The sequence below is a fragment of the Rhopalosiphum padi genome, chromosome 4 (assembly GCF_020882245.1).
Source record: "Rhopalosiphum padi isolate XX-2018 chromosome 4, ASM2088224v1, whole genome shotgun sequence".
Lineage (NCBI taxonomy): Eukaryota > Metazoa > Arthropoda > Insecta > Hemiptera > Aphididae > Rhopalosiphum > Rhopalosiphum padi.
In genome coordinates this window covers 35662613-35950970 of record NC_083600.1, presented here as the reverse complement: position 1 = coordinate 35950970, position 288358 = coordinate 35662613, and the positions used below count along the sequence as shown (strand labels likewise).

The following is a 288358-nucleotide window of genomic DNA, read 5'->3' as shown; positions in this document are numbered from 1 at the left end:
CGATTTAATAATTAAATAATATATAATAATAAAATATGGGATCTTACCATATTGATCACATAAACAATAGCGTACAATAATAATTATCGTCTATACTAATATATAATGTCATGATTATGTGTATAACTTATGTATGGTGTATTATAAAAATCGTGGGAACATAGTAGTATAGACATTCCAAATTATATCACTCACCTTCTTTCAAGTACGGTCTTAAATGATTGATTTCCGCTGCGAGACATTCATTGAGCTTTGGGTCGTTCCGTATGCATTGTTTTATGTAGGGTGCTGTAAAACATTATAAACACGTTAAAATATGTTTATCATCGTTATAAACTCTAATATTTTATATTATCAATGGTTGTATGTATGAGTATACCCATTATTGCCCATACCTCTGACCATAATGCCTATATATTATAATACGACTGAAATCATCTTGCGCGAAGTACAATGTGTAGTTGTTACATCGACAAAATGCACATTTTGAAACAAAAGGCAAGAGTAATGATGATAATAGTGTTTTTTATACTCTAATTTTCAAACATTTGATAGTCTTTTATGTTTTGATTATGTACAGTGTGCATAACAATGTAACGCAAAATTATACACGGAAAACTCGTATTCGCATTTCATTTATATATTATTTTCACTTTTTATGAGATCGTTAATTTATTCGCAATTTTATATAGGTCGTACTGGTCGTAGTTTGTAAGAACTTTTTAATAACTGCTTTATTTATTATATCTCAAACTATGAAGCAATAAAAACGTACCTAAATTGGCTACATTTATAATAAGAAAATAATTCATTCACCAAGTTACCTATAATTTGGATAAAATTATCGGCAGAACGGACAATGACACCAAACAGGAATAATATAATTTTATAACCAAACGTGCTTTATATAAATCATAAGAAACTCGTATTAATTTAATTCTACAGAATTTAAAAATGATTAAATATAATAATTAGATACCTAACCTTTAAAACATACCTCATAACACACACAAAAAAAAGTATGAAAGATTTCGACTTTTTTAATATTTTAATTGGAAAATATTATACTATTACGACTTACCTATAACATTAAACTATTTTTTTACATATTATCTATTTCTAATCAAGGTAATTAAAAAAAAATCTAAAATTTTTTTGTAACATATAATTTATGATACATACTACTATAATATATTGTTTTTATAGTTCATTATATTTTATTAATTACTTTTAATATTTATATTTAGAGTTGTACCAATAAGTAATAAAACTATAATATATTATTGATCGTGCTATTTTTATCTCAATCATATAGTCATATATTTTTCTTAAAACGTATTTTAAAGATTTAAAGACAAATTTTATAGTTTTATTCTTAAAATTAAGGATAAGTAGTATGGCTGGAATGCGATAAAAAACATAATATATAAATATTAAACATGAGATAACTTATAAGACATACATTTAATAATAAAAACTATCTTAAATTTGGTAGATTGAATAATAAAATTATAATAAAATACTTTTTAAAAAGCATTATTCTCTGTTATTATATTATATTATATACCTATTGTATTGTACATTTGTATTATTGTATTGTATTATATTGCATGGAATTTTAAGTGTGCATTAATAATATGCTTTGTATCAACACTATCAAGTATCATCGGAATACACAATAAGATATTTATTTTTTAATCGTTCAAGGATTAATTCTATAAGCCATTAATGATCATATTTTCCAAAATAAAAACGATTCAATTGTATTTTGAAGGTAAAAAACCGTTTTTACTTTTTAATGTAGACCAACAATTATTATTTCCGAAATAATTTGTAACATATACATGTTCGATTGATAACTCTCTTGCTTGAGAAATTTAATTTCGTTTATTAAAACGCGATCGTCATTATAATATTAAATTATAACATTATATCGTAATATAGAACACAACAACAACAACATTCACAACGTCGATAACGCTGGGAGTTTTGGCCGGATAATTACATTCTGAATAAGAAAATAATTTCGTAAAAGTGCATACGACACGTTATATTATAATAATTATTGTAATATACTTATACACGTATAAATACCGTCGACCTTCACATCGCGTGTATGCATACGTACAGTATTCGATGTCCCGTACTATACTGCCGATACAATTTATTATTATTTAATATTATCGATATGCACGCAGCGTCGCAGTATTGCATAAACCGTAAACGAATATAATATATTAATAAAATACATTATACCTACATTATAAACAAACAACATCTGTACACCTGTGCACGAAGAGTTTCTTCACCAAACGTCTTTTTTTCTGGTTTCACAAGTTCTACGATATTATTGCCCCCATCGCTACTCAGACAGGAATTATACAGGATATTATATTACCTACATTATACCTGCCATCATAACCCGATAACCGTAGTAAACCGACCGAGTAAAAAATATATTAAATCGTATATTGTACAGAGTGCTTCGCCGAGCGTGTTCAGTCCACATTGTATCGTTTATGCATTTATTAAATTTTTTTGGAATTATTTAATACCATAGTTTTAATCAAATTTCATAAGTTTTTTTTAGATTGTAATACATTAATATTAACAAGTAATTACTGTAATTTTAAATTATGTCCATATTATTTACTAAACATATTATTTATCATCATAATTACTTAATTGGAAGTTTTAAACCCAAAAAGTTTTCGTTTAAATTTCAATTCGGTTATATCAACAATGAAAAAATATAGTTTCTAAATGTTTACATAGTCTAACAAGTAAAAAAGGGTGGTTCTCGTACGAAAAAAAAAGGAGTTTATTGTATCGTCTGGAAATCTTAGTGTTTGAAAATATGGTCTTTGAGTATAGTTAAAAGTTTCAAAAATCAGAATTTAAATAAATGCATAATGGACAAAAATCATGTTCAATACAATGTTATCATATTCGTAGCCAGCTGCATCTTCGGTGGAATCGAAAATCATTATTATCGAACTGGCATGGTATAGTTCTGTTGCAGTGTACCCACCTATAATAGTACATTAAAGTGTGATGGTATTCATAATATAATCCATTTGAAAACGTTCTTATCGTGAGGGGCTATTAGCCAACTTCGGGTCGAACACCGGGTCGGTGTCTGCGTGCATAGGTGCGTCTCGTGAATGATGCAACGCCGGCGGTGACTGTGACTATATACCAACGGCGATACCGGTCCTCCGCAGCAATTCAATCAGGTCGATTCAAACATGCGACCGGTTTTTCATTCGATCTATTATTATTATTACTATTTTTTCACTGTTATTGTAATTAACATTTTTTGTTGTCGTATAAAATATGTTTAACAACATAAGTTTAGATGATACTGTGATAGACAATTTTGATTTTTCGAGTCAAACATTTGGAAAATTAAATTAAAAATCTAAAAATAATGTGAAAAATTATCACGAAATTGTGCATTAACATTTAAGTGATCGATAGAAGTTTTTAGATAGATTTATCTGAAAGCGAAATTCACCTATTTTTCAAAAATTCTTACAACATACAATTGCAATTATATAAATTAAAAAAATATAGTCAATATTATATATTATATATATTCATGTATATGTGTTAAATTTTTTAGTTCATGAAATACGGTAAATGTAAAAAGTTGCGATTAATCCATAAACTGTGCAACTACTATAGTTATACTGTTATTATACGGTATTATATAACTATATTCGTACCAACGACCTGATTAATTACACTGAACTTCAACGTCTATGTATTACTGCGAGTTTACATAAAACTGTTTACAAAATGTATTACAAAATGTTTTATAATTTCCATATGATATGTATTATGGAATATTGAATATTATACTATTGGTGAAACACCTTTATAATGTGTATAATATATATATATAATGTTGATGCAACGCATTTTATCGGTCATTGATGGAGTCGTCATAAGATAATTATATTATCGATTGCGATTTTCTTGAACGGCAGTTATTACCCGCTGTTCGCAACAGTTGTAATTCGTAATACTATGAAAGTATGAAGCTATGTGAAAATTGGAAGGATAAATTCAACTAAGATAAACACAATATATACGATGCTTATACTTCATAAACTAAAAAAACCAGATATTTAATATTTTGTCAAGTATTTAGGCACATAGATAGGAATTAAGATATACAACTAACATGCCATATGTAATACGAAAATGTATTTGTGTATACGTATTTGCAGATTGCAAATATCCGAAAAATAATATCCCTGTTGTAATAATTAATAATAATTGTACCTACATGTCACCCATATACAAATTTTTTCGCCAACACGTGATGATAATAATGAATTTTGGTTAAAACTAGTTTTTTCTTTATCTTTTAATTTTAATCATTGTAATTATTAACACGGTTCGTGTAAAAACTGAAATGTTGTGTTTAATCTTAAAAACGACTGATATAGTTATTACTTGCCTATAAACAAATTGTACATACCTAATTATTCGTAATAGCTTTGAAATCGTAAAAAAATACGAAAGGGTGTATTATTAAACCAAGATAAATATAGTAAATACTAGACATTCAAAAAAAAAACTATTTAATAACATAATGATAATATTTTATTATCGTGTCAATCTACTTTTATAGCAAATAACCCATACAATACTAATATATATTGCACAGACATTCTATGATAATGAATAGGTACAGACTACAGACGGTTCAGTAAATAGAAAGATACCTCTAATCTGACATAGAATATAGTGTTGCAGTTTTATTTAATACGCATAACAGAATTCAGATTATCAGAAATATGGTATTTTAATTTGTAATAATATTTTGCATGTCATACATTGCGCTCTTACAAACACCTAGATAAAAATAATGAATTCAGAATTATTATTTTTTTATTATTATTATTATTTTTTTATTTTATTTGTATAATAGCTCAATAATGAGCATAATATAGTTCATATTTTATTATTTTATACATTTTTTTATTAAAGTTAAATATACATACAACATACTAGGTACTAATTAAAAATTAACTTAAAGTATTATTTAATACGATTATACAGTAAAACATTACGAAGTCCAAAAATTTTTCTACTCCATAAATTAAGAAGTTTCAGATTTGCGAGGGTGTAATCAATACTACATTTTATAAATTATAAAATATATATTTAATCAAATCTGTATGTTAAAAACTTTTTACCTATATCTGATATTGTTAAGACAAATTAAAAAATACTTTTGATTTTTCCAAAGTTTAAACGCATTAGCCATATTATACTGTTAAAACATATTATGACTATACAAAACCGAGAGATGTTTTCATTTTCTATAATTTTTTAATTACGTTTGAGATTTGTACCACATTTTACACTCGTGGGTGGTGTATTGACGATTACACGAATTACGGCTATATAACGAGCATACTTAATAATATGACCCACTTGTCGTCGTTTTTCCACTCTCACTGAACCGTCGTGTCACAGTTGACGAAAACAGGTTTTTGTGCAGAAAAGTAAAAACAGCATCACATCGGTAGATCGTAATAGAACCCTTATGCGCTAATCGAAATACAATATAAAACATATTTACTAATATATTAGACTTACGTATGACTTTTGATTTTTCCGCCTGGACGTACACCATGGCGACGGCCACGATGAAAATGGTCTGCAAGTAGTCGATCATTATTGAACAGTAATCGATACAGATAAAGGTGGTACACTATTGAGGGTTTCAGTTACAGTTTTGCGACGAGATTTTTTTGTTATATGGAAAAATGAAAAATAAATCGTTTTGAAAAAAAAAACTCGGAATCATGAAATACGAGATGCGCAAACAGTATGCAAAAATAAAATCGAAAAACTTGTGATGACAGCGAGAATAATATTATTATGTATTCTACGATTATCGAATACCTAACAACGACAATCGATGTGAACGACAATAGGTAATAATAATAATAATAATTTTATATGTATGCGCGTGTTCGACTAATGTAGTGTGTGGCTGGCTGGCGGTAGGTCGTCGTGACGTTCGCAGACTCAGCCGGGACAGTGGCCAAGAAACGGTTTTATTCGGTTGTCGTGCTCCCAGAGGTTCCCTACCATCGGCGCCGCAAAACCCTACTCGTCTGCCGGCAGGCGCCTGTATAACCACCGTTCTAGTAGACTATACGACTTATTTATTATTATTATTTTTCGATTTTTTTTTTCTGGTTGTGAAATATCAAAACATACACCTGACGCGAACGCATATACCTATATACGTATAATAATATTATACATCATTATAAATAGGACTGTTGCTTTCTCGCCGCGCGATATTTATCTCGCCTGCTGCACCGCAATGTCTTATATTATTATATATTATATATATATATTTTTTTTTTCATACCGTCTACCTATGTGGAAACGAATAACGTCCACGCGGCTATAAAGTTCAAAATTTTGTACTGATGACTACCTATAGCTAGTAGCTATACACCTATATATAATATTAATTATCATTTTACGTTCGGCTGGTACATAATATTGTGTACACAACAGTCAACAGCCCCCGGGCAGCAAGGCCACCGTACATAATGTTATAATTAATAACGCAGTTCATAAGACTTTAATGTACCGATTAGACGATGATACGCGTATTATTAATCATTACACGTACTCCAATTTCGAGTGAATCCAACGAGAAAATGTCACGTGTTTGTCGTGCACGAGTTCCACCACAGTTCGATAAATTGTACGACCGTATCGGTAGGTATACATACCCGTTTACGGCGGTGCTCGAAGTGGTGAAGCCATACATTGTGTTTTAATTTTATCATAAATTATAATTGAAAAGGTAATCAAATCAAAATTTGAATCAAAATATGTATATTTATAGTGTTGGGTTTTATTACACATAAAAATAATGAAAATGATTTTCATGTATAATTATTAAATATCGAACTTAGATACTTCACACAACGATAAAATAAATATAATATGTAATACGTTTCACCATAATGTAAATAATATGCATACGCTCAAATTAGCAAACAAAAAAGTCCAATTAAAAAATATGGTATGCACAAGTATTATTTAATTAGTGTTATGTATTATTATAAGTTATAACTAAGGAAGTATTGTGATAACAGTTATCATATATCGTCGTTGATTCTATACGAAAAAATAATAATGTCACTCTGCCACCGTATATAAAATATCGTAATAGATGTATTAAATTTGAATTAAATGAAAATAAATCAACCTATATTTCTAAAGACCTGTTGACTTGCTTGACATTTAAAACAAAATAAATATAAACAAATACTTCCAGATGAAAGTGTCGCTAATGGGTGGCTGCTATCCACGAACGATTCATCTGTTACGTACGAGTAATATTGTACACTTTTTGTTTTTTATTGTTTTATTACTCTGTATGTATGTATAGCATTTATTCATTATGCCATCAGGTATAGATTGTAAATTTAATTTAAAAATAAAAATATTTCTTAAGATATTCTAATATATATATATATATATATATTATAGTAATAAAGTAGGTATCGAATTTTAGCCAAAAGCAAATCACATACATTGTGTAATAATTATTATAATATTATTTCATATTATATTATATCATTAGGTAGTTGTTAGTAACATATACAGACGTGCCATACTAGTGCATAAGACGATAAAAATAAGTTCACGGGTTATATAAATAGACAATGGCTTAAGATTAATACAAATACATTAAAAATATAATTTTTGTATATAGTAAAATATAATAATATACATACAACTTTTAACTCCCAAAGAACCATTTCTTTTGAATTACAACAAAATAACTAAATATATTCTTCATCGTTTAAATAAAAAATTTTGAAAACATTTTAACTTGAAATATCTATAAAAATATTGTAATTTTAGGTAAGAATAACTTAGGAAAAACCTTGTATTAAAATAATAATATACTTTAAAACTTTGGCTATTAAGGTTGAATATTTTATACATTTTTATTTTTTACAACAAAATAATTGGCAAATCTTCGTGTTTTCGCCGAATTTTCTCAAAATATGAAATTCTAACGGTTAGTTATAAGAAAAGCAATAGTTGTAATCTATTTTAAATATTTTTACACGAATTAAGATATCTCAATTCGTGATTTTTTATTATCTAAAAAAATTCACATAAGAGACAGTGTTACATTTTAAAGTTTTTTTATTTATTTTCGATCGGTTAAATATTTTAAAAGTTAAAATGTGTTTATTTACAATAAATGATGCGTTAAACCATAAATTATGGTATTTTACAAATAATATGGATCAAATATTCACGTGACGAAGTTGGTACCCCTCCAAAACTAATTTATTTGAAAGTTTGTTATCCTGTTGGCTGTTGATGTAATTCATAAAAATTCAAAAATCAGTACTAAAGGAAATGAGCTCCGACCAAATTATGTAGTGCTCCAAAGTATTCTATAAATCAAAATCAAAATAATGTTGACAAAATTTATACTAAAGAAAAAGTTTATTGCAAAAAATATGTATGATATTGGAGTAAAGTATATCTGTAAAGAAAAATAATATTCTACCAACAAAAACAAAGTCCAGCAAAATTAAGCAGCACTCTAACTAATGTTACATTGAGCTGTATATATAAACATTATAAACCGAAACTTGCAAGTTACAAATCGTAGAATATAATTTTATTTTAATATTGTGTAAGTATATCACATTACCCAACATTAATCACTAATTAAATATTTTCCAACAGGTCCATGAAGTTACAACCATCGCGATGACACATTGATCACTAATTAATACCAATAAACAGTAATATTTTAAGGTACCTGTATCAAATATTTCAATCGGCGGTGAATTGGGTAATTATTTACTCATTTATTATTAAAAAATATCGTATATCTTTTAGATTTAATCGTTTTGTTTTTATAAAGTCAATAGCATGACTAAATATAATAATGTTATTTAGCCATAGTCAACAGTATAATGTTTAAATGTACCGTATGTATTTAGTATATATTATAATATATAGTGTTAGTGATAAGTCACACGTTAGATTAAAAGTTCATCGGTAGGTCATACATCGTCTACGTTAACTGCACGTACTTATAGATTTTATACATACAAGGTAAATATTACAACGATAGTGCAATTATTAATTAATAATTATTCATTACTAATTAAAATATATAATTTTACGTCATCGCCATCATGTAAGTATGATATTGTGAATTGTAACCCTGATAATATTAAATCAACGGTCGATTTCGTAGTATTACACTATACGTTTGTATAGATATACATAAGTGTGTATCAGACATTATATTATAATAATATGCGAAGAATAAAGATGTGACTGTATAGTATATGACTACAACTTACAAGAAAAATGCAAACAGTGCACGTATATACCTTTACGTTTTAATACATTTAATTTATATACATTTTTATTTATATCGTATATGAAACGGTCTCGTGCAAAAAATAGGTCTGCGATAATTTGTCTTGTTGCATAAGTCCTCCGCCCCGCCGCCCGAAGGCGCAGATCGACGCCGATTCTGGTCTATAATATATGTATATATATATTATATACGATCGCTTTAAAACAACCTCTCATTCACATGGCGCTTCCAACGACGGCGACGATGCGGTCGAATGTATATAATACTCGTAATACTGTAATAGTATCATTATTGTACCTAAATAAATATCGTCTGTACAAAACGACCGACAGCAAAAAACTTGTACGCCGAGTGTCCGAATAACAAGGCGAACGCTCATCGTCCAATAAAAATACCAGATAGGTACGTGATGAATATAATACAGTAATACGTAGTTGTAATGTATAATACAGATGGTGAGCAGATTTTCCGATTTTTTCATATCAGTAGCGACGACAACCAACAGTTAGACAGAAAAATGTACCAACTCACGCTATGATGATGCGTGAACAACACGTATATTATAAACTATAGCTAATCCTAATCCTTCTCAGGTAAAAAATTAAATGCACTTGGATATACCTCTCCTTAAACTTCGCTAAATTTAAACTGCACAGAAATGTTTTAATACAATTTTTGGTTGTTTTGACCAAAAGTATAAAAATAAGTCTAAAATTAAATCCAATCATAAAAAACTATTATATATTGTCTATATATACAAGATACAATAAACTACGACATTACTGGTCTTATTAAATCTATTGACGTTAATTTTTTGAAAATCGGTCGAAAACTGTTGATTTGAAAAATATCATAATATACAAACAAAAACACATGTTCGCTTTTCGTAAGTTAACAAACACCCAGTAAGCCTATCCTTTATGTTTATAATGTGTAATATTTAAAAATTTAATTTTGAAGTATACGCATTTTCGGGTATAATATTGCCTATCTATAATTACCAAATATCAGAACCACGATCACTAAATACACATGCACACACACACATTACATTTTATCGATATATATATATATGTATATGTCTATGTTGACATCGGACAGTAATATTATGTAAGAGTGTAAACTATAAAGCCGAGTTTACAGCTACGTCGCCAATCGTGTCGTGCAGCTAAAACTTTAGTTCGGCCCAACCCCGGAAATTTGACGATAAATCATTGTGAGTGAATGCTACTATGTTTACAACGGCCGACCAAAACACGATAAAAGTCCATGCCAATATAACATGATATCTTAGATATCTACATAGAAATATAGCGTGCAGTATACGATCCCAGAGAGGAGAAAGATTTTCCAAATTTTCCTCCGTTCGTCATCTTATACTATTATTTGGTTATAATTGTTTTCGTTTTAATAGTAATATATCGTGTCGGTGTACCAGTAAGTATTGAAGCGTATAGGTATACACTGCAAACTTTTATTAAACACAGCTGTTTCTATAAATGGCTATATATATATGTGCTACGGGTCATATCATAAAAAAAAATTACCCAACGCGTATGTGGTATAGGTGATGTCTCAATTCTCAAACATATTTATTTCGATTGTGTCATACACGCATACCGTTGCCGTATATTGTACGTATTATATTTATATTCTTACCATTGCCGAAATATCGAGTATCCACGTATAGAAGTCAGCTTAATGCAGCTATTAATTTCAACGATCCATTAGATATAATATTATGTATGGTTACCTAGTTGCCTGACGGCGAGCGAATGTAAATATTATACTTTATATTTCTGTATAGCAGCTTAATCTAACGGAGTTCCGTGGAATCCAGCGGGTAATATTGCGAACCGCAATGCGTGCTTGCGTCGGTATTTCAATACGCAAGTCTCATCTATATTATTGTGCCGAGACAGGTCTCGAATAATTAAAACACCGAATTTTCGTAATGCAACTTTTATCGTAATAATAAATATTATTATTATTGCCTATGTGATAACGTTAAACATTTCTACACTGTCACTAAGTAGTAGGTCCCTACTACAGCTTGCAGTACCCACTATCCCGCACAACAAAATCATCAATCTAGGGTCATTAAACCTATTTCGGTTCATAATGATTAAACAGGTTTCCAAAAGCTATAATTTGTTATTTCAAACTTAGATAATATTTTAATTCAAGTATAGTAATTACATATTATTATTATGAAATTCCAATACTACCTAATAGCTAACATACATTATATAGAAACCTTTTAGTTAAGAATGTCACTTATACTTATTTTTGATAAAAAAAAAATCATGGACGACGTATTAAAAAGAGTAATGTCGTCAAGACTCGTCATTTCACAATTCAAGGTAATCGTCTATAAATTCAAAATAATTAAGAAATGTACTTTTTTAGTGGATATTCAAATAACATATACATATGAAAACTGACAACGATATAAATAATAAATATTAAAGTATATAATCGCATCTTATTTCCGGCCCTATTGTAGTAAAAATTAATATTTTTGAAAACAATTTTTCACAAATATAATGTACGTCATGTCTTTGAATGTTTAAACTTAGTTTTGAAATTTAAATAATAATTCTTCCCCGTAAAATGGCATAAAATAAAAAATAGACGGAATCAGCCAGCAACAGGTTCTCCCGTAGTCCCGTCCATAGAACGATTTTAAAAATTAACTTTTTCGAACTTTTTTGTTAGTAATTAAAAAGGATTCTATTCTTGTGAACATGAAAATATACTTTTTAGATTCATAAGACACACCTTCCCACAAAATCTAAACCTCATGAATTTATATTAGCTCTATTTTAGTCAAAATATAGATTTTTGAAAAATGTATTTACGGATAAAATATAACTTAAAGGTAATATTATTATCTAGGGCATATAATAGGCTTTTATTGATATTTTTTTAAGTGTCTTATGAGCTTTTTAAAGTTTTAATATTTAACTTAATTATAACTCACTTTAAAATTAAAATACCAATAAAAACTTATAAAAAGCCTTAGATAATATTATTACCTTTAAATTTAAAAACAGGTAAATTAACTTTAATATTAAAGCTAACAGCATCAAATTGATACCGCTGAACGTAAATTTGCTATGTTTTATTTTTGTTAGATGAAGATAACACATGTGGGTATGACGTCCTCTTAATATGACATCATATTTAGGTAGTATAAACTATAAATTACTATAATTAGTAATTAATAATTATAATAAAGGTTACTGGGTGCCAGTTTCTAATTAAACGATAATGCAATAATTGACTAGGAAAATTAATCAACAAACGAATATGACCAATAGTGCAAAATATATACATGTTTTAAGACTAATGATTGGGTAGTAGGTTTTTATTGATTTTAGTGTTTATGTACTATTAGAACTTTAATATTTAAGTGATTTCAATCCCCGAACACTGTAATACCTCGTTATATTATGGAATAACCGTGAAAATTTTGTACTTTGACGCGCGATATATAATATGCATTTATATACCTATAGCATCCTAAGTACAATACGCATGTAAACAGCTATATATATATGTGGGCGTATGTCATGTGTACCGGTGACAAGGCCTTAGCAGAGGCTAAAAGATCACTATGCCAATCAAGTGACATTATTTTTTTCTTATGTGCGTGTGTTCCAATTTCGGAAAACGGACGGTAGCGAATGCCGCGCATCCGGTCGTCGCTGCATCATGATGATTGTTGCACCGCCGCGTAGGGTCCCCGGGGTTAATGAAAAACTTACATTCTGTACACAAATTGATACGTAGTATTCATGTTATTATTGTGCTTCTATAAAGACGTCGGAATACCCACGTTATATATTGTACACACACACACTCACTCACGGTGTGTGAAGGAAATTATTTCTGTAACCGGACAACAAAAATTTGTGAATTAATTTTAATAGTCCACTAATTGACCGGTACCGAACGGATATAAGAGCTCTGGTGAATCCGCCTACGAAAAAACACGCGTAATTACGGAATATTATATCTATGCATATAGGAAACGGTCGTCTTCGTCGCCGTTTCTACACGCCGTGATGTATCTACATAAAATAATAATATATAACATAATATACATATAGTTGACATGTACGATGATACAATATTATACGTAATAAATTACTATTACACGTCTCGGTGTACCATATCGTATTGTAATTATGTTTTAATAAACTAAATTAAGTCATAAAACTATATGAATATTATAATTATTTTTACCAATAACTTTATAATGATAATAAACTGCGGACATGTGAAAAATATATTTTTTATAATTGTATTCAAAGTGGAGCGGCAAATGTAATGGTTATATTATACAATGATGTGTGTTTTTTTTTTTGTAAATAGGTATTTGTTATCACTTATCACGTTTTAGTGGCGTTGTAACGTTGCTTCAGTCTTCAACATTGTGAATGGTTTCTAGTAAGAAATTAAATCTATATTTGATACTTTATATTGATGATGAATCGCATTAAATAATTTGAGTCCTAAACAATTAAAATAAAGATAAATGACTGTACTTATTGCAAAAACCAATAGACTAAACTTAAGTTTAGTCATTAAAGCAAAACAGTGAAAGCAACGTTATAATTGATATTTTGTATGACATAAGAACTTATAATACCAAAAACTACATGGCCTTGTTACAACAGTGGTTTATTTTTCGTTTTTGTTTGTAAAAATAATTTACAGGACCCCATAACAAACAAAACATTTATTTATTTTCGCTCTCCACAACCCCAGCAAGCATGATTATTAACCCCTAAAACCTTTCTGCTACGTGTTATCTATGAATCCACAACACAACGATCGTTTTTTTGCACTATATAAAATATTAGTCCACCTTATTTTCAAATGCCCTCGGGTTAATTTGTAGCGAAATCAAAAAAAGAAAAAACCCGTTTTTTCTTTACACGTACTGCTATACTCTATCTATGTGATGGTTCAGTGGCTATGGCATATAACCTGTGCAACCTCGTATTCCTTTTACACTGGGATCTACTATATTCCAAAATTACGAAACAATATGTGTATATGGTTTTGTAACGCACATTTCTGATTGATGTAGCGTACTAGCGTTTATTTAAACTATTTAAAGACGTAGCACGTATTTGCACATTTGCACGTGCCTATATGCTTATAATAAATGAAATAAAACACAATTTAAAATAATTAAACATTAAGTAATTTATAATATGTTTGACTTTTAAAAATAAAATATACGTTTAATTTTTAAGATAGAACATTAACATTCTACCTGGGAACAACTCCAAACTAGTAACTAATTTTAATTGGGAATGATAAACAGGAATGCTACGAAAATCAACGACTTGCAATACTTGCACACATAAGTCTCAGTATATGATAGTGATGGTCCTATAATTTGGGAAGGTAGACTTTATTACATCAAATTATATTGGTTTACTTACCCGTATTTGTATAGTGGCGATGATGAAGTAGATTAAACTGATAAAAGATTTCTGCGATTATGTATAAATAAGGTCGGACTTATACAAAAGCTTTAGATAAATTTTGATTACATATCTTTTTACTAATTTATCTAATGTAAATATATTTATTTAACCATAGGTGTAACTGTAGCAGGGTATGGAGTCACTTGTCCACTCTGAAATTTTCGTGGAGGGTTCAAGGTTTTTCTTCCTCTCTCAGATATACCAACAATAGAAGTCTTTCTATAAAAAAAAATAATGAATACATTATAATACATTTATGTGATAAAAATATTAAAATATAAATTATATTTATATTACATTTCTCCTGTTGTAGAATATTTCGAAGGATTATCAACGTTATCTGGTTTACAAAAATATCCAATAATATTATTTCATGAATTATGATTCATCATATTATTTTTTTTTCAAACTAGTTATAGCTATTATAATTTTTAAATTAACTCTTATGTATACTTATTATTTATTGATATCGGATACATGCGATTTGTTTCTAAGCCATAAAATATGAATTCTAATACTTGTGTACAACCTACAAATTAGGTTATACTCGTATAGTTATGATTTTGATAAATAAATTATTTCGCTTCCTCTCCACTAATTTTTTACTTAGATATGCCACTATATTTCACTCTCTTATAGGTATAATATAGTCAATATGCTTATCTCTCTAGCATACGTACACATGTAATTTTACTACAATAATAATGATCAATACATGTTATACATCATATACAGTATCGCAGCTAGTACTACAGTTCGTACAAGTCAACGGCGAAGTATCTGTATGATAGCCCTGAGGTCAATCCATTATGCATCGGATACTGCAGTAAATACGCCTTTCTGTTATCGGCTATAGTGGGTACCTATGCCACAATAATAAACGACCTCCTTAAATAGCTATTTATGTGATATACAGTCATACAGATGATACGCTTATTATGTAGGGACGCTCCGTGCACGGTCTGTTCTCACGGCAGCTCTGATAAGATAATAATATAATATTATTATTACTATTATTATTATTGTTGTTGTTAATCACTCGTCCGACGACGACGTACACTCAAACGCCTAACATAACTCTCCCGGTCGTCATCGCGTATGTTTTACACACATACGGATACATCAACCGTGGTATACGTATAACAAACAAACACACACACGCGCGCAAGCGAGCAAATTGAACTTTTTACGATGACCGCGATGCCGCCGTGCGTGCACGCTACGAATAAATGATTTTTTTCTAAATGGACCGACCGAACCCCGCACAGTTTAAATTATCATAATCTCTTAACAATCCTTAATTGAACGGGACCCGGGACGTTGAGAGCACCGCGCACAAAACACATTGGCATACAGTCCCTTGGTCTCGTCGCGTCGTGAACTCGAGTTCGATATTATAATATACCTATTGTTGTAGTACACACATAGCAATCCCCAGAACATCTAAAGTCGCGTCTTTATTTCCTATAATACAACGTACGGTTTAGCCCGAATAGCTAATAATAATTTCGTTTACGTTTGATGTGATATTGTTTCGTCTGAAAACTTTTACCGTTTACTCCGGTCAAAAATGTACCGTCTGTTTTTGGTACTGTTTTGGTGTTGCGGTTTGTTGGGCTACGCGTCCTCGGATGAAACAACCACTTCGGTGTACGAACACTGCGGAAATCTGCAGGTTCAGGAAAATATTCAAATCAAATTGGTACGTGTTTATCACAGACGGAGAACTATACGTTTAAAGTCTAAATCGTATAATATTTTACTCTAATATCTGACTAAAATTTCTTATTCGTCGTTTATGTACAAAAATCTATTTAATTTTAATAATCCCACAGAAAAGTATATTTATTAACTACTAATTAGGTATGATTTTATAGGTACAATAAAGTTTAAATATTTTAGTTTTATTTCGATATATTATGTTATCAAAATTATTATCTATATCCAGCCTTCCGGGTCAAAAAGCTTAAGTTTATAATATGACGGACCTCGTGGGTATTAATTATTATACAGAAATTAAAAAATACGGAAATGTATTTTGGAAATGTACTCATGTAAAGCTGGTTTTTTTTTTAAAGCATAATAAGATTATAAATTGTATAAATTATAATTTTCTATAAACAATGACATTTTTAAAATATTTATAACATAAATCTATTGATAGGTTCATGAAAACCTATATCAGATTATGGTACATTGGTATATTGACTTATGAGTTATATTAAGTGTTTTTAGAAAAAATAAATAAATCTTTCAAAGTAATAAATTTAAAAATATAATACTAATATAACAATATAAATATTAAATATACTATAACATAAACTATTGTTAGTTAAAAAATCAGCATTTTCTCCCCGCCTCTTTAGCACTGAAACGTTTTTTTTTTTATGTACAATAATTTATTAATGAATTTATACTTAACACAACATTTCAGAGACTCGCAATAGTCTCAATAATACTTATACATATGGATATGGACAACGACAAATTGACAAAATACCTACATTCAAAGTCAATTACACAGCGAAAACTAGATAATAGTCCATACAAATGCAATCATTCCTTAAGATATAGCTACCTATATACATTAAACTTGTTTTTAAGATTTTCTGATTTCGGTGATTTATAATATAAATTATACAACATTGACTTATGTTAAATCAAACAAAGCATTTCCAAATTAATATTGAATAGCACTGCCGTGTCTATTCTCACTTCTTTTTAAAACTTAATGCCAAGATAATACCACAATTGAGTACCTATTGATTGTTTTCAGGAAACACAAAGAAATAAGAATAGATTAACCATGTTTATTTCATTTATGTAAAGTAATGAATGGTGATTGGTGAGCAGCTAATCTAAACGATGACAGAATAAAATGTAGTAGGTAATAAGAATGCAGTTGCATCTCATGTTAGATAATTATAATTTTGGTTCCGTTCACGTTTATTAACTTAAAGTGGCTACAATTAGTAAAAGTATATACACATATCTGCTATCACGTTTTAAAAATAAATTATACTATATTGTTACACTTACATTTACGATAATCAAAAAACATTTTTAACAGTTTTATTTTTAATTATATTGTAAATAAATAGTTATATATTCTATAGTTGTATGCCCCAGCTCATTAGAAGTTTCATAAATTGTATAGGAATGCATTGAATAAATCGTTATAAAACTAATTTACACAATTACATGCGTATAGATTTATTATGCATCTATTAAATTTTTTATTAGATTGCATCACGAACACCTTAACGTTGAGTTTGAGAGATTTTAGTTTTATAAATTCATCAACTACAACCTATAAATGGATAATTTTAGTCAATTTTATTTTGTTTAAATAATAAATTTAAAAAATCTAAACCCTGGTATTAAATGTACAATACCATAATGATTCATATATTTTTATTCAGTAAGTTTGAAGGTAGTTTCAGGTTTATAATAAATTAATACAATTTATGTTCCTATTTGTTTTTTGTAATAATTGATTCCTTTTATCTATGTTTACATAGTACATAGATATAATAGTTGCACTACTTACATTTAAATAATACCTTAAGAAAATCTTATCGGTTATTTAATTTTTAATATATAAGCTTAAACCTAATGATATATAGGATAAGCTATTTTATATTTAAATATTATAAATATCAAATTAATTAATATTTTAAACTTTCAGAATAATATTTTAAATAATTATTAGAAATAGTAGTAATTAAATCGAACAACATTGCATTTTTGTTATAGGATTGGAGTCTATAACTTATCGGTCTTGCCGATAATTTAAATATGCCCTATTAATTTTTATAGATTAATTAATAACTAGATAGGTAACTTTTTAATAAAAACAAATCTATTAGATATGGTTATGATTTTAGACCCAACAGAAATCGTTAATAAATAGATAATTATACATCGCAATAAATTATTTATAGAAGTTAATTATATAGTTTAAAGTGTTTTATATTTATTATTTAATACTGTACTTATATATGAGTATAATATGACTGAAAAACATTATTCCTAGTTTACAATATTTGAAACTATCTATTAAAATTAAAATATAGTCGTTTATTTTTTTTTAAATTTCAATAAATTATATTTGCGTAGGTATTGCACATCAGCCCTTGATATAAATAGATGAGATACGATGAAATTGTAAACAAATGAAATTATATGCCGTTTAAACTTCACCTTGTTATAACATACTGATGTTATTTTTTTTTCAGTCAAATTGATGATGTCATTTTACAGACATTAATATGTACTACAATGTTACTAATGTATAAAAGTATTCAGTATTAATGTTTTATTAATTACGCATGTATAAAAAAAAGATGATTTCAGTTTAAAAACAAAAACAATTTAAAAAGTCGAACCATAAAAATACCCACATACATTTGAAATAGAGATATTCATTTTTCGTTATTTTTTTCAGATAACTGGTACATGGTACGTAATTGAAGTTCTACAACACAAAACAAATGAAAAAATGTATCATGGAGAGAAATTTGAAGTACCCACGTGTCCTTCTGTTTTCTTAACGCTTGCGGGTTCTGATACAGATCTGAAATTGTACTGGAATGAAGATATGGGTGACGTTGAATATCTGTTCAAAATTAAAGACAGATCATCTCCCGGATTCTGGTTGTCATCCGGATCTCAAAACGGTAATTATCAAAACTAAACAACTTATTTATAGCACGTGCTATTATTCACTTTATTTGGCGATCTGTATACTACGCATTGCTAGTATTTTAGGGTGGCCCTAAGGTTATTTAAATTTTATTTATATGATTAAACAAGTCTAACTGTTAAATAAAATATGTGAGCAAACTATCGCGGTCTGATACGAGCATTTTATGGACAGTATGATATTGAAGACAAAATACTGTGGACAAACCTTTATTAGGAAACATTACTTAAATAGGACTATAGCTGTGTATATGCGACTTATTAGTAATAAATTATTAATAATAACACTGATAAAGTGATGTACAAGTACAATGTACATATACCGTGCACTAAACAATGTTAAAATATGCATAAAGCGACTTATGAGTTATGACTATATGTGTAAATGGCTTTTAGGTACCCTCAATGTGTGTTAATCGATACAACGAGAAATTGAACATGATTAACATACATATTCGATTTTAATTTTTCAGCTGTGTATTGTTTAATTTAATATGTGTGAGTAATACTTACTGAGTATTTATTATTTTATTGTTATGCTGTGTACTGGTGTCTATTCACATATAATATGATATAGGTGCCTATACGTTCTATTTACAGTAAGTTTAAATAATAATTAGTTTATAGTATAATGTATACTGAGTACTGTAATGTCAGTGCCTACTTAAGCTAACGATTTCGACATTTTATTAATTTTATACGAATATTTAGTTAAAATACTTGTTTAGAACGAGTACGTTATTAAGTACATTTTTAAACTGATCCGTTTTCGTAATCGTAACTGACAGCTCAATCACACGTTCCATCCTAAACACAAAACACTAGGTACTATAATCTATAATGTTATATTATTATATATAGCCAAATATGTAGCTAGGTATACATGTAACTATGTAATGGTTATTCTAGGCAGTGTAAAATTGTGTTAGTTGCGTTATTTCATAGTATTTAGATTTTAGACCATAGAAATCTTTTTTTATGTAACATATTTCAGATTATAATTGTTTAATAACAACAGTTAATAAGCTTTGCAAATTATTTATGTAACAGTATAATTTTAATTTGTACTCCTTACCAAATGGCAAATACTATACTTAACTACTTAAGTCTTAGATGAAGGTTTCAAAAAGCAATTGAAACGAAAAACTTAATAACCTATATCTACGTTAAATGCTTAAATTTTAACCCAAAATTATAAATAATTAATAATAATAATAAATGGTTGAACAATAACTGTTGACAACTATAGATAGGTTAGGTTTGAATTCAAAAGTCGTGAAGTATACTAACTATATCAATTACCTATGCAAGTCTTTACGAACAGCTGTTCTTGATACGTATTTTGTTCAATTGTAAATAAGAAATAATTTAAAAAATAATTTTTCTATCTACCTATGTATTAGCCAATACGCAATGTCATTATAATGGATCTTCTTGATTAGGGTTTTAGTTTCTTACAACGCAGTCAGGATTGATTCGATAAAATTGCTATGTTGTTGGAAATTTAAAGGTTGAGAGAGACGGGGATAGATGGAGAGTATAAGAATATATGAATAAAATGAGTATCAAATCATATAAGTGCAACGAATTTGTGCGTCGAAATAACAACTATAAATAAAAACGTAACGAAAAACCTTTTGGCGGAAACTAAAAATGATAGCACGTCTATGTGCGGTAAACGTTCGCCGCAATATAATATTATTATATAAACATCTACGTTTTTCCGGACGCCGTCCGTTTTGCAGGCACCCTAGTGCAGGTGACCAGCTACGATCAGTTCGCGGGCATGGTGTACGTGCGGAAGGCGATCAGCAATCACATGGTGTTGACGTTCTGCTCGCCGAACACGCAGTTGTACAGCGTGGTGCTGGCCAGGGACAAGACGCTTGATCCCAAGGACCTGAAGAGCATCGTGAACCACATGCACCTGCAAAAGTTGCCCATCACGCAGACGAAACGTACGTGTCGCAGCTCTGCGTCCGCGGCCCGAGCCACCGCTTGGATGACCACCGCGTTCTGCTTGGCGTACCTGATGTGGTACCAGCGTGTCCACAAATAGGTCGGTCGCCACCACAATATGCGTCGCGCACCTATTCACGTCGAGGCAAGCGGACGCGTATAAAAACCCACACACACACAAACACACACACACACACACGAGGGCGCAGGGTCGGCGTTGGTCGAGGTATGTGACGAGGGGGTATAGTTGACGACTTAAACTCGGTGACGCACCGCGGATGGTGATTATAAATCATGATATAATACTTAATATAACACCTGCGCCGTCTCCGAACGATGTCCGAAGCCGATATGACTTGGATGTTTTTATTCTGATTAAGACTTACAATACAATCCATATTATTATAATCTACTATAAATAATAGGTACCAAAGATTTATCCAATGATCTACTACATTATATTATTATATTACGGTATACGAGTATATTGATTTTTGGGTATCAGCTCTTTCTGTGTTAGGTATATGCAACAGTAGTGAAATTAACATCACAACACGTGTCATATAATTTTTCGTTATCTGAACTGATTTGAATACAAGACAAAGCTACGGAAAAATTAATATAGTATATCTATGAGCTGTAAATTAATTAATTATTATATCTGTGCTTAAAATTGAATTATTAGTGATGAACGTAAATTATAGACATGACACATATTATTATATAAACAAAAATTGTTTGTTTCTTATTAATAATAATTTTAAAAAAAACACGTACCTAGAACAACTCGAAATTATTAACACTAGGTACCTACCTAAAAATACGTATGTCTAAATGACATATTGTATTCGTAAAAAATTGCATTCCCTTAAATAGGTACATTTTATAAAATCGTCGAAAATAATACGTAATTGCTCCTTACTTACTTCTTTAGCATGATATACACGTAGTAAAAGACTCTTAATAATAAACTGTATTTGGTATCAGCGGCTACGGCGTTATTAAAATTCATGTTTTTTTTTTTTTTTGAAGACCCTAAACCCCCTTTCACTTTGATGATCCTGTGCATACACACATATACAAACGACAATACTTAAAACGATAGGAATGAAAGGAAAATAAAATACAAAAAACACACATACCTTCCATACCCAACATTGCGTTGTCATCCATATACATAAAGACAACATAATAATATACCTATGATATGTGTACCATGCTCAATTCAAGTTGTGCAATAAACCGTTAAAATATATCAATTCCGTTCAATTTGTACTTTTGCTTAATTTTTCGGATCTCTTTAGTGCATAGTGATTTTGTTTTATTGCGTACCTATTTACATGCTACTTCGCTTATCTATAAATTATAATATTGTTTTAGTAAACACATTTAATAAAGTTTGGTTGGACGACTACTATATATAGCAGTGTACCTATACTATAAGATAATTGCATAATGTTGGGTTACCTTTTTTTTTTGTGTAATTTATTTTCTTAAAAACTAATATATTGTTACAATAATTACTTAGATATAATTACTATTTTATAAAATTATTTGTAAATTGAAAAAAAAAATGTTTTTATAACATTTGATGAAATCGGATGTTTATTACAAATAATATTAATATACTTATATTATATAAATATACCTATATTTTTTGCAGTATCTAATGCAGCTATACAAGGGCTGTAAAATATGTTAGCTTTGCGCAAATTTGTATACTTTATTCGTTTAAATAATAAAGCACAATAATAATTGTATAAATTTATATGTATATTAACTCATCTAAACACTTATTATAACTATTTAGAGAAATAAAAATAAACTCAATTTTTACAATTACCAATAAATAAATAATATCATAAAAAAATATACTAAATTATATAATAATAGGTTTAGCCGCAGTCTTGTTGCATCACTTACATCATTAAGGATTTACACATAACTTATAATAATGACAATAAATCACTTATAATGTACAAAAATATTAAGTAATTCAATTAGTCTTTGTAATGTCTAACGAGAGGCGGTATCACGATGATTATTAGGTAAACAATGAGCGTCCAGATGGGCAAAAACACGTAGTATATTGGAAACTGGGGATTTTGGTTTTCCAGCTTATAGCAAAGGGTGAGTTGGGCGATGATCTTCATCAGGCATATGATAAATATTATGCACCTGCGACTGCCGCAAAACACAGGCATTTCGGTCATCGCTTGACAAGAATTGCTGTGCACACAAGAGCATATTATGAACAGTGCCGTGAGCGCGTCGTCCAACCAAATCGGCATGAATATCAGATACCAACTCTGTTTTTGTTTGGTCTGTAGTTGTATGGTGAGCAACACCAAGAAAATCACCATTGAAGCCCATGTGGTCAGTGCACGTTGAGTCAAAGCCATTCTAAAAAAAAAAAAAAAAAATATATATATTTATAACTATTATATATTGTATAATATACAAAATACAAATATTATACATTATAACTTTTTATAAAAAGTGTATGTACCACTCGGAAATCGACGGTCTTAATCTATTTATCGACAAAAACGATTGTTTTTTAGGAAAACATTATTTTCGCAGTTTTTATTGGCTACAAAATGTCTAGATATAGAAATGTAATTAACCAATTACTAAGTAGATGCTTACTGCTTAGGGCATTAAATACAACGCTATTATACCCTATTACGTGAGTAATTAACATTTTTATTTTCTGTTAAAAAACTTTCTAAGGTACGTAACTGAACAAATACGGAGATTGAAAGAATATTTCTAATTGATTCTTTAATCATCGTGAATTTAAAAATTATTAAAAACTAATAAAAACAATTTTCATCAAAACTTAAACATAGGATAAGAAAAAATAATAACAAATTATTAATATTTGTGTTAAACTATACTAATACAATATATTATACTTGTACATTTTTAATCGTCTTGAATTAAAATGATATTGAAATTTGAAATTTTACGATTTATAACCTATAAACAACATGTTTATTACTTATAATTTATAATTATAACTTGTAACAAATACAATGCATTATTTGGTAAATGACAACTCATAAATTTAAAACAATTTTAAATGGACAAAAATTAAATTTTGTTACGTTATATATTATTTTAAAATTATAACATTTATTAATTTAAGTACTTCCAACAAATTTATCACTATTAAATGTGTACTTCTATAGTTTTATTGTGATTACTATTTCCCTGCATCAACTGCATCAATTATAATATATTATATAATAAAATATATTTAATATAATAAATTAAAAATATGAGTGAACCCGTACATTTTCTGTACAAAATGAATTAAAAAACAAAATCTCAAAAATTGAATAAATATTTCTTTAATAAAAAACGTATAAAAATACATCAAAATAAATAATAACATATATTATTATTTCAAAACGTTTAACTATATATACACGTGATTCGTGTAATTATTTTACAGGACATTTGTAATGCTGTCCGTCCTTGCAACAGAACTCTTTGCCGGCGGATAAAAGGGTGTTAATCCACGAGTCGTTGCAGTTTTTCACGAACAGATGCGCCTGAAAAATTCGAAAAATTATTTTATACAAAGACCCTAATTATACAACTAGATGGAATTAATTTAAATTTCTCGTGAAAATAACTCACCCGCTCCTTGTACACGTCACGATCGACCGAACCGCAGATGATTGCCTGACTGTTTGGCAAGTGTTTGGCGATCTATGGACGAGGATAAACAATCAAAATCGCTGTTATAATATACGTTATCAGAAATCAATAGTATACTTACAATTTCCAAACACTTGTTGATGCAAGTCTTCACACCCAAAGCGTTACACGGGGCTGATTCATCCTGTTCGTGCAATAAAGCCGCATATCCGGTTGGCTGTTTGTTACCGACCTTGGTGATTTGGCTACTCAAAAACACACCACAAATGCACGGCGTCTTTGCGGTCGACGAGGGCTGCGATTGCGCGCCGCTCGACGACCCGAGAAACGGTACTGGTTTTACCGCCGGCGCGTGGTTCATCATTTCGTTTAGCTTTTGGCCCGGCATCGCCGATCTTTGTACACCCCCGGCGTCGGATTGATCGGCGAAACTATAAAACGATTACGATACATAGGTAAGATTGGTTTTAAATATTATTATATACTAACAAAATTTAGGCAGAATACCTCGTTATAACGAAACCTTTTGGTATCGAAAAAGAAATGAATGATCTATACGAAACTATCGATAATATTATAATATTGTCGTCTCGCAGAAACATTACGATATGTTTACACGGCACACGGGACGATTTGAAAGAGGTAATCGGACGCGAAAAATAATTAGGCACATATTTGTATACTGTAAAACGACTTACCACAGTGAGGTTGACCCGAGCAAAATTGCGAACGACACCATCGCCGTAGTCGTCGTCATCGTCATATAGTCTTATAGCAGCTGTAGGCGAAGGTGCTGTACAATATAATACGTAGGTACAACGAGTGTGGATCGGAATTATTCTACTCGATAAACTCGGACCGCACGCTGTAAGGGAATGCACTTGTTTTCGTTCTTACGGCAGTATTTATAAACGGCGTGCAAATGACGAGAAAACTTCCTCGTGAACTGTGTTTTGTAAACACTAAATTGATGTTTAAAATATAAGCGGAAACACAACGATGGAGAACTGTTTAATTTTTGTAACGAGAAACAATACATACGGTTCAGGAAACTCGTTCGTTGCTTTCATATTGTAAACATTAAATTACGAGTATAATGACCAAAAAAAAAAAAAATCCTGTGATAACAAAACAATTTTAAGGCCAACTTCACGTGATACTATATTATTGTTATACTTTTACACATTGTATACCCAACAATAATGTGCTATTTCACTTTTACTTTGAATTCTCTAGGTTCATGGTATCTAAACGATCTAAACGATTCCAACATAATACGAGCATATCGCATCATACATTAAATCGCTACAACTCAAGACGATTTAAAAGGGTTGTCGACCTGTCGATTAGGAATTATTTGACGTGTACTTATTACCGCGTTTATATGCAGCAGCTAATGCGCATTAACTCAATGTATCTATAACATTTATACTTATCAATAAACTGTACAATGTACACGGTATATTTAATATAGAACAAAATAAACTATAAAATATAAATGTTCACTCTTAATTTTAAAAGTTTAACAGTTAAAAAGCGATTAAACTAATCGATCCGGAAATGAAAAATAGGTAAACACAGGTTTTTGTATTTAACTTACAATTTTACATTTTATTATTACACGTCTGATTTTTAGTAACATGTTTATTGATAACGTCAGCTGTGCCTTCCATGACTACTTTGTCTCCGACACTGCACCAAAATCCACACCTCACAAGCTTTCTTATGGTTTGTATTTCAACTTCGATTTTGACTAAGTCGCCGGCATAACACTTGTTTGGGAACCTTAAACTCTTGGACACGACAACCGTGCCATTACCGGGTAACTTAGTGCCAATTACCCCAGACACTAGACCCGCCAAATAAATGCCGTGCACTAACGGACGATCGCCAGAATGTATGGGATTAGTGTCACCACTCAGGCGAGCAAAATCGTCGATATCCGTTTTATCGACTCGTTTCGATATCACTACACGATCGCCTACCGTAAGCGCTTTGGTAGACTGCAATCGTCTACTTAATCGTGCAAGCATGACGAACGTAGTTATATATATATATAAAGATAACTACCTATGAAATATATTTATTATATTTGACTTATATATAAGTACTTATTTATTCGGATGAGCACTATGTGTTGAACGTGACCGCCGTTTGAATGTCGTGTTCGGTACAGAAGTCTGTCAAAAATATTTTAGCCACATTCCTCAGCTTGGGGTTTTCGCTTTGAGCGTGCAACAGCATATAACCGACAGTGGACGGGTTTACGATGTCTGTAAAAAAAAAAAAGAATGTATTAAACGAGTTTTGAAGATTTTCTTTCGAAGTCTCTTACAAATATTATATATTTATATACTATATAATATATTTTATAGTATACAATGCACAAAATTATAATTTTCAATCGTTGTTTGTCATTTATAAGTATGTACTAAAGCGTCAGTGGAATAAAAAAAAAAACATTTTAATGGTATTATAGATAGTTTATAAATTGGTTATTTTCATTTTCTGAAGTTTTAAATTTTTGAATTAAATTTGTTTTGAAATACATGATTATACACCAGATCAATCATGTTATAAACCAAGAAAATTATTTTATTTCACTTTTTCACTCATTGAAAATATTGATTTGTTTACCAATATAAGGAGATACAAATTAAAACACAGATATAGATATAATAATATCTAATAATATTATAGATATATTTTGCCTATTTTTTTTTTTTTTTTTTAATTGATTTTATTTGTTTCTATAAATGACTTATAATTTTATACAAATTAAATTGATACTTATTGACTTAGGTACCACTGTAAATCCTAAAATTGAATGAATTTATATTTAATATTTATAATTACTTACTAATTACTACATTGTACCTACTATTCGAATAATTTATTTATTATAACAGATATGTAAAAATGTAATCATTAAAAATACCATGATTTAATAGAAACTTTATCAACGCTTTTTTTAATAGGTATAGTACTATAGTATAATAATTTATTAAAAATTGGAATCGACATTAGAAAAATGCATACGATAATATGTTAATGACAAAAAGTTTAATTTAAATAATTCATGAAAAAAAAACCATCTTTATTGAAGTTATAGTTATTATATATCTCCTATGACGGTATTTTTTTCTTATTTCATAATTCATAGAAATAAATAACGTTACGACAAATAATTATGAAATGAAATGTTGTGTGCCTATTTAAATGTACCTAATTGCTAAGAAGTAATTTTTGACAGATGACGTACAACAATATGTGCCTAATGTAAAATAAAATGTAATTTTTAAGACACGCTTCATACACGATTAGCTTTTTATTTAGTGTTAATGGTAAGTATGTGTAAAGTTAAAAATAATAGGTACCCGTAAATTTATCTTAAAAATTATCATACATTTTTTTGTAATGTTTGTAAATTATGTAATGTATATGTCACTGTTTTAAACAAACATTTAAAATAATAAATAAAGTTTAAATTGACATTATGTCACGTTTTTAAGAACAAGCCACACCCTCGTTTGATGGCTCTGTTTTATAAATATACGTAACAATGTAACATTGTAAATTTAAGTTCAGCTTCATAAGTTTTAATAAGACGGAAAAAAAATAGAGGTGTAGCATCTTGGCATCATCTATGATTAAAATGCTTTATCATTTATTCTTGAAAGAATAAAATATTATTAATACCATGCCAATTGTTTGTTCGAATCAGTTAAACAAAATCAATTACGATTAACAATGTATACATAGTACAATAGTATATATAGGAGAAAGATATAATATTAAATATTTCAAAAAATTTGGTTAAACCTAATAAACAATCAACCTTAATACAAATATAAAATGCATATTATGTATTGCCTTTGCAATACCTACATGTGTTACGGAATGTGCGGCTTCGAAAAATTCTACAAGTACAACCACAAAAAAATCAAGTCTCTATGCTTTATTAAATGGAATTTAATTAAATCGTAAACAATTTTGATTTTTTTTTTTTTGATCCACCAAGTTATTTAAAAAGTTCTTGTGTTTGAATTTTGCATTATTTATATTTTATATAAACCATCTAGATATTAATCTTATCAATTTTATATGGATTAAAATAATATTATTTTTATTTTTATCATGTCTTTTTTTTGTGTTTTAATTACTAGTAAGATGTTTGTTTTTTCTAACCTCAGTAATATTTTCCCTTACGTGGGGTTATCACTTGCTGTAAATTTCATACAAAAAAGTTATCATCATTTAAATGCATAAGTAACATAAAACTATAAAACATTTATTATTTTAATTTATAAGAAACTTTAACATTCAATTAATTATCCTTCATGACTATAGGATATAATTAATGAAAACATAGTTATCTCTCCTAAAATTATATACATATATATCTTAAAAACCTTGTATGCATATCTATATAATATTACCTAAAATCATAATTTTAATCTTATCAATTATCATAAATAATACATAAATGTATTTATGAAATTAGAGTAGTTTATCATATTGAAGAGAACATATATATTTTTTAGAAAAATATATGTATTTTAGGTTTAAAAACTTCTAATATTTTATAAAAATATGAATATTAAATATTTTAATGCAAGTTTAGGACTTCATGACCTTATATTTTGTAAACACAAGACTTACGTATCTAATCATATGGTGATAATTAGCTACCAAAAGTACAATTTAGATGGTTTTGATAACTTTCTACATTTATATCAACTTAATATATTTAAATATGTATCTTTGATCAACTTCCAATTCAAAATTGTATTACATTGTTCATTTAATCATATCATTAGAATTTAAATCGTAGACTAATATATTAATGTATGGACATTTTATTAGAAGCTTTATTCAACTAAAAACACAAAAAAAAAAAATAGATAAAATATGGATTTACTGAGCCAATAAGTAAAAATACTATAATTTACTATCCATCAAATATTTAATAACAAACATTTAATAAAGATAATTTTAAAATTTCTGAATAGTAATTTATCATAAGTAATTATTTTAAGTATTAAGTAAATTACTTAAAAATGTTAAAACTCATTTATATTAAACAATTTAGATTAATTATCATAGTAGTTTTAAGAAATTCAATTGTATAATGTATAATAATGTATATAAAATATTCTACGTTGTATATCTAAATTTACTCAACATGACTAAACCGTACTATGTTTTCCACCAATTTGGAATAAATGTCTTAGCTGTGAATCCACCCACAATTAATTGTTCTGCTTTTAAACATTCATCAATTTTTAAAAGTGCAATACCAATTTTTCCACACAATCCTCTCAATTTTCCAGGTGGTCTTTTAGCACCTAAATCAGATTCATTGTAAATATCAGCATTCAAATCCAATCCGGTGGGCATATCATCAAAAACTAAAGGCATTATTCTTTTCCTTGTAACTCCAGTATGATAAGTCCTTGCCGTCAGTTCTTGTCCAACATAGCAGCCTTTATTAAAGCTTATACCATTTAAATAATCACAGTTCATTTCTAATGGAAAAGATAGCCCTTTAAGTAATTCTTTGCCTTCTGCAACACCATTTGTATATCTCCATTGTTGATAAGTAAATTTGTTATCACGTTCGTCCAAAAAGATTTCATTTCTAATGCCTGAAGTCTTATCAGAGATAATTCTTTGACCTAAAATGGGCAGACGTGGGTCATTAAAAACACTGACAGAATTCAGTTTCATGTCTAAAGGTGTAGAACTGAATAATGCCCAAACACTAGTATTTTCTAATATTTTAATATTGAGTTTTCTTCTTAGTAGGTACATTTTTAAGTATTTGATTAAGTCACTTGCAACATCTTTTTCACATTCCAGTAGTATATTATCATCCACTTTATAAATCAAACAATCATATAACACACGGCCTTTTGAATTCAATATCATAGTAAACAAAGATTTTTCAGTTTTTAGTTTGAAAATATCATTAGTCATCAAACCCTGGCAATAATCATACATGCCATCGCCATCGATTTGTATTAGACTTTTATTAGTTAAAAGTTCTAACTTAGGTTTGAATGAAGCTGTAGAAAATAAACGCGCTATCTTCATTGGCACTCTCATAATTCAAAAACCTTAGAAAAACATATGGTACCAACTAATTAATAATAATTTAATTGTTCTAATATTAACTCTCATATAGTATGCGGTCTAAGCCTATAATATACATACATTAAAATTACAATTTAAAAGTATTAATGTATTATTATTATTTAACTTTAAATAAATTAAACTATAAAATTACAAAAGTAATTAACTAATAATAATAAATATTATAACACATAACTTAATATTAATAAAGATTATTTTATAAAATAAGTTAGTCTATGTGCTATATTAAATTTAAAATAAATAAATACCGCATACTACATAAACCTTAAAATATATGACTAATTTTAAATACTATTTTCCAAGTTCAAGTTTATTGAAGAATTAGAATTTGTATGAAGAAAATACAATTAGCAAACGTTTTTTCACATAGTTTATATACAATGCACAAACTAAATAATCCAAAGAATGACTTTTTTAACTGTCTTTTAACTTCTTAGTTTCTTACATAATAAGATGTATTATTTAAGTATGAAATAACATTATAAATTGTTTGTAAAAGATTTATATACAGATCTACATTTCCATATAAATCTTTTTATGAATAACAAAATAAATATTTTCTGTTAAACATTTCTACAATTATTATAAAATTCATATTAGTTTAAATCACGGTATATTATTATATTATTATAATATACCGTGGTTTAAATATTATATTAAATAGATTGCTATATTTTTAATAAATTATTTACTAAAAAATAAAATATTATAATTATTAATCCAGTGTAATTTTACATGGGAATTGGTGACATAATTTAAATATATAGTAGTATGATTAATCTTATTTTTAAATTGATAGTTTACGTCATTATCTATACTAAATAAATAAATACATTTTTATAATAGTTTAAAAATTAAATAATAGTCAAAATGTTTAAATACATATGAAAAATGCAAAAAAAAAATGGTATTAAAATTAGTCAGCATAGTACTTACACCTGTGATAAATGTATTACAATTGTATTATTGAATATACATACTTATACTCATACCAAAAACTATAATTAAATTACATACTTAAAATAACAAAAATAACCTAAATGATTAATAAGAATTAACACTGTACCTATGTGTATTGACTTTGTTTTACACTCGTTTAATGTGGAAAATCTACAAACTTGATTCCAATTACAGTTACTTATAGTTAATATTACTGCAAATTTACAAATAATTGAATTTAAAGTGAATATTAAGGTCCATACACCTCAGCTGTGATTAAATGCAGCCAAAATAAACCACAATCACAGCAATGCAATGGACCTTAAAGTACAAAGAGATAGTTTTCATATTATTATTTGTGAGACAATACATATGGGTATAGTGTCTCCTTAAGTCTATAACATACATTTTAACTAAATAGTTTTGTTAATTTAACTTAATAACATTTTAAATTTAAAATACATTTTATAAATTATTCAATAATGTATTAAAAAATTACTATTACACAAAAATAAAAATAACAAGTGAAATAAAGTACAGTAAAAGAAATTATAATAAATATAAAAATAAGTAAAATAAGTAATTAAATTAAGTCAATCTATTTTTGTCAAAATATTGTCATAAATCAGTTTAAAATGCACAATTATTTTCAAATTTAAATATTTATGGATAAAATATATTGGTACTTGTTTGTTATCGCTCCGCCAGTATGCCGCATAAAATTTATCGCCCCGCCAATTAAATAAAATAAACAAAATAATAAATAAATATAAAATATGTATAAATGCATTAGTAAATAAATAATATAATTATAATTATAGTGGAGGCCAGAACTCGGATATATCTTTTAAAATGGTTTCAAATGCGTCTTGTTTTCCGAGACGTGTTCTCCACATAAATTCTGCTAAATATGATTCCAAAAAATTTCTGTTTGTTCCACGACGCTTTTTATTTCCCCATTTAGCAGAACCCCACAACCTCTCAATATTTTGGGTGTGTGCCCCTATGTCCAGATCAACAAAATTATATGTATGGTTTAGTGGCGGGGCGATAAATTTTATGCGGCATACTGGCGGGGCGATAACAAACAAGTACCAATATATATTGATATAAGCAATAATTCACTTTCTTACCTAATATATAATAGTTACTAAATGGTTTCATGTTATTTCATTAATTATACAACTATAGTGTAACAAGTGTAAAGTTTTTAATACACAATAGAATAATTAATATTTTATAAAAATTTCACTCATTTCAGAATATTATGAGTAATTTTTAACTTAAAAAATAAAACATAGTATAACCCAGTTTATTCTATTATTTTATTAAATTACCTACTTATAAATGTGAGAATTATTCAGTCGCATTAAAGTTTTAACTTAAACAAATAAAATATTTAAAAAAATAAACAATGACTAGTCTTTTTAAACATTAATGTAGTATTCAGGTAATAAGAATAATTGCAAAATAAATTATACCAATATAGCAGACCGCATACAACATGAATGTTATTAAGACAGAATATCAATAAAATGATAATAAATTATTTTTAATTACCTGTTTTTATTTCTGGTGCATACAAGTACATAAGAGTTGTAATACAGGAAAGTATTATATTGTCATCATTTATACTTAAATTTTTTTCTATTTTTTGGATACCACCATTTCCAATAATATAATCTTTATTGGCAGGATCTGAAAATATATAAAGTTGAATAATTTAAACAAATGTAAAAAAAATGTATATAATAACTTTTATAATTATTTAGCTTAGTATTTTTAAAATTGTAAATTAAGCATTAACTAAACATTTATTTTTCCCTGTATATCTATATACTTTATAATTTTATGTTTAAAAAGCAAATCATATTTGTATAAAAATAATATAATTATAGTAAGGTAATATGAAAAGTAAGACATTATGGTTTAACTAAAATAACAAAAAGGAAACTATATAATATGAACGAAAAAAAAAATGTAGAACTAAGAGTACTGTTTATTGAGCCAGATAAAATAAAAGTTCATAATATTAGTTATGGATAACTAAACAATTTTACTCTAAGAAAATTTATATTGTTTTAATATTAGCTGTCACCATTGATGTAATATGGACAATTTTAAAATATCTTGTTTATAATATTTCTAGTTTGTATATTATTATCTGAATTGACACATAATTTTTTTTAACTAAACAAAATGTCTAGAACAATGTTTTTCATTCAATGTGTTGTAACATATATCCAAATGTGTGCAAAATATATTAAAATTAAATAACACAAAATGTACAAACATTTTTGACACAATTCACAAAAATTGATAGATATTTGATATGATTTGTATAATGATTAAAAATAAGTTCTTTGTTATCAACATTTATAATTCTATTTTATGATTTTTTTAAATTTACATTACAAATTAAACATTACTTAAATATTACCTATTATCCTTATTTTTTATTGTATAACGCAAAGAAAATATAATATTTGAATCGTATGTCACCAATGATTGATAACACTTACTCACCATAATACAAAGGTTGATGATAAACACTGGTCTATAATATAGTTACACAAAAAGAATCACTTAATTATGTCATAAACACATGTTTATAAATAGAAACAATTCTTGTCTTAATGGGTTATTTAAATCCTAAAAAATAGGAATATTATTATGATAGTACTAAGATCTTAGTGAAATTACTATGCCCAATAAAAATCCTACTGTAACAAGACACATGTCTTCTTACACCTATAAAGTCCAAGAAAATCAGCGACAATTGGCCAAACTTAACTATATGCAATGAAACAATAAAAATGCAGAAGAGCTAAATTAAAACAAAAATAATTATTACCATTGACTAGATTGCAGAGTCCAGCTGCAGCAAATTCTATCAGTTTGTTGTTGTCAGAAGCCAACTGTTCTAAGAACAGATCGATTACCTTCTGACTACGAATGTGCTGATAATTGACAGGGTCGTATGCAAAGTTGGCAAGGTTGGCCAACACTTGAAGCTTGGACTCTAAATAAGTAAACAAATACATCAGTAGATACGCTGCATGTACGGTACGTTAGGACATCAGTCATTTATACCAGCACTATTGGTTTTCCGGAACTCCTGAACGAGCTGCTTCAGGAACTCTGGCCGGTTTATTCCATCGGGCGGCGTGCGCTTGAGCAAGTCCTGTGGTTTGTGAAACATATATAGACCACAGCAACGGGAAACGGAACAAGGGAAAGTTTAACGTGGACGATGTGAATGATTAAAGCATATTTTATTAAAATTTGTCCTACATTAAAACGACTTTACTGAACGAACTCAATGATTATCCACAGTCGTCAGTAGTGGAGTAATGGACATACGATAAGAAAACCCGTGCTATCACCGTGCTGCGCCTTATCAAGGTTAACCAAGGTTTGGTAATAACCATGGTCCTGTGACGAAAGCGGCCCAGTGATAACCGAAGTCCCGTGATAACCGCAGTTCGTAATTGCGCGACCGTCGCGCGCGCTGACGAACGAACTGCCGGCAGATAGCAGTAGAATCGCCCGCAACCACTTCCGTCGGTTTGAAACACCGACCCGCCACTAACTGTTGAAAGTTCATTTTCGCTACGCCGACAGACGTGCGCACTCGCCGCACGAATACCCATCTCGCCGGAGTCGCACACAGAATTGCTTCTTCATTAATTGTTCTCCCCTTTTTTTTTTCTTTCACTCTATCTCTTTTCATTTCACTCGTTCTTCATTTCGGCTGTCGTTGCATCGTCACTTAATTAATTTTGTATTGCCGTTGCAACCATAATATCTATAATTATATCACACTCCACTCTTAAATAAAACCTATAATTTATTATTCATTAAAATCTGTGGATCGCGCGACAACGTGAAAAAAATCGTCGAAGGCGATTATTTATCTCGCACATCATCACTTTCGGCTGGCCAAACAATTCACGGACGAGCACCGGAAATGGAATGCAAATCAGAGTTCGGAGCTTCCCTTCGCCATTGGTAAGTTGAACAGTATTTTTGTTTTTCCGACAATGTACGCGTACCCCTTCTGGATACTTGTCACGAATCGCTGTGTACGCGCAATATACGCGGTATACGCGGATTGTAATATTATTTTTGTAACATGTTTATACATTAAGTTAGTTATACTATTGTCTATTAGGTACTGTTTATGCTTTGCAGTTTTGCGTTTGTAGCTAGTCGTCGACTACAACTGTTGTCAACATTTTTATCTCTGTTTATCTGAAATGTTATTATATAATATTTTATGGGCAGTGTTATTATGTATTTTTTTACACACATCATTCGAATAGTTACGTACCACGAAAATATGCGAACAGTGAATCCTGTATAATTACTATTATTATTATATTATTATTATATCCGATAAGTATAAAATAATTGCAGAGGGCATTGTTTGGTATAAAAATACATTTTTAAACCAGTACGCCGTTTTGGACGTTTTGATAACGACGTCCGCTCTCGTCGTTGGGGTGGTTGGTGGAGAGCCGAACGGGGTTTCGGCGGTTATTTTTAGCGGCAGCGTGCCGTTTCCACCGGGTGATTAACCCCCGTCTCGATAAGACGAACGCCGTCACACACGCGCTTGTCGTGACGTGCGCGCGTGTGTGTGACCGACCTGTGTACGGCCACCGGGACACTCGCGGCGGCGTCGTTGTCCACCGCCTGAGAGTAGTGGTCCCGATCGGGTTGGTTGTGCCGGCGCGTGTTGCCCTTGACACAAACTCGATCCGCGGCGGCGGCGGAAGATGGGTAGGTAAGCAGGTACTATTGGTGGAACAGGTACATGGTACGATCGTCACATACTCGCATCGCGTCCATCCCGTCCGGTACGTTGACCGGACCGGACGCCCGTCGTACGTGTAAACGCACCCGCAGCCGCCGCCGCACGTGTCGACCGAACTTATCGACGGCGGCGGCGGCGGCGTTAACGGTGGCACACAACTACACACAAGACCCGACCAGGCGCCGTCGACGCTCTACCCCGTCGGTAAAAATGTATTTATAAATACTACTGACGATTGCCAAAAGGCCAAGGGAACGAAACGCATATTATGTATATTACAACAATATTTTATGTTTTCGAAATTTACTCTCTACTTCTCTCCGCGCGTCTTTCTTTCTCGATTCGCGCGCGTCCTTCGTCGCTTAATACGCATATACATATTCGTTTTGACCGTTTTGTACAGAAGACGACCAACACACACCTCGTCGGCACATTAGCGGCGGTCGTTAGCGGCGCGCATTTCTCCTACTTTTCGCCGCGCTCATGCCGTTTTTGTAATCGCCGCGCTAACGACCACGTCGGTTCACGTACTTGTGCGTGGACGTGTGCGTATTCGGATTAATTAATAACTATTATCACCGCGTTTATTGTTTTGTGTCGTCGGTGCAACCCTGAGACCGCCCCCCCCTCCTCCCCGCCTGCAGGACTCAAGTACTTTGGAATGTGTCGTAGTCGTCGTCGTCGCGGTTAACGACGCCGCAGCCCTTCAACGCCGTGTGTACATAATAATAATTAATAGGTACATCACTTAACGAATTCTTTTGTATATTAAGTCGACGACACTTAAAAAAATATTAACATTCACTAACTATAGGTACCTACTAGAAAACGATGTTATAAAATATGAGTTAGTATACCCTTAGCATTTCCACGTCGCGTGTATTGTTATTTATTAATGTTCGATAGTTAAATATTTATCAAACGGACTATGAAACGAACATTATTATTATGATTTACTTCCTATACAAGCGGTTCGGGAAAAAACAATGGCAGACGCGTTCGCTGGCGAGAGGGGAGTCGCGGAGGGAGAGCACACAACGAGAGACCAAACGTTATAATAATATTATACACTGAAGTGTATAGTGTGTGGCTGCACATTTTTTTTTTTTTTTTTTGCAAATTTGGACAGTCCTTAAATCCACTCTCTCTGGTTTGATTCTCGTTTTATTACGTTTTCGGAACGATATCGTGAGCCAATGGAAAATTATATTTGAACGACCCGGTGTGTCGGCAACGATAAGCGGGTCGCGTGACTCACGGGGAGATAAAGAAAAAAATAATAAAATTCGTGCCGTGTCTCTGAATCTAGTTTCAAATATTATATCGGCAGGCACAAGTGTGGTGGTGAACACAGGGGCCGCTAAAATTGTTTGTCTCGTAAAACGGGTATAGGAACGTGTGTGTGAACATTGCGGGGAACACTGTTTGTGTGCGCCTAGTAGAAGGAAAACCGTATATTAATATGATATTGCGCTCCGGCGTGAAGGTCCCGCGAGCGGGTGGGGCGGTTAGGCTCTGTCGGGCGAATACGCCGCGTGTCCTATTTTTTTTTTTTTTTTTTAATCGCAGAAAAACTAATAATAAGATGATAACGCCGGAACCCCGATGACGACACTCCATCAGCCACCATGTACACGCACACACACATTTAATATTATGTATCGTTAAATACTCGTAGGGCGTTGTTGTAAAACCACATGTATAATATTATATCTGCCGCAGTGTTCGCCCTGTATAATAATAATATAATTATGCGTCGATTCGATGACGACGGCGTCGGCGGCGGTGGTTGTGGCTGTGGCGGCGGCGGCGGTGGTGGTGGTGATGATATCGCCGCCGCGTTAAACGCGTGTGAAGCACGTCGGATAGCCAGCAACGGCAGGCTTATTAAATATACACTGCGCGCTCGCTCGTTCGTTCCCCGATAGGGCAAACTGGTCAAAGTGCACAACTATTATTATTGTTGAATATTACGCGCTCTCGCGCGCGCGTGTGTGTGTGTGAGTATGTGCGCGCGAGTGGCGCGTGCAGCACAGCCGCGCTATAATAATATGTATATAATAATAATATATATAATATATTATATTCCTCTCGCGCGACTATAATATTATTATCATGCGCACAGCGCTATGGGGGAGAGGCCGCGGCGGCGGCGTTCAGTTCGCCGCGTTGCCATATTATCGGCTCGGCCCACGACAGTAAATAGTGATATAGAGCCTGTTCACTATAATAATAATAATAATGTTATAACATTATTAAGGACGAGGACGAAAAAAATACAAAAAATGACGTCCCGGGGCCGCTGTTAGTGTTACCCTTCGACGCCGATAACAAACGTCGTCGTCGTCGTCGTCGTCGTTGCTGTAAAATAATGTTGTAGTACGGTTTCCGTTTCCAATCGCCGAGCCATCGCTTTTCTCGAGAAGCTGCGACAATCGTCGTGGTCGCGAGCAGTAAATACGTTTTACGATCGTCGTAATAACCCCGAACGCTGCCGCCGCCGGGGACACGCTAATGCAATAGCTCGGTGAAACGTAGTCGCGATAAATGCGATTTAATTGCACTTACGTCGTATTTTTTTTTCTGTTCTATTCTCAACCAATCATAATATTATTGTATATCGTACAGGCTTGTAGTTTTTAATAATAACTTTTCGAAATTCGACATTTACGTAGTTCGTTTTTTAACGTTGCTACGTTGCGTGCGGTTCAACGTATTAATGTTTAAACGGTGCAGAGTGAAATACATAGCTCCTTATCTCCCGAGTATCTAAATCTGTTACATTTATTCAAAAACTTTCCGTGTTATGATAAATAACGAAACCGATTTATTTAATTTACAATGCTACTTCCTTATCATCATTTAGTTACATATTTCCTTTAAAATTAACTACATGTACTGTGCAACAATTTGGTGTTTAAAAAATGTTTCTAGTTATTTTGGTATACTTAAGTATACCTAATAATTTCATTAACAGTAAAATGTTAAAATCCTGCTCGTAATCTGATGAGTCATTGCATATAGTTCAATATTGTTTTTATTATGTTTATTTACAATTTTGATAATAATCTCTTTATCTGTAGAGTTTATGACTTACTATAGTTTATTATCGTTGATAATTTGGTACTGTATTCATTTTTATATAAATATACATTAAAATTATCTTTCATGAGATGCTTCATTAGTTCAACACATAATATCTTTTACATTGCTTAAACGTTTAAACTATTATATCTTCGAATGACCACTGATAAAAATGTTATATTTTACAACATGTCCTAACTTCTAATATAAATAAGAATCGGTACATATAAGAATTATCGTTTTCAGTTTTTAAATTACAATAATATTTATACTTTGACAATTACTGAAACTAGAGAAAAAGCAATGTCTATACAAGATTAGGTACAATTTTAGAGATATGACTACATTATGTATTTTTAAAATATTTTATCTCTATTATATTCTGTGTTTTTTGTAACAATAATATAATGAATTCCTATTGATTGTCTTAAAAAAAGAATCTCTAAATTAATTTATATCAAATTATGTGTTGGATTTATAATTTCTAGATTTTAAATAATATTACGTCATACAATCATAACTTAATGAAATTAATTTGTGGACATATTAATACTTAAAAAATTAAAATGCCCATTCTTATGTAGATAGTAAAATCATTTAAATTATTATATATCCATATTTTTTCAAGCAGAAAATTGCATTATGTTAACTATCCAGCTTATTTAACTAAATAAAAATTACATCAAAATAGAATTTAAAAAAATGTAATTACATTTAGTACATATACAAGGTGATCCATTTAAGTGTATCTACAATTATTATTTCCAAGTTTTAACTTATAATTGGATGTTTGAAAAATAACATTTTCGAAAACAATTAAATTTACAATTTTTCATTGTTGTCAGTGTTTACCTTTCTAGGTTGAAAATTTACATTTTTCATATCATAATCCTATATAGTGAAACATTTTTCGCAATATTTTTATGTGTACTGATTGAATATTGAACGAGTTATTAATTAGCTATAAGTATTTAAAGTTTAATTAATTAGAGTAAACTACTTGTTGAATCGCTGTAAAAATAATATTTACAGACATTTTTCCCCTTTAAATAGGCATTAAAATAGAGGACTATTTACTTTTTCTATTTAAATTTTTTATCTTTCTTTTATTACTGTTACTAAAATTATAATAATACAAATACCTACAATATAATTGCGAAAAATGAAAAGCTAATTTACAGCTAAGTTACAAAATGATTTTTTTTTTTTAATTCATTAAAATAATAAATATTTGATATGGAGTTATAGTTAAGACACTATATGTGCAGAGTATTTTACTTAACTACTTTGTATGACGTACATAATAAACTTCAATTTTAAATGTATAATATTACATCAAATGCCCAACCTGAATTTTCAGATGCCGAGATATTACAAAATTAAATAAAAGACCAATCGTCCTATAGTTTAATAATATTCCCGGAAACAAAATGTTCTGTATGACTGTATAGTATAATATTTACCGGTGACGAAATATCCATTTATAATAGTTACTTACATAAATGATAAATTATTATAACTATATTTATTACTTGTTTAAAATTAAATTTCTATACGTCTCGGTAGGAACTCAAAAAATAATCTACTTCAGTGTATGTAATAAAAATATATGTTGTTATTCAAAAAAGTTAAAATTCTCGAATTGTTGGCACTTAAATAGATTATTAGTATAGTATCGTATATAATATAGTTTTTGAATTATACTTATATATTATTGATAAATGTATTATAATTAACGACATCACCAAACCTATTAAAATAAGAGTTGTAAGTTGTAACGCACTCAATGTTGCAGGTTTTTGTTATTAAGGTACTAATAATTAGTAAATATCAATAACCATTAACCACCTCCAGTATATTTTTTGTTTGTAATCAGTGATAAGTTTGTAATAAGTGATTCCTAATTAATTTATATAATTTTTTTCTAATTTTTTTTTTTTATCAATAAATCCATCATACATATTCCTTACATATAGATTCGTGTATATCCATTTGTTTCCCGATTAACATAGTCTATAACCGTTACGATTTTTTTTCTATCCACTACTACTGTTAATTATTATTCGAATTTTGGCTTTTGTCCAAACGAATTAAATCACTAACTCTCTAATTTGAATACATGTAATTGCGTCTACAAAAAAAACCCCGGCGAGAATGATGGGAACCGTGTGTAACGTGGGAACAGGTTTCCAGGCACCTGTTTGTGTAAGCCGGACAAGGGTGGTTGTTCATGGGGTTAAAGACCCCTTCGTTTGAATAATATACACATATATTTATAAATATTATTATAATGGGGGGGCGCTGGCCCTTAACCGTCATATTGTTCCATGTCGTCGGAATCATCCCGCGTTTCATTGTTTATAGGGTCATTTTACACCTGTTGTTTTCACGTTTATTTGTGCCCTAAAAATCTTCCTGGTTTTAAAAAAATACTCTGTTCGTGCACAAAGGCTGACCCTGGGCAGGAAACGACGATTGGGGTGAATATTTTGTATATGTAAATCACTATAGTCCTAAACATTTTAATTTAACGCTCGACAACGCACAGTCACTACGAATTCATTTTTACGAAACTACCGAACCAATATTATAATTGTGATGTATATACATGGTTAGCTTTTATCGTTATATTATGTCGTTTATTTTTCCTTTACGCAAATCATATAGTGTTATTTGTATAATATATATTATATTATATTTATAGGTTAACTCTGCCTTTAAAACAGTACGCTTGTATAATATGTATTTCTTCAAAATCTCATAAATTAGTCATAAACGTTTCTTACTATTGCATATATTATGTAATATTATATTATTCTTTATAAATTATTTTTTTGTTCGCACTATCCTTACCAAAACGACAGAAAATTTGCATTTCAATCGGTTGTTTTGATAATTAACAGAAATATTCGTTTTTGAAACGTCGTAGGCGTAAATACCTGTACTAGAATAATTTTCGTGTGTTTCTCCACGATTTTTTTGTGGTGTTTTCTTTTTTTATTATTATTATTATTATTTTTATTTTTCTACCTCATCGCAACACAACACAACACACCACACACTGGCGCACACCGGCATTATAGGTTTTGAGGGGAAAGTAGGTTTTACGGTGACGACCATATGCAGGTTGTTTTGTGTGTATGTATGTGTGTGTGTATGTGAAGTTCACGGTGAAGTGATGCTCGCTCAACAGGTACACACGCACACACACGCAGTCACCAGTTGCCGGTAATATATATACATCACACATACACCAGCGCGCGCGTATATATACAGCACACATACACTAGCGCGCACGTATATATACAGCACACATACACACAAACCCATACATTCACTCACTCACACACATAAATATACGCACGCACGCAGAGGCACTTGTAATTACTGGCCGCACCGAACCAACAACGGCGAAGGGTGAATGCCCTGATACGAACCAACCCCGTTTCCAATGCATGGGTCATTCACCCTATAAATAATATAAAGTTATTCTTTCTTTCTTTCTTTCTTTTTTTTTTCTAAACGCCTCGTGTGTGTTGGATGGGACTATGGGAGATACCATACGGGGATAGCCCACATGCCAAACCACACAATGCCACTTGCTGCTTGTCGCGTTCATAATATTATAATATATTGTTACTGAATTATTTTTTTGTCATGGGCGATCGTATATTATAAACAAAACATTATCGTCTTTTACATGTTTTATTTTCTAAAAATCCATAGGTCGTCTAGAGAAACTTTCAAGAGTATTGTGATGAATATTATAAGTACTTTTCTGTAATCTATATGTATTATCAAATCGATTTTTGATTTATTGTAAATACTATATAATTATGGATCAGATTTTTTTATGAACAATACGCTCATTTTACTAGATAATTACTAACAATATTGTAACGTGCATTTTTAAGTTATGTTAGGATAATATTTAGAATACATCAAGGATGTCTGCGAACTTGATTATTATCATTTCACTTTCAAATGCAAAAAAAATAACACTTAATAAATACTAAATAATCACATTTATAGCATATTACACCTACAAATTTTACTCCGAGTTGTTTCTAACAAACATAGTATGTCTATGTATACGATGCATTTATACACACATCTAAAATAGAAAAAACACGAACCACTAATGCACGCGCAATTTTTTTCTCTCCACCTGTTACGTGTGTTATTCATTAGTCACGTACGTGCTATTTTACATAATAGGCAATTTTTTTCTACTTGTATTTAAGATGGTAGTACTTCTTTAAAAGTTTTAATACCGGGCGTATAGTTGAAATAAACAAAATATACAATTCTGTCGTACATAGTTAAAAACTTAATGGGAAGTTTTTGTCATTTATGTATATATAATGTTTCAAGCGTTATTCACATTTCAAAATGCGTACAATGAGATTTAATTGATGTGAATTGCCTAGTGAAAGCTTACTCGAAGGAGTTTTTTCAGTTTTAATATTGTGAGGGCAAACTTAGGAAGCCCGTGTCCGTGTATATAATAATCACGACTATGCTCATATACGGGTAGGAGAATATTGTTTCATTTTTAGTGCCAAACGCCCACTCCCCCCTATAGTGTACAAGAGGCCACTACATTTTGTTAAGGGGCACCACACCCTTCTATGCGCTATAATTGCATTCGTTGTTAAAATAATATGCTGGTGTGCGCATGCATTTAACCGTCTTCATCTACGTGTGCCCTACGGGTTGGCATCCCGCCACATTTTGTTTTTAAGTTGGGAAAACGTTATCGTTTCCCTTTGCTTGCAATAATGCGTCCATGTTAGTAGTTAAGTAGGTGTTACAATAATAATAATAAACTCGACAGAAGAAAGAACATAATATAATGAAAATAATATAAATATTCCGTGGTTTTATACAGATTTACAGTTATCTCTAAACATTTATCACACAACTGAAATTACTCAACCGTCATATCACAGTGTTTGTGCTCATAATCCGGGTCTTCGACCCCGAAAGTCACAAACCACGCCAGTGGTAGCACTGAAACACAGCTAGTGTGCCCCCTTCACGCCGTGAGAACGAGCGAGAGAAAAAACAGCAGTGGAAAACTAGCAGTACTCATTATACAGTATGGTACAAAACATCGACCGTTTGTCATTATAAATACTTTTTTTAAAGGGTAGATATTTGTAATTTTTATATGCATAACATACGTGAAAACATTTATATTATTAGGATGATTTTATTAAATAAATCAACAGAAATACAACCATCATTACCTCTCACGTTTCGGCTGCGCTGCCCGGGTCAACGTCCTCATTCCACTAAACACATAACACACATATCCGTATGACGGAGGCGTACAGTTTCTAAAATATTTTAAAACGAAAATTCTAAACTCTTCATTCGTTTTGGGAATTGCCGTATCGCTTTAAAGAAAACTTCGTCCAGTACATTATTTTATTGCATTATAAATGCTATTTGTATTAATTACACTGTTTATTATATGCATATAATTTCCATTTGCCTAGACGCTTAGTCATGTTTCGTATGTATTTAATACAAGTTTTTATTGCATACAAATCTCAGGTTTACATTATGTAATATATAGTATAATTTTAATTAAGTGAAATACTACAATTATTTATCCAACCGATTTGTAATTGTATTGGTTATATATTGGGTATATATAGTTACATATTATATACAGTAGTATTAACTCTTAAGTCCCCAAAGAAATGCTTAATTGAGTTAATAATACTTTAAAAAAAGAAATATGAGGGTGGTTTTATTAATACCCGGAGACCAGAGTTTATTCATCCCTATAAACTTGATAGGGGCTGTTTAAAAACTAAAAATACTCTTTATTATGACTACCAGTTACCACTATTACTGTACATAATATTAAATTAGAATTGTACGTTTTGAACCACCATTGTATACAATTCTATACAACGTGTCGGCAGTTTTTTTTTAACGACGATGGTTTTTTACGTGCGTGTTTTAATATATATAGTTATGTACTGATATAACTTCTAATTTTTATGATTAAATACTTATTATATCTGGTGAATAAATAGTCTATGTGTGGAATGTTTAATTTTTGAAATACTACGTACGTATTTATTTCCCTTAAGTGTTAGGTTTACCAGTATCTACTCGTTTTTCCTTTGACACATTTTTTATCATAATAATTTTTTCACCCTTTTAAACGTACTTACAACATAGTATTGAATACTTTTATGTTTTCATTTTAATATTTGATTTCTTACATTGAATTAATTTAATCGGGATTTAAAAATAAAAAAAAATGTATATTTTAATCGTATTCTTTATTATGTATATTTATTGTACTCTTGAACTTGAGTATTAAATATCAGTAACCAGAGATTTAAGTGATAATATTAAATTACAGGGCAATATATTTTTTCTACCATAAGTGTTGAATCATAAAGTCATTAACATTACTTTTGGATATACACGCCCTACGATGGAAAACGGATAGTTGGATTTTGTACCCCTATTATATAATGTTATTATAAAAGTCGTTATTGAATTAAACATAATGTAATCGTTTGATGAGAACGGCGGATTAGAGTTGACGAACGCTCGAACTGATAATAAAGAACACGATATAGGTAACAGTATAACGAAAAATTATTAACCGATACACGATACAAATCAATGACGCAGTCGTGTCGGCGTGCGTGTGGAAAAATACAGATAACTAATAGTTTTCAGTAGGTAGGTGTAGAAGAGGACTGCGTTCGTTCTTGTCGAAAGGTTTTTGTGGCACGATGAAAACACCCTGTATATAAAGCTGAATAGGGCGGTGTGGTGACCTTGATTCGTACGCTGGCCGATCTGTTACGCATTGTTGCCAGCGCGTCCCCCACCCCGTGCGTACGGGCGCGCGCGTGTGAGTTTCGTGTGTGTGCGACGCGCAAGTGTACGTTTGTGCGTGTATATGTATGTGTGTGTGTGAATGCGCGCCGCGCCCGCGCCGCCGCCGCCCACCCGCGCGCTCGGCCAGGGGTGGTGGTAGTGGTGGTGCCGTGCTGTTGGCTGTGCATCGGGTACTGACGGCGGTGCGGCGCGGGTGAAGGGGTCGGAGTTAAGGACGCGTTGCGCGTACATCGAGCGCGGTCCGCTACGGGAAGGCCGAACTCGGTTCCACGTGTCGCCACCAGCGCTCTCTCACTCGTTGTCGTTCCGTCTCCTTTGCTCCCGCCCGCCCACCCACTCGTCCGCACGCCGATACCACCGTTGCAGCCCGTGTAATAACCCGCCCCACCCCGCGCCACCACACCCGTCCGCCGTCCGCCTCGTTGTCGTAAGTAGTCGGCGTCCGACCACAGCGTGACCTCAAAACTATTTAGGATATTTTCGGTGAGAGAAGAAGAAGAGCGGAGAGATAATAAAAAGGGTTTGAACGTATTTTCGTATTTGCATAATTGTGTGCCGGTCTGTTGTACATGCCGTGAGTACAAAATCTTTCGAGAAGTGGTTTTCTCATATATTTTTTTTTGTGTTTTGGTTTTCTCCACGTGACGTAATTTTTCAAGTATTAATCGCGGCCGTACCTGCACGCGGTGCACTTTGGAATGACGATAAAAACCAAAACGTTTTCTTTACCAAACGGAAGATTCAAGATAAACGTTTCAGTATATTACGATGTAAAAGCGCGCTAAATATTATGTGCGCGCACACAAATGTCTGTATCGCGTGAAGGACGGAGAGCTTGAAAGTTGAGGATTGGTGGTGGTAGAGGGGGTGTGGGGGGTACGTGCGTGCGTGTGGGAGCGAGGCGTGCGCGCGCGCGTGTGTGAGTGTGTGAACGCTGTCGTCCGCGCGTTACGATGCACCCACTTGTTGGCCTCGCGGCTCGCACACTGTTGCCACGGCGGCGCGGCGCGTCGGTGGGTTTACCGTGTGCGGCTCATCTCGGCGTGTGTTGCAAGGCGGATTTTTTTCCACCCTGTTGCAATACGCGAGACCCCACCCACCACGTTGTATGACGACGGCCATGTAGTAAAGAAAACAACCTCGTTGCCGCTTCTGCGCGCAATCCGCCAAGTGTACGCGAAGTTTTCATTTTGTGTTTTTCCCCATACATGCGAGCCACGCGCCGCCTTCACCGGGACAGGCGCATGTTATAACAATAATAATAATAATAATATTGTGATCCGCTGCGTACCGGTGCGCGACCTTGGACGTCGTGTTTCGCTTTGCCTTCATGATCACCCCGACGACGGTTTTCATCACGTTTCTTCTGAGTATATTATTTTATACGCCTCGCCCAGTTGACGTTATTGTGAAAATGGCACATTGCTTCATTTATACTTGTGTGTGTGTTGTGCGTTTTTTTCCACCCGGTAGTCTTTATTTTAACGCATTTTAACTCTGAAAAAAATAAACAAACAATACAAACATACGATCCTATTTTCGATAGACATACGAAACACGCCTCGAATAATTCCGGCTAACCGTATAGTATTGCGACAAAACATTTCGCGCTAAATTCGCATACTACCGTTTCACTGCGTACGCAGGTTATGCGGAATGTTGTATGTATAATACCGATAAGCCTCAAAAAAATGTACCTTTTATACATAGTCTCCGACTGATTATAAATTGTTCAGTTGAGAATTTTAATATGAAAATATATTCCGTATAAGGAACGTTAAAGCCATTGCTTAAAAAGTATAATTAAAATTGTTTAAATGTCATCGTTGTATTGTACCACCGTATATATAATAGCTAAATCTACAGCGGTTTTCATAAAAAAAAAATTATAGGAAATGTAATAGTTGTTTTAGAGGTTGAAAGTTGAATCCAATTATAGACCACAGTGACAAGGAATGATTTGTCATTAAGTATTTCACTATTTGTATAACACTAATAGTAAGTAAATGCAAACAAATTCTATCATCTATTATTCAATACTGCAGCATATAGCTTTAATTTTTTATTATTAATCTAATTAAATTGCCCATTATTTATGTTAATGTTTAATTTTAAACATTAAATACTATAATTAGTAATTTGATATAGCATTACTTCTATTATTATTTTTCTGATCTCAAATCCATTGAATTACTTGGTTTATTTATATTATAATAATACGCCAATATATAGGTAAACAACTTTTTTTATGATTTTACTTTTTAATCATATATCATTTATATTGGCACACGTTATATTATTATTAATTTGTATATTCCTTTGCTAGTTCATATTTAATTAATTCGTAACTTATTGTAACTATACAATACTAAAAAAAAATAACGTGATTGATATTTATAGATAGTTAAAGTATCTTAAAAAAATGTACCTACTAGTTTTAAATTTATTGTAATTCTATTGAATTTAGAAGTATTTTTATCATCATAATAATATTTTATTATTTTAATATTATTTAGGTTAAATTAAATCATATTATTTTTAATTATTTCCTTGTTGTATTTTAATGTTAATTGTGTTCATCGTTTTAATGCTATTAAAAGAAAACAATTCTTTAATGTATCACTTAATGCGTTTATCTCAATAATGATTTATTCCACTTAAACACCTCAATTATGAACTAATTTTAGCATAAAAATAATTATTAATAAATAGCTTATTTATTTTAGACCTTTTCCTGGAATGTATTAAACATACCCTTTTGATGATGACATTAAATCTTTATTTGTAAATTTTCACTAAAATTAATAAATTTTAAATTACAATTTAAAATATCAAAAAGACGTTTAACTTACAGCTTGGATACCATATTGTAAAAAAAAAGTTTAAGCTAATAACTGTAGATTTTTGAGGATTTAATATGGTATAAAGAAAACTTGATGAATTATTTAATTTGTGATATAATAACTATATTTAGTTCAAACATTATTATGCACATATAAGTGTTTTCATGTAAAAAAACGTATTTTTTAGACAAACGTGAATATACTATAATTGTTTGTATACTTTACATTAGGTATACCTATACTAATATGGACAACAGTATTGCTACATTACTTCATTACTATAACTATATAGTAATATGTAGTATATTTACTTAAAACAGATTATATTACGTAATAATTTTTTTTATTGAACATTTAAACTTCTTTTTTATATTTTGGACTACTTTTTATTCTTAATTTTAACTAATGGGATAAGATAATATATAATGGTATAATATAATTTAATAATGGTCCAAATTGTAATTATTTTTTTAAATTCATAAATTATTTTAAGTTTTAAAATTTAGTAATATTTATGTTACTAAAATGTGTTTATACAACCATTATTTTATATATTTCGTAATATCAATTTTTTGTTGTACCTAACTCAATAATTTATCACATCGAAACTTTTCTCTCACTGTTTAAATTCAACAGGATTGTCCATAAATTTAGATTTTATATAATATTTGAAATAATGTGTTTCTACATTGAACTTAGTATTATATTTTAAACACGAAGAAAATTTATTGATTTTATCATTTTATTTTTATAAAATTTACATTTTTACTTCGAAGATTTTTAATATTAATGTTATTTTAACTATAATTAAAATAATAAAATAAATATAGCTTGTAGGCCACTATGTTATATAATATACTGTTTTACTGTATTAACTTGATATAAAACGTATAATGGATACATTAGAAATAAAGCAATTTAAAACTCCATTTCTTGTTTAATTAATAATTTTACACAGACATTTAATTATATTTTAATAAATTTTTATAGCTTTTCAATTTATATTTTATATTATTATAAGACTTAATTTCATATTTCAATAACATTGAATTACATTTTTTTTTACCTTTATGTGTATTTAAAATTCTAAAATCATTCTTATGACCACTATATACACTATGTACAGTGTATAAGACATATAACCAGTGGAAAACTCCGTTTACAATCAAATTTAATATAATAATAATGCAATACATTGACTTATATAGCAAAGTTGATCAACAAGTAATTAACTATAGCTACACCTCTTTTTCTTTAATTTGCATCCTGTCGTTATTTACTATGATTCTAAGACTACTTAGTCTCTGGAAGCTTTATTATTGGATATTATTTTTGTTTTTGGCGCTGAAGAAATATTTTGTGCATCAGCTATATAAATATAATATTTTATATTGTGCTTCTATTTATTGAAAATACAAGCAATTTTATTTTAAAGAAGTAAATTTTAAAATATAACTAGACATTTTCAAGAAAAACGGTGATAATATGAATATAAGCTAGCCACTCGTTTTTGATAATATCTTGACCATTTTTGGTAATTCAAAAATCCTGTCAGAATAATTGTTATAATACAATTATTTATTATTCTATTCAAATTTAATAGGACACCCCAGTACTTTGCTTAATATTTATGTAGTGCTTTTTTTCTTATGTATTTTATTATAATATCTACTTGGCTTACTACTTGTTGTATTGTTGCTTTTGGTTATCACATTTCAATTAATTTTGATTTTTTCACTAAATTATTTTAAATTTTTACGTTTGTTCATAATTATTTTCATCCCGGAGTGTGATGATTGATACCTTTAATAGGAGCTATATATGTATATTAACTATTTAGGTCACACACGCGTGTTCTTTGCCCAAGCCTATAAGGGTCATTACCGGTACTCGTAATCGTTTGGCACATTCAATTGCAACTGGTTAAATAGTGAAACTTTCAACAGTTCTTCATTTTTATATTTCAAACTGTAAAAACGTATACAAAATATAAAAATCGTTTGTAAATTACTTAGAACAAATTATTTGTTAAAGAACACATATATTTTCTATTATACGTACGAAAAACAAAACAATAGGAATACGCTGACATCTAATATATTAACGAAGTTTTTTAGTTATTAAACATTAACATTATACTCTATTAGTATAATAACTTATTATATTTAAATTTTTTAAATTATCATTGATATTACATTTATTGTACTCAATATTAAAATAGGTATGTATAAAAATTATATTTATTTATATATATTAAATAAATAATGTAACTGCGTTTATAAAACGCTATATGCTGTATGTAGCTATTAAAACTAATTTTTATGTTATTATACCCACCTTAAGGTTAATCGTGTTCCAGTGATTTAAAATCACTAGGGTTTAAATGTTTTTTCTATTCCTTTTATATTATAATCTATCTTTATTGATTTAGTGTTTCAATGGGTGAATTTTAATACTATTTCACTAGTATATGAAAACTGATTAAAATAATATTATTTTAGTCGATTAATGATAAAAAATTATTGATATAATGTTTGGATATAATTACTGCAATCTTGAAATTATTTGACATTATGATGTAATAAACATGTTTAATTTGATGGGCAAATTTATAAATAAACGTATGTTATGTATGGTAATTAAGCATACCTATATTATGTATAGGTACATGTATATTAAATTTACTTGGATGATTTAAATTAAATAATATTCAGATATAATGTGTAAATATATTAAAGAAGTACTTGCGCAATAGACGGTATGCCTGGCGAACATCCATTGGTGGATCAGGTAAAACGGGGCTCGGCCATTTTGTCGGTTAGGGTATAGCAAGGGTGTTAAAAGGGTACCGCGAAAATGTCGTATGAAAACAATCCTACCCAAAAAAAAGGGATCGACCAACCACAATTCGTGGCGTATTCTATTGATTTTGCCGAGGGCAGTTTTACGTTACAATACATTAACTGCAGTGTTAGTATTCGAATATATGCATCTATTTGATTTCTTTTCCTTCTAATTGAGCTTCAATTAATTGAATTGATTTATTAAAAATGTATTATCTATGTCTTGCCGTATTATCCAGTTTATCAGTAAATACAATCTCTTATTAGTTTACATTTAAAATTGTATTAATTTATTTTTAAGCTTTGTTTCATATGTCATTTGACTTATGACAATCGACAAATTAACCACTTAATAAATTATTCAAACAGTTAAAAAACAACTTGAATTGTTCTAGCGCACTTGAAAGATACGAATAAAATCATCCTCAACATTTATAAATGTTATATTTGTACGACCTTGTATCCTTTAAAAAATCTTTGATTATAATTTTTTTTCTTAAGTGTAAGAAAACGTCTAAACATTCTACTTATTAAAAACTTATATCACGTCATTTAGTTTATTTTAAAATAACTAAAAATATAATGTATGTATTTATTATAGCTATAGGTATTGAATTGATTTATATTAATACTTAAATTAGATTATATAAACATTAAAATATAATTTATAATTAATTTGAAATCATTAATATGTTTTAACTTTTAGGGTAAGGTATCCTTCAACTAATTATTTTTTTTATCACATTTTACATTATAATGTTGCAATTATTATTATGCAGTATAAAATTCATGTACGTGTTTTTCTAATTTATATATTATGCAAATTCAAATTTAATTCAAATTAGTTTAATATTTGTGTGTTAAACTGGTACTAGTGTTTAATCTTTATTGGAAGGAGCTTTAAATTTCAAAAATTCTGAAATAATTTTTATTATCAAACTTCAAATTATTTTAACAAATCTACTTTTTCAGTTTTTAATAACATTTTCTTAATTAAAAATGTATTATATAAAAACTATTATATTAAATATGAAATTAAATTTTATTAAATATGTACATATGTTTTTATACCACCTACTGTGTGATGTATGTGAAATATAACTGCTTATGTTTACCATCATGTTTACTATACTCGAGGGGAAGAAATATGTTAGTTTTCGATGTACATAATATGTAATACATGTGTGCTTAAATTTAAAAAAAAAAGATTAACATTTTAAGTCCGCTATTTAGTATTTATTTATCCTTAAATACTTTTAACGGCTTAAATGTGATTATAATTAGTATTTTACAAAATATAAAAGTAATATTATGTACATGATACAGATAATGATTAATTAAACGGTTTATAATGATATAATGTTTCCTAATAGGTATTGATATAAAATAATTTATAAAGTCTAGCTATATTTTTCGATCTTGTAACTATACGTAATTGTAGCGATAGGTGGATACTCGAAAGAACAAAATTCATAGGTTTAATACGGTGTTCGGAATATATTATAGAAATATTGTAGAAAATATTTTTGGGTTTCAGCAAAAACGTATTTCCGTGATCATGCGCCGATTGTCTGTTGTGACATCTGTATTAACTGTACTTCACTTATTATTATAAAAATATAATCATAATTTCGTTAATGCTTTGATTACTATTATTATCATTATAATTAAATATAATATAGGTATATCATGTTACAACATAAAATGTCGTATGTTGTTGCATATATTATAAGAATAATACTAGCTGTTAGTATTGTATCTTGAAATCGGTAGAATGGAATTTTCTGAGATTTTACGACCGACATATACTGAGACCAGCAGAACGGAAAAACGGTTGATTGAGGGGAGTGGTGACATTTTGAAGACGACCAACTTAACGGCACCGCGCGTTTCGTTCAGAAAACCTTCGTGGAACATAATATAACATTAGGTGTATCATAATAACATCATGTTAGTACCTATATATACCTCTAGGAATGTCCTAGATTTTCAAAATGTGTACCGAAAAAGGGGGCACGTTGTCGCTGATGATATAATACAGCCAACGACGCGCTGTTTATATTGTGCCTCTGGCAGTATAATAATCGTAATATATTATTACGTATGGTATATGATGATGACGATTTTCCCTACGTGTGCAATATGCGGTGATGATGATGACGATGATGCGCTGATGGTTCGACCTCCTCCTCACTTTTTTTTCTCTCTCTCTCTCTCCATACGTACACGCGTATATTATATGTATGAAATCGTTCCGTTAATGTGCCTACTCTCAGGCGGCAGTGCAGTCGCGGGCGGGCGGCGGGCTGTCCGTCCGTCGGCGGTCATGCGCGTGCGTGCGTACCAGCGAGCTATATAGCGAGTTGTGCGCGCGAGGGTAACACGTGTGCCCATTTCGCCATCGGAGTCATTTGACGTTGTTAACTCGTTCGCGGGCCCCGCGGAGAGCTCGGGCGCTTACAAAGCAGACGTTCCCCTCGTCGATGCTCCGGGCGGTGCTGCACGGGGTGGGGGACGCCGCCGCCGCACCCTTCCCCCCCGAGCCGCGCCCCCCTCCGCGGTGCCAAGCCCATAGCCAGCGCGCTCACACACACACACACACACGCGCGCGCGCGCGCGGCGCGTAAATATTATACGTGTATACATATTATGTGGAGTAGCGGTGGTCGTGGTGGTGCCGGCGCGCGGGGGCTAAACGCTCTCAACGTGGCGGCGCGCGCGCCACTCCACTCTGCTCGTCGAACGCCGCGCGCAGTTGTACTCGTCGTACCCGCCGAGAACCCGTCGCCGCCGCCGACGACGACAGCAACAGCCAGCAGTCATGGCCGCCACCTGACCGCAACCCCACTGCGCGCGCGTACGGTACAGTGGAAGAAAAACGCGAGAAAATCGGTTCGGCATTTTTTTTTTTCTACCATTTTAAATTTTCCGTTCATCTCTGTGTCTCTCCCTCTCCCACCACTCATCACTCGCGCACACATTCGTGGGACGCGATTTTTCCGAAAACGAATCGCCGCTCCGTCCACCGCTGCCGACGACATCACCACGACATTGTCGCTCAGTATATCGTCTGCTTATTACGCGTGTGCAACTGTTCGCCGTCCGTCGCGTGAAATCGGTTCGCCCGGTCGCGCTCGCATCACTTCGGATCCATCCTCTGGGCACACGCACGCTTGCCCGCTGCACCGGATATATGGATTAACAGCGCGTGTATAATAATAAACGTAAGTCGCTCTCGCACGGGGTCGTTGACTCTTCGTCTCCGTCTAACCCCTTTTTGCCGCCCGTGCAAGCTCCTCCACCGGGCGGCGCTCTCGTGACATCATTTAGGTTAATAAGTCTGTGTGTGCCTATACATTACTGTTGTTATCTTTGAGTGTGTACGTTTTTAATTTCTACTCTCATAATCTTCTCTAAACTATAATAATATGTAGTAAGTATATATAATATTACGTATATTGTGCACGTGGGGCTACAGAGTTTGTGCTGAATGTTATATTGCCACTTATATATTATTATATTATTACGATATTGTAAAATATTATATTGTTACGATAGGCGCGCGCCCAATTCTCCGCTCCGGCTTTGAAAATGCGATTATTATTTATTTCATCCCACCGTGTGGTAGAGGGGTAACGCGCCGCCACGGTGGTGGGTGAGGCTAGTTGTCGGGAGGGGCGGCGCGCTAAGGGAAAATGGCAACACTGTGCGGAATGCATTTCGCCACAAATTATACACGGACACTCGTATATTCCCTCCCTTGATTTATTTTGTATTTTTTCACGTTTACACGGGATTTTTCAAATTGTTTATTATTGTTTATCTTCTGCGTTTTTTTTTTGTCATTATTATTATTATCGTTTTACGTATTTTTTTTTTTTTTCGTATTATTGTTTCGTCATTATCCGAAAGACGTGACAGTATTACGAAAACAATATAACACAAGCGCGCACACACACGCACACACGCGCGATAACATCGCACAGGTACCTACCTACCTGTAACCTGCCAATATAAAACCGAACGGTCGAAGGGCCTATCGGAGGACACCGCCGCGACCGCGCGTTTAACGGTACACCCGGGTTCCCGCGAGCACGGCCAATCGTATGTACGACGCGCCCGCCGCCGCCGTAAACTCTTTTATAAACGTGTGCGAGGCGAACATTCATATATATATAAGTATCGTCGTGTATTGTATACCTACCTGTAATATATATTTATTATTATTATTATATGTATGAATATATACATGTATTCAGCTGCGGTCGGAGAGGCGTTATGGTTCGTTCTGTTTCGGGCCCCGTACGATTTTATTTCGTCACCGCCACCGCCCAAAGTAAAACCTCGCATGCCTGTATTATATGATACCATAATAATATTACCTATAATAATATACACAGTTCGACGGCCCGGTCAGATGGAAAATATCATCCCGTAGACCGCCGACCACCGAATGCGTAACAAGTATAATAAATAATAATATACAAATACTCGCGGAACTTACACATATTGGGAAACGTATAAAATTCTTATTGTGTTTTCTTGTCGACTGTGTTCCGTAAATATTGACAGATCTACACGAAACCGAACCGTACTATGTATTATGACGTGATGTATAATGAAATGATAATAATACATAATAATACTAACGTATTATTTCCTACACGCGTTGTGGTGTCTGTTAGCCCGACAGAAATCCGGTAATGTAAGTTAGCATAAAAAATTCATCACCTGAAAAACAATGCAAATATTTTTCTCTGCTAAATGATAATATTATAAACGATATCATATTATTATAATGTATTTAAACACTACCTACATCATAAGAAAATATAAACAACGTTATAATTTATAATAAATCGTTGAAAACTTGCAATACCTATACTAATAATACAGATATTACCTATATTTGTATAAATGCATTAATTTATTCTAGCGTAACCAAAACTACTCATTATATGTACGAATCATTCATTTATTATTATCTCAGAATTTGATTATCATGCTACTATGATGTTTTAAAAAAATGCAATTTGTTTTGAAGGTGAATTTTCAAGTAAATTAATAACAAATCCTAAACGTGCCCTTTCCTATTGTACGTTAATTGATGAATTATGTCCTCACAAATGTATTTAATAATTTTATTTGATATAGCTAGTATAGGTGCTATAAACATAGAACAAGGTTAAATTAAAAAGAAAAAACCGTACGTACGGATTGTAAAATTTTTCATATGATAATATTCCAAGTCGAACGTTTTTAGGGAAAACAATTTTTACTATTTACAAGTAAAGGTACAACTATAACACCACCGTACGTTTTGTATAACTGACGACATAATAATATTTATTACACAGAGACATTGTTTTAATAAACCAAAACGTGTTTGAATCGAAATATTGTTATTTGTTATATTTTATATACAATTTGTTTGGTATATTACTCTGACGAACTCGTGGTTTTTCTTTTATATTTCATATTGTTCTTGGAATCTACACTATGCCAAATAACACAATTATTGTATTTCACTGTTAAAACGAGAGAATTCAAGAATATTCTTAAATTATATAATAATAATAATATATCAAATAACTAATAATAGATCCACCTATAATAACATGTATAAATATTTATTTTATGTATACATTTTCCGAAGGATGCAAATTAATTATTCTTTAGCAATAATAATCGTAACGTAGGACAATCATTTATGGTTAGTTTTTTACTGGTATCATTATAATAAATAAATAAATCATTACATCAAATGTTTATATATTTAAATGTGTAATGCGTATTATTATTATTATGGTTATTTTGAAAATTACGTAATTAAATGTCGGTAATTCTGTACAATCTTAATGTTTTTTTTTTCAAATACAATTAAGAATTAACCGAGAATTTTTTTATGGTAAACAATTAAAACATTTAATTTATTTTTTCGAGGGTTTGATAGATAAATATTATTTTTTAACTATACGGGGACACTGTAATTTAATGAGTATTGTCAGCAATACTAACCGATGATTTATTAATTTTTTTATCTAATGAACTTTGAATGAACATCAGTTTAGTTTACTCGAAATATTATTATCAGCGTCTGTTATACAAAATGATTTATGAAAACATATTAAATTTCCAGATTACGAAATACAAAAACTGCCACTAGTTTAGTGATCATTGATTAATGTGTGTTTAAAATACTTCAGTCGAATGGATTTCGACCATCCATCCCTGAATATATAGCTATAATTATGATAATATTTTTATCTGCGGTTCTCTGCTTTTAGATTAATACCAAACCCGTCCCGACAAAATAAAAATATGTTCAACAAATTTGTTTAACACTTAAATAAACTAGAATATTATCTCAAATCGTATCATTTCCCTGTACTCTCGTGTTGGCAAATTATCAAATTATTCTACGCATAAAACTTGCATAATTTAAATGTTTTATTTTATTTAAATATAGGCCATCGATTATCGATACTAATAATTGTCTTATTGAACTTTACGTTTTTACTAAACTGCATTTAACAGTTTTGTTTGTTTGTTCAATTTTATATTTTATTGCTGAATATTCTATTCTTTTGTTGGATACGCTTTTATTAATTACCTATGTTCTATTTGTATGTGTAATTTTATAAATAACAATCAACCTACAAATTCAATGAAAATGTTCCCTTGTCTGTTACTTTTTATTTGATACCAACATAAGAATAATTATTCATTAGGTAAATTAAAATGATATACTTAATTAAGTTATTTTATATACTAGTACTATAGATACATAATATTATATATCTATATATATTCATAATATAATATAAATATATCGTATTATTGTTGTATATTTAAACAATAATTAGTAAAACAAAATTTTAATTTTTTAAACACCTTTGGTGGTGATATATTATATTTATAATAATAATAAAAATAAGATTTAACTTAATTATTCAAGTAAATAATTTGATTCATTATCAGCTGACTAATTAATAGTAAAATAAAAAAATATTTTTTATAGTTCTGTACAAATAAACACTAAGCCGAATATTTATAACTAAAAATGAAAATATTTTCATTAGTAAATAATAATTAATTAAGTCTGCAAAACTGTTAAATAATATTGTGTAAAATATTCCGGTAATTTATACATTTTTCGGTAAAAATGCCAAATATAATTCTGTATCTACTTTGAAAACTATAAGTACTATATGTATTGAATCAAACATTTGTGACTTATATTTAAATTGATATAGACTATATGTCTTTTTGACTTTATACCTATTTATGGATAACATTTTTAGTTTAAAAATAGGTACAAACAATCAAGAATTGATTACTTTTATATTTTTAATGTTTATCGTTAACTATTTTTATTTTATTTTTTCAATCCAAAACTTCTGAACTTATATTGCGTTTATTGTTTAATCAAATTTAACTATATTATGTATTTATGTGTCGATAAACTTTTCTTTTTTTTATTTATTTATCAAACTACATTAATTCATGAAATCGATCAACTAAAATTTGTTGGTTTCACCTACCTAATGAACAAATATTTTATGTTATTCGAATCATACACTTACAATTTATTTATAAATAATTCAATTAATTTAAAAGACGACTGCGTTGTCTCTGTCTTGTACATGTGTAACATAATAAATCTACGTACCTGCTTCTTACTATGGTTTATTTTTAATTAACATTATAGTAAATTTACATATTATCGGAGTTATAAAGAAAAATATGAACTGTGCTCAATCAAAGAGTCTTGTTTTACATAGTTATGATGAGATAAGTTCTTTAGTTACAATTTCAAATCCATATTATTCTTTTTAAAATAAACATTAAAAAAAAAACTTTAGGTACTCAAACACAGTATTATATTCTCCACTAAAAATATGGCGATATACACACGCGGGTACCACGTATTTTAATTAAATAATAATTTGTAAAAGTGTATATTATAATTTAATTTAACGAACTCTAAACACGTAATTCAAATTGATTTCTAATTAACAAACTTATATATTTTGTATGTCGATTTTATTTAATATAATTATTATATTTATTCATACGAATTCTTATTCAGTCGACGAGTTCTTTTTATAATGAGAGTTTGATGACCTGATATATATAATAACATTATAGGTAGGTATCGCAGTAGCAAGTATTATTATTTAATATGCATAATAATAGTGTACTATTAGTGTACAGTTGTTATAATAGCTGCAGACTAAACATTATAATATTAAATATTCTCCATATATCTATTTGACATTTGTTATAGTTAAATGTCTTTTCATTTGGTGTAAACAATCTATTAAATTTTATTAAAATACCTACTGCTAGTTTTTGAAACAATATAAATTTACCAATGTATTTTTAAAGAAAGTCATGCAAAATCTAGTAGTAATAGTATGTCATACGGTTTTAAATAAATACACCAATTATTTAGTTTTGATACTTTTAGTTTTAACATGAAATTCATAAAATTAAAGTTGTTTCTTCACTAAAATTGATTATACCATGCTGTAGTAAAAAAAGGATAATTATATGCATCTATACTGTTACTGTAATGTTCATATGCGTTACGGGTACATGGTTTTTTACTGTTTATAGCGATAAGCAATTCTATAGGGGTTAAAAATGTCAAAATTATCGCATTACATTATTTATAATCGTCCCCCTATCTGTCAGTATTAAAGTCAGATAAATACCAAAAGGAGAACATTGGAAACCTATTACTTCCGTTTAAAATAAATTATTAAATTTATTTAAATCGTCCTAACTATAATGAGTAACATATTACATTATAGTTTCAATCTTTATTTGGATCAACCAACATTTTGTTATGAGTTATCTTAGGTTATTAAATTAAATCTGCTTTTTATTTATCTGCTTATTATTTTCAAAAATACAAAACGAATGGACTTGTTTTAAACTGAACTGAAATTAACTGACTATATTTTATTCGTAGTTATAAATGAATAGTATATAATATTACCATACCGATAATAAAAAATATATTCTCAACGCATAAGCACGCAATATTATAACTACGACGTTTATAATAGCTAAATTTAGTTACCTTCAGACTAAATAATAATAATAATTTGTCAATTTTATCTGTTACAGGTGAATTTTTCGAGTGTATTTTTCTATCAAGTGTTGTGATCAAAATTTGATACACGTAGCAAGATAGTTTTAAAAATTATTTACATGAATCATAGTGAACATGTCACAAAACAATGGACAATCCCAGAGGTTTTGCCTCCGATGGAACAACCATCAATCCAACTTACTTGCTGTTTTCGATCAACTATTGACGAGCGAGGCATTTGTAGATGTGACATTAGCTGTCGAAGGTCAAATGCTTCGTGCTCACAAAATGGTTCTTTCAGCTTGCAGTCCTTACTTTCAGGTATTGATTCAAAATATATTTACTCTTTTTTTTTACGAAATATTAATTAAATGTTTTATTTTGTATAGACTCTTTTTGTTGGACACCCTGATAGACATCCGATTGTAATACTTAAAGATGTTCCACTAGTTGACATGAGGTCTTTATTAGACTTTATGTACAGGGGCGAGGTAAATAGTTATTGAGGATTATTTCATATAATTTAACAACAGAATTAAACACACAAATTGTTTAATTTATTTAGGTTAGTGTTGATCAAGATAGATTGGCAGCTTTTCTTAAAGTAGCAGAATCATTGCGAATCAAAGGTTTAACTGAGGTCAATGAAGATCGTGGAGACTTACCCTCGTTAGCTTCTTCTCTTCTTCAGTCTCACTCATCATCTCCGTCTTCTTCACCAGTACACAACAACCAAATGGCTCATGTGCCTCAACTTCAGCGCATACATAACCATAGTCCTTTACCTATGAAAAGGCCACTGCCATCTCATCCGCTACATGATCAACAGCGTCAACATTTGTCATACCCAATGAACCCGCTATTAGGATCTGCTCTGACTGCACCAAAAAGGAAACGTGGACGCCCCAGGAAATTATCTACAGGAAGTAACTCACCTTCACGGCCAAATGACAATAATAATGATGATAGTAGAGCATCCACGCCAGTTGGTACAAGCGCAGGTAAGCATATTTAGAATAATAATATATTGTGACATTGCAATATAATTTTTAAATAGAACTAATAGTATAAGTATAATATGAATAATGCAGGAAGTGGCCGTGATCCTCCAGATTTATTAGAATTGAACATGTCTGAAGAATCAGAATCTGCTGCAGCTGCACCTAGACATTTGGATTCTCCAAGCCATTTATCTGATCATGAAGACATGGAAGAAGAGTATACTGAAAATGGAATGGAAATAAAACAAGAGCCTATTGATCCAGTTCCAGGAACATCCCAAGGTAAATTATTTTAACTTCTTAAAAAATTATGAATATAATTAAAATATTTTTTATAACTTAAAAAGATTAAATTATTATTATTATGAAATTTAATATATATATATTATAGCCTAAGAGATAGATTAGTCCTACAAATTTCCCTATATATATATATCACTTGATTAATGCCTTGAATTTATCTTAATCTAATTATTATTAGCATTAAACTATTAAGTTGCAAGTTAATATATTTATGTATTTTATATTAGTTCTTTAAATTCTTGTATTTTATGTAAAATACATAATTTATATTTTCTATTTTAGATTTAAGTACAGTGAAAAAAGAATACGACACTCATTCTACTAGTATGCAGTTAGACCAAAGCGCATGTGGTAAGTTTTATTATAAACCTTTCCACCTATGTCATCATTCAAGAGATAATTACCATTTTAGTTTGTTGACTAAAGTTCATTATTATGTAACAATATACATGCTGATCATGTCTTTTTGTCATTGTACAGTTTTAACAATTATTTTTTTAATGTGATTATTTTAGCGCTTATAAATTAACAATCAGATGGGACACCTTCCTCTTTTATTTTTAATTTATAATTTTGTCCATAACTTTTCATTAAATTTTCCTTCATAAATTGTATAATATAATTTTAATGGATTTGGTGGATAAAATGTAAAGTAATTTAAGAGAAAGGTTTCGCATCTGGTTTTTTCTGGTCTGTGCGTTAAAACAAATTTTTGATACCTACTGTCAAAGTAATAAATCTATAAAAAGAATTTTTAAAGGACATAATTTTGATTGACAATCAGGTAAGTAGTATTTCCTTTAATATATTTTTCAGTAGTTTTAAATTAAAATGGAGGAAAGTGGACCCATCATTTTGTTAATATTTTTTTAGGATGGGCTTATAAAAATGTTTTACTTTTATTCAAATATTAATTTTGAAAATAATTTAAAAATTAAAAATTAATTTAAATATAGTAATTTTACTCTTCAAAATATATTTTTTCTAATTTATCGATAATTGTAAATTGAAGATTTAAATATTTTTACTATTTTAGTTGAATTATAAAAAATAATTATATACATTTAATCTATAAATTAATTATTGAAAATAACTAAAAAATTAAAGCATAGTGAATTTATATTAAAAAACATTTTTATAGTCTAATACTCTATTACAATTAACTATATAGATTTTTGTGTAAAATTAAATTTAACGTAAAAGATCAAATATTTTTCAGAAGTAGAATCTGAACAAACACGTACTTCATTTAAAGATACAAATGGAACAAGTGACTTTGACAATACTACAAACCATGCTAATCGCCCAATTATGGACAAGTATTCAGTTCGTCAATTCTGTACTCAAGAATCAAGCAATCTTTTTAGGTGTAATTTGTGCCGCAAAACATACACTCACATTAGTAATTTCTGTCGACATTTCCTATCATCTCATCACGGAATTAGACAAGAAGTGCCCTGTCCTGTATGTACTAGAATGTTTACAAGAAGGGATAATATGTTAACACATATGAAACAAGTACACAGAGTTTCTGCTCCAAAAGTTTATGCTACAAACAACAATAGTAGTTCTAGATTTGAATATAATAGTTTGTGATATTTTATTGTTGTTCGTGTATGCTGGCATACTAAGATTTTAATTTTTCTACACGTTGACTCAATTAACCAGTATTGAAGGTAATAATGCAGATAATGTGTTTCCATGAATACATTTAATCATATATTGTACCAAAGTTAAGAAACTTCAGTGAAATAATTAGAGTATAACAATTCCCGAATGGGATATAGTTTTTAATTATGTACTTAAATGGCAGTTCAGTTATATAGTTCTTATTTGTAGGGTAAAGGTTTATTTGTGTTAATTTTTTTTTTTTGCGTTTTTGTCTTCCTAAGTTTTAATTTGTTTTTGTTTTCCTCTGCCTTTATGCTCCTTCCATAGTTAACCCGTCCAATTGTTTTTATTATTAAAATAATCATTTAAATTTGGGTTGTTATACTATTTAGAGTTTACAATTGTTATAATAAATACTTGTCAATAATAAAATTAGAGCCTATTTTGCCATTTACAAGTCAAATATCATTAAAGCAGGATAAGTATAATTATGTAAACTAAACTCATTGTGTAAGTTACATTTTTGACACTGCAATTAATAAAAAAGATATTTAGTTTAATATTAAAAAATAATTTTGATATATTGTCAATTACAAAGACTAAACAGGTCTTTATTTAATTTAAAAATGTTGTTTTTGCATAAAACTAAATTAGTCAAAACTAAATTTTAAACTAGTGTATGATTTGATTGTTTTTGTTAATACCTAATTTTTAAGTTGGGCTGTGTGTTTTCTTAGTCAATTTGTTATTCAATCTGCCTTGCCATTATGTGTAGTTTTGATTTTAAGATTATAACGTTGTTAAAAAAATTTGTTTACGTTTATAAATACAATCATATTTATATTATATTATATTACGCTATATTATGTTATTATTATTATAATTATTATTTATAGACTGCTAGACAGGGTGTATTAGCATACAATTAGTTTAGTAAACAATGGTGCTTTGTTTTAACTTTTGGGGACATAACAAGTATTTTTGAAAAAATTTGAACGCCCATTACTAATTAAATTGGCTGTGAAAGCTACAAATATTAGTTAAATTTATTTTATTTCCTTTTGGTTTGTTATTTTGAATTTAATAATTGACTGAATTGAATAAGTATCCAAATAAGCTTGTTTTAACATGATCATTAATTTGTTATTAATCCGTTTGTTTTGTTATTTTTTTTCCTATTTAATATTTATTCTTCGGGCAGCGTTAAAAATTTATATGTTATCTTTGTTTTGTTTTAATGCGCCATCATATACCTAGTATATACAGTGATATTTAATATGTGAAATTTATGATAAAATAAAAAAGTATGAAAAATATATGTTTTATTATTTTTAAATACCTAATCTGCTCATTTTTAATGTTATATCACTATTTTCATGTAAAAAGCTACTAATATTAGCTTTTACGGATTGTATAAAAACACTATAATTTTACTTTTATAAGTAGTATTTTTAAAAATGTACACTGTTATCTTTATGTACAATATTTTTTTATATTTGCGGCCATAGGAGTTATATCTACAAAATTGCAAAATCAAATCAACAAATAACTTTATTGTAAGTGACAGGTGAACATAATTAAATAACAGCATGAGATATGAATTAGTATCTAGATTTTGCGTAGATAATTTTTACATTTAAACAGTATACAATATTATCATGTATTTGTAGCTTTATGCGTGCATTTTAATAGTTACTTACATATTATTATAACAGTAAAATTAAATTGCCTACATTTTTAAAAATATTTCATAGATTATAATTATTTTTGATACTATTTTTATTATTTTATCTATGTTATTAAAATCTACAGTTATAAACTTAAAAAACAAATATTTATTAATTTATGAACAATAGTTTTTAAGTTAAGACGAAACACTATTTTATTATGTATATTCCTACTATGTATAAATTATTTCATTTATATAATATGTCAGCAGCGTGCTTATTTTGTCTCTGGCCCACGAGCAACTGATAATATGCATCACTTGAAATCATTTTTTTTTAAGTTTTTCACTAATCTTGGCATTAAATTATCCAGCTCAAAAATTATAGAGATCACTATTTTTCAAGATATGCCATATAAACTTATCTAAATATTGTCTTTAAATAATTGAATCTTATAAATTAACAAAAAAAAAAAAATGTTTTTATCTTTATTAAGTTGAATTATAAAATCAATAATAATAATAGAATATAAAATTAATATGATGTCAAACCCTCAAAAATATTATATATTATCCTCTGTATAATTAATTCTATTAAATATTTAATTTTTGTGTAGGGTTTTTTTTATGAATAATTTTTCAGTACAAAATATAGACTTCTAGCTTTTAAACATAATAATAATAGATTAATTTATTAGTTTTTGGATACTTTTATTATTATTTATAATTTATTACTATTTCTATAGTTTGTTTTTTTAGTGCACTTTGACGTTGTGTTTTAATTTGTAATTAGTCAAACACTTGCAATGGTTATTATTTATTAATTATTAGTGACTAGTATAGAAACAAAAGCGTTAAAACATGAATATAAGATTTAATGTACATAACGTTTAAAAATATATGACCAATAATTAAAAATATACCTAAAATTAGTAAATAATTACCCACCTACATTATTAAAATTGATTCTGGACTCTGAAGTCTTTGATTTTCGAATTAATATAATTTAAGTATAATGTATATACTTTATACTACATAATATATTAATATAGCTTACAACTTTTGTATGAAGAGTTAATACGTAAATCCAAACCAATGTTGTACACAGTCGATTAAATAATTTTCCTACTGTGCATACCTACTGCATAGTATATTTAATATTCTTATCTATTAAATTTTACTTCATAATAAAAATAGTATAGGTACACTAACCTGCCACGTGGTACGACTTATAAACGAAGTAAAACTTTGTTTCTCAAATTGTTCAGGTGAAATGTTGTTTATTGATACTTAACAACCCATGATACCTGGTTACCTATAAATTAATTTGTATCAATAATCCGATTAAATAACGACTTAACTCTTTCATTACCTATACGATTCGAGTTCCAACTAATACGTCACACCTAATGATTAATTATACAGTACACCGATATTTGCATAAACGTTTACGGTCGATTCTTTAACATACATTAAATTTAGGTTAATAACCTATAATAATTAAATAATAATAATAAGTGAATTTGTTTCTTTTGACATTTAGGATTTTAACCGTTTATCATTATTATAGTAAACGCAATAATCATATATTCATATGTAATAAAATATAATATATAATAATAATTGTCGAACAATGCCCGTTATATTAAGTCTGAATTATTTTTTATTCATTTACGGTGATAATTTGCAGTAAGTTACCTATTTTACTTTTCAATATGCATAGTAATATAGGTAGTGAATGCTTACCGCGAACCAACAGCGATTATATTATAGATTCCGTTCTAAGTAGATAATTGTCGATTATACTTTTCGTAGTTTATTCTAATCATGTTTTAGCCGTGTAGGTACCTTATAAATATTATTTAATTCACGTACGATTAGTCACAATTTAGGGACGTTATTTTAGTGTCCGACTATAATTCTGATATTCTGTGAAAAAATCTAGTGTTAAAAAAATATTAAATAGGATAAAAAATGTTTTAGATTAAAAACAAATTAAAATATCTTGTTTAAAATGATAATATACCTACCAATATTCAAATTATTTTTAGTTACATTTTTCAATTTAAAATCTCATTTAAAAAATATTTAATTTATTGTCAAGTGCCAATTAAAATAATAATAATAATGGATATTATTATTATACAAGTATTATAAATAATAAAAGTTTTAATAAAATAAAATCAACTATTATAGGAACGAATAATATCTTTGGTTATCGGTATAACGTATATCGTGTATTAGAGTATTAGACAATATATTACGTTTGTTTAATCTAACAATATTACCAACGATTTTAGACTGAGAGTTAGGGGTTGTTGATTCTACCACAAAAAAAAAACATGAAAAACTATTTTGTAGTGAATTGTGGCCTGGAGTAACCTAACTTTGATGGCAAAAAAGATTTGTTTAATTGTAGTATCAAATAGTTTATTTTATAATTATTAATTATTCAAAACATAGTATCCGACAGTCATATAATATCAACAACATACATATTTTTAATATTATTTGTTGTTAATTAAAAACAATTTATTTGGATTTTTTGTCCCATTTGATGTCTATTTTAACCTAGATTCTACTATAGTTTTTAGTTATAACGTTTGTCTTCCTATTTTCTTCTATAGATACCGAGCTACATGATTTCAAATGAAGTTTTTCCTGAATTACAAAAACCCGTATCGTCATAACCAGAGTACTAATAACGTTTAACGGTTATGCGTTTATAACTTGATAAACCCGAACGTCTGCTTATATTTTTTCGGTGTTTCTACGCCATATTTGTTGTATTAGACATCAGAAATTCGAATTAATAATGTGGGTATAAAATATAAATCCTGGTTTCAATCATTTCTAAAAATAAACGAATACTTAATGAAAAAATAACCTCCCCTCTGGTCATATGATATTTAAATCCATCTAAACATTCTAAACCCATCTCAATTAGGAGGTACTGTACTACTGTTGCTGAACCGGTTCCCTTCCTCAAATTATTCAAGCAAACTTAATATTATATTTTCTTACCGTTTACTTATTATGCCATTTTGTATAGAATGCAAATTACACTTTCAATAAAAAAAAAAAAAGTCTTGGCTAGACATATTATACACAGTGTTATCGATAACAATATATTTTTATGTACCTACTATGTACTTATATGTATATTATTGTATACCTCTATTATTTTTATTATTATTTTTTTTTGCATTGCTTCCGAACCGCGTGACACAATCACGCGGTCACACGCCGTGTATTTTATATTCTTAAATATTACGTATTGCTTGCTGCAGTTTTTATTTATTTATTCATTTTATTTGTTGTCATGATCGTACCTTACCATACCTATCCATTATGAACCTGGTATATTATGTATTGTTTATTCGTCCTCATCGATCACACAGTTGGCGCGTGTCAAAAACGCACCAGTAATATTATTTGAATGCGAACACATTGTTATTATATTATGTTTTGCATATATAGACACCATTGAGAGTATTACGTTAAAACAAAACCCATCTTTCTTTTGAATTAGTTTTTTAAACGTGTTTTTTTCTTATGCTCCGCAGACATGCACAATGCCAACATGTTAAAGTTGTTGTCTTCGCGGACTGACCAAGACCACCACCATCACCTCCACCAGGCGGTGGACAGCGGCGACCGAGACAACAACAACGACGCCCGCCTGACGCTGGCAGCCAGCTGGTCGGTGATGGCGGCCGATCAAAAGTCCAAGTTCTCGCTGGCCGTGTCCCAGCACACGTCCGGCTACAAGCAGCAGCTGCAGGCGGCCCTCGACGAGGAGAAGCGGCAGATGCAAGAGTCGCAGCAACTCCACCACCACCAGCAGCAGCAACAGCAGCAGCACCACCAGCAACAGCAGCAACAACAGCAACAGGCAGCCGCCGCCGCCGCAGCAGCCGCGTCGCTGAGGACGCCCGTCAAGCGGCGCATCCGGCGGCGGGCCACGTCGTCCAGCGATCCGGCGGAGCAACTGACCGAGATGTCGGTCCGCGGCCTGAACCTATTCCGTTACGCCACCGTGTCTGAGGGCATCTACAAGTGTCTGGAATGCGCCAAGACGGACATATTGAAGACGTTCAAGAACAAGTACAGCTTCCAGCGGCACGCGTTCCTCTACCACGAGGGCCACCAGCGCAAGGTGTTCCCGTGCCCGGTGTGCGCCAAAGAGTTCTCCCGACCCGACAAGATGAAAAACCACATGAAGACCGTACACGAGTGCTACATGCCAAAGGCCATTGACTTCCCGCAGGTGCCGTTCCTATTGCCGCCATGAGGTCGTCGTCGTCGAGCGGCGTCACCGTCGGTGTGAGTACACCACATGCACACACAACACATACACACACGTCTGCGGTTGATGAGCGCCGAAGTTGGGGGGGGTGGGGGAGGATTTGGAGAGAAGGGGGCGATCTAGCGACACCTACGCTACCGCCCTGCCAATTGATATATATATATATATCATAATACATTTCTACGGACACGTTTTAATATTTTCTCCGCAAAGGTTTGGCATTTATTATATAAAACAAAAAACGTTAAAATATTGTACACGTTTTTTTATTATTATTTTTATTATTATTATTATGTTTATTACTATTATATTTTTATTTAATTTTTTTTCTCCATCGTGTCTTCCGGATAATAATGTTGAGTTTTATATTATATATTTTTCTTATATAAATTACTACACTCCCAGATAGGGATTATACTTTTGACCAAAAAAAAAAAAAAAAAAACCTCGTTAATCATATTACCTATATCAAATTGTGGATTTTTTTTTATTATTATTATTTTTTAGCTTCTAAACAACCACTGTGACTCGTCGATATGTGTATGTGACGTTATTTTATGAAATTTTTTTATCATATATACCTCCGACATTCGCTATATATATTTACACGCAGTTTTTCAAGTTTAAGCGTTAATTATTACCAAATTTTTTTTTTTATGTTATTTTAAATATTACAGAAACCAAATAAAACGCATTAGATTATTATTACAAATGTTAAAATAAGTACATCGAAAATCGTAGTTTAAAAAATAACATTCAGTATAATGGCAATATTTTGTTCGACGAACGAGGAAACGACAATCAGAATTTATACAAACAGCAATAACAATTTACAATTTACGTCCTAAGAAGTTGAAAAACATAGCAGCGCCTGGTGCTTTTTTAAATTTGATTAGTTTATTATTTGTTTTGAGCTGGTTGTAGGGTGGTATTGTGCAATATAATTCCAAAAATAATTTTTTTTAAACCATCTAGTTGTTTTTTTACCAAAATATATAGTTTACATTATTTTATTCTATTAATTATATACATTACCGTCTGCAAAAATCATTTATACAAACAATTCAAAAAACGTTCGACTGAATTAGAGTTTGACGATTATTTTACGGTTTTTTTTTTTAACCTATTAAGGCCAGTTAGTTATTGAGACTGAATACTATAATGAATAAAAAAAAAAAAGTAGGATAAACTTCTCAATGTTCTGGAAAACGACAATAATATGTTCTTTTCTCCTTTTATTTCCCTAAATATATTGTACAAAATGAAAACTTTGTTTTCTTTTCACTTTTTTTTTTTTTGTAACAATCATTTACATCATCAACTATAATAAAATATTAGGAATTATATTTAATTACAAATTTTATTATTACTATTCAAAATATAGAATATATATTTTTGTAAATTTGTACAGAGTATATTATTATTAACAATATTTGATTACAATTATAAATAAATTTATTATATATCATTATTTATTTTTGTTATATATTAGGGGGACACCGTAGACAATTAGTTATCATTAATATTTTTTTTATTATTATGATTATTATTATAATTATTATTTTTATTACTTTTATTAAACCGTGCAATTCAACACTTTATATTATTATGTTTTAATTGTTTATTTATACATAAAAAAAACAATTGAATCAATTTAACCACGGATTTATGTGGGTTATTAAAAATTTTTTTTGTTAATTTACCATTTTAAAACAAATATAAATTTATGTATTATCTTCTTAGATTTTATTTAATACATGTTTACACACAACATTGTATATTAAATTTGTTAATAATTTTGATTAACCACTGTTAGCCCCATAGAGTTATTAATTATTATTATTGTATAATAAACATGTTTTATTTTAGTTCTTAAATATTTTAAACATATAAATTATCTCAAAACAAAACTTTTGTTACGTTAACGTTTCCATTATTTTCATATTTTAATTTAAATTACTACAATTATTATAAAAATTTTTTTCTTCTAAATTGAAATAATTTTATGTTAACATTTTGTTGTTGCTTTATTTTATATATATGAACATTGTGTATTTTTTTTCTATTAGTCGTTTTGTTATGTTTTCCTAAGTAATAACAATTTTTTTTTAATTTTCATTCCTAAATCATGTTTTTTTTTTGTCTAAAGTCACACTTAAGAAGTTATGATTTTTTTTTCTAGAGGTGAGTGGGATTAGACAAATATTTAAACAATATTATGTCGGTAAAAAAGTGGCACACGTCTTGTAAAATGATTAGCTAATTTAAAAAATAAAAATATTAATTTATGTAATAACTGAAATGTTAATTTTAATTCAATAAGCAATAAATTAACGTTATTTGAAAATAATTAATATTTTTATTCATAAACACCATCTTTGTAATATATTTCCTTTAAGTTGATGATACATATATAATATTGTATATTTTTTTTCATTGAAAAAATATACTATCTATAGTCTACACACATTAAATTTTTGTTTAGTAAGTATATACAATAATAGATGGGTATAAAGAATTAATGTTAAACTCATTCAATGGTGTTTCAAATAGTTGTCAATGTCATTTTAAACATTTATCAATTCATAAAAATAGTACTAAGGACTTGATATAAAAATTCTCATATTTTATATTAAAAAAAAATCAGAGACCAACTAATGACATTATCAACTAACACAAAATTGAAGAGACTAAACATTTTATTTTTTTAATATTCCATTTTTTATTTTTTGGTTTTATAACAACAAGTTTATTTAGATAAAATTATCTCATTAAGCTTAGAATAAATAAACATCTATCAAACAAAAAAACATAAATTTAAATTCTTATTGATGTTTTCAATATTGAAGCAATTAAACATCATCTTCATCACTATCAATAAAAACAATAGTTGCTGTAGATGGCTCTGGTGTAAATACACTTTCTACATTTACTGTACAATCTAGCATCTTGTCAGTATCCTACAAACAATAAGGACAATATAAATATTTTAAATAATAGATTCAAAAACATTTGTATTTAACTCACAGTGTCAGGAGGCTGAACATCATTACTTTCATTGTCCTAAAAATGTTAATACTAAATTTAATTTAAGTGCTAAGTCAAAATTTAAATATTTTTAAGTACTAATTATCAACTTTTAGATTCATATTAATGAGGACTAATGGACCACTTAAAATAATCTACAAGTACATGCTTAAAGAATAGAAATTTAAAAATTTACTATTGTGTTTACCAAGCAAAGGGAAGGCTTTAGGTTTTACCCTCCATAAAAACATTTATACCAAAACATTTTTTAGTTTTTACATGTATAAAATAATTTATAACACTGTCCTAAATAGTTTATAGTGTATGTGCCAGTTAGTTACCAATAAAAATGAAGTACAGAATCAATTTTTTTTTTAGTTTATCTGTTTTATAAATCAATGCAAATTAGACTAAAATATCTATAAGCTGAACCACAGATAAGGAATCATATCGAGTCAGTTAATGAATAGCTGTCATCTGATTGGGGTCTTCGACTTATTTTGATTTTGTTATTTTATTAGTTTAAAGGATATTGAAACAAGAAAATACAAGTTAAAATATTAAAGCAATTATTCGTACAATAATTGAATACATTTTTCACATATTCTCTAAATTAAAATATATAATATACCTCTTTATTAGTGAATTTTTCCAATGCTTTTTCAAAATCATTATGTTGATTTGATAGATCTTGTAGCTCATATTCGTTGCTTTCAATACAACTCATTTTTAAATCAATATCAGTACATGTTTCAATCCACTTCTTACAAACATACATAATTTTATTAATAACTTATAAGCATAATTAAATATTATTATGTATTTGTTAAAAATATCTACATTGTTAACTTACATATCCATCTCTAGTCACAGGTTCATTAGAATAAAACAAATCATCCAAGAATTCATTATTTTTTTGAACAATTATTTCATTCTCGTTCATTTGAGCCATTAAACGCTTATTCAATGATATAATCTCATTAGATTTTACTTTACAATCAGTTAATTGACTATCCAAAATAGAAATATGAGATAATAATGAACTGATTAATTCCTATAAAAAATCAAAACGATTATACATCAACAGTTATTCAGACTGATTTGAATTAAAGTATTTAATTTATTCAAAATAAGTGATAAAATTTCAAAATATTGATACAAATATGATTTATGAGTACATACAACTACATACATACTACCTACTTAATCTACTATAAAGTAAGTAAAATATATTAAAAAAATTATAATTATTATATTCTTATTATTGTAGAATTTTTGATAATAGTTATAATTTATATTTAAATAATATACTATGTTTCTTAATATATGCATTAATAAGTATTAAGGGACCGCTATACCAATATTTGTTTTTTCTGTCTATCACTCGCATAATATAGGAACATATAAATATATAATCTATTTATTCTATATTTCCACGATAATTACCCTCTGGTTAAGTTTAGGGCAAAAGCACATGTTATATATTTTATAAGAATATTTCCTGGTCATTAACGGATAGATTTTTAATATTTATATTTTTGAATAAGTTATTAATGGTTAAAAATACAGGAAATATTCTTTTTTATAAAATATATAATAAGTTCCTTTGCCCTAAACTGAACAATAGTCGTAATTGTGGAAATACGGAATATTTGTTCCTATATTATGTATTTATGTGACAGACAGTAAAAACAAAAATTGGTGTAGCGGCCCCTTAAAAAAAAAATAATAAAATTAATAGTCACCTGTGAGACACAACTACTGCAATGGTTTGTTTCTAATTCTGAGTTATTGGGATAACAATAGATGCATTCATTTTGATGAATAAAACGTATAGGATGACTTATTCCATAGATCTATAATTACATAGAATATTGTAGAAATTGGCTTAAGGCCATTCTTAGAATGTCCAGTCAAGTGTCGGTTAACGTTAACCGCCTGATAACAAATTTTATTACCGGCAAAATTCCGCTGGTTAAATGTTTTAAAACTTAACTGAACATTGTAAGAACGGCCCTTAATTAATAAAATTAACATACCTCATTAAATTCGTTGCCATAAAGAAATTCATAGGATACATTACATTTAACATTCTTCAACTGACTTGCATAAAATTTAACTTGATAAAAACCATACTTTGTCGGTGTATGAATTTTTAAGTCAGTTTCTACTGCAATAAATTCTTCTAAATTTCTATTGCTGCTACATTTATATAATGCAATCCAATCGGAATATTTTGGTTTCAAAGACTATAAGAAAAATATATATATTACATTATTATTATACTGAAAACAATTTTACATAAATTTAAATTAAATATTGACTTACTTTATTGATAAATTTGAAAGAAATATTCATGGCATCTTCTATAAAATATATTTTATTGGTGACTATTTCAACAGAAACTTCTTTACTTTCCATTTTTTTATTTTATTATAAAAAACTGGAATTATAAATAACAAATTTAAATACATCTTTCATAGAATTAACAAAATATAAAGCATTGTAAAATTTGCATAAAAATGTAATTTATACCTAAAATTAAAAATTCTCTTTAGAATATAGTATGACATAGTACCTATTCTTAAAATAGCTTACTAATAAAAAAAAAAGTAATAGGTACATAAGTAAATATAAATCGATATAGATGGCTAAGAAAGTATTAAATTTTAATACTAAAATAAATAATTATATTTCAATACCCAAGTGTTTTCATCAGTTATCTCATTATAATGTATTGGTAATAGAAATAATATATTAAACAACTTTTAGTGTATAATTTACGATTTTTGTTTTAAAAATTTTAATTTGAAATACTGGTTTTTACATTTCATAACAAACAAATAAATAAAGTACAATAAGAGTTTTTACTGTTCATAATAATTTATATTAGATTATGCTAAGGTTAGGCAATTCCTACCTTTATAATTCTCATTAATATTTTTATAGCTATAACTGGTCAAAAACAATTCATTGAGATAAAATTATTAAGTTCCAATGCTCATGCATGGTCTTATGGGATCTCTGTTTATCATTTATGTACGTATGATCTTTTTAAAATAAGTATTTCAGTAGGTAACAATGTAACATAATAAAAATACAAAACAAAAGAATCAATTTAATTTGATAAACATGAACTAATGATGTTGACTTATGATCCTTAGATAACTTTTTTCTTTTCTGTTATTAAATGATAATCCAAATTCCAAGACAAACAGTAACATATAAATATTAAAGTCAATATTCATTAAGAGATACCTATTCATAATTATATTACTAACTAAATTATTCATTTATCACTAAATCTTAATGTGTATACATTTCTACAGTCTCCAACAGAGGAACAACACAATGACAAGACGCCAACCATGTCTAGACCGGTGATTGACTAGATACTGCGGGACACTTTACTTAATAGGTATTAATTTTCTTAAGGATAATTTATCATTTCGAAAAATAATATAGATGTAATTGTAGAAGTTTTATTGATTTAAATAGATAATTATAAAATATTTAACCTGTCATTAGTTATGGTATGACACTCGCAATTAATTAAAATCTATAATAAAGAAACATACATTTTCATATCTAAATATTTAAGACTTAATATACATTTTAACTGTATATGATTAGGAGTTAACTTCAAAAATTATTCACAAAAAAAAATAAAACTAATTTAGTTCCTTTAATGTTGCGGCTGTACTAATGAATTCATCAATACATGACTAATCAGTGGCAGCTATCATGTATTTTAATAAGTGCTCAAAAACCCCCGAGAACCCTTTTCATACATGGTATAATAAACACCAACACAACTAACTACAGGTTAAATAGGTATTCCAATTGTAAAATTTTATACAGATTGTACAAACTAAAAATAAACAAAAAAAAAATAGTATTTTTCATAATTCATATAGTACAAACTATATTCTAATATTTTTGTTAGTAGTTCTCTAATGTTCCTACTTAGATCTTGGATCTATAGATAGTTCCAAGTTCTGCAATCATCTGAACACTGTATATACCTACTTAATGCATAATAGCATATACACACACACATGCATACAACATATCAACTATCGAGTTGAGAATAAATTTTACTTACCCTAAACTGGTAAAAATCTTGAGTTGTTGACAAAAAATGTAGGAACTCAAAAAAAAGAAAAGAAAAAATACTAGACCAAAATCCAAAGTACTAAACTCGCGGAAAAATGACCAACAAAACCGTCATTAGCACATACAATAATAGAGAGCAGGTGTAATATTTATGGCATGAATACAAATTGGAAATTACTTAAAATGTGCATTAATTACAACAAAATATGTTTGGAATTTGAATCGACATTCGGCCATTTAATATTAAGATTTTATGAACATTAGTGTTTAAGTTTATAACTAATAACTTTAATCCTTAAAAAAAATGTTCAGTAAATAATGAAATATGGGAAATTGTCGACTAAATAATTATAACCTACAAGTCTTATGATTATTGATTTATGCTATTTATATGAAATTATGTCTATCGTCTATGTCAAATACTCACATTGTCAGTTGTCACTAATCAGCACCAGTCACTAGTCAGTCTATCACGAATTAAAATAAACCTTTATCGGCCATATCTTAATTCGGGGTCTTTATTCAATAACTAATGCAGACCGCGAAAGTTGACTCAGTTTTCACAATTTCACTATGATAAAATTAGAATTCATTCAATTTTAGGTTATGTTCTAACTTTCTATTTTTTTACCACTATTCCAAGGTGTATTTATACTTCGTCACCTCTCATTATTTAGTATTTAATATTTATTATTTATTATATTTTCTACCGTAAATAGTCACGGTCATATAATAATTAATAAATAAGGTGTAAATTATAAAACGAATGAGTGCTAGCAAGTGGTAAATTTAAGTTAACTGCTAACCTTGCCATATTGAGAATCATGTCCACCTATGTAGTACCACTAGTACCTATGTCATTACATTAGTTAGCAATGGTTACATTGCTATTAAATCTATTTAGTCATGATTGTTATTTGTTCCTTCGTATGATTGTACAATAATTGAAACTTGAAATTCTGCAAAGTACAAGTTTTTTTTTGTAATGTTGGTACTTGGTACCAAAACTTTGGCGGAAGGATTCACTTGGAATGTAGAAAAACAGTTGAAAGCTAAGTGTGAGTGTAGTTTTCAGTCACTGACGATGTCAATGGTAAATCCATTATTCATTAGGTGTTTGGGTAAATTGGACAGTCACCTGTGCCCTAATACAAATTTAGATATTGTCTGTGAAAAAAATAAACTTTTTATGCCACAGCTTTAACAGTGATCTAGCATAAAACTTGGTGGTCCTAGAAGGATTGCTTATAAGGCTTGAATGGCAGACTCTCTTAAACATAGAAATTAAATTATGAAATAGTGATGCGAATCTAATAAATAACTTTAATTATGATAATTTATTATTTTACTACTATGCGTTTTTTTAAAACAATAAAATTGTGTATTTAAATTTTAAAAATTAACTTTTCAAGCCGCTTTTGATAAAAAAAAAATAACAGTTTCTCGATATTTTTTTTTTTTATCTTAAAGGAATGTAGGCTTCTCCGACTTGGGCGTATCTAAGGAGCCTCAACCTAAATATGCCACTGGCTCACTAGCTGTGTATGAGCACTATTTATCTTTCACCACCAATGATACCAATGATATAAATCGAATTTGATCACCTGGGTGAGTATCCATAGCCCACAACATGCTTAAGTACATAATTACATTTAGTGAGTACATGGTATCATTCAGGAATATGTAAATATAAATTAATTATTAAGTATAATAACATAATATTTTGTTATTATTTGTAATTGTATTTATTTGTCTAATTTAATGGTATTAAATATATTATTATATGGTTATAAATACTGTTTTCTTCTCAGTTAAAATCAGTAATTACCTAACTAAATAGATAATTTGGCAATAAATTATTTAAATTGTTCAAGCATTTAGTATTAATGGTATTTAATTTAAAAAATATATAAATAATTTATCAATAACTATTATTATTTGTAATAAAAAAATATATGTTATAATAATAGTAATACTGTATTTGCACTAAAATATAAAATCAATAACAGGAATAATAACAAATAAGTCGATTAAAAAAAAATATAAACAGACAAAATGTGTAGATAGCTAGAATATTTATTCGCAGTAGTCGTCACTGAATTCTGAGTCATCGATAAATTTGACTTCAGAAGAAATTGACTCAATATTAAATGATTTTAATTGGGTGACATCTTTTGTATCATTAGTTTCAGCTATCTGTGGTTTATAAATGTGCTGCGGTTGCTTCTATATTGGACATTAAATTAAATTAGATGTATTATTTAAAAATATTTACAAAGTATAGTGAACAAAAACTTACATAATACTTTAAATATGTATTACTAAGCTCATTATTAATGGCACGTAATCTCTGTATTTCTTGTTCTTGAGTATTCATGATAGCTGTTAAATATACATCATTTCTGACTGTTTTGGTAGATATAACATGGTTTCTTATTTCAGTAGTTCGCATACGCTTGACCCAACGCTACAATTATATGTTTAAATATTACTTTATGAACATACTAAATTCAACTATATAAGATTAAATAAAAGCTGTATTGTTAATACACATTTCATAAGTAAATAGTTCGGCTATCTTGTCATATACTTTCTACCACAGACAGTGGTGTATTTGCCACCATAAATTTCTTTCTTTGAACAGATATTTGCTGTATATATTTTATTAAGACATTACAAATTATTATGTGTATAGTTTAACTAAGTTTAAATACAGAAAAAGATGTTAAGTAGTTGTACCATAATATAGACCTAAATAATAAAATACATTTACTGCATTTTCTACTAGTTACACAATAACTTTCTTGTTATAATTTGCTGTAGTTACTGCATTTTTCTAATAGCAGGGATATATGATATTACATAAACAATTTTTACAACATCTCTCATCTAATTCTTCTTATGCATGGTTGGGCACTCTTTTTATTTTTGTAGATTGAAAACATGGCTTAGATCAAAAATGGGGCAAGAACGTTTAAGTAGTTAGGCTTAACTGTATGTAAATAGCTATATATGCTATATTTGCTACAGAGCAAATAATTAATAAATATGCAATGATGAAAAAAAAAGACTTAGATTTTTTAATTTAGAAAAAATAAAAGTTCAGGTTGAAAATTATTATTAATATTAATTACTAGTGAACTTTTCAATTTTTATAATATAATGTATGAATAAATAATTTAGTCTATATTATAGGTATTTTGTTTCAACTCTGATCACACATTTTATTTATATTTTTTTTTGGGGGGGGAGGGCTATATTGTCAAAATAATAATAATTTAGGATGTTAAAATTTGTAAGACTCTGGATGCTTTCTTCAGATTCACCCCTCTCCTCCATAAAATCAAGTAAAATACGTCTTTGACCACAGATTACGGTCTACCTACCTGTAATTACGGGACGCTTGTAGTATGTGCTCTACTACCCAATTTATATCTTTATTATCGACAAATTTAACACATTTCTGAGAGATAATGCACAAGTATTTTAATATTAATTTATTTTATTTTTAGTTTTTTAAATTATTTTTATATTTATGATTATTAATGATAATGAAATAAATGACGTGACGATGACAAACGATGATAATATAAAATATTTTTTATAATATATTACTTATTTTATATTTATAAGAATTTTTGTTTGTCATTAAAACTTCTCTAACATCGTTCATTTACTATGAGAATATATTGTCTAAAATTGTAATATAGTTATCAAGTGGTAATGGTAAAACACTGTAGAGTGCAACAATCGGTAGAGCACGCATACTGCAGTCACAATGTTGCTGGTAGAGCAAATACAACAAGATAGCCAATAGTTCAGTACCACAATACATTTTAAAGAAATGTTTAAAAAATCTTACTGTATGTCCTTTAGAGTTTGTTAACTTTACAGGTTTTCCTTGATCAAGTGCATTATAAAGGCCATCAATAAATTGTTCACCTCTAGATCGAAGCATTTCACATGCTTTTAATTTTTTGACAAGCTGTTCATTTAGCTGCATTGCTTCTTGTTTACCTTTTTCAAACTCTAGTAATCTTGCTTCAAGACACTTTAAACGTTGAACTACTAAATTAATATCCTAAACAAAGAAAAAAACTTTATATTTATAAGAAATCGTTTAAGACACAAACAAGTATATATTTTAGTACAAACATTTTTTTTATCAAGTACAAACCCTTTCCATTATAACTTTGGCATAATTCTAGTTTAACAACCTATCGGTTTTTTTATTTTTTTTCTAATGTGTGTTTTTGCATGCTTTTTAAGAATGTAAAAAAAAGTGGAACAAACTTCGTTTTGAAGTTATTGGTGAAAAACTTCAAAAAGTACTGTTTTTCCGTAATACATAAAGTAATAATATTATAAAGTATTTAAAAATATACATTAAAAAAAAAAAAAATCAAAAAAATAACTTTTTCTAAAAATTTCAGTTTAAACTTTACACATTTACTTGTAATTATGTGAAAACAGTTTTATACTCTAGTTATATGCTAAATAAGTAGTAAAATTTATGAGCGAAGACTAGTAAAAACTTTTTAAAAGGGTTTTTATCATAATTTTTTTATGAACAAGTTAATATATCAAAATTTAGGGAAATAACATTAAAATATTCTTACATTATATCTAATATTTTTTAGCTAAGATATTGCTCATGGTTGCAATAAAAAAAATATGACTACTTCCCAACCAACTAAAATGATAATGGTAAAACCTTATCTTCAGTATGGTTCATACTCTTGCTTATGCAATCTTAAATTTGAATTACTATACATGTGAATTGTCTTACTAACCTGTCCTATTTTTACATGCACCATATAATTTGATTGACAAAGAGAATTATTACAGTTACAATCATTCTTATGCACAAATTCAATTGGATCACTTTTTGCAATTATCTGTAAATTAAAATTATGACTAAATAAAACATTAAATTTAAAATTCTATTACAATTCTAAATATAATAAAATACATTTAATATTTTATTAAAAAATACATAAAAACTATTCATTTAAAAAATTTTAAGTAAAATTAATGTAGAAACAAAATTATTAAATATAAGTTGAAATTTGTTTACCTTAAAATAGGAATCCACATAGACAAACTGGTATTTACCGGAACAATGAACTGATTTAGCAAAAAGTTGTGGTATAAATTTTATTTTAAAACAACTACCATCTATCCTCGGATGGTCCATAACATATTCAAATATCAATGGTTCATATAATTTAACATTATCACATGGATATAGTCCAATCCAATCTTTAAGGAATGGTCTAATTCTCTACACATAAGTAAATAACAATAATTAATTAACATTATTAATAAAAACAATATATTTTTCATCATAATAGTATATTTATAATTTCATTGGTAATCATTAAATACTCACCTTTTGATCATAGAAACAGTTTACAATTAGAAATTTGTCTTCGACGAAATAACGTTTATTCGTCTCCAATATTACAGATGGCGATTCCATATTATTAGGCACTTGATAGATTTGAACAATATATTTAAAAATGGGTAGGTAAATAAGTGGATATATATATAAATATATAAATATTATACAGGTTAATTTAAAATCGGTTCTTTTAACAACGGAAAAATAATAATACAATGATTTATGTACTGTGTAGGTACAAGCCGGTAGGTACCTAAATCATTGTATTCCCAAAAATGAATTGACGTAAAAACATTTTACAATTGGTAACATAGGTAGTACATTATAAATATATTTATGACAATAACACAAACGCAACGGACAACGGTTATTAAAATAATATTGTACTATTTAATATTTATAATTTATATTATAGGCAATATATTATCGGCAACTGGCAGGCGGACAACTCTCAGCTGATGTTCGACGGTCGAGGTACTTATGGAAATAAATTTGAAAACGAATATACATTACGGTCAACAATATGCCACTATATGGCCGTTAATCGTTATTATCTTATCGGCATTATTATTAATTCTCCCCCGCCAACGGTTTTGTTTTGTTTTGCACCATACACACGAGTTTAAAGTTTTAATTATTTAAATCTTATCGTTTTTGTTAGCTTATAAATGATATAATAATAATAAGAGTAATATTGTCAAAGGCCAATAAATCAGAATAAACTATCTGGGTATGAATAATAAATTATAATTATCAAACAGTATAATGAGTAATGACTTCGGAAGAAATGGTCGAAATCACTCCACGGTTTTCTGCATAATAAATTAACATACGAATATACAATCTACCTATTATCTTAGCTAAGTATTTAATATGACAAACCGTTTACAATACTACAATAGTACAATAGGTACGATTATCTTTCCTCGTAAATCGTAATCAATAATTATCGGCCGATTCGGCCAAAGGTTTATAGTTATTTTAATCACTCATATGGATTAGTCATTTACACATATCTAATAAATAATAATCATTTATATTTGAATATTTTAAACAATTGTGGACATTTAAATACAACATATAATATTTTCTATATTATAAAAATACTAAAATTTAATGAAATAAAATTGGAAAACTTATTGATTTGAAATATCAAATAGGTATTAATATTCATGATAAACTAGATCTATAGAATCTATTTTGTCATGTTAATATTTAAATATTTAATACCAACATTTCACAGTAATACAGTTTACATAGACCAGTCATACTCAACCTTTTTTTATATTTTGACTACATAAAATATTTTAAAATATTACACGAGCTGCAAGTCGAAATAAACGGAAAGCGAACTCGGAAAAAAGATTTAAAATACATTTATGATTTATGTATTGTGTATTTGTGCACTGTGTACGTGTACCTATAACATTTGATAATTTATTATAAAAAATTAATTACTTATTTTAAATTAGTGGACATTTATATTGATTTGCCTAATAAATAACCCCGGAAACTTAGTCCCCGAAAAAATAACCATACAATGTGAATAATTTATAAATATAAAACAAATAGTCAATTATTTCAATCACGGTAAATTAGTTTGAAATGTCAATAATATATAAATAAATAAAAATGCACAATAAATGTGTAATACGATTTCAATAATTTAATAATTTTAAACAAATAGTCAATTTTTAATTAATAATTATTATATATTAGGGCCGTAGCTAGGGTGAGGCGACTGAGGCATTTTCCTCGGGCGTCAATGAAATGGGGGCGCTAAACTTTGATACATTTTTTAAATTAAAATATTATTCTACCAATATATAGTATTTAAGGAGCATTTAAAAATATTTTACGTAAAAATAAAATATTTAACTATTCAATTACACTACTTGTAACTGTCGCCGGGAGCGCTAAACCGCTAACTACCCGATGAGGGCTCAAATAACATACTAAAGTTTGTATGGCACATAATGCATTTTAGCATTTATTCTTACTTTAAACTCACGTCTTCTGCAGCTTTATTCCCTGCTGTTTATTTATTTTATTTTGTTTGGGTAACCCAGAGTTACATCCAGGCATAAAACACTTAAGAGCAGTCTTGTAAAGTATTGAAATACAGGTATTTGGAAACTAGTATTTAAATACATTTTGAAGTATTTTTAAGTATTCTGAATACATTTTAGAAATATTTTTATACTTAATACTTGTATTTAAATATTATAAAGTTTTATCAATTTCTTATAAAAATAAATAGTAAATGTTAAATATTAAAAAACAGTTCAGATTAAAAATTTTGAAAAAATTGACTTTATAAAAGAACATATTTTAACTGTTTTGGGCCAACATGCTATTATCTTTAAAAATCTTCAGAGAATTGATTGCAAAAAATGTTTAAAATGTACAGCATTAGGTACCTATGTACAGTTTAGGTATGTAGATTTTTAAAAATTAAAAAAAATACTTTGTGAGTATTCGTAAAATACATTATTTTATAAGTATTTTAAAAGTATTTTTAATACTTTTTCATGCGAATACACTAGTATTACAGCAGTATTTTAATACTTTTTTACAAGACTGCTGAAGAGGCATACTAGATAAGTAAAAAAATAAATTTCAAACGACGTTTGCACAAAAAGAGAATAAATTATTTTGAGATTTATTTTTTATGTGTCAATTAAAATAAATTTTAAAATAAATACTTCTCTAATAAACAAATATATAATAGTTTAACATTTTCAAAATGAGATTTTTTGACGGAAGGGGGCCGCATATACTCAAACTTGCCTCAGGCGTCAAATGAGTTTGTTACGGCTCTAATTATTATATATCTTGATTCTTGGTCAATATAACAGACAGACCGTGGCGGCGTGGCACCGTGCTCCAAATCGTTTTTTCGTAGGAATACAATAATTTATCATTGAATCCAAACTTAACCATTATTTGTGACTCTGTGAGGACATAAAAATTGTGCGTATGTATGTTATAAATTGTATTACACACAATGACATACTACTAATATTTAGATTAGTTGGCAAAATCTAATATGGGGTTATTTTTTCATGATACCATTTCTATTATATTATTGACTATTGCTATTAAATAGTAATGTTATTATTGTTATTGCAATTTGCAAATGGAAAAATTTGGATTCAATAAAAATGTATTGATTACCTATTATACCTATACGTCATATAGTGTCATACGATAAAAAATATTCAGAGCACTGAATTTTGTGGTATATTAGATGGTTGGCTCTTAAGCCACTAAGGCACTATTAACTATTAAAAATTAAATATTCGTCTTGGTGCCGAGGCCCAAAGAGTTGTTCAAATATCTTGAAAAAACCTACGTGAGTGAAATTATATACATCAAATACATAAATAAGACATTCTAAGTTTAACCATTCGACGTTTTCCTGCGATATTTCCTCCGGAAACATGGAATGTCCACCGGTCACCGGACAGCATTTGAAAATAACCATTAACCACCGAATTAGTAATGTTTATGACTTTATGAGTCTTGAAACAATCGATTTTGCCATTTAGTCAGAGAAAAACGCTCATCGATTTGGACGTAAATTACCAAAATAAAAAATCAATTAGTAATTATATAGTATACCGTGCATTGTGAAAAACTTGCTCTGTAAAATATAAGAGTCCAAAACAAATGTTAAAAATCGAAAATCGTTCATAAATGATTAAAAACCTTATGTAAACGGTTAAATATTAATTAAATTAAAATGGACACATTAAAAATATATATAGGTACGGCCTTCAATTTAAAAAACGATTATGAAATATTAATATTATTTATAATTTTTTTTTTCATACTGTTATTGAAATTGTAAAACAAATTCATAATGAATAAAAATAATAGAAAATTTTTTAAGTCCTGAACATTTCTTACAATTACATATTTATGAATACACGAGTAATAGATATACCTAATGGCTAATGTTTATTTGTTATAAAAGTAAAAAAAAACATTTTACCGTTAACCCATAACACGCTGATAGCTTACCTATTTATATTATAAATGATTTGTTAAGTAGTTAATAGATAACTATTGTAAAATAAAATTTGAAAATCATTATAATAACAAGAAATATTAATACTATATATTATATGTATTGCAATTAAAGTATTTTTTTTACTACAAAAGGTTGAATAAATTGTTATCGAAAATTCGAAAATATTTCATTTGAAAATGTCATTGTGTGTACCTATAAGAATATATTTAATAAAAGATATAATACATGATTCGTTAAGTTTTAAATACCGTTAAATAATTTTATTAGCTTTTAGTGTATGACTATTACAATTTAACAGTTACATATTTACACAGTATAACTATGGTCTATGAGTCTATGGCAGGTGCGGATTTAAAAATTAAATAAGGGGGAGGGACTAAATGAAAAAATTTACTTTTTAAGCACATAAAAGCATAGATATTAAGTTTAATAAGCTTTGAAATATTTAAAGTAGGTGCCTAAAGGAGAGGCTTCAGCCCCCATAGCCCCTCCTTTTATTTATGATAAAGACAGTAAAATTATTAAATGATAAAATCAGTTTCCAATATAAAGGCAATTATTTAAGGTATCAACATGATCCAGCTTCTTACTAGAAACTACCTCTACAGTTTAAAATCAAAGCATTTTTTACCACTGTAAAGAGTGTTACTAGACGCAAAAAAATCATATTACTCACATTGTAAAATAAATCGTTCCGCCTAGAATTCAACAATTATTACCTATTGCTAGGCTATATACTTATATCAATAAACAATAGTTCAATATTATAATGAATTTAAAAATTTAGTAAAACAATATATTTTCTTAGGTTTAGGAAATTATAAAATATGTATTTATTATATGTAGACAACTAGAGTAAGTTACTACTTGTACAATTAATCTATTATTTAAATTTAATTTTTAATAAAAAAATTAAAATAAATCTATTAATTATTATAGCATATTAAAAGATGTAATGAGTTTAAAATTTGAGAATAAATAGAATAAAGGTGAATGGTAAATTAATTTAAGAATGGGAATTTTTGAGGTTTTTATTATATTTACATAAAATCATTTTAATAGGTATATCAATATCAATATCATGTTTAATGTTATATTCTATGTTATTACTTAATATGATATCTTAGTACGGGGATGAGTACAAAAGTTTTCCTTACACACACATATATATATATATATTAATAGTATTAATATTTTAATAGAACATACCTATTGAATGAATACAGCTAGATGTCACCATCACTGGCGTCTGGCATCACTCGCTTTACCTTTTATAGAATTTGTACTTAAGAATTATCTTCTTGAATATTGAATTGGTTGAAACTGGGTGAGCGACTACGGTCTACAATGATTGTAGTATTTGTAGCATTGATACTTGATAGTTTTATATTTTTTTTAATTTGTTTTCAATAGTTAATTCTTATTGTCAACTAATAAGTAGTAAATAGTAAATGGGAAAATAGACCCCGGAAAAAAAATCTCTATAGGAAATCTGAATAAATACATTTTTATATTTTTTAAATAATATTATTATAAAATTTTTTTTTTCAATTTTTAATTATTATAAATTGATACCTATATTTAATATATTTTTATAAATGCAACGGGAAATTTGTATCCCTAATATTCTAATTAATGTGTATATTAAATATAATTTATAATGATATATTATATACATCATTATAAAGGTAAATATATACTATATACGATATAAATACTTAGTAATATACCTAAGCTGGTAGACCATCATCTTTGCTCAAAATTGTTTTTTAGTTACTTATGCAATGATTTATTATTATTTATTATTATTACGTATGAAAATATACAAACTTAACTTCTTCGATCATCCCAGAAAAAAAAATTGTGTACCTACATGCATTATATGGTTATATGTAAAAAAATTCAACCTCAAATTAATAGTTAATCGGTTTTAATTCTATAAGTATTTAAGGTTTATACTAACAAAATTGAGTAGCATTGGACATTGAACTCAATGAAGTATACTACAAAATGATCCATATTACTTCACAAAGTTACAACTTATAACTTATAACTAACTAGTAACTACTTGTTTTTAAAATTTGATTTTTATACATCGAAGTATTGCTTAATTTCATATTCTACTTCAGAACATGAAATTAAACACCAAACGTTTTACTCAAAAGATTAAAAATTGTGTACATTTAAATAAATTACCTAGTAGATACTAGATACAGCTTATCATATCTCAAATTTTTGATTGAAAAATAATCATAATATATCCTATAGTTAATTTATTACAAAATTTAAATATTTCTGTTCACATCATGTATGCAAGAAGATTCTTTTATCAAACAACACTTGAAAATAAGGAGTCTTCCTTTACAGTTATAATATTATATTTGTAGAACATCAAATATTAATACAGTAGAACCTCATCCTCATTAATTTGGCTAATTAGGGTGCTAAGTTGTCCGTTTTAATGAAAACCCGGATTAAACAAAATAACCAAAATATGTGTATTATAGATTTAAGAATATGTACCTATTATAATTTATAAGGTGGTACAAGATACATACATAGTATTAAGCAAATAAAGGAAAATTTTAATGACAATATTTAAATAGTATGTAGAAAATTTGTGGAACTTGTTATAATTTTTTAAACATGAGAACAGCCTTAATTAGATGTGCGGATTAATGAGGTTCTATGTTATTGTGTTTACAAAATTATATAATAATATATATAATACGAGTTATTTATGGAATATATTAGATTATAAGGTGTGATAAATTATTGTTAAATATCAATAATAAAATATTGTATTAGATAATTTTAATTTATTAGAGTTCCAAAAAAGTTATATTTACAATTTTTAATCACTGTCTATAAAGTCGTTCAGCATATCTGTATAATTTTCCTCTTCCAGTTCATTTTTAATTGGTGATTCATCATCATCACTTGTGCTTGAATCCATACTATTATCAGCATTTATAGATTCTATTACTGTACTTGATTGAACATGTTTAGTATTTAGATTATTTAATTCTTTTGCAACAATAGGCAAAGTTGAGTCTTCAACTATTTTATTAGATAAGTTAGTTTTGTTTTCTGGGTTAGGATTTTGAGCAGATTGTGAAATAGTATTTGTTTGAACATTTTCAGTATTAATAATTTTAAATTCTTTTACTTTAATGGGTGGAGTAGAATCTTCAACTATTTCATTTATAACATGGGTTTTGTTTTCTGATATAATATTTCCAGCAGGTTGTAGAATTGTATTTGGCTGTACATTGTCAGTATTAACATTTTTAGATTCTTTTACTTGAATAGGTATAGTCAAATCTTCAATTGTTTCATTTAAAAAATGAGTTTTATTTTCTGGTATAGTATTTTGAGCACATGATGGAATTTCTATTTCATTTTCAAGAGGGAAAAATAACGTATCATTACGTGGACGGATAATATGTTCAAGTTCGCTTAATGATGACCTACAAATTTCTTTTATCTGAATAACAATAAAATCAAAAACAATTATAGCATTGAAATCATGTTTAGTTATACATAATACATAAATATAAGACACCAGTGATATCAACTAATACAAAAATTTAAAACTTTCTAATGATAACTTACTTTTTCATTACGATCAGTTGTACCAATAGTAAAAACACGTAATGCTATAGATGTATGTGTAATGCATTGTGGATGTGGTGAAATAATCATAGCTAACAAAGACTTGTACAAGTTAAGACGACAAAAATCATCATAGTATGGTAGAGGATAATCATTTGGTCGTTGACACTTAATAATTTCTAATAGCAAACCCATGATTGTACTTTGAAAAATCTAAAGCAAATGCATGTTAAATTATTTATTTTAATAATTATTTAATAATAAATGTTTCACATACTTTAAATTGTAGAACTTTCAAATTTGACGATAAAGTGTTTAAAAATAACTGAAGTGTTTTATGAGCTTCAGTACACACAGTTTTATTTGCATGATAGTCATGCATAACAATAGTATCACGTTGATTCATAATTTTTTGATTTAGAGCACCACTCTTTCTTTTTTTGTTACCTGTTTGTTTATCAACCTTGAAACCAATGAAAAATTTAGTATTAAGTAAATTATTTTAATAGTAAAAATAAATATAATATAACCTTTTACAAACTTACAACTAAATTTAGAGATGGTTTATCAAATTTGATATCAAATAGAATGCCAGAAGTAAGGCTTTCACTAAACAATTCAAGTGAACTCTGTGATCCAGCAACAGATTGCCACGAGCATAGAACTTGATATGTTAACACACGCTGTTGCCTTAATGCAAATGAAATACAATATAGTTATTATGTAGAAGATTAATATTAATAAGATATAAAAAAACTTACAATTTAAATCTTGTTGTACCATATTGAGAATTTGATGAATTAAAATGTGTCATGTTTAAGGATTGCAATAAAATACGACAAATCAATGTTCCTTGAGGTATTAATATCCTTCCACAACTATAAAATTAATATGTTAAAATTTATTATTTTTCAATAATCTTAAGAAAATATAATTAAAATTTAAAAACAATGAACCTATAAGAAAAATAAATCTTTTAAATTTTTAAATAGAAAGTTGATAACACATACCATTTAATAAGGGCTGAAATTGTTTTAATGGCAGAACAGTGTAATTTCCATAAAACAGAATCCAATGCAATGACATCTTCAGTTATCATTGTAGCGTTAAGTTTTTCTGAAGTAACTGACAAAGTACTGAGGACAAATTGTATGACTTTGTTGGAATCAAGATGTTTGACAGTAGAGAACATTGACCTATAGATATGATTATATTTTTAATTTATATTATAAATTATAATTACATCAATATTTATGTTTATATTAAGATATTCTTACAACAACATTGATTGGATTGCAGTATTGAAAAATATAAATAATGATGTCAACTTTTCATAACGTTCTTTAGGAGTCATTTGTGCAAGTTCAGATAAATTAAAAATTGATATATCAAATTTTCCTTCATATTGATCTGTCACATCCATTCCAAAGAAAAACTAATCACCAAAAAAGAAAAAAAGTTACATGATATATATATATATAATAACTTTTAAAATTTAATTAATTAAATGTTTCTTCTTACATTAACATTAGTATAAAGTTGGTTCAAAAAATAATTGGCGCAGTACAGATAATCATTAAATTGATTAGTCCAAGCTTCAGCATGATTAATACCTTGTTGGCCACGACCACCACATTGAGGAGATAAAGCAAGATATTTTGTCACTTTGTTAACAATATTATCTTCATTAAAACACTCTCTTAGTGCTTTAGACGTAAATTTATCTAATATATTCTATGACAATATTACATTTGTAAAAATACAAGTTAACTATTAAGTTATTAAAAACAATTTAATAAATATATTGATACCTTGAATTGATTACATGTTCCTCCATAATATTTCATAAACAATCTTATTATAGTTGCTTGTGCATCTATAGTCTAGACAAACAAATTATAATATAAATATTGAAATATTTCATTTTACAATTTAATAGTATAATTCATAAAAAGCTAAACTATTCATAATATATTATATATTTATAAATGAATTAATATAATTTATAATTCTTACTGGTTTATTGACTTTTCTTGATATTAAGTTTTCAAAAAATGTTGGAAGAACTGTATTAGTTATTTGCTTTTTTATGTCAACATCAGCCAAGGTTGATGTAATGAAAATTTCTAGAAAAAAGTATTTAATTTTATTATCATTACATACAAATAATCACTGAATGTTATTAGATTATACACACGATACACCAACATTAAATAGTTTGATCGATTATTAACTATACACCTACTTGACTGATAAATAAATAGTATTAAATTTTAAATTTTTACCAAACATTTTGCATTCTTCAGAAGAAAGTCCATAACTAACAGCATTCTTCAAACGTTTCTGGAACCAATTAACTGCTTCATCGGCCTATGAAATATAAAATGCCAATTATAATATACAACTAAATAATTATCAGAATATTATTTTCGTAAGACCTTTAAGGATGCAACTTGGGAATTCATTTTTATGCAATTATCGTAATTTATGAAATGGAAAATATTTTCAAAATATGTAGTGACACTACAACTAGTAAATCAAATCGTTAGATCAACGTTTGTAATGTAATGTTTTACTGAAACTGTCTGTGGTTAGACAAGTATCAAATCCCACATGGTTGCAGCGACTGATAACAAACATGCATACCCAATGATAATAACAATGATAAACCGGTGCTACGTCATAATATACCTATGACACAGATCATGTTTTTAAATCATCAACAATTAAAAATTTATTAAGTAGTAGAATAATAGAATATAAGCGAAGATTCAGGAATTTTTAACAGATATTCAAAAATACAAAACATCATAATTTATATTTATAAATGAAATTATTATAATATTATGTTTTTAAATATAATCATAAAAACTATGATAACACGGCGTCGTAAATAGGCAACTAAATGTGATGATAATTATAGAGATACTTATTATGAATTAAAAAAATTAATAATAATATTCTGTAATAATAATTTATATTTATAAATGAAATTATTATGTTTTTAAATATAATCATAAAAACTATGATAACACGGCGTCGTAAATAAGCAACTAAAGGTGATGATAATTATAGAGATACTTATTATGAATTAAAAAAATAAATTATAATATTAACTTCGGGGGCGCCACAATAATCAACAAATTTAATAAAATAAATTTTTCATATATTTTTTTAATTCTCTGAATAAAAATAATCTTAAACATTTATTCACATACTTATGTAAAACACATTATTGTTAAGTATTTATAGAAAACAAACACATGGTACTTATTTTACACAATTTGACAAATTATATATTCATTTAACATACACTTAATCAATTCAAATATATACCATCTATCAATAAATTCATTTTAGTTTCTTCAAATTGTGTGTTTAAGGAACTAAATTTATATGAGTGAAAAAAATTATGGGTATTAAACAATGGAAGTTACACAAAAAAAATATCTTTGTAATCTTTATAAAACTTTAAAACTTCTATTGATTTTCAAAACTATAATGACGTTATATCTTTGAGAGTATTTGATATTCAATTACAATTCGAAAATTATTATTCATTACACAGTAATTTAAAAAATACTTAGATTAATTGTAATTGATTTATACCATGAATATTGAACCTATTCATACAGTTGTAATTATTGTAAGGTACCTATAATTTAATAAAAGCTAGTAATATTAAAATAATTACTATATAATATTTATGATATATCCTTAAGAAATCATCACTGGAAAAAATCTATACAAATGAAATCAAATAGTGAAGTTGATATTGAGCTTATACATCATAGGTTCTCAAACTTATTTCATCCACCACCCACTTTAAGAATCAAACATTTTCCAGTTCTCAAAATGTTTTCTTACTATCTGTAGTATATCTTAAAAACATTAGTCTTTAGATCTTATAAAACCCCTAAAGACTATCAACGTCCAAAGGAGGGGGGGCGCTATCACTCACTTTGAGAATTATTATTATATATGGTAATAAATAATAATTATTAGAACTGTATAACACTGTTTTCAAAATTGGTTAATTTCAATTCTAATAAAAAAATTAATTTAATTTTACCTTATACAATATACAAGAAAAGGTCAAGCTCCAAAAAGTTTTAGTTTTAGATGTAGTATTGAGTGAATATTATTTTTTTTTAATCCATCCAAAATAAGTAATCAACAAATTTAAAATTTAAAAAAAATATAATATTCATTACTTATAAATTATATGTATAAGTAATATTAAGTAATGACAAACATTATTTATTATTTTTACTAATAAATTATTTGCTGAAAATTTACTTTATTGTACATCAATATAATACTTACAAACTAGAACATATTTAAACCAAAATTAATCACAATTTAGGTTAGATACTTATAAGATTTAATAGTTAACATTTTTATTACTTTTAGATATTTTATAATATAAGATTTAAAGAACAACTAATAATTATACGTAACTATTTTATCTTTAATTTGGTAAAAATTAGTGTACTTACTAGTACCGAACAACTATATATAATATTATATTTGTATTCATTACTTTATAATTAATAAAATTTTATTTCAAAGTTTATAAAATTACAAATTATAAAAAAAATGTTGAAGAATGTTTTTAACAACATTACAAAGATCTTATTGACATCACAATTGCCAATTTATTTCAAAATCTCACATGAAAAGAATGTTTTAATATAATTATATACAAATTATTTAAATATTTATAAAATGTATTAATTATTCGCCAAAACAATGAGATGTATTTAACTTTATAAACAATGAATTCAAAATTGTATGTAGCTTAATATTAAACAATATTTAACATATTTCATCTGTCTACAACCTGGGCGCTTACAAAACATGGCTTATCAGTTTAATTAAGAAAAAAATATTGCACGTGGTGAATGCAAAAAGCAGTTTGATGGACATGCTCATTTAATGCTAGAAGTTCTATGGTTTTAGATTTTTTATTGGCTTCACTTGTTATTAAATTAAATTAATACAACATTAAACAATTTAATTCAAACTGAACAAACCTATAAAATAAAAGCTTAAAACTTAACACTATAATATATTCATATATATATTTAAAGTCATGTTACTTAAAATTTTTATTTTTAACATAAAAAAAATATATTAATAATAATAATAATAATAAAAATTCTTAACTCTATTACTCAATAATAATTCTAAATATCTATCACTAACATTTCGGTGTAAATGTTGTTTTTTCCATGTTACATAAAAACATAAAAACACAAAACCACTGTTCCAATTAGTCGATTAGGTTAAATACAGATTCAATTCACGACCTTAAACTAGACAGCCATTCCAAGAGTTATGTACAGTTAAAAAAAAATATAGTAATAATAAAGGTGGGTTTAAATTTTTAAGTTGAATCACGACATAGAACTACATGTCAAGCGAGGCGAACCCATTTGTGTAAGAACCCTGTCCAACCACTGCAATGGCCCATTCAAATGTAGTTCTATCCAACAAGGTGTAGATGTAACTGTCTGTCGCCTATAAATATAATTAAATACAATTTTTTATACAAGTAAAAAGTTTTAAATATAAAAATAAAAAAATAAATATAATTTACCTATATTCAGCACCCCAGCCTTTTACAAAAGACATACGTATCGTACACATGCGAGTTAACTGGTATACTGCTTCAAAACCTTGACTTACTGATTGAGATAGAAGAGATGCAAATTCTTGGTTGTTGAAGATTTTTAAATTACAACCTAAATTAACAATAGAATATAATAATAATTTGTCAGTAATAAAAACCTGTAAAGATAAAAATTAGTTAGAAAAATCATTGATTATAATAGAATAGTCTATTCTATAATTAATGGTAAAATTAATAAAAAAAATGATCATAAGTAAATATTAGAAAAATTTAAGACAAAAAAATATAGTATTTACAACGACAAAGATTATTGGCCTAGAAAAGATATTAAATAATATATCTCATACAGATTTATTTATAGTTTAAGTCTAATTCTTTGGAAAATTTTAAAATAATGATAGTGTTGTGAGCTTTTACTGATATAGATGGATTGTTGAGAAGGTGACATGATGTTGTGTACTCATGGCAATTAATAATTATGTGTTTGATTATAAGGATAGTTTTGCAAATGTCGCACTACATATTATATTATATTTACATAATTACATAGTATACTAGTTTGGATCTATTTATAATTAGTTGTTCTCTCCTAGTCTCCTAGTTAATTTACATTGATATGTTGTCAGAAATAGAGTCCAAGTAATTTTGTCATGTTTAGTTTATTAGGCCTTTAGTTTGAATTATATTTATGATTTATAACTATAATTAGAAAGGTTAGTAATACTGTAAAATCCTGTTACAGCGAACTCCAGGGGACCGAATTTTTTTCTCGTTATAACGAAAATTAAAATAAGCTCTTTATAAGCTCTGCTTTTCAGCAGGAAACTTCTATGACTTTCGTTATAATGGGAATTTACTGTATTTATTTTAAGACATGTAAACTATATTAAACAGCTATTAGATAAAATTTGATGTACTTAGTAAAACAACTGAAAAATATTTTATAATAGTTTACTTTTTATTTAAATAAATAGGTATGGTAGTTATCATCCAATAAGGTAAGAATTCTAAATTTCACTTTTTAATCATTATCATAAAATATGTGGTACGTACATGTCTTATACCAATTCAATAAAATATTATGTTGCTTACAATAATAATCGCTACTTTTAATTACTTGTTTATGTATGTATTATTTGAAAGTTTATGTAAAAACTTATAACATAATTAATTTTCAATGATATTAATTATATTAAAATAAAGTAATCAAATCAAACATGTTTAAATGAAGTTACCATATTTTATTTTATTTAAACAGAGACAAATAATTATGTATAATTTTGATGGGAAAAATGTTACCTGCTCCATGTTAACCACCAAGTTTAAGTTAAAACATATTATTATTTTTTTTTTTTGTTATTGAAATATTATACACAATGATCAGCATTGAACTTAGAGTTCTTATAAAGTAGAAATTAACTTAATGTTACAAATAAAAATGAGTTACCTACAAAATAACCAATAAATAATAACTGATGACAAAAACTTTGTAAAATTTTTATCAAAAAATGGACCATTTATTCCAAACTATGATGTATGACAACCCAGTAAATAACTTTATAAAAAAGAAACTGAAATTTGTATAGATACAATTTATATAATTAGGTACATACCAATAATGAATACTCAATGGTTTATATTGCATTTAGGCAATTTTTAGTGAACCATTACATTAATTAAACCTGTAAAAAAAATTAAACATACCTGGTGGTATCTTACAAACAGTGGCTGGATGCCATCCATATCTCTGATTACAATTAGGTGACTGTACAAAAATACTAGAATCGCTAAGGCATTCTGCAAATACTTCGCCACCAATGTAGTAAAGTCGTACACCTTTTCCGATATGACGCCTAATCTGTTCAACTACATTTGTCCTATTGACATTTGACAAAAGACCCAAGCAAAATCGTTCCGAATTACTGGGATCTGAAATTGATTAAGGAAATAATTTAAAATATGAGAAAATAATGCTAAGCATATGACTTTTGTTACCTGTAAAGCCATCAACTGATATAGAAGGTTGAGAAGCGTGGAACGTTTCTCCAACTCTGGTATTGAGTTCGTAATAGCTAATTGAGCACCAAAATACAGGTTCGCAGTAAAGGACGGGTTGGGTGTCCAATACTCCCATCACAGTAGGATTGGGACTCATACCTACTCATAATATGAACATTAGGAAAAAGTAACAACGACTAACAAAATGCATCGGAGCCAGGTTGTCACTATCAATCGACTATTACTGAACTACTCACTGTGAGATTCATTATTATCGCCGTCTTCGGACATGTAGCCCGGCGGTGTGGTCGGCGAATCCATCATCTCGGAGGCGTGTAGATATATCGCACCGGCACCACTCGCTATACCCCGACACTGGTCGTAAAACTGCAGGCACAAACAACGAGCTTACTCGCTCCGGGAGGTGCCGGCAGACTGAAAAATCCAGAATCGGGAAATCGAGGGAAATGGAAAACTAAAAGTTCCTATTTTCTGGCAAGCGGCGTTAAGACACAAGGACGCAATAGTACAATACACGGTACACGAAACAACGACACAACAAACGATAAAACCCGGTGATCGACTGTCTTAAAAAATTAGAATATAAGTCGACAGTACGTCACGCGCCGGCGCCTCCTACGCTATCTTCGAACGTACCTGTCGACAGGCTGCTAGTCGCTACAATCACGGAACAATCAATGTTAAATCGGGACTTTTTTTTCCACTTATTTTTTGCGCCTCGACTCCGAGCGTCGTCACTCGTCACACACACACACACACACACACTCGTCTTGCCGTTTGCAGTTTGCACCGACGCACGGTAAGACACAAGCGCGCGCCACATTCCTCCGCCGCGTTTGTAGATGGCGCTCGTGGCGAAACGCGGACGAGTTCGAAGTGTCTTTGCAATTTTCGGCGCGTTGGCAGATCATTGGAGTGTTCTATCAAAGATTGGAAGAAACCGTGCAAAAATGCGAATTACAAACCGGCGACTGGCCAGTCCAGCCTATTATAATATAATAGTATATTATACACTCTGTTACTCGATATACTCGTACCAATAAAATATAAATTACTGTAATATTATAAAATATTTTGTAGGTCTATGATTCATATTCATATTATAATTATTAATTACCAATTGGCTATTACCTATTACCTAGTACTTACTACTTAACATTTGGCATTTACCAATCTTAGACAAAGTCTACGGACCTGATTATGAACTCAACACTTCATTGTTGAATACCTTATGGCTTATAACCAGGGCTCGGGACTTAAAGCATTTGCTTTTTGCTTATTTTTATGGATTGACTAAAAATGTAGCAGTGCTATGGAACTATGGAAGTAAGTACATATCATGTTACAACACGTTAAATTCTGAAATTTAAAAGTGGTTTTTGTTTGTTTCAACAATTTTTTTAAAATCATGCTTATTTTTATTTTTAGTTTTTTCTGATTATATTTGCTTTTTTGACCAGTTTTTCTACTTTTTATAGTTTTTTCAGAAAATCCCTCGGAAAATCTATAAACAATAAGACAAAATGTCTTGAAAGTGAAATTTGATTTTTTTTATAATATGAAGATTTATTTATTTTATTTTTTTGATTTTTAGTTAGGAACTTTTCCTTATCATTTTGTTTCAATATTTTTTAATATATTTTTAATATCTTTAATTATATTATTTTTAGCACAGTTGAAAATTATGTCTAGTACCTACTGGCTACTTTATCATATAAAAAGAAAGTTTTTTTTTTTTTGATTAAATATTTTTGCTCAAATTTAAGTTTTTTAAATGCTTATTTGAGTGGTTATAATAATGTTTTTAAGCGCTTATTTTAATGATTATAAGTGCTATAAGTTCCGAGCCTAGCTTATTACTTATAAGCATGTGAAAAAAAAAACGTATGTACATTTTGATATGTAGATATTATATAAGTATGTTCATAAATGTTAATATTTAATTGTAAATATTTTTAATTTGCCTTGCAAATTTCAATAAATAAATAAATCATAATTTCAGATCAAACGAAACTTAATTATTTTTAAAATCCACTTCACTATAATATAGTTCTTTTTATTGATTTATATAGCTATATAAGTTGAGTTATCAATGGTCTATCATAGAATAAATTAAATGTAGAACTGTAGACGATACCCTGACCTCACGCTAATGATGCAAGTGTAGTATACACCTACATTTCGGGGAGAGGGATTCTTGATTCTTATGACCATTTTGCAAATTCCTGTTCATCCGTCATATTCTACTGCTGCTACAAACCTACAAAACTCTTTACTACCTATATCTAGTTGCTTATTTTTCTCAGTCTTCCGGGTGTATTCTTACAAGTAGTGTCCTTTGATTAGTAGAATAACTACTAATTGTTGAACCTATTTTGTTGCATATTATTTTAAATATCTCTTGCAATAAGCTTTGAAAAGTTTTTAACGATTTTATAAGTCGTTAATTTTTAATAATTTAAACATTCAACATAATCATCAATAGTATTATTAACTATTTAAAATATAGTGCAACGGGTGAATTAGCTATTATAGCAAAATATCAGAAATGAATAGTTGCAATTATTATAACAATGTGACTAGTAGAGATGAAAGTGTATTTCAATTTTATAATACCCAGGAAAAATACAACAATGATATTTTAAGTAAAAATAGTAAAATTAATGTATAACACTAATTTATATTTAATTGTAATACTTAATGATATAGCCATATAGGCTGACAGATCATCTTCGTTCAGCCCGTTTAGAATCATTTTTCGAATGCAATGACTTATCATTGAATTCAAATTTAATAAATGCATTACTTAATGACGAAGTACATTCGATAACTACTGGTTAATATAATAGAGCAATAACCTACTTTCCAGCTTTTTATAATTTGAAAATATTTTTGCATGAAATCACCCATTTTTTTTTTTATATATTTTACGAATGTTAATTCATTTTAAGATTTTTATTTTGAAAATAATTATACTTGATATTTATACACCTCAAATAGTTAATAATTTATTAGAAGAATATTAATTTAACAGAATATTTTTTTAGTACAATATCTACCTATGTATAAACTATAAATAATACAATTTTGGAATTTTGGACAAGATAAAAAAAGTTTTGATTAAAAATATTAATAGAGGATAGAGGTACGGTAACAGAATATATCAAATAGTATTATAATTTATAAGTTTAGATAACGAGTTGAAGTATATACAATTTTTGAAATTATTTTAAAGGTATAATCTATTGTCTTATTCTGTGGTATAATTATTGATGTTATCGTAATATTGCATATCTCATTTTACCATGTATCAATGGACTATAAATAAAATAAATATTAGTAATATTAATCTTCCATCGCAACTTGATTTCCGGGGCCAGATAAAACCTACCTCGTCGGTCGACTGTTAGTTAAAATGGATAAATTTATAATACGAGTAATTATAATTTAAATTTAAGATGATCCTACATCCGCATGTGTTTTCTCCGTCTTGCAAACATATTATAATCTAGTAAATTTGTATTTAGTATAGAGTATAGACTATAGAGCCGATTTTGTGTTGTTAATTTGTTATAGCTTTAATAGTTTAATATTAGAATGAATTGAGCCATAATACCTATTACCTACATTCTACAGGTAAGAACATTATCTGTTATCTCTCGTCGGTTAATACGTAAAATATCATACAAATTCAACGAGAAATAACAAATAGTGTTCTTACGCTTATAAGTTTGATCATAAATGATAGATAAATTCAAACTCTCTTACTTAAGCTAACAATATAAAATTGGTTCTTGAATTAACATTTATTTATTAACTAGTTTAAAAAACAGCTATGTAAAATATATATTTGAATTTAAGACTAGGTATTGAATAAACGGAAAAAATGTAATACCTATTGCATTTGCATATTACAAATTTTATTTACAAAATTATTTTGCATAATATTTTAACATTAAAAAAAAATAAAATGCATATTATATGTTTTAATATTCTAGTCTTCTTCTTCTTCTTTCGCCTTCCATCTCTTCAAGAGCCTATGTAGCTGTTAAAGTCCTCCATATTTTTTTTATCTTCTGTGTACTTAAACCACAGAATAGATTAAATATCTAAACTTCCTAATTTTTTATGATGTCTAATTATTCAATGTCTTCATGTTATTTTATTTTGTCCTTCCAATACTTCTTAGGTCTACCTCTCGGTCTCTTACCGTTTAGATTCCAGTTAATCGTAGCCTTTGTTCTTTCTGTGTTATCTTTTTACAATATATATCTGTCGTAGGTATATAGTCAAATCGGGTTCATATCGATTCCGCCGATTTTATATCGATTTCGCCGGCTACCGTTTATAATATCTACATATTGATTCCGCCAGCTACAGAAGTGCGCAACGCGTCCTCCGTGCCGTTTATAAAAATTATTCTTTATTCTCAAAATCTCAATTATTATTCAAAATAGTTAATTTTGGAATACAGTCCACATATATACGAATAATTACGTTTTTCTTATTTATTTATTATCCTTGCTTACCACGTCCCAACAATTCTTATTATATGCTATATAGTAGGTATATATTTTAAAATAAATATACAAGGGGGGGGGGATAAACAGTAGCCGGCGGAATCAATATGTAGATATTATAAACGGTAGCCGGCGGAATCGATACAAACCTTTTTCCTAAACAGGTAGTTTCGGCGGAATCGATAATTCCCCAGTCAAATCAGTCAAAGAATTTAATTTTTATGCAATAATACTACCCCCCTTGACATTTAGTTAAATGCTTATTAGGCAAATAATAAAATTGAAAAATGTTGTATTATTTATTAATATATAAAACATGTAGGCATAGGTTAAATTTTGTGTCAATCGGTACTATTGTTTTAGAACTTAAATCATAAATATACGAGTATATAAGTAATTACTAATTATATGTGATAGTAAAAGTATAAAAAATGAATAAAAAGGTTATATTATAACTACAAATGTTTGTTAATTTTGAATTATTTGTTGTTATTTGTTATTATTTGGTGGCATTTGCTTGAACAATTAGAATTTTTTTTAAAACATAAACACCGATTGGTTTGACATTACCGTTTTCCTTTATAGTACTCGCTACTCGTATAGTGCTCGACTTGGCAAAATTAAAGTAGGGGGATTCTATTTACTTTAAAAAAAGAGCGTCCCCATTACTTATTTACCGTTATTAAGGGCGCGGGGGCTATGCCCCACACCCCTATTCTTTAAATCATATAAGAAATATTTATAATTTTATAAATAATCAATTAGAAAAATAAAAATAAATAAGTTAATATAAGATATAGGTAATTACTATACCTGTTATATATATTATATTTAGAAATAATAACTAACTCAAAAGGATAATAAAAGTAAATAAATAAAAAAAAATCGATTTTTAATTATTTATTTATATATAGATGCATGGTTTTGAAATAATTCATCCAAGACAAATTATGATTGTATTTCGTGCATTTTGATAAAAAAGCAAAATGATGAAGCGTCCCGTGCGTTTTCCTTAAAAATAAGAGTAAGAGTACGCTAAAATTTCTGAAAATTTAGTTTAAGTACTCCGTCCCCCTGTGTCCCACCACAAGTTAATATAATATACTCGTACTATCGTCTACGTCTATCACATTTAATTAGTAATTACTCATATATATATATATTTATAATTTAAGTTTGAAAACAATAGTACCGATGGACATGAAATTAAACGTATTTCATTACCTACATGTTTTACATATTAATAAATAATACAGAGTTTTTTTTTAATAATTAATAGAAATATTTATTTACATATATATTTAACTAAATTTAATTAAATGTCTAGTCGGATAGTGAAATTGCATAAAAATTAAATTCTTTGACTATATGCCTAGGAATTTAGTAAAATGCCTGATTTGACTATATGCCTACGACATATCACATATCTATACTGTTTAATTATCTAGCGTTTTATATACCTAGTTAATAACCTACAATGTCTCCTCTCTCACTCTTCAGTTATCTGTTTTACCTTTTTCTATACTTGCTTCTTTATACGTGATAGGTATTAAGTCCATAAATGTTCCTTATTATTTTGTTCTCAAAAGTATCTATAATTAATCTGTGTTTCGAGATTCGAGAATAGCTTTGATTTAAAATCAAATTTTAGCAAGACATAGGTAGTTAAGGTAGTACTGTGTAGTAGGTAGGTATACGGGTTTTTCGCTTTCTATATTTCATTATTAATTTCTAAGTTTCAATCCCCTCTTTGATTTGAATCCACTTCAAGGTATTTATTTTTTCAAAGGTATAGGTAATTGTGTACTATTTATTTGGTTTTGTTTCACTTTTAATAATTTTGATGGCTTTTAATTTTTGCCTGCTTACTTTCAAACTCAATGTCTAATACATTCCTAATCAAGCACTTTGAATTTCTTGTCACACTTTCTATGTCTTTATCAAGAATGTTGAGGTCATTGGCAAAACTTAATAGTTTAATAACTTTAATATTAGTACATTACTATTTATTATACTATAATATTAATATACCTAATACTATATTATATTACGATACAATTATACAATATATATATAATATAACTAGCTGTATTTCCCGACTTAACCCAGGTTAAAATTAATCTATTCTTTATTATTTTCTGTTTTGCTTCAGTAGAAATATATATATTATATATAGCAAAAATACTGCAATTACAAATAATAAATTTACGATTTTTTTCTGTTTAATTCTAGGCATATTTTTAAATTTGGAATCAATAAAACAAATCATGATAGCGATTCATAAAATTAATAATTTTTGTTGTATTTGTAAGTATTTGATTTTAAGATTTATTTTTTAGATTCTGAGCATGCTCACTGCAGTGCGTTTTTTTTGTTTAAATACGATAAGTTTTGGATCAAATGATTCAATTTTCAACTTAGAGTGTTATTTTGGATATCAAACTGTATGTAGTTTGTACTTTAGAGAGGTAAAAATTAAAAATTCTTAATACTTATTTTTATAATTGGGATAAGCAACCTGCAAAAATTAAAGAAAACGGGAATTTTTAGGCTAAACCAGAATTTGATTAAATTAATTACTAATAATTACTTTATTTTGTTATAATTTAAAAACGAATAACCACAGATACTTTGTTTTTTAGATAGTTATAGAAAATTTAAATTTTCGATTTTTTAAATTTTTTTGGTACTTGTTTGTTACCTGTTGCCAATTCACCGTGACCGTATACAATTTATCGCTCTGCCATGTAATTGTATTAGTGTACCGTTATATTGCTCCTACAATTATCGTGTTAAGCACGTGATAGATGATCTATTTTAGGAAATAAAAAAACTACTTTTTATATCATAATATATTAGAATGTTGCTGTCTTTCGTTAATTTATTACCTACTTCGTTCAAACCAATATCGAATAGCAATTTTTATGATAATAAGACATTTTATTTCTAGCACAAAAATACATATTAAATTATATTTATATAATCTTTATTTTGGTGTAAATTACAAATGAAGTTTAAACATTTTGATGCAAATTATACATGTTGTAAATATTTAGGGTCAATTTTGATGCAAATTGACTACACCCTTACTAATAAGTGGTTCATTTTCCTATTAAAAAATATCAAAAATGTAGTCATAATATTTTTATATGCATTTTTATGCAAAATTCGTGAAAATTTCGAAAAATACAAGTTATTTTTTAGTTAAATCAAAAAACCTTTAAAAAGAGCATTTAAAAATGACTGTCTATTGCAGTGTATCACGAAAAAAGTGAATGGATATTTTAAACATATCACATAGAGTAGAGGCAGTAAAATATAACCACAGTGAGACACAATTTTGTTTACGAATGTTAGATAGAATCGATTTTGTACCCATTCTAACCTATGTTGGTTTTTTTGAAAGGTATGGTTACCACGAAGTCGATGTGCTGACTAAAGGAAAATGAAGACGTAAAAAGATTCTTAAGTCTTTTGATACTTGAGTAAGTGGTAAACTCGTAAACTACTGATAGGATAATTCGATTTAAGAGCTCTCGTGATTTATCGAATGACATTTCTTAAATTTAGAATAAGCCCCAGCTAGTCGATCTATATAGCGACCCAGGCAAAATTAAATTTTAGTATATATTTTATAATCCTAGTTAATAGTTATAGGGTGTGCTTAATCTCTAACCTATAAAAGTTAAAATCACAATGGAAAATTCACAATTAACAATTTTTTTTTGGGTAAATCATGAATTAGTTTATTATATAATTATTAATTATAAATTACTGAAGTAGAACTTAATTACACTATCAATTTATTTAGAAGCATTTAATGATTATATGTATATTGTGTACTAAATACTTACATTGTCAATCAATACAATTTATAAATTTACTTTTCACTCTATATGCTACAATAATTTGAAAACTTAACTTTACATACAATTTACTCTATTTGTACTTTGTTTTTGATTGATTTTAATTTCTATATGTGTTTTCTATTTTCAGCCATATTATGGGTACAAGTTGCCAAAATAGCTTGTCGAATCGCCATACGTTTCTAAATAAGATCCGTTTTTGTATCTTCTATTTTGCGACCGGCGCAAAAGGGAAATACAACCTGCAGGACAGGTTTATTTGAAATCATTTGACAAGGAGCAACCAGTTTTGTGGAATTAGATCGAGCTCGGAAACTGGTAACTACCGCTGGTTCAAAATATACAGCTCAATAGTCTCAGCACTGACGCAGTATATTGACGTTCTTACACCTGAACCAAAGTATTTTTACATTTTGAAATCACAATGTTCGTTTGTGATTAAAGGAAAGTAATAATTTATTTATTTAACGTATTTGTAGTCATTATACTAGTTCATATTCATATCGTGGTATTACAACAATGAGGTAAATATAAAAATATTTCGTACTTATTATTTTATAGCAAGTTTAATAGGTAAGCGTACTGATAAACAGAATGATGTACCAATTTTTGAGTTTAGACTTATAATTAATATCTTAAAAATAGTCTAAAACTGAATATACCACATAAAATTTTTAATACATTATTGATTTTCATGAAATAGTTTAAAAATTTAAAATGATATGAATATCATCTTAAAGTAGTTAATTTTTAATATACATAATATATAGATATAGATAACCAGTGATCAGTGTTTGTCATGTTTGTGCGAATTAAGAAGGGCTCGAGAAGATCAGCCTCCTCTGACAATTATATTATATTTGTAAGGCCTAACATCAAATTAAAAGTATTGTGTTTACAACATTATGTGATATATAATAATATGAAAAATTACTCTCATACTCTCAAAACAATAAGCATTGTATTTTTTGTTGAAACTTAAAAAATAATAACGATCATAATATTTTACATCATTATGATATTTGTATACACTTTATTTTTTAGATTTTAAGGAAAGACAATACATGCGGTTTTACAATGATGTATGCTTTTAAAAAATCTAGTACGTACTTTGATTAGGTTAGGGTCAAAAGTAGAAATTTCAAAATAATTTTTAAAACAACGAAAAACAAAAAAAAAATATTTGGTATTGAATTATTAAAATTCTATATAAAGTCCACCGATAATAATAACATTAAAATGAAAAAATATTGTAAAAAAATTCTTCGTTTAAATAGTATACACTTGAAATATTTGTATATCTATAGGAATAGATGTGTCATCCAGCAATCAATACAAAATAAAAATACATTGAATATTGAAATTAGAGCCTTGAATAATAGTTATACTATTATGTACAACAAATAAAACTGAATTCTTGTTTATTATTTATGAATTATAAATTTATTATCATTTAAAGTTTGAATTGACAATACACATTAGTATTATTGTTATAAATCATTATTATACATATTTCTGAGTATAATATAATATACGTATTGGTACAATGTACATATTATTAATATTTGTTTGGTTTTCTACTCGTGGTCCTTATTTTAATATCTTATTGCTTTGATATTTTTAAAATATAATAATTGGATACGATTTGTTTTCTTTAGGTTATTTTATTGACATTTTGGATAAAATATAGTTAATTTTTTTTAAGTTATTTAAAAATAAAATGTTAATTATCTCAAATTACTTCTGGAATGATTAAAACTGTTAAGCTTAGCAAAATTATTATTAAAGAAATTTGCTTTGCATTTTGCATACAATACATTTTTATCAAAAAACATAGTAAGATCGAATGTTACATGAGAGGAAAGTATAAATTAATATGATATGAAAGTGAAATGGGATATACAATATACATGAAAGAATGTATTTAATATGATATATCAATTTATCAAAAAGTGGAACGAAAATAAAAACGTTTAGGGTATCGAATGAGTACCAAATGAAAGTCTCTAGAGCTAAAACTACAAAGTCAATTAATTATAAACAAGATTGGTTTAGGATTGCGTAGGTATGTATAGCGGGAAAGTAGTTTGCAGCTGTTTATGGATATGGTTTTCTTTGCTTTTTAACTTTTACATTATATTGAAAATAATATGATAAAAGAAGCAGTTACTATTAATACATTTATAAAAAAAAACACATTGACAGTGACACTGTAACCTAGACCGTGGTCTGAACATGAAATGGTTTGAACTAGCAAGTATACGTATATGGTAGGTACGATACGTTAATATAAAATTAATAGGTACCAATAGGAATAAAAACAAAATTGTTATTAATCGTTTATTTTAAATTTTTAAATGGTTTTATTGTTTTGATTTTTGAATCATTATTTTAATAATTTGTATTCATATTTATACTTATGGTTTTGAGAAAGAATTGATAAAAACCAAAACGATACACTATGTGTTTCAGTATGATTAAATCGTGGATCATTGTGGTCTCTTGTTTTGCCGTCGGTAACTGTGCCGGGGAAAGTAGAAAGATAGACGAAGTGCAGTATAAAAATCACCGGACGTCATCTTTTGGAAATGATACGTCGCAGAACCACGCCATGTTGCATAAGACGTATCCAGTGTATCCGGCGCAGGTGTACGCTAACCTATCGAACGTAAGGGACTTTGCACAGCAGCAGACGTTGAGGACTACGGAAATGCCATCGGACGTGGTACGAGTGTTCTTCACCGCGACGACCACTGGAAAGAAGAAACCACTGCAGGATGCTGCCAGTAACACGACTCCTGTTCCTTTTCCAGCAGCTCCGACTACAGGTTCCGTTTTCAGGACCGCAGCACCATCCGCGTATATCGTGACCGCTAGGAACGTCGCGTCAACCGAAACCAAAGACTTGCAGCAATTTAGTCCAATTTATTCGGGGTCTCGGTCCGAGGCCGAAGTTAAGTATGCAACTTCGTCGGTGAACTTCCGAGGAGTGCCGACGGTCAATGAAAACGAATCTAGAACCATACCAAAATTCAATGGCTCAAAAATCAGACGGGTCTTGAAGGCGCAAAACCAGGCAGCGCAGTCACCACTCCTCTCTGCCACCACTACCACCCCGCAAATTTCACCCTCGTTGGCCAGTAACCAGCGAAATTTTTCTTCGTTCACGGTTAGCGCCAAGGCGAACGCGACCGCGGTAACATCATCGAAACCGTTTGCGACCGTGCTGGTACCTAAACACGTCTTGGATGGCGGAGTCTTTCATCAGCAGGAAGACTCGTTCCGTCCTATTGCACCTCCGATATTCACGCCGTACAAATCACCCAGTATCGCTGTCGACACGAATAGTATCGCCGAGAACAGACGGGTGTCGGACGCCGCAGTGAGCAACAAGAACCAACCACTCGTGAATCAAGCCAACGCCGGCACGACCGTGCCAAAGTTGAAAAATTACGGACACACGAAACCATTCGCGTACAAGGTAGAAGAATACGTACCAGGTGACGTACAACAATCCGCCGTACCCAATCACGGTTACGGTAGCGAACAGGACAGGTCTGACCGCTTTTCCGTGATTGCCGATAAACGTGACATCGAAAAGTCGTATAAGCGGGACCCCCATACTGCGTCATCCTACTATGAAAACTCGCCGAGATACGATAGTCTACCAAAAAAAGTAGAAGCTATGAAATACGGATTTGTTGAACCGGTGGTGGAACCGCTTAAAAGTGGCAACGGCCCGATGCAAGCCCGTGAATTCTACCAGGCTACCGAGTGGCCAGCTTCAGTTAAATACGAAAAATTCGACGGGAGATCACCGGCGCTATCGTCTGGATTAGTTCACACGCAAGTATCAATGTCGGAACCACCATCAAAGGAGTACTACAACGCTCCCCCCGCCAGTTTTCCGCCTCCGAGCTATCCCAAAACGGAATCCAACGGTCCGGAGTTCGTAATGGGTGACCTGAACCCCAAGGATGTATTGAAATCACTCCTGCGAGACATCCTTAAGTCCAAACAAACGGCCGAGATTAAGCCGAAGACGCCGCCCACCACTATGGACGAAGTTATCGATTCGTTAATTAGCACCAATCAACAAAATTCAGATTACACGGTGCAGGACAGTTTTGATATACAAACAGGTGAGTCCGGACGTCCGGTGTATAACAATAAGCCTATATACGTACCTAATAATGATAATTTAATACATTATTCAAATTATAAATGAAAAATGATATTGTACAGGGAGATATAATTAATAATTATTCGACTTTGAAAACCTTACGAACATTGCATTAATTTGCGGTGGGGAATCATTTTTAGTTAGCTTGCATTAATAAATTATTGCATAGGATAACTTTAAAAAAAAATTAATTGTTTCAATTTCAATAATAATAAAATATCTATTTCAGCCAGAAATTCGTTCACGTAGCTAATTAAAGTTTAGATTTGAATAGAAATAACAATAGTGTAAATAGCTGTCTTATCGTTTAGGTACTGCATTGCAAAACTGGTTTTCTATCATTAAGTATTTTAATTATCGTGATGTGAACCTAAAGGCTAAAATTACGAAATGAGAATAAACACTTTGATTAGGTATACCTATAAGTATAAGTATAAAGTATTGTCAGGCTCAAATAGATATTTTATAATTTAAAACAATTAATTTTTTTGCATTATTTTAAATTGACATACAAAATACCGTTTATCAAAAATTGAAATTTTTTAATCTTAATTGAAAGCTTTTTAGGTTTCTTAGGCATCATCATCATTATTATTCTTAGAAATTTAAAAACATAATTGATTCTAACTTTGTCGATTTTTATTCAATTTTAATATATTTATTTTTGAACTGTTTTAAAACATAAAATCAACAAAATGGATATCTTGAAAATTTAAAAAACTTAATTGCATATAAAAATGTTTGATAATTTTTGAAACGTTGAAAAAAAATTTTAATTTTATGCTATTCAATCAGAATTTTCATAGTTATTACTGTAAAAAAAAACAGCATTTAAATATATTGATTTTCCACTGATATACTAAGGGTGATACGGGACTTATGGGACATAAAACATATTTTTTTTATATATTTTGTATATTTATCGTAATCACTATACTTACTGCCAGCTGCCGGCTGCCAATAACCACTTTCATCGAACCAGTTTTAACCTAAGTGAAACACAGCCAAAAAAACCACATTTTTGTACGGTATTTTAGTCATATGGTAGTAAATAAAAGTTAGTTTGACAACTATAGGAAATGAATTTATTTTGTTGTCGAAATAAATGTACATAAAAAATATGTAAAAAACATATTATTATCATTAATAATTATTAAATAATGTTAAAAAATACTTAACTGAGTGGATATTGTTTACAATTTATTACATGTATCACATATTTTGCAGCACAATTCGGTAACAAGGTAAAATAAAATAATTAACTGATGTAATAGGTACATATATACTGTTATATAGCATTGGTTTACTAACTATTAATATTAGTCTAATAACTATACATTATAATGTGATTGAAATTTTATTGGTACATTTAATTTAATTCATATAAAAATTCAATTAAATATTGCACTGTTTTTCTCTATGATTAAATGCAGTCTAAATATGTGCTAAAAGCCTAAATTCCAAAATTTGTGTACGTACCTATATAATATGTAAAATCATACATATTTTAGTAATTCGAACACGCATCTAAACACATTTTAATTATTTCATTCAATTATTTACATTAGTTATACATAAACACGTTAGTTATTAGTTATGACAATTCGTTTATAGTATTATAATATACATTGTCCTAGTGAGTAGTGAGGAAACCATTTATATTGAGTTATATAGTTATATTCATATATAAAATAAGGTTAATTACAGACTGCGAATTCACATAAATATGTAAGATATACGTAGGTACATATTCTAAATTTCGTTAAATTTTAGTTGCAGAAAAACTAAAATATTGTTAGTTACAATGCTTTTAAATTACCTAGTAAGTAAATACTCGTATTTACAAAATCGAATCCCACACTCGCAATAAATTCGTAAACGATTTCTTCACGATGGCCTTTTATCTTTTGGACAAGATGGGATGACTAGAATGGTCAGTAGTACTACAATATTCATTATTTTCAATAATATTGTCCAAATAACAGACATTTAAATTAAGTTCAAAAGTAAGAACAGAAGTGTATAGACAATAGGCAATAACTAATAACTGATAGTCGTTAGTCGTGTATGTCACTAATAAAAATTATAAAACTACCTTTATTGAAGAAATTAAGAATATTACGAGCACTACTATGAAGAAAATAATATAATTATACTGCTTAAACAATTTCAATCCATGTAAAAGTGAGGTTTTGCACCCCTGAAATTACGCCAATATGTAAACTGTCGTCCTTGGAATTTCAGTGCCGGGTTAGTGTACTTGTATACTGATTTAAATCTTAAAAGTTTTATAACTTTCTTACATCCCAGAATTAAACTGGATTTTTAAACACACCACCACCGATAACGATATTGTGCATGTTTTTAACGTTTTTGTTTTGTAGAAACTGGTTCACCTAGTTTTTAAACATCCGATACGTACGTCAAATAAATGCACTATTTTACTAAGAATTTTAGAACCAAACCTGTAGCAATATCTCCTCATCGTATCAGGTCCTAGTATCATTTTTCATATATAGACGTTCAATTACAATTTCATTGACCTTGTACTCGACTCGTTTGCTCATGTTTATTTAATGTTATATATACTTATATATATAAGTACACTAATATATTTTATTTCATACTTTTTTTAACTAGATGTATTTATAATGTATATGTAGTATATTATAATCTATAAAATAAAAATATACTTATCTGCTGTAGGATATCTTCGGTGTTTACGACCTATCACACATGTCGCCGTTTTTATAATTATTTATTATTATTTTTTGTACATTGGGAGAAAGCGTCTCCCACAGATTACAAAAGTCGTCTATAAATAATTAACTACCTACACAGACCTTGATTTATTTAGGTATACTTAATCTCTCAGCAAATGTGAAAAATATTTGGTAATTCCTGTTATTTTTATTTTCTGTTAATCTGTTTCATAAAAAAACACTATATTGTATGTAGTATTTTATATACTTATTGTATATTCCCGATACAAACTATTTGTGCAAGGACAATTCGATGGGAAACTATAAGCATCCCTAAGATCCTAAGATTCCTCCAAGTGCACCTATATAAAATACGCAGCTCCTAAATATATAATTTGCTAACTAAACCTGCATTGTAATCTTTCTGGGAGTTCAGATGAAGAGCAATAAAAATAGCAACATAATATCATATATTATATATTTATAATACCTTTACCTGGTACATTTTTATTATGTCGACCACAAAAATGTTCATACATATTTTTTATTTAAGACACAATGGTAAGTAGGTAGGTATATAGTAATATATAGGTATATCTATATCAGATGCACCTATTACTCTATTAGGATAACGTAACCAAATATGTATGGTAATAATCAGGGATTGGATTTTCTAGTGGTCGTATATATTTCTATAGGTACCATCAGAAATTGTTATAAAAAACAAAATTTAAAATTTGATTTTTCTTCATTTACATATATTACATATAATATATACATTTTCTTATTTGTCAATTTAGTCAATTTTTAACATCTCGATTCGCAACTTTTATCTACCTCTATTTTATTTGTATTATTTTTTACTTCACTACAAACATCTTACGTATATTTTTATTTTTGATACTATTATATATAAACTTCGACGTCCAAAGAATTATTTTACATTTTCAATATTTTTCATACTCAAACTATAGTTCACACTCACATATGACATTTGACATTTGTAGTTACTAGTTGATTATTTTTTGAATTTATTTTATGATTTTTATTCCTTATTTATCTCTATAATTGCTTTCAAATTTAATATCACATCACAAGTGTACCAATTAATGTTGTTTATTTCTAAACTTAAATTATGTAGAAAATTCTATTTGACTTAAATTTAATAAGCGGTTATATTTTCAAAAATAAAATAATGATAGTACCTATAAAATATAAATGTATAATTTAAAATGTAGTTTTTATACAGGTTTTAACAATTTATAGGTACAGTTAAACCGTTTATAAAAACATTCAACACCCGTTATAATAAATAAATTATCGGTTACCAAAGTGGCAAGGTACTATAACTACTCATAATATTTACATAGTTCCAATAGAAATTTCTTTTAAAAGTAATGAACTATAATTAGCTATTAATTAAAATTAAAATTAGAATTATTTTAAACTAAATAGTGGATATATAACAAAAACAAATTCTATAAATCATCCTAAAATGTGTAATACGCACTTAACTAATAATATTATTTTCGCTATACTTTATTGGTTGTGCTCGTTAAACTTGAAATATTTGCAATTAAAATAATATTATGGGACCAATCGTGTGTATTTAAAATTTTAACCTGTTACTATTTTTAATATTTTTTATATTAATCTGTTTATTAGAAATTTTCAATTAATGTAGGTATATGAAACATTTTACATTAGACACAAGAGCACGTCATTAATGAGTACTTATTTTATTAAGAGAAAACTTAGCAATTGGCATCTGGGTTATTGGCTGACAATTTTTTACTTATACATCAACATTTATTTATTTTTTTACATTAAATTTCTTTCTGTTATTTATTTTTTATCCTATAATTTTAATATATTTATAATGCATACTTGATACTATATACCAAATGGTAAATATACTCATTACATTTAGTAGTTTTATAGGTACTCTTATTAATGAAACACACACAGAAAATAATTATTAAATTAAACCCGACAAACCTGTTCATTTCTTATTTGAAATCGAGATCTGTGTTTAATTAGATTGAAAAAGAGTATGGTTTATATATTTTTCCCAAGGAATAAGGAGAGACAACTCAAAATAGTAAATAAATAGAACGGAAATGTATAATATGCCTGTAGATATAGATAAGGTTCTGCATACAGAGTAAGGCATTATTCAAATACATTTTAATTTAAGCATTATTATTTATTTATTATTTAACAATTTTTAAATAAAATTAATCGAATAAAAACAATATTTTTGTATTCAATAAACACATATTTATTCGAATAATTATTTAAATTAAAATTTGGCTAACTTTGTATGCAAATCGTGAAAGGTTGGTTATAGGAAAAGGATATTTGAATCAAAGTAAAGACGTAAAGTTAAGTTTTGATTTGAAATATGTTATTAAATTACGCAAGATTAAGTATACTTGACACTGGTTGACAGTTATTTTTTAAATGTTAGTCTCACGCGGTAAAAAAGGCTCATTAAATATAAATTTACTTATAACTATACATTATTCTCGTACCTATATTTATAATTAACAGTATGTCAGTTTAGTTAGGTATAACTAATAACCATCATCGTCTATTCATTTAACGTCTGCTAATTCATAGTCTGAGAATTTGTATAATGTTTTACTTAGTCAATCGAATTGCTACAGCTATTATATACCATTTATAACCTACTCAAATTAATTTATTTTTACCCAATCTAAATTTCATAGAAAATTATTTTATATACTCCGATAAAAATTTGTATTTTAGTATTTACACATAATACGACCGTAATATGGCGTACATAGAAAATGTATGTTGTTATTAAATACAAATATCTGGTGCTCAATAGTCAAGACTCAAGATCAATAGATCTTTCATTAATTATAAATCAAATATAAATTAAAAATTAAATAAAAATTAATTAATTTTTAATAACGTTTCTCATAAGACATAATACTCTAATAAATTATAAAATATTGGCCACATAAATTCGTGTATATTCACCATTTATCATTTATCAATTGATATATCGAAGAAAAAATATAAACGAGATATTATAGCTCATAGAAACTTGTCATTTTTACTCTAAAAATTAATATTCTAATATTCAAATGGACTTTTTTGGCACACCGATCTGCCTTCGCAAATATTTAATAATATTAATATTTAAAACAGACGTAAGAACACTCTTTAGTGATAAATTAAACTGTGAATAGTTAGCGTATCGTATTATATACATTTTATCGCTTATGCATCGCATTTCTCATAAAACCTTTGAGTATATAATTACAATAAATTATTACAAATTTTATAATCATAATAATAATGTATTTACAAAATGTATATTAAACATTTCATTATCATTTCGTATTCAAAAATACCTAGTTTTTTTTTATTATATATAGTCAGTTTGTTTTAACACTAACAAGCATACCGCTGTGACCAAACAAAATAGATTTAGTAAAATATTTACTAAGAATATTTTTAACGGTGCTTAATGCTTTTAACGTTTTGGTAAACGCCCTAAAATCAAATTAATTATTTATGCCCACAGAGGTTTTGTGATTCGTGCGAATAGTAGTAAATTTGTAATTATAAATTAATAACATCTACAATATAATGTTGTTATTAATGATATTTTGTACAATGTACGTATATCTGATCAAAATTTAAATTTACTATAACCTTGACAGTGGTCACGACTCACGACCAAAATATCTATACATTTTGGTTAAGGCCTATAATATAGCTGACTTACAGGTTAGATTATTTATAATTTGAACAGAATTTTCAACAAGATGAACAGTACCTAATATTACGGTATTATATCATATTATACGTAGGTATTATAGTTTTACTGCGGGTGAAAAAACGATTATTTATTGATTTATTAGTTTATTACCTATTCTGTATTCATGCCCTGATTTTTGCTGTGCTGGAATCGTTCAGGAAACTTCAAAATATATTTCTAAAAAATCTGAAGACCGAGTATAATGAGTTGCGAAACGATGATCTTTATTTTATTTTTTTTTCACTTTAAAACGTTAAAAATATTATAAGAGATTAATGCAAAATCAGAAATTGGATTAGTTAATTATATTTATACTCACATATATACTTATATATTGTACATTTCAACGTATATCATTATGTAGAAATTAAAAATGCAATGATGCACATTAGTAAACATGAATATTAAAAATATTTAATAATTTTACCATAATAACACACTTATCTGTCACTGGTAACGACTCGTGGAATGATTAGATTTGATTACAATAAAATTCATTTTCCAATATAATATTGGTTCTTAACGCATACCTATAGCGTCTCGACGAAAGTTGGGTCGGCTGATCGTTCCATAGGTACCAATAGACTATTACTAAAAACAATCGTATAAAATCGTAGTAATACGTATATAATTATACCTATAATGATTAACGATTAATAAGTTATAAGTAATAAACTAATAACAGTTATAACAATTACAAAATTAATTTTTCTAATATTACCGGTGCAATTTTTCAGAAATGAACTGTAACTTGCGGTCATCTAAATACATTACCGATGGACAATGTGTATCCACTAAACCCGTTGTAGAAGTCGTGTGTGCCGATCGCTGTCTTGTTGCGGCCAACTCATTGAGTCAAAGACATCGATCTTCTATGCTTGACAACCAACAGGTATATATGGGCCCATGGGCATACACTGTAGATATAATTATAGGTATAAATATATGTATGCATTTTTGCATGATTTTTGCGTCAGGGATGTAAATTAAGAAATTAATGTTAATGATTAATCAATAACTATGTTTTCGTTCAAATTAGACTTTATACGATATTACAGGCTAGACAATTATGTTTCAGCTTTTTTCAACCATATAATTGATAACAATTTTTATTGAATTAGAATCAGTTGATGAGCAAAGGCGCAATTATAATGAAAAAACTTGGGGTGCTGAAGCCCCTTTATTTTTTCATGATGTTATATTATGGCTATTGAGTATTGATATTTGATACCTTTTGGCTATTACTATTAAAACCTAAATTAACATTTAACATGAAACAATTTGGGGGTGCCAACTAATAAGAATATCCAAGCCCCCCCCCCCCCCCGAAAAAAATTTGGCCTTAAGCGTTTGAAGTTCAAATGTTGATGAAAATCGTTCAAAGTTGAAAATTCATGAAATATTTTTAATTTTTATAACTAAAGTTTGGATAACATTCAATGCTTCAATTTATTGTATAATAATATATACATAATTTTTTTTGTTACAAAATAGGTGGAAGCTTTGCAATGCACAGATGGTGACGTAAAAATGGTTCGTGTCCAGCTCAAGTGTAGGGACGGCAACATGTTCAACCATGTCATAAAGGTGGTGAGTTCCTGCCAGTGCAAATTGCACCCGAAACAACCGCAGATGAGGAGCAACTTGTTGAGTAATCCACGTGCCACTATCAACCCAGACATCATGGCTATCGCCGCTGGTCAATTCTGATAACTGGCCGCTTAAATATTATTATTTATTATAAATTATTATTATATACTAACATGTTGTCACAAGTCTATTACTGTACACTTCGTATACTGTTTACGGATCACGCACTTGGCCACAGCCAGCCTCGAAAAATGTATTTATTTATCAAATTCTAGTCTTAATTCTAAATAAGATAATGTATTTTCACAGTCGTTGTTTTTGTATTATTTATTTATTCAATAAAATACTTTTCGTACGTAATAATATATACATATATGGATTAAATATATCGAACATAGTAATAATATGCATAGGGCTATACCTAAATATAATAATAAAATAGAAAAATAAAACACAAGTAGAACAGTTATTAGCGATTTCAAAACGATAACATTTTACATTTTTCACCGGTAGTGCGCCGCGGTTATCTTGAGTCCCGTGGACTCTCGGCCGATGGACGATATCTGACATATGTTGCACACCTTTCCCCTGTGCACAGGTTGGTACGACGCCGAACAGAACGGACATTTCACCTCCTCCTTTCCCTTGTAGATTGGGACGAACGAGTAGGCGCATATCGAGAACGGATTGTGTTGGTCGTAGGCCACCTGCAGCTTGTTGACCGGGTTCAGGTCGCAAGCCTGCAGCATTTTGCGAGCCTGTTGCGCCACGTCGGCGCGTGGGCCCAGCTCCAGCAGCCGTTTGGCGAACGACGCGGCCGTGTTGTGGTTGCCGATCTTGTAGAACACGTTGATGGCCGTGCGGAGTGTGAGGATTTTGTGCGACATTTGTAGGTCGCAGTGCGTGAAGTACGCGACCATCTCGGCGATGCGCTTCTGGTCCTCTGCCGTGGTCTTGGGGTGCTCCTTGCGGGCCGTCTCCATCACCAGCCCCACCAGGTACTCCTTGCATATGTGCACCAGCTGCACGACTTCGTTCACCTCCTGCTTGGTGTCCACACACAGCAGCGGCACAGACATCAGTATCGACCGGAACTTGGCCACCGTTTCCGGGAACTTGCCGGCCGTCGTCAGCTGATAACATGCCTGTAGTTCGCCGAGTAGCTGTTCTAGTTTAATGTCTAGCACAGGCTTGTTGTTTCCTTTTCCACCGCCGTCTTTCCAGTTGCGATTAGGGTATACGAACAGTGACGGGTGCGTAGGTAGTGGCGTGTACGATGTGCACGACTTGAGGTACGAGTCCATGAACAAGTTCTTAAGCGGCCCGAAGTTGGTGACGCCGATCTGTTCATTGAGTAGTCTAAATGCGTTCTCGAAATCGCCCGACTTGACGTGGTCAATGGCCAGCTGACTGTTGGCTGACCATGCAAGAGACGGGCAGGCGGCCGGCTGCGGCGCTACGAAATAGTCGGAGTCTTGTTGTCGAGATACCAGCACTTCCGGAGGAAGTTCCACCTCTTCATCACCCACGTCCCAGCCATCCTCACCACCACCGTCCGCCGCGGCTGCCGATGCTGCTTCTTCCTCGGCTTCCGAGTGCGTAGGCGATATTCTCCCCTCCAGACCCAGGTCTGCCTCTGCTCCCCAACCCTCTTCCTCAACAGCCATGTCCTCACCGATTGCTGTGTCGATGAGCCCTGACGCTTTGCCTGCTGACAGAATAGCGCCCTCGAAGAAACCTTTAGACACAGTCAACAGGGGCCAGTTGGATTCGGCTTGGCTAACTGGGGCGGGAGGTCTGAGCAGCTTGGCACCTGCAGTCACTGTCGGTAGATTACCTTCGTAGCCCTCTTTGATGGTCTCGGCTTCGGCGTCCAAACCGTGGGTAGCGGCCGTCAGGTAGGCGAGAGACTTGTGACCCAGTTCGTTCAGTATCTTGATCCTTTCGTGACAATCGCCCAGTAACAGCGCACCCTGGTAATGCCCAGATACATCCTTACGTATTTCCGCAATTTTCATCATTTTCCTCAGTTTGTCCAGATTACCGGTGATCAGATACAAAAACGATAGCTTGTCAAAGTTCTTAGTCCTCTGGTAGCACATCTCCACTACCTGATGGTTGCCCTGCAGCAACGCGGACTGGCCCAGTTGTTCCCAACACACCTTATCGTCCAAAGTCCTAGCCGCTTCCAAAGCAATGTCTATATTACCACACTCCAGTGCTAATGAAAATCTGGTCTTGTTGTCTTTGACAAAATGTAATGCCACTTCTGGATACCCTTTTTGCTGTAAGTACGCTATTATAGATTGTCCGATTAACCGATCGTTCCTGACTATGTGCAAAACTTCCTCATACTTGCGTTTGATGAGTGCTAATTTAAATTTGTATTCTGTTGTATCAATATTTAATACTCTTGGTCGACACTCCCTGTCTAAACAGAACACTTGGTTGCCACTGACTTTTGTTATGTAAATAGGTAGATCTAATGTACGTATGATTCCATAGTCACCACCATCCGGCAATGCATATTTGATATGATTACTAGTAGTATATATAAATGCACCACAATCATCCCATGCGCCTGATTTTATTCTGGAATTTTCATGTATTGTACACAAAATTTCCAATTTCCTATTACATATATAAATATTATGTTTGCATAAAACAGCCAACAATGACCCATCATTTGCCCATATCACATATCGACATTTGGCTATCTTAGCTTGAGCCAATACTCTTTTTTGTGTAACATCAAACAAAGTCAAATTTTCGGGATCGCGCAGTAACAATAAACCTGTACCAGCATAAAAAATCTCATCTATATTATTGGGTCCTATATTCTTTTTTGTTAATTCATTTTTTAAATTTTTTACTGCTAACATGTGTGTTTTGTCTAAGACTGCAAACCGATTTCTGGCTATCCAGACAGCCATTAGACCACTAGACCTTTTACTCTCAGGTACTTCTGAAACACTACTGTCTGCCGATTCCTTAGGCATTTGATATAAATCATAAGTGCTATTTTCAAGGTTTGATGAATTTCTTGTACATACAAGCATTGCATTTATAGCTGGGTTGTAACTAATACTATAAATAGGTGTACGTCCACCACCTCTTAGTTGCATAACAGTGGTCACTTTGTGGGTGGTGAAATCGAGACGATGTAAGAATCTCTCTTTTACGTAGAATAAGAAATTACCAAATTGTGTAAATGCGGGTCTTTCACGTTCTAACTTAAATATAATCATACCCGAATCATGTCCAGCAGCAAATAAATTGGAGGTTGGATGTGCAGCAAGCACCCAAAATCGTTCATGTTCTCGCCTAAATGTATTGAGACATGTTCTTTTTGTCATATCCCAAACACGTATACTTTTATCCTCAGAATTTGACAAAATAAGCTCTTGTTTTGGATGGAAAACAACACAAGAAACATTGTTATAATGTCCACGGCATGTGTCTACTTCCCATGCTTTAGAATCATTCATTCTCCATAATTTTATTTGACGATCATCAGCACCAGAGACAATAAGTGGCAAAGTAGGATGGAATGAACACCAATTAACACCACGGTCATGACCTTCAAGTACATGTTTAACCACAGCATCAGCTTGACCAAATAGATCTGTAGCATTTGGATTCTTTAAGTGATCATCTAGTCCCCCAGGGCCAGGGGCTACATTCTTCTTACGTAGTCCAGAAATATCCCAAACACGAACAGTCTGATCTAAAGATGCAGAGACTACTAAATCCTCAGATGGATGGAACTGAGCACACATGACATAATGGTTATGACCTGAAAACAATATTGACATAATGAAATATAATGTAAAATGTTTATATATTAAGTAAGGAATGTCAGACTACAAACTAAGTATAAAATAATATTGAATGATTGTAGGTATAAATGAGTAAAGAGGATGTTAATGCTGTAGGCTGTTAGTTTTTTTTCTCTGGCTTGTAGGTGTAACAGACAAAATACATTAGGTTAGGTTTTTTGCATGGTTTTAAATAGTTTTTTGACTTAAATTATCTATCATAAAAATTATAGATGATAATATTTTTAAGGGTTTTATATAATATAATGGTTTTGTATTTTATTTATAGTTTAAAAATATATGTAAATTATATATTTAAAATTTAAATAAAAAGGTATTAGAAGTATCAATACATTTTTTTTAAGTCAATATTTAGATAATATGATATGATAACTGTAGAAATATTATAGTCAGTAAATTTTAGTTATTTTGGTTGAAGATTATTTTATGAATGTATTTTGTTAATGAAATACATGGATTTGAGAGAGAAAAGTATTAGTGAGCAGAGTTCTGACATCTTAGTTATAGTTTTAAAAATCAATAATACTTAGTACTTTTTACTATAAATAAATATGTTAAATACTTATATATTATGTAGTTTAAAAATATACTTTTTAATAACATAGTCTATTATAAAGTATAACAAGATTATAACAATCAATGAAAATAAATAGATTATTCATTGTATTTACCAGTTAAAACACAAATACAGGCACGGCTTTGCCAGTTCCATATTCTTATTGTCTGATCATCAGATGCACTTAATATCCAAGGATACTCATGATGGAACATTGTGGAACGAATATAATCCAAGTGACCGAGTAATGTAAATATGCATCGCCGTTGAGTATAATTCCATACTTTGATTTTATAATCATCACCACCAGATACAAATATAGGTTGTTGACTGTGGAAACTAATTCCACGTACAGGTCCATCATGTTCATCAAATTTATCCAATAAGGTACACATACGGTAGTCCCATAATTGGATTACCCCTGTATGAAGACTAGCCAATATCCATGGCCGTTTTGAATGAAATGTAAGGCCTTTGATACGGGCAGATTTGGTTTCAAATTTTGTTAACATAATTATAATTCACCTGTAATTTAAAAGAACAATTCACATTTCAGTTATAAAATACAATGGTCAATCAATTAATACCACCAGTATTAATTAATTCTAATAATATAGTTGTTAGTAAAATATTTACTTGAACTTAAATTTATAAATAAGGTATTATTAAGAGGTATTCTAATACTTAGATTTTAGGCATAAAGTGTTTTTAAATATTTTAGACATACAAAGATTATATGAATAGGATTTTATAAATTTAATACTTTAGCTCAATTATTTAAATAAATAAAGTCAATATTGAAATCAACTGATAACATTAATACCTATAGCAAATATAGATTTATAGGATACCAATATTTTTAATTATAATTAAATATAGATATATTAATAATATTTTATTAGTTCAAATTGCTAAATTATAATTTTCGATCTACAGCAATTCATAGTAAATTATTTAATTATTTACATATCACCGAATGAGATTTGTACAATAATTCTAACACATTGAATATTTTGTACTATTCACCACCACAACAATAGAATATATTTACATTGGGTCATATTGAATAGTGTACACTTTATTTAGTTAATTATAGGAATAAATTTAATCAACCAAGTGTTTTATGCTGGGTTTATTCACTTAAAAGTTGCCATCATAAACATTTTATAATACACATCACACACCCACAAGTCAATAGGGTTAATGTTATCGAGAGAAACCGCAAAAGAAAAATAACATTAAATCATAAAACATTTTTGAATACATATTTTGTTTCAAATGTTCTGATGTAATATGTACTTACTCTTTAATATCTTAATGCTGTATGAAATTGATCACCATAATTCAAAAACTTCGAATTTATTGAAAGTTAAAACAGTGAAATTTTTAGTCATTGCCAATACTCAATTCGTTCAACTTGTTTACGTGTATGTTGCTGATAGCCCGGCCCGGTGTACCAACCGCAACCACGGTAGGATAATTTATGGTAAAAAATATGATAACGTATTGGCAATACCGCAGCATAATTTATTCTGTGTTTGAATGTCGGATACGATTATCTTTTTTTACCGTCAAAGACGATAAGAATATTCCAAAGAGTATATACAGTTTTTGTTTATCTCGGGGTTTTTTTTTTTTAGCGGTAGTGCATTCACCAGTCGCGGTGATTCGTAAACTTATTGCTTAAGTAGTTACTAGTTAAGTCTCCATCAAACTTCGTTAGTTTTAACTTCTAAGTTCTTAGTATTAATTATTTTATATTATTGTTTATTATTATCCAAGAGCATGCTTAATTTTCGTACTTTTTAAATAATTTTAAGTTATCCAAACCATGGCTTTTTCGAGTGATGAATTGAATTTCCTCGTTTACCGATACCTACAAGAATCCGGTAAGTTCGATAACCCTTAATTATTGTTTTTTGGTTTACATTTGAATTAAATGGATATTTCGTTTAGGGTTTCAACATTCGGCATATACTTTTGGTATTGAATCGCACATTTCCCAGTCCAATATCAATGGAGCTTTGGTTCCTCCAGCTGCTTTGATTAGTATCATTCAAAAGGGTCTGCACTATACCGAAGCTGAGATATGTGTTGGAGAAGATGGATCAGAACAGCGTCTGACAGAGAGTTTGTCTTTGATCGATGCAGTGATGCCGGAAATTGTAGCCAGTCGACAGAGCCAAAATCAACAAAAACAAAGTGTGGTAAAGAACGACTCACAAGAAACCAATGGTGAAGAAGGCACTGCAACAGTAACCCCAGCTGTTACCAGTACTGAAACAATGGAACTAGATAGCAGTATTGAAATACCGGCTGAAAAATCTACTATTCTCAAGGGTCATGAATCTGAAGTTTTTATTTGTGCATGGAATCCAACTACTGATTTGCTTGCTTCTGGGTAATTATAATTCAAACATTTTTTAATACATTATTACTTACTAATTTCATATTGTGAATCAGATATTAATATAGCCACATATATTTTTCTTCAATACATTCTAAATATTAATAAATCCTATGGTTTTCTTGCATTTTATGTTTCTCATTTTAAAGAAAAAACTATTTTCAATTATAGATCAGGGGATAGTACTGCGCGTATTTGGGATATGGCTGACAGTTCTGGTTCTCCTTCTCAACTTATTTTGAGACATTGTATTCAAAAAGGAGGAACTGAAGTACCCAGTAATAAAGATGTTACTTCTCTTGATTGGAATGTATGTAACTTATTTTCTATATTTTATGTAAGTATTCTAATTTTTACTAATAACTGTTATTCATGTTTAGTGTGATGGAACATTATTAGCCACTGGGTCATATGATGGTTATGCTCGTATTTGGATGACTAACGGTAGAATATCAAGTACTCTTGGTCAACATAAGGGTCCAATATTTGCTTTAAAATGGAATAAAAGAGGAAATTATATACTTAGTGCTGGAGTTGATAAAGTAAATAATCTTATTATTTTTCCATTTTACTTTTGATTTATATTTTTTTAATTGTCTATATTAGACTACTATTATTTGGGATGCTGCTTCAGGCCAGTGCAACCAGCAATTTGCATTCCATACAGCACCAGCGTTAGATGTAGATTGGCAATCAAACAGTAGTTTTGCATCATGTAGTACTGATCAATGTATACATGTTTGTCGTTTAGGCCTTGATCGACCAGTAAAATCATTCCAAGGGCATACAGTAAGTTATTATTTATTGTATTAAAATATTAAGGCACTATGATTGCATTTCCTTTAAAAATAACAAATATTCTGTTACTTTCTAATTGAAAAATATTTTAGAATGAAGTAAATGCTATTAAATGGGATCCCCAAGGAAATCTATTAGCCTCATGTTCGGATGACATGACTTTGAAAATATGGTCTATGAAACAAGATAATTGTGTACATGATTTACAAGCGCATAATAAAGAAATATACACAATCAAATGGAGTCCAACAGGTCCAGGAACAGCCAATCCAAACATGAATTTAATACTTGCTAGGTAAGTACAATAATGAATTTATATCATACCATGGCCATTAATAATTAATATTTATTATTTACTATAAATATTACCAGTGCATCATTTGATTCAACTGTACGATTGTGGGATGTTGAACGAGGTGCATGTATACATACTCTAACCAAGCATACTGAACCTGTCTATAGTGTAGCCTTCTCACCTGATGGAAAGTTTTTGGCATCTGGCAGTTTTGACAAATGTGTTCATATATGGTCAACACAAGTAAATACTTATATATAAAAATAAATATGAGATATAATAAAAGAATTAAATTCAATAACAGTTAACTTCATTTTGTTATTAGATAAAATAATAATTTTGCTAATTTTATTTCAGAGCGGTCAATTAGTTCATAGTTATAAAGGAACAGGTGGTATTTTTGAAGTTTGCTGGAATTCTAGAGGTGACAAAGTTGGGGCAAGTGCATCTGATGGAAGTGTGAGTATATTACATACAATTGTATTCACTGTTATAAATTTAAATATTTTAATAACGTAAAATTAATAATTTAGATAATCCCGGTGTTATTAAACTTAACTAGTGTGTACAACCTAATAAAATTAAACTCACAAGTGTTCAGAATGTATTTTTTAAATTTATTTTAATTTTTGTTACAGGTATTTGTATTGGATCTACGAAAGCTCTAATTTTTTGGACATTATTTATTTTTACTTTGAGTTTTCCCTATTTTGGATACTGATTTCCAATTGTTTACTAAACAAGTAGCAATTTTCACTCCAGTTTTTATAACTTTATAATTATGGTGTTGTATAAAAGAAAAAAAAACATTAAAACAATTGATACACAGGTTGTATTAAAGTAAATTATATAAAACATATTATATGGCTGCACAATTGGTGAATATCTCTTCTCTTTTAACCATCGGATCTGTGGATTTATATGACTATTCTATTATTGTGAAACCAATTTTTTATTGCCATTAATTTTTCACAAAATTAGTGATTTATATATAAACATATATAATTTTTGTCAATAATAACCGACACTCGGCAAGATGTACATAATAAAAACAAAAATAACTTAAGTATAAAATAATAATAACCACATAAAAAAATTTTAAATGTGGAGTTGGGTTAATACTTGTACACAGTATCAAATATACATAACTTTGTATACCTTAAAATAATTTTATATTTTATTTTATCTATGATTAGGTATAACTTTATAATAGTAGTTAGAAAATTAAGCAAATATAATATTATTTTTTATGTTATAAGATGTTATATTTTATGCCTGATTGCAATTCATATTATAAATATCTTTGTTTACTTGTTGCTTTCAGAAAACTATGTGAAAATATTAAATCATTATTTTTCACTATATTAATCGATAAAAATTTTAATTTTAAAACAGTGTGTTATCTTATTATTATTAATACAATACTTAAAAATTGGTTTTTATGGTATATTTTATTTTATATTTAAAAGTAATTAAAAACTAAAATATATTTTAATTCTAAAATCAATTATAAAAATTGAGAACAAATTAATTCTGAATATTTTAAACATTACAATATAATTTATAACCATTATAAGGACGTAGAACCTGCATATGTTGTCTCCGTCTTACACATGTGCGACATAGCAAATTTTCGTTCACAAGTTTCAATATTGTGGTGTTAGTTTTGATATTAGAGCGAAGTGACCTATTATACAATTTAGAAGTAAGATTATTATCCAGGGTACAGTAGCCTTCCATTGATTTTGTTATTTTTAAGTAAGTTATGATCATTCTAAAATGTATAGTTCCAAAAAAATCATAACTTACTTAAAAATAATAATATCAATAAAAGGCTACGTGGGACCCTGGATAATAATCTTACCTTTGAATTTTATAATAGGTCAGTTCATTCTAATATCAAAACTAACAGCACAATATTGAAACTGGTGAACGAAAATTTGTTATGTTCTGTGTGTGTAAGAAGGAGACAACACATGCGGGTACTATGTCCTCTTAAGGTACTGAAGTATTAAAGTAATATAATTTTAAAATTAGATGTACTGTAATAATAAAATGTTGACTCAGTATTTTAGTATTTTATACAAACCTGTTATTAATAGCCAATAAAATAATTATTTAAGTAAACAAAAAGTTAGCATATTTATATACAAATTAAATTACAATTATTAATTGTATTATTATTAAATATATCTAAAAATTATTATTTAACATAATCTGATATATTTTAAATTATATTATCATGAATGTCATAAAAATATTTGATTTCAATTATCTTTTATTTTGTTCAAACTAAAACTGTATATTATTTTTGCTAAAATGAAATTATAATTAATTTGGCTAATGGTTATGGATTAAGATATTTTTTCATTAAACATTATTACATAAATAAAAATAATATGATAAATGGTTTCAGAAATTTTAGTTCTGTCACCAGAAAATTAATTTTGTTTGCTATATTCTGTACATTGATTTGTCTGCACACAGAATAGTTATTTATTATTATATATTTTATTTATTGAACATCTTATCAAAATTTTGTTATGTGTTTTCTGCCTTAATTTTACAGAATAATTCAGAGCAGACATGCAGTCATTGATCTTATAATTATTATTGAATATCATATTATATTTATTTTCAATAGTATTATAAAGTACCTATTTGTTATTAGATTTAAATATTTTTATTCAAATACATGATTTCATGACATATATCTTAGTATAAGTTTCTGAATTAATTGTATCAAATAATTTAGAAAATGTCTGTCTTTACATCTTTTGAAGTAGTAAAAATGCTGTGATTTTCAACTTAAAAAATGGTTTCTGGTTGCAAATTTAATCTAATTGCTATTAATGCTATTCGAGGTGTTGAAAGTAAAAAATATTTTCAGTGTATTACAAAATAACTGGAAAAATGGGAAATTTACATAAATTTGATTTTTGACAAAATCAATATTGTTTCTTAATAAAACTTTATAATGAATAACCTTAAAGAATTGACATTTTTAAAATTAGTCTAAATAGTTATGAAAATAATGTTGAATATAATTCCAGAAATACTTTTTGTGAATGTTTGAAATTTAGATTTTGACTAAATTGGATATTCATGTGTAAATAATGATTTTGCATCAAACTATTTTAGTTTTATTGATGCAATTAAACAGTACCTATTAAACCTAGTAACTTTTAACATTCTATTGTTAATTGAATTATTATTTTCTATACTCAATTCAGTTTTCAAAATATTTTAATTATAAGCATTTGACATTTTTTTAAACTCAATAAAAATGATTAGGTTATAGCAAAAAAGTTTGAAAATGTATTAAAAATTCCACATAACTTGTTCTTGTAGCTATATAAAAATTAAGAATAAATGTACACCGTTTCTTTTTATATGCATTTTAATTACCTAAATAATTTCTAATTATTCAAAATTCGCATTCCCTATAGCGATAAGGAATAACGTTATCTGTTTTTTTTTTTTTAAATCAGAAATATTTATTTCCCTAATGGTAATGGTAAATTATAAATGTACGTAAGTAGGTAGTTATTTTTAAAATATTATATTGTGGTACAGGTATATTATGTAGATTGCAAGCTACAGCCTAATATTTTTTATCAATAAGTGCATTGTGCATCTATTTTATTTTGAAAAATTTATCTTCCAGGCTTATGTAGAACTGACTATACAATTGTATTAATTTTGGTTTTGCTGTTTATAATTATAGAATAAAAAATGTATATTATATAAAAGTGGTTAAAATTTGTATGTATGTATGATATTATATCTACTCGCAACTCGCACAAAATCTAGGTATATAAACAAATTATCTTATATTTATCTTGTAATTCTTTCATTTTTTTTTTTTTTTGTAGATACCTAAATAATTTATGTATATTTATCCATAATTGCCATACTTTTTGTTCCCTAACTTTTCAAACTAATACACGTATAATTTAGCTTATTTTTTTTTCAAATTTCCTAGAACACAATGTACGTAATCACGTACCTATATGACTGACTATTTTTTCGAGGACGCAATTTACCTAATTCGATAAATACGGCGAACCGAGAAATTATTGAATCCTCTGCAGATGCATATTCCTCATTTGTGTGAAAACTCATTTCCCCTTACACTTGTTCATACTTTTGCATGTATAAAAATTAGGGTGCACGAATAAATACATTGAGACCATTGAGTGTAGTTGACTTTAAGTTGAAATTGTAAGAATGTAATGCCTAATTAAATAATATAATTTAGATTATAGGTAATGTAATAAATAATCAAAATATTAATTATATTCTTCCATTCAGTTAGCTTTGGTGGTTGTGGTTAGTCATCATTTGTCTGATCAATGAGCAAGTCGATAATTTATTTAAAGTATAAGTAGTAATAAAAAAAAGATAAGTATAAAGTTAATAGCTATATAGCCATATAGGTATCATTCTTTATACAGAATTTACTAGTAACTATTAGTAGGTACCATATTAAACACACATAGGAATATAATACGACTACAAATCTAACAATATAGGTACATAAAAACGTCAACAACAATCTTATAAATTATAAATTTCCAGTCGGAAAATAGATTTTGGTACTTTGTTGTATAGCTTGTAGGTATTCGAAAACGAATAGGTCCCTAATCGTAGATCCTAAAATGTTAACCAAATATTTGTATATAAGCATTTTCTATTCAATTGACGAAGTATGAGATTTAAGTTTTCTTTCTATAAACTTAGATTAAAAAATTTACGCTCAGTGGAAAACTTAAAAATAATTTTTTCATATGTAAAATAACGATTCCTCACTAAACGGTTTTCGTTCTTTTAGATTAATGTAAATAGTACCATCTATACTATATTAATCGTAGAAACATTCCACTGCTATTTAAATTATCATTTTCCATAAGTAGTAGGTACTCAATACAATTTTCCTAATATTTAGACTTTTTGAAGTTCTTTCCTATTTTTACGACTTTACGGGTATAAATGAATATATAAAAATGTACGCTCGACTGCTCGAAACCATACCACTGATCATTGTAATACCTATTACCTACTGGCTACAGTATACTAACTCGTACGATGGTAGATATTACCGTAGAATTAGGTATATTTGTTGTCTATCGAATTATTAATATTAAAATAATATTAATAACAAATAGAACCAATATAGTTATATAATAAAATATAACAAATGCCTATAACAATATATAGATACATCATACATATCAAGTGCGTAGCCAGAGGGGGTGTTTTGGGTAGTGGCGGCGCTAGATATTTTTTACCGGGTGAAATTTTTTTCTAGTGGGACATTTATGTATGATTACTCGATCACCCATTAATTTGTTTATACCATATTTTTAGGAAAGTATTGCTAAAATTGTTTTGGGTATAATATATAATATTTCTAAATAAATAATCAAAAAATATACCTAGGTACCTAGTTTATTATTATCACAAATTTACCACAGTAGCACTTCAAATTTTCTCAGTTTTCTTTTATTTGTACCTGTGTAACAATACATAACTTTTTTTTTTTAATGTATGAGATTTTAGAAAGTGTACCGTCAGTATTAACTCTCTTAAGTATATTTGATTCTAAATGTGGAAAAAAAGCATATTTAATTTAAATATTACAGTCAAACTTAAAATAATATAACTTAAGTCTAAAAGCTCTTTAAAGTAATTAATACTATTATATATACATATGAGTAATGATAAACAATTTCTTTGTTTACTTACATATTTTTAATATAAAATTATGGAGGGGCAAAGTCAAATGTCAGGGTGTACTTTACTACCCTGACCCTCTCGTAGCGCCGCCCCTGGTTTTTGGTGTTAAAAAAAGCCCCCTTTATATAAAACTATATGTTAAAAATGATTCAGGTTTTATCGATAAACATTGGGCGCTGGGAGCTTAGGATCTTATTATCTGAAGATTTGGCAAGAGAAAGTCGTCGCATTACATTGATGTAAATATTATTTTAATTTTTTCATTTAAATTTAATATTATTCAGTAGGTAGGTACATAATATATTTTGTTCAAAGAAATATTCAAAAGTTAAATATATTTTTTGATTTATTAATCTGACCGTATAGCTTCATGATGGATGTGTGAACACTGAGCCCCCTCCAAGTTGTATTTAAATATTAAATTAAAATAACCCCCTTTTAAAAATTTCTGGCTACGCCCTGGACGCCCGAGGTATACCCAACACTTACTATAGGAAATATATAGAATGTTATTTTACTTTCCCGGTTTTCGGGAACAACATAAGTACCTATTAAAAAAATAAAAATAACGATAAGTAAATTAATAATATTTATTAATGTAGGTATATAAATATAACTACCTAGTATTGAGTTTGATGTATTTAAATTTATTATCGTCCATCGACGTACCTATTAAATACGTATATTAGTAGTAAATATTGAAATTGCTATACATTGTACTTGAATGGGTACCTTAATGCAATTTGTAGGAAATAATAATTGTGTATAATCAACATAATAATATTATCTATGAAATATTAGCGGTAAGCAACGATTAGGTACCTACTGATTTTTTTTATTAGTAAGTTAAACCACTAATCTATGTAGGTACAGTGTTTATATCGTTTTTTATTAACATTGGTTAATCTATTTTCCTACCACGCTGTATACTATACTTGTATACTAATAATTAACTGTATACGCAACTTATCTAACCGTGTACAGACTACAAAGGTCAATCAATTGGATGCTTATTGAATTAATTAAATAATGTTATAATGTTATTACTCCACACTTACAGTAAAATATAATATACAGTTGAGTGTTCTCATAAGTGTTTTATCTTTAAACCAAACCACTACACACCTTACCTATAGTGATTATACCTACCAAAACACTACATTTTGTTTATACCTATCTACTAGTTTTAAATGTATGTTGTTCACATTCAAACTACAATATAAGTTGTAATATTCAGCGTAACCATAATAGTACACACGTTTCATTATGAAGGGAAATTTCAAGTATGTGTGCCGCTATTTTTCTAGAAGTTCTATAGATATTACACCCGAAGTTAAAAACGCTCTGAATAACCGAAAACCAGTAATTGCATTGGAATCAGCTCTTATTACACATGGATTACCATATCCAAAAAATGTAGAGACTGCTTTAGAAATGGAACACATCATAAAATCACATGTAATTATTATAAGTATAATATATCTTTACACATATATGTTTATAGTAATATAGTCTACTGTCTATTTTATAATTTATATTTTAAATTTTTTCTGTTTAGAATATTATTCCAGCTACAATTGGTATAATTAATGGCAGAGTTAAGGCCGGTATGTGTCCAGAACAGATTAATGTTCTTGGCATGCCAGCTGAGAAAAAAACAATCAAGGTTTCTCGAAGAGATTTTCCTTTTGTGCTCAGCCAAGTAAATCTCAAAATATTTTCCTATATATATTTTGAAATACTTCTATGATATTTTTAATTAAATTAAAGTCTAATTACTGATTTGTAATGTTTTAACTATAATTATAGGGTTTAAATGGGGGCACTACAGTATCCGGCACATTGGTTATTGCTAATGCTTTGGGCATAAAATTCTTTGTTACTGGTATGTACCTACCTAATCTATTTACCTGAAAATTAGGTAATACATATCTAATATATACATATTATAAATAATGCTGAAAAAAATTTAAAAATGTATTACCATTAATTAATTAATTTTTATTATATTCAGGTGGAATTGGTGGAGTTCATATAGATGGTCAAAATTCCTTAGATATAAGTGCTGATTTATTTGAGTTGTCCAGATGTGCAATAATGGTTGTATCTGCTGGTATAAAATCTATACTTGATATAGGAAGAACTTTGGAGTATTTAGTAAGTATTAATGTACTTGGTGTCATTTTGGAATAGTTATTATAAAAATATATTCCACTAATCAACTATTTAAATTTAAGGAAACTGTGGGTGTTTGCGTTGCTTCATATGATTCAAATGGGGAATTTCCTGCATTTTATACTAAATTAAGCGGATATCAGTCTGTATGTAATGTAACTTCACCCTATGAAGCAGCTGGCCTGCTAGAACAATGTCAAAATACAGGATCTGGTGTTTTGTTAGCCGTTCCAATACTAGAAGAGAAAATAAAAAGTAACTATATCTTGCATTATAAATAATTGTATAGCTATGTAAATAAGGTAAAATAATACAATATGACTAACAAATAACATGATTTAACTTTTTAAAGAAACAGAAATTGACAAAGCAATAGAAAATGCTCGTCAGATGTGTGAAAAACAAGGAATAGTGGGGAAAAGTATTACTCCTTTTGTTCTGAGTGAAGTTAGTCGACTGACAAAAGGACTTTCCATGGAAACTAGTAAAAATATAAAATAAGCTATTCAATTAAGTACCTAGGTTTTATATTTTTTTTTTTATGATTATTATTTTTTTTAGACATTTCTTTATTGAAGAATAATTCTTTGATTGGAAGTAAAATTGCATTGGAGTATTATTCAAAATTGTCTTCTACCTCAAAATCAGTTTTTGAAGTAAAAAAGAGTCTAAAAAAATCAAAAAATTCTCCTGTACGTATATTAAACTTTTAACTTTTGGTTGATATTTTAAAACCATAAATTATTATTATTGTTTTGAGATCTAGGTAGTAATTGGTGGTAGTAATGTTGACTATGTACTTCAAGTTGATGAAGATTTAAAGGTAAGTTAAAATTTATAAGTTATAACTTTATTAATTGGTAATTATAAGTTTAAATAAATACAAATAGTTAAATTTGGTAATTTTAAACTTGTTTAAAATAAATATTTATAATACTATTTAATATTTATTAACTACTATTTATGTGTTAACATTAGTAGAATAATAATATGATAGGAAAATAAGGATAGGTATTTTAGAGTATGATTAAAAACAATATTGATAAATCATTATTTTAATAATAATATTAATAATAATTATAATAGCTCTAGGAATGCTTAAAAAATAATAGTACAAAGTTTACAACATTTATTGTACAACAAACATTTTAACATTTTATTTTTAATTAAGTAATAACAAATAAAACATACCTAACCACGGTTTGCTAGTACAGTCAAACTTTTGCATACATTTTCATGATTGTATTAAAGACAATTGGGAAGCGACAAGTCCATGACACAAGAAAATAGGCTATACATAATATTAGAATTAACAGTATTATAAAATTTAGTTCCATTGGAAAACTAAAAATTTAAGATAAGAAGTATAACTATTTTATATTAAATTAGAAATAAGTAGGTTGTAATGATCTTGTTTTAGATTTTCAACAATCAAATAGTTATAATAATAAGGAAATTAGGTTTAGTTTTTAAGTACTTATATAAATTTGACTGCAAAATAAAGTTTTGAGTTCATTATATACTCATTACCATATAGAATGCTTTATAGTTCATTGTTCATTGACATTTAAAAGTAAGTACCTAATCATATTTTTGCTGGAAGTAAAATCTTTTTTTTTTAACTTGGTAGTTAATTATTTCAAAATTGTTATTTAAACATTTTTGTATATATCGAGGTATCCACTTTGAGCTACTCGAATTAAACTTCTATCGAGTTTATAGATCTTTTTTTAAGTTCATATTATCTCATATGAGATTATAATATATTATCTAAGTAGATTTATTGGATGAATGTATACCATAAGCTTTTATGAATAATTTAATTGCAAATAAGACAAATAGAATTTAATTTAATTAAAATATGAAATAAACTTGTCACCAGAAGTGTGTAAAAACTTAAAACTGTATTAATATGGCTCAAATACATTCAAGGTTTAATGAGAGTTTATAATTATTTGTTATTATATAAAATTGTGTATATAAATTCATATAGGTAATAACAATTATGTAAGATGTTTTACTTTTAAGATGTAGGACCTACATTGTAGGTACTAAAATAATACTATACTTATATCTCTTTAGATGCTTGAATAAATAGTTCAATCCCTATTGATAATCTGTTTTGCTAGCAATATTTTTCAAAATTTCATTATATTAAGATTTCCAAACTTACAAAAAATAAATGAATAAATAAATGTAAAATGATGAATTAAATAAAATCACTTTATGTTGGCAATAGATTGCAGAAAAATTGTTATTTATTATTTAGTTAAAATATTAAATAAAATATAGAAGTTTGAATCGCTCAATCTTTAGTGTAATATTTCGAAATAACATGTATTACTATAATTTATCTTTATACAATTTATTTAAGGAGTACCAAATTATATTTTACTTACAAAATTTGACTTTTTTTTTTAAAAAATATTACAATAAATGTCACTATCACAAAAAGTTAAGGCAGAATGAAAGGGTTCAATTAATAATGCAATAGAATTTGAAGAAAAAAAATATTAAATTTGAAATAGGTATCTATAAAAAAAGATATCGAGGTAATGCAAATCCTTCGAATACAACCATTGGATGATTCATAAAATTAATTCAACATAACCACAAACATGTTTTTATAAGTTGATTTTTAATCATTATACATTTCTTTTATTAATTATTATTGTTATACTTAATCAATTTATTGACATGTAGCACCATGTAGTCTACTCCAATCACATTTATGCCTAACAGTTTATTAGTTAATTAATCATTTCGATGTTTCAAATTATTTGTTTATGTACTTGTATAATGACAAATTATAATTTTATTTTTTATACTATTTTTAGTTTTTATTTTGAAATCTATTTTTATAGTATTCTTTTTCGTTTTTTTTTTTTTTTGAATAAATTATAATGTAGGTATCACGTAAAAAAATGCATCTTCCAATTTTAATAATATTTTTTGTTTTTATTTTTTATTTTTCGTTTAATAACTTTTATGCGGTTTTGGTGTCGCCAACAATGGGAATTTTTGGTTACTGTCAATCACTCGGAACCAAGCGGCTACGCATCTTCGTAGTCATATTTGATTCTTGTGTCTGGTGGTTAGTAGCCGATTTACATCTTTTAACTCGTGAAGTTCGTAGTTACTCTTACTAGATGAGCCTGTCAATCGCTTGTCATCACATAATAATAACGCACTGTGGCTATTAGTGTCTGATTCATTGCCGTCCGTGTTCGAGGACTTTACCCTGAATGTCGCTTCTATCGAACGACCTTTTAGAAGTGGTTTCACTCCATCTAAACTTCCTTCTGAAATTAAAATTAAAATGTATTAAAGGTTTTTTTGATTTATTTAATTTTGTATTATAATTTTGGGTAGGTGCACTTTAAAATTAAAGTACAATGACTTTATTTTTGTTAAGTTTAAAATAGCTGAAATAGCTCTAATAGTCTCTAATTGACGTTATATTTATAATATTAAATTTAAAAAAAAATCAAAATGTACTCCTTAAACGATGTATTATTATTCATTACGTATGCTGTATCTGGTATTCTAGTTTGAGAATTATTGATAAAAAATTATTTTTTATTTTTGTAAAGTACATATAGATATAATAGGCAATAGGCTCTTAGAAATATCGTTCTTACCTATTTGAGTGTCTTGTCTCATAGGAGTAGATACACGTACTACGCTACCATTATGTTCAACTTTTTGTAACAACTTCCCTGTAGCTTGTTGGGGTACATTGACTAATTCTAGTCGAGCTGTATCTCCATGAAGTATTTTTATTTTTTGTATCATTTCTCGAATTTCATACCTGTAAAAATAAGTATTTTAATCATGAAATCAAAAAAAAAAAATCAAGATTTTATTAGAAATTCATTTTTGTATTTTTGAAATTCTTTTTAGAATCAATTACTTACAGAATATTTCTAATCATAATAAAATGTACGTGTTAATTGAAATACGTGTCTTCGACTTATATATGACTACCTATATTTTATTTTATAAAGCTTCATTATAAAATGTTTTGATTATATTGACTAATTAAATAATCAATAATTCAGTGTAAATAAAAAAAATATTTAGAAATATTCTATAGGATCTAAGAAGACTTCTTGACATATTTATCAAGCTGTTTATTCGTAAGCATAATAGGTTAGAGTGGTTAGACCGTGTATTCTATTGAATTTATTTTGTATCTGTATCTCAAAATCAACGGTAGCGACCGCATTGTTAGAAAACTCAATAGGTCAATCTGCTCATTTAAATACAAAAGAAACAAATGCAACTTAGATATTGAATAAGATGTTGTATTTGTAGAGAAGTGTGATGAATAATGTATATTGTATATACGTAGGTACGTACTGCCTATTCGTATATATAAATAAGCCTTATTTATATATACGAATATCATTAGCCTGATGATATTCATCAATATTCTTGTTTAATCATTATTGTTACGAGTGTAAAAGTTGTCTAAAGCCTTACAGAAAAAAGTACTAAAATACTCGTCTAGATCCAGTTTACCTCAGAATGCCTAGAAAACACAGTTTCAAAAATGATATGACACAGTAACCGAGGACGAACAAGACATCGGCACTTCTTCGTATCCACGCCATCAGCGCTCGTTCACATCCGAGATAGTAGTACCGGTATGAAGGGAGCCGACACTTGATTGGCATCTCTTCCATGTTGTCGTGCTCTTCCGCTTGGACCGTGGTCAATATAGCAGTAGTTGTTGTTTGTGGCTGCCAGTAATCCCTTCGGAATGCTGACGCCACTGCTTCTGGCTTATGGTAGCAGCAGCTATCCGGTAGCACTGTCGTGTAATCGACAAAGTGTTCAACTAGAAAGTAATAAGAAAACTATTGTATTTTTGTTCAACTAATTGTTAGAACGATGATATTTTATTCATGATATAATAATTTATATACTTTTTATTGTATTATGCTGGTTACAAAAATTAATAAAATATAATATACAAGATATTATGATAAAAACACCGCGAAATTATCTTCTAAATAGAACCAAAGTTTGCGACAAATGTACGTTAAATTATACCTCCTCATTAAATTAAAATTGACCAAACTCATGTATATATTTCCAAAACTTCACTTTACTTAAACAGTAAATATGCATTATGGAAAACAGCGGGGACTGTACTACTAAAGTTGTTTCAATTCTCTATTTGCGTTTTGCTCGAAATATAATTAATTTATCTATTTATTTTATCACTATTCGCTTTCAATAAAATTATATACTTCAAATATTTGATTGTTGACAAAATATAATAATAAATAATTGATAATAATTGTCTTTTTTCGAAATATGTACGGCCTGTATATTGGTAATGCACTTTTATTAAGTATAAATTAAATGATACCTATCTCACACTTGAATGTTTGTCATAAAATCTATACTTAGTGGAAAACATATATAATAAATGCAATAACGTGGATACTTTTTATGGCATTAATACCTATTTACAATAATTATTGTAAAAACCTCTAGGCTATTTATATTGAAAAAAAAATAAAAAAAAAATTATAATTTTAATTAATACTAAATATATTATAACTATAAATAATTGTGCTATCTACGTATAAAGTATGGTATCTATAGTTATATCATAATTTATAGTTTATAATACTTTTAAAATTAGTTTATAATTTAAAATATTTCCACTAAGTTTTCTAGTAAGTTGGAACTATACAAATTCCATAATTTTAAGCAGTGCGTATTCCTATTACCTATACAAGAAATAAAATGTAATCTTTTTAAATGTTATGTATATACATTTATTTAATTTATAACTATAATTCAGTTATTTTTAACTATAATTTGTACATATTATAATATGTATAATATATATTTTACATTTTATCTATGTTACATATTAGTTTGAAAAATTAGTTTCAACTTATAATTAGTTATAAAATAATTTCAGGTATGAAATGTTGGTTTTTTTTTAAGAAATACTAATTGGTCTGTTGTTAGATTAATAACAAAAAAATAACTTCTCGTATGTATCATCATTATTATAGTGATAAAAATTCTTTTTGTATTAAAATTCTTTTTTTAAATATAGATGTATTTTATTGATCATTAAATATTTAATTTTCTTATAATTTATAGTATATTTATGCATTGGTTTCGCAATTTTGTTTTGGTTTTTTTTTATCTAACTTTATTTAACTTATCTAATAAGTGTTTTTAGTGGTAAGAAGAATTATATGTTTATTCTAAAATTTTAATTCAATGACAAAAGCATAGGTACTATGGTAAAAAAAAAGTACATGTCAATAATTTTTCTGAATTTTTCTCGTGCCGATATATATAATTATTAATATTTAATTTTTTCCTACACAGAGATGGAGGCTAGTGATACCTGGACGTATCAATGATTGGCGGAGTTTGTTTTAATAAAATTGTGTTTTAAACAAAGCGCTAGATAATCGTTGATTATCACTGTATTTATATAAATTATCATACTGTATTTTTTACGGAGATGCATGATGATAGCATTTTTTCTAAAACTTTACACACGTCTATTTAGAATTAAATGTATGCACTGTGTTTTTGTTTTAAGTCCAACTTACTTATTTATAATTTTTAAATTTATTAAATAATTGTAATATAAATACTATTATAGTTACCTAATATACTAACTACTATTGTACAATGTACTTATTGTTGTACTATTGTTATAATATATTAGTTTAAACAAATTAAAGCTCAGCTCTACTCGTTATGGTAACCAAGTTTGGTTAACGCTCTTTGAATGGTCGTTTTTCCTAGACATTTTGTCATTTTTTATTGAATTTCACTACTGTTAATTGATGGATTGATACAATAACTTAAACAAATTTTTTTTAAAAAAAATATTTTATATTTATACTTTATGAATTATGTGTATGTGTATATTGTATTGATTTAAAATTTAAATCTGCTTCTGTTTTTCGGGTAAAAGCTTGAAGGTTTTGTCTTAAAATATTCATTCGGACCCCTCTATATAGCCATAATTTGTATTGATTTTTTGTTATTTTGATACAATTTAGAAAAAAATAAACCTAGAAAAGTACTCGATTTTCAACGATAATATGTTTTAATATTAAATGGATGCCGATTAGTGGTACATTTTTACATAGTTAGGATTTTAAAATTAGTAATTTTATTTTTACTTATACAATTTTTATGACATTTAATACAATACATACTTATTTATTTATTCATTTTATATTACCTTTTATTCAAAACTTAAAAAAATATTTGTTTAATGAATTGCTGAAATTTTGAATTAGGTATTTTAAAATTTAGTTATTTTCAAAATTATTATTAAAATAAATGTATTATGTAAGTAGAAATACCTAAAAACTTTATTTTATTTTATTTTTTATAGGTAAAGTTATTATTTTTAGAAGATTCTATGTGAATTGTAAATGTAGAATTTATGTGTGTGGTGGGGGGTGGAGGCTATAGTCTATTATAACCAAATAATGTTTCGATCTTGTGGTATACAGCATAATATATTCAAAAACGTATCACAAAAATATGCTCGATAATTTTTTATTTTCTTCTGTCAGTCCTTTAATTAATACTCAATTTTGTTTAAAAATATATTAAAATAATATAATATTTTGATAATTTAAAAAATTCTATGATGTATTTTGAATGTTTAACACGAATAAAAAATATTTAATAACCTAATTAATCTAATTTATTTACATAATTTATGTTTATTTAAATTATACAAATAACTCATTTAGAGACATTTTTAAACAGTTTAATCTTCGTTGTAATTGTCAACTATAATATAAATTGACTTCATTAAATTAAATTAAATTTTTTTGTTGATAAGTAGTTAACTTACGTATGATAATATTAACATACATCTTTGAAATAAATTTAGACTTTAAGTACATATACCTAAATTAAACAAAATAAAATAAAAACACTTTTAAAACCAGGCATTTTATTAAGTAATGAGGTTCTTAATTAGTGTTAATTTTTTCAAAGTAAATATTGAATAAAAATACATATTTATTCATCAAACTAGTTATCTCTTATATTATTAAACATATAGATAATAAAATAATTTTTATGTAGGTATATGAATAAATTTGTTATTGTTATATTATCATATTAGAAGGACTCTCTTGTGATACGCCTATGCTTTTCAAGTTTTATGTATAAAAAATAAAATTAATTATCATGGAAAGTGTACATTGAATACAATATAATTGTATTCTAAATAGTGGTCCAACGAGTATGACTTACAGCCGTCGAGAAAGTTCGAAGATATAGGTCTATTATAAGGCTGTATGCAATAAATGCTGAATAATTAAGCCTGTATATTCCGGTAACCATTTATAACACAAGAGACATTGTAATTAATAACGTAGCTTAACTAGAATTTCTAACGAGGTTTAGAATCATAAATCTCTTACAGAATTTAGGTTTTTGAAAATGTGTCATACATTTTTTCATCATTTTGTTTTTACTATTTTAAAAGTAGTAGAATAAATAAAAATTATATTATTTTGTATCTATATGCATTATGCATAGTTTATATTTTACTTTATAAATTAGGGATACAATTGTTTATGTAAATATTATTAAATTAATTTCGCTATACCTATAAAACATAATACAGTGATATCGGATTTAAGATTTCTAGAGATCGAAATTATTGTACATTTTGGTATGTAAATTAAACATAACGAGTCACCGCTTAAAAATGTATCCATAAAATTAATTATCAGCAATCATTAGTGCTTAGTAATAACTATATAGTTAAATAATATACTTTTAATAATAAATTAAAATTACTCAAATGTAACTTAATTTAATATAGAAAATAAGTTTATTATTATATAATGCTAATATCATGTAAAGTAGAGTAGTTGCTAAGATTAGACTTTAAATGTTTAAATGTGTATCATTTATCATAACTTATATCATATATCGATATCGATTTGTGTGCGTTTCAGCGTATTTTCGTAAAAATAACTTACAACTAAAAATATTTGCTGGAAGAAGAGCAGGTCGTGTGAATAGATGGCATCAGTCTATATAAACGGTTAATGGTAGGTACTCACCAGTGCACCACAATATGTATATACAATGTATACATATACAATTGATCGCGTTGAAAAGTCGTTCGTTATTATATAATATATGCGTACGAATATATTTTATTGCGGGGTATTTGGGTTGAAATTGTATTTGAAACTTTGGAGTCAAGAATATTTTATCTGGTGTAAATAATACATCGTCCTATTAATTTATTTTCAAACGTGAAAAATAAGTATATTTATACACACTCCCCTACGGCCTACGTACGCATAATAATAAAATAATAATAATTTGTGAACTTTGTGTGACCCAATGAGGCAAGTCCTATAATGGCTTGTGGGTGTGGGCACGACGATGACGATGTCGATTTTTTGTATATCTATGTATATATGTGATGCATATATAGACATTGTGTGCCTCCCACAAAACAAAATTAAATCATGACATGAAAAAAAGTTCGGGGACATATAAAAAATATATTAACTAACTAGTATTGAAAATCTACAATGTCAATCTAAAGTAGTATATAAAAAATATAAATATAGTGTGACTGTATGTCGATCCATATTATTGCGCGTAGTGCAAAATTGGGGGGAGGTTCATGTGGTCACTTGAGGGCATTATTTTAAAGGTGGCCAATTTTGATGGTTCCTACATGTTAAGATATGTTTTATAATTATACCTAGTTAAAAATAAGATAAAACAATTTAAAACATCTTATTCTTGTTATTTTATATCTATAAATTAATTTTTTCGATGAGTACGACCTTAATATATTCAGTCACTAAATATTATTTACTATCTAACCGTGGAAACTGATATCAAAGTAATCAATTATAATAGTTTAATTTTAGAAAATTTTAAAAGAAAAATAATTAATTTAGTATATAATATAGTTGAAACAAAATTTAAAATTGATTAGTGATAATTACTGATTATTAGGATCTATTTTAAGGTATTACTCCTTTGAATTACTCTTTGTGCATTTTTTTTATAAAAGTATAACAAAATATAATAAACATATAGGTAGTCACATGTTCAAATTAAAAGGATTGAAATCAGCAAATGATTTATTTCTTTAAAGTTTTATTTTTTAGACATCGAAAAATCGTCTTCATCACTTCAAAATCATTAGACCGCTGAAACACTATAATCTTCTTAAATCAGTTTTCGTCGGATTTCTTATTTGTGTCACGTGTTGTGTTAATTGTCGATTTGAAAGTATTTGAACTATTGACTGTATTGACTGTATTTTAAATTTATGTTCACGTAGTCGTACCTAACCCTGGACTTTTACAGTCGTGCGCACAGATCATCGGCCGAGGTACTCTACACACGGTTCGCAGCTACACCCGGTGGACCGCGTCCCCTTGCAGCCGGACACCGCTGTGGCCATACTTTATATCCCATCCCCCCCTCCCCCAAGAACCTCGGTGTAGCATACAAAATATACCCACTCGACCGGCGCAGTTCCGGGGCGGACGTACGCGATAACGATATAATATTATTATATACAATACAATATTATTGATGTATTAGGGCGAACCGGCGAAAAGCGAATAAGCAGAAGCACTCACCGCCCAGTTGCACGGTGACGTTGAAAAAGTCCTGCGGCCCGTTGACGCCGCAACACTCGTGGTCGTGCTGCAGGTCGTCCCAGACGGCCGTGAACCGCCTGTCGTGGCCGTAGTCCGCGGCCAACCGGTCCCGGAGCGCCGGTTTCAGCCGGGCCACCATTTTGTCGTACCTGTACACCCAGTAGACGCCCAGCACGGCGTCGCCGACCAGCAGGCCGAGCAGCAGCAGCCAGTAGACGTTGAGCAGCCGCTCGCTGAGCGACCGGGCGCCCAGGAAGCCGACGATCTGCAGCACGGTGCACTGGACGAAGAGCGCGGCGTACACGTACAGTAGGCTGGGATGGCACAGGTCCAGGCCGGGCACCAGGTGCCGCCGCTGGTCGGCCACCACCAGCTGGTAGGCGATCACCACGAAGCACACGACGCACACCATGAGCACGGTGTTGCACGTGTATATCCAGATACGGTAGTAGCGCATTGCCCGGTGTGCCGGTGAATGAGATACCGTCATCCGAACGGTAAAGCACTCGAATACGTCAGCGGCCAATAAGTGGTGCTGGATCAGCATAACGGGCATCATGGGGGTAACTTCATCCGCTCTATGTCGAAATAACCGCCGCCGCCGCTGTAACCCGACAACAACGATAATAATAATAATAATAATTTTAGTGATAATAATAATAATAATAATAATAATTGTCGTCGTTGTTATGTTTTGAGGAGGGTGGGTCGCGAGTGAACGGGCGGAAAACCTAACGTATATAATGACGACCTAGTGCGGTGGAAAGAGGCGCTGCTGCTGCGGGTCAGATTAGGAGGCGCTCACACACACACACACACACACACACATTAGACGATGTATTATTGTACGAGCACCGTTGGCCACGATCGTGTGCGTAATCATCGGCGAAACGTATTAAATTAATTAATTGCGATGTTGTCGTGCGACGAGGTGTAGTGAAGGCGTACCTTTTGCGTATAGTCTTATGACTCGGTAACGGATAAATTAAAAAAAAATCCCGTCCGCTTTTCAGGCGGTCCCGACAACGCGTGGCCTCGGCGAGTATATTATCCGGACCTCCACCGCATTGATTCGGAGTGGGTATACTTAGGTATATACCGTCCACCGTGGCGTACGTGTAACGCGATAATGCGTACAATTACCTATACTAATGACCAACCACCTAATTACCGTGTGGCCGTATAGTGCATACCCACGCGCGACAACTCCGTCTCGCTAATGCGCGGTGACATGTAGCTATTTTTCGTTCTGAAACCGTTTTACATTTACCGACCACGATCGTTTTAAACTTGTAGATTTCAAAATTTTCGTAAATCGCTTCAAAGTTAAAAATGTCAACAAAAAAAAATCCCATGTTCGGGGACCCGAACAATCAGTTTTATCTATTTATATCTTTAACAAAGGACCGATTCGCTATAATATTGAATTCGATTGTTTTGAAATTCAGATCGTTATACGGACACATCACACCCCCTAGAGTCTAGGGGTTAGGTCAGGGGAGGAGCCTGGACGACGTCCTCTCAAACACAACGATAAGGATCTTTACGTTTTTGTTTTACAAGTTTGTCACGACTTTAGTGCTATTTCTACGATAACTCGTCCCACTCATCTATTTACTTTGTGTATATCGTACACGATCACTATGGCGATGTAGAATATCATACATCTGACTCATCAGCCGTCACACGCTCCGCCGAGCATATTTAATACTCTGCAACGACGTTACAGTACCTATTCATCGTTTAGTAGCATTAACGCTCCAAGCATGTGCTTGAAAAAGCACAATCTGCCTCCGAAAACAAATTCTCGTCTATCATCCCGGTAGTGTACAGTATTCAATTTAGTTAGTCAGTTATATAAATGTATATATTAATATAATAGAAATGGTGTGTGTACAATATATGTTTATATTTATGTTACGAACCTAGAGTTTAACTAGACTGCAAACCGAATATTTTTCAAATTTAACGAACTCAAACTGAACCAAATGTATTCAATTTTATTAAGATACTTATTTTTAATGTTTTTGTTTTCTAGTCAACTGGAAATTTTTAGTACAATTGATACTTTACAAAAGTTGGTATTTAAAATATATTGTTATTTTGGGTAATTTTAATGACAAGATAATTATTTTATAACTTGAACTAGATAATTCAAAAAATGTAGTTTTCAGGTAAATATGATGGCAAGGAATTGAACTTTTACAAATGTTTTTACACAAAGTTTTAAAATACATATAAAAATACATTAAACTACTTTTATATTATGATAGACTTTCAGTAGAAGATGTATTAAATTACGTTCAATATTCTACAGAGAATATACTATTATAATATACCCTATACAAGAAATAGAAATTCTTCACTTGTTTCTGAGTTCACTGTTATGTGTAAGGCTTAGAGGTTGGGTATACTATCATATTAAATTTTGGACGAGACTTTTATCATATAATATAAAAGAGATCAATTTACGTGATTGTTTGCATTATCGTCTTCATACTTGTAATGTTAATAGAAAAAAAATTCAAAAAAGATTATAAACATATATCTATAGTTAGAATAATATTATATTTATTATATTTAAACTTTAGACAATATTTAAAGTTTTTAATATTAAATTTAAAATTACAAATTGTATCAATGTATATAAAATTTACATTTTTATATTTGTTTAATATCATTGTTAAATTTCGTTCTATACAGAATTTTAGAACTCGGTGCAGAGAAGTGATAAAATATTAATTATGTTCATATTGTTGGTTTTATAGTTTTTTTTATTTTACAAACATTATTTTACAGTTATATAGATTATTGAAAATGTATAGCTAAAATATCTACATTTTATTAATTTTTTCTATATTGTACCATTTTTTTTAATACATACTTAAAAATCTACCTAAGTATATTATTTTATTTACGATATTATAAGTTAGTAGGTAAATTCAAAAATAATATCTGCTGTTTTATAGTTAAACACATTCCTTTGGTTAAATTATAATAATTGAATCAATAATATAGTCATTAAAAGCATTTATGTTTAAATTTAAATTTGAAACAATATAATTTTATCAATTTATTCATGTTCTTTAGTTATTAATCTATTAAGTGTTAAGACATTATTTTAATCTTATTAATTTAATTTGTTTCACTGAAAATTGTAATGCTAATGCATAATGGCTCGATTAATTGATCCCCAAAACCAATTGTGTTAAGCATCAAAATGTTTATATATAATCGCTTCCTATAGAAGAATATTCAGAAATCTTTATTCGTCGATAAACATAATGGTTCTACTATTCAAATTATTTACAAGTCATTAAATATTTCCCTTTAAATTACAAATTATGATTTATATCTTTTTTTTTAAATCATGCTGTGTTGTTTACGAGTTTGTCTTGAATGTGATTATTATTACGATATTATACAGATTAAAATAACATAGTACATATTAGTTACTAACCTTACACAGAAATGCATAAACATTATTATTTTCTCTATTATAAATATGAAATCTAAAGTTAAATTAATTTTAAACATTTCAATACTTCTTTTAAATTCTATTTAATATTTATGTAGGTTTTTGTGAGATAGTAATTAATATTTTGATAAGTCATTTGTTAAGTAAAAATAGATTTTCAATTAAAATTAACATAAACAGCAATATTAGGTACTTATAACGTCTTATCAAAATGTTAATATTTTAGATTAATTTGATGAAATTATAAAGTAGATTACTATAATAATTAAATGCGTAAAATTAACTTTGTAAGCTACATTGAACATTTTCTTGGCCCATAGCCTAAATGCCTAATATTCATAAATATCGAGATGCCTTATAAATGTCAAAACAGAAGCACTAAGTTTGTTTTAAGCGTGCAATTTCGGAACATCATTTTTTACTTTTAGAAAATATCAAACTATTTCACAAGTCTTGGCAAGTTGAACATAACGCTTATTTATTTAATTAATAACGTTAACAAGAATACATTAAAACATCATTGTTAATTTATACTTTTATAGTTATTGTTGGAAAACTTTTGAAATGGGTACATCTTGATTATGAAAGAAACTTGTTAAATAGATCGAGTTTTCTAAATTGGTTAGATTTGATGTAAAAAATGATCTGCATAGAAAAGCTGTCGTATGAATGAATCACTGAAAAGGGAGGGGGACTACAGATTATTCTCCAATCATTTCCTATACGTATTTTTTTTTGTGCTTGATGTTTGACGTAAACGTCAAATAAAATCTCACACAAAGGAAAGCCATCTAATAGAATGACGGTTAAGCGCGCACATGTGTTTAATTTTTTTTTTAAATTTATTAAACATCAAATGAAGTCCCTGAAAAATGTTTTAAATGCGTATATGCTTAATCATTGTAATATTGTATTATAAATCTAAACTCTAAGTATACCTATTTATGTTCAATGTTTGTTTAAAATTGTAGGGAGTATTAAATAATCCATTTAGACGAGTTTTCATTTTGTTTGATGTATTGAGGAATATGAATAACCGTGTAAAAGTTTTATTTATTAATTTATTTTGATTTATTTTATTGGTTTATTGAGTCTTTTCTATTGATGATTAAATATAATTGGTAATTATTGTCTGTCCATACTGAAACATAGTAATAATTTTTTTTTTTACTTTTGAACACTAATATTAAATTATTGGATAGAAGAAAATTGTTAACATTGAATAATAGATATTTAGTAAAGAACACATTTATTTCTATAGTATTTATGTATTATAATAATAGGTAGTTTGTTTATTGAATTAAAATTAAGATAACCGTAATATATAACTCACAATACATAACATTATATATTGAGGTTGAATAAAATACTAAATGTTATGCAAATAATTACGGAATAGTTTAAGACATAGTTATGTGCTTACTTATATACAGTATAACATAGGTATTCTTTTTGTTTCGATATCGATGAGAGACAGAATAAATATAATTGGCGACGTTATTTTCGTTGTTAGTTAATGGACATTCAAAAAAAAGTAGAAGTAGTAAAAAGTACATACAAAATATTTGTAGTTTAATTGTCTATACTACTTTATAAAATGAGATAACTATGATGCTTACTTAATATAATTGTATATTTGTGTTATTAATACTGTTTAGTGTGTAAATATAATAACTATGATGACTTTTTTTTTATTCAATCCATATATTATGTATGATTTTTCATATTGATATTATTTAAAACACCATTGACCACAGTCTTTAAATATAGTTTTTATATTGCAAAAATTAAAACAAATATATAATATTATCAAATACTATTTTAAGTCTGTAATGGTCTAACAATACTTCAGCTATAATAAATTATAGACTTCATAGTAATATCTGTCTTCCGGAATTCGTACTTAACTTCAAACATAACACAGAAAGTGACGTCCTAAAATCATTATTATTTTTTGATCTCATTATTAATATTTAGGTTTTACAATGTTAACAATTGATTGATGGATTTATTAGAACATTTTGTAGCATAAATATTTTGAGTCTTTTTTATAATAACTAATGAGTAATGACTTTTTAAAATATTATGACTTATCAGTAAATATATTTTTTTTTATGTGGCACCAATATCTATGATACTAATTTATAAAAGTCTATTTTCAGTTAAAATATGTATGAAATATTCTACAATTTTTAATAGGAGCTATATTTATGTCGATCTTCTTATATTCTTAGTTTTATTTAAATTAATTGATAACATTTTCCGTATATTTTTCCGTTGGTAGCTTAATGCGGTTTATTTCAGATAGTGTCATGTGTCAACCAGAAATTATGTTTATTGATGCTTTTGATATTTTCGATAGTTTTTACCACCTTATTTTTATGAACGTAGTGGTGAAAAAATAATATATTGAAAAACCTTTTTTCTCGTGTGCAACTGATCTGTTTGAAGTTTCAACCAAATTGCATGTTTTCTTATAAGTTATGGAGTATATAATCCGAATTTAAAATCCAGATTTAAAATAAAATATATTTGAGTGTATTATGCCTTATAAGTTATAAGACTTATACAACTTCGAAGTTTGAATTTATTTCTATTACTAGACTGTACTATTAATTTTTGATATTGATGTATTGTTTAGATTCTGTCAACTTTTTTTAAACTTTGTTTAACTACGCCAACTTCTCAACCATAATTTAAAAACAAATGTCTTTGATTTGGGAAATAATATTCTACTGTTTAGAATCTAACCGTATCAACCAAAGTTTGAAAAAATGTAATGTCATGTGATCTATTTATATCACATCAGATAATAATCCGATAACAATTTAATATACGTTTGAATTTAATTTAAAAATAGCACCTGTATGGATAATTTCAAAAATTATTGTTGAGTGTTAAAACTAATCATGTCATTGGCTTGCGATTAGATTGTCCGATAAATATTTTACCGGTAGCTAAATATTATTTGAAGTGATAGTTATTTGTACACTCGACGGGTGGAAACACATTACTGATATATTGTTTCTGTTAATATCTCAATTCCATAAAATATATGATTCATATTGTTATTACAATAGTGCATATATAGGAATAAAATATTTAACGAGAACTGTAGGTTATTCAGGACTCTTCATCGTGTATAAATTGAAGACCGGTGTTCATTATAAGTTCTGAAATCTGAATACACGATGACCACCATATGGGCTCAACCCTGTAGGTGACAGATGTTAAAACTAAGTACTAATACGCGGATCAGTTGTCGCTTGATAAATAATTCATTAGACAACGGTATTACAATTTAAAATATTGTATGGACGAAACGAAATCGTAATTTTTCTCCAGTATTTTCGATAAGTACTGAAATATTTAGTAGTAGAATATTAATTTATAATTAATTTTCACGTGATTTAATCAAACTATGCTGCGTACAACTTTGTTTTTGGATCCATGGATTGGTATAACATGTAAAATACGGTATTATAATTTATATGCACTCTGCAGTAATATGTTAGCGTCACTCCCATTGTTTAGTGTATTCTATAAAACGGCGTTTTACTATATGCAATATTAGCACACTTGTGCATGCGTGTATGGTGTATACGTATAGACTACAACACATATTATTATACTATGTCGGCTTCTTGCGTTTTCATTTTAGTATCTTCAATCTTCTGCATATAATTGCCTATTCAAGATTTGCTATTTAATTAATTCTAAACTTAATTACTTGAACCGAAATATAATGAATTAATTTAATCCTTCGATTCGATTTTGACTGAAATGGTTATTACATATATTCTATGTGTCAGTCAGTGTTCATATATTATACAGAAAATTTAATTGATCTATCAAAAATGTATTAAATAAATCATTAACAATATTCTAATGTTGTTGGAAAAATAAAAAAATAAAATCAAATAAATCTAATATATTTTAAATTTTGAAAACATATTTAATAATTTATTACTTACTTAGTGGTTCAAAACAGTTTTTTTTTAAAAATAATATTTATAATAAGCTAGGTATTTTTATTACATGTTAACATATCATAAATAACAACACTGTTTAATACTACGTATATGTATATTATGTATATATTACATTTAACATTTGACAAGTTATTTTGTATGCTTTAATTCATTGAAGGGGTATTTACTATTTTATAGTATATTTATAATTATTCAGTAACATGATTATTAAAACAGAATTAATCATGAATTTTAATCATTCGCCCGTTATTTCATATACTTTTTTTTAATTACTTTTGCAATAATTTTATTTATATCATTTATGATTTCTCTAATATTTTATTGATTTCAACTAAATAATATACATCAGTTTTTTTTTGTACACAAATATAACGTTCCAAGTATACCTTTGAATTATTCGAAAATACTAGGTATGCATTATTTTATTATATAACTTATTAAACAATTTTAATAAAACAAATATCATTATTATGTTTCAATATTCTATAATATTTAGGGTACTAAAATCGGTTCATCTATTTATAATAATTTTGGAAATTATATTATTCCACGTAATTTTCATCAATAAAAATTATAATTGTATATTTTAGGAAAATTATTATACTGTTATAAATTTATCTATTTTGACAACTTAATACGTCTTTATAAATAGAGGTACGTTATTTGTTTCGATAAGTGGTTAATATAATATTATAGTGGTAACAGTAAAGACAAAATAGTAGTGAATGTGGAAATAATTGCGTGGAAGATATCGTCATATCGAAGTATCGAACTATTGTGGAAAATGATACGATCGAAATTGTGCATGTACGTGAACAATATTTTAAATAATTTTTTTTAAAAATGTCTATGATACTTTTATCGTGAATTACCTTTACGAGAGTATCTAATAATAATTAAATAATTTAAATTGCACGGGCTGTGAGTTGATATCTTTAATTTGCACGTGGAAATGTTCTGTTGTCGATTAATCAGAGTAGATTATAGCTTAACAGGGATTATAGTTAACGGAGTAAAATCTACGGAGCTTAAACGACAGTTGAATACCATATGAACCGCCTGACAGAATACTATAATAAAACTCTTTTTACAGCCCAGTGTTATTTTTCTTCCATTTCTTCTATCCGCCCTGGTCGTAATAAATCTATTATTTTTTAACGTCCCAAGACGTTATATTTACGGTTAAGCCTTTCGATTTTTACGAGTACTTGAATGGATTTATATATAGCTGTATATGCACCATTATTGCATGATGTCGTCTTTTAGATTAAAAAAACGCAATATTTTGCCGCATAGCCTAGTCTTGACAACACTATTCTAAGTGCACTCATGGGGACGCGTGTGGCCGAGTTTTATTTAAAATTGAAATATTAAACCACAAGTAATTAAATAAATTCGTAATAGTTGGCAATCGCATGACAAACAAAAATAAATAATAACATCTCATTAGCACACAAGGCCTTGGTTATCGTTTAGGAATGGATAATGATGGTATAAAAAAAAATAAATTCACATATAAGGAATAGCTTAAAAGGCAAAGAAATAGCGATGGATATCAAAAAAAAAAAAAAAAAAACTAGATAGAGGGGAATCACGCAAGTTTAATATTTATGAAAATATAAATAATTCACGAGTTTTTCACATTAGCATCAACAGTGGTCTATTTTTTTTCTTCGTCCCATAATGGTTGGATGAGCTTTACGATTACGTGTTAGCTGATTTAATAGTTTAATAGACTGTAAATCGCATGCAAATTTTACGTGAATATTTCAAGTGTCCCTTTAATACTATGTGTTCGTTTCGTGAGCTGAAAGTTGTAGAGATTTATATAGAAAAGTGTGCTTGCGTATACACGATTATTAAGCCCATCGCTATCGATACAGTATTCTATTGATTCGTTACTAAATATAGCCTACATGATATGGTTTTAAAATTGTTAGTAGGTATAGTCTAAGACGTATCCAAAAATATCTTCATTTTCGCACTACTAATTTATAATAAAACTCTTGTAATATAATATTCGTTTTGTAACTAATTATTATTATACTACAGATTTTGGTATTTAATTATGTAAAACTATATGTGCAATGTGGCTTATCACGTTTCAAGATATGTAATACATGTATATCATTTATAGTAATACTTGATTTACAAACTTTACCAATGTATTCCAGTCACGAAATATTGCATGAATTACTATTTTATTATCATTTATTTAATTATTTAATTTTAATTTTTAATACAATTTAAAAAAAGAAAATACGTTAAAGTTTTATTCCGTGTTCTAAATGTTATAACTTTTTAACTTTTGCATAATATACATAATAACTCACCGGTATATGAGTGTATTTCTTATTTATGCTGTAAATATCTTGTATATCAGTCCCTGAACTGTACAAATATATTTATGACTGTATGTATCATACGTGTTTGGTTTATCGTTTATGATGGCAAGTTCTACGATACTATCAACCGTACTTAATATCATAATTTACATATAATTATTATAGAAGAATGTTTGTGTTTAGTTACGAGTAATAATAGAAAATTCTAAAGTAAATCTTTTACCTATCTAACAACATTTTTAGTTTAAAAATAATTTTAGTGATTCGAATTTTTTTGTGAAATTTAATTTTTAGCACACATTTGTAATATGAAAATTAGAAGTTAAAATGTTGTCTTTAAAAGTTGTGACAAGGTATAAACAGTTATAAATTATGTTTTATTGTTAGGTACTTGTTAAATAATATTGTCTCAGGTCCCAGCAACACGTTTAATAATTAAACATTACAACAAAAGATTATAGGTATATATATATATATTATATAAGAAGGTATATTTATGCTATTTAATATTTATACTACTTTTACATACATTTTTTTTTATTTTATTGTTTTATCTTGTAAGATTATCAGTTAACACTAGGGTTTGAATTATATTAATATTTTATCAAAGTATATATTTCAATTGTTTTAATGTAGAAGATTATTTTATTTATATGTGTAAATATTTCAACTGTTTTGTTTATATTGTTTGGAAAACGTTGAATTAACGTCTGGCCTAAGTTAAAATTGAAAGTTCAACAATGGATGATGACGATGATGATGTGTTTAACTATGATTTTTGTGTTTTATGTTGGACAATCATTTCCTACGTGAGATTTTCGTGTGGCCAATTCTAGTCTATAGAGTCTATTTAGTACGACTTCTTATTTACGGTTTAAACTATACTGTATTTTGGCTAGAGCTCAACGGAGTGTTATATTTCCCTTAATTTGTTTTCTGTAACATTGTTTCATTCCGTGTTCTATTATAGTTAATGCGGTATTTATCTACATTTTTGTGTATTTCAACTATAATGGAGAAAAAAGATAGTGTTTCACTATTGGTATTGTTTCTTGTGTTTAGTCTGATAATATATCTGATTGTTTATCTTTATGTTAAAATACTCAGGATTTGATGTAAAGAGTATGTATTTATTAGACTGGTAAATAAGGTTGATAATATTTAAATTTGAAGAATCTATTAGCGCGTTGGTTTTAAGATTGGATATGGCTTGTAGTGTGTGTTATAGCAAATGTTGATTTTTGTTTTTTCCTATCTTAAGAACTTCTTTAATTCCTTTAAGAAAAACTTCAAGTATTCAGCTATATAAATGCTACCATAATGGCCATACTCTAGTTTTGATTTTAGTCTTGAAAACACACTAATAAAATACATTGGGATTAGAAGTATATATTTGTAAATTAAATATATTTTTTATTAACTATAATTCAGGTGGTTTCTTTTTGGAGTGTTCAGATATAGATTAGTATTGATTAGATGATTTAGTTTTATCCAAGGAAATATTAAGTTAGCTTCACGTTGAAGCATTATATTGTAAATAATATTAATGTCGGATATTTTTTTTCAATAGTCTATAGTTTTTTTTTTCGGTTTTGAGTTTATTTCATAAATAGTTAAATAACAGTTCTTGTTTATAAAAAGAATATTTAGTTGAATAATTTGGCATTGATAAAATTATTTGTGTACTAAAAAGTTTAATTGTTGAACATAAAATATCCAAAATGCGCAGTAACATCAGTGTGAATATATTAACTTACTTCTTATATAAAAAAAAATAACTTATTACATGGAAGCTATTTTTATTTATTTTAAGTTAATTGTATTATGTATCACTAAAGCTTTTATCACACTTAATAATTAATTCAAATAAAATAAATTACATTTATGTTTTTTAAATGTATTAATATCAATTCATAAACAGTATAATTGTAATATATTAGGAAGTGATATTCGAATTTATTCTTTTTTCATTTATTTGTTAATTTTACTAAATTATATTATATGTTTGAACATTGAGAGTTTAGAAAAGATATTTATTTTTAATATTATAAAATATTTTTGGGTTATTAAAATGAAATAATCTAATGTTGAATAAGTATAGTTCACTGCATTAAGTTTTATTTGTTTATTTGTCTCATGTCTGGTTTATTATTTAAAACAAGGTCACATGTTTACCAAATGGTGTGTAGAAAGTGGTTAAGCAACCGTTATCGTCATTCAACACGACTGCCCAAAATCTATGTTCTGTATTCAATTTAATCAAAACATTGATTTCATGATAATGTAATTTGTTATTTTAATCTAATATCCAAATAGTATACATTATATGAGTAATAAAAAATATCAATTTTCTGTCCTTGGGTTTGAAAATTTAATACAAGGTTTCTCGTAAGTAGTTTATTCTAAAACCAAATTTTAAATAGTACAATTTTTTTTTTTTTTAGAACTTTGAAATTCAAATTTGGACAAAATTAGATATTTAAACGTAAAAAAATGATTTTAGTTTTTTTTGTATTTAAAATATATTATTAAAATTTTACGTATATTATTATATTTTATATGAACAATGATATTCTCAAAACATTTAGATTTATTTTAATCTATTGTTTAATTTATACCACGAACTAGTCACACTGTTCTAGGATAAAGCAATAAATTGACTCAAAGTGAATTATAATAATTTTATACAAAAATATGATAAATTATATATATTGGCTAAAATTAAATGAATCTATTATTATACTTAGTAACATGAATTACTTTAATAGCAATACCAAACAACATACCGTGAAATATTATTTAATATAGTATACCGTATTTGCTAAAATCGCTATTTTTAAATTTATTTATAATTGTAAACGCTCTAGCGGGCATTGAGTATAGTCAATAAATTAAAAATACATAATATTAATATAGACAATATTTATTGTTATTATAGAAAGGTACATAATAATATTATTTAAAAAAAAGTACGAGTTTTGAGGTATAAACAAAGGTAAATAAGATACAAAATTGATTGGTATTATAAATTAAGTATTTCGTAAACTATATTTCGTATTAGTAGTAGAGAGGAAGAAAAAATTTCTAAAGTTTTTTCTTACTGTTGGCATACGGTTCATCCGTCGCAAAAAGACAATAATTGCATTTACATGAAAAAGCATAGTTTTGTTGGTGCGCGAATCTTAACGAGAAAGTTGGAATATTTAAGTAGATTAAAGATAGTATTTCGGGACGTTCAATCTTCGAATTTAGCAAACTATAAAGCCAACACAAATCTTTAAATTGTATTTTGAATTCCAAAGTTTAAATATAAAATTCAATATAGCTAATGATTTCAATGGTTGTTCAACTTATTGTTTGTTCTATAAGCTAACATTCGTAAAAATTGATTTTGAAGTCGTTCCAATTTTATAAAAACGTAATCTTGATAATACGGATTCTAGATTATCGATCCATATTCTAAAATAGATCGGACAAATGAATAGTATAATGTATAAAACATATAAACATATTAGGCCGTGAAATTTCTAAAAATTAAAACTTAAAAACCCTAATAATCGTTATTAGATATGTTTAGTAAAAAATATGAAGTCACTATAGAAAACATTTTTCGTGTACAATGATTTATTATTGAATTTAAATTTAATACATTATTTATTTTAGTGATTAACTCAATGGCTGAAATACTTGACACCAATATTTATTTTGTTATGTAGTTTATAACTTGTAAGAATAAACTTCTAAATTTCTACGAATCAATAAATATTGTGAAAAACATAAGGTGTAAAACGTTGTTCAGTGATATATTCTATTAAAGTCCATTAATAACTTGTTTTTTTTAAAGAAATATTGTTCATATAAAGCACTGAGTAATGTTTGGGCGTTGACAATGTCACTCGCATCTTAGTTTCATCTGACGGTATCCATCATTTGTTCTACTACCTTAGTGTCAAAATTACAATTACACAAGTGCACACGAAATCAGCTCATGAGTAGACCACAAGAAGTCTAGGCTAATGAATGCACTTAATATAATGTTATTAATTGTATGTAATTAGTAATTAATAATTATCAAAGCAGTTTGAATGTTGTGTAGTAGGCATTAATGTTTGAGTGAACTATAGTGAATATAGTGGCCTATTATTGAACGTAAATCCAAAAATATTAACAGGATTTCCTCATGGTTTTTACAGTATTTAAATTATATGTGGGTAATGCGAGGATCTCTTAACTGTAATATTTTGCATACTTATAACTTCTTAAAAATTAAAATGTCTTAAAAAAACAGAAAGTATTATAGCCTTTGCGTTGGAAAATTAGTAAATTCTCTTATTATTAAAGGTCGCTATATAAAATTAAAATTGTTGAACACAAATTTGTTATGTTGTATACGTCTGTAAGACGCGACAACACATGTTAGTGTGGCATCTTCTTAATAATGGTAATATATTTTACGCGTGTTGATATGTGCTATTGAAAATAATATCGATCATATGGACAACTTAATAAATTAACATGACTACCGTATATTGCTGCAGGATATATAATATATGAATTGCCTACATTGACTATATTATTTGTTGTCTCTTGAATTTAAAATGGGAAGAAATCAATCTAATAAGTAATAACTATAGTTCATACGAACTATATAAACGTTATAAACTATTAAAAATAATAAGTTATCAAAGAGACTTTATTGTAATTACTAAATAATATTCACATGCTATTGTGCTGGTGGTCCACACATTTGTGACTAGTATACACAGTATTCTATGTTCTATATGCCTATTATATTTTAATATTTATTGCAATATTTTCCAATATTTTTATACATTTTAAATTATTATTCATTAAAACCGATTACTTAGCATAAATATATTTTTTTTATAAGTATTACAATGTTAACATGTTATAGATTACTTATACTATTTAATATTTATTTATAGTTACAAATACTTGAAAAATTACCTAAGAATACTTTTTATAATTCAAATAGTCAAAGAACTTAATTGAAAGTATATTATTTTACACTGTAGGTAGTATATTAGGTAAGAATTAATTTTCGTATTATTTTGTATCAGAAAACAGTATTATTGGGAATTAAAACAAAATAAATCAATAAGTCCAATAATTTAAAATTTAACTTTAATGTTGTTGGAATAAATTATTTATTATTAACCTTTAGTTAGTGAAAATATTACAAAAATATAGATAAGAACATTGAAATTCTAAATAAAGAAGTAAGACAGAAAAGTATTTTTATACATTTAGATTTCTGTTTATGAAATAATAAGTTTGCATTAGAATTTAGCTAACAAAACCTAATCAATACATTTTATTAAAAATGTAAAATATTTATTTAGTATTTTTTTAAAAACAATTTTACTTTTTTATTATTTTATTTCATACCTGTAAGAAAAACGACAAAATTCGTATCGAAAGCGTGTATCGATTTAATTGTAAACTGTCATTGATCTATGCGTTTTATTATATAAGAAGAAAATTGTTATTCATTTGGATAGTATTAACTTATTTATAGCATACCATAAATGGTTTCGATTCAGTAATAATAATATGGTCGTAGCTTTAGTTATAGTTTATGGTAACATTATTATTTAAATAATATATTCATATCCTTATATATACGTAGTTATGTTAATTGTGTTGTATAGAAATATAGTTTCTCTACTACAATATAACTTAAATACATGGCATTTGCTTTATATCCCAAAAGGTTCTTATAATATCCATGATTATTAATTATAATGTTAATTTATTAAATAACCAAAAAAAAAAAAAAAACTAAAATAATAATAATGAAGAAAGCGAACGGTTAGTTTATGGTAAACATTATAAGTTGGTGCCATAAGAAAAAAAACTGTCGAGAGCAACTATTAAAACGTTTAGTTGTGTCTATATAGCAATAATTATGATTTTAGGTTGGATATTAAATTATATTTCATACTATATTTCTTATGTTAAAATAGTAAATATTTACGGTTTATTTTAACAGTAGTATTATTAATTATATACATGTATATATTTTTTATCAAAACAAAGTTTTCCTGACATGATCATCTAAACAATGTTATTATAATAGAAGTTTGTATGATGTTATTAAACAACAGATAATTATTTATAACAATTTACAATATTTGGGGAAGTTTAAAGACGTAGAGATATTGATTACCTACCACTGTTATAATTATAACAATAAAAATAATGCAATACTCGTAATATTAAAATATGTGGTACTAATAGTAAAAATTAGACGCAAGTGTTATTTTTAATTTAGTTATACTATGTATAATGTATGTATATTTTTTAACTGTTATTATTTCTGTGTAAGAACATAATAGGGGCGTTCTCATTTGAGCCAGTTGGTCAGTTTAGTTTGTTTTTTTGTTAATAATTCGTAGAGATCCGTGTCTACGCGGCAGGTACAACAGCGTTGGCTTATAATTGTTGAAAATTAATGGTTAATGGGCGTATCCAAACAACAATTACGACGCTTGTTCAACATTCGAATCACGGCAATAATTTAAAAGTTTGAAAAATTCGTCACCGGAAGGGAGGAGGTACAAACCTAAAATACATGTACCTAAATACTCGTATTCCACATCATACTACTACGGGCATATACGAGCTTGAGTGCTTACTCGAGTGCGGGGCGGACCGTGGTTTTAAAATGTGGCAAATGTGCACAGTCGGCACCTATGTTATAATAATTATAATCTGACAGTCACGTTACCCGCGGTTATTGCAAATGGCGTACGTGATGCTCACGTATTAGCATTATTCGTTATTTATATCATATGGCGTCATCGCCACGTACAATAATTATTTATACTGACGACCTTTAAAATAATATAAAATGTTTTGTGTACACGAAGAAACCGACAACTGTGGCAATAAAACTCGCTCGTACATAGTCGTATAGTGTGCATAATATTGTACAGGTAATAATATACGCACCTGTCGTCTGGAATTCATCGTATCGTATAGTTTTGTACTACAACGGTTCTTGTACCCCCAGCCCACTCGAAATTCAACCCCCGAAAAGACGTCTGATCCAAAAATAAACAGACGTGGACGTCAAAACGCGGCCGCCGGCCATTGATACATCGACTTTTGCATGGGCTGTCACAAGGGTCCCACGGGGCCAAAGTCTTATTTCTTCAGAATTCCGTATTTTTATACAGACACACACACACACATGTATTAAGTGTTTATTTGTGTGCGTGTGTGTGTTCGAGCGAACCTATTTGACACGCGACATTGTTATTTGACTTTTACACGGACACGATAAATATTCACGAGAACATCCGTTTCCAGGCGAAAGTTTTACATTCATCTCCACCCTGTTCCTCGACCGCTGACATGGAAACAATTAGTTTTACTGTCTTTTAAATATCGTGTCTCGACCGAATATCAGCGGTACAAAGCAAACGAGTACAATATATTATGTGAGCATATGGTAGGTTGTTGCAACGCGAATTGATTTGGCATTCAGTCACTATAGGTTGAATGTTGCATGTTGGTGTTAACGATGTTTAATAAATAATAATTCACGTAGGCAGCGTAGCACGTTATCATAATAATGCCAGTATAATGTCGATATACATAATGCAGTACTGTTCGAAATAATTTAAATGTTAGAGTTTTTAGGTGGTGACGTTTCTGATTGACAATAACTATATTTCCCGGAAACAAATTTTATTACTCAACGCGTCAACACGGAAAACATAATATTTAGGTCATAAAAAATGATTATTATTAATATTGTTTTTATGTTTGTATAATTATTTTAATCTGACATAATATTCTGAATATTGCTAGCACTTAGTACTTAGTATATACAACAATTATTATAACCATCATCACGTTGACACACATTTTACATTTTTATGCATTATATAGAGTCTGTTTCTTTATATTTACTCAGTAATATTAGTTTAAAAACAACGTGTAACAGAGTGTTACCTTTCTATCCTTTCTGTACATTAGTATAATTACTAAGTATAAAATTATGTAATAAACATCATGTATTGCATTATTGTCTTTACATTTACAAAAAGAGTGATAACAAGTAACTAGTGTGTTATAATTTAATAGGTAAACATATAAATTATCGCAAAGCATATTCAATAATACGTTGCGTATAAAGAATTTTTATAAGATTTATTCAATTAGATTATATTATAAAAAAGTCGCACCCGCATGTGTCGTCACCGCTTTCAAACGCACAACATAATATAGTACATCATTTTAGTTCAGCATGATCAAACTTAAAGAAAAAATATTATTTGTGTTTGTGCGTTGGTTGTTTTTAAAAATGTTCAATGTTTAAATTACTTACGATTATATAAAATATTACAATTTAAAAATGTTCATAATATGAAGATATATAATATATAAAATATAGATATTATCTCGCTTAAAAATTGAAATATCATATTTACAAACACAGATACAATTTTGTTAGTTTATCATTTTAGTTTGATAGTATAGGTAAATCTAACAATACAAAATTGATTATGTTGAATGCAAATTTTTTATGGTGTATGTCGGTAAGGCTCATATCATAGTTACTCGATCATATCTTACAGTTATTCACTTTAGACGGGTAAAACAGATGGAGCCAATTATAAATTAAAAGTAAATTATTTCATTTAGTACTGAAAATTAAATAGTTTCATAAAATTATATTTCGCTAATTTTACTAATCTATTTATAAGGCAAAAAGTTCAATAAAGACATTTTATAGTAAATTTAGTTATAAATAGAGCTTTATTATATAAATTTAATATAATTCCCATTTCACGGTTGATTTAAAATAAATTATTAATCATCAAGTTATTGTATTGAACATTTATTAAAAATACGGCAGAGGGTCGGGTAGATATTTTATACAATTACATAAAATAAATATAGTTACATATTTTGATTGTTTTCTTAGTTTTATTATTCGATTAATATAATTTTAGCTAATTGTTTAAATTTCTATTTATGACAAAATATTTTACTCATTTTCTAAAAAATAATAAAAATATTGTTATTTTTTATCTTACAAAAAACAATAAAGGAAAATCAAGATTATGTATACCTGGTGTATGTAGGTTATAAATGATATGAATTTGAAATAAACTTTTTAAAAAAAATAATGAACTTGGATTTATATTTTATACTATATAGAGTTAATCTCTAAACCTCCATTATATTTCAAACCGCAGTTTCAATTATACCTGATTGTAATCATTCGTGCAGTTAAGACGTTGAAAAAATTGCTTCATAATAGTAAAACTCATTTTAAAAACGGTAAATTAATAATATCTAAAAAATACTATTCCGCATAAAGAATTGCCATAGGAATCGTTAAGTTTTCAATGGTGCCCGTGTTCTCGGAAAAATGAACTAAATATGTATATTGTTCTTTTGTTTTGGTTTCTATAAACTCGCAACGCGTAGTACTCGGGTTTCGTCTTTTCAGGACTCGTATTCCTCAAACATCCGGATAACCGTTCTTTGAAAACTCAGAGGAAACTACTGTAGTTTGGAAGAGAGTGACGAAGGGACGTATGCGAACAAAGTACAAAGTTTATAAAAAGTTTTCCTTCCACTGTTCCCTGCCATGTCGATTAGACCTCGTTGTCCAAAGAGTGAACACAATTAGCGCAGGAGCCGCCAGGGACGGGAACAATGACAACTGTTTGTACATTTATTTCCACCCCGTCCGTTACCCAATCCGGACCGACTTATTGATTGCAAGAAACCTGAGGTCTAATGAAACAGAAATATGGACGGGAACGATCGTTAGAAAAATATTTATATAATATTATTTTTTCCTTCTTATGACGTCACTGACAGAGATGAACGTCATTATTGTAAGACGATATGTTTTGCTGGCAAATGGCCTCGGATATAGACGGTACATCAATCGTCGGCCGTCCAAACAGACTCTATACGGTTCAATGGTTAAAATAAACAATAACCCTGATTAATTTACAATCATTTTTTTTTCACTCCTGCCCACTCCCCTCCGGCCCATGTTAATGTGTTTGCCCGCGGTTCGCAAATGCTCGTAAAATGTTTATTACTTTGTTTTATACATCGCGCGAGTATGGCATCTGCCGCGCCGCCGGCCGGCCGGCTAGCAGTAAACACAAATTCGTCTAAAACGGGCCAAACGAATGACTATGTTTTAATCGCGTTTCAATGTAATAGGTATTCGATCTCCTCGTCGGGGATTCCTGCCTGCGAGTGTAGGGAGAGAACACTGGCTGTCGTGAGGCGGCCAAGTTATATAGTCAGAGTTTCTTCCGTCCCCGTTCTCCCGTTCTGTACTCAGCCGTCATAACGATTGTGCATTCAACTAGAGATTAACATATTGCGTAATAGTTGTTGCGTTGTTGTTGTATTTTTATTTTTTATAAAAACTTTAATAATATATAACCAACCTGTGAGAGGAGAGCGTTTTAATTATTATATCTCAAACTATATAGACCGATGCGCATACACTTTTGTACATAATATCATATTATTTGTATTTTTTTTTGTCCGTAGTTTTTTTTTAAAACACAATTCAAATTAATATACGTTGAAATATTGTATTGTTTAACGTTTTTATCCACTTATCGAACTACATTATTCGTATTATTTATTTTTTTATACTATGCGTTTAACTGTTATTATAGCCTATAAGTGATAACGTAGTTTTAACAACAACATTCATTAAAAACATAAAAATGTAAATAAAAATAAAATGTATTTTTACTTTAAGTTTTCAATTAGTTAATGTGCTTTAGTTAATTAAATCTTTTTGGAGTGACGATGTGGACACTAATAACTAGTATTGTTCATCATAATATAAGAACTGCAACACTATTCAATTCACATAAACTATATAATTGGTTAACACACGTTAGTTAATTTTCTTTTAAAAACTAATAATTATTATTGGTCTGCTTTGAAGAACTTATTGTAAAAAAGAAAACTATGACATTCAAAGCAAAATCGTATGACGGTGGTATTTTTCCACACAAAATAGATATGAATTTATTTTTCATCATTTTGCAGACGTGGTTGCAATGTGTCACCACGACTTATGGCAGCTGAGGCATATGTTCATCTGCAGTAGAAAGTTCCATGAATAAATCAAAATGAAAAACAAAAAAACACGATTTGTAGTTCAACTTTTCCTTCAAAAAATGTAAATATTATGCTGATTGTGGCGTTATATTATACTATATCTACCTTGAACTATATGTAGTATAATAATATATTTTCAGCCGTTACAGTAATTATTTTACTTTAAATAAATATGTTCTAGGATGAACATAGATAAATCAATAAAAGGTATAAAATATTTACTTTCGTCGCAAAGCCAACGCCCATCAAATCTAAAAAAAAGAGCCAATACATATATTTTGTAAATGTGTGGCACATTTTAGTGCGGTCACGCTATCGTGTGTATGAATGTGTAGCTATTATAAAAATACAGAATAATGCTAATTTGTTAGTATAACTCAATCAAGATGTCTGTTATGTATAAATTTCAAAAATTTAATGTTTATAACACATTTTGAACTATCAAATACCTATTGGCTATTACAGTGTATTGTTGTCGTTAAACTGTTTAAATTAAATAATTAAATAAATTAAAGTCAAAGTTGTGACTACTTGGGTGTTATTATGTCTAATAGATATCATTATATTATGCTTTATTTATTCTAAGCAGTAATTTATTTTTTTAGATCACTAAAACGATGAAAGGATAACATACCTATTCAGAGTGTATCACGGTTCAAATGTGATTTAAATATAAAATTGTCAGGCAATAAGTTGGACTATAAGTTAGTTAAGAGTATTTTGAGATTACTTTAAAAAGAATATAATTCATAAAATTACCTACTTTAAACAATCGAATTGTGCAAAAAATTAAATGATAAGAGTCTCAAATTTTCTTGTTAAAAAAAAGAAATTAATGGAATATTATTATAGTTTGTTAAGTAGGTACACTATACATTGTATTCTAACGATTGTATCTTAGATAAAAATAAATTTAAAAAAATAAAAACAATAGAGTTATTAGTACATATTTTTAATTATTCAAGTATAATAATAGACATGTTAAATGTTACATATCTATTACAATGAACACAATATTTAAATATAATACGTGATTTGTACTAACTGCTGTATGAAATATTATTGTATAAATGAAAAGATAATAACGAATAATAGAGAGGACTGTGAGGACTGACGAAGCTATACCCACATGTTTTGTCTCAAGACTTTTAAACATATAACACAGCACATACGTGTTCAGAAGAATCCGTCTTTGGTCATTAATTTTAATATAAAAATGGATTGACCTATATTACCAAGTTAAATTTTTTGCATAGTTACAACCATGTAAAATATTACAGTTTTTAAATGCTCTTAAAGTGATAAATCACTTTAAAATTAAAATATCAAACGAGATGCCCTAAGTAATATATTGAAGTAGCAAGCAACAATACACAATGGATTCTTCTATTCGCGTATTTGCAACGTTGTATTTTATATACATTTGTAAAACGGAGACTACACAACGTCGACTTAATGTAATGTCGCATACAATAATATTTTAACGGTACTTTTAGAAGATGGAGGAACGCGTTTAGGTCAAAAAATAAAATTGAACGATGATTATAAAATTATATTTGGTTTAGTCGCTATTTTCATTATTCAATAATCATAGCGACGAAAGTCGAGGTGGACGGATACTACGGGGACGTAAAGTTGTATTATTCGGAGACGTATTGTATAGAAATTTTAAAGCACGAACTACAAAGTATAAAAATATGGCGGAAGTAACTATAGTGGTAATTTTTTTGGCCTTATTAAATAAATCGTCTGCGAAGTGCGCAGCACCGAAGAAAAAATTTGAGAACAGTGTGTAGTTAAAAAACAGTTAAGTGGTACTTAGGTACCTATGAATATGTTTATGTACATAATATATTATGTATACAGTATACATTATACATACATAATGAGATTATACGGCACGTATATACTAAATAAAAAACTTAGGATTTGGTTTTATGTTAGGTGTAACGCATAATAGTCGTTGTAAATATTAGTAATTCATGTTTCTAAATATTTATTAAATATTGCATCTAAATGATTTAATTAACAGTTTGCAGTTTTAGTTTGTATGTAATAATTAAAGTTTTCTATCGTGAATCAATAATTAAGGAAACAAAGCATCATCACTGTGTTATTTATAAAAACGTTTGGTATAGGTAGATACCATTATAGATGTGTTACTGTGAATTACAAATTAAATATATGTATATATTATTTTAAAACAACACTATTACCTATTGATAACTAATTATTTATAAAAAATATTGAATTTATAACGCTTTCTCACAATTGAAAAATATTTAGTTTATGTCTATTCATTGTATTTATCCTATTCACGTATTATTCGCATGTTGTATCCATCAATGAAGTGAATTATGTTTTATATTGCATAAATTAAGGTATTATATTATGTATTATATATACATTATATTTAATTATATTTTTAGTTTTATCGTTTAACCAGTGAAATAAAAAAGTTTTATTATTTACACTCGTTTATCTTACTTGTCTATGATAAAGTTCTTTTATAAAATACATTTTAATTTTTGTTATCGATATATTTCACCCGTTTTTAAGTAATATGATTAAAAAAACTATTTTTTAAAGAATCTCAACCTCAAAATTGTGGACGAACAAGTGTAATATTGATAATTAGGGACGGCATAAATTGTATGCCCGAGGGTACCAACATTCTAAATATGGTCTTGGGTATAATGTAATATACAGTTAATATATAGGATGTTTAATATATAAGTTATTTAACAGTTATTATTTTATAAACATATTCAAATAGGTAGCTGAATAATATACGTCTTGAACTTTTCAAGAATGGTTCGTATATTTTAGCGCACCATGCCCATATGAATAATGTTTACTTTATTTATTTATTAATAGGTACTAATATAAACTAAGATAGTAAAGTTCAATAATTATAATAAATTTGCTTTATTTTAAAACAAGGTAATTCTTAGGAATTAAGTTTATATTTTTACTTAAAATCAATCAATACATTAATTAAATTACTTTAAAATATTTCAAAAATCGTTAACATAAATTTTTACGATATTGTTATTTGTTAATGTCGTGATGAATCAATTTTTCTAAACGTTTTTCAGCGTAATAATTAAACATTTATTAAATTGTTAAAATTATTATATTTTACTAAGTGATAAATTATTTGGTTTTAATTTTAATCTAGAGCTCATACTTCGGTGGAAATACAGAATAAGGTTTTTTTTTCTGTATCGTTCGCCGCCGAGGCGGGACACACAAAAAATAATATGTCGATTTCCGTTACAGTCGTTACACGATTTATTTATAAGCTCAAATAGTGAAGTATTATTATTATTATATTATCAAACATAATATTGTATAGTGTCTACAATTTAGAAGGATTGGGAGCGTATGATTATGTCAATATGTGCGTATGTTATTATCATAAGACTATATATAATATAATATTACCCACTCAAATAGTATCTAGACTGGTGTAGATAAAAAAAAAAGGTAAATTATAAAAATATATTATTAGAAACGTAAACATATAATATTATGTGGCGTTCAATGGCACGTAGCAAAGTAGGGTATACGTTCTTACACGGCACACGCGGGTCTTGACAACAATCTTGTTTTTTCTTAACTACGCTATTTAAATGCATAATACGTACAAGGCGTTTAAACAATACTGCGGTACCTACGTATAGTTCCTCGTTTGTGTAATTATGTAGTTATATGGGTATATACTTGTATATGTCGCGAGTATAAAGTACGGATAGGAAATCTATTTTTTATTTTTGAATAAAGTTCAGGCGCTGTATAACCGGCCTCAGCGACATCGCTATACATATACGCACAACATATATAAATAAAACTATAATACCGTGACCGTGTACGCAAATAATTAATTACTCTCGGTAAGTCCACCTGCAGCACACGCCGTCCGTCGGTGTATCCTCTCTCCCTAACCAATCTCACTCTCTGCAATATTGCTTTCCGTCTGCTCGGTAGTTCACGTCATCTTCCCTTTCACACCCTTTCCTCGGGGGTAAAACGACGCGCCACCATATAGCTGCCACCTCATCCCCCGCAAAAAAAGAAAAAAAACTTTGCACGTCAAAATGTACCCGTAAACGCTAATGGCCGACGTTAGGTATGGGGGTGCGTTGATGGTACGCAGGAGAAATAGTGGCGTGCTGGCTTGCGTGGGTCGACGCCGACGACGACGAAGACGACGATGACGACTACACAACTTGCAGCAAGCTATATATTGTAGCTAATATTATAGTGCAGTATATAATATATAATGTATATATGTATGTATATAAATAAATATATATATATATATATATATATATGCACACGAAGACCAGCGCGGGTGGGGCAGTGGCGAGATGGGTAAGGGCAACGGGTTTAGGACCACCTGGCCGCCGCCGCCGCTACCGCCGCCGTGGTATTAGTATCGACTTCCGATTACTCACGTCGGGTGTATACATTTTCCTTTCCTCCTCTTTCTCGTCGACGATATAAGGTTTTGTACACGCTACGCGTACATCATCCTATCCCGCCTACAACCACCGTACGCCAAAACCTACCACCCACAGTAGCCGGGCCAGCAGTGAACGTGGTAGAAGTGGTTCGGGGGCGGCAGGGTACGGCATACGTCTGAACATCTCTCTCTCACACACTCTCTCTGTCTCTCTCTCTGTCTCTCTGTCTTTCTCTCTCACCCTCTCTGGCCGCCCGCCATGCACACTATACTGTTTCAGGTCGAAACACAACAAATTCGGAGCAGTATTAAAATTTGCACATTAGACGTGGGCGTATAATGTACAAAAAATAAGAAAAGCGTTTAGATATTGGTACACGGAATTTAGTTCTTGACGAAGTGAAAATCACGGATTGCGGCGAATAATATACCCAACATAAAAACGTCAACCGGATATGTAGTATTTATTATCGTGCCCATCGTTATAGCCATGTGTACCTACCTATTTTTTATTTTATTATATTGCACACACGAGATGCGCCTCGTACAAACTATAAACATTTTTTTTTAAGAGAACAATAAATGTTTATAATAGCACAACAAAATCATATCATACATAGTGATGTTAATTATCATTTATTTCACGCAATACGCGTGTATTGTTTAAGAGTATTCGGTGATTCGAAATGATCAACTGCGGCTACACGCGATTTGTTTATAGTTTATTCCGAAAAACAATTCTATCGGACAATTTTATGGTAGCCATTATTTTAAGTAAATTATACAGACTAAATTGAGAAGCCTGTGGTCGGATTTCGTTGCAAGGACGGGCAGTGTATAGACCACCTTAACCGTTCTACGGCAGCCGCTAAAATAACTGAATAAAAAATCGCTACAAATTGGATGCCGGCAGAGTTTATCGAGCGCACTGCGTTATATTTATATACGGGTACGTACTACGTATAACGGTATAATATGTATAATAATAATATGAACGGGTGTGTTCGTGATAATTTCGTATAGAAAATTCTTTATCCTGATGAAAAAAAAAACCATATTCTACAATGTCGAGAGTGGCTAAGTGTAGTAAAACTTTTATATTTTATTTTTGTTGTGTATGTCGGTAGTTTTCATAATAATAGGAAATAAATAATTTAAAATTTAATTTTTGTCGGGTTAGAAATATTTTGTGTCATAATGTAACTAAAAAACGCGTGCTTTGATGTTTGAATCCTTCTTACAAAAAAGTCAGTCAAGTTAGAAAAAATTATTTACAAAAAAAATATTCATACTTTGTGGTCATACCGGATTATGATTTATGAATATATTAACTACACAATGAGTACACGTATATAATACAATTGATATTGTCGGTTTTTTTTTTAAAGGTATTATTTATACGCCAAAAAATAATACGGAAAAAAATTAATTATATATTGGTTGAGGCAGTATATTCACTTAATGGTTGACATGTTTATTTTTAACGCAGGATATATATTGAACATGAGATATTTTGATACACGAAATATTTTACAGAGGGCTATCATTTTATTTGTATGAACGGATTAAGCATTTTCGTTAAACTTTTATTTGTAAAAAAAAAATATTTTCTATTGAAATAGATGCTATTCACTGTAAATATTATCAAACAATAATTTTTTTGACAATTTTGAAGTATCTAAATAAAAATTTTAACGAGTGGCTTTTGGGTTATTAAGATGTACCTATATATACTAAGGATAATATTATATACCTTACAAATGATTTTATAAAAATATATTTAATTGATATAGGTAATTTATTTATAAAATTTCGATAGGTTAATGTTAATTACTAACATTTTAAAATGATCATATATCATCTGTTATATCTTCCAAATCCATTATCACGAATATTAACATTTTATATCTTTAGTATACACAGAAGTGGGTAAGTTATATATTATAAATATACAGGGTGTCTCTAAAGTTTTAAAATATTCTATAAAATGTTCGTAATCCATAAAAGTTCTTAAACTTTCTAGACACCGTGTATATGAGTTATAATTTATGATTTATGATGACGATTGACGAATACATTTATTACATGGATTCTGAAAATAAATGCTAATGTTCGTTCTCACTGTTCCGGGCCTTGTAGGATTTATTTAAAAAAACAAAAAATACAATTTAATTGATGTGTTGGCGTACGGGGGGGGGGGGGGGTAGGTTGAATTTAATAATATTACGTGACGTTTCTCTCGCAATAATTGAACATGTGAACACGACATAAATATAACATAATATATATTGTATAATATTTCTAACCATTATAAAGCACCTAGGAAATACCTTATTGTTTTGGCATATATTATTTTGAATATTTTTTATAATTGGATATTATAAGTCATGATCCTGTATCGTATTTTTTTATTTTTTCATTAGTCCATAATAATCAATATATGTTATATTATATTGTTAGTCGGTAAGCGGGTAAATATAAACGTATCTAGATGGCATATAGCCTAAGATTAGTACGATTATATACACCGTGAAGCCCTTTTGAAACAGCTTATTGAAATATATATATACCGGATGATCTGTTTAACGTAACATTAATTATTAAAAAAAAAATAATAAATTAACTTTATTCTTTTGAGAATATATTTTTTTTACATTATTTTATTTACACAAGTGTCGTCAGTGGGCGGCTTTTCCATATTATTTTCTGGCAGCAACCTTCTTGTAGTGTAGTCACTTAAGTTAATTATATAAAATATGTTTAGAATGTTTAATCCAAATAAAGTGAAAAAAAATTCATGTCGTTAAAAACGACATTTTTATATAAGTATAATATTATATTTTTTACTATTTTTTATCGTACAGTTGTCTATTGACAAAATGTATTTATACTTCCTTATTCCAAAGTAGAATATTTGTAGGAGTATTTTCATATGTATGAAATATGTAAATTTGGACGAGTAGTTTATGAGTTATAAGTATTTAAAGTTTGGATGAGTGGAGCGTGGACCACTACTTTGATCGTCTAAACTTTAAATACTTATAACTAATAAATTACTTGTCTGAAATTTTATTTTTATAAATCGAAATAATTCAAATAATATTCTGCTTTGGAATACGAAATTAATAATGTATCTCGTCGTATGAAAAAAGTAAAAATGTGTTTTTTTAACAATTTAAAATTATGTAAAAAATAATATTTTTAAATACGTTAGTGTTTTCTCGTGTAAGAAGTATCTTAAATGGACAATCTCGACGTATATCCTTCAACACGTTTTATCACCCTACGCCTCTGTCGGTACCTAATCAGTAATAACACTTAGGTCATTCGAATCGTTCAAGCATCAACGGGTCGGCTATAGTTTGAGTTTCGAGTCTATATAAGTACGAGATAACAAACTCGTAGACGCGAAAAAAAACAACGTGAAATCGTCCGATATGACTTTATACTATATATACCGTAAACGATATATGGTTTTCACTTGGCGGTCGCCTAGGACGTACTTACAGTTTCGCCGCACCGTCTGCGATTCACGACGATTTTCGATCGAATGTTTTCGTGTCACCGCCATGACGTGATGGATGTAGTGTATATTTTTTTATAAATAATTATAGACAATAACAACAAACTGACGTGCAGCGCGTCAAAACATATGCGGTGAAACGAGTCTTGAGCGACCAACGAGCCTCTATATACATTATTATACCATATATATATACCGGCCCGACGAAACGCCCCGCCCCGCCCGCTGCCCGAGTATTACACACGCCGCGTACAAAGCAGAATGCATATAGGTAAGTTACCTATATTATTTACAAGTTCTTTGTATAGGAATAGCGAAAATTGCATACGCCTTTACAGCGCTTATTTAAAATGTATTGTATTTACGTGTAATGTATGTGTATTGTATAGGTTTGGAAAATCCATGTAAAACCTTGGGGAAATAGTCACGCAACATAATATAAATATTAAGCACGGTCGTGCATTATCGTTGCTTGATATTATTTATATAATATATACACACACTACAGTACGGTATGTATGTAAAATATGTGCTGTATGTCATATATAGTGTCATACCTCTATATACGTGCAGTATATAGGTGGCAAATTAAACAATTACCGCTATTCAATATAATAGTGTGGCCAGTAACAGCATTATAATAATACGATCGGGCGAGGTGTTGGATTCGGTGTTGAGGGGGAGGGGGGTGAAAAACAAAAGCGCCACTAATATAGGACGTTTTAGTATAGTTATATAACAATAACGCACGGGAAATATTGTTTATTTGTATACTATAATACAGGTACATAATATTATAATAATATGCTTTGATGGATTTTGGTACGCTTCGATTAAAATATTCGCATGGTCATTTTTTATTTATTTATATAATTTATCCTTATATTTTAATAATTATTTAACTCGTCATTTGCCTTATACTATGCCCTTAACACTGCTGACTATCTGATATTATACTAACATATTATAACTAAAACTAATGTATTAAGCAAAATAATTAATGAGAGATTAACTATTACAAATTAATAATTTTTACCAAACGATATTTTTTTCGTATAAATAATAGGTCCAAATATTTTGTTTTAAACGCGTTGAGTTGACATTTTTCAATGCGATTTCGTCCAACTCGTCTAAGCTTGCTCTGTAACAACCCGGGTATAATGAAGAAAAAAGGAAATTCGTTAGCGGTAAACGTTTTTAAAGTTGAATTTCGCAAGCGATTGGTGCTGTATATAAACCAACTGTGCAGGTATAACACATACAGAGTTATTCCATTGGTCCAATGATCGTGCCGACGAAAGTATAAGCAAAATCGACTACGGTTTTGTTATTGAAACCAAAAAATTCAAAAGCTGAATGCTTTCCGTAAACGTTTACTTCGCCGTTTAGAAAAGAGACAGCTCGAATTTTTCCGTTATCAACGTTTCAAATGTTTATCATTATTGAATTTCCTCAGAGATAATGCAAGTCGAACAATTTAACTTTTGAAAATTCGTTTATGTTACATAGCATTGCAGTAAAGTTGTTGTTATTATTGGTTTTAACATTTATTAAATGTATAAATAAATACCTATACATATTATGTCTATGTGCAATTCAATCAGAAAAGTTAACCTCTTGACTACACGATTGTTCCATTTTGTTTTTCAAATTAACGCGTGGGTAAATAATAGTCATTCATAATTGCTCGACAATGACTTATGAATTCGTCTAATGGAAACGTTCACAATAAAATAGGTAATACGTTCCAATGATTTATGCGTCATAGTTTGTATAGTGCATCATCGCCATAACCGATGCGATGAAAATATATTTTTGCACATAATATTTTAATGACATTGTTACATTGAAATAATATTTTAGATGTACAAATACATTCTCGATAGGTAGGTATTGAGAAGGGTATTTGAATTTATTTTTAATGGTACATAAATTATTATACTTTTATATACAATGTAAACCTGGGATTGGATTATCATGTTTCTCTCCATTTGGTTCAAGATGGTCTATTTCTTATCCTTATTTATTTTTCAATAGTAATTTGAAATTTCAACTGCTTTCGATATCCTACTCCTGGCTGGCTGGCGTGGAAAAAAAAATTAGAATCTCAACTCAGAAATGCTCGTTATTTTTTATCCATTATTCTCGTTCACCCGCTTGTTAAAATTTGTTTTCACTTTCCGTTCTTATCCGTCAAAACCATCTTGTTATTATTCAATTATATTATATTATATACATTGGAATTACGTTGTTTTAACAACTTATCTATAAATCAATGTTTGCAGCGTGTATATTATAATAACATTAACGTGTACGCGTTATTATAATACATATTATTGTATTTACTCTCCCTCAAGTCAGAGGGTTTCAAACTGGTGGGCTTCCCTCCTCTTGTTATTCGTGTTGTTGTTATCGTTTACTTGTTGTATATAAATATTACGGATTGTAAATATTCTTTTGTTAAAAAGAAAAATGTATTAACCAAATTTAGGTAGGTATTACCTGCTATTGCGTATGAAATTTATCGATTTTATCTATTGAAGTTTTGGCAGATATGTCTAGACTTGTGTCCATTCTGTTCATCCTATCAATATTTCTAACTATATATTGATAAGTATGTTGTCCCTAACTAATATTGTTAATAATATTAAATATAATAATGAAGGACATAGGACATTTTTTTTAAATATTAGTAAATTTTTTTATTCGTCTTGATTATTGGCACGCAGTGTTTTAATGAAAAACAACCAATTACCATAATTATCGAATTTATATGATTGATCATTTCGTGTGTAATGTGTTCTGTATATGGTAAATTAAGTGTATAAAGAATGCCTTTTTAGTCAGTCTTAAAACACCGTGATGTATTGATGTATAAATGATTATTTTATAAAATTGGCTTTGTTATTTTCAATGTTGATTTTAATGAAATAATATACTTCATACAAAATCGTTATAAAAATATTATATTTCCATATAGGTACTATAATATTATTACAATTACCTCTATGGACAATAAATATTATTTCACCATAACTCTTAAAATATTGTATATAGTATAAGAATTGTGGCACTGAAACTCAGTGATGTCTTACTGTCTTCGAATTTTAAATTAATTATAAACTACTGAGTTTATAAAAAACTCTTAGCCTTATGAGTTTGACCAACCAAAAGTTGTTACTTTCTATATTTAATTATATATATAGTTATTTCTCTGTTTTATTACTTCGTATATGTTCAACTTTTAAAAACTTTTGAAAATTAATATGGGCTTTTCTAGAACCATCTATTTGTATACTGTATAATTTATTTTTATGGAGTTGTCGATCTAAACCTATTAACTATTAAGAAATGTTCTGTAAAAAATCTTTCTGAACTTTGTTATTACCTAAAAATGCGTACAAAATATCATCAATGTCTTATTCCACTTACAATTTAAGAAAATTAAGAAAACCATCCCCATATTCTAATATATTATCCTATGTCTGATATTATATCCTATCGTGTAAAGTCCCGACACCTATTAGTTATACCCTGACAAGCCAAGTTAAATCCTGACAATTTTTTTTATTTATATAACTTGTTTTTTTTTGCTATAAAACTAAAATAACACTGTTACTAGTTTTAAAAGTAGTAAAAAACGTCAAAGTATGATGTTTGTTGCCTTATTGACTTATTTTGGAAAAAAAAAACAAAAACTGATTCGGTGAATAGAAAATGGCCCCAAAATTAAAAAAAAACATCTTGGAAATCTGAACCGAGGAAGCTGATTTAATATATTATTTATATGTTTATATTATTTTATTTACATATACATATATATAGGTATATATATAATGTTTAAACAATAAGCATATAATATATTAATATAATATCATATGTAACATGTGTCACTGAGTTATTGCAGTAAAGCAAGTATTAAATAATATTACCTAATTCATTTATAATTTTAAAGTTTAGAATACTGATATTTCAATTGTTTAAATTCATAAATTAGATTTAGTTTTATTGTTTTATATCACACTATATTCAAAAGTTTTATAATACATTACAAGCATAGAAATTATTCGATTATTATTTTTTGTTTTGTTTTTACGATATTCGTAAGTTATTAATAGCATATTTAGAATTTTTAATGTATTTTATTTTCTCTCTCTGTTTTTGCTGTTATATTTGTTTGTTATTGTATATTATATATATAAATAATATTATTAAAATGTAACTAAATCATTATGATAATATTCTACTTCCCATTCAAGTTTTCCTTATAGGAGATAAATAAATTATTATTTAATTGCAAATAGTAATAATAATAAAAAAAAATTAGGCTTAAATTAAATTTATTCAGTTTATGATTAATATTAAATTAAAACTTCTTATTTTCATATACGTATTCTCTATAAATCTTAAATATATAAAATAAGTATTTTTTTTCTTTTGTCTAGTGTTTTTAAATGGAATTACAAATATTTGTGATTTGGTTTTTTGATTGTAATTTATTTGTTTCTGTGGTTTTAAATGATCTTTTGAATTTTTTATGTCACACCTAAAATGTAGGTATACTCATTTCGTTATTGTGTTTATAAAGTGTTATTGATAACGTTTCGACTAGGTTATCTTATTTTTGACATGGATATTATGTCAGAGTTGTTAATTAAGATTGGAAAGGGGTAACAGTGTCAGCAAAAGCATAACAATGGAGTATTCAACCTTATTTTATTCAAGTGATTATTGTTCTAGTAATTCATACTTCTCTTTATGATTAAAATTGTAATGGTTTATTTACACGAAATGCAACTTGAATTATCTGAATTAAGCCTGATAGGCTTATGAACATTTTTTAAAATGTTATAATGTAAAACCTAGTTTTAATCTTTTACGTTTGAACATTTTGTATTTAATTTAATTATTCTAAAATTAACTGATGTTAGCGAATAAGGTAGTAAAATGTATCATACAAAAGTCAGAAATACTGTAACACAATTAAAAATTACTCTTGCAAATATTAAAATCAACTATTTATCAATTCATTAATCCTAATATTTATAACAAATATATTATATTTATTATTTTTCAATAATTAAATGTATTCAAAAATGTTTCATAATTTATAGTAAGACTTACAATACGGTTTGTTAGTACTAGGTGGTGTAGATTTTTTATTTAGTGATTTAAGGCGATTGATGACGTGTAGTGAAATCTTCTGTTTATTCTTCCAAACACGAATTATTGAAAATTATCTAAGAACATTTTTCTGAAAATATTGTTAATCATTAACTAAAATTACTATGAAAAGTTAAGTTTATTAAATATATATGTATAGATTATCTTCCCATTATAATTAACATTTAAACTATTTTAAAGAATATATATAATTTTATATATTTTGTATGCCAATTATTAGGTTAGGTATTCTCATTTGAAATTTAAAAATCTAGCTTACTATTTGAAAATTACACATTTTCGCAATTAAGGAAAATATATAATTTTATAACAATTTTTAAATTGTTTAGAACTATATAACTTAATTTTTAGTACCTACATTTATGTAGTATATGTATAAATAATAATAAAATACTAAATAAATATAAATCATAAATATTTTCTGAATTATTTCTGGAATAACAATTTTTATATAGATTTATGTATGAAATTGTTGTTATTTATTGAAGCGCATACATTTATATTTGTGATAATCCCTGTTTTAATCATTATGAATATTAATGTAGATTATACAACAGATGTAAAAGTTATAGTTCGTTAACACATATACAAGGTGATTACTGATTACCAAGTATAGTGCTCACCTACATTTTTTCTTTCATAGTGCATTTATTCAAGAAAATTGTAATGCATTAAAAACAAAATTCGTACAAACAGTTTTTAAGGTATTTAACTTTGTGTACATGATAATGATAATTGGTTTGAGAGATTAGGGGCTATAGTAATTTGACAGTGTTATAGTAATTTACATAATATTAATCTATCAATCTTCATAATTTGTAAAAATGATCCAAGTACAATAAATACTAGATTTAATATCAAATATATTTAAAATGTTTGTAAAATAATTTTAAGGGATATTATCTTGAAAGTAAATGTTTTAATAACTGAAAAACTACTCGTTCGAATTTTAAATTAAATGCATACAATTTTTCTTAAAAATTACCCATCAAATAGTTATTTACAGTAAAAAAGCGGGGTTCCTTTTAAAAACACAAGTTTGTATCTCTGCAAGACATTCCTTAAATAGTAAAAAATCTCAAAAATGTTAAAATATGGTCTTTAAGTGTGTATAAAAATTTCAAAAATTAGAATTTGAATACATTTATTATTAAGTGGAAAATTGGGCGTAAGCATACTTGATTAGTTACTCTGTATATTAATTCAATATGAATGTGGTGTATAATTTAAAAGCATATGACGTTTACCAATGCACTATCAATAACACTGTATTTAAAAAACAACGTATTTGAAGGGTTAAAAAATGAGTATTATTAGATGACGATAACTATAACTATATTGATTTATGAAATTTGTTAAATAAAAGAGAAAATAATTTATAATATACGATAATTAAACTATTCATGTTTGTATTACTAACGAATAATTCTTATTTTAAAATTAGTGCTAACCAGTGCAGACGTGATCGGTAAAGGATTACCGCTGTGAGGGCGGAGATCTCCCGGGAAAAATCCAGTAAGCGCTTCTGATCCTTACATATTTTAACGTTATTACCTATTTAAATTATAAAGTACAATATTTTAGAAAAATGATTGATTAGGTAATTAATTATATAAGTAATAATAGTATAATAGTATTCATAACAAAAGTATAATATTATTCAGTTTATAGTATTAGTATTTTATTTTACTTTATTGCTATATCAATATAATATAAACACAATACACAAGTTACATTATATTTACATTTGAATAATAAAATTTAATTATATTAAAGATTGTTAAACATTTCCATTTAATGTATTTTCTGTGTTTTATTAACGTGAAACGTACTTTTTATGCAATTCATAATTAGATAAAATTATCATAGGTATACAAGTTTAAACTGAAAACGTAATAAAATAACAATTTAATTCAGAATCACATTAGATATTCCCAGAAAAGTTGTAAAATAAACATCAATATATTTACAGGGTTTACAATATGTTTAAAAATAAGTACACATTCGCGTAATTTTTTATTGTACTGTGCTGAGAAATCTGTGTCACACGACGATGCACCGATTTTTTTCTTTTTTGTCAACAATAGGTAAAGGTACATTATTGATTTCATTTAATAACGTTTCTGCTCTGTCAACCTTACATTTTCTCGGCTGCAACCTTTACACGTCAATATGACCTGAGTAGTGAGCTGTCATCAGTTACATAATAGCTTTTGTTAAATTAAAATAATACAACTATTTGACATAATTATTACTTTTTAATAACAAAAAAAATATATATACTGTGATTTGTCAAGCTTGTTCACCTCCATTCTTTTCTTTATTTTTCCTTTTGATTTATTGAGTATACTTAAAGATCATATTTTTAATCATTTACATTTTAGTATCATTTAAGAAGTTATTTATGGCGTTACCAACTTCTTGTTTTCTAATGAGAACTGATCTTTTTTATTGTTAATTATTAAATATGATTTTTTCGATAACTTTGATGTAGGCACTTATTTAAAACAAAATTTGAACAAGTAGTTTCTGAGTTATTAAAATGTTTATAACAACTAGAGGTTACAAAATGTCAAACGATTCAAAAACTACTTGTTTTTATTACAATTTCAATATGTTAAAAATATCAAAAAAACCATCTGCTTAACAAATAACAGGAAAAAGGGTATTTCTAAATTGAATAATGGAAGGTGGTATCTGCTTGAGACACGCTTTTAATTATATTTAATTATTAAATCTAAATTATTGAATATATGATCCTTAAGTGTACTTAAAATGTCCTAACATTTGAATAAATTCGAACTATAGGAAAAATGAGAGAATCGTCCAATAATCGATTAATTTAATAATAGAATATTTATAGTATCCATTGGGACTTTTTTTTTGATCGAATAGAATAAGTTACATAATTGTAAGCCCTTCTCCAATTACTTTTGAATTCAACCTTGGCCTTATGTGTGACTATGTGATGATGAGATGACCGAAATAAGTCATCTTAAGGTAATGAATATAATATTATCAGTCCTATGTGCCACTCAACAGGATTAATGATAATTTTTTCTTCTTTCCATCACAAAATAATATGTGAATTAATTTTTGTGTTTTTGAAAGATTAATTAAATATTTATAAACAAACAATTTTCATACGTTTTATTTAGATTATTTTTTTTATTCTAAGTAAATAAATATTATTTTACTATATATTGTCATTATTTTAATTTTATACCTTATCGATTAATATTTGAAATTATAAATCGATCAGCTATTTTAGTATTTTACTAATTTATTACCTTGATTTAATTCTAAAAAAAAAAAAAATATAACCTCTTTTTAGTTGTATAAAGATCTGGCATTTTTTAGATGAGATTTACAGAGAGATAATTTTTATATTCAGGCAACTTAATAGAATTTATAATTAAATATATAAATGATTCTACTAAATTGTTTAAAGTACTAAATAATATTATATGTAATCTATTAGATACCAATTTTAAAATATTTAATATCAAAAATTAAAATGTGTCCTTAAACATTATACTATAATACTATAATACTATAATAGTAAACAAAGATTCTTTAGTTTTGGCCTTAGAATTATTTTTTGTATCATCGACTATTTATCGTTATGATATTTTGATTTTGAAATATGAGTACTATCTAACCACTACTCAATATTCATTTGAATATCTTATATATTTTGCATTTTACAAAATACTGCTTTATACTAGCTCTTTTTTACATCGGTTTGGATCGTGGGCGTACCTCGTTTCGTTGGAATTACGATTATTTTTCAATAAACAGTAATTTATATCGTATAATGTATAATTTGCAAATACAAGTATAATACAAATATTTATTGACAAAACTTTTACTCTTTATTTACGACTGTTGAATATTGTGTATCTCGTATTTAATTTATTTTAATAAAATAGGATTTTATTAAAATATACCTAATATAAGAATATAATATATATAATTAAAGCACAACTGACTTTTAACATTAATGAGTAAAATTTAAATTTTGCAGGATAATAAATCTCTGAAACGTATATAAAAAATGAAAAAAAATATTTATTTAATTTATGTATAAAAATCAGGTAAGTCGTTTTGCTAGAAGATGTTGAGTGTATCTCGCCATTGATATATCACTGAAATGGACGTGATCAATTTTAATTCAATGATAAATAATTGATTCCGAGCGAAGACAGTTTCTCGGCCTAAATTTCTAATGATATTATATTATAAATTTATATTGCTAAGCATAAACTATTAATATAAACAATTTTCTATTAATTAGAATGAAGTAATAATTTTTGTCAAAACCAAAAATAAAAATGCATATATTATGCGTATTATATAACATACGTAATATTACTAACTGTTATTAATATATATAGGTATGGATAGATTCGTAGTATAATTGTATAAATTAGATGCTTAAAATTAATCTTAATATTTTAAAATTGCATCGTATATTGTAAATAATATTAAACGTAATATGATAAAATATGTCAAGTCTCTACGAAAAATATATTTTTTTGGATTATAATTAAATGAAATCGTTGTTTTTAATTTAATTTTTAATTTTGTCAAAATTTGAACTCAAAATGTCATCTATTAAGCAAAATAAATTATAAATAAATATTTTTTAAATTTGTATGCTTTTGTAAGAATTAATTATGAGGAATAATAATATATTGGATCTTCAAGGCTTAGTTATAAGCATTAAGAATTTTATACATTTTTATTTTTAACTACAGAATAATTTTCAGACTTTTGTGATTTTGACATAATTCGAACTTAGGTTATACAATTAAAACGATTATAAAATAAAGTGTTATCACATTATCGTTTTGATATAAAAATTATTGATTTATTTGTAATCGGAATGATATGAAACACATTTATGTATAAGAAGAATATTTTTCTTTCATACTGATTGTCTTTAAAAATAATTCGCTACAATATCTGAGATCTTGTAGTCATCGGACATTAGTTATGAAATTCACGTGTATTTAATTATATACACAATATATAGTATAATATTAATACAAATGTGAACTATACGATTGGTATGTTAAAACTCTGTTATCATTAAAAAACATTTGATTATATTTTGAAATGAAACTATTTTAACTGATTTTTCGATTGTTTAAAAAGTGATAAAAATCATTTCTTTTATTTACATAACAAAACGTAAACTGTTAACTATTATTATTAGTCGACCCAATTTTTTGCCGTTTCCCTATCTACGACCCTTTGTCGTAATGTTTGGTGAATTATCTTCCGAGTGTCGCGAGTCCGTGACCTTTATCGCAGTATACGCATATTATTATTATTACAATATATATTATAATAATGTAGGTAATATATTATGTGCATATTATATAAAATTATATTTGATTTTAACGATTGTTTTTTCTTCTTATTCTTATTAATTTCGTTAAATTGATTTAAATAATATTACCTATTATTAAGATTAAATATTATATATAATCTGTATTAATTTATACAATAAATAATATAGGTGATTTGTATAGGGCTGGACGACTTGATTGAAGGGGATGTTCAAACAATACTACTTCACAAATATTATCTATTACACATTTTATTTTATTTAGGAATATATATTTGTTTTAAATGATCCGATTACATAAGCTAACCAATACCTGCCAAATCTACAGTATGTAACTAATAACTATGTGTGTTTATGACTATCTATATCATTACATATTATTACATCATATCAATACATTACATTGCTCATATATAACTTTAATACATATTACATAACCATTTTAAATGGTTTTCACATTTTTTCATATTTGTATAAATTATTATTTATTATTTACATTTTTAACAGTGATACTAATTAATAAACGGTAGAAATATTTAAATATGTTCTAAAAATGTAATTTAATTTATTAACACGGTGGGTTATTTAACTGTATCAACATAATAAACTGACGATACAATTAGTAAATATTAAATTATTCATTTATTTTTGCAATGGTCAAAATGTATTGAGTTATAAATAATTTATGTGTGTACAGGAAACCTTATTTATAGTCAATAGGTATTAGACCTGTTGTGTGCTTTTTCCAACATTTCCCATTTATTCTGAGGTCATTCGTGTTTTTGTCATTCCACTATAGTACTATACCCTCCAAAGACTATACCTTTTTAAATCACTTTTCCTTTGACCTCTCTACAACATTCATATTGAATATATGTACATCTTTACTTTGTTGCTTTATACATCTTGATTTCACGTTTCAAATTATATTATAGAACTTACGCACCTAACTCATTTCTAATGCAAGGTAAATACATTTTAAATGATTTTGTTCTCACGATATACGTCATTGGATAGGTACAATAGTTTTTTTTTTATTATTAATAGACTTACCTAAAATTAAAACTAGACATTTGTTTTTACTTTTCTGTATTAATAATTATTGTATGTTGTTAATGTACTACACTGCCACTTGCTTAATTCCCGTAATATATTTAGGTAAAATTACGACTTAAAGTGGAACCGTCTAGATTGCACTCGGATAATATTTAGATTATGTAGCTAAGTGGTATAATTTCCCGTTTTTCCCAGGGCTACAAAATAAACCTAAAAAACCAACAACCGTTTTGTTCACAAAATGGTAATATATATATTATATGGGGTATTGAAAAATGTAAAATCGTACGATGCAAATGTTGCATACTAGGTACGTTGCCAACAACACAAATCACGCTACTGTTCTGATAATATATTGTTTTATTCTCGCATGAAGAGTTTAACGGAACATCAAAATAAAACATTTAATATTTTATGAGTAAACCATAAACGTATGAAACAATTTATTCAACATAACTTTTCTTAATCACGTACACAGTTATTGTATTTTTCTTTTTCTTTTTTTTTTTTTTTTAATGTAATAATAATGGTGAAAGTTCAATAGCGAAGATGGTTTGGGAAAATATTATTATGTTATTATTTTTACGAATGGCTCGGTTCTATTGTAACCGTTAGGTACATAAAGTGGCTTAATATCATAGGGCCGCTAGGGGTCTACATACAAATAAAAGAAAATAACTGTACTAAAATCCAAAATTCTAAAACATAAAATGTGTACACATTTTTCTTGTTTATTCGATCATCTAAAATAAGAAAAACAATCTGAAAATATTAAAAAAATATCTTTTTAGTTTGGTTTTAATATTCCTTTATCTTTTATGTGCTATTTATTTATATTATATTATATACATTGTTTATTATATATATATTTATAACTGATATTATTCTAATTATATCATCTACTCTAATTATAATAATATTTTAGTGAATGGTCTTGAATGTTTAAAATATTTAATTTAAATCATAATCCGTAAACACTAGATAACATACTACAAATAACAAAAATAGTATTATTATGTGATCAGTAGGTACCTAAAAAAGTTTAATAACAGTATATATGATACTCTGTATATTTTTATATCAATGAACGTTCGATTTACTTACTACTTAAACTACGTGATACTTGAATTTACATTACCCTCTTCCATTTGACATTAGTTAATTCTCGTTTTAAATCCTACATATTATGTTTAATTTCGAAATCGTAAAGTAAAACCTTCAAAAGTTAATAGTGCCTATTAGTACATTCGCATAATGTATTGTAAACATGTAAGGATGATTATAATGTATGCAATTATAATAATACAGCAGTGTTAAATTCAAAAATGTTAAGCATACGTCTACCGTAAGCAATTGTTGCATAAAAATAATACTATTTACCTACGTACATTAATTTACAGTTTTGTATGTCACTGTATCTAGTATGCTTCGTATCAGCTATTACTGGAAGTTAAAAATTACTTGAGGGTCAAATTGATGAGAACTTACGACTTTTAGGGACAGACATTAAAAAAAAAAATTTCACAAAGAATGTAACAACAAAGATATATCAAGTGATAAGTATATTTTATTATATTGTCATAAGGAAAAAACTCTAAAATTGGTAACGGCCAATATTGTGACCCGAACAAACCCTTTTTGTATGGACACTGCAGGTATATTTACAAATAATTATTCGTATAATTGCTTGTTTAATGTATAATATGCATAAGAACATTGTATAATAGCAAGCACGTCATAATGTTATAGACTTGATGAAATTATACAGAAACAGAATAACCTTATATATAGTTACTTAATTATGATATCCGATGTTTATATAGAAGTGCTCCGGAATGGAATGCATTTTCACGGTCTTGTATCCGTTTCCGTAACATATTATATTGATATAGGGGTGTAAAATAGTTGTTGGATTACATCACAACAGAAACCATACCTACCATACCACCTATATTGTTTGGTTTTAGGCGTCACGCAAGCGCTTTTAGCACGCTATAGGTAGACCAAATATAAATAGTATTTTTATAAAGCCTATCGCAGATTGTTTGGCAATAAATTAAAGATAGTTCATTTTCTTTTCTTTACAATAAAAAGATACATGTATACATTATACATGAAGCTCTTCAGCGATGTTTAATTTATCAAACATATTATCATTTTAGTGTTATATATACCAAGTATGTCGACCGTCACTTTTTTTTTAATTATGCTTTTATTCTTCTGATTTTTAGATTCTGAACGGAGTGATGAATGTATTGATTTTACAATGTATGTTTTTTTTTATTTTATTTTTTCTATTTTTGTGTCTGTCATCACGTCTTAGAAAAGTAATAGTACTTTGATTTTTAATTTCAGCCTCTCTTTGAAAAGGAAAATGAATCTAGTTGGTACTTGGGGGGGAGGGGTCAAAAGTAAAAAATTTTCATTATTTTTCAAGAGTATCAGGAAAAACGGGAATTTTTACGCATATCCAGTTTTTAATAAAATTGGTTTTTTTATTTTGCTGTAACTCAAAAAAGAATCATTGTAAGTACTTGAAATTTTCACCAAATGTTTATACTAGTGTTACCTGTTTACAATTAAATTTTCAAAATATTTTTACTTTTTTTAAGCTATTTATAGAATTGAAATTTTCGATTTTTCTAAGTTTTTTTTTTGAAATGCCTATGAAAAAAAATTGGCACTCCAAAAAATCTTTAAAATTTAATATAAGGTTGATTATAAGTTGTACTTATCGTAGTAAAAAAAAAAAAAATCAAAAATTGTAATTTTTGTTTATAAGCATTTAAAGTTTAAATGTTTACAAAATATGAAAAATCCCAAAAATTTGCAAGGAATTTTGAAGTTGAATATTCATAACATTTTTGTGATTTATACCTAAGGTTAGAAAAAATGTGTAGTAAAAATTGATTGAGTATAACAAGTACCAGGCTTAATATATTACATATTATTCTTTTTATATAGAATTATTGTTTAAAATTATTATCTTTGGTAATTAATGATTGAAATACGATCAAATTTTGGTTATAATACATAAAAAATGACAAAAATATTATTGTTTCAAAATGATGGTCTTTATTTGAAAATAATAGGTTTTTATCACTAAGGTATCGTTATAAGATAGAAATTAAAAAAAAAAATCAGAAATTGATTTAATATAAAGCATAAAAGAAAGCAAGCATACTTAGTGAATCACCCTGTATTATGATATTTAAAGAAATTATTATAATATATAATATAGGCACATATTATAATATTATGTTAAAATGAATATTAAAATCTAAAATAATTTTAAAATACCCACATACATATAACGATTTCCAGAGGGGACTATTTTTTTTAAACAAAGTGGTCACTTGTTTATTAGGCATCATACAGCTAACAAGATGAAAATAACCTCGGAATCATATAAATTATGAAGGACAGAAAAATGAAAAGACCGACTAGAAAAAAATAATTTTATCACTTCTATTCAAATGAGCAGGAGCATTCAATTTTGAAAAATAGTCTTAGGTAGGTAGGTAGTATATGGTATATCATTATTGTGCATATTTATAAAACAAATCATATAAATTATTTAATTAATTAATATTCTGAATTGATAAATTCTATTGTAGTATTAAAATGTTATTATACAATATGAATAAGTAAAATGTCTTTGATATTATTAGTTTTATTTTTAATCGCCTTTACTAGATAAGAAATTTGAACGTTGTGCACGATGTTTAATTATTTTGGAATATGTGAAAAATATGTTTTAATACAATACAATTCCCTACATTATTGACCATTTCTGCACAATGCTGAAACAATGTAAACTTTGTCCAGTAGCGCGTGGTGCACGAGAATTTAGATTAAATTGTTGTCGAAATTAACATTGCATCATTACGACGACGTGTGTCTGCCTGATTTTACTCATGAAGTTTATAAATGTTTACTTGAATGGTTAAAAATAATCAAAATACTGATGATAATTTAAACAATTTCAAAACACTTTAAACACTTCTAAGGTTTCTGATGAATAGTAAACTAACATTAATATTGTTTATTTAAAAACATCGTTTATCAATTGATTTACTTATAATATCATAGAAATTAATGTAAAAACCATATTTATAACCATAATTATATTTTTACTTCAGTTATCTTAGTCTCATATTTTTACGTAATGATGGTTGTTTACAGTTTTGTATGTTGAGTTTTAGCTTACCGGGAAGAGAAAAATTCTCCTCTGATATGTCGTTATTATATAAGTAGACCTGAATAAATATTAGGTACCTATTTTACCTATGCTATTATAGCAGTAGGTAGCAAAGTTGTTTCTATTATTGATTGTTGATAATAATTTTCTTACAAACTAACCATAAGCTAGTTTGAAATTAAAAATAATATATTTTAACAAAAAATCCATTCATAAAATTCATCCAAGTCAATTTTTCGCTTTTAATTTATCTTCTCTATGTAAGACGCTGACTACTACAAGAATATTTCTTATTTGTAAATTTGGAATGGTGTCTAATTATTATCGTATGTTTTAAAATAACAATGTATGTTATTGTTTCAGATATGTATCAAAATCATATTTATTATGTACATTTATAAATAACTTTTAAAAGTCTTATGTTATAATATTATTATAGAATTCAGAATTGTATAGTATATTGTGTTAAATAGATGAAAAAATTATTTGTTTATTTTTCTTTTGGAAATACACCACCTACTACCAACATTTGTATAAAGTTTCTCTATAGGAAAAGTTAAAAGCGTTTATTATTTGTATTTATGGTTTTGGCATAACCTTTTTAGAACTATGCCAAACATAGAATTTTTTTTGTTTCAACAAAAGTAATTTTATTTTCTTGACACATGTAATACTTTCCTTTTTGTATTTAGGTTTTATTATTAAACATTGTACAACAAAGCAAACTAAAGGCGCCAACTGGAATAACATAAAAATACAATTTATATATTTAAATACATCGAATATTATTAGAGGGCGCAACACTTGTATGTACTATTTTTCGACTCAAAAAACAGAAAATGAATATCCGTTTAATAGTGTTCATTTATTGGATTTGTTTGATTCGGGTATAGAAACTATTCGTCTTATCGTTTAATATAGAAAAATTATGAAGCATTTGAAAAATACTATACATATTATATTCAACTACCATTATTACAACAATTGTTATTATACTCATGGTTATTTTAATAATTCATGTTCTTAATTTTCATCTGACATTTGTTCCGTTTCCGGTTCCGGTAACGGGATTTTGTAGTTCCAAAGGTGAACTCATTTAAATCCGTTTCGCTGGCTCTGTTAATCGACAAATTGTGAAAATCCATAGGAGCCAAACAAACTTTGAAAGATATAAGTAGCTTGAACAAGATGCCCTAGAGACGGGCACAGTAATAATTTATTTATTGTTCCTTCGTTGTTTTCGCGTGTCCAAAAATTGTTTAGTACCGCCAGTGTCCTGATACTCTGAACAAGCATTTTCTAATATGACTTAACATCTACACGAATTTATTATTCAGGTCGAAATAATGACATGGTCAAACCATTTTATCGCCCCTCGTTATCCCCCGGGCATTGAATTACTTTGGCACGGACATTGGCGTTTTAATAGTGAAACCTTTAAACGTGCGCGTGGAAGCTTTAGTAATAGCGCCGAGACCCTGTAGAGGTTTTTATACTTGTCTGGGGAGAAGAAAAAAAATTAACTCGTACAATACATTATACATACTGTACATTGTTCATTTATAAGTACTAAAGGTAAATGATCATATTAATTAATTTCTCGGTTCGTTAAATTTTATTCGCAGGTATATCATGAAATTGACTCGTTTAATATAATATAGCATACCTAGGCTACCTAGCTACATATCACACTTTTGAAAAATTTTGTTCCACGGAACGTGATTTGTGATGAATTAGTTAAACTCCTTGTGCACGTTGAAGTTTATATTATAATTTATCACATTTAATTTTTAACCTATTTCACGAGTTTGGTAGAAAATATTTAAACTGTAGGTTCTTAAAATATTTTTTAAAATATAAGAAGTTTTGAAACATAAAAGTAGGTCAGTAAAATGTGTTGACATGGGTAACGACATTTCCCAAGATAGTATTATTTTTATTTTTTTTTTTACTATTGTTGGCCTATACCGACTTACGAATATAAGAAGTTTGAACGATGATAAGTAACATAATACCGTATTTAATATTAATAATTTTAACATTCATGATTGTTTAAACATATTATAATGTACAAAATATAAATAATTATAATAAATATCTTTAATATTTGCTTGAATAAAATATTAAAAAATATTTATCATCTTATCGAGAGTGGTATTGAAAATCATTATACTAAAATATATTACACAATAGGTATTTGGTATACATTTATTATTTGACCATTTATCCTGCTTATATGAATAAGTTTTTTTACTTAGTATGTTTTGAGGATTAAGAAATAAATGTATGTCTAGTTCTAACAGTAAAGTTGGGAAATCGTATCAAGAAAATTATTAGAATATGCATTTATTCGAATAAAAGTGTATTCAAATAATTTTTTTTTACAATTGGAACAACAATTTAATCGAATAAGTTTCAAATATACAGTCATTTGAATACTTTTATAATAACATATTTGTATAATAAGTTTAATCTCATAAAATAACGGGAAAATTGTTTAAAAAGTAATGTCTTAATTTTTCTTGTACAATGTTATTTATCGCCGTAAAAAACGTGTACATAAAAATTAAATAAAACTGTAAAATACACATTGACTGATTCTTGGATAATGCAATTTGATGCTTATGTTATTTTGTAAATATAATATAAAAAATAAATAATAAAAATGTGGAAATAAAATTCAAAACAACATATTTGACTATTTAAAATAATAAAAAGTGTATTGTTATCACAGGATATTATTTAAAAATGAATTTTTATTTACCATTTGAAGTATTTGAATATATTTTTTAGGTATTCATTTTTTTATGAATATTATAAAATTAAGAAATAATTGTTATACAAATATCAATGATTTAATAATAATAATAATAATAATGTAATAAAAATGTATATTCGCATTTATTTTCTGCATAAAACCAAATGGTTTTTTTAACTGAACTTGAGTGTTAGATCGTATGATGAAAAATAAAAAAAGAATTATTATTAACTAAAATAAAGATCATTATACCATTAAAATTATATTTTACTAAAAAAAAATTATAATTTTTTGGGTGTATTGTTAATTTTAAGTAAGCACGTTTAAACTTCGTCTACAATAAAGCGTTTTATTTTGTATGCGATTGTTGTGAAGGTGTAATAATAATGTTTTTATTTTATTTTTACTGAATGTGGCTGGTAGTACTTCTAACACCCTTATACGTTCATTAACTGCCTGAGACTTTAATTGGTTGGAGCGAGTTAAATTGCTCAGAAAAATAATCATTTGCTCAAGAGTACTAATTGTAAATGGGTTACTAAAAATATGTTAAATCGCATTTTTATAGCGGTGTTATACCTATAATTAGTGCTCATGGAAGTAAGGCTAAGATTTATTTTCACTCAAATAACATTATTATTTGTAAATTGTTTCAAAATAATAATTTTAGTATACGAGTACAGGTCAAAAGTGTGATACTGGTGAGCCTATGGGATTGGCTTGAATATTTCAAAAAGGATAAGTTTGTTTATCCTGTAAACTATTAGGCTTTAAACAAACTCATTTCACCAGAAAGACACTATGCAACTGGAATTTTTCAACTACGTGATGTGGTTTAATCAGATGTGTTGTTTCAGATGTAATAGTGTAGTATGTAATATAATAAATTAAAACTCGAAGAAATGTGTTTTATAAATTATTCAAATCTTAATTATTTTTAGAAACAATGTGATGATGTTAAAATTGTCCATGGATTATATAATACATAATATACAATTATATAATCGTGAAAAATACATTTACTTTTATTTAAGATAATATATACATGTCATGTATATTATATTTACATTTGTAAAGTTTAATTTTGATGGATTACATAGAAGTATTTTTCGGAAATAATATTTTACTTATGAATTTTATTAAAAACATTGAGTTAACAAATTTTTTTTTTTTAATTGTTCTTACCAAAATGGGAAATATATTCACTTAGGTATGCACGATTAGGTAGCATTATTGACTTAATTTTAATTGTGAATGACACGATAATTTACGATATATATTTTATAACAAAACAAAAATGTGTATATGTTTTTTATTGTTCCAAGATTCATTTTTTATTCTTGATGTTTTATTTATTAAAGTAGTTCATGTTATGCGTGAGTGAATTATATCTATAAATTAGTAGGTAAGCTTAACAAGTAAACATAAGCAACATTAAATTGAGTGAACTTCAGACGTCCAAATTGAAAGAAATATTTTGCTTATTGACTGTAATAATTGGTTAATGTCAAATGTCGATATTGACAGGATAATTTCAAATTTATTATTAGATGATTCTCGATGAAAAGTAAATAATTTATATGTCATAATGAGAAGCATCCAGATGATATTGACAATAGCCATTGTTATAATGTTAATTATAATTTTATGAGCGGCACATCATAATAAACTATAAAGGAAGGTACTTTTTTCACAAATACATGTTGAATGTAATACTATAGCACAGTATTTGCTCAGTACTCCTAATGATGGTAATAAAGTATGTTTTCCTTTTTCATTTTATAAACCTAACTAACATTATAATATATATTTACATCAATATATGTTATTTGCGTGTATTTATGCCTTATACCTAACCTAACCACCTTAATATACAAATAAATACCTATTGTAAGTTAAAAAATCAGTGAAAACATTTGAAGTTTTTTTTGTGAATAACTAACAAATTATTGGTACATTATGAACTTTTCAAAAATACCACTATATTTAAGGCGAACTTATCTAGTACAAAATAGTAATCGTTAGGTATGAATCAAAACCAATAATATTATACCTTTTAAAAAAATAGTTTATTTTTATTTTTTATACATAATTTTTAAAATAAGATAATATTTATTTCAATAGTTGTTACCCGGTGCTCGGATTGGGAGGGGGGCGTAGGCGGACGGGGTTCGCTTTCATATTTTCATAGATGTCAGCGTCCCTTTTCATTTAATTAAGCGAGGAAAAATACTAACTTATAGTACCTTACTATATGTGCAGAGGGTGTGGGGGACGAAGTCCACAACTGGTTATTTTACAATTTATCTGCTATGGAACGGTGTTTTCTGAATTAAAACCAACGTTCGTCCTCAATTTTTTTTCCAATTCGAGCACTGTTGTTACCAAGCTCATGGGGTTAATCGCAACGTTTCTTAAAAAAAAATTTTGGTTCGCAGTACCAGATATAGGTGTATATTTTTTTAAGTTTTGTTATTCAACGATATCCTTCTGTCATATTTTATCCGAGTAACATGTTCAAAAATATCTAATCACAATAAAGCTCGGCGGCGGACCCGTGGGAAGCGAACGATCCGAAAACCATATGGCTGCACGTTAAACAAACAGTATATGCTGTCGACGACGTAGCGATCGGCCAGGTCTCCGTTTATTTTTCAGTGCTTTAGGGCTTTTTCGCTTTTATCTTTTCTTTACAAAATCAACGGAGTAGAGGGTTGTTTATTATGGACTTTGTCGTGCAGATGTGGAGTATGTGCACTGCGTGAGCGCGCGCGTTCACATCATATGGTTTGATTATGAATGGAGTTGGGAGAAGCCAATATTATTTTATTCCATTCAAATTCTCATTATTATTAATAACTTATATTATTGTCCCGTAAGCCTGCATTCCGCTGGGAAATTATTGTCTCTTCGACTATTTTATTATACAACAATAATTGCTTCACGTCGATAATATTTTTTTCATTTGCCCGTCAATGTAGTAGTAGCGTTATTTCATATCGGCATGGTTAGAATTGACGTGCAATGACTTACAATTTCTGTTTTACTCCCCCCGGATATCCGGTTGAATCGAAAGAAAAACTGGTGTAATCTTCGATTAGTCGTTTATCTTCCCCGGGGAGTAAAGGATAGTTTCTCGACGTTCGATGAAGTGGAAACAAAGTGTTGGTATTCTCTGTGGACTTTTACTACTATGAAACTTACGTACATATTTATTTTATGGCAATAAACCAGTTTGACTATTTTTATAAATAGTTGTTTTAAATTTTTTTTTTAAGTACAATGAAGAAAACTAGAACTTTATATTAAAGTTATATAAATTGTGTTTGGTTAGGGATTTTTCTTATGTTTTATTGCTTAGCTTCTTTTTATTAATTTGTTTACTATTTTTGTTGTTGTCTGTCTAAGAGATTACCATTAGCGTTTGTTCAAGTTAATGACTAAAATAGCATACGTGACTACTTAATTAAATCATCAGACAATTTAACTTGATTATGATGATACTTAAAGTTTAAAAATCTTCATAAGAATATTTATATATTTAACATGAACTCCAATTTTGAGTTGATGAACGCTACAATTTATGCTAATGAATTCTAAAGATATGTGCTTTTATTTTCTATGTAACAAAGAGAAAACAAGTTGCATTAAATAAGGTTGACTTATAAAATATGTATATACAAAGTAGTTTTCAACTATCTTTGAAAGGTGACTGAGCCCTTATCTCTAATAAGTTTACAAGCAATAATTTTTAAGTATATCACAACTACAAAATATATAATATAACAACTCAACTTAATTATAATAATTTATATTAATCGAATGCACTATAGGTTAGCTTAAAATAATACTTAATAAATATAATAAAAATAATCATTTAGATAACGCTTTTACGTGTCAAGTTGACTGAAAATCATAATTCAAAAGAATACATAATAACATGTAAATCAAATTTGCTTTATATTGATTGTTGCAAAGGAAATATTGTAATGGATTTACAATACTGCTCGCATTTTCCTTACAAAACAATTTTTGGGTTGATAAAAGAAACTTATAATCATTATTGTTTCGAACAGAACTTTAATTTATTGGAAATTTATCACACGTTGTACTTTAGCGAATCATCTTCCAAATATTTCATTACTATTGGGATATTTGAGATAAGATAATCACGAAAAATAGCACAAACGCCATAAACTTACAGTAAAGCAATTTAAGTGGGCGAGTTTTGATCTAAATTTTGACCATTTTCTGGTTTACTGAACACAACTTATAATCATTTTAAAATACGGTGTTTTATAATAAGGTATTTAGGTTTTAAAACTCCAAAACACATAACCACATATTATACGAGATTAAATTAATTAAATTATTCTTATTACATTTTATACAAATTCAATAAGATTTGATATTTTATATCAATAAATTTTAATTACCTGACGGTCAACTTAAAGATATGTTTAGCACCGTATAGGTGGCTTAGTGCTTACCCAAATTACGATAATTATATACTAAATACCAATTTAATTCAGGCTTATAAATACTATAAATTATTATAAGATAATTTCAATCAAACATTCACGATTAAATTTTGGTTTTATGTCAAAAAAGGGGATTTATTTATTATTTAGGTATATCAAATCAGCAAGAGCCTAATTGATAACACGTTAATTGTCAAAATTATTCAATATCCCAATCTTAAAATTATTATAAAAAATTGATATTTTTGTCGGGGCGGACTCATAGAAGTACACAAGTTAAATTTTAACTAAGTTTATTTTATAAGTCCGGCCCTCGATTACTATACCCTCAATCAATGTGCCCAAGCAAAACGCATACAATGATTGATGGAGAAAATAGAAACAATATTAAGTTTTATTTTCCATTTCTTTGTAGACAGTCAGCTTTTATACTCAGGTTGTCAAAACCATTAACGGAGCATAAAAACCAAGTGTATAATAACACAATTTAAGTTTAATTATATGGACTTAACGATATGGTTAGACTTGGACAATGTAGTGCAGATTGGTTTTGATCTTACGATATCATTATGTTCGACAACGCCACTGTGGCCGTCAACGGGCAATCGAGTATTGTCCTTATCGCGTGTGTTCAATGAGTTCGCATTGCCATCGCCGACGCGGTAAGGACCTAACCCGTCTCTGTAAAAAAGCATATTTTTATCGTATTCGTGCGTGTGCAGCGGTCACGGACGAACACTGCGATATTATTGTAGCCGCACCGATTGCCTAAAAATATATACGCGTGGCCAATATATTATATGTATATAACACAGAAATATAAATACAATACCCCCGTGTCTCCGCGTCTATACGAGTGTACCATATTATAATATATGATAAGCAACTATTCGTACCGCGGGACATCGAATCGACGTATTTTTGTGGCATTGGACTTCGGCGGACGGGAAGTGTAATCGACACGATAATAATAATATCATGTGATATATTGATGATATTATAGTATATCATTGTATTATAGGTATATTAATATTATGGGTATAACGCACGCAGTCGAGACCGTTGTTCGTGCCGCGTAGACGGAAAAACGAATAATAATATATAATATCGGCGAATCGTCGAAATATCGATACGTTCGCCGTTTTCGCGAGTAATCGCGCACTGGGACAGAAACATACGATCCGGACAGCCGTCGACGACGAGACACCACTATAGATCGCGGGGAGTCGTGGAATGATTTTTTTTTTTTACCGACCGTATGACGCTAGAGCAAACGCGGCGCGTGGGAGTACGTACGCGACGTCAACGGCGGAATGGTACGAAATCGATAAGGATTACCTGAACGTATGGACACGTAAATAAACGTATACATGTATTATATATGTACGCGAGGGGTAGACGAGAATAGAAGTGCGCTATATAGTCGTAAAATATCATCGTAGAGAGTTAAATAGTTAAAATGGACAGGGGGAGAGATAATATAAATTATCGTTTGCATTGTGAAAAATCCTAATCCAAATGGTCCGGATTCGAATTATTTTGATATTTTTTAATGAGATACTATAAAAAGGAATCCTTACGTTATGAATTTATTTCCGAGTTTTTTTACCGAGAAAAAAATGTAAAATAATTATTTATATTATAAAAAAACACTAAAAAACTTATGAAATTTTAACAGCATATAAATAGCTTAAATTTAAATACTTCTGGTTATCTTCTAGTCTGAAACTTTTCGTTGCGAACAGGAAATTATAATTTTATAGTAATAATGGAATATTTTGGTTTTTACTATTGATATATTTTGAGTTAAACAAAGAATTTCAGATTATTTGAAGTGAAATTATAGTTATCATAGGTATATAAGAATATAAAATGTAGTGAAAATTTGAGAACTTACACTAATTTTATTTTTATTTAAATAAAAATAACTCAAGAGCAACGATATACTAAAATTTCAGTCATTTTGACTTAGACAAAAAAATGTTATCAGTGATAGCTTATCACGTACAAATAGTTAGGTAACAGTTGGTAACAGTTAATAGTTCCTACGGAGATTCAATTTTGAATAATAATTGTCCTGATCATTTTTTAAAGTTTTATGAATTTTTTACTTTTAACCTCCCAAATCACATACTAGATCTAATTAGCTACCGGAAATATTCACAAAGTCGTATTTTTAATGTTCCTAAAGGTGACGTCAGACACAAAATAAAAAAACTAACCTTACTGTTATAAAGCCAATACATCGCACCGCTCAGACTTCAAAATATAAAACGACTATCAGCTATAGTGATTATTTCGTTTAACGAACAACGATAATTGCTTGGCTGCAGCTGCATGTAATGTATACCTGATACGGTAATGGTAAAAGTTGGTCAATTTTATGTTACCGGTTGATTTTCAATTTATGGTGGACTAGATTATTCCCAAAACTCGGACATTGTCGAGTCATCCTCGTTAAAGTGATCATCGTGGGAGGCAATAGTTTAGTAGTGGCCGCACACTTATGTCTCGTAATAAGTATATTATATTATACGCGTATCGTTCGTATGCGCAGTTTCCGAAAGGTCAGCGAAGAGAAAAACGTTTCATTCATTTTACGTTAAATTCGTAACTCTCGACCGTGTACGGACGCTATCGACGACAACGACGACGACGAAGGCAGCGGCGGCGGTGCTGGTGTGACCTTTACAGTAGCTATAGTATTATACCTATATTGTATATGTATTATTATTATTATTATTATTATTATTATATGTACGTATCTATAAATAAAAATCGCTAACTTTAAAAAAACTGCAAAAACATTTTTTGCAGAAGGTTCACATTGTATATTACAAAATTACAATACACCGTTTTTTTTCGTGTGATCGCAGAGCGTAAATTAATGTTTTCAAACTTGAATTATTGACACGCGCATACGTTTTATTATTATTATTCTTATTATTCTAATACGGTACATGATAAATCTGCTCACGTGAACGTATATTTACAGTGCATTTTTTTTTCGTACCTACCAATTTCAACTCCTCGGCAAACGTTCAATAGGCATATTATTATTCTGTTGAATTGATTGTATAACGTATATTATACTACCCGTATACAGTTGTTTTTATGTTAGCGTATGCGTTTTTGTTGTTCAAGATTAATAGCACACGCCGACATGTTTTTTATGAGAATATCGAAACCATGCTAAATCAAGTCAGACGTTATTATTTTATTTCGCGATACTTTAGTTTAAGTGGTAATTGATTTCAATAATTGAAAAAAAAGTCTTTTATAACTGTGTAAAACAGTGGCCATAAAATCTCGCCTGAAGGTGTGATGATGATATTGTATAACAAAATTGAAAATTACAGATTCGTTTACATCCCCCCTTTTTTTGTTGTTGTTAGTCTCGTTAAAACTTTACTCGAGTTAAATTGGCACCGTTGTTAATGTCTTGGTGAGCTTGACCATAAATTTAAGTGACAGTGTTCATTCGCAAAAAGCCTAATTATTGTTGACGCTTAATTAATCTTACCTATAGAGACGATAGAAATTATGATAGTGATGATGATGACGATCTTATAATGGGTTCTAACAAGTATGACTATTTTGTATCTAAGCGTATCGTTTAATTCATTGGCTATTAAATATACTTTAAGATTATTTTTTACAGTTGTTTTAATATTAATTTAATTTAATAATATATAAGAGCCGAAAGTTTTCATTTTTAAATATTAACATAATTTTAAATACAAATAAAATAACTTATTCTCTCTATTCGCCGAGAAGTTTCTGTAATCGTAAAGTTAAGATTATAATTTATAGCATTTTAAAATATTTATGAAGAGAGTACCAAATAATAATATGAATTTTTAAGCCACCTATACGCACAGCTTACACATATAGAGTATTGGTTTAAAGAATATATACGCTGTATGCGCCCAAACAAAATTACGAAGTATAGAAAATAAAATGTTATATTAATTTTTTTTAGTCTGTATAATAACGTGTAGCTGAAAACCTAGCTATTTTTTTTGTTTTTTTTTTTTTTGTTTTGGTCCATTCGGTAACTACATGCAAATGCTAACTTCCGCACCCTAACGACTTTACGTAGTATTATGTATACTGTTTTAATAATTCTGTCATAATGTTATGCTAATACATATTATGACCGGACGTATTTACCATAATTATTCTTACACGGGTAAATCTTGACACAATGTTCGCATTACTAATTTCATCTTATCATGTCTTATAAGTTATATACTATCAGTCATAGTTTCTCATTAGTTATTAATGTAAAAGTTATGACAGTCACTAAAAGTCATCTGTGTGAATGTATAATCGACAAATTGACAGTAATAATATCTAGTTACTAGTGTTATAAATTATTATAAATTATATGTGACAGGTATTACAGGTATCAAATATAATACATTTAAACGAAAAAAATATTGTTAACTAAACCACCGCGTATCGGTCTAATTACATCGTTTTCGACATTATTATACATTATAATTTATAGTGCTTACTACATTATAATTTGTAAGAGAAATGGTAACATTATTTTTATTGTTCCGTACTGTATGGTAAATATTAAACAATATATACCTACGGTTAAACAATAACCATAGTTAAGAGTAGCTATTCATCCGTTAACCCTAAACCCCTAAATTCGTTTTTAGTTATTATAATTAACAATTATTATTTCATTCAAAATTAGTTCTGTCTTTATGTACTCACATTTTGGAAATTCCAGTCTAGTTTGTTCGGCCCACCGCCATTTGCCTTGTAAGTAGATGTTATCCGATTGACGCAATCGAATAGGACGCATTTATGAATAGAAAATACAGTTACATATTAAATATTTGTTTGTTTGGTAATTTCGACGCGTTCGAGTCGCTGTGATGCGAACGCTAATGAATCATATTTTTATTTTTATCAAAAATAACAATAATAATAATAAAAAAAAAAATGTAATGGAATAGATTTTAAAAATTTATCAGATTTGTATTATTTATTTAGTAGCGTGTACTTGATAAAAAAATTCTAATGAATCGCACATATTTTTATTTATATTTTACTATTTATATTTGTCCAGCGCGCACATTCAGAACTTTCCGTGTTACAGCGCGAACGCACACTATGAATGAGTAACGCGACGCCGTAGCCAATGCGGTACTGGTGGCGAAATCTGTAATTATTATGCGATTCGGACACCCGGTAGTAGTAGTACGCCTTTTTTCTTCTTCTTCGTATTCTTTTTTTCTACGCTCCTTCTTCTTTACAGCTGGTTAAATTGTACCTTTTCCCTTTGTTTTTCGCCCTTTATTTATTTATTATTATTATTATTATTTTTTTGGCAAACAACCACAACCACTGTCAAAACGGTATGCAAATGTTTCAAATGAAATTCTATCTTTATTCACTCGGTGTCTTTATTTACCTGATAATAATATATTTATATTTTTTTTTTTTACTGTTTTAGATTCATGATGGTGTAGATACTGTTTACAATTATTGAATCGATTGTTTAAACACTATTGCAGTAATTATTATAATTTATAAGTACCATAATATATTTAAAAAAAGTCTGAAAAACTTTACATTGACATATTTTATAAACTATTTATTCTTACTATTCAAATCATTATAATATGTGCTTATATAGTAACAATAAAATATAATAAAAATACTGCAAACGTGTCGTAAAAAGTAAAATTATAAAATTATATTTTATAAAACTCAAATATTTTATCGTTTTTATAATTTGTACAACCTTACTTCCTAATTAATTATCCAGTATATAATGTCATATTTATTGAAAAAATGTTCAATACAAATTTAGGATACTAAAAAAAAAAAATGATTCAACGTACATTATTTTGATTAACGGATATTTGTATTTAATAATTTAAAAAAATATATTTACATGTTAAGTATATTAAATAAACAATTATAAAATGTTTTTGTCAAAACTCAAAATCATGTTACACTGTAATCATTAAATGTTTATTAGTTATCTAGTTATCTATATAGATATTTAATGTGGAAGTATTTTTTGGAATATTTTATTATATAAACTATCTCTATTTAGTATATTTTAATTATTTGTAATAATTATTAGTTATTTTATCATTTTATACCTACAAAAAATATATTCTTGTATAATGTTTAGTTGATTAGTTAATTATCAAATATTCTACGACAATTACGTATAAAAACGTTATACAACGTTTTTTAAGTATATGTTTCTGTAACGAATGTTGGATGTTAAGCTTTAAATTAAATCATTCTATAGATAGACATCTTTCTATATAATGTCGATTTGTTGACCATGACGTAGACACGTAGACGAGGGCGTATAGTATTGTGAGTAATTAGAGATAAAAAAAATCTTGTTTATCCACTATTTATGATGTTTTATGTAAATATTAATTAATTTTAAATCCAATATTTTAGTCTAATGCACTACCATGTACAACTTCATCATATTGATTTGACGGGAAAAGTTGAAATGTTTTTCTTGAACGAATACAATAAAATTTCTAATACATCTATATTACATAATATATACATGTGTTCATAAAGTATATTGTATTATATGCGAGTGTTTTTCATAAAAAAAAACAGGTGGTGTTCATTCTATGCATTGGTTGTTTTTTGTTTGTTGAAATGTCCAAAGTAGAATGTAGATAGGAATTTCATTTACCCGAACGACTCTGGGAAAATACGCTTGCAGAACAATATGCAAAGGAAATTTTATTTGGGATGCGGAAAAAACGACACAAGTTTGCCAGTTAAATTGAACTTTTTCAATTTAAAAAAAAAAACAAAAAAAAAACGAATCCGTTCCTCCGCACAACAACACAACTTTTTTGACAGCCAAAACATCGGTCCACTTGGCCAATAGAGTGCCAGCGGTGTATTCAGTGTATATTTTACATTTATACATAAATCGAATAGTGTTAAATTACCTAAACGAGTAAAATAAGTACCTATAATAATAATAATGTGATACAAAATTAATAGCCTAGTAGTTCATACACAATAGTGACTCGTTTAGTTTCGTTACAATAATTGGACGACCTCAAAAAAAAAAGGGGAGATAGATAGTTAGAATAAATTAAAGGGGCGAGAGAAAGAGATGGGATTGAAAAGGTGAGAGAGAGAGAGGAGAAAGAGGAAAGAGAGATGTTATGTGTTTGAGAGAGAGAGAGTGAGAGGGTGAGAGAATGAGAGAGAATAAGTGAGCGAGAGAGTGGCACGCCGGCGTTAAGGGTTCAAAATCAACAGGTACATTATGGAACAGCTCGCCCGATCTGCAATTGTGTACCGATTTCTTTTTTTATAATTTTCTTTTCTGTCATCTTGATAAGCGTTGTGTACAACGGTAGTCGTGGTGTCTTGGTCGTCGGCGCATTGTAATTATATATTAAAGTACTACACGCTAAAACACACTGACGTGAACATTTATTTATTATTATTATTTATTTTTTTTAGGGGTTGGGGAAGAGGGCGAGCGGCCTTGCGTATTAAATGTCAGCGCGTTAACCTTCACGTTTCGACATGTGATGTTGTTGTTTTATATTATCGCGTTGCGACAGACAGCTATAGGCAGCTATAGCGCGTGTTGGTTGTTAGATTATGTTATAGCAGGTATGATATAACGAGTAACGGCGGCGACAACGTTTTTAACAATATTGTGTTTTGTGAACAGCATGCTACGTATGGCCCAATTATACACACACACACACACACACACACATACACACTTACATCATATAATATATTATATATATATATATATTATAGCTAATCGAATCGATAAGGTTCGCCTTGGCCTACAGAAAGTCCAAGATTCTTCGCACACAAAATATATTAAAATAACAAATAAACGTATTCGTATATGTTCATAAATGTACATATACACACTAACTCACACACTCACACACACACACACACACACACACACACACGCACACACACACACACACACACACACACATAACACCCTTTACTCTCTCTTTACACAAACATATATACCATCAACATCCCACCCCATACGCATACATATAGAGACGCACGAACACACGCGCACACACACACACGCACGTACGCACACACATACACACACATACACAAACACATACATGCACACACATTACAATAACGTGTACTTGAAAATATTTAAATGGGTTGGTTATGTGGTCGCCGAATCGATAAAAGTGGAAGCACGCTGTGTAGAGTGTGATAGAAAGGGTGAAAGAAAGAGAAAGATAGAGCGAGTGAGGGGGCACCGAGAGAGCAAGATGGGTAGTGTGTGTGAGAGAGAGAGTATGACGCGCGCCTGGTTTTATCCCGCCACTGCACTACGCATCAAAAGGTTACCATGGAAACCAGTTAATACGACCACTCTCCGCTACCACACGTCGTTCTATCACGTCTATTCTCTCTCTTTCTCACTGTTTTTCACTCGCTTTCTCACCGCCGCCGCCGCCGCCGCCGCCGCCTTTTCCGCCCATCACCAACACTACCACCCACCCCCGCACACGCACTCTTTCCCGTGAACTATCCCTCACCGCTTGCACTGGCACCGATCCTGACAATCCACCTTGCCCCTTACCGCTGTGGTCCCTGTTCCACAACGCGTCAACCGCGCGCACGTCATTCCCCCGGCCGCCAATTTAGTCTTCATCTCGGTAAAATCTGTCCCGTGTCTTGACCCCTACACTCGCCCCGTCGAACCCTTTTTACCTCTTTCACTTTTACCTTCCAATTATTATTATATCTCATTTGTGGAATGATGGACGGCGTGGTTAATGCGCCAAAGGAAAAAGACGGAACAACGAGATGGAATATATAATATACAACGACGACGACGAGCGAAAAAGAGAAAGGGAGATACGACGAAAAAACAGCTATGAAGCGCGAGACTGTGTGAGAGAGAAAGAGAGAGAGAGAGTGATTGAGAAAGAAGAACGGGGAAAGTAGAGAAAAGGCTCACGCATTTATATCGAATAAGTCTTCGGTTCTTCCTCGTCGCCCCTCCGTTGACTGCTATCACGTCCACTCACCTCCGACCCCGATAATTCATGCCACACTTAAGAAAACGCGTCATTTTTTATGGGCTCATGAATTTTAATCGCGACTTATCTCTTACGGACACCACACGTACTTTTATATGTGTTTCGGCGTTTCATATATTCCGTACTCCTTCGTGGTCTGCAACCGCGACAAGTAAGGGGTTTAATTCCCATATTTCTTTTGATCAATGTGATCGTGTATGCGCGAGTGTGTGATGTGTGTGCGCGCCATCGTTATGCATAGACCGCTACAAAAAACCAAGTATTTCAATATGAAAATAAAAATACATATTTTGAATTTTTCCAATGTCAAAGGACCTTTGCCGTTGTATACGTAATGATGGCAATACGATTCTGTAAGAAAATGTCTGTTGACGAAGTCGAACCTAATCTGTCTTCGTTAAATTTAAAATAGCTGGCAAGTTAATATTATATCGTGTTTTCATCGAGTAAATAAATATCGAAATTGAATTATTGCTGCAATCTTAGTAAACAAATCGAGTTAGAAATCTTCGTATCTCGGTGTGATATTTTTATTTTGTCGTCGAATTTCGCCGTGAATTAGTTTAACACAAATTGTTTTACACGGGGAACGGGATAAATATTACGAGTATTATGAGTGCATATTATATTTTTAATTTCAACTAATATGTATCCTATACAATATAATATGTATATTGTATGGTATATTGTAAATCAATTTGATTGATCACGGCATATATATTTCAATTCATTTTCCCGTACCAATGTGTTTTTGCTGGCATGCATTTTGGTACGCTATGTAATAAATGTATAGATCACCGATTACTAGTTAATTAATTGTCAACTGAGTGAATAAGTTCCACTGGTAGTGTGCGTTTACCGGTATATATTAGTGCTTAACGTCAATGCTGATTTATCACATCGATTATATTCACTGCGTTGCTATCTGTTTGCATATCCATCCGCCAATATCCGTTTTCCTCGGTCTCGTTTAACATTATAATATATGGTTCATCATAAATATTGTTATGTCGGCTACAGCTTATACTTTATACTCACATGATGTACGTTTTATTCGATGTTTTGCAATAATAATAATAATAATAATAATCATCAAAAAACTAAAACATTAAAAACATTTTATAATACACTCATTAAATTTTATAAGCAATGTACGTTTACAATTTTGCAAACTCTCAAAATAGAGCGTAGCCTATAACACATAGGCTTTTCGAATGAATAACAAACGTGTCTTTAGATAAAACCATTGAGTATACATTGTGTTTACTTTTACAATTCACAATATATTCTATAAAGTAATAATGTATTTAAATATTAAATTATTACTGTGATATTTTTATGAATTGTATAAAAAATATTCTTATAAACTTTGATAATTGTTTTTTACCACTCCGTTCGACTGTAATGTTTACTATATAAATATGCCGTATTCTTAATAAATACAAACAAGTCACATATTAGAATATTGTAAAATATTAATTATTTTAGTATGTCAAACAAGTTTCAGTTATTTTTCACATTATGTTCGCGGCCGTCCTTAAGATTTACGGGACTTTCGGCGAATAAAAATATGCTGGGCCTTAATTGTAGATTAATTCGAACTAAATAGAAAAATAATAAAATATATTGTAAACTAAAAATTAATAATAACAATATGACGTTTAATCGTAGAAAGAATACATTTTTACGGTAGCCTTTTTTATAATTTCAAATAATTGGTATTTTTGATGATATTACTATAATACGTATTAAATAGTATGTATTTTATGATAATCGATAAATTATTTTTGATTCGTTTTGTCGTTATCTGTTTCCATATTATTATTTATTGAGAATCAACGGACATTTAGTTGACCTAATTGCGTGAACTTGCGGTAATGAAGCCATGCTTTAATTTATCCATACTGAAATTAGAATATTGTTCGTGGCTTGTAATTTCGCTTAGCTTTACTTATCCTATACAGTGTTTTTAAGGCCTAATAAATGCTCGAATTCCTATAGCATCTAGTAACAGAGCGAGGTGGTTTAAGGTTAAATTGTTTGACGAATTTCTATGAAACAGATAATAACCTATAGTGCCCAGTATGAAGCTTAACGAACCAAGTATTGTTTGCACAACTTTCCTGCGTGGCAGGCCATGTTCGTTTGTATTTTCCTAGTCTGTTCATAAATTATATTAAATATACGTGTAAATCGACTGGTGTGTTTTAAGAATATGTATATAAAATAGCTTACGAGTAAATGTATAACGTTTATAAATTGTTTTTACTAATTTAACAGATTATTGAATAAAGTTTAAATTATAAATAAAGTAATTTTTATTTTTATAAATTTTTAATGTTTTTGTACGTAGGTATAATGCATAACTGGTATTTTATACTATTTTTTTTTCTTTTTATGTATTATTGGTCTTTATAACAACTTGGCTACAAGGATATTAGTTACAATTACTTAGATAATAGAATATAATTAGTGACAGCATTTAAAAGTTAACAATTTTCTTATTTTTCCCTAGGGTTTGGACCAACTGTATCATCAGGACTTTCGGTCATCCCGAGGTTTATTCGATCCTGTTCATATACGATATGGCTATATAATATTCTACTGTTATATATAAATGTAACAAAAATTCGTATGTTTGTTACGTGTGTGTAATATCTACAGTAAAAAATATTAGTATATTCGTGTTTATATTAAAACCAAATAATCGTTAAAAAAATTAAAGCTAAAAAGATAAAATTAAACAGGGTGATTCACAAAGCATGTTTATCCCCATTTTATCTCTCAATAGCGAATTTTTTAAATTCCGGTTTTTTGTAAATTTTAAGTATATTAAATATAATTTTGACGTATCTATTCAAAAGTCGTATTAAAAGTTCTGAGGATTGGAACTGGGAAAATTTTTAAAAATTATAAAATTTTATTAAGGTTTTATTAATTAGTATAATTGCTATATATTTTCAAATAATCTTAATATCATGGACTTACAATCCTTTGTACACAAAGTTAAATAATTCAACAATTATTCATTAGGATTTCGATTTAGTCACATCAACATTTGTCAAATCATGTGCTTAACAGTTTTCAGTAAAAAATGTTAGTTTTTATTTGAAAATATAAGCTACAGGATACGACTTAAATAGCACACAATTATAAACGTTATCTTTAATTAAAAATTTCGAGAATCAAAATTTCCATGAATTCATTATTAAAATAAATACGGGGAGGAGAGCATGCTTTGTGGTTCACCCTGTGTATTTACTGTGGGTATTGTTATTTTTAAACGTTGTAACTTTGAAACTAATCGTTTAAAAGAATTTTTAACGAACGCAATTAATAATTGAATCGCGTTAAGTTTTTAACTATATAACAATATAAACGATTGGAATTTCTGAGAATTTCATTATATTTTTATATAAAAGTGTGTTTAAAATTGTTTTTTTATTAATCAATTGTTCGTATCTATTTGTTTATTTCTGAAGGCAACACATTGTTTGTTAACGTATTTATTTTGATTATAACTATGCTAATAATATACACTACAGAGGGCTCGAAAGTGAATCATATCCTCGTGACATATTCGCTATACGTTATTTAATAATAACTAGTCGGAATGGTACAAATGGAAAGCTTCTACAAACTGATCAAATCTTCGTTTGGCATTGTATATTTAATGAGAATTCATAGTTTTGCAAAATTGCACGTGTGCACATTTATTGAGTGAATATACTTTTCAAGATTAGCTTAATTAAAACATACGTCGTGTAACTGTGTAAGCAGAACACATATCCATCGGATATTCTTTAGATATATTCAATATGAATAAACAGTACAATAATGTTATACGAATATGACAATATGTATAACGATAGTGATTTTTAATATTATCATATGCACATGTTATGTTTCAGTTGGACGGTCGTATGTTGGCGGGTCAAATGAAGCGTGTCAGCGGCGGGGTCGGTAGAAATATAGCGGACGCTTTGGGCCGATTCGGACACGATGTCTGTTTCTTGTCCGCTGTCGGAGACGACTCGAACGGCGATGCGATAATCAAATCGCTCGATCACATAGTTAGTATACATTTTTTCATCCGCGCCGTTATATCTTACGCGTTTTCTATACCATCAATACCGTTTTTATAGAACACAGACAAGATCGTCGTTGCCGGTGATCAGTCGACGTCTTGGTGCGTGGTGTTCCAGGACCGGCATGGCGATTGCATGGCCTGCATCGGCGACATGGAATGCCACAAACGCATATCTATTGACTTGGTAATTTACGGGTTTGGTTCATGTTAGATTATAATTTGTAATTAAATTCCTTTTGAAATATTATCGAAATGATTTAATATTGGGCACGCGAGGTAATCGCACGTTAGGTAGTATACCTAGTATACCTGAAATTCTCAGTCGAATAAGTTGTTCCCTATGTTAATTGAGTTTCTTGGTACGGTCGGTGTGATTGAATTACTTTAATCGTCAAGTTAATATTTTAATTGTTTCGACTACATCGAGTACTGGATTACTCAATTATAACCATTAGTTTTAGGGCTTTATTCATTTATAGTATTTTATCTATGTTGTAATAATAGAAAATAGAAATTAAGAACTTAGTTTTTTTTTTAAACATATTTTGATTTATCATACAATATAAAAATTAATGAATTCCATAAAATTAATTGAAATGTATAATTTAAACAAAATACTAAATATTAAATTCCCATATGATTTTATTAACGATACGCATTCAATATTCATTTATAACATGTATATCCATATATACATAATAATATAATATAATATTAAATATACATATTTTTTTATTATTAATTTTTTTTTCGCAACTTCATCGGCAATGATTATTACTTACATTGTATTTTCATATTATTTTAATGTAAGATTACATGTATTACAATTTACAATAATAGTAGTTAGTGTATATAATAGAGTGGACAATAATTTTTAATAGATATTTACATTTTAATAAGTACAATTCCTATGATTTAATCCGAGTGCCAATTATATATATATATAATATATATTATAATGTAATGTAAATTATAACTTATAATTTATTATGTAGATATTAAAACAATAAAATATGCTGCCACTTATTTTATATTTAATTTAATTTCTTAAAAAACTTTTATATATTTATATACATAATACATACTTTCCTTATGCTTATTCACATAGGTATCATATCTTTAAGTGTAAGGAAATAAAAAGTTTATTTACTTTAGTTTTTATGATTATAACAAAAATAATGCAAGTGTTATTCAAATAAATCTAAGTAGGTAGTAAAACATTCGTTTAAACTTAATGACTTGATAAAAATTAAAGTTTTTGTAATTGCTTTTATTGTCTGAAATAATATTTACTTAGCGGACTATGAATTTAAAATGAATTATATGGTACTTAATATTTTGTATATTTCGTTTAGTTTATAATAATAAAATTGTTTTATTATTTATTGTGAAGCTAAATAAAAATTAAAAGAAATTCATCTAGAAAGTTGTCAAATACGATCATCGTACAAATATATAACAATGTAGAATACAATTACTCGAAAGTTTATTTTCAATTAATTTTATCGAAAAGTTTACAATTTGAAGATCGAGTCGAATCAAATGAAACACAATGTCCCATTATATATTTTTAAATTGTTATTGCTAATAGTTATAACTTACATTTATCTCATAGTTCTAAAACAATCAATTTTGGTATTAGTACAATAACTGTTAGCGTGTCAAAGTCACTTTTAATTAATTTTATTTCATTTTAAAATTATTAATGCTTAACATTCAATTAAAAAAATAATTAACACATGATGAGGATTTTGAGCGAATAATTTTACAGTAATGGTTGATTTTTATTACTCTTTTAAGTTTATACCTCTTGTAGTGTTAGTGACTAAGATCAGTAATAATAATCAAAAAAATACATTTTTACGTTGATCTATTTTTTCCTTTAATAATGCAGTCATTGGAAATCTAAATTTCAGAAGTTTTTTGTATAATTAAAGACCCTATTTAAAAATTTTTAAGATTTGAACACGACTTGTACTGCTTAAACAGTATCCCACCGTAGTAAAAACTTCTGTTATTTAAATTATTTATTGGATAATTTTTCTTAAAATATCGACGTATTGGATTCGAAATTTCAATTTAGTTTTTGTTATTTAACATTGTGTACTAAGAATGATAGTTCAGTGATTTCGGGTACTATGGATGCTGGGGTAATTTGAAAATTGTATTAATTATTATTAATCTATCAAAAATTTATAATTTGTAATTACAGTTGAAAAGTAAAATAAATACTATATCCAATGTTGTATGTATTTTATATTTTTGAAAACTATTTTTAAGGACTATTATCTTTAGTGTAAATATTTTAACAACTCAGAGACTACAAGCTTGAATTTTGAATTAGTTACATTAAAATGCTCAAAAAAGTTATTCACTTAATAATTTACAATAAAAAGAGTTCTCGTTCGAAATACAGACATTTTTGTATATCACGATCACTATAGGGCACTCCTTAAGTAATACAACATAATTTTACTTCAACTCATGTTACAAACTCAATGAAATTTTAAATTCAAATAGTTCTAATATTATTTAAGATTAATTTAGGTAATCTGGTATATTTTTATTTAACATAAAATTAATTTTAAATATTAAAAAAAAAATCCAATCTCGTGAATTTCTTTTCAATTATATATGCTCAATTGTCATAGATCGCTGTGGTAAAAACTGTATTAAAATAATTTTATGAAAGCTGCTACTAATAAGTTACTTGCATGGTCGAACTCAAGTAGGTCAGAATATTAAGGGTTGTAAAGTATAATATGTTATACTATTAATAGTTTTAAATTATTAAGTAAATGTCTTCATTTTTATTAATAATGCTAATTTATTCAATTTTATTCTATCTATTTTGTTATAGATTAAAACAATACATTTTTTGCTGGAAGTTAATTACGCTTAATAATCTTATAAAGAACTTATTTGTGTTTGGGGTTTACCATGTAATTTTTTAGTGCGCGTAAAAAACGTGTTGTTATTCTATATTCAGGGACCTGATAGAGTTCAGGTGGTCATCTGGCAATTGTCATAGTCCAACTCTATCGATTATTCGTTTTTTGTGATAGGTTTTTATTTTAATATAATTCGTATTATTATTATTTCATGAATCGCATCGTCGATATTGTTATCATTATTCCGCGTTGAAAGATCAAGAAAAACATTGATTCGTTGTACCAGAGTCCGCTTGTAGTTATCGATGGTAATGTTTGTCCGGAGACAATGGAATTTGTAATTGGATTTTGTAACGAGGAAAACATACCAGGTAAGGGTCCGGTTGTCTAGAACGGAGTAAATCTATTTTGGATATACTATAGTTTCTCTAGTGATTTGTGATTTTTTATATTCTGCAGTATACTTTGAAACAACTGACATTGCTGTGGCTTCCAAACCATTCTATTCGGATATGTGGAAAGCGCTTTCCTTTATGTCTCCAAACTTAAAAGAGCTACAAGAAATATCAAAAAAACTTCCAGGTAAACATTATCATATTTTACATAGTTTTTTAATTAGTTCTCGAATAATCACGTACATAATATATTTTAACACACATGTTTTTGATTTTAATATTTATTTGGTTTTTAAGTGTTTTTATTTTTATGAATTTTGGAGTCACACATTTTCAATGCACCGTAATAAATATTGATTGTAGTTGCCAGTTTTACATAAAATCATTGTTTGCTCGTACTTAATATTCCTCACTTTTTTTTTTTATTAAATTACATAATTTTTAAAGTGTTAAAAAAAAAAAATCATTGTAATATTTTCATAAAATATATTTTTATTTTTTATATCAATAATTTACTCCTTAATTTAATTTTTTAAGGCTATGAATTATTAAAAATAGTAAAAACAATTTTAATTAATTGCAATACGTTCTTTTAAATATTTTTTTTTCACATAAATTATTTTCTACGGTTTTTAAAAGCAATAATTAAAAATAAGATAACCATTAATCAAGTAATTATTAGGGACCTACTTAATATAATATACCAGTGTTTATTTTATAAAAATAATAAAAATATTTTTTACAGATTATTTATTTGATTTATATTACTCATTTTAAAAATATTAACATTTAATAATTTTTAATTATATAATAATAACGATATCAATTTGCTTAGCAAGATAGATTTTCTTTTAAAAATGATCAAATTAAAAATAAAATTCTATTATTAGGTACATGTTTTGTCATTCCTCGTCACAAAAGTTTTAGTTGTTTACAATATATTATATATTATTGTAATTCCAAGTGATTAACTAGCTGTTTCCTTTAGTGCCTCTCTCTGTTATGTACATTTGCTAAAGAGCTAAAGGCTTTTATCACTGTTTTATTTACTTATTTAAATTAGTTACGCATAAGAAATTGTATTGCACATGAATTATTTTGACGATCAAACAATGCACAATCTGTTCATTTATTTTTTAGGAAACTGTGCTACATTAATATCCAAATATAAATAGTATAAATATTATTATTAATAAATTTTAATAAATGTTATAAAAAATTAATGAATCGTATTAATAAACAATTTAAAAACACTAATATAATATACAGTTTATAAGTAGTTGTATGATATAAAGTATTAAAAATCATTATATTAATATAATAATATGTAAGTTATTTCAGTTGTTTCATGAAAGTGCTTAATTATGATTCAAATTATTTGAAAATTGAAATTGATATAGATACTAATAAATAATAGGAAATTAAGTATAGATTTCATCATGTATATTGTATATATATACATATATTTAGAAGCTATACTACCAATGCACTAATACTATATTTCATGTACCAATGAAAATAAAGACGTATATATATCCCAATAAATTTTCCCACGTAAATAATTTTATTTATATAATATTTATATAATTTTTATAATCGATATTTAGAAATTTAATTTTATATTATTTCTACTGTATTTGACAGCCAAACATATTATAAACTTAAATTTATATTGTTTAATTTACTAAATAACCTGAATTAAAATTAAAAAAAAAAATTATAATATTTGTTTTATGTTTCTTACAAAGTTGAGCTGGCTTTATTTAGAGTTATAGAGTTAATTTATGTTAATATTTTAAAAGTTAAACTACTTATTTGCATTAAGTATGAAAATAGTTATGTAAGTTTTAAAGACTACTTAAAAAGTGAGTAGAAGAGTATATTAATAGGCAGGCGGGTATGTTTGAGGAAAAACGCAATGAGACACAGGTACATGTATGTATTTTTCAGACGATTCACTAGAAACCATAATTTTCCCGTGAGAATGATATATAAATGATACATACGTCATGTTGCGTATATTTTTTTTCGTCGACTTGGAAATATAATAGGTACGTGGAAACCGTGTTATGTATTCTAACTAAATAATATTTAAAAGCAGACAAATTTGGCATTGACCGTTTTTAATGTTTTATTATAATGATAGGATTATCTACGAGTAATATTGTATGTATACAATAGTTTGTAACAGACTTAAAACCTGATATAACAATACCGTAACTTGCGCCTGAGCCGCAATATCTTTGCGAAATTAATAGCCCAATAATATTTATATTCAGCTGACCGGTCAACTATTAAAAAGAGTCCTTTTATACCTTTGTAAACCACTATTTTTTTGTTCAAAGTATTATAACATTTTTAGAATAATCAGCTATTTTAGATAATTGAAGTTATTGAATTGCAATAATTGTATTTAAAAAATATACTTATAATATTCACAATTTATTTATTATTATCAGTAAACTTGACATCACTTTTTAAGTTTTTACATTTTTTTTGTGACAACGTTCATTGTCAATTTCATATTCCAAAGTAGTATATTTTTCTTAGGTATGTTAAAATCAAATATACTGGTATCGCCGGGTGTTCGAAACTGAGCGGACAATGGCAATGAAGGGGCACATTCGATGTCTTATCATATCACTTATAGTTTAACACAATATAACATACGACAAAATATTATGTTCGAATTTGTGCGGAAAAGAATACAAAGGAATACCACGGTTTTAAAATTTGCACAGCCTAACGTGTGTGGACACTGCAGAATATATTTGTGTGTAGTACTGCGTATTGGTGAGGTAATCGTTAAAACCGTTTTTACGAGTTAAAAAGAAAACGGAAATCAACGAAGATGCGGGGATAAGTCGTGAAAGTGCCGTTATCGATAAACAAACCACAGACTTCTTACAAATCCCTGACAGCAAAAGAATTGTGGGTTTTCGTCGCCAATCGGAGATCGAAATATCATGATTACTCTCCCGTGCATTTTTCATTACTTATATATATATATATTAAGTGAAGTGTCAGAAAAATAAATTGGCTCAAAAACGATATATATATATATATATGTGTATGTATTTAAATTATGATTTCATATTTCTATTGAACGTGTCATTTTTTTTTTTTATTGGAATACATTTGTATTCTGTTTGTAGAAAACATGGCGTTACGAAGTATCCCTATTGAAAATTTTATTTATTACTAAATTCAAAACCGTAAATATTTGACGGCAAAGTATTAATTTTATAAAATATATATGGTATACGTTATTGTTGATACAAATTCACAAAAAGTATTATTGTTATGCCTATATTAGAGTTATTACACACCAAGTTATGTTGTAGTTTACTCATCATAGATTGTTGCCAAAAATAAAATCTTCAAAAATATATCATTATTACTACTTTTATCTCATTTTTTCATAAAATAAACAATTTTAAATCTATATACATGTAATAATATGTATATTGACCGTTGGGTTGTGACTAATGTATTCTTGACATGTTTTGTATATAATTCGATGTAATAATCCTATTGTAGTCTACATTTATTGTATGGAACAATAACTAAAAATTTTGAATGATATCTACGTATTTATATTTTAAGGGTTACTTCACATAGTATAAAACATTATTTATGACCTTATAAATACTGTGGCTGTATATTTATTGTACAAATGTCATATTGTTTACACTTAGGGTCATTTATTTAACAATAAATTCGTGATTTTAATTTTCAATAATTTTTTTAATATGATCCTTAGGTAAGTTGAATACGATTTTAATTATTCAACAAATGAATAATACTTATTTATTTTTTATTCAATGTTTTAATAAAATATTTCATTTAATATTTTAGATTGATATCATATTATGATTTATTATTTTTGTTTTTTTCCGGTAAAAACGTTTTAGATTTTGATTAAAACCAATTGTAAAATAGAATAATAAAAATATATTTGCGTATAACTTGATAAATTAAATAAGATTTACAATATGAAAGAAAAGGATTACTTGATATATTAAAAAAAAATTAATGAACTCTTTTCAAAAATTCTATTATACGTTGGCTATGTTCTTATTAAATTAAAAATGAGAAGCTACATACATTTCTTTGAGGTTTAATAAGACTACACATCTCTAATAAAGAACGGCCATTAACTAGTTAAATTGTATAACTTGTATATAAACAACTTTTTAACTTTACTTGAGTGAGTGGGAAAGGATATACAAGTATAGTTTTTAATGAGATAAAAAAATTATATATATATTAATTAATAAACTGCTAGTAATTGATTTTAAAACTACAAACTGTTCAAAAATATAATAATTCTATCTAGTGTTTCATAGTTATTATTTACATTTAACCATCAGCGCCGTCAATCTTCAACCAATATTATTTATGCCTGCCAACTGCCAACGTATTGAAAGTTATAATAAGTACTTCATTATTAATATTTCACTATTTATGTCAATTAGATATGTTTTGTTCATTTTATACTAGTCAAAAATTATGTTTGGAAATTCCTAATAATAATATCTGACATTTATATAAAACAGCTGTGTGTGACATAAATCAGTATAATGGCATAGGCAAAAGGTAACATGTTGAAAAAAAGTAGTATGCTAATGCAAATAATTCAAAAGTGTAATAGTTTTTGAAATGGTTGTAGTATTATCGTACTCGGCTATTCTTTGCACGTAAGCAAGTAAGTAGGTATTTGAAATCTGAATAATATTTATTTTATTATTTTTTATTGGAAATATATATAATGGAAATAAACATATATTATTTAATATTATAGTCCAATGTAATCATAAAGGTTTTATTACGTGGAAAATCGATAAATAGGATCTTATTTTTAATAGATATTTAAATAAATGTTTTCGTCTATTTTTCCATATACTTCACTGACTGATGTTATTGATGATTAAATGTATTCAGTAATTTATCTTCCACTCATCGCAGAACTGTAGTCATACAACCATCTAGATGAAGTTGATTTTGACTCGACGCTGTTTAACATTTCGATGCTGCGATGGAGCAAATATGAAACTAAAATTCACGGTTTTACATTCATATTAATATATTATATCATCTTTGTGTATGCTATAATTCAATAACTATATATTTTCCACTCGACCCGTCAGTCGCACATCGCCAACAAAATTATAGATGCATAGTAAAAATGATTTTAAAAGGTACCTACAACCCATCAAAAAGCACTTAACAACTGTGACAACGAATTATTTTTAATCTGAAATTGATTGATTTTTTACATAATCAAATTTAAAATTAATTTTGATTTGTTTAATATGTATGTGGTTTATTGGTATGTTTTTATAATACGTTACTTGTCATACAAGTTTGAAAACGGAATGAAAACGATTTGCAGAATAAGTGTACAGCGTGCGTACATTTTAAAAATTCTAACTTACCTCTCTGTGGAAGCCTGTCTAATTCAGCGAGACTGAGCAGTATTTTAATATTTAAAATGTATGTTTTGATGAACCGAACAGATTTTTTTTCTACTTCGGATAAATATAAAACTTTGATTACCTAACAATTATTTCAACGGATATAATATATAAGCGTACACAGTACGTACAGTACCACACCGTCGCTGGAATATGTTTTGACAAAATGTTTTCCGCAAGATTTTTGTTTTTCATTTGTGTACTCCCCAACGGTATATACCGTGTACACTATATTTCTCTTTCTTGACGACGAACAACGTCGTCAATGATTAATGTACCAAAACTTCTTACATGAATACCACTCAGACGTCAAGAGCCAGCGTGTAGATGCATGTACAATAGCGACGTATTGTCTTCCATCAGCGGTTTATAGCGAATGAGTTATTCTGAAATCACTCGGAACTATAAAAGCATTACAATTATTTCGATTGTGAACAGTAGTAGGAGATTTTTTAAAGGGGAGAGAGCAAGGCAGAGATAGAGAAATGAGAAAAATAAAAAATAAATATAATTTAAATTTTATACGGTTCTTGAAATTCAAACTTCATTCGAAGTTTTAAGTTTTTATTTTTGGTTTGTCAATAACAATGAAAAACCGTTTATTTTTAAATTAAAAAAGTTGATTCTGCCTCTCAAAAACGTCTATAAAATGATTATAATATTGTAACTATATATCTCTGTTTATTTAAACACAGAAATATAATAATGCAAAGTTTAATCCTAATTTATTTTATTATTTAAAATAAAATAAACATCTAACAAATTGTTTTTTAAATAGTTAATCAAAAATTAATGTAAAAAAATTATATCTATCAAATATACTAACATTTTATTAAATGTAATTTTAATTAATCACATAAAATAAAAATTTGAATGACTTATTTGTATTTTAGATCATTTACAATATTTTAGTCTTTAAATAAAAAATTGAGAAAAAAATAATAAAACTATTATGTTTAAACTGTAACATTAATTATTTTATTTAGACATTATTACTCGTATTTCAAAATAAATACGAATAAGATGGTACAATTTTAAATATTAAATCATTTTTAATAACTGTCTACCCACCTAGAAAAATGAAAAATAACCATTTAATAAAAAACAAAAATTAAATCTTCTTGATTATTAATCTTTTTAATTGTACGAGGACAGATGTTTAGCGCAAAAATAATAAAGTAAGGTATGTTTTAGAGTAATTTTTTGTTCTAAAAAGTGTTTTTTTTGTAAAAATAGCACATTTTCGTAAAATCTACAACTTCTTAGCTAAATTCAAAATTTAAAACAAGAAAGAATTTTTTTTCTTTAAAACTTAATATTGTCAAATTTAATTTAATGTAATTTCTTAATAGTAAAATGATTAAAATGTATCATAAACTCAAAGTTTGAACGAATCTATTTTGTCTGTTTTTTTTTTATTAATTAAAAATTTAATCGCAGCTTTTAAAATTAAAATAATTGTGAAACAACTGTCTGTCACATGGGAGTTTCGTGGAGGTAATATAAGGGGCGTGAATTTGGCATTACAATGTTAGCCGAACTTTCCTAAACATATCCAATAATGTTTAAATGGACTTGTTGGACATTGTTGGAAACTTGTTGGAATTTGTTGTAAATTAATATATCAAAACGCAAAATTATTTAATTCGAGAAAAGTTCATTGACATATGAATTTTAATTTAAAATAATCAGTATATTTTAAACGTAGTGCAAACTGCGAATACTTGGTAATGTTTTATTTATAATTTTTATGGTCAAAGTTGTATAAGCAACCGCAGTATGTACCAGAAAACAATTATAACTGTAGAATGTTGCAGAGTGAAATCATATAATTTGACTTATTTTTAAAATCAATACAAACTGAAAATCCATTCTTATTGTAAGCACCTATAACTACAATATTATTAAAAATATTTTTTGTCTGAATAAAATGCCTAATATGATGTAACTAAAAACTGAACATTTGCAGAATTATTGTCCACCAATACCGGTAATACCTCATTATAATATGAACGTACTATGTTTTGTGTTTAATGTTATCTCATTACTAAAATCGTATATAGGTACACGTTTAAGGGTTACCGTATTTTTCGACAATATTATTCGATTAGCGTCATTAACGATCGTTTAAATATTACGCCCTAGTTATTATACCGAAATAATCCATACTTGGACCTTATCTTCTTTATTATATACATTACACATACCTAAGTAACACTGTGTATGGGGTTATAATTTATGTTCGAATATGAGAAAATTAAAGCGTTTGATTACATATTTTAGACCTTGTAGTGATCAAAATTCCGGTAGAAAATTAAGTATAAATCTTTTTAATTTTTAAATGTTTATGATACAAATTATGCAAAAATTTGTTTGTTAATTTATTACTTTTTTCCTTTACTAAATTATCGTGTTGCCAGTTCAAATCTTGGAAAATAAACAGCAAAAAACAGGAAATTCTTTTCACAGTTACATATTGTATATAATAATAATATATATATACGAGTATTTATACATATATACATAGAATTTTGAGCAGCACAGCAGTTTATTTATTTATAGTAATGTTTATTAACAATAATAGATATAATAAGTAGGAAGAGTAAACAAAAATAAAAATTATAATAAATAATAAATATAGACAATTATTATTAATATTGTGATAGCAATAGTTCTTTAATAATTGAATAGTAGTTTCAGAGATTTATAATAATAATAAAAATAATTGAAGAATATAATTAAGATATAAGAAACGTACGCGTGTAGTATTACAGTATGCTTCTACATAAATAAAAAAAAATCACGATTTCATTAATGTAATTTTGTACTTTTGGGTTTCAGTGATAGCACTTTGGCTTTATATCATATATTGTCAATATTATGTTATACTATTTTGATGTACTTAATATGTTTTACCATTTGATTTAACAAAAATAACTATGTATTTATTATTTTTTAATTAATGTATTATTATACGATGTAGCCAGTAAGAAATATATGTTTTGATATTGAATAATGAGTTCGCGTCGTCTGCACTCTGTGTCCCAAACGAATAATACAACTAATGGTTGGGTAAACAATCGAGCTGAAAAGAAAACACATAATATTATGTTTGTGCATAAACGAGGTACACCCATTACAACATTAAGGATTTTCCGAACCATCTCATAATATAAAATGAACTAGAAAAACTCAGTTTTACGTTTAAGTACCGATTAACTAGTGAGTACATAAAACCGTTAATGCCAGTCATAAAGTATACAGTTTATTATTGATGGGTCACTGTGGTTGTATTAGGAATCGTGTGGATAGATACGTTTTAATTTTGTCACGTTGATTGTACATGTCATATTATATTACATCATATTTGAATGATCACCCGAAGAAAAAAAACACGATTCCCTTTCGACGTCTCGTATACCAGAGTATACATCGTAGCAGTCTATCAGGTTTTATCAGCGAATGTACTCATACATATTAAGGTATACCTACCTACGATATGAATACTAAAATCTCAGCATTAAACTATTAAGTCGTGTAAATTGTTGAGCAGTCGTTTTAGTATTTTTATTGGAACGATGAAATATGCAACAGTATAGATAGTTTTAATCTGTTCATAACGCGGTTAAATTATAAATCGTGATATTTTCCGAGTTTCGTATTGTAAGACAAAAGGGTGGTGCTGGGTTTTAAGCTATACGCGCGTTCCAATTTATTTTAATCGACTAATTAATTTTCGTTTGTCCAATCAATACAATCTTAAAAAAAAAAAAACAGAATTTCTTTATGCTAGTTTACGAAATCGTTGCTAATAATAATTCTTTATTTCTGACCTATATTCTGTAACTTGGAGAAATGGAGTAGATATTCATAAGTCGGATATTATATACTGTATAGAATACTATGTATACAAACACAATACATATTTATTATATTTATTTATCTAATGCTTGTGGAATATATTTAGTACATAGGTATAATATGCTATTGTATGATTAAATCGTGAAATTATTATTTTATACATAAGCATTGTGTACATGCGTGGGGTACATTTAACATGTCAGAATTCTAAGTCGTGTGTTATTTTTCTTGAACGATCATGAAACATAATCCATAAAACATTTTCCGTTACTTAAATTAATCTCCAGAATCATAATAATGAATCACCAAGCGTTTCTGACAAGCACGCAGAGTTGTCATTTGTGTCGTGTTTAATTGTATATAATATTCATTTTTCACCGATTTTTAGTCATTATTTTGGTATTAGTATTTATTTGGAATGTAGTTTTTATTTTAGTAGAAGCGATTTCTGGAATTTTTAGTCTGTAATCTTCGAAACCACAGAGGGCTGTTCGTCGAAAATAAAACTATAGATATGATTAATCTCGATTAAACATTTTTTTTTTTCGAGCATTTATCTACAGAGTTATTGATGCCAACTCTATTGAGAAAAATTTGACATTTTTATCAGTACAATATTGTCATGTAACTTAAGGATCTTTGTAAACGTCAATTAATTGCAAATTTGACAATGCTTAAATAAATTTAAAAGATTAAAGTCCTTATTAGCAAATTTATCGTAATGGAAACACTGTAAAAAAAAAAATCAAAATGTAATTACATTTAAACGCTAACGTTGGTATCGCGTAAATTCTTGTCGCTGAACACGATTTTTGTGGATTTATTTGATACCAAAAAAAGCAATAAAAGTTAAATTTTACAAATCTGATAGGCTTTTTCGTTGATACATCAATTGACGGTTATCGTTATAACAAATTTTGTTTGACTTTTGTCGTCGTTGTGCTCCCAAGGATTTCGAAGTAAGTTGCTCTTTATACGTTTAAACATTATCAAACTCGCGTGCTTGACACAGAAGTGTTGTGTGTACGTATAAGTGTACAACAGTAATCGATGGACAACTTCCTTATCATCGAATACTAATTTTGAACGCTTTGTGAGAGACACCAAAGGGAATTTCATTCTGTTTTTTCATTACAGCTGAAGTGCGTGTAAATTACGCCATTAAAGTTTCCATTAACGGCAGCGACGAATTCGACACACGAGATCGCATAATGAATAGTTCAAAAGACATCGTTTGTAAGCTAATATCTCACATTCCCGTCATTATGGTAACGCTTGGCGACAAAGGGCTGTTGGTATGTATAATATATATAGTATAAGTATAATATGTATTATATTATATATATAGATTTATGAACTCGAATCAAATACAGCCCGAAAGGCTGTCCGTTTAAAAAAAGACGAAAAAAAAAAACAAAACTCTTGTGATAAAAATATCTAAGCGATGTGTTTTTGTTTTGTGACAGTTGGCCTCGAGACAATCCGATGACACGGTTTCGTTAGTACATTATCCAGCGCAAAAAATAGAAACGCCTGTCAGTGCTTCTGGAGCCGGTGATTGGTACGTACCTACCATTTTATAAGAATTTATTATTATTTTGCTTTTATTCGTTCCTTAAAGTCTATGCATTCCTAAACTATAATTATTTTTAATAATACTAATTTTTATCATGTACACAAAGTTGGTATTGGTACGAGAAATTTTTTTCCAACTATGGTTACTCTGTACTTACAATTAGGTTTTTATCAAAAAGAAAAAAAAAAGATTGGTAACCTTATTTTGAGGTAAAACAGATAATTAAATAGTTAACCACTATGTTGTACAGAAGAATCGTTCTCATCATTGAGTAAATCTCTGTAATGTAATGTACCTATATGGCTATATGTGTTAAATTTGAATTCGACGATAAATATTTGCATACGAAAAACGATTTTCAGTAAAGACGGTCTGACAGCCTGTATTACTAGGTATATTTTATGATTTATTTATATTTTTATTAAAGTAATCTACTTGATTTTATTTCATTAATTTTGCCGTAAACATTGCATTTATTGTATTATTAATATTTAATTATTATAATAATATATATTTATAACATATATTATATTATTGTTATTAACTTTTGAATCAATACCAACTTATTGTAAAATACATGTATAGGTTCGTTGTATAAATAGGTTTGATGAGAAATCGTTATTTTACGTGCGAATATATTTGAATTCGTTCAATTTTTAAGTTTGGGATGCATAAAAAAATATCTATAGAATTACACTTACTTTAATTTTATAATTCTAGCAATGCCGGCTTATGAGAAATATAATTTTATTAACTTTTAAAAGTTTTTTGATCTAATAAAACAGTATATAAAAAATTATTAAAAAAAAAAAATCATTAATTTCACATGGCCTATAAATAGCTCAAAAAGAGTAAAAATATTTTTTCAATTATTAAGAAAACTATTTAAATTTATTTATTTAAAATTGTTTATAAATAATTGAATTCAAACAATTACATTCATCCATTCATCGCTTTACTAAATATCTAAAAAAAAAAAAAAAAAAAAATAGCAGCACATAAGTAACATAGTTAAATTAATCGAATACAAATTAAAATATCTATGTCGAATATGACGTGGTACCAAAAACACTCAGTCTTTACATCTGATTAATGATAATGTTTATAATCTCGTTTTCGTTTTGTATAAAACTTAGATTCCATATTGCAGGCAAATGATGTACCAATGGTATAATTCATAAAGCTATTCAACATTTATATAATTCGCTCATACTCTCACTAATGTCTAATCATAATTCATAGTATAACCATAGCCTATAGGTTTAGCCGTTTGGGTAGTGTAGATAATTGCATAAAGCGGATCAGCAAAACATTTTAACGATGATAACGTAAGCGATTTTCCGAGAATTCAATTGATGTCAATCTATCCTTTGAATTTACAATTCGATGTTAAGCTAAATCTGTGGTAGTATAAGTATACCATAATAATAAATTAATAAGACCTATTATTAAACCGACCACAAGTTCACTACTTGATTTCTAAATTATTGATTTTTAGTAACTACCTTAAAGGAATTATTTATTTTCTTCTTTATAATGACGTTGTATTTATAAAATAACTTTTGATTGAAAAATACTGTTCATTTTTACATTAATAAATTTATTTTTATTATTTTTTTTCCAAATTATTGAGTAATGCCTTCAAATTATGTAAATAAAAAAATGATTTACAAAATACATTAATTTACTCACAAATAACTGTTGAATGATAAAAGAATCACCTGGTATTTAGAGATAATTTCAGTTTTATAATTTAAACGAAATGATTACAAGCTTGACATTATAGAAATTAAACTTAACGACATGGAAACTTTCTAGTAAATTTAACTATTGTTATATAAACCAAATTTTGAAATTCAAACTTGTATCAAGCCATCAAGGTTTGCTGGTTTGTTAAATAAATTTGTTTTATTAAATATGTTTTATACTATTCTATTGTTCGTCGTAATGTTATTTTAGATTCTGAATGGAGCAATGAATGTATTTATTTTACAATGATGTATGTGTGTGTTTTTTTTGTGTGTATATAAGATAAGTAGTCGATAAAATGCTTCGATTTCAACTTTGAGGGTAGTTTTGGATAGAAAATTATATCTAGTTTTAAAGAGGTCAAATCAAAAATTCCCAATATTTTTTTTTTATAAATGTTGATAAAAAAATGTGTGTATGGGTAAAAAATATTGAAAGTTTATTACGAGATTCCTAATAATTGGATTATTTCTCAATTAAAAAATATCGAAAATTTATAGTCAAATTTTGTCAAAATCTCAAAAATTACAAAATATTTTGTTAGAAAAATGTATAAAAAATGTTCTTTTTTTTATATAAGATTTGAAAATTTAATATAAGGTTCATTATACATTTTGTAACTCATATAAAAAAACTACTACCGGAAAATCATATTAATTTTTTATGACCGTTTGAATTTAAAATTTTACTACAATACAGATATTTACCCGTATAATAATTATTTCTTCCCAAACCATTTTTGTTTTTTATTGTAATTAAAAAATAAATAACCGTAGATATATGAAATTTTCATAAAGTATTTAAATTATTATTTCAAAAATATTTTGATTCTTTAAATACATGATGAATTTTTGATTTTTTTTTCAGTTTATTTTTATATAAATATCAATATTATATTCGAATTTAACATAAGATCCAATCAAAGTTATTTTTATATATTTATAAAATTATTAAATACTCATAGGCATAATATTTTTATATGCATTTAAAGTTAAATTTTTTACAAAATATAACGAAAATTACAAACTACGAGTAAATGACGTAGCAAACAGTTTTTAAAATCTGTATTTTTATAGCTTGGGTTTCAAAAAGTAACATAATTTATCTTATAAGGATTTTATATAGCGACTAAAAAACACAAACACAATTATTTTTTTTAAATTTTGAAGAAGTTTAAATTTACACTAAATTATGTGTTTTAACGATAAATAACGATATTAATTATTTTGTAATAAATCAAAAATATTATTTGTGGGAACCTTTATTTATATTATAACTATTGTCTATTATGAATTTTACTATACGCAAAACGACATTTTTGACTTATTTTAAGATATTATCTATTTACTCTATGAAGTATAAACCTATTTTTACTGTTTTACAGTATTTACAGAATATGCTAAAAACATTTAGTTATGAATTATTGACATTTTCAAATGTAATTTATAATAAATAAATAAAATGGTTATTTAATCTTAAATGTAATTATAATTATATAAAATATATATAATATTAAGATAATATGGATGAAATTTATATTTATGTTAAGTATGTACACTTTCAAATGCATAGCATCTAAATTATAATGAAATTATTCTTTTAAGATAAAAGAGCGACATTTTTAATAAGCTATCTAAAATTATATTTATGTTAAGTAGACATAAATAATTGAAGACACTCAATATGAGTAAAGCCATAACATTAGAATTTTGTTTATTTTCAGTTTGTTGTTATCACTTAGTAGTATATACACATTTTTTTATGTTAATTAGATGTGGTCATGCACAATACAATTTTTATTTTTATGCAAATCCTACTCTCAACAATTTTGATGACTAATTTTTTTCTTCATATTTTAAAAACATTTTAGTACCTTAGTGGTTTAACCAAATTTTCAAAATAAGTCGAATTACCTTTGAAGTATCTCTCCTCCTGAAAATAAGTCTTAGTGCACAACTGATTTATACACAAGTTTAAAAGTAGTTGTAAAATATAAACGAGACGATTTAGTGGTTGAACCAACCTTTTGAATTAAAAATATTTTAGTTACGAAAAAAATGTCTGAAATATACAAAAATATCGTATAAATTTATTAAATTGCATTTTTAAATGAAGTATTAAAATAACACTGTTTTAAACTTCTACTTCGATTCAATTCAGTCTTCTGACTAGAATATTTATTCTCAAACTGACCTTATTAAAGTTTTTCTATATTCATTTTTAACCTTTTCACTTCAACGACTATTAGATCCAATATTCTAATTATTTGTACAGGATTATACTCCAAAAATTGATCAGATATTTTCTTAAAAGGTTAAAAACAACAATATATAAGATCAATCTAAAACCAAAACGCTCTAAAAAGATGTACAGCAAACGCTAAATGGATGAGTATATTATATTGTGTACAATGTACATTATATAATTTAGTTTTTTGCTTGAAAATGCAAATTTTTTGAGTACAGAACTTGAACTTTTTAATAGAGAATATGCTTACTATCTCCAAGGTTTAAAAACAAACCAAAAATTACATTTCACGTACTAACTTATAATGTATATATATTTTACGAAATGCCACTCAGAATCGTTTTAAAATGTGATGATTCATCTCTATCAGATTGAAAGAAAATCCACGTTCTATACATAATATATTATACGCCTCTAATAAACCTGACCAAGTGGCCCGCAGAATACTGTGACCTACTCTGCGGTGTACCGTAAGTACCCATCATCTGAGAACAAAGTATGTCTGAGTTTTTATAATTTTCGTTTGACATAGTTTGTATAATATGTTTTATTGACTTGCTGCTATCCGCGCTGGTCCTTGCTTCAAACTTTAAATCGACGTGTTTAAAAACACGTCAAACGAGATAAACTTCACGCTAGTGCAGTGAAACGTGCTTTATCTGATAGTTGTGCCCGGGTCTGCGATTACGCCGAACTCTGTATATAACCATACATGTGTACAATATTTGAGCGTTAATAATATCTTTGCGTAACTATAATGTGTTCCGCCTTCCGCCGATCTCTCTACTGAACTCATATATACACTAGGTATAACGATTTTAAAGGAAATCCGTTTTATTCGTTTAAACGATTTTCTAGGTAGGTATACTATATAATATTGTCATGTTATTTTAATATATACAATAATGGTGTCTACTTTATAGTATGTTATATATTCTGTATGCAATCGGGTCGGATTCCTTCATTTCGGATAAATGAACTCATCTTAATTACGGATCTAAATCGGGTATATGGTTTTAATGATTTTCAAAAAATGTGGCGTAGGTATTATCTTTCTGAGCAAAAATAATTAAATGGGTCAACTATGGAATACAATTTATTTACGAAACATTAATCAATAGACATAGACACCTAACTGTAGAATTTATCAAATACGATAATGAATATTGTGATAAATTTTATATTGGTTGGATCACAGAAGAAGTACGGATAATATTGCTGTGTTAAAAATACGGGGTAAGATAAATCATCGATAGTGAAATATTCCCAAACCGTGGTTAGCAGAATTATTCATAAAGTCAATTCATAAAGTCTGCAGATAATGCAATTATAATTTACGTATAATATATATCATATTTTGAATATTTTAATCGAAAAAATTCATTATAGTCACATGAGTTCGCTAAATTATTAAATATTAATTAACAGAAGTGATATAAAGTTCACTAAAGTGTTAATTGCTCAATAGCTTATTATTTATTAACTCAATATTTATTTAAATAATATTACATTTAGCAATTTTAACATTAACTATACATTTTGAAGTTAAATTATAGTGCACTAAACCATTACAAATTATTTGATATAGTCAAATCTAAAATTAGCTGTAATAATTATCTAAATTATTTTTTGACATTAATATTAAATTAATATTTTCATACAATTCATGTATTTAAAAAATATTTACTTTATAAATAATTCCATCTTATACATGTGTTTACTTCTAATAACTCCTGCTTAATCTAAAATTTAAATGTATTGTATAAAAAAACTAATTGATAAGGTGGGTAGGTACAATAGGAAAATATATAAAAAAAAAATACAAACAAGCAGTAAAAGCAAGTAAAAAGTAGTAAAAGCGTCGATTTATACATTTTCATAATGTTCATTAAAAAGTTCTTTCGTTCATGATTACAAACCTTTGTTTAAAATGTGTATATTAACTAACTTTAGGTATTTGCAACTTATTAAATATGCAGTTCAAATCGCCTCATGCGACGATATTATGTAATTATTAATTATTAATAGATATAATTATAGTGTTATATAAGCCATTCTAAACGTTGAAATTCTTTTTAATCAACTAGAGGAATATTGTAAAAATAAATTATTTACAGTAGTTAAAGGTTAGTTAAAATTATAACAATAACTATTAGTCTTGTGATATTTTTCTTCTGCAGAGAAACTGAACTATATTATGCCTATTATATCCTGTCGTAGTTTCAATAATTATAACTAAACATTTTTTTTTACGATAAAATTCTCTAACACTACTCATTTTAAAACAAGAACTGAAATGAATTGGAATGTAATGGAATAATTTATTGGACAGAGTGCTGGAAACGATGTTTTTCTATTCTTAATAATAAATTATAACTGACAAATCCATATTTATAATATATTTATATAAATAAACTCACTAAACTTTTTATATACCAAATTATTCACCACTATCATTTATGTGAATTATAATTTCAAATTATATAGCCTATCAAATTAGACATTAAAAATTAATGAAATACCTTAAAAGTGTTTAAAAAAATCAAAAAACAGCGAAAAATACAAAATAAAAGTTTTAATTATGAATTATTTGCTACATAATTCAAATAATGTACCTACTTTCAAATCCTGTTGCACAAAAATAAAAAAACGGCATACAAATCTGAGTCCTATTTTATAAGAACGTGTTTTTTTTACCAACAACCTATACCTAAATAGATTGGATTTGATCAGTTGGATATAAAAGTGAATTCAATTTCACTAGATTTGTTTAAAATTATATCAATACGAGGTATATTTACTTTGTAAATAATTATCGTTAATTCGAACGTGTTTGTATAAATCTCAGTGTCTAAGACTATCAGTCTATATAATTATTATTACTGGGGGAGGGGGTGTATTTTTTATGATAAGCATATCATTACAATGGACTCGTATATATTGAACGCAGGTTAATATTAATTAACTTGAGTGGTATAGGGGAAGGAAGTACTCACCGCGGCACCGTTATAGGATTTTGGATGATGGTGGCTGTGCAGTAGCAGTTTAAGGTGTCTGCAATAAAAACTAGCAGAGTGGTAAATCGCAAGCTTTTTATGGACGGGAACACTCTCTGGAGCTCTGGCCGTATTGAATTATACAGTCATTTATACATCACTGGTAGCCAGTGGGGAGAGGGAGGAATCGAATTTACCGCCTGAAAAAACTTTTCCGGTATCCAATTCTCGTCGCGAACTGCCCCATCGTATACGATGGATATTTTGCTTTTGCTGGTATAGAATGACTGTGGAATTCACAGAGCGGGTGGCTCGCGGAACGAAGAGATGGAAGAAAAAAAGTTAATTGAAAAAAAAAATGCTCGTAAGTGAAAACGCCAGTTTACACCAAAAGCTCCTCCGGGAAAACTATTCTTATTATTACGGTGTGTGTAGAAGGAGTAGGTTCCATTGCAGTGCATATATTGTTTTATTCGATTTTTTCACTTGTCAAAAGATACACATATCATATACGTCTTGCAAGCTCCTATGTGACACTTTAACAATGTAATACCTGCTATTCCTGAGGGCACATTTCTGATCGAATTTTCTCGTCATTATTACGATGTAGAAACGTATTGCGAGAGCGTTTCAATTATCTTGTGACCATTGTAAAAGACACGAACAAATTTTTGAAAATTTTATTTTTTGGCACAAATATTTTTTGAAACCGAACAGAGATTGCAATTATAGACATTATAGCGTACAAATTAAATCTGTTGACCACGTTGTGAGACAGGGTTTTAAAATCTTCGGAGATGCTACACACACACGCGCACGCAGAGTTACACAAACGGGTCGAAACGAAAGGCAAACACGTACAGAGAAGAAAAAAAAATAAAAAGGAATTATTTTTTTTTCGCCAGAAAAGACTAAAGTCCTGCAGTTACCGAAGGAACCACTGATTAGAAAATAATTTGTTTCTCCGACCCTTTGTAACATTTTTTTTCCCTAGTTCTTTTCCTTTTCATCGGATTTCCCGCTACTTCTAACCTACCGATACTTTTTGTTGTCAAACGGTAGACCTTTAACACACACTGAAAAACGGCAACAGGACTGGATGGGGTGCAGTGTTTTAGACATTGAATCTAGCCCTATTTCCCGTGTTCGACATGTATTGTAAATTTATACATGGTGAATAACTGTTAAATAATATGTATATATATATACATATATGATATATCTACATAGTATAAATTCGAATATGCGTCATAGATATGTGAGGAATATGTAGGTAATATCTTATGGTGGCAATGATATTGTTATATTTACTATTTATATAAATATAATAATATAATATATATGATACACTCATTCATGGAACATGGTTGTTGAATGAAAAAATATATCATTTTTTTTTCTTTTTATGAAATTCGTGGTACGAACATTATATGAATATCATATATACACACATACATATATATATATTCATACACAACCCTTTATCATTATTCCAAACAGCTCAAAAACCGAACACATTTCAACAGAAAAGCAAAATATGTGGTTATTGTAGGTACCTTATTTACACCTACCCACCATAATATTATGAACACATTTTCGATCAAGTATTGATTATTATGTTCAAAAATTCAAGTATATAAATATAAATTATTTTTAAAAAAATAATCATTAATTATTTGCGTTTCAAATTCCCTAAATTTGAACTGTACGCGATCAAATAGGTAATAGAAATATTGCAGTATTCACGTCATCAAAGATTGATTGAGATTAATAAATTAATACCACTTAATCGTAATAATATTCATAAGGTATATATATACATCGTTATTTTCTTTATCTGTAGGTAAAAAAAGTTCTTTATTTCATAAAAAACAAACGAATTTGATCCAATAAAAGCCGCAGCGCTTTCATAATTTGTAATAAGATCGTATATAATGGTCTTGTGCATTAAAAGCGCTTTATGAATTTTTATTAAAATTCTTATTAATCACATCGCGATATTAATAATAATAAAGCTAATATTTATTTTCTACCCTTGTTATTTACGAGCTATGATTAAATTTCCATTTATTTAAAGGTTTTTATGCTGGCAATACAATGAAAACGTTCATTTTGTCGTATATTATATTATTTTCAAGCACGCGTTGGTGCGTTACTATTATGTATCAGTGGATAGTTATCGTTATTGTTAGGGTTCTTACAAATGTTTCATAGATACGATTTCGCTTACGCTCCGTAAAATTGATGAATGATGACCTATTTTAATTTGTTTTTTTTTTGTGTTAAAATACATTTGATAATAATTCTTGGAATACATTATATTTCTTTATATATCATATTTATTTGTATAAAATGTAGGTGCTTCAAACATTTTTTATTAAAATATTCTACTTGACAGAAAAAAATTCTTCAGAATTATTTTACGATATGACCTACACAGCAACATAGGACAACTCGAAAGTATAACTATACTTACTACGGTAAGACTTACCATATTCATCGAATTTATCAAAGATGTTTGAATTAAATTATGACATAATGTATATTTTAAATAAATTAAAGTTATTATGAAAATTGTGTATAATGTAATACCTATTATACAATAATTCATTGGAAATTGGGTCAATGCATTTTTTTTTGTTCAATTAAAAATAATGGTTTACTCAAATAATATTTCTTTTTCAATTTAAAAAAAAAATATTAATTATAATAATTTAATTTGTAATTTGTTTTTATTCTTGAAAAAAATCACAGCTCTGTAGTTATCTGTAAGCAGGACTAGTATTCATTATAAATCTATCAATATGAACATTTAATTAGACACGAATTAGAAATCAGAATTTATATTACATTAACTTAACCCTTTTTGACATGGGTTTGTGGCTTATTCGTTTTTAAAAGTATTTACAACTCAGGCGGACATATAATTACATACAAACAAAATTAATTTGCGCTTGAATAATTAAAAATTAAATACAATAATTTAATTATTAGAATTGTATGTTTCGTGACGGGTACAGCGCTACCCTAAAACGGCTTGTTATAAATTATGCTTTGAAAAACATTATCAGTCTCAACGATATTATATTTTGTAGCTTTCAAGATTAATATTCAGCCTTGTCATTCAAGTCGTTGTTGTAGATAAAACCTATTTTTTTTTACTATTATAGTTGGTTTTGGTGAAATGTAAAAATCGGAGGTAGCCCATTTATGTAAATATTTCAAAGGTTAAATTATACATTATCATTATTAAAAGAGTTAAGGAAGTTTAAAAGTGTATAGGAAAATGGTGGGCAAATAACAAACACGACGGAGACACGTCTATTTTTCTATTCTTGTATAATAGGTGTATTATAGGTATTAACAAATATTAATGTATACAATTTTCTAGATTGTATTAGCCTAAATTCACAACACAAACATCTTATTTTAACTTAATTTCATTAATCTTATTGAACCGGGTAAAATATATTTTACAATCGTAATCAGAATAATATTATATTTTAATATTTTTGTATCAATACTAATGGTTTTAAAATAGTCGAGTATGAGAATGGTAGTTTTTTCTTCGGATGCTTTTTCCACTGTGAATGGGTTAATTTGACATGGAGAATATTGTAGTCACTGAACAATGTGAAGAATATATTTAATCATAAGAAATACTTTGGAACGTTGGGGTGTCGCATTGGATGCAGTTATACGATATTTCTTTGACTTTGATTAGGTAGATATGATTGAGGTCGGTGTGCTCAATTCTTACTGCATTATGTTTGCAGGGTAAGGTATATTTGTAAAAGTAAGATATATGCCGTTTATTCCTATTTCATTCTTGGAGCATGTTTGTGAATGATAGATTGATAGCTGTTATTACCAAATTGTTTGCCATATATATGCCATAATATGTGTGTGTGTGTATGTGTGTGTGTGAGTGTGTGTTTACTTGTATGTTTTGGTAAGGTACTGTATATATATAAATAATATGATTGAGGTAGTAGTTGATGTGATCGCTTTGTTGGCTAGTAAATCAACTGTTTCATGACCTGTAATGTCAGTATTACCTAGGTGAGACCTACATTAATTCGACAGTCTAGTAGACAATTCAGTAGATTTTATAATGATAGACGATATTTTCATGAATATACTGGTCAGCCTTGTTAAAGAGATAATGTGATTCGACCACAATAAGCACTTAGAGAATCACTGGTCATAGTCTCAAGCCTATTGTTTTATAACGTACATAATTTTGTTAAATTCATAGTATTTCATTCTTCAATAATAGCGTTTACTTGAATCAATATTTTTAATATCTGATACCTACATTATTGATGAATTTATTTGTTTCGACATACTTCTGAATACAAAAACACAATTTAAATAAAATTCTCTCTATATGTTAATTTAAATTTAAGATAATAATAATTTCAATCTTTGATGACCTATCCGTTCGGACAAAAAGTATATATACTTAATTGGACAATCCTTATACATTTACTATTTAACATTATTATACAACATGTCTATACTAATACCAATTTTTTTTTTATAAAAAATATAGAATTTACGAATATATTATTTATTGTTTATTATTTTTTTTACTGATTTAAGTAATTTTGACAAAAAATAATGATGTCGAGACAAGTGTGCGTCAGACAAGACTAGTTAGATTGACACAATTTTTAATTACTAGGTACTTTGATATCACCAATGAAAATATAAACTTTAATACATCTTTTTTCTTAGATTAAAATTGAAGTTGAATTTCTTTTATTGAATTATTTTTAAGGTACATGTAAAAAAAAAATATTAAAATGTACAATAATTATGTAATTGTTTTTTTTTCACCTTAATTTTATTATAGTTTTTGTTTAATAATTAAACTAACCAACTGCCAAGCCTCAATTTTAAATAATAAAATATAACTAAGTTATAAGTAATATAAATATATTTTCTGTTGTTGTTTTTAGTATTTAGCATACAATAAGTAATAATATTCACAATAATATTTTAATCTAAACTAACCTACCTAATAAATTACATATAATACAAATAATCAGAAAAGTATACAAAAAGGTATGGTTTATAGTGCTTATTCAACTCAAAATATTCACACCTAGAAAGGCAAAATTTAAAACAAAATTGAATATTGATCTACTCCAATAGTCAATAGATGTGAGTATTTTTAATTATTTAACATGCTCGCTGTTAATTGTTTCTGGGGATTTTCGGACTTTAAAATTTTTCACTTCCGATTAACAGTTTTATTAGTAAGGACAAGTCGAAGTTTACACTTATATTTTTAATATTTTTATTTTCTCAATAAAATTGAAAACCTATAATGAGAATATTAATAATTTGAATTAAAAAATGGTAGCTCAAGTAGAATTATTATTATATTATAATTAGTATATTCAGTATAAACAAGTGAAATACGATAAATTGTTTTTATCTTTATCAATTATTCAGTAAAGTGTATCCGACATAATGAGATCAATTTTATTTTTAGAACAGAGAGCGAGAGCAAGACCAGCATTATATACTATACAACTGTCCAGATATATTATTAATGATATTATACACATAGTTAGAGTATATAATTAATATTAAGATTACAGTTTAAAAAAAAAATAAGTACCTAATTGTATTTTTTAAATATTTCATGGGGTTGCGTCGGTTGCGCTATAGATTGTTTTAAGTTATTTTATCTACCACTCAATATTACATAACCTTACCAACAGAGGTTGTGAATAAACCAAGTTTATTTCTTACTTACATACAAATTGTAGGTACCCTGGCATCCTGCAAATGAAAAGAATAATGAGTTTAATTTCACAGGATAATGATATTGTACACGCGTGTTATTCTGTTTTTCAACGAATTTCTCTTACCTATGTACAATCTTTCTAAACCAAGTTTTAATTAACACATTAGTGCATTTTTTTAAAAGCGAGTTTGTAAGGTTATTCTTAAAAATATATTATAATAACTGTCGAGATCTTTGAACATTATCAAATAATGTATAAAAATAAAAACAGACGATTGAAACATTTTTGTTTTTGAGATCATAAATGGTTCATACATATTTTAGTTATTTTTGTTAGTATTTTTTATCGCCAACATAATATTATGTGTATAAAAATATATGTTACATTGCGTGTTCTTACTATTAAATAAGTAATTTAGAATAAAATACAAATAGGTAAAAATAATAGAGTTTTATTTTAGGTAGGTAATATCTAATTAGTTGCATGCTGTGATGATAATTATTCTATATCTTAGCCAGGTGCACAGGTGCTTATTATATAGGACTAAGATGGATTTTTTTTAAAAGGTCTTGGAAATTTAATTAGGCATTTAAAAAATTAAATGTTTGCAAAATATTAATTTATTAATTAAAATTCAAGAGTTTCGTGTTGTAAATTAAATTCAAAGGAAAAACCAAATTTTAATTTCGATTCTATTTAATTACTCAAACAGACAAAGATATATTACAAAATCATTTAATATAAGAGGCGTGTAGTTTCAAAACCTTTAATTAATCGCATATTATTAATTTAATAATTTATAGGGACATTATAATAATGATAATATATATAGTTACATATAGTAGACGATAATATCACATATTTTTTTTTGTTTGAATTTCTGTTTAAATTATATTAATATATCTCATACAATACTATTGGTAGGTGTCTTAGATACTTCATACCTACGTTTCGTATAGTTTTAGGTCAATAAATTTAAAAAAAATTGTATTTGATATATAGTGTTCGTGGAGAGGATAGAACTATTAAGCTACGTGTAAAATGCAAAGAGAATTCAAAATCATTCTGAATAATACTGTATAATAAAATATTGCCTCGTAAGTCGTACCTACCTGATATCTACCTATACTTGCTGCTGTACATATAGCAACGTTGTAAATCGTGATCATATTGTGGTAACATTTTATTTTCGCAAACGAACGAATATAATAATACATAATATATCATTGATCATTCGGATATATTGCATTCGTTCTAGTCGACTACGTATTACTTATTCAAACAGATATACTCGCTCACAACACTAACATATATATATAATATAAATTATATATAAATGACACGCGGCGATGACGTTGTGCGTCTTTAAAATATCAGTGCATTTTATAGACGCGAGTCGTGAGCGCATGTGTTTTATTTATCGTACGGATGAGCATTATCATTTATAAACATATTTTGCATTTGTGCGACTGGCGAATTTCATTGTGGCGTGACGGCAGTCGTCCTCTAACCGCGTTCTTGATTTAGGGAATCGTCTACACGTGATAATAATATAATGCGGACACACGACCACCGTCGTCGTGCAACCGTGTGTCGTTTATCGTGCGCTCAGAACTAGGTATATTGGCCCGAGAAATATAAAATAATAATTAATCTAAACGTCCATCGGTCCGCTGCAGCACGCTCCGCGCGTCGTTTGTCAACTGCGTATTATTTTTAGAGGCGAGTCCGCAAATAAACCACCGTGTCATTCCTTCGGGATTCGATCATTCAAAAATTAAATCCACCGACGTCCGATCGATATTTCGAGACGGTTTTTTTTTTATTTTTATTTATTTTTTAATATTTGTTTATTCCAAAACAACGTTTTTAAAAATATCCAACCCGAACGTGCCGCCAACTATTGCACTATTATAAACTCGCGTAATAATCGCACAACGTTTTTCAATAACGAAATAGTATGTTTTAAATAACTTTTTGTCACGCGCCACAGTAAAACTATACAAGCGTACAAGTGTATATACGCCTTAAACACATATTTCCAAGACGACTTAACATAATACAACACAACAGCGATTACAATATTTAACAACACCTGCAGTGTTGTATATTATGTGCAATGTACATGGTCGAATTTGTTAAATAATTTCATCCAAATCATTGATACATTTTTGTGCAGGGATTTTTTTTATGTCTGAAATACGATTTAATCCTCATAATTTGCCCAAACTGAATTTTCGTCCGTGTATTTACAAATATATTATTATTTTGTATACAAATATGATTTTGCAAGTTATACAAAATGTGCCCATATGACAATTGTTATATTTATTTATTTAACAATAAACATAATTTTTATTATTGTTTGATCACAATTTTATAAATAACTTTTTCAATGTTCAATAATTAGAACTGCAGAATTAAAACTATTGTTTTTATTCGATAAACAATATTGCCATCGCCATTCGGTCAATACGAATAAAGCAAAAACGCACGGAGACGTTAAGAACGAAGTTAATAAAGGTTTAAAATATTTTTAAACATTGTAATAAAATAATATTTACGATCAATATTGTTCATTATCTCAGACTTGTAGCAACCATCATAAATAAACTTTGAAAAACGAATTCTTGTACAAAATAATAATAAATTGGCTGGTGTGTACGATAAAATTCGGGTAAATATTTTTACATTTTTTTTCCTACTGGGTGTAATTGAATTTTGATAAAATTATGCTCTGGACTAGAGGATTTGGCGGACAACGAGCGGCAAGCTGGACGAAATTAATTTTAAACGTTGACATCATACATACCTAATAATATTATATCTCTTGTAACCCGTTCGCGGAATATAAGTGCAGCGTACTGCAATGCATTATGATATTACTCATCTTACAAGCGCGGAATAATAATAGGCGATCACGACACGCAACACACGTTACTGTCTCCGAAAGTTTCGCATCGTATTAGCTTTGGCCATCCGTCAGTTACTCATTACGACGATGCGCACTCCTGTAGATAATAGTATTATGTAGGAGGACACGCAAGTGCCGTATAGTGTAGCTATAGTTGTTCAGAGGCAGTAAACGTCGTCGTCGCGATCGAAACTGAGGAGGCGGCGGCGGCGGCGGCGGTATAGTACGCATATATTATATACTTACGTCATACGGCGTATAATATATAGATACCCACCACCTCAGACGGTACAGGATATTAACACGCAATATCATCAAAGAACTTTTTGTCTAACGATTTTTGCGTGAGCACCCCCCCTCCACTTCTTCCTCTTATCAATTTGCGTCTAATTACGTTAAGACGTCGACGCAGGCGACCCCGTCCCTGATTTATATCAAAGTGGAATGGTGTAGTTGTGCCCCACCCCCATTTTTGGCATGGTATACATTTTTACCCTTCTAAAATGTGTCCATAAAACATTCATGACGACATTTTAATGCATTCTATTAAATAAATCCCAATATTATTATTATGTTACTTTACTTAAAATGCAAACGTTTATATTATTTTTACAATTTATTGTATAAAGATTAATAATTTGCTATACTAATTTATCATACAATTATTCATTTTTAGTTAAATGACTAAACTGAACAATTTAAAATTTAACAAATTAATTTAATAATGCACAACCAAATCTTAAATTAGCGGTTATATACCTATATATAAAGGCCCATCGCACTGTAATTTCATTAAAAGACACCCTTGCGGCACCATACTGCCATATACAATAAAGTAATATTTTAAAACATGCTATTATCGGAAAAGGAGTAGGCTGGCATCACTATCGTCGTTCACAACCTGTCGTAAATACAACTTTTTTTTTTACACAGCGTGATTCTTTTATCGAACATCACTCATTATTTCTAAATCTATTAATGTTTTTGAAAATATTTTTTTTACATAATTTCCAGTCGAAATAAAACAACATTTTTAATATTCATTATCGTTATAATTTTTTTTTATTTAAAAATTTTATTTCATTATAGAACATTATGTATAAAGAAATATTTTCAAAAACGTTAATAGATTTTGAAATAATGAGAATTGTTTGATAAAAACATCATCCAGTATATGTATATTAATATGTTTAAATATGTGACTGGCAATTGTAACCTTATTAAAATCAGACCCTTAAAAGAATCTCGAATATGCCTCCGAGAGTAATGCACTTATATGCAATTTAAAGACATCTGCAGAAATGTATGTGTAATTCAACATAAACGTCGAAAGTGTACCTATGCCAAATTTTTGGATAATTATCTTTATTTCTTGTGACTCGACATTAATAGTGTAAATTGCGGAAACAACACAGAGGGACATGTTGACGTTTGGAACGCATTCTTATTTGTTCATTTTAACAGTTCGATAAAGCTCAAAAGATAATCATAATATGCATTATGCATACAATGTACGATGATATAAAACGATACTAAAAACGATTTACCTCGAATGAGTACTACTCATCTATAACTTGAGAAGTAATTAAAATATTATTAATGTACAATCACAGATAATATACACATTAAAGAGGATGTTCATAATGAGACGGTTAGGTCAATGGGATAATTATATCATTAATTGTTATACGGGAAGAGACAAATTTAGCGTAAACATTAATATTTATCAGTCTGTTTTTATGCGATACATAATAATTAGTTATAAACTTTCGACATACACGTACGACGTACAAATCGAGTATAAACATTAAAATTTTTAATTTGTTTTTATTAAAAGAATATTAAATGTAACTATTTGTTATGATATTTTTTTATGTAAAAATATCGTGTATTAAACCAATATTTTTTATAAGCATTTAAAGTTTTGAACAACAGATAAGGGTGGCAAAAATGTTCGGGGCCACACTATTCTCATCTTATCCAAACTTTAAATTGTTATTAATTATAAACTATTTGTTTAAAGTTCGATATTAATACAAAAAGTGTTCTACTTTAAGTATGAAATTAAAAATGATAGTAACCAATGAAAAAAAAAATCATAAAAATTGTAAAATAGCTAAAAGTTCATCTTTTTACAAAAATGTATAATAGCCGCATACAGCTCAAGCTTCAAACTATATCATGAATTATTGTTTTAAAAAATATACAAATTTGAAAAATCGAGTACCTACGTATTTTATCTTGAATGTATTATAATATACTGTAAATATTATCTAATTTATTATAGGGGTATGCAATATTGTGTGTGAAAAATAGGTAATTAAAAATAAGTGCCTATACAATGAAATAACTGACGTTTAGCATGTGAAAGCAATTCACGTGGGCGGACGTGCTATGATGAGTATAATACTCGTATTATTATATTTTATGATAAAAAATGAAACGTTTAGAAATAATATAATACGTATTGTCTCGTACTCTCGTTATTAAATGTATAATGCTTGGTATATGATGAATGATGAATACTCAAAGAACTAGGTACCGTAATATACAAAATATGCAAAGTAAAAATGTATAAATTAGTAACAAGTCTAAAATAAAAAATTGGACGAAAATTAATTTGAAATTAAATATATCTTACATAATAATTAAAACTTTTCGAATTAATTTGTGCAAATACTTAAATTAATCATCTTGTCTTAGTCTTTGTAAGCGTAGGCGTGGGTGAAGATTAAAAAATATCCGGTAATACTATAGAGTAATATCATTTAACTATTTCAGCGTGATTCGAGTTAGAAAAAAATATATGTTGTTTAATAGTTTGCTACCCCTACATTTTTATGTACGTCGATGATGCAAAATATTTTTTTAAATCTGACACTAATACACAGTGATTATTTTTTTTTTTAATTTGCTACAGTAATTTCCCGAACAAAAATAAATGTTTATTATATGATGTATTTTTTGAGTTTCAATTTTTTACAAAGCATTTTTATTACAAGAATCTAATTTTACTATTTTAGATTCTGTACGAAGTGAAGAATGTAATGATTTTACAATGATATATGGTTTTTTTTTGTGTCTGTCATCGCGAGTAAAAATAATGCTTTGATTTTTGACTTCAGCGTTCAGCCCCTCTTTGAAAAGGAAAATTCATCTAATTGATACTTTAGGGGGTCAAAAGTAAAAAATGTCCAGTAGTTTTCAAAAGCATTAGGAAAAACCCTAAAAAAAGAAGGAAAAACAGGAATTTTAACGCATAATCAGTTTTCGACAAAATCGATTTTTTTATTTTGCTGTAACTCGAAACGAATCATTGTAAATACTTGAAATTTTCACCAAATGTTTATATTAGTGTTATCTATTTACGATTAAATTTTCAAAATATTTTGAAGCTATTTATAAATAATGTAAATTTTTGATTTTTCTAAGTTTTTTTTTAAAAAAAAATCCGTATACAATGATACCTGTCATTGCATTCAAATTGAACACACCCATAATAGTTACCTACTCTCCATCTATTCTATACAGCAAAGCGATACTTGCCCACCTTTTTTATGGTTTATCGATATATTTTAATGAAAAAACTAGAATACTTTTCTAAGAATATTAATATGTAATAAATTGTGTGTATCAAATATTTAAAAAAAACTGTTTTTTTTTTTTTTTTTTATAAATATGCTTATTACGAGTTTCGACATTTAAAACTTAGAATATTTTGATAATAGTGTACAAATATGGAGTTCTTTACAAAAGTTATAATAGTCGCGACATTCAGCTCAATAATCGATTAAAAAGGAATTCTTCTAATCGCTGTTAGGGGCTGAACCTGGGCTTTTTTTGTGAAATGTAATCCAAGATTTTTGTCTATTTGACTTCTAACTTCTATGTTTCACGTTATCAAGCATAAATTATAATACATATAACACCTTATTTAATTTTATTAACCCATTAACCCCTAAAAATCACCTATACTGGCTATACCCAACCACTCACGACCGACCCATCCAACCATTTAACCACTTCACATGACATATGAGTTCGGTGCTACTGGTCATAGAATAGATATTATTTGTCGATATATAACCTACTAACTACATAATATTATAAATTGTAATCCATATGTATAATAATGTATAATAATGTAATGGTTGTTATCTTCATGCATTATAGGTCTAGGGATTTTTAGTTTTAAACAATGGCGGAATCTCAAGCTCATTATTTAAAATTATTCTCTAAAATAGTATTTTTCTATAGAATAAGTAATTTTTGTTATTATCGTGGATGTATTTTTGAGAACCATTTAAAATTATCTCAATAAATTATTTCTTCGATTTTCATTTAATTGCAACCCAATGTATTTATAACGAATAAATTACAGTATAATACAAAATACCATAAAATTATATACGTATTCTAGTATAATTATGTTAATTAAACACATCATACAATCACTGTATATGTGTTTAGTTTAATTTAAATCTCTTCAATTCGCAATCGGTTAAATTCTTTTCAATATTCGACACTTTCCAAAAGTTATTCACCAACTTTTAAATAACTCTCAATGTATAAGAGTTCACCAAGTTACGAACAAGATTTAAAAAAAAAATAAATTATAAAATAGACGTGATTTAAGTAGTGAAATAGTCGATCGAAAAATATTGAAAATATACTAAAAATTGTTTTTTTTTTTTTGGACAATCATTATAGTCTATGCAAAATCGACGAATACAAATAAATCAAATAATACATATTATATTATTTGACAGTAATCAATAAGTGCAAATAAAGATAAATAAAATACATAAATATATTTATTTTGTTGATTCATTTTTGTTACTTGCAAATTAAATCGATTTTTTCTACAAAAATTATCAGGGATTAGGATATATATAGGAGTATATAGGGATTAATTTATACAAATTAACAAATAATGTTTTTATCGCTATTGCCGGATTTTTTTACTATTGCCAATCTAACATTTACTAAATTCTAACAAATTATTTTAATTATCGAGGAAAATATTAGGTATATGTAAAAAATAAAAGCGTAATTCTTATATATGTAGAAACATATGTGTTGGTCATAAATCATAATTCATAAGTAATAACATATTATTTTATATTACCCTATTACTTAATTATTAGGTAATAATTCTATTATGTTACACTGTACAATTTAATTACTGATATTTTAGTGTGTAGACAGTTACGTAAGTAAATACAGTTCAGGGTCGAGGTCATAAAAATACATAATATTATGTGTGTGTAATTTTTTTCGGGTCTAATGTCGATACGATATCGACTCGTCATGACATGTAGTACAGGCGTTTAGTGTTTGTTTTAATATTTGTTTATAATATATCTGTCCATTTCACGAATATTTCCTTCGGCGCACACCTATAATTGAAAAGCTGTCCACATCGGCAGATTCCTATTTGTTGGACGTTAGTCTTATCTCACATATTCCTTCACCTTGAATTAGAGTATAGCGCGTGACTGCCGCAAGGGTATTATTATTTTTAATTTAAACTTGTCACCCGCGATCCTTATCCAGTTTTTCCGATTTCCTTGAAAACTGTGTGAATTTTTCGCCGCGGTATCGACGCGGAACTTTTGAGGCGTTATAACATCATCACTGTCTCGGTAAGTGAACAACGCCGTTTTAATACCAACGCAGAAGCCCTCCCCCCCCCCCCGCTCGACTCGGAATCCAAATACGCGATGACCGAAAGGGAATAGCAAAATATCATGTCAACGTCGTTCCAAAACGGAGCACACAATAATATTTTGTACAGTGTTCTCTATTTTATAATAATAATATGTTTCGCTCGCGCTTCTTTTCGCGTTTGCATGAGAACGCAAAAAGAAACACTTCGTGTACCTGCCCCCCTCGTCAACCGTGGAAAAAGCGAAACACACCGTTCGCACATTAATAATACACGCGGAAAATGTGAAACGCAACGTTTCGAGTGCAGGTTATGTACGACGAAAATGTGTTTTCGAGCGCGCCGGAACACGTCTGCTGAACGGTTATACGAAAAGAATAGGACCCTTAATCACTTTTAGTGGAATGATTTTACGCGTGAGAGAAGGCCACGGTGGCTTAAGATGTGGGTGTGTGTGTGTGTGTTTGCTTGCGCAAAAGTCGAGTTAGTGCGTGCGCGACGTTTTTATATTTTATCGTGAATTGTTTTTACCTCATAGCAATCGCGCGTTGTCGTCGTAATCGTCGTTCGCGGTATTCCGGTACCTATGGTATACCTATGGTGTATGTATATATACGAGTATTCGTATTTCGTACACTCACTGTACGAAGCCGTATATATACGAGCCTTTAACTCCGCCGATATAATCGATTGCGCTCGGGGGGTTGTCTAGCTTTCCCCCTCGCCCTTCGTGCATGTAGTCCGAACAGTGCAGCGGTTGACTTCGGCCAAAGGGTCGCATACACACACACACACACACACACACAGTGTTCCGGTGTCCCGAAAGTGAGATTCTAAATACACAATACAACAACATATACATATATATATAATATATAATACCTTTGCCAATGGCCGGTACTATTTCAAGTTTTCACTGTGCGCGGTGTTCATTACACACCGTGATGGTGGATAGCATTAGCGTTATAAGATTTATACTAATATACATTTGGGTATAGTGTGCGGCAACTGTATTTAGGTTACAACCTTATATACAGGTATTGTTTGGAAACAAAAAAAAAAAAAACATCGAAATTCGATTCGATGGTTTTCATTGTATTCCTCTCGTCCGACCGATCTTTTATTTATTTTTTTTTATTTTATTTTTTTTTAGTTTGGTTTAAGAGCTTAATGGTGTAAACGTTAATGTCGGTAGACTGGAAAAAAACATCTACCTACTGGGATTAATAATTTTCTTCGCGTCGGAAAGTTACCCGCGATAGGTCATCATGTGCCGTGTAATATACCGAAACGAAAAAAGTTTTCCCGCACCGATGTACAATATAATAATAATAATAATAATAATACTGCGCCGTGTAATAGTAATTAAATAGCACGTGCGGCCGTTGTAGCGGTGAAGTGACTTGCCGGCTACACTGTGTCATCAGTCAAAAGATCCGTCTTAATACGAGAAAAATAAAACTTCGTTTTTAAAATAAATTGGCATTTGAACCGTATTACAAATTATATATCTTGGCGGTTGCCACGGGGAAACGATTTCGGGATAACGGGGCGGCGGACTACTATTGAATTATTTTTTAAACGAAACGGGAGACGACGTGCAATACCGGAATATTATAGTCCATACTAATTCTCTATATATATATATAATATGTTCTACGCTGGTGTGTGTGTGTGTGTGCTGTGCGTAATATTATATTATATTTCGACATTATGCAAAGTAAAGAGAAAAAAAAATGAAAAATGAAAATCGAAATTACGTTCTTCGCTGCCAGCGCACACACTAAAACGAGTTAAATCTCGTAAACACAGTAATGTGATTTGAATGTATTATAAAGACGAGATTTACTGTGAACATCCCTATAGGTATATCTATGTAGGTAAATGCATATTATATATAAACGCGCGGCTTTTAGATTTGCAGACGTGATAATATAAAACCGTTTGCGGGATATATCGTATTATACGGATTGTTTATTAAAAAAAAATTCTACCGAGTCTCGCAAAATGATTTTATTCCACTCGTAAAATTATGCCGCCGATGAACAGTCACCGTCCAGGGGTGGTCAAATAAGGGTCGTTCGCTGATGGTTTCATAATAGACGGTTCCGGCGGTTTCCCAGCGCGTATATTTACACATTTATTGATAAAACTGCAGTTTTATCGCGCTCTACGGTGATGTTTGTATTATGACTGACACGTCCTTGTATTATATTAGGTACCTACCTACCTATATATTAACGTCCATTCTAGTATTGTTACTCGCCCATAATGTGTTTAATGGGCAGTTCCGCTTCGTATATGGACCCGTATTCTATCTATATATAGAAAATAAACTCACATACATCTCACAAGGAATAATGTTTTCCGGTAGACATTTATCAAAAAGAGTCTGAGCACTCCTGGTCTATAAGTATATATATATATATATATGTATAAATAATAATCACACGTATAATACGTCTCGGCGCCGTCGCCTGAACGATTTCGAAAAGTTTGTGCGGTTACAGCTCACATATTATATTTTATGTTCAGACACGTTCTGCTATTCGTATAGGTGCAGAACCACCGATCGAAATTTCAAGGCACGGTCTTTTGTATACTTAAAATGGTTATATATTATATTTTATAATTATTGTTAAAACCATACAATAAGTTAAGTATTCGACATTTTGACATTTTTTGTACACGCATTTTTTGAAAAAAACATTCTGTTTTATAGACTAGAAAATTAAAAATCAAAAGCTAATAGACGGATTAACAAATAAACATAAGGACTAAGGACGACAAAATTAAACGATTCTGTGTGGCTTTTTGATATATTTTCCAAAAGAAGCGAATTTATTTTCGAAACAGTGAGTGTTACTGGTAAAGGATTTGGCGGCATACCTATTACCTATATGAGTTACATATATACTTAGGTATTCATCTATAAATATTTGCTATAACGTTAACTGAAAATATACGTATAGAAATGATAAATGAATTATTCTAGGCAATATTATACAAAGACGGGCGTTATATAATATTAGCATGCGTATAATAATATGTTCTACCTATGCGTGTTTTGTGTGCAGGTATATGAGTGATAGCCAATTAACTAAAATTATATCACCGCCGTATCACTGAAATGTATGTTTTCAGAGCTAAAATATTATTCTCCTCACATTATAACAAAATATATAGATATTTCGCGTGCGTGCGTGCGTTTGGTAGGTACCTATTTAGCGGTTTTGAAATTTACCCGCGTAGGAGAGATGCGCGTTATCGCCTTGTGTTCCCCTGGATATGTTTCAAATCCCCAATTAGCGGAATGATCAAATTAGATCCCATTCTATGCAGTGCTGTGACGTTATAATATAATGTTAAGGTTAACCCTTCTAAGTATATCATACGCATAACGCATGTGTATAATATAATAACAACAATGATTTATGAATAACCAACGTAATAAGACTGTTTTCTGGGCGATGAAACGCGCAAACGCGCGGCTGTATGTGTATACTGCAGTACCGTTGTAAGTACATCTACTGTCGGGGAGTGTATGATGGGGTAATAGGGTGTGAATAACGGTTTAAATATTTATCGAATCGGTCTCGTTTTCACAATATTATCAATTTATCATTATCGGATCTCTGTCGAGGAAAAAATCGTATATTATAATATTGACTAAAAATCATAATATTTACGATTTTAAGAAAATGCACAACATATACTGATTGGTATACATACCAATTATCTATTTTTATTTTTTTTTTTTTATTGAAAATGCTTTGCATAACAAAGATTAAAATTTAACTTTATAATATGCTATTTATTAAAAGAAAATAGTTAGTTGTTGTACACTAATATCCACAAATGCATGCAGATTTTCGACTCTAATAAGCCGGAAAAAAATATATTGCATTACGACGACGTATTTTAATTGGCTAAGGGAGATACCTACGTAGCTCATGAAGGTTCATCGATCGAACGGAGTAGGTATATTACGCGAGCATATTATGAACGGTTTTCTACAAAATCGACAATTTTATTATTAACGCCGTAATCATATTATATAATGTAATGTCATCGAAATGATTTATCATCAGCCATCGTTTTCATTATTATTAGCATACCATAATTTTGCTGTCCAAAAAGGGACTTTACTTTAAAAAAAATTAATTACCCGGTAACTATTGGATAAAAATTATAAAACACTTAAATTAATTTCACTTTTGTACAGTATTAATATTTAATGGCAAAATAACATTTGAATAACACTTTTTATAAGACATATCATACATAATACGCATTTATATAGTATAATTATTATGATTGATGATTATTGAATAATGATGGCAGTGGCGTAACAAGGATTTATATAAGAGGGGGAAGGTTCCAAGAATTACAAATCTATTATTATTGTAATAAAAAAAATATTTTAGATATCATAATATTATACTATGATAGGTATAGTACAAAAACAAATAATTATACATAACCTAAAATCAGAAAACTAATAAAAAACGTTGCTATATAGTAATTACCAAAAAAATTAACAACTATCTTATCAATAAAAAAAAAATGTAATTGAAAGAATTAACATTTTGATTTTTAATTAATTCGACACTTAACACGCTCCGGGAATCGGGATAGGCACTTTAGTGGTATATCAATGTATCATTTGTATAACTAAAAGTCTAAAACCATGGACTGTAGATAATAAAATATTTTGTTATTTATTTTTTTATTATAGAAATAAAATAAAATATATTTGTTTCATTTTTAATTTAATAATATGAATTTATTTAGAACTTTAATGAATATGGGACAAAAGTTTTATCATAAAAAGAGGAATTCAGATCTCGAAAGCCGAGCCATTCATTTCACCTAATGTCGGAAATCTATAGTCACACTGGATGTATTATTATTATTGTATTATAAGACACAGTCTTGTAAAATGCTTGTTACTACAATGCAATACTTTTGTATTCTGGATTTAATATATTAAACACTAATATATTATATCAATATAGGAATGAATGTATGACATATTAATAAAAAGTAAATAAAATAAGACAAAAATACAAAAAAAAATATTAAGATGAGTACGCGTATTCGTGTATAATAGATTTCCACGTACCTACATAATATATATTATATAATATGTATAATATATGTGCACGCTAGTCGCTACTTAAAAATACCGCTTTTCAGGAATGTGTTTAAAACGAATTATTCAAAATCCTACTCAGTCTGTGTCTAGTGTAAATAATTATATATTCGTATACAGTAGGTATGCCATATGCGTGTACCGGAGGCGCTCTGACGAATTTTTATGTTTTCGGGGTAACGGCTGTTATTCATTGGTTTTAAATAATATCTTTGCGCGATAAATTCTGAAAGATTAAACTGAAACTTTTAGAACCGCTGTGCATATAAAATCCATTATCGTGATGAACATTTTAGTGCTCGGGATTACTGTATACCAACGTTTATCGATTAGTTGCGTGCGGAAAGTTGTAACCGGCAGACGTTTGATTTATGACGTGCCAGAGAAATCATCAGCGACCGTTTTTTCCTTTTAATTTTAAAAACTGTATAATTTATTTTTCTCTATTCCTATTGTCGCAAATGTGACGAAACGTCGGAGATGGAAAAATATTTGAACGTATATTATAATAACTAGGTGCACGGGACAATAATATGCGATCCCGTGCGTATGATGGCAACTGCAACGTCTGCAACAATTCCAACGAGAAAAAAAAAGGAAGAAGAAAGAGTATTGACAACAAATGTTTTCAATAATAATTTCCAAGGTATACGGTTTTTTGTTAGTAAAAGTTTTTTTTTAAATTAAATGAAATTAAACATTAAACAATGTTTAATTTGCGGTTGGACTCGTGGGACTGCGGAAGTGCTACAGGAATACGAAACTACAATACATAGATTTATACAATACGCAGCGATACTGGAGACAATAGTGCAGTATAACTGGACGCTGGTCTCCTTTCGAAAGGCGACAAATAGACAAGTAACATCACGATTATTACAATTTATGAGTACCTTTATAAATAATATGTATTATACCGGGTGATTCAATAAGCATCATATTTACCAATCTTCATCTTCTCGATTTTATTGTTTAAATACGTGTTTATTTAAACTCTGATCTATTTAATTTTTAAATAAAGATCATGTCTTCTAATGGATATTTGATTTTTCATGCCTTTGAATAATTTAAATTAGTGCGTCTTGTGGTGATACAAAACTTTTTTCATCGACAACCGTTTTTTTTTTTATACTAAATCGTTAAACAAATAATAACAATTATCTTATGTCAAAATGATAAAGATATTAATGCATTATCGATTATCATTAGTGCGCGTATACGATGATACAACTCCATTTTTAGAATGCTTTATTTCGGAAACCATATTTTGATATTTTCTGATAATTAATTGTTTGACAACCAGACAGCTCGGATTGTTATAATGCCCGTTACAATGCAAAAAAAGTAGTCTAGTTGTGCGTAATCACCACATAAACTAGACAGCGTCGAAGGTCTTTAGAATATTTCTAAAAATTATAGGTATCTTGTTATTGCACTAATGCAATTATTTGAATATGTAGTTTCTGAGTTATTATTTATTATATTACTAACCAATTTTTTTATTAGGATTTTATGATTTGTAAAATGTATATAAATTATTTTTTTTACTAAATAATATTATATATATATATCTCATATATACATTTAACATATTCGTTATTTTTTTTAGTAAAAAGGTGAGGTTCTCATATTTATTTTTTATTATTATTAAGATTAGACGGGCTAAAAAACTTGTATCGCCGTAGAACACTCCCCAAATGACATAAAAAATTTAAGTACCTACGTGAAAATATGGTCTTAAAACGTACTTAACCGTTCTGGAAATATAATTGAATGAATGCATAACTAAAGGTTAAAACGATGGCGAGCGTGCTTGTAGAATTATGCTCTCTTTCTGTACAGCGGGTTAGTACCTATCATTAATATTATTATATCATATAAACTTATATGGCGAATCGACGTATATTAAATAATCATCGCGAATTGCGGGTAATAATATTGTATAGACGTTAAGTGAATTATTATATATAGATTATTATAGGCACTCGCACTTTACGATCATAATAATAATAATATAGTATATTATTGTGTTATCTATCAATCATTATTTTATGGTCTCGACAGAAACAATAATATGATTTTATTTGTACACATGCAGCCATGCAGGTGTGTTGTACAGTGTATATAATAATGGCAAATACAATATTGTTGACTATTGATGTGTTATATTACTTGTTTGAAACTATATAGACATCGTTATATTATTACGTCATATTGCCGAATCGAAAACGTCGCCGTTCGAGACGATCGATCAACTATATCAAGTAGACGTTTCGCGTCACGCCGTAGAAGACCCACAGTTGTATATTACTCCGACAAGTAAAATATGGTTATATTTTTTATTGCATTTTAAATCACTGTTAGATTAATTTCGTTCCAATTAGAAATTTGAAATGTTTGTTTTATTGGTCTCTGCAAATTGTAATAATAATATATATATTATGTATACAATCGAATAATCTGAGATTACATAATTTTCTGTTGGATTAAAATTTTTAAAAATTTGACTAGACCGTATTAATTATCTCTAGATTTTGGCCTTCCGGAATAAGTACAAAACCATTGTTCATGTATAAAATAAATCCACAGTTGTATCTCGAACAAATACATTGCAAGCATTTTTTTCTCGCTGTTCTCTTGATCCAACTACGAGAATGTTGAACTTTCGTCTTCAGATGTTTTTTTGTTACCTACCTACTTAAAATAAGCCCATTCAGTAAAGATTTACAAAAATATCTGTCAATTTGCCGTTAAGAATTTAAGATATCAACCAAACAACCGTGCGTCGAAGCGTTCACAACAGCGTTTTTTTTTCTTATATTCTAATGTAAATTGTAAATCGCTTATTGTTCTTAATAATACGCATTTTCTGATTTAAACGTACACTTAAGCTTAGAAAATCCAGGATTTAATTCTGGTAACATTTATTCGTATAAAAGCTATATCTTCTATTTTAGAAGTTGACTTTTTCAAAAATTATTTTTATCTCATTTCACCGGGTATCTATATATAATCTATATGTGATGGTATATACACATGACTCGAACTCAGAAAACTATAATGAAATAAACTTTCGATTATCGCGGTCCACGGGACAGGATATAATTTAAAAACTCGTTTGCTGTTTTCTTCTGCATTCTGATAATTACGATCATCTATACATTGTATCTACGATAATATTCATTGTTATATTATTATATAATATATATGTGCGATGTAAGGTTATTACCCTGCGTAGTGCGCATTACATTAGATCTATAGTTGTTGGGGAAAACAGTCTACCCTCTAAAATTACTCTGTCAGTCAACACACTTGGGAATAGGGTGGCCGTGTGCAGCGTGTTTGGCGCCATAGATTTTGGCAAGTGAAGCGACGCCTCACTAAACTTCGAACTAAATGTTTCGTTTACAATTTCGTACATCGCATCCGTTAGATTTATGGCGATGTCTACGCATATTTTGTTGTTATTCGTTCGTTTGCGACGATACTCCCAAATTATATAGGTTTTAGTTTGTTTAGTATATAATAGCCGCCATAGTGTTGCCTTTTTACATAATAATATGTATAATATTAAAGATTTTGGAAAAGTCATCTGTTCTTCAGTAGTTCAGAGACCATGCCGGCACATTGAACTGCACATTTATTTCAGTTTTGTTTTGTTTTTTTGTTTTTTTTTTAAACGCCAAGCTTCCTTAATCCTCCGGCAATTGTTTAAAAAGTAACACAACTCCAAACCGGGAAATTAATTATTTTTAGACCATTACGTATAACATATTGCTTGTGCTCGTTGTGTACTGAATATAATTTATTATAGTTTATACAATTAAAATATGTGTACAAAATATCATGTTACGTTAATAAACGACTTTTGGCGCAGATTAAAATTATTATAAAAACTTTAACATATGGACATTTTATATTTAATTATTGTTTGTTATAAATTAATACATAGTTATTATTTTAATTTCTAATGATATTCGTTCGTTCATATTATATATTAAAATTTGATTATGTATTGCAATTACAATATTATATTATTTAGTCATTTATAAATTAATAATTTATCAACTAATTAGGTAATTTTTTAGTTATTAGTTTATAGCATAATGTATACATAATACCATTGATTATAAATAAAATAGTACTATTTATAATCAATAGTAATACACTAATATACGTACTTTATTGAACAAAAATATTTTTCTTGTATTACATTTTCATCCATAAATTATTATATTATTAAATAATATGTTTTTTTATTTAACAACAAAATTATTGCTATGCTAACTATAAATAATTTTTATTTTAAATAAAACATTTATCCCCGATAGGAATTTAAATAGGTACTTACAAATTGTGTTTCTAATATTACATTATTGTTAATGGGGTGAAAACTCTAGTAGGTACTTACCACATATACTTTAAAATTTTAAAATATAAACGAGCTTATAAGTTCTTAAAAAAATATCTTTATATTATAAATATTATTTATTAAATAATAATAAAAAGGGCGAGAACAACAAAAAACAATTGGACAATGTTATTGTTGTATTGCCTGTTGAATACCCATACTTTGTTTACCTTAGTGCAAAACACTGTTGTTTTTAATGTATTATTATTTATTGTTTAGATTTGAAAACTATGATGAATCATTTTATGCTAAAATTATTCTGAGAGGAGTTTAGTCTACTACAATATTCACATAGGTTTAGTATTTAAATTAATAACGTCTTATTTAAAAAATATAAATTAATAAAAAAGGACTTGAAAAAATAATTATTATAAATAATTTACGTTTTACAAGTCAATTTCTTTCCAAAATGTAATTAATTGATTTAGTATTTACTAATCAGTATGATACGGACTAAATTATAAATCCGGTATTAAACCTTGGAGTTTTTATTGTCAATACCTATAGTTAGTTAATCTAACTAATGTAAAATCCGTGACCTAACAACAATAGGTTACGGTAGGTGGCAGTGATGAATCTCAAATGCACTCATATAGTCATATACCAGAGAATCAGATTTTATCATACAACTACATTTAAAAACCAAATATTTCCATAATATAAGAATACTTAATTTTATGTTTAACAAATAAATCTTTTTCAACCATTCTTGTAACATTATTATTATAAATGTTTTGAGTATAGGTATACAAACAAGTATTGCATGAGTAACTAATATTGTAGTCCGATAGAACAATAGTCGATCTCTTAACAATACGCAAAATATACAAAAACGTATCTACACAGTAATATTATTCATTATAGAGCAAATTTTGATTAGCTTGTCTGCAATCCATCACCATTCACAACCACGCAGAGTCATATCTACAAGATCTAAAAATAATTCAAAACAATTTTTCACGATACGTCGATGTGGCCTCCAGCGGCCGTTTATAGATATATTTCATGTATACCTAGCGTACACTTAGCGTACAAAAAAATAAAATAAAACAATACTACGTGATTCGGTACCGAACTTCGATTTCAAAACGATGCCGCGCACGTATTTTTATTTTGATACGACCATACGTTTAACAATTTTTTCATCGTTGGGAATCGATTTCGGGACAACTAGCGAGCCGACACATATTTTATGCCGACGCAGTTGTCTGAAATATAATCTTAAGCCGGGTTCCTTTCATACCGTGTCGTGTAGAGTGAAATATATTATTATTATTTGTAGCTGAAAACGTGTTATCAACATTTCGTTACCCGCGTGTTGAATAATAATATAAGTACAGAACACAACACGACAAGGTGTAATGCGAACCTACAGGTATTAAAGTTGAAAAAGAAATATGATAAAAAAATCATTGAACGTAATAATTAGAGTTAAAATGTTGATGACTTTTGCATTTTTTTTCCTTTAATTCTATACAATGCTATCCTAACTAAAAATTTGATTCATGCTCTCTTGACGCAGAATATTCTAATTTTATTTTGCATTTTTTGGCATTTTTAGCTATAAATGCATTTTTTTGTTTTTTAACGTTATTTTTTCAAAATTATTAAGTCATTTTTTCATCTTTTAGGTCATTTTTTGTAATTTTTGTACATTGTGGGGCAATTTTAGATTTTAGAGCAAGTGTTAAACTCAAGTTTGGAAACAAATTTAATTTATTTGAAATCTAATTTTATTTATATTTTACTTTTAATTTATTTTTAATAATTTTATATAATGCTTAAAATTTAAATGTATACTATTGTTTATTATTTTATTAATATTATAATCTATAATTCATATTTTAAATTACTATTACACCCATTATCACACCCATATTTCTATTAAAAATTATTATTTATAAATACATTTTTTTCACTTACTTAATTAGTTTTTTAGACAATTTTTAAGGTAATTTTTTGAAGCTTTTAGGGCATTTTTGCACTTTTTTTAGGGCATTTTTGTGTGTTTTTTAGGTCATCAACATTCTAATTCTAGTAATAATTAATAACATGTATATGGTATATAGGTATATTCTACTACATCTAATATCTATTGTACGAAAATAAAGTTACAGTCGATTGAAATATTTCGGTAGCTAATTTTCAACGAAGAGAGCTAAACACCTTACTAGTGTCCATATGGGACAAGGAACTCTAAAATATTATGTTTTTAGCGGAGTGCCATAAAATAAAGCGACACTGCATAGTTCAATATAAATCCAAAAATTAAGTAAATAGGTAGGTACATCTTAAATATAAATATAGTTGAACTGATACACTTCTGATTCCGTCGTAATTATAACATGGACATTTTATGTGAACAAATTGTCATAACCACAGTATGATTAGGTACCGGCATGTTTGAATATATATTTTTCATAATTCCATGATGACTGATGAGTAATAGTAATAATACCTAATACCCATGCACATTGCAAGTATATATGTAATTGATACTGTATATATATATATATATATATATATATTATTTAAACATGTCATGAGCCCGTACAGCGTGTTCACAATAAATTTTCAATGGACTGAAGATCTCACCGGTAACTTCACTAAGTGCACTAATGCTAGTCGATCGTTAGTGATTTGTAAAAGTACTAGGATTTAAAGCATATATCTTATTTCGTAGGTACCTATAAATGTATAAAATCCTGAATTGTATTTAAAAGTCATTAAATAATGTAAATAGTTTTACTTGAACTGTAAACTAAATAGCTGCAGTCTTACACTTTTATTCCAATTTTCAAATAACTATCCTCCAAAAGTACAATAAGATCACCGTCGAATTTACAAAATTGTATTAAAATAAATACATTATCTATATTTAAAAAAAAAAACGTTCATCTTAAAAATAATGTGCAGTTATCAAAATATGCGAAAATAATCCTGAACTCTGGTGTAAAATTTAATCAAGGTGATCACCACAAGTCCACATTGTATGATGAGATTTGTCTGGAACACAATTAGTTTGTTTATGCAATATTGCCGATATTCGTTATATAACTTCTATATGAAATCCCGCGGAATCCTCCTAGCATAATAAATAATAGTATAATGCTTTTAGAATAAACAGCTCGCACAATAGTAACTAATATATGTAACGATTTCGCACGGATATCAATATAAACAACATAAGTTGTTAATGTTATGTAAACACTAGATACCTATCTAATATTATTTGAGGTTACATTTACATTATACAAGGCGTCAGCTATGTAATAATTATTATCGCATAGCACTTAATGTATAGAAGAGAGAATGATTTTCAATCGATAAATTATGGATAATAATTTTTGAATTTCAGATCGTAAATGGGTATTTACTATTTTTATAATGCTGAAAATATATTAGTCTATACCTACTTATTATAGTGGGAGTCGACGTTCATATATGTATGTTTTGATTTGAGTGACATCATGACGACGAATGTTAAATAACAATAATAATAATAAATAATTATAATGCTCAATTAATGGTTATTTTAAAACTTTATTTTTATTAATAATGGTTCTGAGAAAACATACAGCAGATATTATTCTAAATATACACATTTATACACTATATTATAATACTTTACTGTGTAGCAGCTAGAGGTTTTCAAACTTTTCTGCGTACTATAGTCGAGCCAACGAGAGAGTACTATTGGGCGGCGACCAAAACTCATCCGTTCTCGCGCATTCCCACCACTAAAACTCCCTAACTGCTGGCCGCCGTCAACGCTGGCCGCCGACACCGATGTCGCCACCATCGCCGACGCTGCTGCCACCACCGTCGCCGCCGCCGACCAGGAAACTGTGACAGTGTTTGTATACAGCGTGAACTATAATAGCATCTCCGATATTTTAAACACAACATTTTTGTTTTTTCGCGCACCCCGGTGTTTTATACGGTTTTATTTAACTTTTTTACGTTTTTTACTTAACAATTGTTTAATAGTTTTACGTATAACAATAAGTACAATATGGATGTCGCAGCTGTGTCTCCTTCCAAAAAAAATCCATGTGGAAAAGTAAGTGTTTGTATTTATACTATTTTTTTTACTATTTATTTTTTTATTTATTTTTTTATACTATTTTTTAAATTCTTAAATTCTTAAATTTTAATTTTTTTTTTAGTTCATCGGCACTGGTCAAAGAAAAATTATTGTCAATTTATATAAGAAAATAGTTAAACACCAGCTTGAAAATCCTGACAGCCCTCGAATGACCTTAAGAGAAATGATCGTCGATATCTCAAAATCTTCGGGTATTGGACAGCGGTCAGTTCAAAACATATTATCGGAGTATAAGAATCAAGGAACAATTACATCGCCGAACAAGAAAAAAATTCGACCTACAATAATCGAAAAAATCGATGAATTCGATAAAAATGCAATAAGACAGAAAATACACAATTTTTGGAGGAACCGCGAAGTACCAACAGTCGATAAAATGTTAATCGCCATTAATGAAGATGAAACACTTCCAAACATTAAGCGGTCGTCATTTCAAAAAGTGTTGAAAGATTTACAATTTCAATACGTAAAAAAAAAACGTAATAGTGCACTACTCGAAAGAGAAGATTTAATAACTTGGCGCCGAAGTTATTTGGTCAAAATAAAGCATTATAGAGAGCAAAACAGACCAATTTATTATTTGGACGAAACGTGGGTCAACGCAGGCGAGGCACACAGTAGAACGTGGACCGATACCACAATAAATTCATCACGAGATGCATTCCTCAAGGGCCTAACCACAGGACAAAAAGAACCCTCGGGAAAAGGTAAGCGTCTCATTGTCTTACACATCGGGTCGACAGATGGTTTTGTCCCGGGGGGTCTTTTGTGTTTCGAATCAAAGACCAATTCTACGGACTACCATGACGAGATGAATGGCGATACATTCTATGAATGGTTTGTACGAATTCTACCACTATTAAAAGAAAACGCCGTCATAGTGATGGATAATGCTTCGTATCACTCCGTAAAGAAATGCAAAATACCAACTATGTCTTGGAAAAAAAAAGATATTATCGATTGGCTTGAAATGAAAGGTGAAATCGTTAACCATCCAATAGTCAAAAATGATTTAATAATAAGAGTTAAAAAAATAAAAAACCAATACGACAAGTACGTAATAGACGAGTACGCAAAAGACAATGGCAAAATCGTATTGCGATTACCCCCATACCACTGCGAGCTAAACCCTATCGAGCTCGCGTGGTCTTCTGTAAAAAGCTATGTCCGGACACATAATAATACGTTTAAAATAAAGGATGTACTGGAGTTATTAAAAAAAGGCGTGGAACATGTGACAGCGGAAATGTGGACGAATTTTGTGGGACATGTCGTCAAGGAGGAAGAAAAGTTTTTGAACATTGAACATATAACAGATGAAGTATTTGACGAACTTCCCGAAGCAGAAGGACGTCATATCATGACGATAACAGGTGATACGAGTTGTTCGGAATCAGACTTCGATTCGGATTGATTTCTTTGTATTTTATTTTTTATCATTCGAATATTTTTTTATTATAATTTTTTTTTTTTGTAATTTAATGATTTTGTTATGTGTATAAAAATTATGTAATGCACAATTGGACATTTTTGTTAAAATAAATAAATGCATAATTAAAATATTGATATTACACACACATTATTTGTATTGTTGCTGTATTAGGTACATAATAGTTTCGGCACTACGGCAGACGCCAGCTGTTATTTTTTTTTGGGTGGTGTGTTACTTGAGCCGGTGTATACAACCAGTGGTTGGCGGCGGCCGTGGAATTAGTCGACAGCCGCCGTTTAGTGAGTGGGGGTATTTACGGCGGCAACTAGATGGTAGAGTGGGAGAAATTTGGGTACGAAACCGCGGAGCTCGATCATTTGGATGCGCGAAGGAATAGTACTCTCTCGTTGGCTTTAGTATACTATCGTGTGTATTACGGTCTTACGGATCAGATTATTCATATTATATTTATGTGCACTAGACACTGCCTAATCACTAAGCACAGAACTATTCAAAATTTCAATACATTTATAAGTTATAATTTTATAAACAATAAAAATGTAGAATTAACTAAATGGATTGGCCCGAAGAATGATTATTACTTTGTATAAATAATTTAATAAAATTAAAGTTTATTTATATAGATAACTAGTTTTGGAGATGTGAATTGAACGGGTAATACTAGACTATTGCGTTTAATATGAATCGTTTTTATTATTTCGAATCGATTATTTAGATATTCAGGTAACAGAAGTGTAAAACTCATAAAGACGTTGCAGAATAACGAGAATACATTTTCGAGTAAATACAATTGCAATCCGATTCGTTTTTATAGTGTGAAGTCATTGGTTTCAAGTTTAAAAATAACCACTCCTATTACCCAACTATATCATATACAAATATACAACATGTATGAACAAATACTCAACAAAATACAATTTATTTAAAACAATTGTACTTTTTTCACAATTTTTCTAAATATTTTATGTTATTAGTTTTAAAAAAGTGAGTGTTATGTGCTTTTTCATATATTATGAGCCATTGGATCCATTGGAACATAATAGAATGATTTAATAATATTTTTTTCTGTTTTTAATTTAGTAATTGTAGAATCTGAAAATGAAGTTTTTTACAATGAGCACAAATGATTTAGGGTTAATATAAAATAAATGCTTATGCGAATAAGAGGGCTCAAGTGATGGAACTTTGCGATATGATGTGAAGAGGTTTGTCGATCAGTAGGTCATGAACTCATGACATCAAGTTAGTTTTAAGTACTTTCTGAGGTCACTAAGAATAGTGGTGACGGACAGTTCTAAGATCAAGAGCTTGCGATGGTTGTGGACATTAGAGTGTAGGCGTTTGTAAAATACATTGGCAACGTTTTGTACTGTTGGTATAATACCTACAGGTAAATTTATAGAGATTGTCATTTGAGACATAATATGGTGCTTTAATATTGTTTGACAAAGGAATTTCGGATGAAATATTCTGATTATAATAATTATGGTGGATTTAGCAGCTCCCCATACCTAGTTGGATACTATAAGCTCAAATTGGTTTGAAGAGAAGTTTATTTTTGAGATTAACGTATCTATTTATATACAAAAAGAAGTCCTAATAGCTGTCGAGAACGGTTGTTTAAGGCGAGGAGTTTAGAATGGATATGGCCCCAAGTTAGTCAGCGGTCTAATTATTGTAGACGTAGATTTAATAATATGAATTATTGTAAAATAGATAATAAAATGTTACGAGTAAATATATTTTATAAAAAGTTACTTAAACTGAAACCAAGAGAGTATAATTTATTATAAATTAATAATTTTTTTTTTAGGTACATTATTCGATTATATATTATATATTATCTGTATTTGTATCATACTAGAGGATGCAACAATAAATGTTTAAAAAATAGGAAGGCAAATGAAAAAAAACTGTAATAGATAAAACAAAACGGCATTGTAATATATAGATATAGGTACATTCAGCGGTACAGTTATGAACCATAAATTTTTTTTTTACTACCTCATACTTTGTTTCCTGGAGTTATATGAAGGGCATAATTATCGCTTTTCCCCTCGGATAATATCAATGTAGTACTTGGTGGGGGTAGAAATGAACCCCCGACCAAATGCGCATATTTCAATAAATAACATCAACAATATTTATGCACAAAATAACAATGAACGTATATTTATTAATAAACTATAATCACTATATCTACTTCTTAAATAAATGTATTGTCAATGGTATAATAACTATATTAGCAAAACTCTCATTTAACGGTTTATAGTATATACAAAGGTTTAATTGAGTGCTTAATTACTTACGAAGTTATGACAATTTTATGGCAACTCATCGGGGGGTTATTGGGTTAACATCAATTAAATCGATATACCCAACATACGACCTTTTATTATTGTCTAACCTTTTATTATTATTGTTATTATTAATATTACAGACGTTTCCGAATTTCCCCAAAGATAAAAAAAAAAAAAAAAAAACGTATTCACGATGATGTGGCATTTTCCTAAACGATTACGAAACGAAAATATAAATCGGAACGACGCAAATACAATAAATGCGTTTTAAATGTGAAAAAAATGTCGCATTATATTATTGCATCGTATCACCGTACCATCGCGGGCAAATCTAATTTTGTTAAAATATATCCTTAAATTTGCGATTATAAGTATCAAGCTGGGTAGTACCTACCTATATCTATCAGTCTCGTGCGTACGGTGTGGGGTTTGAGGGGCTCAACCCCCTGATCGGCCTGATCGCTATTATTTGCATCTAATTTATTAACGCAACTATAAGTATTTGTTTTATCGAATAAAAAGGAAGTTTACTTCTGCTAGACTCCTGAAGTATCTATACAATATTATAATGTATGATCAATAAACTATTATTACCTAATCAACACTTTTATAATATACCTACTTAAAATATTAATGTATTTTTTTTCACAATACAGTGAAAACTGCAGTGTAATGCGGACCTCGAATAAAACGGAAAACTATCCAACACGAAATTGTTCTATATATGGTCCCGACATGTTCATATAGTTTTATAATAATATAGACGTTGAACCTCGATGAAACGGAACCTTCCTAACGCGGAACCGGAACGATTTTGTAAGCCCCGTGCAAGTAAAAACCTCGCATAAGCCGGAAATATGACACGCGTCGCGTTACGTTGATACGAGACTTACGAGTATTATGTATAATTTAGGTACATCGTAAAACGATAATTAATAGATAAAACTGCGCCAAATATTGAAATATATCAGTTGAGTAATTTGTATTTTTGGTTATCGTATTCCGTATGTATAGCCGTGAAACTGCAGTCATATACCAACAACAGTCTTACAGTGAAAAGTTTTCTCGTACATACAAAGTGAAGTCCATTATTCGAATACATATAAAAATGCCAAAGTGTCTATCATCGAATGAAAAGTATGGACTTATCGACATGAAAATTTGATACGAATTTATAATCTGGAATTTTTCCGTTTTATTCAATAATGCGGAAAACCGCTTAAAGCGGAATTTTTGGTTGGTCTCCATGCTATTCCGCAGCAGACGACAGTTTTCACCGTACTAATTTGTTTTTTTTTTCGTAACCTCCTCTGCGTAGAAATCCTGCGCACGTGCCTGCTATCTACGTAGATACCTACCTATACTGTTGAACCGCGTACCTATACCTACCAATAATTGGCAATAACCATTATATGGACACCATAATATAATAAAAGCTATTTGTAGGCCGGTCCTTACTGGACAAAATATATAAATGTCGGCGTAGGTACCTTCCAAATACAGTGCCCATAATATTATACGCGGCTGTATTTATATAATATACCTATACTATATTTTATTGTTTGTTCTCTGCGACAATAATATCAATATATCTTTATTATCTTTATTCATTGTGGGTGAACGGCGAGAACTGCCCGCGGGGATAGGATTTCCAATAGGGTTTTCAACAATTTCCACACGGAAACAGTAGATTCGACTACCTTCATATAATATACGACCGTGCTCACTGGTCAGCGGGTATTAGTCTCCCTCACAGTTCGGCGTGTTAGCGTTTTTTTTTTTTTATTATCATTATTATTATTATTATTATTTATTAAAAGCAAAATTCAATTGTTTGGCAGTCTGACAAATAAATAGGTAGGTATTAATACGCACTTTGTCCCTTGATAATCTTTATACCTTTAATCGTGTATTCATATAGCCACCGGCAGTGGGTATAATTGATTAGGGGTAGTGATTATAAATTATAATATTATATTATTACTTATTTTACTATTGACTTATCATTAATATAGATTTATAGATTATATAATAGGTGCTTAATAATTACTTTTATGGTTTAGATTAACTATATAGGTACTATATATTGAATATACCATATTTAGATACAGGTATACCTACAATGCAAAAGTGGGTATCAATCGGGTATAGGTGCCTACTAATTTTCTGGAAACTTTTTAACTTAATTGGTTAGTTAATTTTCTCCAAAGTTCCAAAGGTCCGGATCACCCCCCGAAATTTTTAAAAGTAGTACAATTTTAGTGGTGAATATAGTTAATTGACTATAAATTTTCAGTTACGGCCTTGGTTGATACAACTTAACTAACTCAAGATTTTTATAAATTTATCCGCAGTTTTTGAAATGTGTATGAATTGAATTTCGAACGAATACCTATGTGTAAGTACTTAGATACTTCATGTAGTTTATTTTTTTATTTAATAGTTATAGTTAATAGGTATTTAATTTGCCGTCCTTATTTTTGTGTACAGTAGAAAATGACAAATAGCCAAAAGAAAGTCTTGTTTACTAGTTAGGTACCTTAAAACATGTTTGTATAGATATGCTAAAAAAAATAATTGGTGAAGTGTGTAGTAAAAAAATGTACAAAAAATATGGACTGGTTAAATGGTTGTGAACTTTAAGTATATATTTTACATTTATATGAGCTTGCACATGTGGAGTTGCACTTATTATCTATATATAATGTAAATATAAATTATTAAAATACACCAACTACGTTTGTCAGTGATACAAATAGTATTAGGTAATTTATCATGTTAAGTAAGGATTTTTGGATTTGCATGGAATCATTTGATTATTTTACAAATTACATTTTCAATCTATTAGCAATACAAACCATAAATTCTAATTTTATTCATTAGATATGTAGGTCATTGAAATATTAACTACACAGAGTTGAACAATGTATTGAAAACACACTATTTTTAGACTTTATAGTTGACATTATTTGTTTACCACACTGCTATCTTAGTTGCATACCTACACGGAAATATTATTAAGTAGGTATCTATTCTTGAATATTATCTGTTGTAATTTTTGTTTATAATGTGAGTCCCTATTGGTTATTTATATAAGCAGTTTACTAAAGAATTGTAATAGAACTGGTTTGAAAACATAGGTAACAATTATTTTCTTAATAATTTTTTGATCTAAAGACTTGAAGATTCAAGAATTAATTTGAATCCTAATAATGTCATACTAATATTATACAGTTATAGATTATAATTTAACATAGTAAATTCATATTTAAAAATGGAGAAGATTCTAACAGTACTTTCTTTTTATATATTTTAATAGTTTTATGATAGACAAGGGTAGGACAGTAGGACGTTAGGTTTCATTTAAATAAAAATAAATTAAATTATAATTGACATGTTTAAGTCTTTAATTAGACAACATACATTTATTAAGTACAATTCTTAGTAAAATAGTACATGAAAACTTATTTTATAACAATAAAAACATCAAAAACAACAGTTGTAAAATACATTCAAGCAGGGTCTAAAATACATCTGATTTCAGGGGACACTATTCATTTAACTGTTACCTTTGAGCTTTGACAGATTTCTATAGCAAAAAAAATCTGTGGAAGTTGTAACTCCCAAAATCTCCCCTCTTTTATCTACCACTTATCTTACACATTAATATTATTTATATGATACTGGTACTAAAAATACATAAAATAAATACAAGTACAGGTTCAAAATATTTTAAATTGTGTTGAAATTCCTAAATGTTTTTCATTACTTATTTTTGCTATCAAAACTAAAAACATGTTATAAAACTTGGAACACTTATTTGTCATTCAACACACACTGTTGACACACTTTGATTTTGAGAGGACACAGTATTTTAGGCTCTGCATTAAAGTTACTTATTTATTGATTTGTAAAACAAATACATAATATAATATGACACATATGATCTTATATTATCATTAAATTTATTTATTTTATTTTTTTGCTTTTCAGTCTGTGCGCTGGATACATATCCGGAGTGTTACAAGGAAAATCACAAGATGAATGTGTTGCTATGGGACTGAAAGCAGCAACCTCAGCACTTTTGTCGCATAGACCAGTTCCCATAGAACTGAATGTAAATTAATGTATAAAATGAATATTTAATTTTACAATACATAACAACTGTACAAAATTAAAAGAAGCCATTTGTCAAAATATAAAATAAAAATAATTAATTTTAACCAAACACCACAATATGCGTAACTTATACCATGATTATTATAATAATATAATCTTCATAATTAATAAATATTAATATAATTTTTTTTTTCATTTGTTAAACATTATTTTGATTCATTAACACTTTCATATTTGCAGACTACTGAAAACATGTCACCGCCTAAACGTTTAGCTAACCAACGGTTTTTTATTATGGCCAGTTTGAAACAATCACACACAAATTCTGCATCTATGTTGGTGTGTACTGCTCGACCCATTCCTTCTAATATAATCAAATCCACAGTAGTCAATTCATTTGCCAATTCTCGTTCCAATCGACTGGAAAATAGAACAATCAGGTTATATGAATTTATTCATGAATAAATAGATCATATTTCAGTTATCAATACAATTGCTTGATTAATTAAATAATACTAAACCTCTTAAACTATAGTATTACCAAAAAATTCTTAAGTCTTAAACTCTTTACTTATATAATATAATTGTATAAAATGCCTAACATATGGTTATTACTTATTTGTTTTATATTTACAATTTATTTCTTACCTGAGATCTAAACAAGGCCCTCCTTGAGCTGTCTCCATCGATTTCAAGCTGCCCTCGTCTAATCCTTTAGAAATAATAGGACAAATAGCCGCGGCTTGACGTAACAGCACAACAAGTTCTGAATGAGTAACATCATTCAGTGCAGGAGCAGAGTTGGCACAAAGTATTAATCTTGAACCTTGACGTAGCATTTCTCTGGCTAAGGGTAGTATTCCCAAAACTATGTCAATACCACTGTTATCGATGAAAATTGCAATTTTTTTGTAAGGCTCACTGCATATTTTTTTGACCCAACTATCAAGACAGTCAATTAACCAAGGTCTGGCTGAAAATAATACAAAACCAAAATTATTTCAAATAAATCTAGCCTAACTGTCTTCAATTTTATGTTGTCTATGAATTCTTACCAGGAATTCGGCTCCTTGCTTGTTTAAAATCAAATTCACCAGTTTTCATTAGAGCTACAGTTTCCTTAGCACCCCAATCAAAAGTATTCCCTGCTAAGACACCCATGATTATTTCTTTTTGTCTTTCCTTAAGATCTAATGAATCCAGTTCTTCTAATCTTTCTAGAAGACATTTTAATGCATACTCATTTTCTGTTCGTTTTTGCTGAAAAGTGTATTATTTGTATGATTGTTAATAATGTTAAATTAATTAAATCTTACAGTTAAATATGGATCAGGAAAATCAAATTCTTTTAGACATTGATTGATTGTGTCAAGAAGACCTCTCACAGTCAAATTACCATAAGCACTAAATAGTATAAAAAAAAAATGATTTAAAAAAATAAAAATTATAAAAACAAAAACATACAAAGGTTTAATTTTAAGTAGTTGCACCCGAGAAATAAATTTTTCTTTGAACATAGCGGCCCGTTTTTCAGCTGTATCACTTGTTGGTTGACTTGCAATTGCATAATTAACATAATTTTCTATACTTTCTTCAAAGCAATTTAACCAATATTCTCTGAAAATTTTTTAAATGATCCTTTATAATTTACAAGTATTAAGTTAAATCCCTACGTTACATCTATGATTTAAGTTGATATTATAAATTTTTCATTAATTAAGATTTATATTAAATTATCAATTATGATAAAGAATAAAATCATTTCTAAAGTAACATTAACCTTGCTTCTTTATCCGAGTTCAAGTCAACAGTATCTGGAATATAACTAGATGGATCTTTGAGCAATGGGCAAAACGTTAAAGGTGATTCCCATCGATCAAGTTCGAGTTGGTCAACTCGCTTGCCAAACGTCAATTGAGTACGGTTACTTCCACTACCAGCATAATTTTCTAACCATGAAAACTTGTCACTATCTGTAAATATTTTCTTAAGTATTTTTATTGTAAATGAAACTATACTACTATACAAAAAATTACCGCATTCTTCAGTGCCTTTTAAAAATGCACCAATTGCTCCTAAATATCCTTCATGCCTCAAAAACAAACTTTGAACAGTTCCTCTAGACCAATATTTAATAGAAAATGATATAGTGTGCATGCTGAGTGAACGGTTTCTTAAAAAATAACCACCAAAATACACCTAAAAACATTTGATAAATATCATGGATATATTCATTTATTTACTATGGTATACAATAAATTTAATTGATATTAACCTTTTTCAAATTATGCATCATTGCATATAAACAAGCAATTTGACCAATGTCATTGCTAATTGCAAACAGTAAACTTCTTGCCAAATCTGCTTCATTGTAATCACTTTCTGAAAACACGACAAATGAATATTAAAAAATAAAGCATAATAGTTTATCTCTGTGTTGTACCTGCATTTTGGCGAGGACATATTTTTCCAAAAGAAGAAGCAATTAAATCTGAATGCATACCTAAGGTTTCATAATCTCCACCATATATATCCTTTACAAGCATATCAGCCTTTCTATGATCTCCTTTTTCAGCAAGATCAAGTAATTCATCGAATGATTTGGCTTTAGTCAAAAGTGTACCAAGGCCCCAGAATGTGCCACCTCCAGTAGCTGTACCACCAATACGCTCGTAACAATTATCTGACTCCACTTTTAAAATACTTACACCTGAGCCAATGTTAACCAACATGTAAGGAAATACATGTGGGTCTGCTGTTTGAAACTCATATTCGGGACTACCATTTCGGTTGTAAACAAACGCTTCATCACTTATATTTTTTAATAAGAAATTACATCCTGTGATTAGACAAGTAAGCTCATCTTCTTTATCTACTCTGAAATTTTCATACAATAATGTTAACATAAATTAAAACATATTTATCAAATAATAACTTTACATACTTTAATCCCAATTTATCTTGAATAAGTTTGCTATACTTGTATGCCCCACCTCCTGTAGCTTTGATACTTTTTCCTTTTCGTTCATCAGTATTAACTAAATTGTCACCAATGAAATCCAAACAGTTTTCAATATATTTTGTTTCAAACTTGACAAAATGTAACCTTGCTTGTTCAGAATATGTGTAAACAAACTTATCATGTTTCTAAAAGATATCAATGTAAATATTTAGTTTAATTAACATTTAATCGAAATAATTATTTACAAAATTACAATATATCATACGTCATCCTTGTTTTTGTCATCATTTTTGTCTATGTTATCGGTTGCATAATAAACTCGTCTAAATGATACTGTTGAATAATATGCTATTTTTGTAAGCGAACCACCTATAACAATAAAAGTTTATACACATTAACTCTGAATTAATATTAATATCATTATGAGTAGATAAATAAATAAAATAAACTTTCAATATTAATCTTGTTGATAAGTGATAATAAATTAAATCATATTATTGAAAAAGGTAAAAATGTAAGATTGCAAACATAATAGTAATATTTTAGAAACATAACTAACACTGACAAACAAGCAATGAATAACTAAGATGTAATAAGAAGGGGATTCTAGTCTCTAAAAAATAATTTAGGTAAAAATAAAGTATAAAACTGTCCGTAAATATAATATCTAAAGTATGAATAGTACAAATCTATCAACATGGGTTGCATATTATCTATATTAATAAATTTGTTATTGTTTATAATTTAAATCCAATCTAAAATTATATATCATAGTATAATATTATGGACAATTTTAAAGAGCACCAATGTACCACTAATTAAAGTACAGATATCTATTTATTATAATTGTTTGAATATTTTTTAATTATTTTTAAATATTTAATCTATCATTTTTCAATGCATAATTAAAAAATAATAATAATAGGTAGCTAAGCTATTTATAATAATTAGTTATTTATTACAAAGCATTACTCTAAAAATATTTATCAAAAGAATTTAAAGAATGAACTCGACATTTGACATTTTAGCATATTAGATTTAGCTGCTTTAGAAATATAGTTATCCATAATATGTTGTATATTAATTGGCTGATAATATTTAAATCGAGCTTACACAAGGCCATTTTTCTATGAAATTGGTTTTATAATATAATAAAATCATTTTAATTAAAAATACTTCAATAACTATTAAGTTTTAATAAGTAAGTCATAGTTATTACATGGGTACATGACTATTATAGAATACCAATAATTTAAAAACAGAATACCTCTATAATAGGTAGGTTAATAAGTTACTTTGATAACTAAATAACAAATGAAAGCTAATAAAAGTACGTAATTTTTAAAAATTGGATAATTTTTTTTTGGAAAAGTTTAGCTGTAAATAATAAATCAAAATTTGTTTTCATATTGAATGTATAACATACCAATATCTATTGCAAATTGTTTTGCGTTTTTCAAATTCCTGAAGACTTCTAAAGTATCAGGAAGTTTTATGCTATTTGGATTTTCTTTTTCTTCCATTGTGGAATTAACCAATTATCTGTGGACATCAAAATTGAGTTAAAGTATATAATTTAAAAACAGTTTTAAAACATGAATTTTCACCGATTATACACAAAAGTTACTGTTTTCTTCTTGAATATTGAATTATTGTATACAACCCGTGACAATATTTTAAATTAAAACAGTTTTAAAAGAGTACTTGTAAAAAACAAATTTGGACAGTACATACCAGTTAGAAATTAGGAGCTTGTTTTTGTACTCAGGAGTGGTCAACTACAGTGCGCGGAGAACGGACTACGATGAATAGCCTATTGCTGATTTATTACATTATGTCATTATTATTATTAATAATATATTAATTATTATCATCGTCGAGCGTTCGAGTAAAGATATCGTTTGGAACACGTTGATAGATAGTATTATCTCAATTCGTCGTCGAAACCACGATTTTGAATAAACAGGTTACTCGTTGCAGTACATTTTCATTGGTTGGCTGCGGTAAAGCCGTGTTTTTTCACTCAGTTTGTCACAGATCGCGCCACCGGGATAGTGTCCATCAATAATTGTACATAATGGTAATACAATATTAATTCCCTTCCAACAGTTCCAACGTATGGGCATATTCAAATATCATAGTTATATTTTGTATAGCTATTACTTATTATATTATTTAATCTATTCGTGTGCGTACAAAAAGTTTCTTTTTTTATAAAACGAAATTAAACTATTAAACTGATAAATAATGTTATTGTTATAAAAAACAGTAAAAACAATATTTCACAAGAATTTGGTGTTTTTTTTTTTTGTCTTCAAAACATTTCTGGTGTAATTATTTTACTGTTGTTTCACGTAGTTTTTTCATTATAATGGCCAAACAAAATACCGATAAAAGAACAAGTAATTTATAAATAATCAAAACCGTTTTAATAATGCCACATTATTTATTTATAAGTCCGCAAATAATACATAACACATGCATTTTATGTGTGTTTTTTTGTGCTGAAAATTATAGTGTACCTACCTTGTTCTACCTAATAATTATAATTTATAATGATGAAATAGGTATAATTTTAAATATTCCAAAAAAAAATATTCTGTAGCTTATTAGTACTCTGCAGTCACTCAGGATTTACATTTTTTATAGCTTTTGGTAGTTATTATAGTAGTTGTTACATTTATTATCATTAGTGCCGTTTTAAGGCATGGTCCGGAATTTGGAGGGTCCTCACTTTAATAAAAATACATCGCATGAATGGAAAAAAATAAAATATATTGAATGATAAAATTATTTGAAATAAAATATTTAAATATAATGAAACTATCGACAAAAAAATAAATTTCCGAATTCTACAGAGCTTAAATATTTGCTTTAATTATAGGTACCTAACAATAAGTATGCACTTATTATATTGTTTTCATTTTATAGTAGAGTAAATTTAAGCTGGAAAACTATTATTTTACCAGTTTACCATCATAAATATATATATTTAGGTAGATAAAGGTAATTAATAGCTCAGTTAAAATATTATCACGGTAAACTATATGATAAATCAATAAAATATAGGTACCTACCTACTGTTTGGTTTTTCTCCGATTTGGTAAATTATTAGATAAAAGTTTATAGTAACACATATTTTGCCGAATTTTATCATGTAAATATTGATAAAAATCAATAAAAGTTCAACTACTGAATAAAAGTAGAGGTTAGAAGTACCGTGTGCCAGAATTTTACTTGTCTTTAATGTGTATCAAACATATTGTATTATTAACAAGTTTATATATTATGAAAATGTTATTGAAGACTAGAATGCGTCACGTGAATGAAAAAGCTAGGAAAACCAATAAAAAGTATATAAAGATTAAGGTTTAATATAAAAATGACAGATTATTATATCTATCGGTAATTTTTTTTTTCGCTGGTTTAATACCAACTCTAAGATGGCGTCTCGTGACATGACATTTTTGAAAGGATCTCATAACGTATGAGAAAACTTAATTTTTTTTTTATAAATGTTTTATATTTTTTTTATGTTTTATTGGCTTTTATAGTATACTTTAATTGCGAACTACAATTTTATTTATGATTTACATTTAAACACATTAATGTACTTTCTATAATAAAATAATCTACTTTTGTTTTATTTTATTACATTTAATATGATAAATTGATAACCTTGTACATATTAGTCATAATCATCTGTATTATGCTGCCTATGCTCTTAAAGCGCTGTTATTCAAATAAATAAATAGGTAAATAATATTTAAATAAAAACTGTATAATTATAGGTTAATTTTATTGTAAAAAGTTACCGTTGGTAACTTAAAAATGGGTAACTAAAAGTTTCGTATCTTATAATGTATCGTTTAATATTCCGTAATAATATACCAATGTAAATGTATTATGATGTTTCATACATTGTAATATTTTGACCCATCGCGAATATTTGTTTTAACATGACTAAAGTTGAATACTGCAAAGGCGAACATCACTGGAGGCTTAGCCTTACCCTTCCAATAAAATCGTATATATATCTGTAAATCGTTTACCTAAATGGCTAAATGGTAATCGTTGTGTGGGTTATTTAATTTTGGATAATGCTAGACCACTTCAAAAAAATAAAGTTCAACCAAATGTCCATACTTATCTACGGATAATTTCTGCGGCCGCTTGCTCACGGTCACGAGTGTAGTAGGTAGTACTAGAAACTTGGCTGATTGCTCATTACAGTTGTTGACTATTAAATTATTCAGTATGCCCTAGTTTGTGCATCCCTATCTCGCACAACTGCCCAATCAGATAGAATTCGATTTAAAAACCGTGATATATAAACATATATAAAGATAGGTATAATGGATATTACAAAATGTTGTCATCAAAAACCCAAAATTACATGTACTAAATAATAATATAAAATTGCACAAATAAATAATAATTATATAATTTTTTTTAAAAACCACCTTAAGTTCATAAGCAAACTAACAATACCTATAATGATATTTAATAACCATCCTTAAAAAATCATCATAGACTGGTCCACTGGGAATAGAGTTTTGAGTAATTGTACTACCTACCTAACTTTGGTTAAAATTCTCATACTTAAGGCAATAATTTGTTTTGTTAGGAACTAAGTTGTTAGATAATAGATGTAATTTAAACTTTTTTCATACTATATATATTTTTTTTAGTAGTAGTTAACCTGGTAAAAACCCTCGACGCACAACCTATTTTTTATAATCTAATATAATTAGATATAATTTATCTAATAATATAAAATTGAGGGTAACTGTTATTAAGGAGATTAGGATTAGAGATTTTCTGAATTTTTTTCAAACACGTATGTAACAAATTTTCCCAATTTTTGGTTATGTAGTATTGTAGCGTGTTAAGTGCTCGACCATGTTAGAGAAAGTGTAAGGGGATTACAATTTTTATACAACTAGCAATATGGATGATTCCACCACTACCTAAGCGCATTACATTATATAATCTCTCAAATTTTATATTAACAACAATACCTATTTATTTTTATTTATTGCTAATATTTGAAAAATTTATTATTACAGATAAAATACAATACGTAGATAAAAAACAACTAAGACCCAACTCCCAATAGAGGTACCATCCACCTATAATCCACTTCAAATACGCGATTTAATTTCAGTAATAATATAGTTATAATAACAATATTATAAATTAAAATGGTAACATTTTTTAAACTTTTAATGTCTAAATAATTATAGAATATTTCGTATATTAAAAAATACACTTATAGTTATATAGCGTATGTAAATGGTAATCTACATCGTACATACATTTTATCAAGGGTTAAGTTTGTTTTGGGTGAATATAAGTATTAATGATTTTCTTTGAACATTATAATGATATATATTCAACTGTTTTATTCTTAATATTTGTAAGAAAGCACCTCAAGTCCACAATAAACGCCATTGTTTGCCTATCTACAACTGCAAAAACTTATGTTCTAATAATGTCTGTTTCTGTTATATAATAAGATATCGTAATATGTAAAATTGAATATTTTTTTTTGAATTATAAAAAATATAATATAATATCTACTAAACATAAAATATAATGCAGTTACACGATTACATCAAACGATGTATATAATATTTTCTGAAATGTACAATTCTAAGAATACCTACGTTTGTGATGTAGTACACATTGACGTGTGCCTAGAAATATGAAATACCAAATGGTTTTAGAGAGGGAACCTTAAATTATTATTTTAAATAGATAACAAACAAAATTTTAGTACACCTAAGGTATTAGATACCTACCTAATAGGCAATTCTACGTAATGATAACAAATATATAACAACAAAAAAAATTAATGTAAGTAGTTGAATAATTTGTTTTCTTTTGACAAAACTTCAGCCTTTATCCATCTTTACTTATGTTTTAAAAATGTAATAATAACATAATTAATGTCCATAATTCATGGTGTATATTAAGAACTGCTAATCCATTCGTTCTATCTTTTACCATGTAAAATAACTTATACAAAATCGTAATTGTCCGAAAAAATATAAATATTGAATATTATTTTTAAAATAATTTATATTATAATATATTTGATTGATATTTAAAGTTAAGTGAGGGTAATAGCTAGTAATCTATAAAGTAGTTAGGTTTATAAATGTTATTTATTATTATAGGTAAAATAAGATATTTTAAATTACAAATAATAAATTACCAGTAGCGCTGATACGCATGAGAAATGTTGGAGACAATATCCGTCTAAAATGACTTCTTATTTGACATGAGCACAACTAACAGTCATTAATACGAAATTTCTACCAAGATATAAAATCGTTATACGATTACAATAAATAATACTTATTGTTGTTTTAGAGTGGATCGTTGATTTAAAAATATTAGATTTGTTTGAACCATAATAACGGATATTCTTTTAGATAATATAAATTAAATGTCGTCTCTATGTTCTTTAAAAATTAATAGTTTTAATAGTTCTATAATAATTAAAAAAAAGAAACTAGTTTACAATTATTATTAAAGCATTTTTACTTTGTACAGGTATCTGTTTATCCAGCTACTTATATAATATAAAATAACATACAATACTTGTGAGTTGTGAGATAATACAATAACTTTATAAGTACAAATAGTAAAAGCAATATAAAAAAAAAAAAGTTGATATATTAAAAAATCCTATTTCAGTGGTTTAAATACTGGTTAGGTTAACTGGAATGGGTACATAAATACATAATTTATAGTTATTGCATACCAGAAACCCGTATACCTTCTGTAATAAGTTATTCATAACCCAAATAGCTTGACATTTTTTTTTTAGCATACACAGCTGACTGGCATACAGCAATATGCTTGATGTACATATGTATATCGGTGAGAATTTCAAGTATAAATTGTTAAATCATCCTTTCACTACCATATTATAATATTGCAGTCGTTCCTATGGATAAGCATATCTCAAATCGTCGAAATAGATAAGTCTCGGAGAAAAGGATTTGAATTGTCTACATGGTTGTTAGATTACATATGGTAGGTGGTATTTTTTTTTTATTATTATCCGTGAATTATGCGAAAACCGTGGTTTTATTGTTTGTTCACAAACATAAAATTAATGTATATGGTATGTTATGTATCGTATGTAGTATTATAATTTGTAATATTTAAATGCTATACTATATAACAATAGGTTACAGCTTGTAGGTGAACCGACGAAACGGCATAAACTGCAGTCTATACAACAATATTATACGAACAATCGGTTCATTATAATAATATTATTAAACGACACGTGGGCGGGTCGACCTATTTAACGATTTTCGTTAATTCAAATCGTGAGTGATCAACAAACGGCGGTAGTTTGGGAATCGATAAGTGATAAGGATAACCGCATGTTGATTCAACTTGCAGTATAAGTACATATAGGTATTATATTTGTCGAATACTACAAGAACTGAGGAGGTATTTCACCCTATTTAACGCTTTACACCGTAATAATAATAATAGTCGTAATTTCATCCAAATCCGCCGTTTTGCCGCCGGTCATTTCCTGTATATTTTAGTATATTGTACAGCTACAGCAAGCGATAGGAACTTTTCGAATCGGGTCGGTTGACAAATACACGGTCGTTTACTCGTGGCCACAAACCCAAACAGCGCGCTTCTTTGGGACAGTGTACAATGCACATATTACTATACAGGGTGCTATAGTAATAATCGACAAACGAAATTTGATTTGTCAGTAGAGTCAACTACGTATAATAATATAATATCTAACGAGTTTCGTTCTAATCAACATCACCATTATGATTATTAATGATTGTAACTTTTAAAAACAATATCGAAGGCTACTTGTATTAAAACAGAGGTTATTAGGTTATTAATTATCTACGAGTTAATTAAAATTTTCAGTTACTTCTGTTACATTCGATGTCCCTGTACATGTACAAATATAAACGCGCGTGTATACACTATGTGCTACGATAGCGCGTATTGGTAACTACAGTGTACACGCACGAGTATATTATATATGTATTATATGCATGTATTGTATAATATATTGTATAGACGGAAATCGCAGACTTGAGAGCGTCAAAACTTTTGCATCGACGTCGCGACCGCAAAGCAAATACATACATCGAACGAACACGGCGGGTCGAGGGTAAAACGGAATTTCGCAGATAGGTGCCGTGTATAATAATATAATAACAATATAAATAAAGGTAATTTAATATACATATCTGCTAAATTATTTAATAGGTTACCGACCAGTTCCGAAACCGTACGTTATAGTAATTAGGCCGGGTAAATGCGCATACACTTAATAATATTATCATAAGACATTATGTAGTTATACTACGCACGCGGGCTTATACGTATATATATATATATATATTATGAATTATAATTAGGTAGATACGTGTAATATATTTTGTATAGCGACTTTAAGGCAAAAATCGTACCCCTCTCCCCGCCCGTTATTAATTATCGTCGAATTGTTCGCTATGATTATAATTGCTGTTATTATTATCATACAAGTTCAGATGTAATATATTACGGGTTCATTAAGTTGTACAATATATTATTATATAGTTGCTGCGAGAGCCTTCCCCGGGCTACCTACTTACAAGTTACAACCTATCTACAACGCGTGTACGCAAACGCAACACAGACGCCACATCAGTGTGGCGTAGACCGTTTGGACAAATAGTACATATATTATGTACCGTTTGGACGAGTGTTTATTTCGAAAAAAAATTCTGTTTGGACAATAAGTACTTGTGACTAAAATATAATGTGTACAAATTATTCATACATTCACAATTGAAAAAAATAAAATCACATACACGTACACAATATACATACATACATATTAATTAATTTAATGAACTCTAACATAATACACAATTATTGCAAATATTGCAATGAAGACGTAATGTTAAGCAAACAATTACTAAAATAAAACCACATGCGTATCATCAAAGTGTAAATCGCCCACGTAGGAAAAATAATTTTACTCGTCCAAAAGGTATATAAACGATAGTCGCCTAAACGAGTTATTAATTTTTTTTTATCAAAATTATTACACTCGTCTTAACGACCGCCATATTATATTATACTATATTTGCTATATTTGTCGGTCGACACACACGAAGAGATTTTAACTTTGTCCATTATTATTTACCATACTGTAGCAGTGTTGTTGTAGTTCATTGAACTTAATTGTGACATGTGTATTATGCTAAAAATATATAATTTAGTGCTTATATTATGCTTATATTTAGTGCTTATCATTTCCAAATATTTTTCTGCGAATTCAGATATCGTCCCAAACCTGTATCTGTAACTTTTACAATTCAATTTTTTATGTTATAGAAAATCCAAATCCTCCCCCGCCTGACTAGAAACTTTCCAATCGCCGTAGGATTATCGTCGTTCAATTTCATTTCACTGTTTCCACTGCACTGATTTATTGGCAATATATACAGAGTGATCAACAAGTATGCTCGCCTCATTTTTTCCTTTAATAACGAATTTATTGAAATTTTCAAGTATACTTAAGGCCATATTTTAAAATACTTAGATATTTTTATATGATTTAAGGAGCGGTACAAGTTTTTATTTTTATTTTAATGAGCACAAACTTATTTTAGTATAAAATTTTAAGTAGATGATTTTTTTTTCAAATTCAAACGAGTAGTTTCTTAGTTATTACATCAAGGATCTTTTAATTAATAGTCCTTTAAAATGGTTTTACAACAATTAAAATATATTTAAAAGGTATATCATCCAAAACGTATTAAATCTGGATAATTGATACAATTTTTAAAAATGAAAATATTAATTTGGTAGTATAATTGCTATAATTATAGCCTTTCATTAATTTATATATTATAGATAGGTACGTGTACAAAGTATCCTTTGTACACAAAGTTAAATGAACCAAAAACTACTCTAAGCCATCGTCTACATAATTTGTTATAATGTTATAATATTATAAAATTTGTAAAAAAAAAAAGAGTAATTCTCATTTCAATCCCCAAAAATAAAGAACTATATACATTTTGTCTGTGAGTAAAAAATCATAATAATTTTATTTTATTAGAATTAAAAAAAAAGTTTAGTGTAAAGCTACATACATTTTTATGAATGATTGAAGTTCAAATTTTTACCACATTAGATATTCACACATAAAATAATGATTTATCCTAAAACGATTTTTGTTATTTTATTGATATCAAAAAACATGAACAGTAGAAACTTGAAAAATGGTACTATGACTTAAACGATCATATTGTATACAAAATGAAACATTCAAAATGTGAAGATTAATTTTTAATTATTTATACTACGCGTATTAACTGACACCATTCTGTTGTGCGTTCGTATTTACTTATAAGTTAATAACAACTAGTAATGTTATATGAGTTAATAATTAATTATTATATAACATAAGTGATTTATTTTTGTCGAGTAATTCAATCTACTGTATTACTTATATATATATCTATAAAAAAAATACTTAAATTAAAATAAATGTATTATAAAGTATAATACAATATATAAGTATAATAGGAAGGTATACTGTTTCTGCTCGGTATCATTTTCAGCGTACAATGATTTATCATAGAATTAAACAATTAGAGCAATTCAACACATAAATTACAGTGACCTACTCAATGTCGAGATACACTCGTCAAATACTACAAAGAAGAGCGATTTCTATAGATTTTTTTAACATTCATACCAAGGCAAATTATTCACAATATTCACAGTATTTTAATTTTATTTAATTTTCCTTGAATACGCGTAATTGAATTATTCGAAATAAAGAAGAAATTCATATAGGCAATTGATACATTGAAGTTACAACAGATAGGAAATACTTAGGTATAGCGTCTATGTATCGTCGTTGGTTATGAAATTAAAATTATATCACCTAAGCAGTTTAATCTACTATTATATTAAAACTTATAATTTAGTTTTCGTCTGGGAGCAAAATTCTAGTGTTTTTAAAATATTTTTGAACATTTTAAATGTAGACTTTTTTAATTGTTATTTTACATATTTTAATGTTTTATAATATAATCCAGTACGTTTCATAATTTGAGTTGGTATAACTACATTAAGTATTAATTAAAAGGTAGGTACTTATTTTGTTTCTGGCCGCCAATTTCCATCAAGAATATTAAATAAATTGTGTATCCCACGTAAGGTTTGAATTTAATAAAAAGGGTTTTAAATTTGTATGTTTATATTTTATAGTTACACTATATAACTTTAAAATTTTTAATTTAGGAAAAGAGTACTCTCAAACCCAAAAATGAAAGATTTATAAAGTTATTTAATTTTGAAACTATTTGTAGGTGGTAAAAATAAACCTCATCACAATATTTTAGTTATTTTCACGGTAATATTTTCATCGTAGGTGCAATGAACTATGAAGTAAAAACTAAAATTTAAATAATCTATGAAAATATTATTTTCGCACGCAACAGGAAAAGCAGAGAACACTTTAAAATATTATAAACAATTCACAGTTATTTTACGTAAATAATTCATGTGGAAAATGGTTAGGACAAATTTTTTAAAATTAATTTGTTAAAAGTTTTATATTTAATTTAATTCATATAACTTCAAAGTTTTCCAGCTTATGTGACTTTTTGGGAATTGAAAAGGAAAGTGGCTGATAAGTTCACGTGACTTATTAATTATCAATATAGATTCCACAGAATTACCTCAATAATTAGTTTGAATATAAGTAATATAACTAATCATTGTAAAAGATTAGGTAACTAATTTGTTTTAAGCGTTCCATTTTACAATAATCTTACAATAGTTCTGCATCATTAATTCTTTAGAATTTGCTCACTGGTGAACAAAATTGCTAACCCTTGCATTTTTTTATGTCACGATATAATTTTAAGCACAATACTTAGATTTGATTTGTTAAATAATAATGGCTATGTTCAAAATTATAATTTTCTTGTTAATATTTGTATTGTATTCCAAAAAAAAGAAAAAAAAGAATGATAATAGATACTTGAAAATTCCATCAAATATTAACCAGAAAATTATAATTTTGAACATAGCCATTATTATTTAACAAATTAAATGTAAGTATTGTGCTTTTTTTTCAATTTTTTTTGAGTTCTTTATAGGCGTGAGAAATTTTAGTTTTGTTTCTATGAATTTAGTCTTTTCTGCTGCAGTTGTACGTGCACGGTGACAAATGGTAACGTCACGTCGGTGCCCACGGTAATAACGGATATATCTTTATCGTTCTCAACCGTGGCTCGAATACTATCGTTTTCGAGACCATATCACCAAAGTATTTCTTCTTTAACTATTTCTTGATTTCCACGACTTAAATATATTATAAAATATACTTAGTGATAGGGCCGACAGATCGTCTTCGCTCAGAATCGTTTTTATTTACAGTGATATATCATTTAAATCAAATTTAACACACTCATAAGAGTGGGAAATTAAACACATAAAGTAGAGCAGAGAGCTATCTAATTGATTACATTTTTTTCTTGTACCGAAGTATCTTTACCGTTTATAAATAAATAAATAAACATGATAAAACTAATATTTACGTTTGTTATTATATACTAATTTTCCAAATACTAAACAAAACTATATTATATTGCAATATAATCAACAATCACCAGATAATTACCCGTGCGTTTGCAAGGCCGTACCTGACAAGGGTTTAAGTTTTAAGAGTACAACCCTCTCACCCCCGAAAATGTATTCTGGATATGGCCTTGTGTGTTTGGCCGTGTACGTAAAGTTTTAAATAATTTGTTATAAGTTTTTTGCGTGAAACGAAATTGATTTAATACGTTCGATGTCATATATAAGAACTATAAGGATATTATACATATATTACAAAATGTATTCTAAAACAAAAATGTGTAGGTAAATATAAAGCAATTTATAAAACTTACCTAAAACAGTATGTAATATATATAAAATGTATAAATATATATTTAAAACATTCCTGAAATTATTATTTTCATGACCAAATATTAATTAATGATCTTCATGTTTTATATTGATTGCTTACCCAATATTATGTACATATCACTTAGATAGATGTTATAATCACTATGAAAAATGACTTAAAATTGAGCAGCCACATTTATATGATTATAAGTAGGGACCTATATCACGTATTCACACAAACACCAATCATTTAGTTTGATATTTTAAGATAAAATAAGAGTTATACATTTTAGATATTATTATAATATAATATATAGTTTACGCTCTATATAGTTTTATTATATGAAAATATAGTGAAATAATGTGTTGTATAGATTTCTCATTTAAAGCTGTTTGAAATGTCAATGTTGATAGGTAAATTGTATTCATTTTAATAAATAAATAAATCATTACATTTAATAAGTACTATTACAAATCCGAGTAGTGCATGAAAATTTTGGAATAAGTAAAAAAACCCCAACTGTATTGAGAAAAATAAAAATAGCAACAAAAAAAATGTAGGTAAATTTGTAATTATCATATAAAAAGAATATTATATTCTCGTAATAACCAAAAGTACAGCACGTGTAACTCAATATTCGGTATCATTGTATGGTGTGTACGAGTTAAAAATAATGTAAAGATGCTATTAAAAGTTCGCTGAAAAGTTTCTCGAAACTCTTTATCATATTTTTCCTCAGACAAGCGAGACCATAATTTTATGTCACCCGACGGCATGGCGTTAAGATGGCTTTGTTGTACACACCGATATTTTAATGATGTGATATTATTTTTCGATTTTTTTTTTTCATACATAATATTATTATTTATTTATTTGTTTTAGGCGTCACTCAATTAGTGACGATTTAATACAACATGAAAAATAAATATTTGCTATTAAAATAAAGAATATAAATGTGTCACAAATGGCATGTGCCTACATTGATTTTAGCTGGTGATTGGCAGAGAAGATAGAAATGGCAACTGCTATTGCGTTACTATTATACGTAACTACTCTAAATATTAATACTAGGAATTATTTCGTGAGGTTATTATTCATTGCGTGTTAACAAGTTTTTTTTCACAAAATAAAATGCAACATAGCCTTTACTAAAGTGTCATGAAATATAAACAAATATAAAAAAAAAAAGCGTAACGTGCTTATTAGCAATATGTTTGCCTTTGAGTTGGAAAAATTGAAACTGAAACACGAATTTTTAAAGAAAATTAGTAGTACCCATTTATAGTAAAGTTATGATTAAAATGTATTTTTGATTGCGTCATGTATTATATTATATCATATTTGATTTGACTTATTGATTACAGTTTTTTTTGCAATTTAACAATTGAAAAATATAAAATAATGATTCGTAGAATAGGATATAATAGATAATAATATATATAATTATTTAAATCAAATCTTTCGATTATAACTTATAAGGGATCTTTAACATTGGTTTTTATTATTTCGAAGTATACTAAGATCATGTGACATATAAATGTCAAAATCGCATTCTCATGTAATGTGAATCTCAGAATTATATAAATTATTACCGAACATTGTTATATTATTTTCCTAATCACTCAGCATAACGATTCTTTTTGTTTTTATTGGATATTTTTGCTTTAACTTCAAAGAAAATGTATCTGTATTCAGTAGAACAGTTTGATTTTTATTTAGTTACAGAGGTATTAATATTATTATAATTGTTGGTTTTGAAAGAAAGAATAAGCTTTCCGCTTAATTTTTAACGATCATGAATTTATTAGGAAATGTTCAGTTTAAATATCAGATGAATTTAGTGTTATGTCCTAGTTCTCCTACACAAAATGTAATCTCAATTAAAAACTTGTATGTATTTCCATTTTAAATAATTTATGCAAATCAAATCACTTGCAACTTATATGAGTGCAGTGTGCAGTTACGTGTATTATTTTTAAATTTCTCTTAATAAATTTATAGTTTACCGTATATATAGGTAATACACTTAATACTTGAAACCATATTATATTATATATTATACCGTATTAACTATAGTTAATATATCATGTTATTAGTGATTATAATCAGTTAAAAGTTTAAAACGGGAGAACTCCCTTCTACAGCTGTATATAGTCGTGCTATGCATGATAAATAGTATGTAGCAAGTTTCGACTTTTGAGAGTACCTTCCTCTACATATTTTATAATTATTATTACTTGCTTCGATTTTCGCTTTCCAATGTTCCATAGTGAAAAATCGTGTTATCATTAATTTGGCCGGTTACTGATTCCGATTTGAAATATTGAGTTGTTTTTAGTAAATAGACGTACCTACTATATGTTGTTGAGGCGTAGTAGAGTACTAATAATTCTATATTTATTTGGTGTGAGCTATTTCACTTACGGAAAAATAAGGATGTTAAAATTGGTGGTTGACTTTGCAGGAGAAGTCGAGGTGGTAAGAACTTTTAAATGTTGATTATGTTGTCATCCTTAAGCTAATTTAAAAACCTAACTGAGGTATTTTAATAAAAGCCATTTTTTTTTTTATCAAACATTAGAAATTATAAATTTCAAATTTTAGCAGAAGTTTTTCGTTATAAATACGGCTGTGAACTTGGGACTAACCAATCCCTAAGGTCGACCCATAATTTTTGAGTGCCATAAAAATATTAGTCCCAACATAAAATCTAAGGCTTATTTAGGCTAATATAACATATTAGCGTATATAGTCACATTCATTTTTTACGAGCTTTTGAAGTAAGAATACAAAAATACAATATTATACAAATATTATATTTTTAAATCTCCAGTATAACGAACTACGATTACAAGTCTTATGTGCGCGCAGGTACGTATACAGGAGAGGGGTTTGGGGTTCAACGAGAAAAAAATTGTTTTATTATATTGCGGCATGTGCCAAATTGTACAATTTGTATTGCTACATTTTGTAAACCCCCCCCCTCCACTCCAGAATTTTTTTTTATACGTGCCTGTGTGCGCGCACCAAAGTTTTCATTATTAATAATTATAAAAGTTATTGCACACGAAAATATAATCCGTCATTAAAACCGCCAGAGAATTAATATCGATATTTTCTTTTTAATTGATTGGTTTGTTATTATATTACATTCTGTATTTAAACAATTGTTTGGACCGGGAATGTAGGTATATAGGATTAATATACGCGCGACATATCCGGTCAACAACTACTTTGTGCGTGCCAATACACAACGAGCGTATACCGACTATAATATGTGTACACTGTACAGTGTGTGTAGTAGGTATAGAGTGTGCACTGAACTAAATATATTATTTGTACTAATTATAATGGATTTAGTTCAGTGGGTGTAAGCAACAAAAATTAGTAGTAGTGGTCGCGATATTTCCGGGAAAATAATGATGAGTTACGTGGGTGAATTGTGTGTTTATATACAATAGGATAGATTGTAGATGTTTATGTGAACTATTGTAATCTATTAAAAATAAAAATAATTATAATATTTTGGAAATTCATTTCTGCAAAACGATATAGTAATAAATAATTTATAAATACAAATAATACGATTGACAAGAATCTTAGCAATGCGACTCGATAATAATAATAATTATTATTATAACAATAACATTGAATGACTTTAATCTAAACATCAGCATAACAATACTATTACAATAGGTAATGAGATATTATAGTTATTATTAGGTCAGTAGTTCTCGACCGGTGTTGTGCGGCTGAAGAAAACAAAAAATCGAGAACTATAATTGTTAATATTAAACATTTATCACTAAAGTGTTATGTGAAGATTTATGTAAATATCGTTTATGATTTAATCATTAGTACGCATTAAGTATAATTAATAGTCGACGCGGCGTGAAGTCATCTGAGGAAAATCAGAGCTTCTTAGTTGTAGAAAACTGATAAAGTAATAAAAACCTTATGAGTTGTAGACGCTACTAAAAATATGTTATAGGAGTAGCTGACATGGATTCCAACAATGTCAATAGCGGGTGATGGTCAATTTATGTTTGATATCGATGATTGACAATATTGTTAATCTAGAAACAATACGGACATGATTAAACATCAGCGTAAGGACGTTATTGAGACAGCCGGTAAAAAATTATATTTTTAAATTAGTTTGACGATGACCTTACTCGTGCCTGTTTAATATATTTCATACTTCGTATATAGTAAAATTTATAGTTGAAGCCTTAAAGAGTAGGTTACGCGTGATGGATGACTTTAAGTTTCGTTTTCATCGTATAATACGTCATGAAGTGCGGCGGTGGTATATGTATTAAATAGACAAGCATGAATTAATTTTTAAAAATTGATACGTATGGGGCTCAAATCGAAAATTATTTTTAA

General features: G+C 28.3%; 17 protein-coding genes and 1 long non-coding RNA gene across 30 annotated transcripts in view; 7 read left to right on the top strand and 11 right to left on the bottom strand.

Moving 5' to 3' along the window:
- Positions 1 to 6076, bottom strand: part of LOC132930943 (uncharacterized) — a 14633-nt gene extending 8557 nt beyond the window's left edge. The window contains exons 1-2 of the mRNA XM_060997068.1: positions 5617 to 6076; positions 196 to 288 (exon numbers count right to left, since the gene is read on the bottom strand). Coding sequence (XP_060853051.1) covers positions 196 to 288; positions 5617 to 5695 — 172 coding nt within the window. The 5' untranslated portion in view covers positions 5696 to 6076. The remainder of the gene's footprint in view (positions 1 to 195; positions 289 to 5616) is intronic.
- A 9891-nt stretch (positions 6077 to 15967) lies between these two features.
- On the top strand, positions 15968 to 22860 carry LOC132928612 (uncharacterized). Its single transcript, XM_060993417.1, has 3 exons — positions 15968 to 16624; positions 19370 to 19601; positions 21372 to 22860. The coding sequence occupies exons 1-3, from the start codon at positions 16493 to 16495 to the stop codon at positions 21683 to 21685; spliced, it is 678 nt and encodes a 225-aa protein (XP_060849400.1). The 5' UTR covers positions 15968 to 16492; the 3' UTR covers positions 21686 to 22860.
- Positions 22861 to 23585: 725 nt separating this feature from the next.
- On the bottom strand, positions 23586 to 23987 carry LOC132929999 (transmembrane protein 60). Its single transcript, XM_060995656.1, has one exon. The coding sequence runs from the start codon at positions 23985 to 23987 to the stop codon at positions 23586 to 23588; it is 402 nt and encodes a 133-aa protein (XP_060851639.1).
- LOC132928610 (follicle cell protein 3C-1-like) lies at positions 23849 to 35711 on the bottom strand. Of its 5 annotated transcripts, none has more exons than XM_060993410.1 (5): positions 35443 to 35711; positions 35204 to 35371; positions 33910 to 34047; positions 27366 to 27527; positions 23849 to 23988 (listed from the first exon to the last, which is right to left on the bottom strand). In XM_060993410.1, exons 1-4 carry the CDS (start codon positions 35549 to 35551, stop codon positions 27385 to 27387), a joined length of 558 nt encoding a protein of 185 aa, XP_060849393.1. In that variant the 5' UTR covers positions 35552 to 35711; the 3' UTR covers positions 23849 to 23988; positions 27366 to 27384. The 5 variants fall into 5 exon arrangements, with proteins under 5 accessions (XP_060849393.1, XP_060849395.1, XP_060849392.1 ...); XM_060993411.1 differs by lacking the exon at positions 23849 to 23988 and adding an exon at positions 25617 to 25685; XM_060993412.1 differs by lacking the exons at positions 23849 to 23988; positions 33910 to 34047; positions 35204 to 35371; positions 35443 to 35711 and adding exons at positions 24926 to 25145; positions 25234 to 25305; positions 25376 to 25685 and having other exon boundaries at positions 27366 to 27508.
- Positions 26679 to 27359, bottom strand: LOC132928614 (3-hydroxybutyryl-CoA dehydratase-like). Its single transcript, XM_060993418.1, has one exon. It carries the CDS (start codon positions 27285 to 27287, stop codon positions 26859 to 26861), a length of 429 nt encoding a protein of 142 aa, XP_060849401.1. The 5' UTR covers positions 27288 to 27359; the 3' UTR covers positions 26679 to 26858.
- A 220-nt stretch (positions 35712 to 35931) lies between the features above and the next one.
- LOC132928609 (protein tramtrack, alpha isoform-like) lies at positions 35932 to 73160 on the top strand. 2 transcript variants are annotated; one of them, XM_060993405.1, is made up of 7 exons: positions 35932 to 36360; positions 61956 to 62241; positions 62310 to 62411; positions 62486 to 62921; positions 63012 to 63203; positions 63507 to 63575; positions 70068 to 73160. In XM_060993405.1, exons 2-7 carry the CDS (start codon positions 62056 to 62058, stop codon positions 70793 to 70795), a joined length of 1713 nt encoding a protein of 570 aa, XP_060849388.1. In that variant the 5' UTR covers positions 35932 to 36360; positions 61956 to 62055; the 3' UTR covers positions 70796 to 73160. The 2 variants fall into 2 exon arrangements, with proteins under 2 accessions (XP_060849388.1, XP_060849389.1); XM_060993406.1 differs by lacking the exon at positions 35932 to 36360 and adding an exon at positions 55563 to 56041.
- A 331-nt stretch (positions 73161 to 73491) lies between these two features.
- On the bottom strand, positions 73492 to 78524 carry LOC132928611 (uncharacterized). 4 transcript variants are annotated; one of them, XM_060993414.1, is made up of 8 exons: positions 78381 to 78524; positions 76166 to 76280; positions 75877 to 76086; positions 75583 to 75693; positions 74691 to 74891; positions 74469 to 74600; positions 73838 to 73873; positions 73492 to 73770 (listed from the first exon to the last, which is right to left on the bottom strand). In XM_060993414.1, exons 2-8 carry the CDS (start codon positions 76256 to 76258, stop codon positions 73663 to 73665), a joined length of 891 nt encoding a protein of 296 aa, XP_060849397.1. In that variant the 5' UTR covers positions 76259 to 76280; positions 78381 to 78524; the 3' UTR covers positions 73492 to 73662. The 4 variants fall into 4 exon arrangements, with proteins under 4 accessions (XP_060849397.1, XP_060849396.1, XP_060849399.1 ...); XM_060993413.1 differs by lacking the exon at positions 78381 to 78524 and adding an exon at positions 77943 to 78370; XM_060993416.1 differs by lacking the exon at positions 78381 to 78524 and adding an exon at positions 77943 to 78370 and having other exon boundaries at positions 74469 to 74597.
- Positions 74949 to 79591, top strand: LOC132928615 (uncharacterized). The gene is made up of 3 exons (XR_009662051.1): positions 74949 to 75055; positions 77167 to 77255; positions 79424 to 79591. It is a non-coding gene; the product is annotated as an uncharacterized LOC132928615 (long non-coding RNA).
- A 320-nt stretch (positions 79592 to 79911) lies between these two features.
- On the bottom strand, positions 79912 to 84054 carry LOC132930815 (uncharacterized). The gene is made up of 6 exons (XM_060996888.1): positions 83346 to 84054; positions 83031 to 83237; positions 82747 to 82851; positions 81816 to 82034; positions 80253 to 80420; positions 79912 to 80179 (listed from the first exon to the last, which is right to left on the bottom strand). The coding sequence occupies exons 1-6, from the start codon at positions 83433 to 83435 to the stop codon at positions 80030 to 80032; spliced, it is 939 nt and encodes a 312-aa protein (XP_060852871.1). The 5' UTR covers positions 83436 to 84054; the 3' UTR covers positions 79912 to 80029.
- A 6138-nt stretch (positions 84055 to 90192) lies between these two features.
- Positions 90193 to 93602, bottom strand: LOC132930284 (proline-, glutamic acid- and leucine-rich protein 1-like). The gene is made up of 12 exons (XM_060996059.1): positions 93447 to 93602; positions 93294 to 93378; positions 93025 to 93134; positions 92820 to 92891; positions 92530 to 92742; positions 92286 to 92443; positions 92019 to 92204; positions 91770 to 91886; positions 91554 to 91698; positions 91286 to 91471; positions 91009 to 91221; positions 90193 to 90880 (listed from the first exon to the last, which is right to left on the bottom strand). The coding sequence occupies exons 1-12, from the start codon at positions 93471 to 93473 to the stop codon at positions 90248 to 90250; spliced, it is 2145 nt and encodes a 714-aa protein (XP_060852042.1). The 5' UTR covers positions 93474 to 93602; the 3' UTR covers positions 90193 to 90247.
- A 2041-nt stretch (positions 93603 to 95643) lies between these two features.
- On the bottom strand, positions 95644 to 99447 carry LOC132929899 (mothers against decapentaplegic homolog 3-like). Its single transcript, XM_060995530.1, has 5 exons — positions 98899 to 99447; positions 98639 to 98800; positions 98348 to 98572; positions 96611 to 96755; positions 95644 to 96531 (listed from the first exon to the last, which is right to left on the bottom strand). Exons 1-5 carry the CDS (start codon positions 98963 to 98965, stop codon positions 96408 to 96410), a joined length of 723 nt encoding a protein of 240 aa, XP_060851513.1. The 5' UTR covers positions 98966 to 99447; the 3' UTR covers positions 95644 to 96407.
- A 7943-nt stretch (positions 99448 to 107390) lies between these two features.
- Positions 107391 to 119682, top strand: LOC132930193 (uncharacterized). Its single transcript, XM_060995917.1, has 4 exons — positions 107391 to 107572; positions 109521 to 111190; positions 118467 to 118621; positions 119224 to 119682. Exons 1-4 carry the CDS (start codon positions 107568 to 107570, stop codon positions 119437 to 119439), a joined length of 2046 nt encoding a protein of 681 aa, XP_060851900.1. The 5' UTR covers positions 107391 to 107567; the 3' UTR covers positions 119440 to 119682.
- LOC132930192 (coatomer subunit alpha) lies at positions 119643 to 125170 on the bottom strand. Its single transcript, XM_060995916.1, has 3 exons — positions 125018 to 125170; positions 123830 to 124239; positions 119643 to 123115 (listed from the first exon to the last, which is right to left on the bottom strand). The coding sequence occupies exons 2-3, from the start codon at positions 124224 to 124226 to the stop codon at positions 119823 to 119825; spliced, it is 3690 nt and encodes a 1229-aa protein (XP_060851899.1). The 5' UTR covers positions 124227 to 124239; positions 125018 to 125170; the 3' UTR covers positions 119643 to 119822.
- Positions 125171 to 125356: 186 nt separating this feature from the next.
- LOC132929599 (F-box-like/WD repeat-containing protein TBL1XR1) lies at positions 125357 to 128472 on the top strand. The gene is made up of 9 exons (XM_060995065.1): positions 125357 to 125603; positions 125671 to 126115; positions 126293 to 126431; positions 126502 to 126663; positions 126728 to 126910; positions 127012 to 127214; positions 127292 to 127457; positions 127572 to 127673; positions 127853 to 128472. The coding sequence occupies exons 1-9, from the start codon at positions 125546 to 125548 to the stop codon at positions 127880 to 127882; spliced, it is 1488 nt and encodes a 495-aa protein (XP_060851048.1). The 5' UTR covers positions 125357 to 125545; the 3' UTR covers positions 127883 to 128472.
- Positions 128473 to 134016: 5544 nt separating this feature from the next.
- LOC132930169 (uncharacterized) lies at positions 134017 to 268146 on the top strand. The gene is made up of 15 exons (XM_060995885.1): positions 134017 to 134411; positions 134512 to 134655; positions 134763 to 134838; positions 134968 to 135110; positions 135191 to 135383; positions 135481 to 135612; positions 135690 to 135820; positions 135895 to 135951; positions 210777 to 210938; positions 211011 to 211139; positions 214103 to 214217; positions 214306 to 214428; positions 224717 to 224874; positions 225046 to 225140; positions 267912 to 268146. Exons 1-15 carry the CDS (start codon positions 134220 to 134222, stop codon positions 268042 to 268044), a joined length of 1983 nt encoding a protein of 660 aa, XP_060851868.1. The 5' UTR covers positions 134017 to 134219; the 3' UTR covers positions 268045 to 268146.
- Positions 136168 to 237934, bottom strand: LOC132930172 (uncharacterized). Of its 3 annotated transcripts, none has more exons than XM_060995889.1 (5): positions 237918 to 237934; positions 145778 to 146402; positions 139653 to 139971; positions 138770 to 138939; positions 136168 to 138430 (listed from the first exon to the last, which is right to left on the bottom strand). In XM_060995889.1, the coding sequence occupies exons 2-5, from the start codon at positions 146355 to 146357 to the stop codon at positions 138198 to 138200; spliced, it is 1302 nt and encodes a 433-aa protein (XP_060851872.1). In that variant the 5' UTR covers positions 146358 to 146402; positions 237918 to 237934; the 3' UTR covers positions 136168 to 138197. The 3 variants fall into 3 exon arrangements, with proteins under 3 accessions (XP_060851872.1, XP_060851870.1, XP_060851871.1); XM_060995887.1 differs by lacking the exon at positions 237918 to 237934 and adding an exon at positions 202520 to 202935; XM_060995888.1 differs by lacking the exon at positions 237918 to 237934 and adding an exon at positions 174737 to 174877.
- Positions 259721 to 261742, top strand: LOC132930170 (uncharacterized). Its single transcript, XM_060995886.1, has 2 exons — positions 259721 to 260120; positions 260227 to 261742. The coding sequence occupies exons 1-2, from the start codon at positions 260073 to 260075 to the stop codon at positions 261577 to 261579; spliced, it is 1401 nt and encodes a 466-aa protein (XP_060851869.1). The 5' UTR covers positions 259721 to 260072; the 3' UTR covers positions 261580 to 261742.
- Positions 267302 to 272903, bottom strand: LOC132930168 (4'-phosphopantetheine phosphatase). 3 transcript variants are annotated; one of them, XM_060995882.1, is made up of 13 exons: positions 272734 to 272903; positions 272426 to 272541; positions 271265 to 271368; positions 270982 to 271184; positions 270481 to 270914; positions 270313 to 270419; positions 270074 to 270236; positions 269818 to 270010; positions 269502 to 269654; positions 269354 to 269441; positions 269093 to 269297; positions 268686 to 269010; positions 267302 to 268457 (listed from the first exon to the last, which is right to left on the bottom strand). In XM_060995882.1, exons 2-13 carry the CDS (start codon positions 272520 to 272522, stop codon positions 268244 to 268246), a joined length of 2286 nt encoding a protein of 761 aa, XP_060851865.1. In that variant the 5' UTR covers positions 272523 to 272541; positions 272734 to 272903; the 3' UTR covers positions 267302 to 268243. The 3 variants fall into 3 exon arrangements, with proteins under 3 accessions (XP_060851865.1, XP_060851867.1, XP_060851866.1); XM_060995884.1 differs by having other exon boundaries at positions 270541 to 270914; XM_060995883.1 differs by lacking the exon at positions 272734 to 272903 and adding an exon at positions 272607 to 272703.
- Positions 272904 to 288358: the final 15455 nt, after the last annotated feature.

Excerpts from the sequence above, each read along its gene's own strand:
- LOC132928612 (XM_060993417.1), top strand. The coding sequence starts at position 16,493 with ATGTACCGTCTGTTTTTGGTACTGTTTTGGTGTTGCGGTTTGTTGGGC. Across the intron at positions 16,625-19,369 it reads AAAATATTCAAATCAAATTG|ATAACTGGTACATGGTACGT; the intron begins GTACGTGTTTAT and ends TATTTTTTTCAG. Across the intron at positions 19,602-21,371 it reads GTCATCCGGATCTCAAAACG|GCACCCTAGTGCAGGTGACC; the intron begins GTAATTATCAAA and ends TCCGTTTTGCAG.
- LOC132929999 (XM_060995656.1), bottom strand. The coding sequence starts at position 23,987 with ATGGCTTTGACTCAACGTGCACTGACCACATGGGCTTCAATGGTGATT.
- LOC132928614 (XM_060993418.1), bottom strand. The coding sequence starts at position 27,287 with ATGCTTGCACGATTAAGTAGACGATTGCAGTCTACCAAAGCGCTTACG.
- LOC132928610 (XM_060993407.1), bottom strand. The coding sequence starts at position 31,362 with ATGAGAGTGCCAATGAAGATAGCGCGTTTATTTTCTACAGCTTCATTC.
- LOC132928609 (XM_060993405.1), top strand. The coding sequence starts at position 62,056 with ATGTCACAAAACAATGGACAATCCCAGAGGTTTTGCCTCCGATGGAAC. Across the intron at positions 62,412-62,485 it reads ACTTTATGTACAGGGGCGAG|GTTAGTGTTGATCAAGATAG; the intron begins GTAAATAGTTAT and ends TAATTTATTTAG. Across the intron at positions 63,204-63,506 it reads AGTTCCAGGAACATCCCAAG|ATTTAAGTACAGTGAAAAAA; the intron begins GTAAATTATTTT and ends TTTCTATTTTAG.
- LOC132928611 (XM_060993414.1), bottom strand. The coding sequence starts at position 76,258 with ATGGAAAGTAAAGAAGTTTCTGTTGAAATAGTCACCAATAAAATATAT. Across the intron at positions 76,087-76,165 it reads CTTTCAAATTTATCAATAAA|TCTTTGAAACCAAAATATTC; the intron begins GTAAGTCAATAT and ends TTTTTCTTATAG. Across the intron at positions 73,771-73,837 it reads ATGTTCAGCCTCCTGACACT|GATACTGACAAGATGCTAGA; the intron begins GTGAGTTAAATA and ends TATTGTTTGTAG.
- LOC132930815 (XM_060996888.1), bottom strand. The coding sequence starts at position 83,435 with ATGGAATCGCCATCTGTAATATTGGAGACGAATAAACGTTATTTCGTC. Across the intron at positions 82,852-83,030 it reads ATGTGGATTCCTATTTTAAG|ATAATTGCAAAAAGTGATCC; the intron begins GTAAACAAATTT and ends TTTAATTTACAG. Across the intron at positions 80,180-80,252 it reads ATACATATTTAAAGTATTAT|AAGCAACCGCAGCACATTTA; the intron begins GTAAGTTTTTGT and ends TGTCCAATATAG.
- LOC132930284 (XM_060996059.1), bottom strand. The coding sequence starts at position 93,473 with ATGAATTCCCAAGTTGCATCCTTAAAG. Across the intron at positions 91,472-91,553 it reads AACCATCTCTAAATTTAGTT|GTTGATAAACAAACAGGTAA; the intron begins GTAAGTTTGTAA and ends ATTGGTTTCAAG. Across the intron at positions 91,222-91,285 it reads TGAAAGTTCTACAATTTAAA|ATTTTTCAAAGTACAATCAT; the intron begins GTATGTGAAACA and ends CATTTGCTTTAG.
- LOC132929899 (XM_060995530.1), bottom strand. The coding sequence starts at position 98,965 with ATGATGGATTCGCCGACCACACCGCCGGGCTACATGTCCGAAGACGGC. Across the intron at positions 98,801-98,898 it reads CGATAATAATGAATCTCACA|GTATGAGTCCCAATCCTACT; the intron begins GTGAGTAGTTCA and ends TATTATGAGTAG. Across the intron at positions 96,532-96,610 it reads GGCTGGGGTGCTGAATATAG|GCGACAGACAGTTACATCTA; the intron begins GTAAATTATATT and ends TTATATTTATAG.
- LOC132930193 (XM_060995917.1), top strand. Across the intron at positions 111,191-118,466 it reads CAGTTTTGATATACAAACAG|AAATGAACTGTAACTTGCGG; the intron begins GTGAGTCCGGAC and ends GCAATTTTTCAG. Across the intron at positions 118,622-119,223 it reads CTATGCTTGACAACCAACAG|GTGGAAGCTTTGCAATGCAC; the intron begins GTATATATGGGC and ends GTTACAAAATAG.
- LOC132930192 (XM_060995916.1), bottom strand. The coding sequence starts at position 124,226 with ATGTTAACAAAATTTGAAACCAAATCTGCCCGTATCAAAGGCCTTACA. Across the intron at positions 123,116-123,829 it reads CTGTATTTGTGTTTTAACTG|GTCATAACCATTATGTCATG; the intron begins GTAAATACAATG and ends TATTGTTTTCAG.
- LOC132929599 (XM_060995065.1), top strand. The coding sequence starts at position 125,546 with ATGGCTTTTTCGAGTGATGAATTGAATTTCCTCGTTTACCGATACCTA. Across the intron at positions 126,911-127,011 it reads AATCATTCCAAGGGCATACA|AATGAAGTAAATGCTATTAA; the intron begins GTAAGTTATTAT and ends AAAATATTTTAG. Across the intron at positions 127,215-127,291 it reads ATGAATTTAATACTTGCTAG|TGCATCATTTGATTCAACTG; the intron begins GTAAGTACAATA and ends AAATATTACCAG.
- LOC132930169 (XM_060995885.1), top strand. The coding sequence starts at position 134,220 with ATGAAGGGAAATTTCAAGTATGTGTGCCGCTATTTTTCTAGAAGTTCT. Across the intron at positions 134,839-134,967 it reads CATAAAATTCTTTGTTACTG|GTGGAATTGGTGGAGTTCAT; the intron begins GTATGTACCTAC and ends TATTATATTCAG. Across the intron at positions 135,613-135,689 it reads AGGACTTTCCATGGAAACTA|ACATTTCTTTATTGAAGAAT; the intron begins GTAAAAATATAA and ends TATTTTTTTTAG.
- LOC132930172 (XM_060995889.1), bottom strand. The coding sequence starts at position 146,357 with ATGATGCCCGTTATGCTGATCCAGCACCACTTATTGGCCGCTGACGTA. Across the intron at positions 138,940-139,652 it reads TGTTTTCTAGGCATTCTGAG|GTATGAAATTCGAGAAATGA; the intron begins GTAAACTGGATC and ends TTATTTTTACAG. Across the intron at positions 138,431-138,769 it reads GAGACAAGACACTCAAATAG|AAGGAAGTTTAGATGGAGTG; the intron begins GTAAGAACGATA and ends TTTTAATTTCAG.
- LOC132930170 (XM_060995886.1), top strand. The coding sequence starts at position 260,073 with ATGGATGTCGCAGCTGTGTCTCCTTCCAAAAAAAATCCATGTGGAAAA. Across the intron at positions 260,121-260,226 it reads AAAAAAATCCATGTGGAAAA|TTCATCGGCACTGGTCAAAG; the intron begins GTAAGTGTTTGT and ends TTTTTTTTTTAG.
- LOC132930168 (XM_060995882.1), bottom strand. The coding sequence starts at position 272,522 with ATGGAAGAAAAAGAAAATCCAAATAGCATAAAACTTCCTGATACTTTA. Across the intron at positions 270,915-270,981 it reads CAAGATAAATTGGGATTAAA|AGTAGATAAAGAAGATGAGC; the intron begins GTATGTAAAGTT and ends TGAAAATTTCAG. Across the intron at positions 268,458-268,685 it reads GGGCCTTGTTTAGATCTCAG|TCGATTGGAACGAGAATTGG; the intron begins GTAAGAAATAAA and ends TCTATTTTCCAG.